This window comes from Heteronotia binoei, chromosome 4 (assembly GCF_032191835.1).
Source record: "Heteronotia binoei isolate CCM8104 ecotype False Entrance Well chromosome 4, APGP_CSIRO_Hbin_v1, whole genome shotgun sequence".
Classification (NCBI taxonomy): domain Eukaryota; kingdom Metazoa; phylum Chordata; class Lepidosauria; order Squamata; family Gekkonidae; genus Heteronotia; species Heteronotia binoei.
In genome coordinates this window covers 151,878,330-152,166,687 of record NC_083226.1, presented here as the reverse complement: position 1 = coordinate 152,166,687, position 288,358 = coordinate 151,878,330, and the positions used below count along the sequence as shown (strand labels likewise).

At 43.5% G+C, this 288,358-nt stretch overlaps 1 protein-coding gene across 2 annotated transcripts; it reads right to left on the bottom strand.

Annotated features, from left to right (window-relative positions):
• Positions 1–126,087: 126,087 nt before the first annotated feature.
• On the bottom strand, positions 126,088–246,975 carry FGF10 (fibroblast growth factor 10). 2 transcript variants are annotated; one of them, XM_060236022.1, is made up of 4 exons: positions 246,794–246,975; positions 234,138–234,918; positions 132,618–132,721; positions 126,088–126,834 (listed from the first exon to the last, which is right to left on the bottom strand). In XM_060236022.1, the coding sequence occupies exons 2-4, from the start codon at positions 234,505–234,507 to the stop codon at positions 126,619–126,621; spliced, it is 690 nt and encodes a 229-aa protein (XP_060092005.1). In that variant the 5' UTR covers positions 234,508–234,918; positions 246,794–246,975; the 3' UTR covers positions 126,088–126,618. The 2 variants fall into 2 exon arrangements, with proteins under 2 accessions (XP_060092005.1, XP_060092004.1); XM_060236021.1 differs by lacking the exon at positions 246,794–246,975 and adding an exon at positions 235,272–235,902.
• Positions 246,976–288,358: the final 41,383 nt, after the last annotated feature.

Genomic DNA, 288,358 nt, shown 5'->3' with positions numbered 1-288,358 from the left:
CTCGGGCTCCCAAGACCGGTCTTCTGGGCCGTATCCCTCCCAGTCCACCAGGTACTGGAGGCCTCCACGATGGTACCGAGAGTCCAGGATCTGGCGCACCTCATATTCTTCCTCGTCATCCACCAACACTGGTGGTGGCGGCGGTGGGGAAGGAGTCCGAGCTGGGTCAGGGGGTGCAGCCGGAACAAGGAGGGAGCGATGAAACACGGGGTGAATGCGGAGGTGGGGTGGCAACTGGAGCCTGAAGGCGACGGGGTTTATTTGTTCAACGACGGGGTAGGGTCCAATGAACCGTGCATCCAGCTTGTGAGACCGACCAGGCCGGCGCAGGTAGCGAGTTGAGAGCCACACCTGATCCCCCAGCTGCACTGGAGGGCCTTCTTGCCTCTTTCGGTCCGCAGCCCGTTTATATGCCTCCTTGGCTTGCTGTAGCTGCTCTCGGAGCAAGTCTTGGCTGGCACGGAGTTCTTGCAGGTAGGCATCGACGGCGGGGACATTCGTGGGTGGTAGGATCGCTGGGAAGAACCGAGGGTGGTACCCGTAGGTTGCAGCAAACGGGGTCATTTGGGTGGATGAATGGACCGCGTTGTTGTATGCAAACTCCGCTAGGGGCAATAGAGTGGTCCAGTCATCCTGCTGGTAACAGGTGTAACAGCGGAGATATTGCTCTAGCGTGGCATTGGTGCGCTCTGTCTGGCCATCTGTCTGTGGGTGGTAGGCCGAGGACAGGTGCACTCGAGTGCCCAGGCTGGAATGGAGGGCTTGCCAGAACCGAGAGGAGAACTGAGGGCCCCGATCGGAGATCAGATGGGCTGGGAGTCCATGCAGACGAAAGATGTGTTGCAGGTAAAGCTGGGCAGTCTCCTGAGCTGTGGGGAGTTTCGGGCACGGAACAAAGTGGGCCATCTTGGTAAATAGGTCGACGACCACCCAGATACAAGTCTGACCCTTGGAGCGTGGAAGTTCCGTGATGAAGTCCATCGAGATGGTATCCCAGGGTCCTGAAGATGTGGGCAAGGGCTGCAGCAACCCTGAGGGTTTGGCTGGGATGTCTTTGGCCCGTCGGCAGACGTCACAGGAGCTGACATAGCGGGCAACATCAGCGCGAACTCGTGGCCACCAGAATTCCCTTGTCAGCAAGTGGGTGGTCTTATGCTGTCCAAAGTGCCCGGCGGGTAACGAGTCGTGGGTCAGGCGTAGCACTTCTGCCCGCAAGGGCCCGGGCGGCACATAGAGGCGTTCGCGGTGTAGCAAGAGGCCGCCTCGAGTCGTGAACTCCCCTGTTGGGTCATCTTGGAGAGCCTGGAGGTGTTGCTGGACCCAGGGATCATTGGCCTGGCTAGCCCGAATGTCCTCCACGAGTGCTGGTGAAGTGGAGGTGGCTGCAAATACTGAGGGCGGCAGGATTGGAGCAGCGGGCGCGGTCTCAGTTGAGGCAGGGGCGTATTCCGGTTTCCGGGAGAGCGCGTCTGCTTTCCGGTTCTGGGTATGGGGGATGTAGGAGATCCGGAAGTCGAAGCGAGAGAAGAATAGGGACCACCGGATCTGGCGCTGGTTGAGACGGCGGGTGGTCTGGAGGTGTTCCAAGTTCCGGTGATCGGTGAGCACTTGAACAGGGTGGCGAGCCCCTTCGAGGTAATGTCGCCAAACCTCAAACGCCGCCTTGATCGCGAGCAACTCCCTCTCCCAGATGGTATAGTTCCTCTCTGCAGCAGTGAGCTGCCGCGAGTAATAGGCGCAGGGCTGTAGTGGCTGGGACGGCTCCTCGCGCTGGGACAGCACTGCTCCCAGGGCCACGTTGGAGGCATCAGCTTCCACCGTAAAGGGAAGCTGGGGGTCGGGGTATCTCAGGAGTGGCCCGGTGGCAAAGCGAGTCTTCAGGGTGGAGAAGGCGTTATCGGCCTCTGGGGACCAGTGGAAGGGTTCTTTGGGGCGGAGTAGTTGAGTCAGGGGTGTGGTCAGGGATGCGTAGGCCGGGATGAATTGCCGATAGTAGTTGGCAAAACCGAGGAACCGCTGCAGGTCTTTGCGATTCTGAGGAGCCTGCCAGGTCAGGACCGCTTCTACTTTTTTCGGGTCCATGAGGATCCCCTGCGGTGACACGATGTGCCCAAGGAACTCGACGGAGCGCAGGTCGAAGTCGCACTTCTCCAGCTTGGCGTAGAGACCATGGGCTCGTAGGCGCTGCAGGACCTGGCGGACGTGCTCGGCGTGCTGGGCAGGATTGCGGGAGTAAATTAGGATGTCATCCAGGTATATGATCGCGAAGCGGTCGAGCAGGTCCCGGAATATGTCATTCATGAACCTCTGGAAGACAGCGGGGGCATTGGTCAGTCCAAAGGGCATTACCAGGTGCTCGTACTGCCCGTATCGGGTCCCAAACGCGGTCTTCCATTCGTCTCCGGGCCGTATGCGCACCAAATTGTACGCTCCACGGAGGTCCAGCTTGGTGTAGATTTGGGCCCCCTTTAGGCGATCCAAGAGTTCAGGGATCAGTGGTAGAGGGTACCGGTCGCGGATGGTGATCTTGTTCAGGGCCCGGTAGTCATTGCACAGCCGGAGCTCCCCACTTTTCTTCTTCACGAAGAGCACTGGAGCAGATAGGGGAGAGGTTGAGGGTCGGATGAATCCGCGTTTCAGGTTCTTGTCCAGGAAGTCTCGCAGAGCTGCCAACTCCGGCTCCGACATTGGGTACAGACGCCCCACCGGGAGTGGTGCCCCAGATACCAAATCAATGGCACAGTCGTAGGGCCGGTGAGGGGGAAGCTGATCAGCTCCTGTCTCTTCGAAGACATCAGCAAAGTCCACATACTTCTGAGGGAGCTGAGGACCACCACTCAGGATGCCAGCTGCTAGAGTGGTGGGAGGAGTCAGATGGGGGCATGGGTCTCGGAAGCGTAGTTCCTGCTGGGCCCAGTCCACGATGGGGTTGTTCAGCTTCAGCCAGGAAAGGCCTAGAATCAGCGGGAAGCGAGGCATGCGGGCGACATCAAACCGCAGCTGTTCTTGGTGCTGCTGGACGTGGAAGGTGATGGGACAGGTCTCCTGGGTGACGGGGCCAGAACGGAGGAGGCGCCCGTCAATAGCCTCCACCAGCGACGGAATCCCTTTTGTCTGCACAGGGATCTGGTGCTGCTTCACAAAGGCGGCATCTATAAAACAGTGGGCCGCTCCCGAGTCCAGCATGGCATACACGAACAGCCAGCGTTCGTCGGGCAGACGGAGTTTGACTGGTAGCAGGAATGGCCCTGGGGTATCAGCCCGCTGTTCGGAGGACCCAGCTAGTCGCCCCAGGCTGGGGGGTCCACTTACGCCTGGGGCTGCCCTTTTGGCGGCGGTGGCAGCGAAGGTCCAGGTATCCGATGCTTAGCAGGGCAGCCAGAGGCATAGTGGCCTGCCGTGCCGCAGTAGAGGCACAGATTCTGCGTGCGGCGTCTGGTCTTTTCCTCTGGGGTCAGGCGGGGTCGAGCAGCTCCAAGCTGCATAGGCCCATCCTTGGTGCTGGTACTAGCTGGGGACGGGCGAGGAGCCAGGTAGCACGGCGCAGGGAGCTGGCGCCCTCTGGTCTTGGCTTGGCGGCGACTTTCCAGGCGGCCATCGATGCGGAGGCAGAGGGTGATAAGTTCTTGGAGCGTGGGTGGCTGCTCCACCCTGGCCAGTTCATCCAGGACCTCCTCTGCCAACCCCTCAGTAAACTGGTCCATCTGGGCAGCCTCATTCCACGCCAAGTCCTGGGTCAGGAGCTTGAATTCAGTGGCATATTGAGCCACCGAGGAGTTGCCTTGTTTCAGTGCCCTGATCTTCCGGTTGGCTGTGGCTGCTTGGACTGGGTTTGAGAAAGCAGCAGACAGGTGGGCCTCAAACCCCTGGTAATCAGTCAGTAGGGGAGAGGACGCGACCAGTAAGGGTGTGGCCCATTTGGCCGCCTGCCCCTTTAACAGACTGATGACGAAACACACCTTGGTTTTGTCATTGAGGAAGTCCCGTGCTCTCAGTTCAAAGTACAGCCGACACTGTGCTAGGAAGGCAGGAAATTCTTCCACGGCACCCCCAAATCTGTCAGGTGGGGGAACTGGGCACTTGGCTGGAGCACTGGCCACAGGTTGTTGCTGCAAGTGCACTACTGCCTGTGTTAGCTGCTGTACCTGGGCTTGGAGCGCAGCCAGTAGTTCTGTGGTTTCACTTGCTTCAGCATCCATCCTGTGGAGTGGGTGTTTGTCGGTGGAAGCAATCTGTCACGGCTGGGGCCGGGTCAGGCAAAGTCCAGAGGCAGTCCGAGGTCTGTAGCCAGTAAGCAGGAGGGTCCGAGGCGCCAAATCCGAATCACTGTAGAAGTATCGCAGGTCTGAGGTCCAGAAGCCGAGGTCAGGGAGTCCAGAAGTCCAAAGCCAAAGTCAGGGAGTCAGGAACCAAAGTCAAGCCGGAGTGGATGCTAGAATGTCAGGGAGATGACTAGTTGCTTCCACAAAGCTTCCTCCCAAAGCCCACAGCTATATAGCCCTCTGCTGGCTGTTGCCCGTTTGGGCTAATTGCTGGCTCAGGGAGGCAGCCAGGATCCTGTTACCACTCAAGCATCCTTGCTCTTAGAAGGGCCAGAATCCTCTCAGAACTCAGGGCTCAGGGAGCGTCTTGCTTGTGAGCGTGCCGCCCTCCTCCGATCCCTGAGGTCCTGCCGGAGGCGGTCACGCACACGAGCCACCCGAGAGGGCGAGGCAGGGGGGCTGGGATCTTCTCCAGCAGGAGGCAGGGGCACTGGTGCAGGTGGCAGGGGCACAGTTTCCTCATCAGACTCAACTTCCTCTGAAGGGTCCCCAGCACCCATGACACAGTGGCAGGTGGGGACAGGAGTCTGCCAACCGCAGACAAGCAGATGGTAAGACTATCCTAGAATGACAAATGATTTCTAGACTACAGAGATTAGTTCTCCTGGAGAAAATGGTTGCTTCAGGGGGTAGACTCCATAGTATCACAACCTTGCTGAGATTCCTCCCTAAACTTGGCCTTCTCCAGGCACCAAGAGAATTTCTCCAGGAATTTCCCAAGCTGGAGGTGACAACCCTAATTATATCCCAAGCTCAGGTATTCAAAGCATAGGACCAAACTGGACAAGATGCCATGCCCAGGTTCACCTGGAAGGGTGACCTCCTTATTGCAGAGCCCTCAGCAACCTTTTAGAAGTGTTGCAGGGCCAAATTCTGATCAGGGCACATGGCACAGGAGAAGTAGGGGCTTCTGCCTTCCCTGCACCATTTTTCCAACTGGAAACAGCACTGTAGGGGGTATGCAAATGTCAAACACACTCTCCAATGCCATTAAGGTTCAAAAAATCGCAAGACCAACATCTTGCCCCATGTTGTGTAATCCTTACAAGAATTGTCTCCCCATGGCAATCTTAAAAGGCATTGCAGAACTGTACAAAATAGAGGTTGTGATGAAATGCATTTTCTCCTGGGAAGCTGGCAAGCAGCAAGCTTCCACGTGCTTTTAAAAAGGTTTTCTCTCTCTGGGCAGAGAGTAGGCTAGGAAGGTAGATGTCCATCAATGGCTTTCTAGGCTCACCTTCTTACAAATGTTAATTGATCTGGCAGGAGAGACAATGGGGTGGGCTAGTTCACTCCCCCCTTCTAGCAGGGAATAGAGGTTTGGAGGTATGAGAATGCTAGACAATATCCAGGAAAGAGATGCCTGGAGATCACCAGGAATAGCGTCTCTGCCATGGGCTGACCTTGTAGCCAATCCTCCTGGATAAAAGGACCTAGGACCGAGGAGAAAGCTCTCTTTCTTTGGGATACTCAGGTGATGGGAGAACACAGGACCCTCAAATTCTAAGTCAGTTATATTGACGATGTGTTTGCCTGGAAGATTAGGAGCAAGCTTCAAGGTAAGGGAACTCTGTAGAGAACTAGGTGCCATGGACTCTAACTTTATTTTAACATCAGTTAGGGCATATATATAGAGAGAAAGACATAGGATTTGTATTTTTTACCAAGTTCTTTTGTATTCCTTGCTTAAACCTGGTGCTGTGCTGTGCAAAAGTATGCTTATAAACATTTTCTTTTAAAGAAATGCTTTCTAACTTTGGATGCTGGTAGTGGTTCTCTGCACCACATAGACCTCTACTGTCTCAAACATGCTATCAGAAGAGGGGAGCCAGGGGGAAGGCTCCTCTAAGGGCGTCCAAGGTATGAATCTGTTCCCATGGTGACCAAGTGCTGGGCAGCAGGAGACACCAAAGCAAGATCTCAGCTTGGAAGCTGGGGGTGCTGTTCCTTCCGGTGGGAAATCCCTATAATGATCAGGTGCTGGTGGTGGGCTACTCTGAGAGTGAACAAAAAGCCCCTCCAGGGAGTTGGGAACCCATAGGAGGGCAGGGCAGAACAACCCTTGCAGGCCGGAGCAGGTTACATTCTGCCACAGAGCTGTGGAGGGGGGAAAGAAAATGCGTGTGTGATGAGCTGTCAAGTTGCTTCTGACTTATGGTGACCCTCCAAAACATCCTTTCTTTAAGAGCTTTGCTCAGGTCTTGATGGAAGCAACACACATCCAGACATGCTGGATATTTGGTACCAGCCAGGCTTTTTTTTGTAGCAGAAACTCCTTTGTATATTAGGGTACACCTCCTTGATGCAGCCAATCCTCCAAGAACTTACCGGGCTCTTAGTACAGGGCCTACTGTAAGCTCCAGGAGTAGGGTTGCCAAGTCCAATTCAATAAATACCTGGGGACTTTGGGGGTGGAGCCAGGAGACTTTGGGGGTGGAGCCAGGAGACATTAGGGGTGGAGCCAAGATCAAGGCTCTGACAAGCATAATTGAACTCCAAAGGGAGTTCTGGCCATCACATTTAAAGGGACGGCACACCTTTTCAATGCCTTCCTTCAATAGGAAATAATGAAGGATAGGGGTACCTTCTTTTGAGGCTCATAGAATTGGGCCCCCTGGTTCAATCTTTTTGAAACTTGGGGGGTATTTTGGGGAGAGGCTATACTGAAAATTTGGTGCCTCTACCCCAAAAAACAGCCCCCCCCAGAGCCCCAGATACTCGTGGATCAATTCTCCATGATTTTCTATGGGAATAAATCTCCATAGGGAATAATAGAGTTCCCAGTAGACATTTCCCTCCCCTCTCCCCACTTTCTGATGACCCTGAAGTGGGGGGAGGGTCTCCAAGCCAGGGGATCCCCTGCCCCCACCTGGGGATTAGCAACCCTATTCAGGAGGATTGGCTACATCAGGAGTGTGCGGCCTAATATCCAAAGGAGTTCCTGCTACAAAAAAGCCCTAGGTACCAGTATAGAACAATGTGGAGAGCATGTGTAGTTACCATGAGAGAATATCCATGGCCTACTGTGTAATCTTTTAGTAATTGCACATCATATGAGAAAGCAGCACCAGGTTTTAAATAAAACATTTTTTTTTCATAAATTCAATCCTGGTTGTGTGTTGTTTTTATAATAATCACCACCTCTGAGAAAAGTCCCAGGGGGCTAAAATGCATATGGTCTACTGGTCTTAAGATATATCTGTCAAATGCATATGGGTAAGTATTATCCCTGTATGTATAAGCTTTCAAGAGTCTGATATCTGGACCATTTTAAAGCTATTTTATCTTTTACTAATGTGTATGCCATAATAAATATTTGTATTTTTATAATAATTTATTTTGGGTACTTGACTGTTTTGAATCACACTTGCAGAATGAAGGCCATGGCTTCCCTTATTCTATTTCATGTTGGGTTTTCCTTCTTCCTGCGGCTTTCAACTTTGTCTAGCATTGTTGTCTCTTCCAGTGACTCTTGTCTTCTCATAATGTGACCAAAGTACATTAGCCTCAATTTAGTCATTTTAGCGTCTAGGGAGAGTTCAGGCTTGATTTGATCTAGACCCCACTTACCTGCCTTTTTAACAGTTCATGATATCCATAAAACTCTCCTCCAGCATCACATTTCAAATGAATCAATTTGCGTCCTATTGGCTTTCTTCATTGTCCAGCTATCACATCCTCACATAGCAACTGGGAATATAAGAAGGAGGAAGTGAAGCACATTAATCTCATCTGCTGCTGCTTTCCCAAACAGCACTTTCCTCTGCCTTCTTTGCGCAAGATAAGCAGCAGTCAGGCATGATACTTAACGGCCGATGTGAATGTGATGGGGCCTTTCCAGGAAAGGCACGCTGACTTAGAAGCCATACTTTTGGCCTTTAACCAGGGCTCAGAGGTTCAGCATCTCACTTTGCATGCAGATGGTCCCAGGTTCAGTTCTTAGCATCACAGTTAATTGGTCTCAGTAACAGATGCTGGGAAAGAACTTTCTCTAGCCAAGCCCCTGGAAAGCCACTGCCAGCCTATACAGAAGTTAGACAGACAATGTTTTGACTCATTAGAAGTCAGGTTCATATATTCAGATCTTTTCAGTAGTTTGTTGTCTGCCATCTGGATCTTGGGTTAGATTAATTTGTCTTTACATTGATTGCTTTTGTTGACTCCCATTGGGCTAAACTGTTTTTTTTTTTTTTTTTGCAGCTTTCAGATCTTTAAAGCTGAACTTGGTTCCATCTGTTTTTTCCCCCCTTGCCTTGTTTTATTCAATAACTGCTGACTGTTTAAATATTAAATGTATTATGTGTGGTGTATTTTATCATGTGACTTAAATTGTTTTTACCATGTGACTTCTTGAAAACTTATGTTTTAAAAAGTGTCAAAGTGTGTATATATGTAAACAGATTCTATCAGTACTGCACGGTATAGGACACTGATGGTAAAACTCACCTTATCCTGTGTTGCATTCCGCCCCCCCCGCCCCAATGTGGTTGCAGCAACCTCTTAGCATGTTTACAAATGGTTTGCTCATTTGGCAAGCAGATATTGACAGTCGCTTTTTCCAGTCTCAAACAAACAAACAAAAAAATCCACCCATGAGTAGCTACTAGCAGGGCCCATTTTATAGCAGGAGCTCCTTTGCATATTAGGCCACACCCTCAAGATGTAGCCAATCCTCCTGGAGCTTACAGTAGGCCCTATAATAAGAGCCCTGTAAACTCTTGGAGGATTGGCTACATCAGGAGTGTGTGGCCTAATATGTAAATGAGCTCCTGAAACAAAATGAGCCCTGGTAGCTAGTAACTTATATTAAGAGCTAAGCAAGGCACCCTGACCTGGATAGCCCAGGCAAGCCCCATCTTGTCAGATCTTGGAAGCTAAGCAGGGCTGACCCTGGCAAGTACTTGGAAGGAAGGCCTCCAAGGAATACCAGAAGCTGGGAGGACGGGGGCAGGCAATATTAAGTCATCCCTCTGAAAATGCCCTACCAGGGGTAGGGCACGTTGGCTCTCCAGATGTTTTTTTGCCTACAACTCCCATCAGCCCCAGCCAGCATGGTCAATGGCTGGGGCTGATGGGAGTTGTAGGCAAAAAACATCTGGAGAGTCAACATTCCCTACTCCTGTGCCTAGCCCCACTATGGGTTGCTAGAAGTCACCATAACTTCTAGGCATGCAAGTACACACACACACAAAATACTTAAAAAACCCAAACAAACCTAAGCAAGGCCATAAGAGAATGTGGTTTTTAAAAAAGCTTTTAAGTGAAACTTGCCTAGGTATCCCGCCCAATTATCTCTTTATAGTCACCAGATTCCTTTTTAGAGAACTTCATTTTAATTTCAGAAGTGTCAAATTTATTGGAACCTTGCAGCTTTTGAAGCTTTGCTGACACACTTGACTGAACTATATGCCTGCACCATTATAGAACAATGATGCAAGTGTGCTAAATCAGCACAGGATTTTTTTTTTTGGCATGCCCAGTGCAGCTCGTGTCTCTGAAGCCTTCAAGACTTAGGACAAACCCATCCATTTCCATTACTCCCAGATTTCTTTATGTGTCATGAAGGTCAGAATTTATGGTTCCGTTGCTGAGTTCTATTTGGATTGTCAATCAGTGGCCTCTCTGTCCTCAGTGCCAAAGCACGCATATGAAAGATCCTGCCGAGATTAGTGGAAATAGCCCATGATAACTCCCTCTTGCTATAAACATACATAACATTTACTTCCAGCCATCAAATCATTCTATAGTCTGACACTTATGATATTTGTGCCAATATTAATTGTCCCTTGGAAGTGTAGCACTATCAATGTGAAAGCAATCACCGTTCTGGGATTAGGAATAACACAATAGTGTGTGTGATAACTGTAGGGGACAAGTGATTCCATAAAAGCTGATCCCAATGAGCTCTAAGATTTTCACAACGGAATGCCAGATCTTAGCACGATCGTCCACTATCTGAAACTTACTGCTCTTTATGGTTCTGAATGTAGTGAACAGTTGGGTTTCTGTTCTCTGATTGTGTTAAAAAATTCTGATATATGATGGAATGATATATGAATGGCTCTTTTTGTAGGAGGAGCTCCTCTGCATATTAGGCCACGCCCCCTGATATAGCCAATCCTCCTGGAGCTTACAGTAGGTCCTGTACTAATAGCCTTCTAAGCTCTTGGAGTATTGGCTACATCAGGGGGACTAGGGGTGCGGTCACACTCACCATTAAATCCATCTGCAATGCGCCTCTATTATAATCCGCACAACAAATTTTCCAATCAGACAACAGCCAGGCTCCCCTTCTATCCCATTTGGGTCGATCAGAGTGCTCTACCAGACCTCATTTCATGAGACGTCAATCTGCATTAGCGCAGGCGCAGTGATGCCCGCTATCTGCAGCGCGTCGCTTTTAAATGGGTCGGATCACTAACAGTTTTGCTAGTCCGTTGGCACTACTTTTCCAGCACGAGCACTACACGTGCAGAAAAAAACCCAGGAATTCAAAACAGTTCACATCTAGTTCACATCTAGTTTCAAAAGTGAGTTTTGTTTCCGGACATAGGGGCGGGTAAACGATTTATCAAGCCAACTTTCACTCGCTCATTCACTGGCGCAGTGATATCACTTGCAGGGGGCTTTGGACAGGAAGCGGTGGTGCGCTTTTGACGAGTCGCCAACGATGGAACGTTCAAACAAAGAAATTCTGCTCAGGAACCGTCAGAAGAATTTTGTTCCAGATTTAAAGCAGTATCAAATTAGTCCGCACCCCAGTCGTCTCAATGCGGGACTCGAACGAGCTAACCACCATTCACAGATGCTGACATTTGGACAACCGCTTAAAATTCGACATGCTTCTGGACTCCACTCATGCCCATAGCGGGATTTTCTGAATGTCTGACCTCATCCATGGTCTAATTTGCAAAGAAGTTCCTGATACAAAAAGAGCCCTGTGATATATGATGGAAGAGCTTTAACTCTTGAAAGCTTATACCTTGAACATCTTGTTGGCCTCTAAGGTGCTACTGGACTCAAAACTAGCTGTTCTACTACAGATTAACATGGTTACCCTCTGAAATTATCTTTATGGAATATGGATTGTATATATTGAGCTTTTGGATGGGTTTTCTAATATCTAGGGAACTCTGCTTGCTAGCCTTTTTGTATTTCCTGACCATTTTATCATAGCTTGGGAGCAGTGAGTGGAAGGTGGGATAAACAACTATCAGTTTTAGCATCTCAGAAAAGCAATAAAAGCAATCTGGCCAATATTTTTAGATGGAAAAAAATCACACCGAATATGAACCTGAAAGAAAAAAGAGGAGGCATTTGTGCGTGTGTGTGTGGCAGTACTTTTCATGAGAAATACAATTTTGTCAAGATGTTGGAGGGTATCTCGGCCGCAATTTGACACAGACTTGAACATTCTTTAGCCAATTGAAACCAATGCTTAGCTCTGCCATCACCTATATCCTTCAGCTAAATTATTTACAGGGCATCATCAAGGATCCAGGGCTTTTTTTCTGGGGGAAAATGGCGGAAAGGAGACACAGAACCTCTTTGTGGAAATAAAATTCTAAGAAACTATGTAACAGTTCATGAAGGGCACCCATGTGTTTCTCCTTCATTTCCCTCTTGAGAGTTCTGGCACCTCTTTTTCCAGAAAAAAAAGCCTTGCAAGGATCAATATAGTTCTTACTGGGCACTCTGCTAGGATTTCCTTTTTTTTTTTTTTTTTGCTGCTCTCCTTTCTGAAGGGTGCTCAAGATCCTGTCTCTACAAATATTGCTATATTTATAGCCTTAAGATTCAGTTTAACCTCTAGTGAGTTTATGGTAAATGTTCATTACCTTGAAAACCATAAGCCACAAGGTGCTGTCATTTATTGATTTGAATCTTCCCTTGCTGACTCTCCAATTTGGAAAAGGTAATTTAGGAGAGGTATTTATAGAGCCAGGGTTCCCCTGAGTTATATTTTTTTCTACCTATCTGAAATTTGACTGTGGATTTCCATGCAGAGTTTGGCAGTCCCTCTGCATCCCTCCCCCCCAGTTTGGCTGAACGACCAGAAAGGTTCAGAATCAAGAAGGGGTGTGTGTCTCACATTAAAACCAATGACAAATAATAGCAAAATAGAATTATGAAAATGAAACAACAGAAAACGCAACAACTAAACCCAATAATGAAACACCCTGGCCATTAGATGGAGATGGCTCTGGTTGCCCTCACAGATGAGTTCCAAGGGTAGCATTTAGATTGTGTTTAAAATCTTTGGTTGAGGATGAAAACATTGTTATAAAAGAAGCCAATAAGGGGAGTGCAATAGTTGTTGTTAATGCTGTGGATTATTGTTCTGAAGTGGAATGACAACTGAGTGATTCTACCTACATGCCCTATTGGTGGGTGGCCCTACTGAAAAAATAGAGAGATTAACAGGCATCACTTTAAATGAAGCCTGATAAATGGATTACATTGGCAAACCAGAAATTAAGTTCCTAACAAACATTCCCAGGTGCCTGTGTTTTACATTCTGCAGAAAACTCATAAACATGGGTTTTCACACACACATGCCCTGGCCACCTCATTGTCTCAGCTTCAGTATTGTTATTGGAACCCTTATCACAATTTGTGGACCATTTCTTAAAACCCTTTGTGAGTGACAAACCAAGATATATTAGAATAATAGAATCATAGAGTTGGAAGAAACCTCCAGGGTCATCTAGTCCAACCCCCTGCACAATGCAGGAAACCCATAAATACCTTCCCCTAAATTCACAGGATCTTCATTGCTGCCAGATGGCCATCAAGCCTCTGTTTAAAAACCTCCAAGGAAGGAGAACCCACCACCTCCCGAGGAAGCCTGTTCCACTGAGGAATCGCTCTAACAGGAAGTTCTTTCTAATGTTGAGCCAGAAACTCTTTTGATTTAATTTCAACCCATCGGTTCTGGTCCTACCTTCTGGGGCCACAGAAAACAATTCCACACCATCCTCTATATGACAGCTCTTCATTAAAGACACATCAGATTTTATTTCCAAAACTGAAGAGTTCCCTGTTTCTCCAGATGCTGTACTTCTGACGTTGATGTGATATTGCTTTATACAAATATCTACGGGACCGCCTTTCCCCATATATTCCCCAGAGAGCACTGCGATCACGGACAAAAAATCTGCTGTCTGCCCCTGGCCCAAAAGAAGCCAAGCTATGCATAACAAGATCTAGGGCTTTCTCGGTGGCAGCACCAGAACTCTGGAACACCCTCCCAGAAGCTATAAGGGCCCTGCGGGATTTGTCGGCGTTCTGCAGGGCCTGTAAGACTGAACTGTTTAAACAGGCTTTTGTGGTTGATTGAAAATGGGCTGCCACCGGACATCCCACAGAATGCTGGCGAGCATAGGCAGAAGTCAATACCACCTAGATTGGACTGAGACAGCGCTAATAGTTTTAAATTGATAAGTAAATTATGGTTTTATATGTTTTATTGAATTGATTGTTTTTATGATGTTGTGAGCCGCCCTGAGTCCGCTTGCGGAGAGGGCGGGATATAAATGTAAAGTAATAAATAAATAATAATAAATATCCTCCATGAGGTGCCAAGAATGTTATTAGACGTTCTCTGTTAATTGTACTTACTGCAGCTAAATTGGTGATTTCCCAAAGTTGGAAAAACTCAATAATGCTCAACACTGATCAATGGTTCTCCAAAATTTGGGACCACATAGTTATGGGGGAGGGACGGTGGCTCAGTGGTAGAGCATCTGCTTGGGAAGCAGAAGGTCCCAGGTTCAATCCCTGGCATCTCCGAAAAAGGGTCCAGGCAAATAGGTGTGAAAAACCTCAGCTTGAGACCCTGGAGAGCCGCTGCCAGTCTGAGAAGACAATACTGACTTTGATGGACCAAAGGTCTGATTCAATATAAGGCAGCTTCATATGTTCATATATGATGTAACCTGATATAAGATTACATCTGGTTTAGATCAATCAGACTCCCATGAATCCTACCAACAATTTGTCTCCAAGTGGTTCTCAACATTAGAAAAAATTGATACAGAACCTTTGTATATTAACGCCATTAATAAGAATACAATATATAAAGAGATCCTATCATTATAATCCATTCATACTGTAAAAACACTCTTCCTCTTCTGGTATTGTATTCCTAATTTTGATTATGCTCCCTTTATGTTTATGCTTATGTTTGTTATTTTTTTTCTTTTGGATTAATGCATATTCTGCATGAAGTCTGTATTATTGTTTCATATTTGTAATGCTGTATTTGATAAAGTTGTTTATTTACTTTAAAAAAGATATTTTGAATGGTTTGTTTCTGTTCACACACTTTCTCATGAATTTGGTTGACTTAATATTGGATTAGTATTATTTTAGATTCTGTGATTATTTTTTTTCTTACAAACTCCTTTGCTTCTAATTTAGCCTGTTTTTTCATGTCATCTCATGAATCAAAGGTTTTGTTTTTTTTATCCCCCAGGTCAATCCATATTATTAATCTGTTGTGGGGTATAAGTGTTATATTGATGATGTGATGATGATCTTAGAATCATAGAGTTGGAAGGGACCATACATCTAGTCCAACTCCCTACTCAATGCAGGGTCAGTACTCTCCAGATGTTTTTTGCCTACAACTCCCATCAGCCCCAGCCATTGGCCATGCTGTCTGGGGCTGATGGGAGTTGTAGGCAAAAACATCTGGAGAGCTACCATTGGCCACCCCTGGCCTAGAGTATCCCTGACCAGTGTTCATCCAGCAGCTGCTTGAAGATTGCCAGGGAGGGGGAACTCACCACCTCCCTTGATAGCTGATTCCATGCACTCTAGTCTAAATTATCTAAGGCTTTCTTTGCATGCAAAATCATGGAAATGTTTTTTAGCAGATTAAAAGAAGCACAGGTTGGGGTCTGGTGATTGGTTGTGTTGACTGGGCTGCAACAACAAGAAGGCAATATAAGTCGGAATAGCAGATTGATGTCCATGTCACCAGGTGTGGTGCAATAAATAAGAGTCTGTTGCAATGCTAGCCCTGGTAATCTGCTAAAAAATATTTCCATGATTTTGCATACTAATTCACTGCCCACTTTCTCTATATTTAGGACTGCTTGCCATTCCACTCTATTGTTTGATGAAGTGTGCTTCTAGCACACAAAAGCTTACATTCTGAATAAAACTTGGTGGTCTTAAGGAAGCAACTTGACTCCTGCTTTGTTCTCATTACTTGAATTATTGGATTCTTAAAAAAACCTTTTTAAAATCTTCTCTGAACTCATTCTATATAGGCCTCCCCACTGAAGTGACCATTTCATTCAAAGGGTTTGAAAGAGGCTGTGGTCATTCTACTCTTTAAAAAGCTATGGATCCTTTGGATACTACCAAATACCACCCAGTTTCAAATCTTTTGTTTCTGGGCAAGGAGATTGAGAGAGTGGATTCAGAGCAGCTCCATAGTTCCCTAGATGACACATTGGCCTTGGACCCATTCCAGTCCAGCATCCACCCTGGCCGTTGGACAGACATGGCTCTGGTCACCCTCAAAAATAAGTTCCATAGGAAGTTGGATCAAGGCAAGTTGGTGCTGCTAGTGTTGTTAGATCTCACAACGGTGTTCAACATGGTCATCCATGATGTTTTGATCCCCTGTCTTGCTGACACAGGAGTCTGTGGGGTAGCCTTGAAGTGGCTTACCTCATTTCTCCAAGGTTGGGGATAGAGGGTGGGACTGGGAGAGAGCTCCCACCCTTCGATGACACCCAAATGATGCCATCGACAGAGGTGAAGAGCCTGGGGGTGTTCCTGGATGCCTCTTTATCTATGGAAGCACAGGTCACCACCACTGCAAGGGCTGCCTTTTTCCATCTGAGGCAGGTTCGGCAGTTGGTCCCCTACCTTACCTCCCATGATCTAGCCACAGTGATTCATGCAACAGTCACCACCAGATTAGACTATTGTGACCCTTTTTATGTGGGGCTTCCCTTCACCCTGCTCTGGAAACTCCAGCAGGTGCAGAACGCAGCAGCCCAGTTGTTGGCATTGAGGCCTACAAAGGTGCGGATGCATCCGGTGCTGCGCGAACTGCAGTGGCTACCTCTCGAGTACCAGATCCCATTCAAGGTGTTGATCCTTACCTTTGAGGCCCTTCAAGGCCAGGGGCCTGCATATCTTTGGGACCGCCTCTTCCCATATGAACCCCACTGGGCTCTGAGGTCTGCTGCTCAACATTTCCTCATAGTTCCTGGTCCTAAGGATGCCCAGCTGGCTTTTAATTCCACCAGGCTTTTAATTGATTCAGCGGGTGTCCTTGAAAGTCATCACTTCCCCCAGTATTTCATCATTATGGTGTTCTATGCTGTTAGCCATCAACCGCATGCTGTTTACTGCCTAGTTCTGTAAGATTGTTTACTATGCTGCTCCTGTTTTGTAATGTCTGTTTATATATTATTTTAACTCTGTTGTTTTATTGTTTAAGCCACCCTGAGCCTGCTTGCGGGATTGGGTGGAACATCAATCTAAAAATTAAATTAAATTAAACATCTATATGTGCCCCCTCACCCAAGTGGTGTGGAGGTTCAGGCTGAGGTTTCACCAATATGCTGATAACACCTACCCAGTTTAGTGTAGTGGTTAAGTTTGTGGACTCTTATTTGGGACTACTGGGTTTGATTCCCCACTCCTCTACTTGCAACTGTTGAAATGGCTTTGGGTCAGCCATAGTTCTTGCAGGAGTTGTCCTTGAAAGGGCAGCTTCTGTGAGAGCTCTCTCAGCCCCACCTTCCTCACATGGTGTCTGTTGTGGGAGAAGATAAAGGAGATTGTAAATCACTCTGAAACTCTGATTCAGAGAGAAGGGCGGGGTATAAATCGACAGGTCTTCCTCTTCTTTATCTGTTGATGGGTGGTTGACTATACACTGCCCCAGGTAACTCTGGCAGAGGGGCTGGTGGATATGGTGGGATGACTAAAACAGAGTCTCCTGTGTCTGTTTTGTTCAAAGATGGAGGTTCTGTGACTAGAATGGGGGGATTCTGGTGCGGATTATCAGCTTCTGGTTCTTGATGGTGCTCTTGATGCTGGCACCTGCTATGAAGAGCCTGGATGTGATCCTGGATGCCTCTTTGACATTGGAGGCCCAGATCACAAATGTTGCCAGAATGGCACTTTTTCAACTGTGCCAACTCAGGCAACTAGCCCCATATCTGTCTCATCCTGACCTAGCCACTGTAATCCATGCATCAGTTGCCTCCAGGTTAGATTACTATAACTCACTCTATGTGGGCCTACCCTTGAGGCTGACCTGGAAACGCCAACTGATACAGAATGCAGCGGTGTGGGGTGTTACAGGGACACCACACACAGCACACAGCCTCTGTTGTGTGAACTGCACAAGCATCTAGTGGAGTACCAGATCAGGTTCAAGGTCTTGGTATTGACCTGCAACATTCTAAATAGTCAGAGACCTTTGGGACCACCTCTCCTGGTATACCCAGAAGAGCATTTTGCTCTGCAGATTAAAATTTATTGGTGGACCTGACCTGTGAAACATCTGGCTGTCCTCAACCACAGCCAGGACATTTTCTGGCCTGGCTCCAACCTGGTAGAACTCTCTGCTAAATAATATTCTTGCCCTGCTGAACTTGCTGCATTTTTGCAGGGCCTGTAAGGCAGAAATATCCCACAAGGTGTTTGGTTGAGGACAGTAATGTTTCTATCCTGGCACTCTCCCTTCCCCCATCCAGTGAGATAGTGGCATTACTGGCTTTCTCTGGTCTTGGTTTTAATCTTGTTTTTAATTGATGTTGTACACCACTCTGAACCCAGCTTGTCAGAGGAGGGCGGTTGAAAAATCTAAATAAATAAATAAATAGCCTGATGAAGTGGGCTTTGGCCCATATAAGTTTTTTTTTTAAAGTAAGAACCTAATATTGTAAACCATCTGGAATCTGCAATAGATTGTGACCATGAATTGTAGCTCTTTGTAAAGAATAGGAGCCATCATGCACTCTAGTCTAAATTATATAAGGCTTTCCTTGCATTTTGACTTTTTCAGTGCCCTTCATCCCATTGCATGAACACACACACAGAAATCAAGAAGGACTTTTTTTTTTGCTATGCTATGGCAAAGAAAACTACAAGATTTTCTGCCTTAGGGCATGTATGTTTTCACTATACCGGATTATATTGCTTCATTCCACTAGTCTCTTCCACTTACTTAAAATGGTTCACAAAACATTTGATTAATGTACAGTAATTCAAAACACACGCGACTGGATGTCACACACAGTTTTACTCCTCTAGATTTTTCAGCGTTTTTTTTTTTCCAGCTGGCATCCCTGGTGAGTCTGGTATTAGAACCTTTAGAGTTTTGAGCACAAATGACATTTGGGGGTTCCCCTTATTTTATTTGAAATGGCAACAGAAATGCTCACTGTGACCCACTGGGCAAGAAACTGGCATTTGGAAATATTTTTTGTGGATAACAGGGTCTCAAGCTCAAATGAAGACCTGACACCTTCAGCTTTAAAAGGTCCTGAGCCCAAATGTGGGTGGGATGTGGTACACAGTGCAGAAGCAAGAAAGAAGAGTTAAACAATTGAATAGTAAATGTACAAGGAATATATCTAAAGATACTCTGTTTTGAGGGACAAAGAGTAAGACCAATTCCTAACTAGCAGTTGCTCTATCCCTGGGCTTTTGCTTTCCCTAGCACAAGCGATAGATTCTCCACCAGTTGCAGCATGGCGTATTTTGACCCACAGATCCCTCCAATTTCCCCTGCAGCTTCCTGATCTTGTTTTCTGGAGATCTGGAAGCTGTGAGGGAAATTGGAGGGAGCTGTGGGTCAAAATGCACACATGCGACAACTGGTTGAGAATCAATTGCTTGAGCCAGGGAAAGCAGAACCCTGGGGGTGGAGCAACTGCTAGTGAGGAATCGGTGTAAGTAAAGAAAATCATATTTCTCTTGAGTACAGGCTTTGTTCATACAAAAGGCATACACAGTCATGAGGAAAATGATAGCATTTATGACCATCCCAGGACTTCCACAAATTGCTTTGCATTTGAGATGTATTAGGCACATAGAATTAGAATTCAGTTGGAATCATGGGGCAACTTTTCCTTCTCTCCTTTCTTTTCTTGCTTCCAAGAAGGGAGAAGAAAGTATGCATTATTTCACAGTAATAAATCTCAGTCACACCAATGTAGCAATGCATTTCGTGAAAACAACAGAATTCTGACTGCAAGTGCAACTAAAGGGCCAGACTGTCCAAACTTTGCCAAGCAAAACTTACCAACTCAAAACCCAACTGTTTTGGAACAAAACTAAAGCATGGGAGAATGAATAGATGAGGTGCATAAAGACAGCCCTTGACCTGGATAACAGCCCCGTGGTGCAGAGTGGTAAAGCTGCAGTACTGCAGTCAAAACCCTCTGCTCACGACCTGAGTTCGATCTCAGAGGAAGCTGGTTCAGGTCGCCGGCTCCAGGTTGACTTAGCCTTCCATCCTTCTGAGGTCGGTAAAATGAGTACCCAGCTTGCTGGGGGGAAATAGATGACTGGGGAAGGCAATGGCAAACCACCCCGTAAAAAGTCTGCTGTGAAAACGTGAAAGCAACGTCACCCCAGAGTCGAAAATGACTGGTGCTTGCACAGGGGACTACCTTTACCTTTACTGACCTGGATAGCCCAATTTCATCAGATCTCAGAAGTGAAGTATGGTTGGCCCTGGTTAGTATTTTGATGGGAGATGACCAAGGAAGGCCAGGGTTGTTTTGCAGAAGCAGGCAATGGCAAACCACCTCTGCACATCTTTGGAGATCACTAAAAATCAACTGCAACTTGTTGGCAAAAAAAAAAAATTTAAATAGAGACAGCATTCTATTAATATTCCATTGCTGTTCTCACTGAATGGGTAGAAGTGCCCTTTTTGTGGAGCTGGCTTCTGCCAGGCAGAACCCATACTGCAGGTTCTTCTCTCTGAAGAAAAGACAAATAGTAAAAATGAGTTGATCATCTGGACATATTATAACTGTAGCTGGTAACTTACAAATGCAGCAGAGATGGATTGGACTGGGAATTTACCAGTCTGCCTGTGTAAGAATTCACCTCAGTTTGGTGTAGTGGTTAAGTGTAAGGACTCTTATCTGAGAGAACCAGGTTTGATTCCCCACTCCTCTACTTGCACCTGCTGGAATGGCCTTGGGTCAGCAATAGCTCTTGTAGGAGTTGTCCTTGGAAGGGCAGCTGCTGCAAGAGCTGTCTCAGCCCCACCCACCTCACAGGGTGTCTGTTGTGGCGTAGGGAGGGGAGGGGAAGGTAAAGGACACTGTGACCACTCTGAGACTCTGAGATTCAGAGTATAAAAAATGGTAATGGTAGTCCCCTGTGCAAGCACCAGTCTTTTCCGACTCTGGGGTGATGTCACATGATGTTTTCATGGCAGACTTTTTACGGGGTGGTTTGCCATTGCCTTCCCCAGTCATCTACACTTCCCCCCCAGCAAGCTGGGTACTCATCTTACCAACCTTGGAAGGATGGAAGGCTGAGTGAACCTCGAGCTGGCTACCTGAACCCAGTTTTTGCTGGGATCGAACTCAGGTTATGAGCAGAGCTTAGGACTGCAGTACTGCAGCTTTACCACTCTGTGCCACACAGCTCTTGATTCAGAGTATAGGGCAGGATATAAATTTTCTTCTCTATTGAAATTTTAAGATGTAGAAATTTTAAGATGCTGCTGGAATATTTGTCTCTCCCAAGGTGCTCCACTACAGCAACTAAGCATGATAGTAAAAGCACATAACATTAATTATTTGGGAATGGTTGTATAAGACAAATTATTCTGATACACACCCTATTCCCCCCCCCCCCCCCTTTCTGTCTTTTAAAGAGCCAGCAGATTCTCTGGAAGACTTGGCACAATTCTGTTCTTGTTTTGCGTCTCTCCATCGCTTCCTGTACCACAAAATTGAAATGTGGTCAATTGTTTGTTTTCATAATTTCCAGCCTCCAGTTCTTTCTCATTCATTTGGAGACTTTTTTTATTAGACACAAGTTATGTTGCCTTCCAGAAAATGATAGCTATTTTGCCCGCAAGAAACTTTCAAATAATGACATGCTTATTAAATCAGTTTCATTTATATCCCCAAATGCTTGAAGATTCCAGTTTCTAGTTCTCTCTAAGGATGGGCTGAGAGTGTGTGGTGATGTTCACAGTTTATCCCTCTCCTTGAAGTCTACTGCTGAAGGCTTTGTGTGTGGCCGAAAGCTGACCAAAGTTGGGACTGGGTGGTTGACACATGACACAATTATTGTATCTTGTTTATGGACTAGCCTCAAGAGTAAATCTAATGTTCATTTAAGATGATGACAGTTTTGGTGTGCCTTTGAGAGATGCCATCATGTGTGGCCATTCAGTTAGAAACAAAATGGTGGATCTTGTGCTGGCTGGCTCAGGATCTTCATTTTATTGTGCACTTACTGGGTGTCAAGTGGATTAAATTGGAAACTGAAATTGGAAACTGGATTAAATTGGAAACTGAAATTCGAATTATGAGAAAATTGGGCTCTTCCTTCCTGCATACTGTCCTCTTTCTAGAAGTAAACACATTTCTCAATCACACGAATGTTCACCACAAATACTTGCTTTCCTGAAACCGACAGAATGAGACTAGGAGACAAACTGAGGAACCGAGATTTCAGAAGAGTATGATGCCATTATTGCTAGGCAGTATTTGATTGTCTGGAGAGCTACATTTCCACTCCTTGCACTGCCATCTTGATAGCAGGCCAGTCCCAGAGAAAACAGAAGGTGGACAGCCCTGTTGCAGAAGAAATATATTGCTGGATTCTACATGCCTTCACTTTAGTATTAGAGCTCAGAATTAAGGGTTGAATTGAAACCGTACGTTAATGGAATGTGGATGCAGAGGGCAGGATTGGTGCTCTCATAAACAAAATACTGGAAGCCCTCTCTTGCACCAACTCCCTGCCTGTTTCCATATGCTGGGAAAGCACAGCCCAGTGACTCAGCCAGTGAAGTTACTGGAAAGAGGTTTAAGCATGAAATGAAGGGGACACAACAGAATTTAGCATGGCAGCAAAATCCACTGAGTAATAGATGCTTCAGAGTCTGAGGCCTTGTGCATATGAACACAGGATTGCTGCATAAATATGAAATACACTTCCGTTTATGTCTTTAGTAAATTGCTTCCTCAGCTTTTGACTGCTGAAGCACACTTTTTCCTGGATAAAAACTGGGAGCATCCTTCACTCAGACCTACATTATTTACTGTCTTGTTTTTACCATGTCATTGTTGTAATCCAGTTTGTGCATTGCTTGTGGTATCTTTTATACTACTTTTATTGCATTGTTTTCTAATTTTGTAATCCACCTCAAGTTTCACTGAGAAAGGCTTGACTACAAATAAATAAATACATAAATTTACTTTTCGGGTAAGCAAAAGTAAAAATGAACAGCCTCACTAGAGGCAACCCACAAATTTACTTTTCTGGATATTGAAAGCAAAGAGGGTCCCATTTTGAAGGATGCAGTTCCAGAGCGACAATGGAAGGCTCCCCTGGGGTAGAGAATTCTGTTGCCCCTTTGCATAAGAAGTGCTTGAATGATACAGTCACACCAAGGTTACTGGGTCCTTAGATAGCCTGGTCTCCTGCTCTAGTGAGATACCATGCAAGCTGGACCACCCATTCCCTACCACCACTCCAGGGCAGTGGTGGGGAATGGGGAGAATATGCATCACCCCAATCTCACCATTTCACCTCTGATAAGAATCAGAAGTGACATCATCATGTTGGCACAGTGCGGTCCCAAAACTCTGATCAAGCCTAGAGCATTGCATTGATGCAATGATATTACTTCTGGTTTGCATGGGAAGCCAAGAAGGAAGACTTCAGGTTTTAAAGGTAAGTTTGTACTTGTAATACGTGCTATATGTTGAATGATGTTTTCCCAGAAGTTCTGTATGTGCTTGCATGACCACCAGCAATGAAAATAGTTGCCTATTTCCCCACACTGTTTTATACAGTTTGAACTTATGCTATTGTGCACGTGGTGAAGTATTTTTGGAGGTAAGTACCAACGTATTAGCATTTTATAGGATTGTAGCCTAATGGTGGAAATTTTAGAGGTATAAGATGGGGAAGACCATATTTCTTTCCAGTCGTTGTCAGAAAATTTTGTGTTACAATCAGTTTGCCATAATCGTTGATATTTTAAGGATGGGGTATGGTCTAAGTTGAGCAAAACTTTACGCAATCTAGATATGAGTTTAGAATTGTCAGTAGCTAGTGTATGTGATATATTTTCAAACTCGGTTTGAGGTCTGGCTAGGGCATTCTGTATTAGCGGTATGGAGAAAAAACTTTTGATTTGAAAATAATGTAGCCAAAATAACTTAAGATCAGTTTTTTGTTCTAATTTGTTATTTTCTAAAAGCTTTCCTCTGCTGAAGAAGTCTATAATTCGTGTAAGTCCAGCTTTATAGCAAGATATCAGAATATCTGCTCTATGTGTGGGTGACCATTCTTGGCTCAAGTATGAGGACTGAATGGGTGATATTACATCTTTAATATTTCTAATAAAAGGGGTGATTCTATTTCTATATTTGTTTCATATTTTAATGGCAGTATGTAAGTAGCTTTTTGTAAGAGAAGCTTTTGGTTTCAACTTGTTAGCAGGAAGGTTCCATATATAGTCAAATAAATTTAGAGGCCGAATATCATGTGTTTCTATTTGTGCCCAAGCTAGGGGAGGGAGAAGCTAAAGCTCTCAATAAGGAGCCTAAATTGGATGACTCATAGTACAGAGCAAGATTTGGTATTTCAAGACCTCCATACTGTATTGATCTGTAAAGAGTCTTTTGGTTACTGCGTTGTTGTTTTTTTTGTACATAAAAATGGCAAAAATTCTTTTTGCCAAAGGTATAGGCATTTCCTGGGGATCTCAATTGGGATGGTCCAAAAAAAGTAAAGAAATTTGGGGAGGATAAAGTGTCTGATAAGATCTAGTCTATCCGTCCAATATAGAGACATAGCATTCCAATTTTTAATTGAATTTCTAATTTCTGTCTGCAAGGTGCCGAAATTGGCAGAAAATAACTGTGACAGGTTTACAGGTATAGTCACCCCTAAATACTTCCAATTTTTTGAAACCCAGTTGTAAGGGAAAAATTGTTTAATATTTTGGATATTAAAGTTTGACATATTAATTGGATATATATCTGATTTTGTTTGACTAAAAGACAATCCAGAGACTAGGCTAAAATTATGTAATATCGATTGTACTACCAGCAAAGGATCAGAGAGCTTGGCGAGACATCAGCATATAAGGATATTTTATGAGAAGTAACACCTATGTCTATTCCTTTAATTAGAGGGGTTGTACGAATTGTCTCAGCCAAAGGTTCTATGGCTATTGTAAAGAGGAGTGGGGATAGGGGACATCCTTGCCTCTTACCTCTTTGCAGTGAGATTGATTCAGTAAATTAACCATTTATTAATAGCTTAGCTGAGGGCTCCTCATATGAAGCGTGGATTGCATTGTTAAACTTAGTGCCAAAACCCATACCATGTAAAACCATTTTCAAATAGTGGATTTCAACACTATCAAAAGCCTTTGTGCATCTAGTGATAATATTAAGGCTTCATGTTGATTAGATTTACAATACGAAATAATGTTTAAAATGCGACGTATGTTATCAGCAATGTTTCTTTTGTAAATAAAGCCAGTTTGATCGGGCTTAATATAATCAGATAATATAACTTTTAATTTGTTTGCCAAAATTTTTGTGAAAATTTTGTTGTCCACATTAAGGAGCGAAATTGAGCGGTATGAAGCCAGGTCTTGACAATCTTTATTCGGTTTTGGAATTGTAATGATGTTGGCTTCTGACCAGTTTTTGGCATGGACCCTGACTCTAGAATATTGTTGCATAGAGTTGTTAGGGGACCAACTAGCTCTGCTTTAAAAAATTTATACTACTCGGGAGGGAGATCATCCCTACCGGGTGCAGTATTTGGTCTCAGCTGTTGAATAGATTCAATGACTTCAGTTGTAATATTTTTTTTTTCAGCAAGTGAACAGGGTTAGGAGTTAGCTTAGGCAGCAACCCTTGCTTACTTAAGAAAGCTTTTATTTTAGGTGTCTCAGGTTTTCTACATCTTTGTGCAGAAATCAGCCATAATTTTGGCATTTTTTTGAGTTTCTACTTGTTTGGATCCTTCCTTGTCCAGAAGTGAGTATATGTGAGAGGTTTGGCACTTCTATTTAACCTTCCACGCTAGGTATTTGATTGATCTCGGGGATTTTTTCCAGTACTTGTTTTTAATATACATCAGCTGTCTCTGAATTGTTTCAGTTTCCTTATCCTGTAGGAGTTTCTGTTTTGCCTCTAATTTCCTATAAATATGTGAGTAACCAGTTTGTGTATGGAGTAGTTCAAAATGTTTAATTTTTTCTTGTATTTCCAATATTAATTGTTTCTTTTCTTTTTTCAGGCGTATTGCCATAGAAGATACCAAGCCTCTAACAACTGCTTTAGATGCATCCCATAATGTATTTAATGAGATATCATCTGTGTTATTTCCTTTAAAATAGTTGTGTATGCCTTGGGCAATTTGTTTTTTCATGGTGTCATCCAATAATTTTTTTTTTCAAATTTCCAGTGCCTTCCTGTTTGTATTTGTCTAAATGGTTTTAATGTACAAAGAATTGGTGTATGATCTGACCAAATATTAATGCCAATTTATATGTCTGATAAAAATTTCATTAAGGATTGGGATAGAATTATGTAATCAGTTCATGTATAAGTGTTCTGTCTTGCTGAGTAATATGTATAATCTCTCTCATTTTGGTGGGAATGATGCCATACATCATATAGACCGGCGTTTCCCATTTGCAGGGTCACGACCTGGCACCGAGCCATAGAAGCCTCAATACCGGGTCGCAAGAAAAGCCAAAGCTAGCCCCACCCCCAGCAAAGCCTGAGCTCCATTTTCCTTCCTTCCATCCCCCAATGTCACTGTGTTGTGCAGAGAAAAGCTGAACTTGAAGACTGACACAGACTGCAAAGCCTGAGCTCCCTTTTCCTTCCTTCCTTCCTTCCTTCCTTCCTTCCTTCCTTCCTTCCTTCCTTCCTTCCTTCCTTCCTTCCTTCCTTCCTTCCTTCCTTCCTTCCTTCCTTCCTTCCTTCCTCCCTCCCTCCCTCCCTTCCTTCCTTCCTTCCTTCCTTCCTTCCTTCCTTCCTTCCTTCCTTCCTTCCTTCCTTCCCCTGTCTCTATGTTGTGTAGAGAAAAGCTAGCCTTGAAGACTGACACCATCTGCAAAGCCTGAGCTCCGTTTGGCTTCCTTCTTTCCCCTGTCTCTGTGTTGTGCAGAGAGGAGCTGGGCTGCTTCTCCTTCCTTATCCCCCCTTCCCAGTGTATGAGAGAAAAGCTGGAGTCCACTGGCACTTTAGACCCATGAAGTGTTCTTCAAGGTATGAGCTTTCACATGCCTTGCAGTATGTTTTTTTGAGGAGATTTCTCCAGGAGACCTAGGCGGCAAAGAAGAGAGTGTGTGTGTGTGTGGGAGGGGCAGGAAGTGAGCATTCCAATAGCTATTTTTTTTTTACCAAATGACCCCTGGGCATAATTGTTGCTGGCTGAGGTCATCTGATGGTGAGTAAGGCTTTTTCTTCCCTTTCTTTCTTTCTTTCTTTCTTTCTTTCTTTCTTTCTTTCTTTCTTTCTTTCTTTCTTTCTTTCTTTCTTTCTTTCTTTCTTTCTTTCTTTCTTTCTTTCTTTCCCTGTAAATGATGTTCTGTCTGTATTCTTGGTGCTGGGGGGAAGCAACAGTGGGAGGGCTTCTAGTGCCCTGGCCCCACTGGTGGACATTCTGGTGCTTTTTGGGCATTGTGTGAGAGAATTCTTTCTTTCGATGTCTTTATTTTCCTTTCCTTCCATTTCATTCTTTCATTTTCTTTCTCTTTCTTTTCTTCCGTTTTTACTGGATGAAACTTTTCTGTTCATCATACTGTTGTCGCAAACATAGGAGCTCTGCCAATGAAAAGTTGGCATCCCCAGTTGTAGCCAGCTGGCCTTTCTATGAGATTTCTGTGTGAGTGAGTGAGAGTGAGACGTGTGGGGCAGAAAGAGGTCATTGGAGGTTCCTGTTGTATATCTCAACAGCACTGGAAGTGACGGTACTATGAATTGGCACCATTTTACCGGTCCTGCTTTTAACAGCTGTCTGACACCAAATTAAACTCCTCCTGTAGATATTCAAAAGGATGAAAGAAGTTCACTGGCTAAATATCTGTACAACAGGTTGCTTTTAAAGGCATGGGAAACACAGGCAGGAAAAAGCTGCAAGCCCCTCATAAATATGCTTTTTGGGATAACTGCAGAAAAGCTTGTATGAACTTCATATAACTTGAAAGTAATTCATTAATTATAGTACAATTGTCTGCTACCTTTCACAGCAATTTCCCAGTGTTTCAGCCAAGGAAGAGTATGGAAAATAGCTGTTAAAAGATTTTCTTGAAACCTAGCAAGCTTGGTTGTAGCTTGAGGCAGGGTTCCAGTAGTAGCAGCTGAACGAAGGGCCTACTAAATGTGTCAGCATATTTTAAGGTAGAGCAGCTGCCAGGGCCCAGTGTGGGTGCTACACAGTGCTGGCACTCCTGATGGCAATGACAACAGCACTCCCAACATAATTCTTGTCTTCCAGCTCCACCCCCAAAGTCTCCTGGCTCCACCCCCAAATTTTAGTGAGCCACTAAGGAGAAGTGTAAAAATAACTGGGCCACGGGGAAAAAAAGTTTGGGAAACCCTGATATAGACCATAGCTTTCAAGAAGGGAAGATAAACCTGTATCTGTGTTACCTAAGTTTCGAGGGTTGGGCTGCCTATGTGTTCTGTCTAAAGCCTTATTGGCTTTCAGATTAAAGTCCCCTCCTAGTATAACATTATCAGTTTGGAAGGTTTGTAGCTGCAATAACGACTGGTTTAGAAATTCTAACTGTTTCATATTTGGAGCATATAAGGTTGCTAGTGTTAGAGGAAAGCCTTCCAAACTGTCTTTTACAAAAAGGAATCTATCTTGAGGATGAGAGATGGTGGCTTGTAGTTCAAAGCGGATGTGCTTGGCAAGTAAAATGGGTACTCCCCTCAATTTGAGTTCCCAGGGGCAAGGAGTTGAGTAGCAAACCAGGGGAATTTCAAGACTGGGTGATCTTTAGATTTCAGATGTGTCTCCTGTAGGAACAAAATGTCAGGCTTATCTTGCATAATCTGAGAGAGTACACAATTTTGTTTAATTTTGTTGTTTAAGCTACGTACATTATAAATCATAACTTTTAAAGGATTCATTTTGCAAGTTAAACACTCTAAATATACTAATAATCTAGTCACAAAATTCTAGAAATGTGCTATCGTATCCTATAAGCATTAAGGTCACCAAATACCCAATGTAAAACTCTAAGTCTATACTACTGAATTTAACTTCAAAAATATCTATCTAGTTCGTGTTATTGAAATCTTAACTGGTAAGTTCTTATACTAAGCTTCACTTAAATTCCACACTTATACCTACGCTAACCAACAAAATAAAACAGCAGTTATAACACTATTAACACAGCAAAGAAGGCAATGAAAGAAGAACGTAACCCCCCTCCCCCAGCCCTATTCTCCCCCCTTTATATCCATAAATCAGGTATCAGGTATTCTTCATTGAAATCCGTTCTGACAGCTTCCATGCCTTCAATTAGAAAGTCAACAGCAAATGTTCAGTTCATAGGTTTCAGGTCTTTTCCAGGAGGGGAATCTTGCATTTCTTCTCTGGGGTAAGTGAGAGCGTCCTCTTAGCTATTTTCTTCAGTAAGTCTCCAGGGACTTCCAAATGTAGGGCCTTCAACACAGTAATTCCAGAGGCCAGATCTGTGGCTACATATTGTTTGCTAAGGTGTCGCACTTGCAATTTGTACAGCATTGTCCATCTGTATTTTATGTTGGCCTGCTGCAGTTTGGTGGTGATTGGCTTCATTGTTTTCCTGAGAGACAATACATCCTGAGGAAGATCTGGATAAATGGTAATTTCAGTCCTGGTATTTTAAGTATCCTTTTTCTCTGGCTGTGTTCAGAAGCAAATATTTGAATCGTGGGTCAGGTATTGTAATTAGAATATCTCTGGGGAGCCCTCTGTTAGGAGACTTAGCATTCCCAATGCGATAAGCTTTATGAAGAATTAATGGAGAGTCATCAGTAAGGTTTAATTCTTGGGACAGCCAGGGTGTCAGGAAATCAATTAGACCATTAGAAGCTTCCACCTCCTCTGCAAAACCATGCAGTTTAAGGTTATTTTGTCTTACCGTGGCCTTAAGCTGAAGAATATAATTATTTCGCGGAAGGTTTTCATTCTGTAAAGCTAGGTTTCCCAATCCCCAGGTCCCAGCGGGGGATCCCCCATTTTTACAGGCTTCTCCCTGCCCCCAGCCAGCTGGCCGGCGGGGGAAGTCCCGCCCCCCACAGTCATCATGTAGTTTTAGAGCTCCTGCAGGTCAGTTTTTAAAATATGTGCCTTTAAGGCTGAGCAGGAAGCAGGAAACAGGAAGAGCTTCGGAGAACGGCCCCTCCCTTTGTTTTGCTTTTGTTTTCAGATCAAGTAAAGTTCTGCAGGAACAAGACCCAGTAAGTATTTGAGTGTGAGAGAGAGGGATGGGGCAGGGAATTCCCTGGTTTAGAGACCCTCCCCCCCACTTTAGAAAGCGTGGCAGGGGGGAGTGAAATGTCTACTGGGCACTTTCTTATTCCCTATGGAGAACAATTCCCATAGGGAATAATGGGGAATTGATCCATGGGTATTGAGGGCTCTGGGGGGGGGCTATGTTTTGAGGTAGAGGCACCAAATTTTTAGTATAGCATCTAGTGCCTCTCCCCAAAATACTCCCCAAGTTTCAAAGCGATTGGACCAGGGGGTCCAATTTTATGAGCCCCAAAAGATGGTGCCCCTATCCTTCATTATTTCCTATAGAAGAAAGGCATTTAAAAAGGTGTGCTGTCCCTTTTAATGTGATGGCCAGAACTCCCTTGGAGTTCAATTATGCTTGTCACACCCTTGTCCCTGGCTGCACCCCCAATGTCTCCTGGCTCCGCCCCCAAAGTCCCCAGATATTTCTTGAATTGGACTTGGCAACCCTAGGTAAAGCCATGCTTAAGTTCAAGGCTGTGTCTGTAATCTGTGCAGTTTGTGAGAGAGATGTAGTAAAGCCCTGTAGCTGATCATTAATGGGTTTCAATAACCCAGCCATTTGTGCAGAAAGTTTATCTAACAGAGACATCTCCATGACCTGAAGACACATTTGTAAGGTGGCTTGAAAGAATTCCTCCACAGAGGCCTCGTTGTAGGCTGCGTTCCCTTCCCTGTCGTCAGGGGAAGCTGCCATTTTTTAAAATCACTTGTGCTGCAGTCGTTACTCTGTGAGGATTTTCTCCCCGGAGAGGCTTTAGCCAGTCATTCTGTCTTCTTGGGGGAAGGCGAGGTTGTCCTCCCAGCTTTTTGCATCATTTAGGGCTGTAAGAGAATGATCCAGCATTGGAATGGGAGGGAAATAGGGCTGAGGGAGTTAGAGCTCTCCTCTCATGCATCCGCCATGATCGCCGGTGACGCTCCACCCCAGGTCATACACCCCTGATGTAGCCAATCCTCCAAGAGCTTACAAGGGTCTTTTTTGTAAACTCTTGGAGGATTGGCTACATCAGGGGTGTGTGGACTAATATGCAAAAAAGCTCCTGCTAAAATTCTACCCTTGATTGTCACGCCAGCTGAGCCCATCTCCTAGGTAATTTATTAAATGTTTCAAACGCTGTCTTCTTCCAAGAAGTGGCTGAATAATGGAACCCAATTCCCAACACATTCATTTGGCAACAGCTCAAACTTTCAACCAGAATTACTGTGATTCTGATTGAAAGCTTTGAGCTGTTGCCCAAATGACTGTGTTGGAAATTAGATTCCATTACTCAGCCACTTTTTGGAAGAAGACAGTTTTTGAAACGTCTAATAAATTACCTAGGAGAGGTGTTCAGTTAATAGTTTATTCCCATGGCATGCTTTTCCTGCCTCATCATTTGAAACTGATTTAGAAGTCTGTGGACTCATTATTGTTGAGAGCTTTGGAGGAGCTGACTGGAGGACTTTACCATTGTATATATTTTACTTTTCTGTGCACAGAATTGTAATTGGTTACTTGTAAGCAGTGCTAATTGTATTGTCATTGGTTTAAAGCAGGAGTGTCAAACATGAAGCCTGGGGGCCGAATCAGACCCCCCCAGAGGGATCTTATCAGCTCTCCTGAACAACTGGCTGCCATCTGCTTCCTTCTCCCTCCCTCTTGCTTCCTTCTGCAACACAGCTTGATTTTCTAGGCTTGCTCAATCACCCAGGATCTACAAAGCAAAACCTCTACTTTTTCCATTGCCTGAGGCTCTTCCCTTGGGAAGAAGGGTGTGGGGGAAGATAGCTTGCTTTGCTAGGCTCTCTCAATTGCACAGCAGAGCTACTGAGCCAAGCCTTTCTCCCTTCTATTGGTTGAGGCTTCTCCCCCTCCTGGTCTCCTGGGGAAGAAAGGGAAGAGCCAGAGCTTCCTTTGCCCAGTTCCCTGGATCACACAGGAGAGATACAAAGAAAGCACCTTTAGAACCAATGAGTGCTAATATTTTAAGCATGTTTCCAGTTTTTTAAAATCTTTGTGTATGTCTGTGTGCTTTATAAAGTTTATATCTCTGCTACCTGACATTACAGTTTATGGCACGCAAGGCTCGGCCCCACAAGGTCTCATTTATGTCAGATCCGGCCCTCATAACAAATGAGTTTGACACCCCTGGTTTAAAGTGGACAGCAACACTTTTGTAAGCTATAAGCTGTTAGTGAGAAACACTTGAAGGCTCTCTTGAATAAGCAGCATTACATTAATTGCATTGACAGTACAGTTCCAATGAATCTTGTGCTACAGATTTACAAAGAAGATTTCTGCAGCTGTTTACCAGCATGACCTTGCTGTAGTGACAGGCCTTTCATAAGAGTCAGCCAATCCGAATGGTATGCTGCAGGCTACATATCATTGGATTTAGGTTACATTCACTTTGTGGCAAAACCCCATTCCTGAACATCATTGCTGGCACCCAGTGAAGCTGATGGACAGTAGATTTAGGACAGACAAAGAAAAGTGCTTCTTCAGAAATACTTCTCCGCTCAGAGTAATTAGCCTGTGGAATCCACATCTACAGAATGTAAAAATGGTCACTAGTTTAGTTGACTCAAAGCAGCACAAGTACATAGTGGATAGGAGGGAAGATGGCATGGTACAGCTTAGTCTCATCAGATTTTGGAAGCTAAGCAGGGTCCAATACTTTGATGGAATATTACCAATGAAGACTGCAGAGGAAGGCAATGGCAAACCACCTCTGTTTTTCACTTGCCTTGAAAGCCCCTGGCTGAGGTCACTACAAGTCGATTGCAGCTCCATGGCACTTACCTATTCATAGGTTCATCAATGGCTATTGGCCATGATGAGTCAGTAGAGCCTTAATGTTCAGAGGCAGTAATCCTCCTTAGTACAGGGGCTGGGTGGACAAAGAGAGGGTGAGGCTTTGGCTTCTGAGACCTGATTGTAAGCCTTTTGGGGCCATCTGGTTGGCCATTGCATGAAATTGGATATTGGACTAGATACAACTTGGTCTGATCCACCAAAGGTGCCCTTCTGTTCTGATCAGAGAAAGTGAAATCAAAGTAAAGTGCCAGGGAAATACTGTTGGTGAAGCTGACAGTGTATAGAACCACCAGAACAAATAGCTCTTTAGAGGAAACTCAACTGGATTTTTTAAAAAATAGCAGAACATAATGAAGAACACAGTGTTGACACTGGGAACACAGATGCTAGGTAATGAAACCCTGAACACTTGGATGGAAACCCCACAATATAATTTTTGTTTATTATAGCCTATCCATTCACAAACCACAGACTATGCATCTAATGGGAGGACAATGGTTCTAAATATAGAATTTTAGCTCTGGTTTGTAAAGACTGGCAAAAGCTAGCAATTGTGGCAACTGGCAAAAGTCTTCACCTTCCTGGAACAAAATAAATACCTGGATAACGGAAAACATTTCTCACTTATGAATGCTGCAAAGTGGTCAACTCTTGGATAATCCAAACTTGCTTTAAAAAAGAAACTATCCTATGCAAGGTTGAGTAAAGAGTCCAATTCACATTTAATAATTTGGACATGAGCTGTTTTCATAAACAGCCATGTTGAGATTAGGGTAGCCAAGTCCCCAGCTTCCCATAGCAGGGGACTTTTGCGCATGCAAAGCACGCCCGCTCTGCGACGATGTCACCCGGAAGTAATGTCATCAAAATGGCAGCACCCGTGTGGGGCTGCTCTAGACATTTCTGGGAAAATTCTGTGGTTTTCCTGGACGCTCTAGCCCAGGGGTGTCAAACAAGCAGTTTGGGGGTCAAATCAGGCCCCTGGAGGGCTCCTATCAGGCCCCCAAGCAACTGGCTTTCATTTGCTTCCTTCTCCCTATATCTTGCTTCCTTCTGCATAACAGCTTGCTTTGCAAGGCTTGCTCAATTGCACAGGAGCTACAAGGCAAAACCTCTGTTTTCTCCATTGGCTGAGGCTCCTCCCTTGGGGAGAAGGGGGGGGAGGCAGAGCTTGCTTTGCCAGGCTCTCTCAATCACACAGCAGAGCTACTGAGCCAAGCCTCTCTTCCTTCTATTGGCTGAGGCGCCTGCCCATCCCCTGGGGAAGGAAGGAAAGAGCTAGCGCTTCCTTTGCTCAGTTCCCTGGATCCCATGGGAGAAATACAAAGAAAATGCTAATGTTTGAAACATGTTTTAATTTTTTAATATATATATATATATATTTACATTTGTCTATGTTCTTTATAAAATGTATATCTCTACTACCTAATCTTAAATAGGTACACACGTGGCCCAGCCTGACATGGCTCGGCCCAACCTGACATGACTCAGCCCAACAAGGTCTCATTTACATCAGATCTGGCCTTCATAACAAATGAGTTCGACATCCCTGCTCTAGCTATTTGGGAGGTAAAAACTATATGATATCTATTGTATAGTACCATAGAGTTTTCTCAGAAATGCCTAGAGCGACCCTGCATGGGTGCCGCCATTTTGATGATGTCACTTCCGGGTGACATCATCACACCAGCGATGTAGGGGGAGGTTCCCTCCACCGGCCCAATGTGGGCTGGTGGGTTGGGAACTTCCCAGGCAGGGGATTCCCCGCCTGGACCGGAGGCTTGGCAGCCCTAGTTGAGATTGAGAAGAGGAAATAGTAATGGCAAAGCTCAAGTCTAACTGTTATACTAGAATCCTTCCTCCCATCCCCCCTCCTGATTTTCAGTGTAAGCACTTATTTGAACTGAGAATAGACAGTCCAGTAAGCATAACAAAATTCCTGTGTTTTAGAACGGAGATCTCTAATCTCATTGAGCCTATGGATACTTATGGCATTTTGATGGAGGCATTACCACAAATGGCTGCCATGGGATATCAGGACGAATCACATTATGTTGAGAGGCTGCAGACCAAGCCTTCTCCTATGATGGAACCAGCTGTCTCTGAATGGATGATCCCTGCAAAGGAAGTCTGCAAAGATATTGCCCTCTGAGCTTGGCTGAACAACCTCCCGCTCCAAGGAGGTAGCAGAATGTCAGGAAAAGGGCTGTGGCTTAATGGTATAGCATCTGCTTGGCATGTAGAAAGTCCCAGGTTGAATCCCCAGCTCTTCCAGGACAGATCAGGTTGTAGGTGATATAAAGAATACCAGCCTGAAACCCTGGAGAGTTATTGCCAGTCTGAGTAGACAATACTGACCAATGGTCTGCTTTATTATAAGACAGATGTTCAAGAGCCATTTTGCTTTGGGGTAAAAGAAGAAGAAGATATTGGATTTATATCCTGCCCTCCACTCCGAATCTCAGAGTGGCTCACAATCTCCTTTATCTTCCTCCCCCACAACAGACACCCTGTGAGGTAGGTGGGGCTGAGAGGGCTCTTACAGCAGCTGCCCTTTCAAGGACAACCTCTGCCAGAGCTATGGCTGACCCAAGGCCATTTCAGCAGATGCAAGTGGAGGAGTGGGGAATCAAACCTGGTTCTCTCAGATAAGAGTCTGCGCACTTAACCACTACACCAAACTAGCACTCTAGAAGCAAATGGATGCCAGGAAGTCCATCAGAAGGCATCACGGTGCCCATTGGTGCCTTGTTGGGTTTGCAACTTTAGAATGTACCAAAGATATAGTGACAAAGGTGGTGTGAGTGTTGAGAGGAGATATGGTGGACTATTGTGGCAAAAGAAGGCCTCCATTCTGGGTTGTGCGAAACATTTGAATTTACCATAGATACAGTATGAGCATGGCAAGATGACTTCACATTGCTTGGTACTTTATTTTTTTTTGCGGATTTCTAGTGCGCCCTTTCCCATGTCGGGCACAGGGCGGATTACAACATAGTAAAACAGTTAAAATCACACAATAAAACCATTAAAATTAAACAAAGCCATTAAAATGAAACAAAATAAGGCAGCGTTAGTGACATGTACATTGTTCACAGATTGAAACACAGGATGCGGTCAGTGCAGGGAGGCTGATTAGATGGTGTGAGGAACTTAAACTTAAAACGCTCTGCCTCCCCTCTCATGTATGGGACATTCTTATTTATAATATAATTATATATTTTAAACACAAACATTTGCAGGTTGAGTACTGTGGGCTGTATCTATCACTGTGTCCCAACTGAATCTTGCGGGAGTTACAAACTTGATGAAAAAATGGCTATTCATGTTTCCCCAGTGATAACTAATTGTTAGGAGATGGGGTTCTTCATAACCTGTCTTGTTCAAGGAGCTATCACAGTTTGGAGAAGACGTTACCCCCTCCAGTTTTTAAACAGGGAAAGAGAGCCGCAGACAGAAAGGGCATATATGTATTGGCCAAAAGAGAAGCACCTTGAAAAGTCTGGATATCTAAAGTTTGGGTTTTAAAAAAAACCTATTTAAACTCTGCTTTTCTCCCCAGTGGGGATTCAAATGGCTTACAACATAGGGTTACCAACTCCAGGTTGGGAAATTCCTAGAGATTTGGGGGTGGAACTTGTATAAAGTAGAATTTGGGGAGGGGAGGAACTTCAGAATGGAGTCTGTGCTCCAAAACAGCAATTTTCTCCAAAGTAACTGATCTGTTGTCTGAAGACCAGTTGTAATTCTGAGAGATCTCCAGGCTCCACCTGGAGGTTAGCAACCTTAACACACTGTTATCCTCTCATGCATTTTATACTCACAGCAAAAATAGCCATGGGAGGTACATAAGGTTGAGAGAGTGTGACTGGGTCAAAGTTATCCAGTGGGCTACCATAGCAGTGTGGGAATTCAAACCTGGGTCTCTGCCCAAGCGTGGCCAAACTGTGGCTCAGGAGCCACATGTGGCTCTTTCACAATATTGTGTGACTCTCAAAGCCCCCACCACCCCGTTGGTCAGCTTGGAGAAGGCATTTCTCTCTTTAAATCACTTCTCCAAACCAAGCTAGCTGGCAACTTAGAAAATGCATTTAAAGTTGCTTACTTTCCTCCTCCCCCCTGTTTTCCTTCCTTCCTTCCTTCCTTCCTTCCTTCCTTCCTTCCTTCCTTCCTTCCTTCCTTCCTTCCTTCCTTCCTTCCTTCCTTCCTTCCTTCCTTCCTTCCTTCCTTCCTTCCTTCCTTCCTTCCTTCCTTCCTCCCTCCCTCCCTCCCTCCCTGTCTTGCAGCTCTCAAACATCTGACATTCATATCTTGTGGCTCCTATGTTAAGCAAGGTTGGCCACCCCTGTCCTTGTCTAAGGTCCAAGAGTGTGTTGGCAAAGGATTCCTTACAAAAGAAATCTTTTTTCCTCTTGTGTATGTTGTTTTCTGTTTGGTTTTACATTGGGTGGGAGCGAGAGAGAAAGAGAGAGAGAGTCCTTTTATCTTTCTGAGACCAAGTCGATTGGAATAGAATTCTCTTTGTGATCCTTCTATGTCTCCCTCTACTTAAGGAAGAAGCTTTGGAAGAAGGAGTTAGTTGGCGAACGCAGGCTGGATTTTGTTTGTGGTCTGCCAGTTCGTGAATTCTCAGATGAGAAAAATCACAGCTCACAGTGCTAGAACTGAAAGGTCCACTCAGAATAAATCAAAATGATGCTCTTAAGACTCCACAATTGGCCATCAAAAAGTACTGGATGTAAGAGGCCTCAAAGCACACGGAACTTTCTTAGTCTTTTGCTTGCTTTAGTTTAAAAACTGGTGACTCTGTTGATCGTAAAGGAAAACAAATCTAAACTAGTGTGATTGGTGCAGGAACCCTGTCAAGCGGGAACTTTATCAGGGGTTGCTCAATAAGAAGATCAAGCAATAGCAGACAAGTTTCTCTGGAAAACAGCTTGCTTACCACTTTTGAACTCCATTTGCGCTGTGGCATGCAATAAAACAGGGCAGGTCACCGCCTCTGAGACTGTGCTTCAGAACTCAGTCCAGAATCCTCAGAAGCATGCAGGGATTCCTTGGCAGAAAAAAAAAGTTCACATGGAAAAGATTCCCTCATAACAAGAGTCCTTTTCAGATGTTACAACCACGCCTACTGGGAGAGCACTAACAGGAGAATGTGCTACCCTCAGGTGCCCCTGATCTGTGCTGTCACCATTTCATGTGAATGGGTCAACCCATGGATATTCTGTGCATGCTCAGCTTTGTACCCACTGCATGAAACCTGTAATGTGTACCAAAGATGTGCATGCATAGAAAAATTGTGCTGCTCACACAAAATCATGATTGTGTGTGCCAGGAACATTGTGGGTAGTGAGGGACTGCTCCCATTGGTGGTAGGATTGCCAGCTCCAGCTGGAAATCCCTGAAAATTTGTGGGTAGATCCTGGGGAAGATGGAGTCTGGGGAAGGGAAGGAGTTCAGCAGGGAAGCGATGTAATAGTATCAACCCTCCAAATTGCCATTTCCTCCAGAGGAGGTTGATCTCTGTAGTCTGGAACTCAGTGGTAGTTCTGGGCAGGCCTTGAATTCAGCAGCGGCTCACAGGAACACAACTCCTGAACCTTTCTGACGCCCCTCCCCCACCTTCCCACCAACCTACCTTGTCCATTGAATAGTAGGTGCAGCTGCATAACAATTCCTGGATTAGGAGAGCAGGAAGCCACCAGGAGCTTTGCCACATCCCCAGTAGCCCTCATTAACCCCTGCAGAAGCCCTCACCACCCTTTCTCCACTTCTTATGTGATTTTGGGTGGAGGGCAGCTTGCTGGCCTTTTGACTGTGGGAGGGGTGGGCAGGGCGGCTAAGGAGAGCCCCAGGTGATCTGTCAAGTGCTGATATTTTTCAATAAGTCTTGTTTTAAATCAAAGCTGTTTTATTGTTAGAAACTTAGGAGCTATACCAAAGACACAAGCCTTGGGAGTAATGATGTATACATAGTTACATAGTTGCTATATAGGATATCTTCAAAGGTTACCATACAGATGCATAATTGAGTCACGGGTTCAAAGGTTGCTAAACAACTATCTATTTTATTACTAAGGAATTTAGGCTATTAGAAACATCTCCCATTCTCACACTATTCTGGAAGCAGATAAGAGTTGTCTGTGTGAACCTGTGGGAGAGGCGACTTGAAAGGCAGGCTGTAGCATAAGCATCCTTGGGCCAGATGGATTTATTACTTGCCCAATGGTTGTAAATAAGGGGGAAGCAGAAGAGAGCTGGTGACCTGCTCTTTGTCTGAAAGAAAATCACATTACAGAAAATAGTGCGCTTGACATGAGCAAGACCTGCTTGAGCTGACTGGATCTCTAGCTAGCCCAAGCAGGCCTCACTTGCCCAGGGTTCTCCTTTCTTGCATTGGGTTGCTTTTGGCTGGTGGGGGTTAGGGTTAAGGTTAGGCTAATGTGTTATGCTATGCTAATGAGTTCCACCATCTATTTTTCTACAAAATGACCCCTGGTTCTGAGCGATATTCCAGGCCCTATCTGGATGTTGGTAGCTCTAGTTGATAGGCTTTCAGTATGCGTAGTTGTAATGTCTGAAAAATAACTGGAAAGTTCAAAAGTTGATGATCTAAAAAATGTGGGTTCCTCTCTCTTTTAGAAGAATGTCATGTTGTCAGAGTTAAAAGAAGTAGGCACTCTTCTGCTACCAGTTCTTCTGCATGCACCAAAAGGATTTGGGTTTAATTCACAAACACAAACGCAGGGGAAACATCTGTTGGTGGGGGTAGGGGAACAGAATCCCTAAGGAAGAAAAAAGGAATACATGACAGCTTTGACTTGCTGTTGACTTCTTAAGTGACCAGTTCAAATAGCCAGGGGATATGTTAACTAAACCGACAACCAGATTCCAGCGGGTGGAGGTTATGACAACATTTGTCTTTCCAGCTGTGCGCTTGCCAAAATGGTCACAGGCAAATTTCTCCTGTTTCTGAAGCCAGCCTCTACTGCATGCTGCCGTCTGTGTTTTTGATTCATTGAGGCAGTTGCTAGACTGTCACATAGCTCAGTCACTGTGTGCACAACCAATTATGGCACAGGCTGTGTATATACTGGAAAATTAGATTTACTTATTATAACTTAAGAATGTGTATCTGTGCCCTTTGGCAGTAGGAGAGGGGGAGATGTCAGGAGGCCAAAGAATGAGATGTAAAATATCGATCTGACACAAGCATATATGAAGCTGCCTTTTACTGAGTCAGATAAATTTTCTCTTCTATCCCTGTAATCTTCATCAGCTTCTAGCTTCTCTCCAGGATCCCAGGCCAGTTCTTTTTTAAACTGAAGATGCTAGGGATTGAACCTAGAACCTCCAGAATACAAAGCACATTCCCAACAATTGATGTGTGGCCATCCCTGGCAGTTTTATACAAGCAGGACCTCATTTGAACCAGGGCTTCTGGAGTTAGATAGATAGATAATTTTATTTGTATCCCGCCCTCCCCGCCGGAGCAGGCTCAGGGCGGCTAAGCGGTTTAGCTACAGGTCCTGTTTTCAGAATCCAAACACGAATCCTTGGAACATGTGAAATGATATGGAAGAGGTGAATACCTTTGAGCAGATGTGGTGTCTTTGCTTACCTTGATGTATGTACATCCTGCTTGACACATAAGGTATGTTTGGGGCAGGGCTCATTGGGAAAGCATCTGTTTTGAATGCACGTCTCAGGTTCCATCCCTGGCATCTGCAGGTAAAAATGACTGGGCAAGTAGGAGACCTGAAACCCTGGATAGGCAAAATTGCCCTGTGCTTGTGCCAGTGGAGCTCCTTTTGTTAGTAGAAGCAATTCAGGCACTGGCAGCTGAGTCAAGAGTTTGCCTGATTTCCTTTCCTTTTTACATTGGGCTGCCCAACACCAGGTGGGATGGAGAATCCCTACCTCCTTCCACTTGGAACAGTGGGGAGAGAATTTTTTTTTAAAAAAAATCAGCCTCATGTAGTTACCAGAAATGCCAAAGGGCAACTCTAGAAATGGTAATAAACTCTATGGTTTTGCCATAGAATTCCCAACAGTTTCTAGAGTTACCCTTTGTCACTTCCAGTAAATACTTCTGGTAAGTGTACAAGGCTGCATTAAAAAAAAAAATCTCCCAATTTACAGCTGTGTGTGTATCAACATCAGTTTTTTGTAGGTCAAACTGGACTACTGGAGGAGGTCAAATGCACGCAAAAATACAATCCAATGTATTTGAAATAGTTCAAGCAATCTAAAAGTCTGTATAAATACAGTTATTAATTTTAGAATTCACAAAATGTTATTTGGCTAAAACTATGAGGGATAAACAGAAGTAAGTTGTGGCTGAAGACTACTTGGTGTACTCCAGCTGCTATTTTGGACTACTGAACTACTTCATTCAAGACAAGCATTGTCATATATAAATACAGAAGAAACACAATGTCTTTTCAGAGGTTGGACCAGTCAGACTTTGCTCTTCGAAAAAGATGCTTAAGGTGGTGTTTATTAAAGATTGCTCAGGTGTTACTGATAAGGTGATGGTTGAACATATGAACATATGAAGCTGCCTTATACTGAATCAGACCCTTGGTCCATCAAAGTCAGTATTGTCTTCTCAGACTGGCAGCGGCTCTCCAGGGTCTCAAGCTGAGGTTTTTCATGCCTACCTGCCTGGCCCCTTTTTAGTTGGAGATGCCGGGGATTGAACCTGGGACCTTCTGCTTCCCAAGCAGATGCTCTACCACTGAGCCACCGTCCCTCCCCAAAATACAAAATACAGCAAAAATAAAGAGAGACCTTACAACATATGGTTAGTTCTCTGGAGGCTCCTAACAGTGACGAACGTAGGGTTTAGGTACTAGCAAGGAGTGGGAGGGGGGCGGGGAATTAAGTAATGTTGAAAAGGATTGGGAAGTTACTTTGTATTTTTACCGGGGCTTTTTTTGCAGCAAGAACTCCTTTGCATATTAGGTTACACCCCCCTGATGTAGCCAATCCTCGAAGAGCTTACAGGGCTATCTTACAAGGCCTACTGTTAGCTCCAGGAGGATTGGCTAAATCAGGGGGGGTGTAGCCTAATATGCAAAGGAATTCCTCCTACAAAAAAGCCCTGTTTTTAGCTATCAAGTTCTGAAACGGGATGCTCCTGGGGAAAAACCAAAACAAAGCAAACCACCCAACTCTGTTCATCGACTGATGTTTGTATTTCAAGAAAGTGCTTTATCTGCTGCTAAGGCCCCTCTCCTCATTCTCATCCCCACAGCTCTTGCAGCACACTGTTGTATTGTGAATCTGTAGTCTTCACGGTCTGTGGTTGCCCCTTGAACCTGGAACTTACAGGTTAATTGCATGGCAGGAAGTGGAGGGGGGAGTGTGAGACACAAAATACATAACGCAGTTCTTCAGCTATGGAATAATTGCAGACACTGCTCTTCTAAGTTGTGTTTTGAAATTATCGTCATCAGCATTGTTGTATAAAGCCATTTTCTATCAGAGTACCCAGAGCATCACACAATAACATCAGATAAAAACTGTATGAGGACCCCGCCCCCCCCATTAACAAATACAGGCAAACCACTTCATAAATCAGCAATGGTGGTCATGTGAAATCAAAACCAGTTAGCTAAGTTCAGGAAAAGATCTTTCAAATAACCCAGTTTCAATGAAATAGTGAGAAGAATGTCAGGGTGCTGTAAAATTAGCTCCACTAACTGGGAAGTTTCAATGCGAGAGACTAACAGAGGTGGGGTGCCTTCAGCCTCTGCATTCCTTGGTGGTCCCATCTAAATGTTAATGAAGACCAAGGCTTTTTTTGTAGCAGGATGCCTTTGCATTTTAGGCCATGCCCCCTGATGTAGCCAATCCTCCAAGTAGCTGCATAGTGCTTATCCCTCTAATGGCTGGACTCAGAGGTTCCCAATGGCAAAACTCAGAAATCACTTTTTAAAAGGTCAGGTTAACATGATGCAAACTCTGAGCTTGGGGCTTACATGAAATCCCCAGGTACACTTTGCAGCCCAGCCGCTGCGCGGCGGGCTGCAGGCACCCGATTCTCAGTCCAGACTCTGTAAATTGCATCACTTTTTTTTTTTTTTTTTAAAGTTCAAGTCAGTGTTGGCCACCAGTGAATGCAGCTGCTGTTCTTTTGAACACAAGAAACTGCCTTTTACTGAATCAGATAATTGAATTATCAAGTTCAGTATTGACTACTCTGATTGATAATGGATCACTAGGGTATCAAGTATCATCAGGCAGAGGTATTTCACATCACAGCCCACTAATGGTGACACCAAAAAGGGGCTTTCAAGGCAAGTGAGAAGCTGGGGGTGGTTGGCCATTGCCTTCCTCTGCAAAGTCTTCATTGGTGATCTCCCTTCCAAGCACTGACCATTTAGCTTCTGAGATTTAAAAAGATCAGGCTATACCATGCCATCTTCCCTCCTCCTCATCAGCCACCTGACCCTTTTAACAGGAGATTCAAGAGACTGACCCTGGTGCCTTTGCATGCTATGTTTTTGGTCTACCACTGAGCCATGTCTGAAGAATGCAACCCATACATATGCAAAAAGTGATATTTTCTTGAAATAGTCTTCATTTAAATGATGCACAGAAGACCATTTTCCATGGCAGGGAGGTTACCTCAAAAGGTAGTTAAATATCAACGGCTGAGGACATTTTCCTATGGAGCCTGTTTTTTTTAATTGTAGCAGCACCCATAATAGTAGTTGAGGGGTGTTAGGACACAATCAGTTCATGGTGACCCCTTATGGAGCTTTCAACACAAGAAAATAGCATGGCTGGTTTGCCATTACTTTCCTCTGCATAGCAACTACACTCTTCCTTGGTGGTCTCTCATCCAACTACTGACCATTGCCAATCCTGCTTAGCTTCCAAACTCTGTCAAGCTTCCCCTGGTGGCCAGTGGTACCATTAATGGAGCATGAGATGGCTGCTGCAGCTGCTATGCAGTTACCTTCATGCTTGCTGTGCATTCCTGAGCAATCTTTTGAGATCATATGGAAACCCATCATGAGGCAGCAACTGATCTATGGGACAGCTACTGTATATCACTGTGACAGCAGATGGTGAGTGTTCCTTTTTTCTCTGAGGCTGCCTGTGGGCCTAAGAAAGGTGATATGCATGGGTGAAAAGCCAGGCAACACAGATGAGTGCTCTGAGGAGGGGGAGGAATGAACAAATCTACATTCCCTGCATGTTCTGCCTTTGATGCTTTGAGGCTCTGCTGTTAGAAATTGAAGAAGGGTGATTGCAGAAGGGTGATTTTCTATTGTGTGTAGGGGATTGTGGCTGAGTGGAAGAGCCTCTGCTTTGTATGCAGAAGGTCCCAGAGTCAGTCCCCAGCACCACCAGTTCAAAGGATCAGGGTGATGGGAAAGACCTCTGCCTGAGATTCAAGAAAAAAGCAATGCCAGTCTGAATAGATAATACTGACCTTGATGGATAAATGGCTTGATTCAGGTTCAGGCAGGTTCATGTATTTACTTTTCTGTCATCAGTGCAGCTCCCAGTTCTATGTTGCTTTTCACTCACACGAGTCCCCTAGCCATTAGTTAAGGTTTTCCCAGGTTCACAGGCTGCTGCTGGGATAAGGTGGAAGTGTGTGTGTGAAGGATCCATCCCTACAACCACCTTCCATCAGCACTGCTTAGAATCCAGCCCTCTGTTTTCAGGGTCCTCTGTGTGAGCTGCAATCTTAAACCCCTTCCAAGTCAAGAAGCAATGTGCTCATCCCCCGGTCCCCAATTTTCCTCCTCCTCTCTCAAGCTGATCTGTAAGGCTCTTGACATCTGTTTCTACTCAGAAGATGAGCAAAAGTATGTCGGATTTTGAAAACGAGGGATGAGATAATAAATTGTGATAGAATTAAAACCGATGCAGGCTTTCAACTGAAACTCGTATGGAATCAGAGCTGCATTGTTTTGTTCAGGTTAGGGGAGGGAGGAAAGAGGTTTAAGTTAAAAAGTAATAACAAAGTTAGCTTTTGCGTGCCTTTGCTTTCCCTGGTTCTGGCAGAGACGGGCAGCCAGAAGGCCAAAATCCTGCAAGGCAGACTGTTGTTACTATGATTCTGGCCTAGTACTAGAGACTTTAAAATGTTTAAAAGGGTTGGACCAAACTTGACAAACACCTAAAAGCTTGGATGGTTATCACAGCCAAACTTTGGAATCTTTTGAAGTCAGTACATTCCCAGGGGGTGGTAAAAAAATCATCTGAAAAATATTTATTGCTTTCAGCCTCATTATTTTATCTTCTTTAAAGGTAGAGTAGTGGATCAAGTCATCAGTGGGATGTAAATCTGTTCTGCATAAATGAATCAGTTTCAAGTCATATTATGTGGCCTTCTGTCGCATTTATATCGATCCTGTTTGCTTGCAAAAGATAATTTTAATTTAAACATACTGTCAAAGGCTGCAGCCTGATGCCCATTTACTCGGAAGGCCCACTGAACTCTGTGCAACTTACTTTTAAGTAACCAACCACAGGCTGTCGCTACACATACTCACTCTCTCTATGAAGCAACTGCAAGATTTAAAAACAACAGAATTCTTTAATAGCACGAACACTTTTACAATCTTAAAAAATGCTGAGTTAATTCATTCTTTTCATAATAATTCTGGGGGGTTTTATTTGAAAAAGCCAAACTAGGGTGAATGGCAAATGAGAGGACTTGCAGACCGTTGAACCAAGTGGGGAGTGGCAGGCAAAAGTGGAGGAAGATGCACACAGCAAGAAGAAACTGGAGAGGGAGACACAATGCATGCAATGAGATGGGATGGCAAAAAGCAGGGCTTTTTGTAGCAGGAACTCCTTTGCATATTAGGCCACACACCCCTGATGTAGCCAATTCCCCCTGGAGCTTTCAGTTGGCCCTGTACTATTAGCGCTGTAAGCAGTTGGAGGATTGGTTACATCAGGGGTGTGTGGTCTAATATGCAAAGGAGTTCCTGCTATAAAAAAAGACCTGATCTTCGTTAACATTTGGATGGGACCACCAAGGAAGGCAGAGGGTGAAGGCAACCCACCTCTGTAAGCCCTGTAAGCTCCAGGAGGATTGGCTATATCAGGGGTGTGTGGCCTAATATGCAAAGGAGTTCCTGCTACGAAAAAGCCCTGGCAAAAAGTATGATGAGGGGTCAGCAAGCATGCAACTGGAATGGTTGATGGTGGGAGAGAGTACATTGGGATAGTGGGTGAGGAACAAGTATTGCATGGCAGGACATTGGGAGAAAACAAAAAAATGAAATAAAAAAGGAAGAATAATGCATAGGAAGACAGAGAAAAAGATTTTCCCTTCCTAATGAAGAAGAAGATGATGATGATATTGGATTTATATCCCGCCCTCCAAATCTCAGAGTCTTATAGCGGCTCACAATCTCCTTTACCTTCCTCCCTCACAACAGACACCTTATGAGGTGGGTGGGGCTGAGAGAGCTCTGACAGAAGCTGCCCTTTCAAGGACAACTTCTGCCAGAGCTATGGCTGCCCCAAGGCCATTCCAGCAGCTGCAAGTGGAGGACTAGGAAATCAAACCTGGTTCTCCCAGGTAAGAATCCGTGCACTTCACCACTACACCAAACTGGCTCTCCAATGAATCTTTATGTCTCCCAACCTTATTGGAGCATAAGTTTTTCAGTGGAGAGGAAGGTCAAAACACTTCTTTCCTTGGTCAGTGCTAACATTGGAAGTTTCTGCAAGAGATAGTACAATGAGTAACCACTGACAGATGTTAATTAATGATCTTATGGCTAGAGAATGGATAAGTTAAGGTTTCTCCTTAAAGCAGCTTTCCTACTGCAATTGAAGAAGAAGAATGTACTGTTGAGTCACAACCAGATCATGGCGATCCCATCCAGGGGGCATTCCATGCAAGAGAGGTTTGCCTTCCTCCACGTAGCAACCCCAATCTTCCTCAGTGGTCTCCTATCCAAGTACTGTCTGTGGCCAGCCTTGCTTGGCTCCCATGCTCTGATGGACCCAGGTCAAACTAGGCTATTCAAGGTTTCCAGTTAAACTGATGTAATCCTCAGCATACTTCTCTGCTGCTCACGTATGAATAGCTAGAAATGGTTTACTCAATTAATGCAAAGTCGAAGAGAAGTAAAACAGGTTTTACCTCCGAGATAGAGAGTGGGGGTGGGTGGGAAGATGTATGAGCAAAAATGGAAGCTTGCTGTCTGTACCTAAGCCCATCCTGGTGCCTTGCTGAGGTTTTGACAGTCATGCATTGGCCCAGGGCACAGTAAAGAGTTTGAGGTGCCTGATGAGTAGGTCAGACAATCCCATCGCTGAAGTCATGAGCCCTACTCCGCCTCCTAGTCAGACATCCTACATATCCCATCGCTTGTGCTTTGGTGACTGTCTTGAACCATCATTGACTGCAACCAAATATCACCAGGAGCAGCAGGTCCAGATAGAGTGAATTCTGATTATTAAGGAATTGGAGCACATTTCCTACAAAGGCAGATGAAAGAGTCTGTGGCTTTTAAATTTAGAAAGAAAGAAAAATATACAGGCACCCAATGAAATTGATGGAAAATTTAGAAAGAAAGAAAAATATACAGGCACCCAATAAAATTGATGGAAAATAGGTCCAACACTGACAAAAGAAGAACTTGTTCAACCAATCAGTAAATAAACTAGTCTACAGCCAGTGGACTACTGATGGCCAATAGCTCATATGGTTCTAAAAGGAGATTAGACAGATTCTGTCACGACCCGGACCTTCAGGTAGAGACGGGCGGCTGCTGTTGCCCTGGCAATCGGCCAGGACGCTGGCAGCCGGCTACGGTGCTTTCAAGGAGCAGCACAAGCGTTATCTAGCAGTCCTAATTAGTCCCTACCATAAATCAGTCCAGCCGAAGGGAGAAGCAGGGCGCGTCGTCACAGGAATGCAGTGGGTCAAAAGCCAGAGGAAGCAAGCCGAATATATTCAAAGTACCTAAGCCAGTCCACAGAGCAAAAGCAGAGTCCAGTTCCAAGTCCAAGATTCAAGCCGGGTCAGGAGCAAACGGGTTCTCTCAGCAGGCAAGAGGGTGCAGGGCGTGGTCACGTCCGAGGAGGATCGTTCGTTGCCAGCACAGTTTGCCCTAAGGCCAGGACTACAGATATACTGTGCTGGCTTGTTAACTCGTTAGTACTCCGGGCTTAGATCTCTCCTCCCACGCATGCGTGCTTCTTTCCGTCTGTCTTTGAACTCCTGCCGTCTCCTTTCACGGAGCCGGCTCACAGGTGGCGGGGATTCAGGAGGTGATGCACTAGAGCTCCTGCTCTGGGTTAGCAAGGGCTGGGTCTGGTGCAGGCATGACAGATTCATGGATGATAAATTCATCAGTGGATACTAGCTGTAATTGACTATTTTGAGGCAGCAAATCTCTGAAAATGAGTGCTAGGAGTCAGCATCAGAGGAAGGCCTTGATCTCTATATTTTGTTTGTTGAATTTCCAAGTTAGCTGGTTGGCCACTGAGTGAAACAGAACGCTGGGCTTGATAGACCATTTGTGTGATTCAGGAGGGTTCTTGTTACGTTCTTAGTTGGAACCAGTTTTATCATGCGTTGTGTCTTTGCCTCTTGCATATGTAGCCAACCGATAAAGTTAGTAATGAAATAAGGGGAATATTTTGAGTCAAAGTTCTCAAGCAGGAAAAGATAAAGCCATACTCTTCTTCGATAAATTGTTACCACCTCTACCTATTTGTTTGGTTTTTTCTTTTAAAATTTGGTGGGGAAAACCACAGAAAGTAAGAGCAAATTGCTGTAATACAATCTCCTACAGAAGTGATCAGGGTTGCCAAGTCTAATTCAAGAAATATCTGGGAACTTTGGAGGTGGAGCCAGGAGACTTTGGGGGTGGAGCCAAGAACAAGGTTGTGACAAACATGATTGAACTCCAAAGGGAATTCTGGCCATCACATTTCAAGGGACCACACACCTTTTAAATGCCTTCCCTCCATTGGAAATAATAAAGGATGGGGCACCTCCTTTCGGGGCTCATAGAATTGGACCCCCTCTTCCAATTGTTTTGAAACTTGGAAGGCATTTTGGGGAGAGGCACTGAAAGCTATGCTGCATATTTGGTGCCTCTACCTCAAAAAACAGGTCCCCCAGAGCCCCAGATACCCATGGATTAATTCTCCATTATACCCTATGGTAATCGGTCTACATAGGGAATAACGGTGTGCCCAGCAGACATTTCCCTCCCCTCCGCCCACTTTCTGATGACCTTGAAGCAGGGGGAGGGCCTCCAAACCGTGGGATCCCCTGCTCCCACCTGGGGATTGGCAATCCTAGAAGTGATAGTTATCTTGAAGACATTAATTAAAAGGGGTCCTCTTTCTGTATGTTTTACTCTAAAAGTCTGGGATTTGTTCTTTTCATAGTTGACATAAGCCAACTTCTTTACTGTGAATGAGCTATTGGGGGAGATGTCAGATGAACCTTGTGTTGGATTTTCTTTGGTCCTTCCCTCATCCTGAATTGTGGTTGGGTCTCAGCTATATGACAGTCTTGGCATGCATGGGGTGTGCTGCACCAACATCACTGATGTTCCAGCATCCAGGTTTTAGAGCCAAGCTTACCCAAGCCTCCCTCCACAAGACTCTGCTGCAGTGTCATCCTAAACAGGGTCACACTCTTGTAAACCAACTGAATTCAATGGATTTAGAAGGCAGCAACTCTGCTTAGGACTGCAGTGTTTATGTAAACATATCCGTACTTGAGTCGGTCTGGTTTTTTATTTAAGAGAACACAATAGATTCTGACCATTTCAGCATATGAGCAAACCTCCCTGTCGGCATTCTTAAATAATAGAAGTTTGTAAAACTTTCCACAAAACTTTTTGCCTTCCCAGGAGTGGATCCCAATTTTGTACTCTGTTACCCCACATGACGACATGGCCCCTTCTCAAAGGAAATGTGGAACATGGTGAGGATTGGATTCAAATTCAAGAAAAAAACAATTCCCCCAAATAAATGCCCTTTTGTGGAAGGAGTGCTGCAAAGTTGGAGCATCAGCTGGGGATTTAACTCACTGGGAAACAGTGGCAACACTGAAGGATGGAAAAGGTCTCTGTTCTGTGCATTTAAGAAGCAAAAGTTAGACTTGTTTCCCATATTTCCTTGCTTTGATTGGCAATTCCCTCCTTTGAGAATTCAGGGTTAAAAAGCAATAAACTTGTTCTTTGGTCTGCTAATCTGGTGTTAATGCATATAGATAAATACAGCACATTCTCTAACCCAGATATCTTCTCCGATAGCCAAAATTCCAATTGTAGAAGGTGTTCAGATAAATAGGGGTGTTCCCAATGGCCTGATGATATATAATTACCCTAAATGTTATTTCAGCAAAATTGACTCATACTTGATAATGTATAGTTTACATATAAAAAATATTTATCATGTGAATACATGAGAAAGGGTCCTGCCTGCCAGATGTGTTGACATTTCTAAATTGGTTGCACATGGAATTTTTTCTTCTAACTCTGATTTACTTAATGGCTTTGTTTTGCTTACTTTGCTTTCTCATCTTGCTTCTATTTTCTCTTTAATCTATGGCAAAAATGCCCCTGGGATTTGGTCATGACACTCTCTAAATGGACTTGGGGTTAATGTCTCTGCGATAGTGCGGGGGACTCCAAAAGTGTATTTATGCTTGTATGTTTACATGAGCATGCAGAAAAAGATTTACTGTATTTAGTTTCCAATAATAAATGAGAACGATTAGCTTCTTGTGTGAGCAGCACCATGATGGAAATGCAAAGGGCAGGGGGAAGGGGGTAAACTTTTAAAAGGTAATTTTCTCACACAAATGGTTCTTGATTCTTGTTAAAAGGCTTTGGAGCACATTTCAAAAGCATAGTTTCAAAACAGAGCAGAACAATTTCTCTTATGTTGAGTTAATTTTGTTGAGCACATTTTTCTACCCAGGTTCAGGAGAGAGAGCGAGAGAGAGAGATGTTACAAAATCTTAGTTGAATGACTGGCATTGAGCATCAGAGATGCTAGGTTAGAGGTTGAAAATGTTAGATGAATCGTCTCTGAAATGCAGTGTCTTGCATGTAGTAGAGCTATGCATGGTACAATCTATGAAGCTATCTGTAGAAACCATAGAATTTCAGGTGAACCCAAAAGTGGCATCCTTCTGGGTTTGCACCAAAAGTGATGTCACATAGTTGGTGTGAGGTCAGCTTTGTTGTCCCTGAACTCAAGAATACCTCACTTGGTTGACAGGACTTGGCTGGCAGCTCTACACATACCTTTGGCAAAGCCTCACAGAAGAGGTCCTTTTGTTAGCAGAAGCAATTCAGGCACTGGCAACTCAGTCAAGAGTTTCCCTGATTTCCTTTTCTCTTTACATTGGGCTGCCCAACGCCAGGTGGGATGGAGAATCCTTACCTCCTTCCACTTGGAACAGTGGGGAGAGAATTTTTTTTTAAAAAATCAGCCTCATGTAGTTACCAGAAATGCCAAAGGGCAACTCTAGAAATGGTGATAAACTCTATGGTTTTACCATAGAATTCCCAACAGTTTCTAGAGCTACCCTTTGGCACTTCCAGTAAATACTTCTGGTAAGTATACAAGGCTGCATTAAAAAAAAATCAGCAAACCTTTGGCAAAGCCTCACAGAAGAGGTCATGGGAACTCCTTCCCTCATGGCTTTTCAGCAAGGCAGTAAGACAGGAGTTATTATGGAAAGCTTGTGGGGTAGCAAGAAGATGGGCAAAGGAGGAATGCCCTGCATGTGGGGGCTTGAAATGTTTTTAGACTGTTTTTAATTTTTTTTATCTGTTTGCTTAATATTAATTGTTGTGAACAGCCTTGCATCTGAAGATGCTAGGGAGAATGTTGGGTATATACATATTTTGAATGAATGGAATGGCTTGCTTGAGGATTTCAGAAAGACCTACAGTTGTCAACCTCCAGGTAGTAGCTGGCGATCTCCCAGAATTCCAACTGATCTCTGGGTTACAGAGATTCACTCCCTGGGAGAAAATGGCTGCTTTGGAAGGTGGAATCTATGGCATTATACTCTGCTGAGGTCCCTTCCCACACAAACTTCACCCTCTGCAGGCTCCACTTCCTACATATCTAGAGGTTTTCCAACCCAGAGTTGAAAACCCTAGAAAGTCACACATACTGTTATCATTTTGTATAATGTGCAAAACAGAAGTATTTGGGGAGAGGGACAGACAGACAGACAGACAGATGATAGATAGATAATAATGATGATGATGATGATAGGTAGATAGATGACAGAGGAAACTGCCTTGAGTCTCAATGAGAGAAGCAGGCAATATATGACAAAAATAGCGCATGCCACCGTGTACAAGCGAGGATTTTAATTACTCTAAAACAAGGGTACTTTTCTTTTATCTGCCTGAAATTTGGAAGAATCCCTTGTTGAGGGGTGTAGGCCATACGAATTCATCCCAATTGGGTAAAAAACCAAAAAAAGTTAACAGCAGAAATACATCTCCTACCAACACAGAACATTAAATAAACCAAATGACCCCAATACAAGCCAAATAATCATGTTCACTTTCCCCTGCTTTGACTCATAAGCAGATCAGCATTGCTAAACCCACTTAAGTGAACAGCCTAGTGAGCCACAGATCTCTAGTGAGGAACGGACCTCATGTTGTTAAAGTGAGGAAGAGACTTCATGTGCTCAGAAAATATCATTGCATCTTAAGAAGGCTAGAGAAGAAATGAAGTGCTGCATATGTTGATCTTTTCAAGATGCTTGTCTGAGATCAGAATGTTGCTCAGTGCCTCAGAACTGATGGGGTTAATTGGTACCCTTGCCCTGTTCAAATGTTTCAGTGATGGGCAACAGACCTGGTCAAATTGCAGGCTGATTCTTTCTGGGTATCAATCACACATAATCATTTAATGCCACAGATTGGGTTAAATTAAAAACTTTGTAATGGTAAATGGCTTTAACGGGTCATCAGCTTGCCCAGGAAAAATCTAACATTAAAGTCAGAAATTATTTTCAAGTTTCCAAGAAACCAATATCTGGTATTTAAGTCTTAATCTAATAAGAAACTGCTAGCATACATGAAAGCCTAAAACTCATGGCATCGATGGTCACGCACCCCTTCTTTGGTCGTGTGGGGGATTTTTTTTTTGCACCAAAAACATCATTAGCTATAATCACTAATTAAGGATTTGCTTCTATTGCTGTGTTTCCTATCACCCGGACAACAGAGAACCACAGACAGAGAATGGGGAATCACTGAGAAAAAGGCCCAACTGGACAAATAACTGTGCCCACAGGAATGATGGAAAAATCTATGACATAAACAACGAAGGTAACCATTATTCCATCTGGAGACAGGGAAGAATCAGTGACCATTTCAAAACTGATTTTTTAAAAGCCTTCAGGACAAAAGTGAACACTTATAGCCATTTTCTGAAGGCCCTAAGATCACAATAGCTTCAAGTTGAGTGTGCACTTAGGGTTGCCAGCTCCAAGTTGGGAAATTCCTGGAGGCTTTGGGGGTGGCATCAGGGAAGGGCAGGGTTTAGGGAGGAGAGGGAGTTCAGTGGAGTATAATGCCATAGATTCCACTGTCCAAAGCAGCCATTTTCTTCAGGGGAATGAATCTCTATCACCTGATGATTAGTTGTAATCCCAGGAAATCTCCAGATACCACCTGGAGTTTAGCAGATTTATGGGGGTGGAATTCCAGCGGGAGCTCCTTTGCATATTAGGCTACACACTCCAGATGTAGCCAATCCTCCAAGAGCTTACAAGACTCTTTTTTTGTAAGCTCTTGGAGGATTGGCTACATCATGGTGTGTGTGGCCTAATATGCAAAGGATCTCCTGCTAGAATTCCACCCCTGATGTATGCTGTGTAAAGATCAAGATGGGTAGCTGTATTAACTTGTCTGTAGCAGCAGAAAAGAGTAAGAGGCCAGTGGCACTTTAAAGACCAACTAAATTTGTAGCAGGGTATGAGCTTTCATGAGCTGCTGCTCACTCATTCTAGCTGTATTTGAAGAAGTGAGCAGTGACTCATATTTCACAAATATCACAAATTTTGTTGGTCTTTAAGGTTCTGTTGGACTGTTTTTCTACTACATGAAGATGTTTAAACTTTGCAGCTAGACTTACTAACAAATATCTCTCTCAGTTGTTGAAGTTACAATTCTGAGAACCAGTGTGGTGTGGTGAAGTCGGGTTGGAATGTGAAAGGGATGGGTTCTAATAATCTAAGAAACAGTTCCACGCGCATGGAGTACTACATGAGGCTTTTACATGAATTGACCTTTGCAGAAGAAGATTGCAGATTTATACCCCACCCTTCTCTCTGAATCAGAGACTCAGAGTGGTTTACAATCTCCTATATCTTCTTCCCACACAACAGACACCCTGTGAGGTGGGTGGGGCTGAGAGGGCTCTCACAGTAACTGCCCTTTCAAGGACAACTCCTTTGAAAGCTATGATTAACCCAAGGCCATTCCAGTAGCTGTAAGTGGAGAAGGGGGGAATCAAACCCGGTTCTCCCAGATAAGAGTCCGCACACTTAACCACTACACCAAACTGGCACTCATTGCAGTGAATGTGATATATGTGTGGTGGTAGAGGAGCATCTCCCTCCCTCTTTCCCTGTGTTGGTGACCTCACAAATGAAGCAGATGCTCGGTGACAAATTCCTGATTATGTGGGATCCCTCCCATTTTTGTTCAGCATCAAAGAATTATTTGAATTGTAGAACCTAGACAGATAAAGTACAGGCTGGAATTTAAACACCTTCCAATCTAAGGTCCTGTGAACAAAACTGTGAACAGGAGTCATCTGTGGTACACATCAAGCATGAAATGTATTCCTTATTTTTGGAGTTGGGCTGGTTAGCACGATGCTGCTGTTTCTACAACAAACATCTACTTGGAGTGGGCAAGTTGTGACACGGTTATAAAGATGTGATCCGAGACCAATGCTGTGAACAGAAGCATTTCTCCTGACAGCATATTTATTTTTTTCATAACATTTAGGAAGAAGAACCCATTTAGCTGCATGCATGTCTCTATCTTGTTAAATTACAAGCGTGTGAGAAAGCAAACAAAAAATGGATCGGGGTGGGGGGGAGTTAGCACTTTCAGATGTTCCTCCACACTACCATAACTCAAACATTGCTTTGTTTGTTCATGCTGAAATGTTGCAGATGCCCTTTTCTATAACACGGTGCTTGTCGACTGGTACTTTGAGAAACAAACACACACAGTATCAGAACATACTTGCGGGGGAGATGAACATTCTTTTCTGACAAAGTCAGTTCATGCATTTGTGTTAGGTTAGGTTGCCAACCCTTCCTTGGGAACTTCCTGGGGATTTTAGGATGGAGGGTGGAGTCTGCAGAGGGGAAGGAGCTCAGTGACAATGAGTCCATCCTTCAAAGCAGCCATCATACCCAGGGAAACAGACCTGTGTAGCCTAGAGATCAGTTCTGATTCTTGGAGTTCTCCAGTCCCCTCCTGAAGGCTGGTAACTCTACTTTGTGTGTAAATTTATATATTGTAAAGGTAAAAGATAAAGGTGGTCCCCCTGTGCAAGCACCGAGTTGTTACTGACCCATGGGGTGACGTCGCATCATGATGTTTTCTTGGCAGACTTTTTATGGGGTGGTTTGCCATTGCCTTCCCCAGTCATCTACACTTTACCCCCAGCAAGCTGGGTACTCATTTTACCCACCTTGGAAGGATGGAATGCTGAGTCAACCTTGAGCTGGCTATGTGAACCCAGCTTTCACTGGAATCGAACTCAGGTTGTGAACGGAGGGCTCGGACTGCAGTACTGCAGCTTTACCACTCTGCACTACAAGGCTCTTTGTATATTGTAACTCTTCTTAGATCAGCATTTTTAAATACTTCCTCACTTGCTGATGATCAGCGGATACTGGAGAAATCTATACCACCTTGGACAAACCATTTTAATATTTGTCCCCTTTCCTCAAGAACATTTGGAACTATAATTCCGTGAAATACTCTCTCTCTGTCCCCCCTCCTCTGTCTTTGCCATCAAGTCACAGCTGTTATGGCGACCCTATGGGGATTTCAAGACAAGAGACATTCAGAGGTGGTTTGCCATTGCTGCCTCCATGTCAAAACCCTGGTATTCCTTGGAGGGCTCCCATCCAAATACTAACCAGGATCAACCTTGCTTATCTTCTGATGAGATAGGGCTAACCTGGGCTATCTGGTCTGGGCTGTGACAGACTAGGGATCAATAAAAATCTCGTCCCTGAGATGGAGTGTATACCTCAAGGAGGCTTGCAACATACCCATTCCTCTGGTGGTGATTGTTTCACAGTGGGAACCAGCAGCCAGCCACAAACCCCAAGGACAATGGCCTCACCCACTTTCCTGAATGTGCCACTTTAGGGAACGGTGCTCAGAAGAACCACATGTGGCTCCCAAGTCTCTGAGTGTGGATCACTGGTCTATACAAACTGTTCCCAGATTCTAATAAGTGGCCTCATTACATAGTTCTGTCCACAGAATATATCGTTCATGATATCCTCTTCATTAGCCCAGCTCGTAACCCTTGACTCTTCCATTATCTCTATCAGGTAACTGAATTTCTGAGTATCTTTTCCTGCTCTGAAACTTTTTCTCTTGCATCAAGTCCTCTTCACTTGTAACGTAAACCATTATTTTATTATTGTAAGCCATCTGAAGTTTATGGGTGGTGAAAGGCTGGCATGTAAATGCAGAAAATGCAGAAAGGGAGTTAATAAAAATAAGCTGTAACAGTTTGACTGCTATCTGGTTAATATAGGCACGCAGCACTAATATAGGTATGCAGCACAAATATGCCCAAACAGTTTTGGAATTCTCCCTTCCTTTGGGTCTCTTCCAATCCCTAAGGAGCAGAACAGGGTCCACCCAATTACGAAAAATGTTGTCAAATATTCTTCAAGCTGCAATTCTACACTATTCTCTAAGTTAAGATCCAGATAGGGAGACTTATTATTTCTCCTGCTTTCTTGGAAGCAGAAAATCTTTCTTAAGATCTTTCACAGAGAGGGACTTTTGGGGAAGACCTTACTAGCTGTACAACATATAGCTGACTGTTGTTTTCTTCTTGTCTGCAAGTATTAAAAGGCTGAGTGTAGCCTGAGGTTAATGAGCAAGACCCCAAGGAATCATTGTCCTTGGTTCTTTGCCCAAAGCAACCTGATTAGCCCAATTTAGCCCAAGTTTGTCAGAACATGGAAATGCTAATAAGGAAGATTCCTCCACTTTACCCATCCTAACCCATACATTATGTTAAAATTCTGTACTCAGTGTGTTCTATGCTGTAAGCCACCTGAGCCCGCTTGGATAGGGCGGGATATAAATCTAAAAATTAAATTAAATTCTAATGCTTCTATCGGGAACACAGTCTGTGAGCAGTTGGATTTCGTTGTTCAAAACCACAAGAGATATTAGGGTTTAGTCCCCAAATCAGACAAAAGGCATTCAGAACAATATACAACTGTTTTAGGACACATTGATCAGTACTTTCTCCAGCCATTGGTGGGGTTGCACAGTTATTGTAATATGTACATAAAATCTAGTTACACACAAGTCTGGACAACATGTGTTAGGGTACATGCAGAGCACTCATATGGTTCAGTGGGTCATGTAATAGCTTGCATTGCCTCCCCCCCCCCCCCAGTACCATAGAGGCTGAAGTGAGCAACTATATGATGGAGGAACCATATTGTCCTCTAATGAAGAAAGAGAGAGGGGTGTACATATGTACATATGAAGCTGCCTTGTCAGGGCTTTTTTTTTAATAGCAGGAGCTCCTTTGCATATTATGCCACACACCCCTGATGTAGCCAATCCTCCTGGAGCTTAAAGCAGGCCCTGTACTAAGAGCCCTGTAAGCTGTTAGAGGATTGGCTACATCAGGAGTACATGGCTTAATATGCAAAGGAGTTCCTGCTACAAAAAAAAGCCCTGTGCCTTGTACTGAATCAGACCATCAGTCCAACAAGGTTATCACTATCATCTACTCAGAATGACAGCAGCTTTCCAGGGTCTCAGGCTGAGGCCTTTCACATCAATATGATCCTTTTCACTCATTACGATCGGCCAGCCAACATTTTTTGACCATCTCTGACCCAAGGGATGTCCGGCTTGCCTTGGCCAGGGCCAGTCTGGTGGCATCAGCTCCCTATGGAGATCTGGGCCCTACCGGACTTGTTACCATTCTGGAGGGCTTGTAAAATGGAGCTGTTCTGCCAGCTGATGCAAGTGGGTGTCCTCATTTCATTACACCATTTAACTGCCCTCCCAGCACTGATTGCCATCTTGATTGCTAAAAATCGGGCTGATACTGTTGACATTCTTTGGATATCCAGATCACCTGTGATAATCAACAACAATCTGAGGTGATTTTAACTACCCACAGAATGATTGGATCAATATGTGTTCTGGTCGAGAGAAAGAGATTGAGTTTCTAGACGCTCTCAATGACTGTGCTATGGAGCAGATGGTCACAGAACCTACCAGGAGTGGGATGATCCTGGATTTGGTCCTAAGTAAAGCCCAAGACTTTATGAGGGATGTAAAAGTGACTGCACTGCTTGGGAGCAGTGACCATAATGTTGTTGATTTCACCATTTGTATAAATAGGGAGTTGCCCCCAAAGACCAGCACAACCAAATTTACTTTAAAAGGGGTAAATTCTCTGAGATGAGGAGGCATGTGAAGAGGAAACTGAAAGAAAAGGTGAATACAGCCTTGGGGAAGCTTGGAGGCTATTTAAAACTACAATTCTAGAAGCTCAGATAAAATATATACCACATGTTAGGAAAGGCACAAACAGGTATAAGAAAAGGCCTGCATGGTTAACAAACAAAGTAATGGAAGCTGCAAAAGATAAGAAGGATTCCTTTAAGTGGTGGAAAGCTAGTCCAAGTGAGAGTAATAAAAGGGAACACAGGCTGTGGCAAATCAAATGCAAGACTGTGATCAGGTAGGCAAAAAGGGACTATGAGGAGCATATTGCGGAAAACATAAAGACCAACAATAAAATTTTCTTCAAATATATCAGAAGCAGGAAACCAGCGAGGGAGGCAGAGGGGCCCTTGGATGACCAAGGTGTTAAAGGATTACTGAAGAAGGATAGGGAAATGGCTGAGAAGCTGAATGCATTTTTTGCCTACGTCTTCACTGTGGAAGATGAGAAGTGTTTGCCCGTTCCAGAACCACTAATTTTGGAAGGGGGGTTGAAAGTCCTGAGTCAGATTGAGGTGACAAGAGAGGAGGTCCTACAATTGATTGATGAATTAAAAACTAATAAGTCACCAGGTCCGGATGGCATACATCCAAGAGTTCTGAAAGCACTCAAAGGTGGACTTGTGGATCTCCTGACAAAAATATGTAATCTTTCATTGAAATTTGCCTTCATTCCTGAGGACTGGAAGGTAGCAAATGTCACCCCCATCTTTAAAAAGGGTTCCAGAGGAGATCCTGGAAATTACAGGCCAGTCAGTCTGACTTCAATACTGGGAAAGTTGGTAGAAACCATTATCATGGACAGAATGAGTAGGCACATTGATGAACACAAGTTATTGAAGAAGATTCAGCATGGGTTCTGTAAGGGAAGATCTTGCCTCACTAACCTGTTGCAGTTCTTTGAGGGGGTGAACAAATATGTGGACAAAGGGGACCCAATAGATATTGTTTACCTTGACTCCAAGAAAGCTTTTGATAAAGTTCCTCATCAAAGGCTCCTTAGTAAGCGCGAGAGTCATGGAGTACAAGGACAGGTCCTCTTGTGGATCAAAAACTGGCTAATTAATAGGAAGCAGAGAGTGAGTATAAATGGGCAGTCTTCACAGTGGAGGATGGTAAGCAGTGGGGTGCCGTGGGGCCCAGTACTGGGTCCCATGCTCTTTAACTTGTTCATTAATGATTTGGAGTTGGGAGTGAGCAGTGAAGTGGCTAAGTTTGCAGATGACACTAAATTGTTCAGAGTGGTGAGAACCAGAGAGGATTGTGAGGCACTCCAAAGGGATCTGTTGAGCCTGGGTGAGTGGGCGTCAATGTGGCAGATGAGGTTCAGTGTGGCCAAGTGCAAAGTAATGCACATAGGGGCCAAGAATCCCAGCTACAAATACAAGTTGATGGGGTGTGAACTGGCAGAGACTGACCAAGAGAGAGATCTTGGGGTCGTGGTAGATAACTCACTGAAAATGTCAAGACAGTGCACGACTGTAATAAAAAAAGACCAGCACCATGCTGGGAATTATTAGTAAGGGAATTGAAAACAAATCAGCCAGTATCATAATGCCCCTGTATAAATCGATGGTGCGGTCTCCTTTGGAATACTGTGCACAATTCTGGTCACCGCACCTCAAAAAAGATATTATAGCATTGGAAAAAGCACAGAAAAGGGCAACTAGAATGATTAAAGGTTTGGAACACTTTCCCTATGAAGAAAGGTGAAAATGCTTGGGGCTCTTTAGCTTGGAGAAACGTCAACTGCGGGGTGATAAGATAGAGGTTTACAAAATTATGCATGGGATGGAGAAAGCAGAGAAAGAAGTCCTTTTCTCCCTTTCTCACAATACAAGAACTTGTGGGCATTCAATGAAATTGCTGAGCAGTCAGGTTAAAACAGATAAAAGAAAGTACTTCTTCACCCAAAGGGTGATTAACATGTGGAATTCACTGCCACAGGAGGTGATGGCGGCTACAAGCATAGCCAGCTTCAAGAGGGGATTGGATAAAAATATGGAGCAGAGGTCCATCAGTGGCTATTAGCCACAGTATATTATTGGGACTGTCTGGGGTAGTGATGCTCTGCATTCTTGGTGCTTGGGGGGGGGCAGGCAGGGGGCTCAGTGGAAGCGCTTCTAGACCCACTTGTGAACCTCCTGATGGCACTTGTGGGTTTTTTTTGCCACTGTGTGACACAGGGTATTGGACTGGATGGGCCATTGGCCTGATGCAACATGGCTTCTCTTATGTTCTTAATCATGTCTTAATTTATGTGCTTACACCATCCATTCTGCCTTAAATTAATTTTGATCTAATGGTTTAATTGTTTTAACTGTTTAATTGTTTTATTGCTGGTTTTAATTGTTTAACATGTTGTGATCTACCCTGAACCCATTATGGGAAAGGGCGGACTATAAATTTAAATAAATAAATAAATAAATAAATAAATAAATAAATAAATAAATAAATAAATGGAGATAGTGAGGACTGAACCCTGGGACCTTCTGCCTATCAAAAAGCTGCTCTACCACTGAGCCATGGCCTCGCTCTATTCTGTATACTGTGTATATTGCCCATTATTTCTTTCAGAAAGGAAAAGTTTAAAAAACAAACTTCTCTAAAACTTCATGGTAGCATACCAAAGGAGGAAAGAACCTGTCCTGCCCTCTGCTAAGAATTCACAGATGTCTATGATAAGAGGTACGGCATTGTAAACCACAGGCATACAAATAGCTTTCTAAAGCTCCAAGAGGTCAAAGAAAACACATGCATATTAACAAACACAACACAGATGGACACTTCGCCCTGTACTAATATGGTCGCATACTTGCACCTCGAAGCACTGGGCTTTGCTGGACTAACATCAGAGTTCATGGTGTACTTGTTACAAGAACTGAATGAGAGAGCCAAAGCCTACTCTTTATGCCAAAGATCTGAGGAACTTATAGGGTTGCCAGAGTTTCAAACAAGAATTTGTGTATGCAAAAGGCTGCTGTGATTAAAAATATCCTCAAAATAGTCCTTTATTGACTTATTGAAATAAAATGTTGACCACTCAAAATAAGCAACCAAAATGCACAGGTAATTGTTGCATAGAAGGAAGCAGTTCTAAGGATGCTGTAAGAAAAAGGAAACTAGAGCAGAAACCATTTGCTTGATAGATACTTGTGTCTCCCCACAAGTCCTATCAATAGACATAGCCTCAGAATTCCATGCTTGGAACTTAATTCCCAGGCCTGCTTCAGTTCAGGATCATGGCACAGAAGGAGAAGGCTCTTAAGCTTTCCCATCAGCTCTGACCTGGATAGTCCAGGCAAGACCAATCTCGTCAGATCTTGGAAGCTAAGCATGGCTACCTCTGGCAAGTACTTGGATGAGAGACCTCCTTGGATAGGGTTGCCAGCTCTATGTTGGAAAATACCTGGAGACTTGGGGATGGGATGGGAGGGGCCTCAGTATGGTGTAGTGGTTAAGTGTGTGGACTCTTATCTGGGAGAACCGGGTTTGATTCCCCACTCTTCCACTTGCACCTGCTGGAATGGCCTTGGGTCAGCCGTAGCCCTGGCAGAGGTTGTCCTTGAAAGGGCAGCTGCTGTAAGAGCTCTCTTAGCCCCACCCACCTCACAGGGTGTCTGTTGTGGGGGAAGAAGGTAAAGGAGATTGTGAGCCGCTCTGAGACTCTTCGGAGTGGAGGGCGGGATATAAATCCAATATCTTCTTCTTCAATATCTTCTTCTTCTATGGTACAATGCCGTAGAGTCCACCTTCCAAGCAGCCATTTTCTCTAGGGGAGCTGATCTTTGAAGATCAGTTGTAAAAGTGGGAGATCTTGAGGCCCAACCTAGAGGCTGGCAACCCTATCCTTGGAATACCAGAGGCCAGAGGCCAGGGTAGGCTTTATTCAGTCACCTCTCTGAATATCCTCCATGCCCCCAGTAGGGGTCAGTCACCAGTCATAACCTGCAATTATGCAGGTCAGTGCAATGATCATAATGAATCTCCATAAATTAAAAGGACACATTGCACATGTAGCTAGCCTCAATAAGGATTGGGGCCATGCTAGAAGGCGATGTGGGATTTCCCCCTTCCACCTCCACTCACATTCACTAACTGAAATGATGGTCCCTGCACTTTGCTAGCATTTTAAAAGACCAAAAGATGTGCATATGGCTTTCCTAGGAGATAGTCACTATGCCAAAGTTTTTTTCCTCTTCATAATTTCCTGCCTACGTTACTCTGCAGGGCTTCCTGGCAGGGCTTTAAAAAGGTTTGAGAGGATAGAATCTGGGCCTGGTTATAAAACCAGTCAAGCCTGGATTGATAACAGAGAAACAACAAGGTAAATTTTCAGAAACTAACAAAAAAAGGCTTACTTTTTATACTGAACGAGAAAAATATTTATCCGCAAAGAAGCACACAATGAAGATAAAGATTAATGATCCAGGAGCTTTAAACAGTACATGCACCATGTGGGAAAAAGTTCAGGCAGGTTTCTAACATATCAACACAACACTTTGTTGCAACTTAGTTCCATATCAGATCCACAAGACCCAACTGGAATACCTTTTTATGGTCAGTTATCCAGATAGGGGAACTTAGCCAAAGATGTGATATCTCTACCCTGCTTGATTTCACATTCCTTCTCCCTCAATTCCAGCTCCAACTGTGCAGTGTTTAACTAACTAAACCTGCCCCCGTCCCATTATCTGTTCTTAATCCTTTCCTAGTATCCTGCCCCAACTGGCTAGTTCAGAGTACTGGTCACACTGACAGCTATGTTGTTAGGATACATTTATGTGTTCACAGAATTATTGCAACAGGTTTTTTTTTTAAGGACCAAGAAGCTTCCCTGTGTGTTCTTGAACCAAATCAGGGCTGCATGAAGGCATAATTTGCCTTTTCAAGATGGATGGTAATCTCTGAACTTTGTTGCATCTGTTTTGGCCCTAAAGCATGGTCTGGTAGAGAATCCTGGTTTATGAGAAGGGAACAAACCACAATTTGCCCCTATCTTGCATTCATCTGTCATGGCACTTTGAAGGCTTTTCTGGTTTGGGAAAGTTTGGATCAAGCAGCCATCTTCTTTCATTCAAAGGAAGAAGGGAGGGAGTTTAGCAACAGACACAGGATGAGCAAAGAGCAGTTTCTGGAAGTGATGCAGCCAAACAATCCAGAGCTTTTTTAAAAAAAGAAAGAAAGAAAAAGAAAAAGGCCAGCAGGAACTCTTTTGCATATTAGGCCACACTCCTGACATCACTATTGTTTCACACGGCCTTTTTGTAGAAAAAGCAGGAACTCATTTGCATATTAGGCCACACTCTTTGATTCCAAGCCAGCCGGAACTGCATTCCTGTGAATTCCTGCTCTAAAAAAGCCCTGAAACAATCACAATTTGTGCATGGGAGAAGAGCAATTGGAACTCAAGAGTTTTGGCAGCTGCGATGAAAAATTTGAGAGCCTCTTTACTCAAACCCCGTCTATTTTTACTAAGTTGTTCTGTAGATTGGTTTGACGGTTTATGTTGGCGACAAATCTGGCTATTTTCCTCTGTTTCGTTTACACGGCTGCTCAAAATATAGCCGAGCTATTAGGAGAGATCGTTTTGTGTTATGAAAAGAAATTAACTATAAAGTGTTGAGGAATGGTGGCCTTTCAACACATCCAGAGCTGCACATGTAGCTTTTAGCTATTTTTAACATGAGGTGGCAAACCAAAATTACTGTCAATGGGATGGTTTACTTGGTCTCTATTGTAAAGTTCTGAGAAGTGGTTTCTAATAAAAAGTAATTAATGCTGCTAATCTTCTGCCTCATTCTCACTTAAACCCTTGGAGTGCTGACTGGAATTATTTAGGAACCTATTGTCCCCTAGCACCAACAAGTGGCTAGACTAGCTGTATTGGTAAAGGATAATGCCAATATCCATGATTTATATTTATGAAAGAAAATATGAATCTATGTGGTTGATGAAGCAGTCCCACAGTGCTAGGCTGGTGGATGGAAGCCCCTAGCAGCTCAGTGAAATGTAGAAGTGACCAAGCTAGAGCTTTGTCACCACTGGTACAAGAGAAGGATTTGACCTAATGAGTGGAGTATTTAAAATCTAACCGGGAGATCAGCAGAGGTGGCAGAAGCTACCTCAAGAGAGCAGACACAGCACCTAAGGAAGGGAGTGAAATTGTGACAAGGAGAAAGGTGGAAGTTGGAGATAAAAAGAGAGCCACCACTGAAGCCTGTAGCAGGAAGGAAACCCCTAAGATAAAGATGCTGAGTATGGAGGTTTGGAGGGATCATGGACTGGCAAAGTGGAGAGTGAAAGAGGAAGTCTGGAAGCAAAATGCTAGAACTACTGAAGAGAATGCATGTACTACACAAGAACCACAGACTGGAGTGCTCAGAACTGGCAAAAGCAGAAGTGCAAGTAAAGAATCAAAAACAGAGAGGGAAGAGTTTACCCAGCCCTCTGCAGTACCGAGGGGATAGGACTCAAGAGCAGGGTTTCCATAAGGTTGCCAAATCCAATTCAAGAAATATCTGGGGACTTTGGGGGTGAAGCCAGGAGACTTTGGGGGTAGAGCCAGGAGACATTAGGGGTGGAGCCAAGATCAAGGCTGTGACAAGCATCATTGAACTCCAAAGGGAGTTCTGGCCATCACATTTAAAGGGACGGCATACCTTTTCAATTCCTTCCTTCCATAGGAAATAATGAAGGATAGGGGCACCTTCTTTTGGGGCTCATAGAATTGGACCCCTTGATCCAATCTTTTTGAAACTTGGGGGGCATTTGCGAGAGAGGTACTAGATGCTATACTGAAAATTTGGTGGCTTTACCCCCAAAAAAAGCCCCCCCAGAGCCCCAGATACCCGCAGATCAATTCTCCATCATTTTCTATGGGAATAAATCTCCATAGGGAATAATAGAGTTCCCAGCAGACATTTCCCTCCCCTCCCCCTGCTTTCTCAGGACCCTGAAGCAGGGGGAGGGTCGGGTCTCCAAACCGGGGGATCCCCTGCCCCCACCTGGGGATTGGCAGCCCTAGGTTGCCAAGTCCCACTCAATAAATATCTGGGGACTTTGGGGTGGAGCCAGGAGACATTGGGGTGGAGCCAGGAGCAAGGGTGTGGCAAGCACAACTGAACTCCAAAGGGAGTTCTGGCCATCACATTTAAAGGGACCACGCTCCATTTGAATGCCTTCCCTCCATTTGGAATAATGAAGAATAGTGGCACCTTCTTTTGTGGCTCATAGAATTGGACCCTCTGGTCCAATCTTTTTGAAACTTGGGGAGTATTTTGAGGAGAGTCACCAGAGGCTATGCTGCAAATATGGTGCTTCTACTTTAAACAACAGCCCCCCCCGAGCCCCAGATACTCTAGGGTTGCCAAGTCCAATTAAAGAAAAATCTGGGGACTTTGGGGGCGGAGCCAGGAGACATTGGGAGTGGAGCCAGGAACAAGGATGTGACAAGCATAATTGAACTCCAAGGGAGTTCTGGCCATCACATTTAAAGGGGCAGCTCACCTTTTTAAATGCCTTTCTTCCATAGGAAATAAGGATAGGGACACCATCTTTTGGGGCTCATAGAATTGGACCCTCTGGTCCAATCGTTTTGAAACTTGGGGGTATTTTGGGGAGAGGCACTAGATGTTATACTAAAAATTTGGTGCCTCTACCTCAAAAAATAGCCCCCCCAGAGCCCCCAATACCCACGGATCAATTCCCTATTATCCCCTAAGGGAATTGTTCTCCATAGGGAATAATAGAGTGCCTAGTAGACATTTCCCTCCCCCCCCCACACTTTCTAAAGGGGGGAGGGCCTCCATACCAGGGAATCCCCCCTCCCTGCCACCTCCCTCTCTCACACACACAAATACTTACTGGGTCTTCTTCCCTCTGCCGGCTGTGAAAACGAAAGCAAAGAAAGGGAGGGGCTGTTCTCCGAAGCCCTTCCTGTTTCCGCCTTCCTGCCCAGCCTTAAAGGGGCAGGCATTTACAAACTGCTCAGGATCTCTTCACTAACATGAACTCTACAGGTATGTTCTCCCCCCCTCCCCCCACTTCCTGATTTCTGGAGACCGGGGGATGAAGCTGTGAACCCAGAAGTCTCCCGCCAAAGCGGGGGGGTTGGGAAGCCTAAGATACTCACAGATAAATTTTCCATTATGCTCTATGGGAATTGGTCTCCATAGGGAATAATGGAGTGTCCAGTAGACATTTCCCTCCCCGCCTCGCTTTCTGATGTTGCTGAAGTGGGGGATCCCTTGCCCCTGCCTGGAGATTAATGTAACACAACTGAAGTTATAGTAACTGAATAACTAGGAATATTTTGAAACACAGGTCGTTTTCGCACTCACCTTCCGCCGGCGCGACCCCCCTCTTCACCGCGCAGGATCTGCGCGGATTTCGCACTAAACGCTGCAGAGCAGCCAGAAAAGCCAGAAGCTCCCGGCGCAAAAGCCGCTCAAACTGAAACCGCCAAAAAGCAGTTTGGCATTTGCGCGGCTTTTGCGACGGGAGCTTCCGGCTTTTCTGGCTGCTCCGCAGCGTTTAGTGTGAAATCTGCGCAGGGGGGGTCGCGCCGGCGGAAGGTGAGTGCGAAAACGACCACAGAAAAATAATTTTTGTGGGTTTTTTTGCAGCTATAGAAATGCATGTATTTTTCTGAGCTTGTTGCCTTGTAAGTAGACATCAAGGTGATCATGGGTGAAGTCAGGGCTTTTTTTGTAGAAAAAGTCCAGCAGGAACTCATTTTAGGCCACACCCCAATATCACCATTGTTTTGCACAGGGCTTTTTTGTAGAAGAAGCCCAGCAGGAACTCATTTGCATATTAGGCCACACCCCATGACACCAAGCCTGCTGGAACTGCGTTCCTGCTCAAAAAATGCCCTGGCTGTAATCATGTATTTCTGTCTGCATAGAATTCTTTAGATGTTGTGATTATTTTTTGCAGTGGTTGAGATATATTGTTATGGAATGCCCTTTGCTGGAAGAAGATGCAAAGCAGGAGTAACCAAGTCGACTTCCTGTTCATCGGGACTCGGTTGATGGAATTGTGAACTTTTGGGAATTGATGTTTAGACTCCTATTCACTATTTGTGTATTAATTGTATGATTTTGTATTGTTTCAATATATTCCTAGTTATTCGGTTATTATAACTTCTGTTGTGCTACATTAATCCGATTAGTGGCCTCTCTCCATTTACCATACCCACCTGGAGATTGGCAACCCTACTCAAGAGATGTACCAGCCCTAGTGAAGGCGCAAGTGGGTTGGAAGAGGAGAGTTGGGAGAAATTAAAAAGGTACTCCTGGGGAAGAGAGAGGGACTTAAAGCTGCAATGGTGAAGGACTCCAAAAAGCTGCAAGAAAGGGCAGTGAACCAAAGGCAGACCCTGGAGACAAAGCAGGACTGAGAATGGAGATAGACTGAAACCTTGGTGGGAAGGTGAGTAATTAAACTTAACACTGGTACATGGCCACATAAGGGCAAGGGCTAAATCAGCTTAGAGGGAACACTGCTCACAGGGTGTCTGTTGTGGAGAGAAGAAGGGAATGGAGATTGTAAGCCACTCTGAGTGAAGGGCAGAGTATAAATCTGATCTCCTCTTCTCTTCAAGTATTGTCTTTTCCAGTGACTCATGTCTTCTCATAATGTGACTGAACTACAATAGCCTCAGTCAGCCATTTTAGCTTCTAGTAAGAGTTCAGGCTTGATTTGATCTAGTTGTCTTTTTATCAGTTTGTAGCATCCATAGAGCTCTCCTCCCACACTACATTTAAATTGAATGAATTTTCTTCTTGTTAGCTTACATCTGAGTAACAGCCTTACTAGAATCAAGCTATAAATGTTCCTGTAAAATGTAAACTGATTAGTTCCATTGCCGAATGGAATGGTATTCATTGTTATCTTAAGAACACCATGCTGTCCTATACAGGAGGGGCTTCAGTTTCTAGGAAAAAAATAAAAATCCTGTTTCGATTATCACTGTTTTTGCATGGTTTACAATATTTCCATCTCCTTTAAATCTTTTCCAAAAAACCTGAGGGATAACATCAACTGCTATTTATTTTTTGAAGTAGTCTCTTATCAGCACTGTTAAATTGTACTGTTTTATTTTATGCATGATACTATTTTCAGTGCATTCTCTAATTTTGTACAACCCGGTTTTATTGTACTATTGGTTGTGTGTTTGGTTGCAAATTTGCCTAGGCTGACAAATTTGGGTTGGGAAATGCCTGGAGATTTAGGAGTGGAGCCTGAGAAGGGGAGGGGCCTCTGTTGGGTATAATGCCATAGAGCAGGGGTGTTGAACACATTTGTTATGAGGGTCGGATCTGACATAAATGAGACCTTGTTGGGCTGGGCTTCAGCTAAAAGCCTGGTGGAACAGCTCCGTTTTACAGGTCCTACGGAAGGCTAATAAGCCAGGTAGGGCCTGGATCTCAATAGGGAGCTGATTCCACCAGGTCAGGGCCAGGACTAAAAAAGCCCTGGCCCTAGTTGAGGCGATGCGGGCATCTCTGGGGCTGGTGACGACCAACAGATGTTGGGAGGCCAAACGTAATGACCTCCTGGACATATTACTCCTATGATTCAAATGCCAAAGTAATCACAGAAATGGAGGATTCTAGAACTATGATGGAAAAGCGGCCATCTACACCTAGCTTTCATAGCTCTCAGTTTCTGACCCACAATATGCGTCTCCTGGATAACTCAATCATACACCCAGGTAGGACAACTAGTCCCTCCACTGTCAGGAAGAATGAGTCATGCCTGAAGCCCCTCATGACTCAATCACCTGTACCTTGACTGACCTCTTGATGACTTAAGACATCTTCCAGAACTCTCTTCACAATAGAAAGTTTGAACTGCCCTATGGCAATGTGAGTTCAGCCTACCAAGTCAATGGGGACTTGATCATAATATTGTCCCAAGCAGTATGCACTCTCAAAGTTAACCAACAGACACACATGTTTCCAAGCTCTGACCCAATCTTACCAAGGACTCTAACTTTGCATCAAATTAAACCAAACTTGATGCTTCCCCAACATGTATCCATGTCAATCTAATTGCATACAGAAAGCTCCTCAAGCCTCCCTTTCTCTAGTATTAGGTTCTGAACCCAGACCTTTCACCTTGCATTTGGTTCTGCTCCCAAACCTCTTCAACAATTAACATTTTGGGAGACTTTCCTGGTCACTGGTTCAGGTCCTGGACCATTTTCCAATACCACCAACCTGTCATTTCCAATCCCTTCTTTTCAGGACAGTCTCTATATTATTTCTTTAGCCTCCCTCTTTCCCCAAGGCTTTGTTTCCCTCTTCCCAGTTCCAAGCTGGTCTGCCCCATTGTCAACTGATCTCTCATACCTACATCTAATTAGGCAGTAGCTTATTCAAACATACCAGGTTTATTGGGATCATATACAAACTGTTCTATTACAACATTGTCTTATTTGCTTTTTGACATGTCATTTTCTTTAGCTGTGTACCTCTAGTAAGGCAATAAATTTTATGTGTTCATTAAGTATCAGTCTGTTCTCCCGTTGTTCTCTTTTGAGTGGGACTACTGGTCAGATTGGGAGCCATGTATACAGTAGACTGGACAGACCCTGGGTTTTTAGGTCATTATATCTGTCAGATTCTACATGAGAAGAAGACTCTCTATACATGACAGACCTGACATGCGGATTGATTTGGGAACCAATACCTATGTATTATATTCGGATCTCACTTTTTCTGCAGGGCTCTCAGTAGGGTGAACATAATTCCTTCGTTAATTGAGATCTCCTTATAACAGCCCTACAAGGCCAAGTGTCAGGAAGTGAGAGTATGTAATGGGACATATATGCATGGAGCCTGGTGAAGGGGCAAGGGTATGGCAGGACATTTATTACTTTCAGCTCTCTAACCAGTTGCCCAGGAGGGCCAATACACAGGTTGCAAATTCCAAGGTCTTTCCCTAAAATTGACTTCTAGCACTGGTATCCAGAATTTTATTACCTCTGGATGTGAAAGTTCTCTTTACTCAACTCATGTGGCAGCTGTGTTGACCCGAAGCACCGATCTTTCATGAACACTGAACCATGAATGGAGCACTATGCCATAGTTTGGTGCTAAGCAGGCCTCAGATTCAGCAGGAGCTCACAGAAGTGCAGCTCCTGAACCTTTCTGAGGGTTCCCCCTCTTCCTCCCCACCTACCTTGTCCATTGAATAGTAGGTGCAGCTGCATAACAATCCCTAGATAAGGAGAGTGGGCAGCCAGCCAGGCACCAGGGGCTTTCCCACGTCCCCAGGAGCACTAATTAATGGGTGGGTGGCTTGCTGGCCTTTTGACTGGGGGGGCAAGTGAGGGCCCCAAGTGAGCAAGGAGGGCCCCAAGTGAGCAAGGAGGGCCCCAAGTGAGCAAGGCCTGCTTGGACTGCCTGGATCTCTAGCCAGTCCAAGCAGGCCTTGCTTGCCCAGGGCAACTGGAGAGCCAGTTTGGTGTAGTGGTTAAGTGTGCGGGCTCTTATCTGGGAGAACCAGGTTAGATTCTCCACTCCTCCACTTGTACCTGCTAGCATGGCCTTGGGTCAGCCATAGCTCTGGCAAAGGTTGTCCTTGAAAGGGCAGCTGCTGTGAGAGCTCTCTCCAGCCCCACCCACCTCACAGGGTGTCTGTTGTGGGGGAAGAAGGTAAAGGAGATTGTGAGCCGCTCTGAGACTCTTCAGAGTGGAGGGTGGGATATAAATCCAATTTCTTCTTCTTCTTCTTCTTCTTCTTCTTCTTCTTCTTCTTCTTCTTCTTCTTCTTCTTCTTCTTCTTCTTCTTCTTCTTCTTCTTCTTCTTCTTCTCTCCTTTCTTGTGTCAGGCTGCTTTTGGCTGGTGGGGGCAGTGGCATATGCTAAGGAGTCATGCTAATGAGCTCCACCACCTATTTTTCTACAAAATGACCCTGGTGCTAAGTAAATATATATGGAGAGCCTCAGATTCACAAGCTTCTCTTCCCTGGTTTCTGCCCTTGAATGTTACAATTCCTTCACCCCTTTCCTGAGATAGCCATGACAGCTGAATCAGCCAGCTATTGTTTGTGCTTCCAAAACACAATTATAAGGCAAGGTGTGCTGTGAAACAGGAAGGGAACGAAGGAATTGCCAAGAAAGAGAGATGTGCCAGGGGGCACATAAAGTTCAAGGCTCAGCCCTGCCTCATTCATATAGTGACAGATCATGATTTGGTACTGCATCCGAATCAGGCCACTATACGATACAGTAAATAGGAACTGTAGGGGAACTAGGAAGTCATTGACTCTGTCCCCCATAGCAAATTGTTGTCATTATCAGCAAATTATGTCCTTGAGTACCATCTTTATCACCCTTATGTGAAATTATGTAAAATGTCCAAATTAGTGGAGACTGACCAACAGAGAGATCTTGGAGTCATGGTAGATAACTCACTGAAAATGTCAAGACAGTGTGCGACTGCAATAAAATGGCCAATGCTATGCTGGGGATTATTAGGAAGGGAATTGAAAACAAATCAGCCGGTATCATTTGCTCCTGTATAAAATGAATACTGTGTACAATTCTGGTCACCACACCTCAAAAAAGATATAGCATTGAAAAAAGTGCAGAAAAGGGTAACTAGAATGATTAAAAGGTTGGAACACTTTCCTTATGAAGAAAGGTTAAAGTGCTTGGGGCTCTTTAGCTTGGAGAAATGTTGACTGAGGGGTGACATGATAGAAGTTTACAAGATTATGTATGGGATAGAGAAGGTAGAGAATTAAGTACTTTTCTCCCTTTCTCACAATATGAGAACTTGTGGATACTCAATGAAATTGCTGAGCAGTTGGGTTAGAACAGATAAAAAGAAGAACTTCTTCACCCAAAGAGTGATTAACACATGGAATTCTCTGCCACAGGAGGTGGTAGCAGCTACAAGCATAGACAGCTTCAAGAGGGATTGGATAAACAAATGAAGCAGAGGTCTATCAGTGGTTATTAGCCACAAGATATAGATGGAACTCTCTGTCTGGGGAAGTGATGTTCTGTATTCTTGGTGCTTGTGCGGGGCAACAGTGGGAGGGCTTCTAGTGTCCTGGCCCCACTGGTGGACCTCCTGATGGCTTCTGGATTTTTTGTGCACTGTGCGACAGGGTGTTGGACTGGATGGGCCATTGGCCTGATCCAACATTGCTTTTCTTATGTTTTTTTTCCCATTTGTGTCTGAACAAGTAGGTACAATTCTCAAAGAGATCTGGCTTTCTAGCAATTATGGATGCAGCATGCCAAACATCCTCTAATCACGCATAGCCCCCTTGGAGTGACACTGTGCTGTGTAGAAAGATTTTGTTGTGGATTTTGTCCTCAATCACTGGTGCAACATGAAACAACACATCTAACAGAAAGACATGAGAGTCACGTGTGAACTGCATTAATAATGATTGTCATTGCATGACAAGTATTGGTGCCATATTTCCAGAAATGCTTCATTCAGGCCGTTGTGTTGCTAGATGAAAGGTCTGCTTGTCAACATCTCTTGTTGTTTCACTTCCATTCTTCTGTGGCTCCCTCCCAGTCTTGTTTTCATTTTCAGATCTCAATGTTATGGAGTTCAGGAGGAAACTTTCCAACTATGGTGTTGTTTAAAACTTAAAAGCCCAAACCCAATATGGTAAATAATCTGGAATTTCATCTGTCTGGAATTATATTTTTTTCATGTATCACATGAAACTACTTTTCTTCCAATTAATTATTGAAAATGATTTAAAGTAAGTGGAAAAGATAAACAAGGAAGAATAATTCTGTTAGTGATAGAAAAATACAAACCTGGTAAGTCCCAGATACCTGGAACCTGTTGTGTATGTGGTGGTGGTGGGGGTGGGACTTGTACCCTTATTCCAAAACTAGGGCAATCCTGGCACAGACCCTAGATGCTCTTTACCCTGAATTTTCCCATGCAGTTTGATAATCTGCTTACAATCACTGGTGAGGAGAGAATACTCAACTAAATGATTAATATTTTTTTCCCCTTTGACCTGGTTCTGCAGTGAATTAGCTTGGTACCGTTCACTTGGCAAATGACATAGTGCAAGCTGCAAAGGGTTCTTCTCTCCTCCCCATCCCGTGTAATGACCATTTGTTTTCAAGTGCATAGGGCTTTTTTTGAGCAGGAATGCACAGAAACGCAGTTCCAGCTGGCTTGGTGTCGTGGTGTGTGGCCTAATATGCAAATTAGTTCCTGTTGGTTTTTTTCCTACCAAAAAGCCCTGCTAGGACACATTCCCTTCTACATATAGAGGCTGTAAATGCATGTATATCTTTTCAGGAATGGAAGAGGGCTATGCTATATCTCCTTCTGGTGGTGTATTAAACCGTTTTGTAGATAGTGCAATGTACCTTCAAGATACCCTTCCCCAACAACCTGGATAGCCCAGGCTAGCCTGATCTCATCAGATCTTAGAAGCTAAGCACGGCCAGGTTAGTATTTGGATGGGAGACCACCAAGGAAGTCCAGAGGCTACACAGAAGCAGACAATGGCAAACCATTTCTGAATGTCTGTCGCCTTGAAAACCCTATGGGATTGCCATAAACTGTCTGTGACTTGATGGCAGTTTCCACCTATGATGACCCCCTTCCCTTTTTCTCCCTCAGAGGCAAGATTTTCCCTCTGTTTGTTGTGGATCTGTCAAGACAGAGGACTTTTCAGGAGGAAAGGACTCTTCAGGAGAGGAGGAGTCCTGCTCTGAATCAGGAGAAGCCAGCAAGCATGAAAAGGAACTGCAGGTTGTCAGAGAACACAGCCAACAGCTGATGCAGAGCCACTAGCCCCATTATAACAAATGAACCTGAGGTGGTCATCAACAGCCCTCCAGTTTCACCCGCATCCTTTGAGCACCAAAGATGATGGCCTAGAATGGAGCTCCAGGAGAGAAGACAAAGTGCACATCTCCCAGTCTGATGCCAGCTGCTTGCTGATGCTGAGTAGCTGCAGGGTTACTCCCAATGAGTTGGCTGTAAGAAAGACCTTCCTGCAGATGCCTATAAAAGCCAGGGAGATTGTTTGATGTGGAAGCAACAAATCTCCTTAGGACATAGACCTGCTTGGTGTTGTGTATGACCCTAGACTGAATGACTATCTTGCCTGACTTCTGGAACCCTGACTTTGGACCAGCATTGATGCTGGCTCTGGACTCTGACTATGATTGTACCTAGCTCTTGACACTGTTTTTTCTTTCCCTTTACTGACTGAGCTGCCCTAGTAATGTGTTTTCTTCTTTGCTGAAAAACTCTGTCCCTCCCTTTCGCAGTATGATATTTTGGTTGTTGGCTCAGCCCAAGAACCTGAGGGAAGGCCCAGGAGCTTGCTTTAACTTAAACAACTTAGTGCTTGAGGTGTTTTGAAATTCAAAAATAACAAAGTATTTTATTTATCATAGAGGGGAAAGGTCAGGTGAAATCAGGAGTTGAAATTACTGAGGTAAAACCAGTACATGCACAGACTTTAGTTCTTATGTTTCAAGCTAATGAGTGATGTGTCACTTTTCACAGTGGTCGTTTTCGCACTTAGCGTTTGCTCCCCTTATTCCGCGGCGCAATTATGTCCGGCTCATTTTCTTCGTTTTCGCACATGGACTCTTTTGCGGAGTCGCTTTCCATGAAGCCCCGGCTCAAATCGTTTTCCCACTGGCATCGACTTGAGTTCGATGCCCTGTCAATCTTTTTTTTTTAAGTGCAAGTCTGGTTGCGTAACTACGTAACAACGTAACATCGAGCAGTCACAGCTGTTCATTCCCCTTCTTTTCGTGGACAAACCGCATCACGTGTGCTGCTTCTGCTTATGGATTGGCTGCAGCTGTAGTATCCTCCACAGCCCTTTATGTATTAACAGAAGCATTCACAGTGGAGAATCCCAGCACTAGCACGCGCGTGGCTAGTGGAGTCCGGGGTGATCGGGGAGGGGGAGCGGGGCTGGCTCCCGATGGTGGAAGGGGCTCTTGTGGGGTTGAGCGGCGAAAGGGGTTCCCTGCAGCGTCCCGCTTTGCTCTTCCGAAAGACCAGCCAGCGTCACGCTCTGCCCCCTTCACCGCTCCCTCCCCTGCAGCAAGCCTTGCATCGTCGCCTTGCGGGCGCTCTCTCTTTGCCTCTGAGAAAGCGCCGGAGAGGAGCAGGAGGCTGACTCTTCGCCTTGCAGGCAGCCGAGATCCCATTTGTCGGGCGGCTTCAAAGGGAGCAGTTCGCCTCTCTCACCTCGCTCTGCCCCCCCCTCCTGCCACCTCTTTTAGGCTTCACCACAACTCAAAGCGACTGGGAAGGTCATTCAGTACAAGGGCAGCGACTCGAGATGCCCCTTTCTCCGTCCTCCCCTCCCAATTCTCCAGCACGGGCGCACGCACACATGAAAAGAGTCCCTTTCCCCGTTGCTACAAGCTGCAGAAGGAGGCAGGGAAATCGGGGTTATGCAAAACCCAACAAAAGCGAGGCGTCCCTCCTGAATGTGTCACATTGCTTCCACCCCCCCCCCACTCCTTTGCAGCGCTGCAGCAAACGAGCCGTGGTTTGAGTTTGCTTTCTTTGGCCAGAGCCGGAGCAACCTTTGTTCCCAGTTAATGTGGGAAACGAAACGCGTGTGCAAGGATGGCTGGTGAGGGGTAGCAAGAGTATACCGGCAAGTAAGCTGGACGGGGGAGGGGGGAGATATCCTGCGCTGCACGGCATGAATCGGGAGAAATGCCATCGCTTAAGAAGTAAACCTTAGGAGGCACGGCCCAGCCATCCTTCCGGGCGTACAAGCTTCTTGTGTGCACGTGCTTCGTACTTGTTTATTGACACCGAGGAAAAAGGAGAGGGGACAAGGCGTTAGGCTTCTGAGCGGCACTGATGGGGAATGTTTGACTGCAGCCAGCAAAACAGCTGGTGGCACAGCTGAGGGAGGCATTGCCTTTTTAAAACACACACACATGAACGCTTTGGCCCGCGCCGGCACTAGATTTCCCCCCCCCCCAACAATGTATAATGTATAATGTAGTTGCAAGATAACGCAACAGCGGAAAAGCAACCTCACATACCCGCCACTTCAGCGAAATAACGCAACTAAAGTCAATAATAAAAAAAAATTCTAACGAAACCAATTGAAGTGGCAATTGAGGCTATTCCAGGAGGGGGGGGGGTGTTCTATTTGTTAATTTCGAAATATCGCTATTACGCAAGAAATATGAAGTTTAAAAAAAAATGGCCGTGCGGGCACTTTTGGGAAGCGCCGCGAACGGCTGATGATTGGCCAAGGGGGTGGATGGGGTGGGAGGATGGAAAGGGAGAGGGTGACGCCCACAAAGCAGTCGATCCGGCGTGGATGGATTTCCCACAGCAAACTCCGCGGAGTGGATCCGGTGTGGATCCGGAGGTTTTCAAAAACTCCAGAAGCATGTTGAAAAACATACTCCGGCGTGAAACCCCTGAAGCGCCGGAGCAAACCGCAGCGCCGGAGCAACAGGTGCGAAAACCAGGAAAAGATCCGGAGGTAAATGGGGTGCTACGCCGGAGTAAACGCTAGTGCGAAAACGCTCAGAGACTTAAATCTTTACGTTGAGAGGCTTTTATTCCAGTGTTTTCCTAAGTACTCCAGTACACTTTCTTTGAGTATTCTCTGACTCTTTTGGTTTCCAGAAGCTGGTACAATTTTTCCAGTAGCCAATCCCCTTTTCTTGAAACACTAGTACTTGTCTTGAGTTCTTAATGGACTCTTAAGCACTCTAAAGGCAATTTCTAACCACACCAGACCAGGGGTCTCTGCACTCTTCAAAGCTAATTCCCTGTTTGACTGGATAGGAAATTTTCTTCTCTCTCTATAAGATTGAATTAATTAATTGGATTTTTCAACCCCACTCCCCCACAAACTGGGCTTAGAGTGATGTACAATGTAGTCATAAAACACCAATTAAGAACACGTTAAAACTAGTAACAAATAGAATACAAGTGGAGATGATGCAAGAAAAGCAGTAACACTGCTATCCTTTTTTCTTGGCCCGAATGAGAGTCTTTTCTTACTTGCTGAACTTTATTGCCAAGTTTCTCTAACTTCTCCTGTTCTTGTTAAACTGCTCTCAATTCCAAAACTGTCAGTACTCAACTCTTCTCAGCTAGGGCTAAAATCAGAGAGAATCTTCCCCAGTTCAGAAGTCTTTCTCTGTTCAGCCGATGCTAACTAATCAGATCTCTTGGAACAGCCTGTCACTCAAGGCTCCCCAGCTCTGAGAAGAATTAAGACTATAAGAGCATAAGAGAAACCATGTTGGATCAGGCCAATGGCCCATCCAGTCCAATACTCTGTCTCACACAGTGGCCATTTCCCCCCGCAAAAGAGCACACAGATTTTATTTAAAAACAGCACAGCTGCGGCAGCTTCATTGCAGCCTACAAATCTTACAAAAGTGAATGGGCATATCCCACTACCCACCCTCACCCCTCAGAACATAACTCATCTGACTGAGGTAGGCCCTGGCCAAGCTAGCCAGAATCCCTTCATTAAAAATGCCATCCTTATGTCCTTATTTGCCAAGGGATTCTGTTCAAGCAAGCAGCCATCTTGGATAATATAATTTTCCCTCAGTCACACGGGACTCCTCAGGTAGCACCAAATAATGAAGCCTGTGCTTTCCCCACAGTTGATGGAAGTAGAGGGGAAAGGAAACCAGAACTGAAGGGCTATGGGAAAAGCTACAACCCAGAGGCTGGTGCTGCCCTACTCGATAAGAGTGAGTTGGGTTTGTCCTTTTAGCCAGAAGAAGAGGAGGAAGGTCTCTTGGAAGCAGCTGATTTCAGTGAACCCATGGATCCTCGTGGCTCTTGCCACATCACAAAAGCTCAGAGCAGTTCAGATACACGCAGATCCCCCTAGAACAGTTCAGATACACCCGGATCCACCTGAGTTCTCCGTCCAGCCACAGAAAAGGTGACTGCAGGATATTGATGACTCTGTACTGCTTGTCCAGTTTCCCTACTGTGAAGACTCCTTCCATGGCACAGAGGTGATAGAAGCCTGTCCTCCTCACAGAGCTTTTGGCAACCCCCACAGCCCATTCCCTCTTGCCTTTCACAATGACATCCCAGTGATGGCATCTGACTGTGAACTCCTGGCATCCCACCACACAACTAAGCCTGTTAAGTCTTCTGTATGAGGTGGGATGCTGTGCCGCCACAGGTTTCCATTTCACGCTTTTACCATCATGGGACTGGAGGAGCTGGGGATGATTTGAAGTTCTGTCCAAGGTCACACTAGCTTTTTTCACAGAGCATGCATTTTGTAGATAATCTGTGAAGTAGCTTGCTAAGCCTTTCACCACGGCACTCATTTCTGTCAGGTCCCAAAAACCCCATTTCAAAACCACTGAGATATTTTCTATGGCTGGCAATCTTTTTCTCATCTGACACCTTTTAAAGATCATCGTAGCATCTCACAGGAATTCAAGCCCCGGATGGGAAGCTTTTTCCTCCATTAGCCAGATGTTATTCTCAACAGTGAAGATATCTAGGCAGAGATGAGCCAAGTCATGGTTCTTTTTATCAGTTACGTATCTCCTTGGGCATAGACTCTAAATATTTCAATAGATAGTCCTCTTGGTTTCTCAGGAAATCACACGAATTCTTGAACTCAGTAGCTATCGTTTATTGCTCTGTAACTAATTTTTTCTTCAGGTTTTCACTGCACTCTAGAATGCAGAATCTATCCTTCATCATGTCACCCCGCATCTTCTTTAGCAGCTTAATATAACCAGAATAACAATCCTCATGCATCTTGGTAGCTTCCTGCACAGAAGTCACAGGGTGATCTCTGTGCTGCTCAGATCCCTCGCACACCTGGCAGAAGATGATTTGGTCTGGCTCACAAAAGACAGTTCTGCAGGGATGCTTCTCACAGACCTTCACCCTTTCTCCTTCTTTCACCTCGCTGCTCAGCTGCTTGGCTATCTCAACAACATTGACCAGCAGGGTGTTCAGGTGACTGTTCTTTCTCTCTACAGTAGTTCTGTACTGAGGTTGTCAGGAAACTCCTTCCAGCACTGGGAAGGCCCGGCCCTTCCCAGCCAAGCCGGCATTGCCGGCGTTCAGGCTGGGGGCCGTCTTTGCCCCCTCGGAAGGAGGGAGCGACAGAGCGCTTAGCCCGGTATATCCGGGTCTGTTTCTGGGCGAGGCGTCAGGGCTATATAAGCCCTGGCCCTGCCCAGAGCTCTTCAGTCCCTTTGGGCCATTGGCGGTGGCTGGAGGATGTTTTGGCCATAGGGTTTTCAGGGGAGCACCTATGGCCTAGCACCAGTGGTGCGGGTGGTCTGTAGGAACCGCAGATGGGCTACACGGCTCAGTGCGGGGAATGCAGATCATCGAGAGCCTCACCTGGGCGGATCTTTCCATGGGGGATTGATGCTAGCCCAGGTGGAGAATGGCTGGGGCCTGGCCGCTCAGCTACAACCCGAATACGGTGGGCTTGTGCTGGGGGCAGGGTGGCTCGCCCTTTGGACAAGGCGGGGTCCAGGTGTGACCCCAGGGGCTTGTCCTGTCAGGTTCCATCCCTGCCAGTTATAGGTTGATTAATTATTTAATAAAGCGGCCCGGTTTTTATACCCAACACTTTGTGTCTGTCTCTTCATTCCGACTGGGGGGGCAAGGCCCGGCCCTTCCCAGCCAAGCTGGCATCGCCGGCGTTCAGGCTGGGGGCCGTATTTGCCCCCTCGGAAGGAGGGAGGGACATAGTGCTCAGCCCGGTATATCCGGGTCTGTTTCTGGTCCCGCCCAGAGCTCTTCAGTCCTTTGGGCTCTCTGCCCGCCCACCCTCCCTTGACAGTACAGGTTTCAACCGGTCGCCTTGTTAGGGGCCAGGTAGGATTTTTTTCTTCTTCACACAATTGGCCCATGTGGAGTTGTTTTTCGCCTACCTTGTACTGCCTTGTAGCGTTAGGTGGTAGCTGTAGGAGTTTTAATTCGGTCGCAGGCTGGAGGATGTTTTGGCCATAGGGTTTTCAGGGGAGCACCTATGGCCTAGCACTAGTGGTGCGGGTGGTCTGTAGGAACCGCAGATGGGCTACACGGCTCAGTGCGGGGAATGCAGATCATCGAGAGCCTCACCTGGGCGGATCTTTCCATGGGGGATTGATGCTAGCCCAGGTGGAGAATGGCTGGGGCCTGGCCGCTCAGCTACAACCTGAATACGGCGGGCTTATGCTGGGGAGATGGGCTACACGGCTCAGTGCGGGGAATGCAGATCACGGAGAGCCTCACCTGGGCGGATCTTTCCATGGGGGATTGATGCTAGCCCAGGTGGAGAAAGGCTGGGGCCTGGCCGCTCAGCTACAACCCGATATACGGCGGGCTTGTGCTGGGGGCAGGGTGGCTCGCCCTTTGGACAAGGCGGGGTCCGGGGCTGACCCCAGGGGCTTGTCCTGTTCAGGTCCCATCCCTGCCAGTTATAGGTTCATTAATTATTTAATAAAGCGGCCCGGTTTTATACCCAACACTATGTGTCTGTCTCTTCATTCCGACTGGGGGGGGCAAATACAGGCTGCACAGAAACTGTGCCTACAGTACAAGATGGAGGGCCTCAAGAATCTGTCCTGGGACCTGTTTTGTTTAACATCTTCATCAATGATTTGGATGAAGGAATAGAGGAAATGCTTATTAAATTTGCAGATGATACTAAATTGGGAGGGGTTGTAAACACAGAAGAAGACAGAAACAGGATGACCTTGACAGGCTAGAAAACTGGGCTAAAATCAATAAAATGAATTTTAAGAGGGATAAATGTAAAGTTCTGCATTTAGGTGGGAAAAATCCAATGCATGGTTATAGGATGGGGGAGGCTTGTCTTAGCAGTAGTATGTGCGAAAAGGATCTAGGGGTCTTAGTGGATCATACACAGAACATAAGTCAACAATGCGATGCGGTGGCTAAAAAGGCAAATGCAATTTTGGGCTGTATCAACAGAAGTATAGTGTCCCAATCATGTGATGTGATGGTATTGCTTTACTCTGCTCTGGTAAGACCTCACCTAGGGCGTTTTCCCACAGAGCTTACAGCGGAGCGATGTCCCTCTTCACTGCGCAGCATCTGCGCGGATTTCCCACCAACTGCTCCGCAGAACCAGGAAGTGCCGGGCCTTTTGCGTCGCAAATGTAAACCGCTAAAAACCAGTTTATGTTAGCGACGCAAAAGCCATGGCTCCTCCTGGTTCTGCAGAGCAGTTGGTGGGAAATCTGTGCAGACTCTGCGCGGTGAAGAGGGACATCGCTCCGTGGTAAGCTCTGTGGGAAAACGCCCCTAGAGTATTGTGTTCAGTTTTGGGTACTACATTTTAAGAAGCATATAGACAAGCTGGAACAGGTCCAGAGGAGGGCAACGAAAATGGTGAGGGGTCTGGAGACAAAGTCCTATGAGCAAAGGTTGAAGGAGCTGGGGATGTTTAGCCTGGAGAGGAAGCAGCTGAGAGGTGATATGATCACCATCTTCAAGTACTTGAAGGGCTGTCATATAGAGGATGGTGTGGAATTGTTTTCTGTGGCCCCAGAAGGTAGGACCAGAACCAGTGGGTTGAAATTAAATTGAAAGAGTTCCCGGCTCAACATTAGGAAGAACTTCCTGTTAGAGCCATTCCTCAGTGGAACAGGCTTCCTCGGGAGGTGGTGGGCTCTCCTTCCTTGGAGGTTTTTAAACAAAGGCTAGATGGCCATCTGACAGCAATGAAGATCCTGTGAATTTAGGAGGAGGTGTTTGTGAGTTTTCTGCATTGTGCAGGGGCTTGGACTAGATGACCCTGGAGGTCCTTTCCAACTCTATGATTCTATGCTCAGATTGTTATAATATTTCCAGCAAATCGAGCAAGTGGCTTCTTCCTGTAGTCTCTTCCAAGGACTGTTGCTAAGTGGACAAGAACATCACTAGGAAATACATGTCCTTTTGTTTTACCAAGACTTGCACCAACAGCAATTAACAGGCAACTTTTATTATCTTTTATTGCTATCCAGACCAAATGGTCTTCCAATTTATTACACTATTTCGCCATTTGATCCTAACTTTGTATCAGTTTACACTCTTAACCCACCAACTACATGGATTTCAGCCCACTGTACCCTGTCCCCTCGTCTGAAGAAGTATGCGTGCATACAAAAGCTGACATCCTGAATAAAACTTTGTTGGTCGTAAAGGTGCGACTTGACTCCTACTTTGTTTTGTTGCTAGCCATGATTTCAGCACCAGGCTGTTGTTGTTGTTTTTAAAAAGCTATTCAAAAATTAACCCTTCACAGTCCTTTATCTGTTTGCACAGCACTTCTAAGCTTTTAAAAGACAGTATGTCACACCACCACCCTCTTCAAAAGCAGGGATTTTTTTTTTAGTAGGAATGCACAGGAACACAGTTCTGGCTGGCTTGGCATCAGGGGATATGGCCTAATATGCAAAAGAGTTCCTGCTGGACTTTTCCTACAAAAAAGCCCTGTGTGAGACAATGGTGATGTTGGGGGTGGGTGGGTGGCCTGATATGCAAATGAGTTCCTGTTCAAGAGATGCTTTCTGTTTCTTTACAGGTCTAGTTTGGTAGCTGCTCTGAGCAGCATGTTCTGCGCCTAGTTAATTGTAGTTACGGTTCTTAAATTATACTTGTAACTTCATCTTTTGATTGGTAAAGTTTGCTATGTGAAACCAGTACTTAACACCTCCTTCTTTACAGATGTCAAACATCTGCAGAATACTGCTTGCTTACTCTAGGCTGCTTTCAGGAGTGGATCTGGAGACTGGGAGGGCTTGAGCCTAGGGAGGCCAGCTTCTAGGTGGGGCCTGAGGATCCTCTGGAATTACAGCTCATTTTAAGACTATAGAGATCAGTTTCCTTGGAAGAAATGGATGCTTTGCAGGGTGGGCTGTATGGCACTGTATCCCACTGAGATCCCTGTCATCCCCAGGCTCCATCCCCAAATTTCCAGGCATTTCCTAACTGGATCTGGCTATGTGAATCTCCCATCCCCCACCAGTAGCCAGGGAGGACCTGAAAACCTTACTTGAGCTGGTGTCTTGAAATGGATCCCTTCCTAGTTTAGCAGATCTGCTGTAGCTTTACATGGAGAGGGGAGGTCTCCTCCTTTTCTCCTCCTGCCCCTTGAAACAGAACTCTCTCCAGATGGCAGATAGGCGAGGGCTGCTTCCAGCCTGCCAGCCTTGTAGGTGTCCATTTCAAGCCACAAGCTGGAGACCTCACAGGGGGCTGATCTCATTTATCTCTTTAAAATATTTATATCCCGTATACTTGTGCTGTGCCGCTCACAAGAATAAGCACTCTGGAAGAGGCAGAACAAAAAAGATAAAAGGATAAAGTTTGCATCTTTCTTTCTTTTTTTAAAAAAAGAGGAATATCCTCCCCTTCAAGACCATCCTAAAGGTGGACAACTGATATGCGACTCTGCCAATTTCCAGGTGAGGGCTGGAGATCTCTCAGAATTACAACTGATCTCCAGACAACATACAGTGCTTATTTATTCAAAATATATATTCCATTAAACATAAGAGAAGCCATGTTGGATTAGGCCAATGGCCCATCCAGTCCAACACTCTGCCACAAAGTAGCAAAAACCCCCGAGAGCCAGTTTGGTGTTTGATTCCCCACTCCTCCACTTGCACCTGCTGGAATGGCCTTGGGTCAGCCATAGCTCTGGTAGAGGTTGTCCTTGAAAGAGCAACTGCTGTGAGAGCCTTCTCAGCTCCACCCACTTCACAGAGTGTCTGTTGTGGAGGGAGAAGATATAGGAGATTGTAAGCTGCTCTGAGTCTGATTCAGAGAGAAGGGCAGGGTATAAATCTTCAATTCCTGCCGAACCCGGAAGTTGCAGCTAGTGCAGAACGCCGCCACTCGGCTGTTATTAGGGCTCCCTAGATGGGAGCACATTCAGCCGGGCCTTCGGGGACTGCACTGACTGCCAATAATATACCGAGTCCGGTACAAGGTGCTGGTTATTACCTATTATGGTCTAGGACCTGCCTACCTTAGGGACCGTCTCTTCCCATATGTTCCCCAGAGAGTACTGCGATCTGGCTCCCAAAATCTGCTCGTAATCCCCGGGCCAAAGGAGGCCCGGTTGAAGTCAACCAGGGACAGGGCCTTCTCAATAACAGCCCCTTGCTGGTGGAACCAGTTACCGGAAGAGGTCAGGGCCCTGCGGGATATTGGATAATTCCTCAGGGCCTGTAAGACAGTCCTCTTCCAGTTGGCCTATAACTGACCAGCACCAAAACTACCAAAATACTGAAGGAAGTTTATAGATAACACACTGTTGGATTGATGTACTGATTTTAATGTTTTTTTAATGTTTTTTAATGTCTTAATTATATAAACTGTTATTGTATTTAAAATTCAAATTTTATTGTTAGGACCTCTGTGTTGTAAGCCGCCCTGAGCCCGCTTCGGTGGGGTAGGGCGGGATATAAATCAAATCAAATAAAAAAAATAAAAAATATCTTCTTCTATTTCTTCTTCTGGAGTAAATGCCTGCTTTGGAAGGTGAACTGCATGGCATTATACCCTACCACGGTCCCTTCCCTCCTGAAACCACATTCTCCCGGGCTTCATCCCAAAAATCTCCAGGTATTTCCCAAGCCAGAGTTGGCAACCATAGGCTTCAGTAAGGATCTGGTGTGAAAGCTGTAGTTGTTTGTAGAATATGTCCTGGGGAATCAGAAAAGTAGCAGTTCTTCTAACTCTTAGGCTGATTCCGCATTTGGCGTTTGCCCTCCTTTTGCTCTGGGGTTGTTCTATGCGGACCAGATTTCCCGATTCCGCATTAGAGGATTTCCCCCGGATTCAATTCCCAATCTGTTCCATGTTTTCTGATTCCGCATTACCGCTGCTCCCAGAGTTTCCCGCTCCCTCATATGTTTCCCTTTTTTTTTTTACATGCAGGCATGTTTGCGTTACAACGTAACGTCTTTGTTTGCATTATAACGTAATCCAGAGACATAATACTGGCAAAGTCACATGTTTTCCTTTCGCCCTACCATTGGCAGGTTAAGCCCCATGAAATCTGAGTCGGCGATCCACCGTTTTTATCCACACATGCTGAATGTTAAGCACACAGTTTTCTGTTAAAACCTATAACAAATTACAAACAGATGCGTGAAGGGGGGGGGATATGCAGTGGGGTCAAGGGAGAAAGTTTCCCCAACCTATCAAAAATATAAAGCTGTAAACATAATCAAATTTCCGCTCCCATTTGAGGCCATGGGGAGGGGGGGGGGAATCGATAAAGGTTGCAATCACGCATGTTTAAAGTAGTTCGTGTAACATCGTTTTTTATTTAGTTGCGTTGCATCGATCTTATTTGGAAAAAAATATAGCAGTCAGGATTGATTTTTTTCAGAGGGGGGAAGAACGTAATCACAATGCAATGGCACATTATCAAATTCACGTAGAATATAGTAAAAAAGGGGGGCGGGTGCAAGTAAGTGATGCATTCGGAAAAAGAAAATAGCATTACATCGTTATATTGTTTTCGTGTTTTTTTTTTTTAAATCAATCCATTTCAGGAAAATATTGCATAATTATCAAAGGGAGTAAAATTGCAGAAGTACGACGAAATAACTGGGCGGAATCATGGGCGTGGAGTTATGTGGGTGTGTTCTACTGATGCAAGAAGTTTGACAGCGCAGTGGCGTGAGTTCCGCACATAAAATTCCGAGCCTCGGAACCACAGCAAAAAAAGATCTGGTATTTTGCCAAACTCCTTAATCCGGGGCAGCACCGTTTCGGAGGCGGGTCAAACTGCCACCCCGGGTCAAAATGTGCGGAAACCAACATCTGCCCCAGGGGAAACACAGCGTCGGAGCCGGAGCAAAGGCTAATGTGGAATCACCCTTGCTCTAGCAAAGCAGAATGGAACTCCTGAAACTTTAATCATTGTGTAGAATGCAGCAATCTGAGTCAGTGCAGTTTTTCTTAACACTTCAGCAGCAAGATGCCATTATTAGCCCTGCTACCCATATAGCCTTGTCACCTTTTGCTCCTGTTTGTTCTAGTTTCTTTTGGTGCTGGTGCAACAGTGCCTCCTGCACAGCCTTTATGTGGTACTCACAGACACCTGAGCCTGCCTTATACTATGTCAGACCACCAGGAGCTGGAAAAAGTACAGAGGAGGGCAGCCAAGGTGATTAGGGGTTGGAGCACCTTCTCCATAAGGAAAGGCTGAAGAGTCTGGGGCTTTCGGTTTAGAGAAGAGATGATTAAGGAGGGACATGACAGAGATTTATAAAATTATGGGGCAGGGAGAGTTGACAAAAGGGAAAAGTTTCTCCAAAAATACTAGAACTGGAGGGCATCCAATGAAGCTGGTGGGCAGTAGGTTCAGGATGGATAAAAGGAAATACTGCTTTACACAGAGTGATTAAAATGTGGGGTTTGCTGCCAGAGGATATAGCGATTCAGCTTTAAAAGAGGATTGAATAAGTCTATCAATGGCTGTTAGCCATGATGACTGAGGGGAACCTCCACTAATCATCTGAATCCTAGAGCCAGGAAGCAACATCAGAGGAAGACCTTTAAGCCTATTGTTGCCCCTCCAGAGGAACTGGATGACCACTGTGCATGACAGGGTGCTGGACTAGATAGACAATTGGTATGATTCAGCAGGGCTTTTCTCATGTTCTTATGCTCAAGGTCAGTTTTAATTACTCTGACTGGCAATGGCTCTTCAGAGTCTCATGGAAGGCATTTCACTTCACCTAGTCCTTTTTTAAACTGCAGATTGGGCCTGAGACCTTCTGAATGCTGACAGATGCTCTACCGCTAATCCAAGACCCTTGCCCAGGTTAGGGTTGCCACTCTAGCCACTGGTAGGGGATGGGAGGGGAGGGTTGCCAGATCCAAGTTGTAATACTCCTGGAGCTTTGGAGATGGTGCCTGGGGGAATAGAGACCTCAGTGAGATACAGTGCCCTCACTCGAGTCCACACTCAAAAATATCCATTTTCTTCAGGGAAACTGATCTCTATAGTCTGGAAATGAGCTGTAGTGCAGGGGGATCTCTACATCCCACCTAGAGGCTGGCGTCCCTAACCCAGGCCTAGATCTGGGCACATGTGTCGGTCTAGAGGTTAGGAATGACAGGTCGCCATGCTTTTCCAGCAGGGGGATTGGCAGGGCAGAGACATTTCATGATATCCTTTACATAATGACAGGGCTGCCCAGCCCCTGGTCTGGGCAGGGGTTCCCCCACCCAGGAAGTTCCCAACCTGCTGGTTACACTGGGCCAGCGAGGGGAACCTCCCCTCATGTTGCCAGCGTGATGACGTCATGCGGAAGTCATATGGTACAATAGGTACCATAGAGTTTTTCCCTTCCAAATGGCTAGAGCGTCTGGGAAAACCATAGAGTTTTCCCAGAAATGCCTAGAGTGGCTGCGCATGGCGTTGCCGGCGCGATGATGTCACTTGCCAGGAGGAGCTAAGATGTCCTATATGGGACATCATAAGTAGATCTTTTTGGAGGGTCTTTTTCCAACCCCTCTGAAAGAGGCAGTGGTCCGCCCCCTCCTGAAAAAGGCTACATCAGTTCCAGCTGAATTGGCGCATTACCGGCCGGTCTCAAATTTGCCCTTTTGGGGCAAAGTTATTGAGAGGGCTGTGGCGTTGCAGTTGCAGAGTTTTCTGGATGACGCTTCCACCTTAGATCCTTTTCAGTCCGGCTTCCGCCCAAGCCACGGGACGGAGTCAGTGTTGGTCGCTCTCATGGATGATCTCTGGCGACATCTGGATCGAGGTGGTGTGGTGGTATTGCTGCTGTTGGATCTATCGGCAGCGTTCGATATGGTCGATCACCAGCTGCTGACCCACTGCCTTGCTGACTCAGGGATTCAGGGGTTAGCCTTACAGTGGCTTTCCTCTTTCCTTGAAGGCTGGGGACAAAGGGTGGCGATTGGGAGTGAGCTGTCCCAGAGGCACCTACTTAATTGTGGGGTGCCCCAGGGGGCAGTTCTGTCCCCGATGTTATTTAACATCTATATGTGCCCCCTTGCCCAGATCGCCTGGAGCTATGGGCTGGGTTGTCACCAGTATGCTGATGACACCCAGCTCTATCTATTGATGGGCGGCCAAACTGGTGACGTCCCTGTAAATCTGGACCAGGCGTTGCAAGCCGTGGCTGATTGGATTAAGCTGAGCGGGCTGAAATTGAATCCAGCAAAGACAGAGGTCCTTTGTCTAGGTTGTGGCGGTCCGGAAGGAGGGATCTCCCTTCCAGCTTTTGACGGGGCGCCATTGGCACCAGTGCGCGAGGTCAGGAGCTTGGGAGTGCTGCTGGAGTCTTCCTTGACAATGGAGACCCAGATAGCAGCCACTGCCAAATCCGCCTTCTTCCATCTTAGGCAGGCGAGGCAGTTGGCCCCCTTCCTGGAACGCCACGACCTGGCAACAGTGATCCATGAGACAGTCACCTCAAGGCTAGACTACTGTAACGCCTCTACATGGGGCTGCCCCTGTACGGAACTCAGAAACTGCAGCTAGTGCAGAATGCAGCGGCCAGACTGCTAGTGGGACTACCTCGGTGGGAACACGTGCGGCCTAGGCTGTGGGAACTGCACTGGCTGCCAATTGTCTACCAAGTTCATTACAAGTTGCTGGTTATCACCTTTAAAGCCCTATATGGCTGAGGACCTGCCTACCTTAGGGACCGCCTCTCTCCATATGTTCCCCAGAGAGCACTGCGTTTCAGCTCACAAAATCTTTTGGAAATCCCTGGGCCCAAGGAGGCCAAATTAAAAACAACTAGGGAGCAGGCCTTCTCTAAAAAGGCACCCCAATGGTGGAATCAGCTACCAGAAAAGGTGCGGGCCCTATGGGATCTTAATCAGTTCCATAGGGCTTGCAAAACCGCCCTCTTCCAACTAGCCTTTTAAGATGAACCTGGAATCATCATCAAGCCATCTTGTATATACTGCGACTGTAGCATCTTTATACTGTTTTTAGACTAATGATTTTAATGTTAACTTATATATTGTATAATTTATATTGCTTTGCTTATTGATTGTATTACTTGTTTTACTGTTATACCATGATATTTTATATCATGCCTTGTAAGCCGTCCTGAGCCTGCTTCGGCGGGGAGGGCGGGGTATAAATAAAAACTTATTATTATTATTACTTCCGGGATGCAGGAACTTGGCAACCCTACACAATGATGTCACCAAGTATTGATATCATTGCATCAGGGATACTGCATGAGGGATGTTCTGGTTTTGGGGCAAACTCTATGGTAAATTGGACTTATTTGTTTGTTTTATTACATTTATATCCTGCCCTCCTCCACAAGCAGGCTCAGGCTTAAACCTAGAGTGCCTAAAAAACCAGAGCATCCCTGTATGATGTTCTTGATGTGATGATGCCACTTCTGGGTGATGCCATCATGCCAAGGATGTTGCATCTTATAAAAACGGAAGGAGCTGGATTTCCCAGGAAATGGTTTAGCACCAGCAGTCATTTGCTTTGCTTCCTGGGGACAGAACTGCTCTTTTGTGGCTTTGGGCCCTCCATAGGATTTCATGGTAAGATGCAACTTCATAAATTTAGCCTCTGAAAGTATCACAAGGGAAAAAACCACTGTGGATCAATTTGTCTTCTTGAAAATGTGGCTGAGAACCCAGGTATGCCATAAATAAATGCTTCTTGCCAATATTTTCCAGTTTTGTAGAAAGTTAAATGCAGATATAAAATGCATTGTTTTACATTGTTGGGTTGTTTTAATGATCCACTGACTATAGGAAATACTAGACTTCAGGACTTAATTTTTCTTCAGGAAACCACAATAAGGTCTAGTAATAATTGGAATAAAACATGAAAATTAAAGGCTAGAATTTGGTAGGGCGGAGAAATTACAATTCTGTTTAAAAAAATTTTTTTTAAGGGCAGTCATTGTAATAACTCCATTCTTTTACAAAGACAAATTCTAGCAACACACAAAAACAACTGCATACAATTTGATTTAGGCATGAATTATTGTTGCAACACACAAAAACAACTGCATACAATTTGATTTAGGCATGAATTTCCCCCTCAGCAAGCTTAATTCCCAACTAGAAAAAGAAAACATTTTTGCTACAATAGTTTACAATCCTCCTCAGCCGCAAACAGGCCAACTTGAAAAGACATGGAATTTGGTCCCCTCTTCCACCAACTCTGTGAAGGTTTTTCGCCCCCTCAAATGCAAAGCCAACCCACAAGACTACACTGAAGGTTGTTGAAAATATATTATTATTATTCTGTGTTCTATTTTAAACGGTTAGTCTGAAAGTTGATTCCCCCTCCCCCCCCCCAATATATAAGGTCAAGGGAAGGCTAGAGGAGAACAAAGACATTTTGTTCAGCTGGTTATTTTTCTAGCTGGTTCAAGAAGCCACAAACAGTCTTCAATCTCATGGCTTTCCATATCTCTTTGTTCTATACTATCTTTCTTAATTTGAATCCTTCTTTTAACAGTGGTCTTTTCTACCACTCTATGGTGTAAGCATCCTATATATTTATTGTACCCCACACAACAGTTTTTCCATGTCAACTTGTGTGTCAAAGCCACTTTGCATGTTGTAGAGGATTCTGGGATATGTTTGAGACACAAAATCAGTTAGTATGGGCACTTCCCTACAGCAGCACATTAGGAAGATCAGGAGCTGTAGCAGGATAATCAACCTCAAGGCTGGGCCTAGAATTCTGCTGGAACAGAGATCAGATCCCCTGCAAGAAATAGAAGCTTTGGAAGGCTGGCTCTAAGGTCCCTCCCAGCTCCATCTAGGCTTGCCAGCCCCCAGGTGGAGGGAAAACCCCCCCCCCCCATTTTTGCAGGCTCCTCCTCACCACCAGTCAGTTGGCTGGTGGAGGAAAGCCCCGCCCCAACAGCCACCATGTACCTTTAAACCTCAGCAGGCTTAGAAGATGCTTGCAACTGTTTGTGTTTTGGGATGTGTGTATGCCTTTAAGGGTGTTTTTACACTGGCAGTTTGCGACTCTATCTCCGTATTGTAAATTCACCTTTTACATTACATAGCGTTCTCATAACTGTTTCGCATCATTGCTTCCTGAGGCATTTACATTTGTTTCAGTGAGATGGGTTTCGACACTGCTGCAAAAGTGTTTTTCTCGAGACTGGTTTTGATCTGGTCTTTTCTCTACAAGCGTTTCAAACTTGTATTGTAAAAGTTTTCCTGCATTTTAAAAGACTCCTCCAAAAGCCACCACAAGGTGCAGTAATTTGCATGAGAACTGACAGCACTTGAAATTTTTACATATCATTGCTTGCCTCATCTGGTGGTTTAAATTTGTATTGTTTGCGCAGTGTTGACACGATGCAAGACTGTGATCAGGCAGGCAAAAAGGGACTATGAGGAGCATATTGCAAAAAACATAAAGACCAACAATAAAAATGTATTCAAATATATTAGAAGCAGGAAACCAGCCAGGGAGGCAGTGGGGCCCTTGGATGACCAAGGGGTCAAAGGATTACTGAAGGAGGATAGGGAAATGTCTGAGAAGCTAAATGAATTTTTTTGCCTCCGTCTTCACTGTGGAAGATGAGAAGTGTTTGCCTGCTCCGGAACCACTTCTATTGGAAGGGGTGTTGAAAGACCTGAGCCAGATTGAGGTGACAAGAGAGGAGGTCCTACAACTGATGGACGAATTAAAAACTAATAAGTCACCAGGTCTGGATGGCATACATCCAAGAGTTCTGAAAGAACTCAAAGTTGAACTTGTGGATCTTCTGACAAAAATATGTAATCCTTCATTGAAATCAGCCTCCGTTCCTGAGGACTGGAAGGTAGCAAATGTCACCCCCATCTTTAAAAAGGGTTCCAGAGGAGATCTGGGTAACTACAGGCCAGTCAGTCTGACTTCAATACCGGGAAAGTTGGTAGAAACCATTATCAAGGACAGAATGAGTAGGCACATTGATGGACATGGGTTATTGAGGAAGACTCAGCATGGGTTCTGTAGGGGAAGATCTTGCCTCACTAACCTGCTACATTTCTTTGAGGGGGTGAACAAACATGTGGACAAAGGAGACCCGATAGATATTGTTTACCTTGACTTCCAGAAAGCTTTTGATAAAGTTCCTCATCAAAGGCTCCTTAGTAAGCTCAAGCGTCATGGAGTAAAAGGACAGGTCCTCTTGTGGATCAAAAACTGGCTAATTAATAGGAAGCAGAGAATGAGTATAAATGGGCAGTCTTCGCAGTGGAGGACGGTAAGCAGTGGAGTGCCACAGGGCTCAATACTGGGTCCCATGCTCTTTAACTTGTTCGTAAATGATTTGGAGTTGAGAGTAAGCAGTGAAGTGGCCAAGTTTGCGGATGACGTTAAATTGTTCAGGGTGGTAAGAACCAGAGAGGATTGTGAGCAACTCCAAAGGGATCTGTTGAGGCTGGGTGAGTGGGCGTCAACATGGCAGATGAGGTTCAATGTGGCCAAGTGCAAAGTAATGCACATTGGGGTCAAGAATCCCAGCTGCAAAATACAAATTGATGGGGTGTGAACTGATAGAGACTGATCAAGAGAGAGATCTTGGAGTCGTGGTAGGTAACTCACTGAAAATGTCAAGACAGTGATTGCAATAAAAAAGGCCAATGCCATGCTGGATATTATTAGGAAGGGAATTGAAAACAAATCAGCCAGTATCATAATGCTCCTGTATAAATCGATGGTGCGGTCTCTTTTGGAATACTGTGTGCAATTCTGGTCACCGCACCTCAAAAAGGATATTATAGCATTGGGAAAAGTGCAGAAAAGGGCAACTAGAACGATTACAGGTTTGGAACACTTTCCCTATGAAGAAAGATTAAAACGCTTGGGGCTCTTTAGCTTGGAGAAATGTCGACTTCGGGGTGACATGATAGAGGTTTGCATGGGATGGAGAAGGTAGAGAAAGAAGTACTTTTCTCCCTTTCTCACAATACAAGAACTTGTGGGCATTCAATGAAATTGCTGAGCAGTCGGGCTAGAACGGATAAAAGGAGGCACTTCACCCAAAGGGTGATTAACATGTGGAATTCACTGCCACAGGAGGTGGTGGCGGCTACAAGCATAGCCAGCTTCAAGAGGGGGTTAGATAAAAATATGGAGCAGAGTGGATCAGTGGCTATTAGCCACAGTGTGTGTGTGTGTGTGTGTGTGTGTGTGTGTGTATATATATATATATATATATATATATATATATAATTTTTTGGCTACTCTGTGATACAGAGTGTTGGACTGGATGGGCCATTGGCCTGATCCAACATGGCTTCTCTTATGTTCTTACGAGCCTTTTGGAGTCCCTTGGATGAAAGCACCCTAAGAGTGGCTGCAGACAAGAGAGGACAAGTCCATGCACCGCCTGAACAAATTGCTCCTTTGCACTTGGCTAATCAATGAAGATCATTACGTCCGAAGTGGAATGCTCAAAAGGAAATTGTGTGGGCTGTAGTTAGGCTTTGCACAACACAGAATGTGGAAACCTACAAAACCAACCAACACATTATTTTTTACCATAAGAAGGGAACTTGAGGCAAACATCCCATGATGCCTTGTCCTCATTGTGGTAATCCTGATACTTTTTCTCCTGGAGCACTGGCATGAAGAACATCTGTGGTCATTCCTGGGCATGGAAAATCTCCCTGCCATTGCTGTGTGTGGTTTTAATTGCATTGTTTCACTTTTGTACTGCTGCTAGGCTTGAGTGTGGTATTTCAAGAAGGATGGCTGCACTGTTAGCTTGATATTTGGTCTAGTTCCAGAAATGTAGGAGGGTTCCTGATGTTTAACTGTTATAATAAACTTTATAAGAGGGAGACCTGTGAGGATTTACAGGGGATAGAGGGAATGTCTGTGGGGTGACATGACAGAGGTAAACAAGATTATGCATGGGATAGAGAAGGTAGAGAAAGAAGTACTTTTCGCCCTTTATCACAATACGAGAACTCCTGGGCACTCAATGAAATTGCTGAGCAGTCGGGTTAGAAAGGATAAAAGGAAGTACTTCTTCACCCAAAGGGTGATTAACATGTGGAATTCACTGCCACAGGAGGTGGCAGCGGCTATGAGCATAGCCAGCTTCAAGAGGAGACTGGATAAACATATGGAGAAGAGATCCATCAATGGCTATTAGCCACAGCATATTGTTGGAACTCTCTGTCTGGGGCAAGTGATACTCCATATTCTTGATGCTTGGGAAGGGCAACAGTGTGAGCGCTTCTAGTGTCCTGGCCCCACTGATGGACCTCCTGATGGCACCTGTGTTTTTTAGCCATTGTGTGACAGAGTGTTGGACTGGATGGGCCATTGGTCTGATCCAACATAGCTTCTCTTATGTTCTAATGTCATCTCTGCTTACCCTCCTCTCCCCCTCTAACCACCATAGATTCTCCTGTTTCCCTGCTTTCTGTTTCAATTACCTTAGTCCTTCCTGGCAGCCACCATTTCCCCCCTTCAGAACTTTTCCTCCTTCTTTGCTTCCTTCCAGTCACATGGGGAGCTCCTGCACTCATAGATTGCTGCATTTATTTAAATAGATGAAGGAGCATGTCTGCTTTTATTGCCATTGATCACTGATGCTAAACACGGCAAAGTGCTAACTGGGAAGGATTTCAGTATTCTGCAGAGTTCTGGCCTTCCCACACTGTATTTAGTTCCTTATCCACATGCTTCTATAAAACCACAGCTATGACAGTCCTTCTCTTTGACTTCTGCTGTTCCAGTGACCATAATTCCATGGAGATATGAACATTACAGTCAGGATGGATGATACAAGAGAAGGCTGACGTTCACTGTCATTAAAATAAATTGCTATTCTATACCGATTTAACAGAATATGTCAGGTGTGACCCACCAAACAGAATGCAGCCGATTAAATAAAGACTATGGCCTGTCAGGAGCATGACAATTCATTGGTGGAGAGCAAAAAAAAGCGCCACATGTGTTGTCTGCAGTATTTTTTTTTAAGTAAACATATTTGCATTATCTACCTGTCAAGTGTATTTTATTCTACCTTTGCTTCAGTGAGCTCCGGATGGAATATTTGGTTCTCCCTTGCCCATTTTTATCCTCACAACAGTCTGGTAGGTTAGCCTGGCAGGGAGAGGTTTGACCAAGGTCACTAGAGAGGTCCAAATGAAATGTGCTCTTTTTAAACAGTTGAGGCCAGCTCTATTTCCCCACAGCCACACAACAGCTGCAGGGAATGCCTGTTAAAAACAACAAGAACAAAGGAGAGCTTTTTAAAGCTTGGGATGCCACTGCCTCCGCTCCCAGCTGTTTTCCTGCACCAAAATGCTGGCTGAGGGGAAGTTATTTTCTGAGGAAAGAGGCAGGAACCCTTACTCCTCCTGGGCCCTGTTCACACAGAGTGCTGAGTCCGTGTTAAACTGACCCGGTTCTGTTCTGAATATCTTTTTTCTGGATATTATCAACCAGACTGCCATACTGCAATTCGAATCACTCCATGGTGAAACCGTCTTCTGCCGTCCACATGACGGCACCACACAATTCCTTTTTTATTTTGTTTTCCCCACTATTATGCGCATGCACACATAGGTCAGAAAACATTATGTGGTTATGCACATATTGTTAAGTAGTAGTAGTAAAAAAAAAGGGCAACCATAAACTGGATGTCTGAGACTCTTTTTGCTCTGGAACAGCCTTCAGACATCTGGAAGTTGGTTAATATCGCAGCAGAACTATCCGGACGGAGAAAACTACAAGATGAAACCAGACAACTCAAAAAACATTGCAAAGGAGCAGGTAACAAAATAATCTGGGTTGGAGAAGGATTGGGAGGGGACAACAATGATTGACTACCGGGAGGCAGATGTTGTTGTCTGATCAGCCACTTTTAATCCGGTAGGAAACAGCAGTGACAACTGATTAAACTATGCATCTGAACAGCCCCCTTGGATAGCATTCCAAGCCCAAACAGTCTTTCCTTTATTTTTTAAACAGACATTCCCCACAGCTGCTGTGTGACTGGGGAGGGGGGGTGGAATACAGTTGGAACCATGGCAACTGGTTAAAAAAAGACAATGGCTGGTTTGGCTTTAAGATTCTCAGAGTAGGGATATGAACCCATTCTCCCAGATCATAGTCCAATATTCTAACCGCTCACACTACATTGGCTTGCATCATGTCCAAGTTTTCTGCTTTCTTTTGAAATCGTTTGGCTTCATCTGCTTAGATACTGGGATTTGGCACGATGTGTGCCTTTCTTTCCTTCTTTCATATTGTCCTGTCTTCTTAGCCAAATTAAGTTCTTTTTGACACATCCAATCTAGGGTTCAGTTAAATTTGAAAAACTATCAACTGTCATCTCTCCCCACCCCACAAATGCAACTTGAGTTCAAAGCAACCGAGGCTTGGCAGTGCAAACATTATGACAGATTACACGAAATATGTCAATTATTGGAAAAAAATAATTAATTTAATAGTAATAATCCTACTTAGGAGTCAAGCATGTTGACTGTTCTGAAGTTGTCATTTACAATTAGAAGAGACTTGTATGGTTCAGCTGAACCTAATGGATGTTAATATATTCCGGGTATTTGAAGGTTAAGCCAAGGAATGGTTAAAACTGCAAGGAATTTTTCAGATTATGCCTGCTCATGATGGCAACATAGCAAGATTTGTAATTAAAGCTGGCATAAGGTAGTTGTTAAGAAGGTGAGTGAAATGCCCAGAAGTTCCTGGTTCAAAGCCTTCCCTTAGCCAAGAATTCACTTAGTGGCCTTAGGTGGACGAGTATTCTCTTGGTTCCTGTTCTTCAACTATAATGCAGGATTAAGAATACTGCCTTGGTCTGCAGGATTGCTGTAAGGGATTATTGATGCCTGATTTAAACATTAAGACTGGGTGAGCAAGACAAATATACCCATGTGCCATTGCATGCACGTTGATATTACTTAAACTAGGATTTTTCACCTGTGCATGTGGTTAGCATACTAAGGGTCTGTAGCCCAGACAGCATCTACTGCTTCATAACATATCTCCTGCTTTTCTCTCCAATGAGGATAGGGTTGCCACGGGAACTTATCTCTGTAGTCTGGAGATGAGCTGTAATTCCAGGGGATCCCCAGGTTGCAGAATGGGGTTGCAGACGGGATTACAATTAAAAAGAAAAAAAAAATTATTGGAGAAGGGTGAGGAAAAGTTTCTGAATGCAAAGGAGGTCTTTTCTCTCTTGCCCATCAGATCTTCCAACCAGCTCTAGGGTATGATGCTCAGTCTAAGAGGTAGATGACAAGAGCCCTTAGGCTTGTGCCCAAAGGCTCACCTCTGGGGACACCAAGACTTTATCAATTTTCCTTGAAATTTGTACAAGTGCTTTGAAACAGCTTTCTCCATAGTTTTTCTCTGACACTAATGTACACACATATCTCTGTTCAAGAACTGTCACAATATCAGTTGTGGTTTGAGTTTGATAGGTGTCAGGTGGGACCACACAAGAGAAGAAATCATACCTGATGTTATTAGGGTTGCCAAATCTGACTCAGGAAATATTTGGGCTCGGAAGATAGAGCTGGGAGACTTTGGAGGTAGAGTCAGGACCAAGAGTGTGGCAAGCGTGACTGAACTCTGAAGGGAGTTCTGGCCATCACATTTAAAGGGACTGCACTTCTTTTAAATGTCTTCCCTTTATTGAAAATAATGGAAATGGGGACACCTTCTTTTGGTCCTCATAGAATTGAACCCCCTGATTCAATCTTTCTGAAACTAGGGGAGTTTTTTTGAGGAGGGACACCAGATGCTATTAAAAAAAAATTGGCGCCTTTACTTAAAAACTCAGCCCCACAGAGCCCCAGATACCTATCGATTGATTCGTCTTTATAATGGAGTGCCCAGCAGACAGTCAACACCTCCCTTGCTTTTTGAAACCCTGAAGTGGGGGAAGAACCTCTAAACCAGGGGATCCTCTGCCCCAAACTGCAGATTGGCAACCCTATTTATCACTTAACTCTGGAGCTAGAGAGGTATGGCTAAAGTACTCCTAGCTTATATTCCTCTCTGGATCTCCCATCTCTGTTTTGCTGTGCTAAGACCGTACATGTAGTAGTTGAGTACCTGCTTCAAATGCAGCATCAGGCTACACACAATGTAACATGGACATGTCCCTCTTGCTTGCCCAATGACACAGATTTCAGAAGGCCCTCAGTAGAAGACCATCTGCCTTCTGCAGGGTATGCATAGATCCACCCAAGCCAGCCCCATAGCCAGGAATTTTTTCAAGGGGAGCACTGGGGGAGACGCCAATTTAATTAAATTAAAGTGAAACTAGCAAATGGTGTGGGAATGCCTTTGCAAAGCCAGTCCTTAAAGGCCTCTGCCTTGCCACTCAGATCCTGGACCTGCCAAACTGGGCTCTCTCCAGTCTGCATGCTTCTCTCTCCAAGTCTGGGAGAAGCTGGGAGCACTGTGGCACCTTCAGGGGCTGTGTCTTCCAGGAACTGTGCCTCTTGGTCCCTGGAAGGCACATCTGCCACTGCTGGGATAGGAGTGCTGCAGAATTGAAAGGGAGCAAGGCCCCATATGCACAACCAGTGGCTATGGCCCTGACCAATACTCCCTCTAAACTGTGGAGTCTTGTGAGCAAAAATTCTATTTTGTGAGCTACTGGCATTAAAGTTGTGAGCAAGTGATTTGGCTACTGCATAAATTAGTTTGCTCTGGGGTCATCCTTCCTGTGCTAAGACAAAAATGTGTGCGCCAGAGGCTAAAAAACGGTGAGCTAGCTCACACTAACTCAGCTTAGAGGGAACGCTGCCCTGACTCTAGCCTTCCTCCTGGAGGCAGCAACCTCACTTACCTAAATCCTCTAGGCAGCAGTTCCTGGATTACCATGCTGCTTGCAGCAAAAGTGACAAGGAACAGCAGCAGACTCTAGCCTAGACTGTCTTATGATCCTAGTAAAGGGGAGGAGAAGGAGAAGTCACAGCATAATGGCAATTGGGGGGGGGGGGGTCAGTGTTCCCTCTAAGCTGAGTTAGTGTGAGCTAGCTCAGAAAGTTTTTTTTTAGCCACCAGCTCACACAGTTTTGTCTTAGCTCATGAAAAAGGATGCCAGAGCAAACTCACTTATGCAGTAGCTCACAGCTTTAATGCCAGTAGTCCACAAAGCAGAATGTTTGCTCACAAGACTCTATAGCTTAGAGGGAGCAGTGGAAGAAGGTGGGCTTTGAGGGTTGGACTCTGTTCATTGCCCAAAGAGAAAATGGCAGCCACTCTCAGGGCCAGGCAGAGGCTGCTTGGCCACAGCAGCACTAGGGCCTTCTGGAACTAGGGCCTTCTGGAACATGGGTCACAGCCAAACTGCTTCTACCCCTGCTTTTTTTTTGGGGGGGGGGATACAGGCACTCAAGGCTGCCAACCTCCAGATAGTACCTGAGAATCTCTCATTATGATGGTTGATCTCTAGAGGATCAAAATCAGTTTCCCCTGGAGAAAATGGCTGTTTTGGAGGGTGGACTCTATGGCATTGTATCCTGCTGAGGTCCTTTCCCACCCCAAACCTTGCCCTTCTCAGGTTCTACCCCCCCCCCCCCTCAATCTTCATGTATTTCTCAAACCAGAACTGGCAACATCAATGTTCAGCCAGTGCGCTAAACACATCTCAGGGTGATGCTTCAAGAGGAAAATGGCAGGGGAGAAATTTGTAAAAGATTTCCTTTCGCTCAGTGCCGATCTTCCCCTTTAAAAAGCAGCCTCAACGGCTGCATTTTGGAGGGGAGAAAAACAGTGATCAGAACAAAACATAATGCGCCCAAGTGTTAGGTCTTACAGTGTGATCCATAGATGCAGATCCTCTTGGAAATGAAGGTGGTGCAGTTGCGTACCCCATGCTCCTTTTCCCAAGGAGCTCCAGTGTAATACAATGTGTGTGCAATAGTTCTGGCTCCCGGGGAACAAAAAGATACAGAAGCATCCAAGAAATGATGTCATCGATGGTGACCTTTCAACAGACGCGGTTTTTTATAAGTGTTGATGCGTGCCATATGCACAGAGAATAAGTGAGAGGGGGCCTACTATTATGATTTGGCAGACAAGAGTTAAGCTTGACGTCCTAAGTATACTTACCGGTGAGTAAGTCCATTGCATTCGGTGGGGATTTGTTTCAGTAAACATGTTTAGGGTTGAGCAGGGACTGAATAAACCTAAAGGCACAATGGGCCTAGGGATTCCAATGCTGCTTTGATTCCTAAAATCAAGTGATGCCACATTTTGAAATATTTTAGTTAAACAAGAACCAAGTATCACACACACACACACAAAACCAGTGGAAATGCAATAACTTTGTACATTAAAAGAAGAGGCCAAGGCCATTGCAAATATATTAGACATTATTGCAGCTTTTTTTTTTTTTTGCTTGGTTCCCATAAAAATCTGTACCCAAATCTGGAACAACAAATAGATTTGCTCAAAGTGCAGATGTGATCTGTCCTGCACAGCACAGGTGCAGGGAGTGACTGGGAAGCAAAACAGGGAATCCAGGGGAACTTGATCCTCCATTCATGAACAAAACAAAATATGCGGCACAGTCACCAACTTACTGGTAATTACTCAAAGCAAAAGGCGAGACAAAGGCAGGAGTGAAATTGGTAGCTTCTAAGGCTGCTCATCTGTGTCCGTTCAGAAATTTATAGCTTGGCCAGATGAGCCAATGTTCAAATTGGAGCATCGGCATGCAAAATGGCTTTTCAGAATGCTGGCTACATGAATGATACATTTGCTCCAATTGTCTCTGTTTAACAGGGACAGGACAGCCTTGGTTTTCTTGGAACCTTTCCTTAGGAAATCTCCATCTATATACTGAGTTGGATCCAACCAGTTTTTCCATCAGTGAAAAAGAGAGGGGGGACATGCCTTACCAAAATGGCTATGCTGGGAATAATGTAATCGCACAGACCAAAAAAACAATGTAGGATGGGGAGGAGAACTGGGAAAGACAGAGCAAAAAGATAACTGGATCCCACCCATTGCCTTTGGGAACAATTTTTATATTTGAAAAATTGTGTGTACATTCATGCATGTAGTACATTCTTGATTTTTCAGCTCCCACTCCAAAATTTCATATGTTAAGGCTCAGTACAGCAGGAATGCCTTGAGCACTGTTTGCCATTATGCAAATGAGCCTGCGTCATTGTTTGGTTCGCATGGGCCCACGTGTATGGCTCAGTAATGAATCACTTCTGCTTTTGCAGCAAACTGTCATTACATCCTAGCCACCCACTATGCTCCACATTAGCCAGGATTCCAAACAAAATGATAACAAACTGTGGTTTGCTGTGAAAGCATCAGTCTTTCATGAGTAACCCATTTATAGGGTTGCTGACCCCCAGTTGGGAAGGCAAGGAGGCAAGCCACTGTGCAAAACATCCAACCAAAATAAAAAATAATCAGACAGCTTGAAATATCAAAGATATCAATTTATTTTACAAAATATTCATATACACAGTATAGTCATGAAGAAACAGAACATACAAGAGTGGGATAAACCTTCTGACAAATTTTGTTTCTCTCTTAAAGAGCCAGTCCCATGACTTACAGTTCTCTTGTTTGGTGCAGTGGAGCCAGTTTGGTGTAGTGGTTAAGTGTGTGGACTCTTATCTGGGAGAACCAAATTTGATTCCCCACTCCTCCATTAGCACCTGCTGGAATGGCCTTGAGTCAGCCATAGTTCTCACAGAGTTGTCCTTGAAAGGGCAGCTGCTGTGAGAGTCCTCTCAGCCCCACCCACCTCACCAGGTGTCTGTTTTGGGGAAAGAAGATAAAGAAGATTGCGAGCTTCTCTGAGACTCTGAGATTCGAAGTGGAAGGTGGGATATAAATCTGCAGTCTTCTTCCTCCTTCGGCATTTATCCACGCTCTCCCATATAATAAGTGAAGAAGATGGACCTCCTCATGTTGCATCTAAGTGCAAACTCCAGTCCAAAGATTCTTTGGTGTGTAGTAAAGTCTTATGAAAGCTCAAGGATGCAAATGGGCTCTTCTAGAAACCTTAAGCCTAATTTTCACCATTTAAGGCTTTTTCAAAGCTTTATTTCATGATTTAACATTTCTTCAGGTCTGAAACTGCTACCTATGGGAACAATGTGAAATGCTTTATGCTTTTCTTTTTTTAATGGTAAGCTTTATGGAGACAACACGGTCCTATTGTCCTGCTCCTGAGTAGGTTTACTTCAGCTATTAAATTGCTGCCAAGAGTACTGTAAAATCAATCAATTAGAATTAAATTATGAGAAAACGAAAGTGTTAGTCTTCTTCAAATTTGGAAAGCAATATACTTGGAGGATGGGTGACCATGAGCTTGAACAAGTAAAACACTTTAAGTACTTAGGTTTGCATTTCCAGGCTACTATGTCATGGATCCAACAATGCAAAATAACAATTAATAATGCTAAAGCAAATGTTAACGCACCTCTGCACTTCTATCTCTCTGAATGAGGGAACCAATATGTTCCAACTGTGCTAAAAGTTTTTAATTTAAAAATTGGCCCTCAATTACTCTACAGAGCCCCCATCTGGATCAATTCAATAAATAGAGCAGTTGAACAAGTACACTCAGGTTTTCTGCAGAAGATTTTGGGTATTCCATCTTGTGTACCATATGCAGCCTTATGCCTGGAATGTGGCTAAAATTTTATGACCACAAGGGCATGGTCTATGACCTTTAAATTTTGGCTTCGATTGCACTATAGACCTGAGCCCAATTCTTGACAGAATATAATATTTCTCCATGGCTGGTCAATATTGAAAACAAACTAAGAACACTGAATATTTCCTTTGTATCTCTTCTCTCCCTTTCAGAATTAGAGGCAATGCAAACAATGAGGGACAGCTTATTTGAGGTAGAGCTATCTGAACTGTACAATGCAGCTAATAAGACATGCTCCCCTCTTAGTCATGGGATCTTGCCCACTTTGGGCCTTCCTGCTAGCTACTTTTACCAACTTCAGACTCCAGCATTATGCAGAATCTTTTCTCTTGCTAGGTTCAATGTCCTCCCTTCAGCGATTTTAACTGGGACATTTAACCTTTTGCTAACAGACTATGTCCTTGTGCAAGTGTGTCTCATGTGTTATTAGAATGCTGTTATTATGTTAATTTTCAGTGCAGCATTTTGTCATTAATTCTTGATAGTATCTTAGAGCGTCCAGATTAATATAAACTGCTGTGTCTATTAAACAACAAAGATGGGAACGCAACTGATGCTGTGGCAAAGTTTTTGCAGGCTGCTCTTCTTATATGCAATAATGTATTGTAATTTAAATTTGTATTAGACAGATTGACTTTTGACTTATTTTTGGACAGATTTTAGACCCTTTTAGAATGTTCTTTCATCTTGACTCATGTTGGCATGTTTTATCTATGTGTATGCATATGTGTGTATATCTGTTTCCCTCCCTCTCTTTTATCTCTCCTTTAATGCCAATAAAGGTAACTGAACTGAGTAATCTAACTTGGGAATAGCAAGATGGCCAGCTCACAAAAAAAGCAGCGTACGTGAAAAATGGACCCAGCAAACAGAAGTGCTGCCATTCAGTAAAAATTCTAGTATGCACCGTTTACCCTTTAATTTGAATCTACTCCGTTTACATATTCATTACATGAAGTGAGTTCCTGGGAGCTATACTTCTGTATTTGGTGTGAAAACAGCTGCATTTTAGTTCTCCCTTCCTAAAGCTTAAAAAAAAAATGAAGCATTTCTAGTTCTGAAATGTGTTAACAAGCTATTCACAGCATTTACAGGTATTCAGACCTCTGTTCCCTCTCTTTTAGCTAGTGTAATATTTTTTTTTTGGGGGGGGGGGATTATCAGGAAAAGTTCTATTGCTAAAGCCATCTGAAATAGCCTTTCTTAAAATACAATGTTGAGTCTATGGATTTAATTGCCTAAGTGTACATGAGTTGCTTGTTAGGAACTCAAGCATTTTGTTAGTATCTGTATTGGAACTCACACAGGCAACTGCCCATTCGTGTATTTTCTGTAGTGGCTTCTGCATCATAGAACACTTTGCCTGAGACTAATATGTCACTAATGTGATCAGTATTTGAGGCAACAAAGGACAAATCTTATAGACTTAAAGGGATTTTATAGATGATGTCTAACACCTCAAAAGGAGTGAACTTGTCTGATCCCTGGGTTAATTGTAAGGGCAAAAGCATCTTTTGGACATGAGTCCCAATACCTCTGTAAACAGATATTCAATCATTGCTTTTGAGTTAATCAGGATATCAGCACAATCTCAGGTCACAATTAGTTTTGGCTCAAACATATGTTAGCCAAGGAAATAAGTTTCCTCTATCCTGAAATTAGCAAGTAAAATAATTTAATTCGACTCCACTCTCACAGGATGTACACAAACTCCTCAGACAGGAAATTAAGTAAATAAGGTCTGGGATTCAGCCATATGCTTCAGGTCAGGTTTTTTCCCATCCAAGTCTGCTTTCACCACTAAGCATTACTCCTCCTCTGCATATTTAGGTATTTCAAGAACTGGCAGCCCTGCACTCAACTGTTTTCAATGGCTCATTAGTAGAAACGTTCATGTGTGGTAGAATTAGGGTTTTCAGCCTCCAGGTGGGACCTGGAGATCTCCCGCTTTTACAACTGATCTCCAGCTGGCAGGGATCAGCTCGTCAGAAGAAAATCGCTGCTTTGAAAGGTGGACTATATGGCATTGTATTATGCTGAGGCTCCTCCCCTCCTCAACCCCGGCCTCTCCCGGATCCACCCCCAAAATCTTCAGGTATTTTTCAACCCAGACCTGGCAATTCTAGGTAGAATGAATCTTTGTGAATTTGTACCCTGAGCAAAAAAGAAAAGAAAAGAAAAGAATGGATCCTCAGTGACTGGATCCCAGTGGATTTTTGTCTCAAAATAAATGAAATTCTGTCAGGCTAGACCTCTGATCATTTATTCCATCCCAAGAAATGCCTTTCTTTCTTTATTTTCCTCAGGACATCCAGTACATTTAATCAGAAAGCTTTTACAAAAGTGAAAACTGGTTTTTGCCCAGCGGGTTTCCAGAGTCTACACAGTTGAACGTGAGATGGTGGAGGAAAGTTGTATTGCATTCAATTCTACCTAGGTGGCAAGAAATATGTTATGTATTTCATGCTCAATAAAAAAAATAGCAAACCTCACAGGATTTCTATGTATTACAAGAGGACTGCCATCTGTCCTCTATTTAATTAGGGCCGCACTAGTTATACGGAGAAGTATTAAATGCGATCTGGCTCAAGTTAAGAAAATTCTTTGTATTTATACAAAGTGCAGCAATGTTACTGGAGAAATGTTAACAACATAGAGAAACTGGGAAGGCCTCAAACAAACAAAGACAACATCAATAATTAAAACCAAAAAGTCTCTGTATGTTACGGAGGAGAGAAACTATTTCAGAGAAACAAGAAATTTCTGCTCATTTTGAAGCCTTGCTGAACCTTCAGCAGGGTGGTGTGTGTTTAAGCCCTGAGGAAGTTAACTGTTTAATTTCTCGCAGTTCTAAGCTTCAGTAGAGAGCTGAAGCCACCCACACTGTTGTGGGGTGTGTGTGTTGTTTGTGTAGCAGACTTTATTAACACAACTAGATCATGAGAGAAGGTCAGTGAAAAGAGATATTGGAGGCACAATACATTTACAAGGAAGCACATGGAATATAGCTGCCAAGATTTTGTTGTCATTTATTTAGGTATTTTTTAAAACTTTGATTTTCTCTCCAATGGGGATTCAGATAAACATACAAAGTGAACAAATTAAAAAAAAAGTTCAATAAACAACATCCAAGGCTGATCCTCGATCCACTGGAGGTAGCTCACTCAAGGCAACCGGCTGCAAGTCATAGGCTAAGAGCCAGGATTTCTTTAGCTCTTGCATTCAGCTTGTGTCTTTGGCCATGCCTAGGCTCAAATACCTGCAAACAAGAAAGGAAGCAGAAGCTTGGCTTCGGTAGTATGCTGCTGGAGTTGCCAGTCCCTTCTCCCCTGGCAGGGGATTGGGGTAGATTACTAGATCCAGGCTGGTTAGAGTCGAACTGGCATCTGGGAAATCCAAGTTCAAATACCCACTCAGCAATGGAATTTTTTTGGGTGACCTTGGTGTCACAGATATGGCCAGGGATATAGGGGAATGGTTGCTGGACTTGACCAAAAGATGTCAGATACTGTAACTCTGCATGCAAGAGGATATGGGAAAGGGTTAAGGGAATTCTCTCACTCAGGTGCGCATGGCAGTTAGCCCCATGTTGAGCCTCTTTGGCCCTTGATTGCTTTCTGTTTCATCTTATATAGGACCTTTTTCCTTCTCTCTCTTACCTGGTCTTAGAGCTGTAGCAAGTTAACCTTTTTGAGGTTCATCTGTTCACAATAAGTTAAATGTACCTACATGAATATGTCATGCAAGATGTTACTTTTGCATACTATTGTCTGATGAAGTGTGCTTAGAGCACACAAAAGTTTACATTCTGAATAAAACTTTGTTGATCTTAAAGGTGCTACTTGACTTCTGCTTTATTCATATAAGATGTATCCAGGGGGGCAGCCATGTTGGTCTGAAGCAGTAGAACAAAGCAGGAGTCAAGTGGCACCTTTAAGATCAACAGAGTTTTATTCAGAATGTAACCTTTGTGTGCTAAAAGCACACTTCATCAGACAATAGGATGGAATGGCAAGCAGTCCTAAATACAGAGAAAATGGGCAGTGAATTAGTATGCAAAATCATGGAAATGTTTTTTAGCAAATTAAAAGAATCACAAGTTGGGGTCTGGTGATTTGTGTTGACTGGGCTGAAACAACAACAATGTAAGATGTGTTTCTGTTTTTCTAAGTGAAATTACTTTCTCTTGTTACCACTGGAGTCAGATCATCTTTGTAACTGGTTTGAGTGGTTCCTCAGTGGAACAGGCTTGGATGGAATGGTAAGCAGTCCTAAATACAGAGAAAATGGGCAGTGAATTAGTATGCAAAATCATGGACATGTTTTTTAGTAGATTAAAAGTATCACAAGTTGGGGTCTGGTGATTTGTGTTGACTGGGCTGAAACAACAACAATGTAAGATGTGTTTCTGTTTTTCTAAGTGAAATTTCTTTCTCTTGTTACAGAAGGAATAGGCATAATACCTTACTGAAGGAATAGGCATAATACATCTGTCTGCTCCAACAGTTACTGTAATGGCTGTGGAAAGGTTCCAGGCTTCTGGCTGACAATGGCACTCTGATGGAGGAAGGACCTAAGAACATGTCTCACACAATGACCGACCAGTTCCTCTGGAGGTCCAATAACAGGGCATAGAGGGTGAGGTCTTCTCCTGATGCTGCTTCCTGAAACTGGTATTCAGATGTGATATGTTTAATTATGGTCACTGGCTATGAACAATAAATGTATTGATGGTGTTCAGACATTTATTGCTTCTGAACATGGAGGTTCAGTTTAGTCACTTGGTTGGACCCATTAGCAGGCATGACACAACTTCTTGGTCTGGGCCCACAACTCACCTGGCCAACTCACTACCATACCATTCCACTTATCCAGCTGGTCACTGTGTTGCTCACTCTATTTAATACCACGTGACTTACACAAGTAGGGTTGCCAGGTCTGTATTGGAAAATACCTGGAGACTTTGGGAGTGGATCTGGGAGATGGCAGGGTCTGGGGAGAGGAGGGGCCTCAGCATGGTAGAATGCCATAGAGTCCACCCTTCAAAGCAGCCATTTTCTCCAGGGGATAATAAAAGGAAATAACTGGAAACAATGTATGAATAATGTCCCCACAAAGTCTTTCCACAGCCTGGAAGTCGGCTTCTTCTAACAGACAAAGGGGTGGACAAAATCGTTTGAACTCAGTGTTCAACTCCAAATGTCACGGAGAAAGTAAGGAGGAACCGCTTATTGCAGGACTCCTCATGATTTCGACAGAATATACTTCATCAGCCTCCTTCTCTCGACGTTATGCGGAGCCTTATCTAAATGTTCTTTACATGTGGATTAATGCATGCTCTTCTACAGGTGCTGCCAGCATGTAGAAGAGCATGCGTTAAGCCATGTGTAAGGAACATTTAGTTAAGACTCCAGTTGTGTTCATCATTTTCTCCAGGGGAGCTGATCTCTACCAGCTAGAGATCAGATGTAAAAATGGGAGATCTCCAGGCCTCACCTGGAGGCTGGCAGCCCTATGCACAATCCACGTTGCCTATCTGGTCAGCTGACTCACTACCATACCATTTCACTTATCCAGCCGGTCACTATACTGCTTACTCTAATTAATACCATGTGACTTGCGCAAGTAGGGTTGCCAGGTCTGTGTTGGAAAATACCTGGAGACTTTGGGGGTGAATCTGGGAGATGGCAGGGTCTGGGGAGAGGAGGGGCCTCAGTATGGTAGAATGCCATAGAGTCCACCCTTCAAAGCAGCCATTTTCTTCAGGGGAGCTGATCTCTACCAGCTAGAAATCAGATGTAAAAGTGGGAGATATCCAGGCCTCACCTGGAAGCTGGCAACCCTATGCACAAGCCACCTTGCCTGTTTGGTCAGCCAACCCAGCAGTAATGCCACAGCCAAGCTGAGAACCAAGGTTAGGGCTGCCAATCTCTAGGTGGTGGCTAGGGATTTCCTGGAATTACAGCTGATCTCCAGGTAATAGAGAGCAGTTCCTCTGGGGGAAATGCCTGCTTTGGAAGGTGGACTCTACAGCATTATGCCCTGCTAAGGTCCCTCCCCCACAAATGCCACCATTTCCAGGCTCCAAACCCCCAAATCTCCAGGTATTTCCCAACCTGGAGCTGGCAACTCTAACTGAGGCCTCCTTGCACCTGGAAGTGGCTCATGCTCAACCCAACCAGTCTCCTTGCACCCTGGTTCAAAGAGCTCAAGAAAAGTGGCCCTAGGCTATTGGCCCATTGGGACTTTCTTGTTGGCCATATCAGTCAATCTGTCTTGATCAAGAGAGTCTTGTCAGCTAACCACTGCCAGACACTGTGGTATAAAGCAGGGGTGGCCAGCGGTATAAGCAGGGGTGGCCAATGGCTGGGGCTGATGGGAGTTGTAGGCAAAAAAAACATCTGGAGAGCTACCATTGACCACTCCTGGTACTATAAAGGATCTTTGAAAAACAGTGGGTTACATGAGAATATTTATTCCCTGCTTCAATCAAAATCTGAGGTTTCATGTGAAGTAATAAAAACAACAGAAAGGTACATAATCAGTCACAAACATAAAAAACAAAAACCTTTTTCCCACACATCTTACCTCGGAGTGACGTCCCTCTTCACTGCGCAGCATCTGTTTGGATTTCCCACCATCTGCTCCGCAGAAGCAGGAAGAGCCGTGGCTTTTGCGTCGCTAACGTAAACTGGGTTTTAGCGATTTACATTTGCAACGCAGAAGCCCCGGCCCTTCCTGCTTCTGCGGAGCAGATGGTGGGAAATCCGAGCAGACGCTGCACGGTGAAGAGAGACGTCACTCCGAGGTAAGCTGTGTGGGAAAACAGTTAAAGTGACAGAATTAAAATCCTTTCAAAAACTTCCATGAGTCCAGAAACATTATGGTTTTCTGAGATTTATTCATTTTGTACAGAAGTGATGCACATATTCATTTCAAGCAATAAATTGAATAAGGCATGGAGGTTCCCTTTAGTCACCATGGCTAGTACACTGATAGACCTATTTTTCATGCATCGGTTTAATCCCCCTTTAAAGCAGTTTACGGATGTGGCCATCACTACATCCTCTGGCAGTGAATTCCACATTTTAATCACTCCCTGTGCAAATAAGTTATTCTTCTGTTCATTTTCCTCTTGGAATAGACAGCCCAAGGGTGAGTCTCCAAACAGGAAACAATGATGGACTCTCAGTAGTTTTGATAAGAGACTTAATAAGTGAAAGAGTTATGAGCCATACTTTACTTAAAGGTTGCTTGCAAAGTATATGCAGCTTGTGTTGGAGTTAAAAAAAATGTATCTTGAGGGAGGGGGTAGACAAGGTTTGTAGACAAAAGGGGGGAGAAATTCTTACAATTTGTTAAAGTCTGCTGGCAGAACTCCAGTAGGAAAACACAGTGCTAAGTTTAAAAAAAATGGAGTTTTTTCCCCCCCTTTTAAGTTACTATAAGGCTTTAGCCTTACATTGTCCAGCCTGCTCAGTGCTCTAAGTGCACTTGTATGCTTAATTCTGGGAGACTGGGAGGCTCAGGGGATTTGTAATGGGATATGGAGCCCTTCCTCTTTAAGCTGTTGCCTTACATTTGACCCCAGGTTGGTAATGATGGAAAACTATTACCGGTAATGGCTGTGTAGCATTTTTACATAGGAGCACATGCTGGTGGTCTCAGACTCCTTCCCAGTGGACAAGTAACCTACATCACATCACCAAAACAGCCACAATCATTGAAACTGACGAGTAGTCTCAACAGATCCAGAGAGTTAAATGAGAACGAAACTCAAACTGTCCTCCCTGCTAGTGATCCCTGCTAGTGATCAAACTCTTGTCCTCAAACAGGTATATTTATTAAGAAGGAAACTGAGAAAGCTGCTAATTTTGTGATTATTTTTCATAGTGAGACAGTTTTACTCCCTTAGGCTACATTGATCTACAATTTATTGGCAAACAGTGGTGTGACCAGGAATGCAATTTAGTAAGGTTAAAGCGGTATGGAAAGGGAAGATTGAAACTGGAGGTTCTGTTTAAGATTTACTTGTTTATTAGCCCCGCGTTTTGGATAAATATTTACAATCTCTCACATAAAAAAGATGAAGGGGGGAAAAGGCAAGTAACAGAATTTTCTTAAATATTACAGTCCCTTCCAACTGCAACACAGACCACCATAGATTAGTAGTAACTCAAAAAGCAGGTGGTGGTATTGCTGAAACCAAGAAGGTTGAAGAATAGAGATACTCGCCAACTCAGTAATGTCTATCTAGCTGACCGGCAGAGAGTAGCAATCTAGTTATTTCTGTAGTTTGTTTCATTTACACCCTGCTTTTCTCCCCAACGGGAGCCCAAAGTGGCTTACATTGTTTTCCTCTCCTCCATTCTATCCTACATCAACCTGGGGGTGGGGGCAGGTAGTTAGGATGAACCAGGATCTTTCTATACCAGCCGTCTGAGTGAACTGTACTGCTGAATGAGGGGCCACTTCCTTTGGCCCATGACCGGGCCCAGATTTCACACCCCCAATTTGTTTCTGAAATATTTATTTACATCACTTATAGTTTGCCTTTCTCACTCGGACTCAAGGTGAAGTACAGAGGGAGTCAATACAATCGGCAGGATGGGTTATTCAACAAATGATCCAATAGGATTTGGGTTATAGAACCAATCAGAAATCTAAAAACAGAACGGATGTAAAGCATAAGTCTTAACATGACACATTAAATGATACAAAATTTACATTGTAGGATTCTAGTTTAGGTAACCTAAACACAGTAGTATAGACCACAGTCCCTAATAATTTATCTTTGTGAATCATTTAGTTCATTGCAACACTATTGCCCGTGTAGAATATTGATATAGAGGAAGATCTGTCATGAAAAGGGAGTGAGCAATCTTCTGCCAACTTTGGTTCCCTGTCAGTGGCTGAAGCCAAGGTGATCTCATGTTTGCAGGTGTATGTGTATACACACACACATACTTCAATGGGAGTGATTTCAGTGGGGCTGTGAAGGAAGCATTTAAATGGTGTGCCTTTTATGTCCTATTCCAGATGCAATCATGGCAAAGAATGAAGAATGCTGGCCATCTTTTCCCACATAGTGCAAAGGAGATTACATTTTTTGTCTATTTTAAGAAATACTCAAGAAACTCGGAAATCGTTGTTCTGTGTGGAATAAAAGTATAGGAAAGCTGACTTCCTATAGAAAAGATTTTCTCCTCCTCTGAAGATTTTTTTCTTGCGAACTGAAGATATGGGTTTTAATTTTTACTGGTTAAGAGACCACTTGATGTTGTCATTTCCCCTCTTATGTTGATTGAAGGTGGCACCATCAGATGAGCACACATGAAGATGACCATCAGTTCTTGTTCTTTTTTCATCCCCTGTTCTTAGACCAAGTCTAAGGTCTTGAACATGAACAATAAAACCAAAACAACAGGTGAAATGAAAAAAAATTAAAGACGAACACTCAGGCACAGATTTTTATAGAGCTAAAACCAAATTCATAACGAAGGATCGACAATGAAACTCACCTGGGGAGCCCTCTGATTGCCCAAAGGACTGTACTCTATTTATAGAATTGTCTACAGCAGAAATTCATATAGGGGCACTATACAAGAGTTGTGAAATCACTATTAAGTTAAAAACTATAATAGCAGCTGGAATATAATGTGCCCCATTAGGAAAAAAAGCAATGCAAAATTCCCTTGATGATGAGGAGAGCCAGTTTGGTGTAGTGGTGAAGTGCACAAACTCTTGTCTGGGAGAATCGGGTTTTATTCCCCACTCCTCCACTTGCAGCTACTGGAATGGCCTTGGATCAGCCATAGCTCCTGCAGAGGTTGTCTTTGAAAGGGCAGCTGCTGTGAGAGCTCTCTCAGACCCACCTACCTCACAGGGTGTCTTTTTTGGGGAAAGAAGATATTGTAAGCTGCTCTGAGACTCTGATTCAGAGAGATGGGCGGGGTATAAATCTACAATCTTATTATTATAGCAATGATTAATTAAGAAAGATGATGTTGCGTGCTTTTAAATGCTGAGGAGCTTAACTGCAAATACTTTTTTTTTCATAATCTGACAATTTTTTTTTTCATAATCTGACTGCCAAACTCCAACTGGGGGTGGGGGATTCCCTGGTTTGGGGCCCCCCAACCCACCAGAATGGAGCAGGCTGCCAGGGGGGATCCCCACCCCCATTGTTGTGCAACATGACCTGGGTGATGACATCACCCAGAAGTGATGTCATCACACCAGGCATGTTGCACTGGAGATGCTTTAGGATTTGCGGTAAAACTCTACAGTATCATATCATATGGTATCATAGAGTTTTTACTGCAAATCCTAGCGTGTCCCCCATATGATCACTTCTGGGTGACATTATCATGAAGCGCATGTGAGAAGAGCCACCTGCTGCAGTGGTGGAGGGACTTGGCAACCCTACTGACAATGCAAAATTGGCAACATCCATTTTCTCTTTATCTCCAGCAAGGCATTCCTGCATCTGAAACTCAGGTATAGTGTAGCAATATTATCTTGAAGCAGTACGAGGTTCTAGCACACTCTTAACTTTTACATTTGCACTGTTGTGATTAGTATTAAAGATTTAAATATGTTCTTCAGGCCCATGCAACATTTATGGCCTTGTGGTTTATAACCAGGCCCAAATTCTGTCCCCTCATACCTTTTAAAAATCTTAGTGAGAACCCTGCTGCAGTGGGGTTGATGGAAAATTGTGGCAGGAGGAATAATGCTTTGGTGTGGCTCCTAGTATCAGGAAATCCACCACAGACCTGAACAGCCTCTCTCATCTAATATCAACCATGTGGTTGAATGTGACACCCAAATCTCCCCTTCTTTGTTCAGGACAGTAAGCATGGAAGCTCTATCCTGACAAAGCTGGTGTTTTGAAAGTTGGTAATATCTTCTTATTCTTCAGGATTCTCAGCTACTGAGCTTTCATATTATCACTTCTACACAGAGGATACACAGCAAGCAATACACTGAATCAATAAGTAATGTTCTTGAGTTTTTCTGCAATTTTTTCTAGCTTGAACCCAACCAACAAGCCATTTTCGATGTTATTGTTGTAGACTTCAACCCAAGGCAACACCAGCTGGAGCGAATCCTTGTTTTAGACAAAATTCTGAGTTTTTAATACATCGTTATTGTGCATCAGTATTTCAACCATAAACATGGAACTGGGTCAACATGTTGCCATTGATTTGACTTGAATGCTTTTGTCAACAAATGAAAAGACTCTGTGAGGGGAAGGGCTGTGACTCAGTGGAAGAGCCTCCACTTTGCATGTAGAAAGTCCCAAGTTCAATCAGTGGCATCTGCAGTTAAAAAAAATAGGCAGTAGATGATGTGAAAGACCTCTTGGAAAGTAGAGCCAGTCATCTTAGCTATATGCACACTATGTTATCAGACTCTTACTTAAGTGATCCTGCATGGTTCTGCAGAAAATCCATTGATATTCCATTTGACTTGCTCCTTATGTTAGGGAAACATAGATTCGCTCCTTATGTTAGGGCTTCAGAGTGCTGCATTAAAGACTGCTGGATACTGAGTTAAGTTTTGCTCTTTGTAGCAAATAGAAATGTTTCCCTATTGCAAATGGTATAGTGCCATTTTGCCTTCAGTAATCCTTTATGGTAGATTTCTGAGAATTTCTCATGTGATGTTGTCTGTGTAGGGCTGTAGCTGAACACTGGGGTTCCGGGATTTTTACCTCTACATAGTAGTTTTTTATGTTGAGTTGAGGAATTCCATAATTAGCTCCCTCTTACACAAATCTCAGATGAGTGGTGGTTTTATACCTTTTATTTGACTGGAATCCTTACATTACTAATCACATTGCTAGGCATTTCCTAGCTCAGGGGTGTCAAACATGCAGCATGGTGGCTGAATCAGGCCCCCAGAGGGCTCTTATCACCCCCCCCCCCGCCGATCAACTGTCTCTTGTCTGCTTCCTTCTCCCTCTCTCTTGCTTCCTTCTGCATCACAGCTTGCTTTGCCAGACTTGCTCAATCGCACAGGAGCTACAGGAGCAAGACCTCTATTTTCTCCATTGGTTGAGGCTCCTCCACCTCCTGGTCCCCTGGGGAAGGAAGGAAAGAGCCAGAGCTTCCTTTGCCCAGTTCCCTGGATCCCATGGGAGAAACACAAAGAAAGCACCTTTCAGACCAACAAGCGCTAATGTTTTAAGCATATTTTATTTTAAGGGTTTTGAAAAAGATTCTTTTGTCATGTTTGCCTGTGTCCTTTAAAAAAATTATATCACTGCTACCTCTTAAATAGGTACACACATGGCCTGACCCAACATAGCCCGGCCTGACAAAGTCTTATTTATGTCAGATCTGACCCTCATGAGTTTGACACTCCTGCCCTAGCTGCTGGGTTGGCTGTGAATGATCATGAACAACTTTATCATTGTCTTATTTAAGTCATGATGACCATGTATCAGTGTGCTTTCTGATGTTTATATTTGTGCTAATGGATAGAGTTGGCAGCCTCCAGGTGGGGCCTGAAGATCTTCCGCTTTTACAACTGATCTCCAGCTGGCAGAGGTCAGCTCCACTGGAGAAAATGGGTTGGGTAAGCCAAGAGTACTACAGTAAGAAGGGTGTGTTAGATCCCCTGGAGAAAATGGCTGCTTTGAAGGGAGAACTCTATGGCATCCCATCATGCTGAGATCCCTCTCCTCCGCAAACTCTGCTCTCTCCCAGAGCCACCTCCAAAGTCTTCAGGTGTTTTCCAACACACCCCTGGCAACCCTACCATGCAGTATTTTAGATTGTTTAGTGTTTGTAACAAGTGCCTAATAAAAGTCCTGTGATGATGATGTGAGAGATGTCTTCCTGAGATCCTGGAAAGTCACTGCCTGTCTGAGTGGACAATACTAATCTCAATGGACCAGTGGTCTGCTTCAGTATAAGGCAGCTTCATGTATGTTCATACTATGCTCAGACTCATCACAGAGTTTATTGAACTCTTCTCAAGTGTATGAGGAAGGGTTTTTATAGTATCTCTGAGTTTTCAGAAGTGGTATAAGCCATTTCAGAGCATTTAGGTGGCCATTGTGGATTTGTCCCCTAGTGGCAGTTATCTTAATCAAGAAGTTATCCTAATCAATTTCATTTGGCACGTTTGTCTCATGTAGCAACCATAGTTATACCCTAGTCCCAGTGAATCTGTCACAATCGATATATTGCCATATATATTACCTACCTATATATTACCATAAGTACCCTAGATTTAATAATGCAGCCTCAGAAGTATTTTTAGACACAGTGCAAGTTTTTTTTTAAAAAAAAAATAGCCACCACAAAACAATGAAGATTATAAAGAACATGGCAAATTAAAAGCCTTATTTTAAATTGCAAGAAGTACCAGTAAAGTTATGAAATGGAAGACATAAAAATTAAAAAAAGAAAAAGAGATGAAATTCATGCTGGAATTGGAAGGGAAAGGCAATGAAAAGAACTGGCAATTGTAATGCCTTTAAATGCATACTTCCCTTACTTTTGATCACACATGCTGACCTCAATATAGGGAATGCCAAATAAGTCCTATGAGCCTGAAAAAAATGTCAAATCAGCAGGAAGATCTGAAGACATTGATGACAAAAAGAAATCACGGAAAATTGGCATCGTTGGGAAATAATAAATTGGATTGTGTGTTAGTGATAGTTTTGCCTTGGGTTTTAAAAGGAGCTGTCAGAGATATGAGTCATACTTTATCGTTACGCCAGTCCTTCTCTCAGTGGGGAGAGAAAGCAGAGCAAATGATTTAACAGCCTACCTTCTATTGCCCAAGCTGTTTCACTGACATCTGATTGTATTAATATTTCATAGTATCCAACTCTATTGTGTGAGATCTGTACATGTAAAATTTCACTCTTTTACTACCTGGGGGATTTGGAGTTAGAGCTTTAACAAGAGTTCATTTCTAGTGTTATATGAATGTTATAAGAAAAGGATGAGCAAGCTAGTGATGTCTGAACCCAATATGAGTATTCGAAATGGGTTTGCGGTAAGGAAGAATGTAGAATTCCAAAATTGTCCTTGGAACAGGTTGTTCTCTTTCCTCATGAATAGGATGAACCTGTGGGGACACACATGAAGATTTTGAGTCAGGTCACCATAGTGTCCTGACCTGGATGGCATGGTCTACCCTAATCTCATCAGATCTGAAAAGCTAAGCAGAGTTAGCCCTGGTTAGTACTTGTATGGGAGATTGCCAAGGAATTACAGGATTGCTACGAAGTCAATGGCAAATCACTTCTGTTCTGTCTCTTGCCTTGAAAACTCTAAAGGGTCACCATAAATCAGCTTTGACTTGACACTACTTTCCACCACTGCCATATTACTCATCAGGTCATGCTGAGCAAATTGGCTTTCCTTTGGTAGGTGATGATGCTGACGAGAAGGTCAGAATTGCCTGTGGCAAACCTTGACTTCACAATCTGAGGGATGTCCTTCAGGATTCAGCCCAGGCCTTGAATTCAGCAGGAGCTCACAGCTCCTGAACCTTTCTGATGCCCCCCCCGTCCTCACCTACCTACCTTGTCCATTGAATAGTAGGTGCAGCTGCATAACAATCCCTGAATTAGGAGACCGGGCAGTCAGCCAGCCACCAGGAGCTTTGCCACACCCCCAGCAGGCCTCATTAGCCCCTGGAGAAGCCTGTGCTACCCCTTCTCCACTTCTTATGTGATTTTGGGCAGTGGGTGGCTTGCTGGCCTTTTGACTGGGGGCGATGGCCAAGGAGAGCTCCAGGAGAGCAAGGCCTGCTTGGGCTGGCTGGATCACCTAGGGCTCTCCTTTCTTGTGTCGAGTTGCTTTTGGTTGTTGGTGGGGGGCAGCATATGCTAATGAGCTCCACCACCTATTTTTTTTACAAAACAACCCCTGATTCAGCCTATGCACCACCATCCACCTTGGGTTGCAGGAGCAAATGAACTCATGCTTCCAAATTTCTGTAAAATCTCTGAGGCAGATGTGCTCACTGGTCTGAGCTCTGGAGACCAGCCTCTTGCTAAGAAGAAGAAGATATTGGATTTATATCCCGCCCTCCACTCCGAAGAGTCTCAGAGCGGCTCACAATCTCCTTTACCTCCCCCCCCCCACAACAGACACCCTGTGAGGTGGGTGGGGCTGGAGAGGGCTCTCACAGCAGCTGCCCCTTCAAGGACAACCTCTGCCAGAGCTATGGCTGACCCAAGGCCATGCTAGCAGGTGCAAGTGGAGGAGTGGGGAATCAAACCCGGTTCTCCCAGATAAGAGTCCGCACACTTAACCACTACACCAAACTGGCTAAATTTGGACAGCCTTTCTTCCACCTCCATCTTTGCCCCCACTTAGTTCTCACTTACTTGTGACAGATACAGATGTTGTGACAGATACAGGTCAAGGACCCAAGATATTCACTTACTAAGGCATTCTGTTAATAAAAATTGCCAGTTTGGTGGGATTAGACTCTACAAAATGACTCCCATTATATTACAGTGATATATGAAATGATTCTCTACATGCTGCTTACGATTCACCAACATCAGCATTTCCCCTGTAGCATAACTGTACCCTAAACAAAAACCTTCTGTTCAAAGCCATCCTAAACAATTCTGCTTTGCATGATTTCTTGAAACTTGACTATATGGGTGTCTTTCTGAATGATCAGTAAGGTTATTCCATAATACAAGGACATCACAGAAAGGTGTGAACTGTAACAGACTGAACCTATTGGGCGGGGAGACAGATCTTGGTTGGAAGAATGATGGTGTTTATGAATATACAAGAAAAAGCCATATCTTAATTTGAATTGAAGCTCCAAGGTATCCAGAAACAGCTGGTGTTCCATCAGTATCTCATGTCATACATCTGCCGGGATTTTTTTTTCAAACAATCCCATTTGCCATATGGAGTATGACCCACCTCTGGAAGAGACAATTGTCATGTTATTCTGTTTTTCAATAGGGCAGGTCCAGACACTTAAATAAGGATATTTGTAATATAGGAAGTGTCACAACAATGTATTTTTTACCTTGATGAAAATGTTAAGCATAGCTGCCCTACAGGGTGCACTGAAAATCAGAAATGTTGTGATTTTTTGCCAAAAACCTCATCAACATTTGAACTTATCTCTCTTTCCTTCTTAGCCTTCTTGGCAGAGGGTTCGGAGGCTGAATGCTGCTTATGCAGCAAGTGTGATCTCTTCTGGATCCACTGGGATCTGGAACCAGGGGGTGGAGCCAACTTAGTCATAGTAGTTGATTTCTCAATAGTCTTTAGGATGGGAGCTTGGGAGGCTTTCATGGCTTTTCCCCAAAGTGCAGCTTTAAGTTTAAAAAGCCCTTTCCCCCCGAGCCTTAGGGGTAACCTTTTGACAGACTTTGCAAGTAGATAAGATGAGCCCTTCTCCCAGGCAGAAAATGCACAGTTTATGCTCATCTGTCTGGATCATTAGCACTGCAATAAGTGCATTTCTTAAATAAGGCTTTCTGCACCATGCTAGCATTGATATTTCCTCTGTAGAGAAGAAGAAATCCTTATTCCTCAGCCTTGAGAAGTTGGAACCTACACCTCAGCAGGGATCATTTTGTAGGAAAAAAGGTGCCAGAGCTCATTAGCACAACTTATTTGCATGACTTATTTGCATATGCCAAACACCCCTGACATCACCGGAAGGTGTACTAAATTATATCAGTTCAGCATCTACCTTAAAATGCTTCTTGAATTATAATTGTCATAATAAAACCTTACTCCCATCCTACTTTTTAAATTACTTTTGTCCCATGTGGCCACAGTGGCAAATTCCGTCATATCTGGAGGCAGAAAACCTCTGAATAGAAAAGAGACAACATCAGGGAAAATGCCTTGGTCTCTGTATCTGTTGGTTCTCCAAGCCCACAGGTTGGCTGCTGTACAAAATAGGATGTTGGACTAGATAGATCACTGGTCTGACCTGATCCAGTAAGACTTCCTCTCATGTTCTTACAAGTCACATCCACTCAAGCAGGGCCATGGGCAAATGACTAGTCAACCTTCTTCCTAATGTGCACAGAAAGAACTCTTTGAAAGAACTCTTCCCTCATTGTGCACCTCAAGATGTATGTGAAAAGAAGCACCTTAAAGGATATATCCTTAAGAGGGTCAAGAGCTTTGTGTGCCCAATCATGTCCTGCAGAGGGGTGTGGAATGAGCTGGCAACCACAATTCCTGGTAAGGAATAGTACTAGTGTCCAACATGTCTCACCTTCTGTTTGACATCTTAAGCAGTTTTTATATTGCTTGCTCATATTATCCCCTGCTGAACTGGTGAGGGGGAACTTCGACAAAGCTGTGGCTTGACTTTATTCCAGCTGTCTGCATTAATGTTCCCTCACTCCCTCTCATACTACATGACTTTTTTTGGAGATAGTGAAATATATGGTTAGAAATATACCATCATAGAAGCATGCTCTTTTCACCATGAAGTCTTTAAATCCTGTATCTCATATACAAGCTAGCAGAAACTGAAAGAATAAAGAATGTAACTTAAACATATATCAGTACCACTTAGAGATGCATGTGTGACCCTATAGCCTTTGGGAATGCAGGTAATTTTGCTTATACATATATTAATGAGATGAGAAAATTCACACATTTTTAAATGAGTTGAATTTTTAAAACCTCCATCTTTCACTACTGGAGTCTAATTTTACTCTTTCCAGAGTATAGTTTTGGAGGAGGAAAATAAAGACAAAAAAATCCTTTTGTTTTCTATTCCCAGAATTTTATTAATTTTTATTATTTAAATATATTGTACATGTTCAATCTATTTTTTTAAAAAAAGACACCATACAATAACCTTTGTTTTCTTAATCAGATTGTCTCATTTTTATGATGGAGACAGAGAAACACTTAGGGCATAACTACTGGGGATTCTTACAGCTTTAAGCAGCCGCACTAAAGTGAATGGGAACTGGACTCATTTCAGCCAGTATTATGCATGAGAAATTCTTTGAGGATATGCTCTATGTTCCAGTTGAGCAAAATTACTCTGGGAAATCCAGCTGCAGCACACTCCTGCCACAGCAGCTTCCAAAGCATACCAGTTATGCAGATTTTTCATAATGCTTTTGGCAGATTTTTCCTTAAAACCTTCATAAACCAACAAATGGGTTGGATCTACCTGATGAAAGAGACTCTGATGAAAGAGACTCTACCTCTGATGAAAGAGACTCTGCTGCTGGCAGAAAAGGTATGTGAGATCCAACCCAATGGCTACAAAGTTCCATTCAGCATTTTAATGAACATTTCATTTAAAGTAAAATCAAAAGTAAATTTTGGGGGTCCTCCTCAGCTTAAGGAATTTTGAGGGGAGCCAACAAAGTTGTAGTAAGGCTGGCTCAATCTATCTGGATGCAGTTCCTCAAACTGAGATATCAACAAATGTGAAAATTTAGTCAAAGGAGATTCCTCTTACAATAACATCAGGAGAATTTCAAAGACAATTGATTTGGGTAAGGCTCATGAAACGTAAATTAAATGTGGAAATCACTTCAAGGGAAATAAAAATATTTTCATAAGGCTCAGGAAAAATGTTGCAGGATTTCCCCCCTGAATATCTATCCCACATCTATTTACTGTATTTAATATTTTCTATTTCCTGGCCTCTGCGAGCAGTAGTATGTTTTTGCGAGAAGCTTCTGAGCGTTCTGAAATAGTATAATTATGAATGTTTATACATCACCCCCTAAAATCAATGTTAATGGTTCCATGAAATTAGAACCTCGTTTATGTCATAGATGCTATCAAGACTGGTCACTCAATCCTTTATTTGCCAACCAAACATTTAATTATTGTTGCGGGTGGTCCACCATGCCTTGTCAGATGCAATTATCACTTGGAAATAAACAACAACACAAGGAACGCGCTCTCCTGATATGACAGGAGTTTTGTTATTCTGCCTTAACCAATCTCAACGAACCATCCAAAGCATCCTTCTGCTGGTACTTTTATGTGTTTTTAACATTCTGTTCATCCACAAGCAAAGTTAACAATATACATTAGCCACATGCCAAAATGTTTTATCATTTGCTTGAGCTTGGGCACAGTGCAGTGGGATGTCTCTCCTGCACAAGCCGCACTGAAATGAAGGAGAAAGCTGCACAAGGCTTACTGTATTCCCATTCATTTTATCTGGGTATGCACTGGACTTAACACTTTTGGTAGAGCAAGTAGTTTTAATTATGTGACCTACAAATCTGATCATTTCACAGCCCAAAGAAACAATTTGAGAGATGCTCTAATCTAGCATAAGTCTGTCTCTAATTTAGAATAGACAGTCGGAATGGTTTAGGGCTTAATAGAGCCCTGCTGCCCATCCTGCAGACAGATCTTGTAACTGGCAGATGGATGAAAAGAAGGGCTAGGTGAGGGCAGGGCCATAGGCAGGGGAGTCCCATTTCTGATAATGACCCAAGAGTTGTGCTGTGTGTGTGCTAAAGGATGGGGAAGAAAGGACATCAGGATTTTATTAACTTTTCATCAATTGGATGGATGTGCCCATATTCCCACCCCTCTTTTGACAGCTCTAGGCCTACTATTACAGGGACTCAATAAGCTAAAATCACAAGATCAGCAGCCTTTGTAGAGATTAAACAATATTATTATTTTAAAAAGAGAGAGTTAGCAAGTCTCTCCTTGGTACCAAAAATACCATTTCCAAATACTAAGAAAATAGAAAATACCTTTTTTGTGACATGAAATACTGAAGACAAAACTGCAGCATCAATTAATCCCGTAATGTATTTCGAACGAAAATAATATTCTTAAAACTACTCTTCCTCACTACAGACACTGCAAAGAAGATGTATGCATTTATTCATTTATTTAGTGGAATACAATGTGAAGAGTGTGGTACATGTTGGCTTGATGTACAGTTTCTACTTAACTTGCTCTAACAAAATGAAATCTCATTATGGTTATATTGATTGAACTATCCACAGCTCTCTAATGTTTAAAGAAAAAAAAGTAAAACAAAAAAAAATCATATACTTATTTTTTTCCGATTGAACAAAGTTGATAGTATGTTTAACTGAAGACTGCATTTATTCGGTGTAAGCTGTGAAAGTTGGAGCACTCCATTAAAAATGTGTCCCGTATTGCATTTCAGAGCCATCGTATACATTATAACACAGATTTTACTTTTAGATTGTCTCTCAGAAAGTATATATACATACGACTAATAGTGGCTGCAGTCCTTGTCACTGAATTCAGAGTAGACCTGTTCATTATGGGGTGATTACTGCAGACAGTGTTGGGATGGAAAGGACAATGGGATCAAACAGTTCCAAAGGGCGTGCTCTACAAACAGGGGATCACATAGTAAAACTGTTTTTGGATTGTACCACTTAAAACTCCAGGATAGTAATTATAGGTTTGCATACTCTTCCACAGTAAAAAGAGTCTCTAAATGCAGAGAAATAATGTTTGGGGGAAGGACCTCCCAGACAAATAGAAGAGACTTGTAAAATTAAAATATGAGATGTTATCAGTGAAGGTGTTGATAGAGATTAACTGAGTGAAGTTCAGTTTTCAAGGATCCAACAAACGTAGCTGGTGATTCTTTCCAGGATGTCCTCCATTGGCCAAAATGGGCAAGGAATTAGAGGTATTCTTACTCATATGGCATCTTCCAAAAACATGGCTGAATACAAAGGTCACATGGCCTAACATTTACCTATGTATCTTAGGAGATCTCCAGCCGCACACCCCTAGTCATTTCTTGTGGCAACAATAACAATCAAATAAGAATATTAGGAGGAAAAGATTCATCACCTTTTATCTTCGTAACTTTCTAGATTTAGTCTCCCTTTGTTGCCATAACAATGTTCTTTATCTACTGGCTGCAGTCAATCTGCTATTATATCTGAAATAATTATTTCACGCAATACTGGGTAAAACTATGCTATCTTGGAGAAAAAGTGATCGATGTCACTTATTCATTTAATGTGTATGAGGCCTGATCTAAAATTATATAAGAAGGCAAGCAATTGGGTAACAGGGCAAGTATTTACTCATGCAGTCCCTTCCTGCAGTCACAAATGGTGCAGTCCAGAACCAGTTTTAACCTATGTTCCACTATTTGTGTACCTGTGACTCAGGTGCACTTGGGGGAGAGGGCAAGTTTCAGTTTTGGACATTGTTTTCCCACGGTGGTTGAAAATCGATTTTGTAAATGCCTCAGAGAAGGAAGAGAATGTTGTTGCTTCATGTTGGGGCCACAGTGGTTGCCCAGAAAGGAACTGTCACTGCCCCTCATTAGATTATGCAGCCACTGTGTGGTAGAGAGAACGTTGCTGATTTGGGGTGCATTCATTCCGATAAATCCATTTCAATGGGAAGGAGATAGGGATACAACAAAACAGCATAAAAGTAGATATAATGTTCCACAGCCCCCTCTTGCAAGCAGAACTATGTTGACATGTAGTAGTAAGAGACAAGCACTTGGGTCTTGCTCACAGATACCTAGTGTTTAGAGTCTGTTGCTGGTTTTGTACAAAAGGCCTCTCAGCTGACCACACCATGTACACTTTCACCCCTTTTGAGCCACTGCTACTCAGGTTTTTATAAGCAAGTTGCCTGAAGAAAGTGAGTGCAACATCTGATAAACCCACACACACGTGACTCTGGATTCATTCCTACATCTTCCCTTAAGGCATCATTCCCAGTTGGACCAGTAAGGTTGTAGCACATTCTTTTGCCATTTGAAATCAACAGAATACATACTACCATCCACAGCTGATACAAAAAAAAAAAAGCTTCAAGGCAGCTACCAAACATTGCACAGAAGCAGTATAGCTGATGCATGCTCCTTCTGGTTCATGGGAACATGCTCACTTTCCCCCTGCCCCAGCAAGATGTGAGTGAGCTGTAGTTACCATCTAATGCACAGACATCTTTCCTGGAGGGCATGGGGGAAGCCCCTGCTTTGGATGGGACACTGGAAGAGTGACTCAATCCTGCTGCTTCAGCTCCTCTGTAGCATTCAAAACTCAGTGAAATTAAGAGAAAGTTAATTCAGATAACAGGCTGCAGTTTCTAAACCACATATTTTGTCATTGGGACACTTCCGAAGTATAAGCAGTCAAAAAAAAAGGCTCTTTTTTGTCTTACTTTTTTTAGGGGTAGAGGAGAGAAGACAAATTGTGTCCTCAGAAGCTGTCATATCCACAGACTTAATTCAGCTTTAATTTAGAAGATTTTTTAAAAAATGTGGTAAGATGCACTCAAAATTTATTAAAACTGCCCCCCCCAAACTTGTTGACTATTATTTCAGCATCTCTGGGATCAAGAAATGAACTGATAGAAGTTGGAAAGGAACACACATTTGAATTATCAGTTCAACTCTGTCCATTTCAAAACAGCAGCATGACTCCTTGGATGATGTACGATTGAAAATGCTGGGGGCGTTTTTTTTGGGGGGGGGCAGTGAAGATGCTGACAAAATCATGCACAGTTAAAGTTCCCATGAATATCTGATCCTGTTGGCTGTAAGTGCAAAATTAAAAAGAAACTCCATTTCAAGAGGAGGAAGAAAAAAGCTCCCAAAATTAAACACAAACCACAACCCTACACTTTCCATTTAAGCCTTGCCCATTCCCTACTCTCAGATACCTGTGGATGCTTTCAACATACGACTGGGTACAAAACACTGAGAGGAGGAAAAGAACAATTGCAAAACAGGAAGCAACTGAGAAAATCCTTCAAACAAACAAAAAAAGAAGAAAGATATTTAACATCCTATTAAATAAATAACTTAGGGAGAAGTACAAAGGCATGGCGTTAGCATACAAAGGGAGACCATACTATTTATTTTGTTAGAACAGTTTTACTCTAATGTGCTTATATTTCTTAATCCTATTCATGTCTTCCACAAGACCATTCCAGAATCTCCTTTATTTCTGCATATGATCCATGTGCTTCCAGTAAATGCTTGCGTGCCTAACTGTTCATTGGAGCATTAGGCTTGAATGAGCAATAAAGGTCTTTGATATGAGTTAGTATTCCATAAATAACTTTCCCCGAAGATCATTCAATACATTGTCCTTTAAGTTCTAGCGCAGAGATAAAAAATAATAATAATAATTTGTTCACACTGGAAAGAGCTCCTATCCCATTTGATCCGGCTTGTGTCTTGATTATAAGATATGACACAGACCTAATTAGAAGGACTTCATGTGCCAGCAGAGAGTACAAAACCTTCAAAGGCTTCCTCCCCCTTTTCAATCAAGCAAACGTCTGCACAGTTTCTGCCTTTCCTCTTCAAGAGGATTACCAAGTATTCCTGACAAATGATCTTTGGTTCAACTGCTATCAATAGTACAGGTCTATCTGTGGCTCAACAGCCATCGGAAGAAAGTGAGCTGTGGTGTTTTTCCGTCTTGTTTTCTGTCCTCTTTTTGTGACTCCTCTTCCATTCAATGCCACAAACATTTGTCTTCCGTTGTGTTTCCAAAAGTATGATGCGTACGTATTATATCCATTTTCTTCTATCCTCTCCTTTAGTTTACAGTCATTGGTAAACGCTCTCTGTTTGGGGAACAAAAAACACAAACAAAAAAGAAAATAGAGAGACATGATCACAATGCTGATGTGCAAGAACATTCCAAAATTAATCGCTTGAAGGTAACCTGTTAATCTTGGGATCAGAGTTAAACATATTTCAGGCACCAGAGACAATGGGAGGAAATTTTTTTCCATGTATGTATTTTGAGCTCAATTCCAGGCAGCCCTAACAGATCTTGGGACCATGCCCATACTGTAGCTCTTTATTCGATACTTAGGGCTCCGAGGAACATATATTTCTATTAAGTATTTTGTAGTCAGATCATGTCCTTGTATAGTTTATGGAAGAGGAAAGATAATATTTTATCGATAACTTTCTGTTTGTGTAAGTGGCAAATTTCTGTACAGTTTGGGAGGCTACAAATAATAGATATTTGAGGGCTCATATAAGAGGCCACAAAGCAGGTATAGGTATGTTCTGGGGTCAGTGTCAACATGTTTAGTTTAATCTTGAAAAAAACATGTTCTTTAAAATTTCAGTACCTGTGCTGAACTGCAAACTAGGCACTATGTGACTCAGATCCTACATCTGCTCTGAACTGAGTCGTAGGCTCTCAGTCAAGTCATTCTGCCACAACTTCCCACTGGCAATACTGAGATAATAATATGGATATATCTTACAGTGGTGTTGCAAAGATTATGGAGATAATGTAGTTATAACTACATTAATGTTAAATATTATTGTTATGCCATAGATGGAGTAAACTGGAAAAAGGACACTTAAGAGGAAATAATGAGTTGGATCTAATGACTTCTTCCTATGTCCATAGGAAGTCATATGTCTATGACTCTCTTCTGCCAAGTCTTCCTTCATCAGAAAAAAAATCTCCAAAGAAAGACTTCCTCTGTTGGATGAAAACTTAATGGAAGAGAGATCCAGCTTGGCAGTAAGAAGTCTTTGGATCTGACCCAATGTCATTCAATGATTTTTATTAGCAGTCAATGCAAATCTGGATAGATTTTCTATGTGATCTACCAACCCAAAGTTACCAAGTGATGAAGACAACAGCAGTTTTAAAGAAATATCTGATTTTCCTAATAAAATATAAATATTTCTAAAATCTTTGCTTTGAGCATGTGAAGATATCTAATTGGCACCATAATTCAATTGAGTTCACTCATATCTCTAATTGCTGTAGTTAAATGATGAAAGAACTGATCTCGTTAATGCAAAACAATATTGTTGTTGTTTTGATGATGACTGCTGAAACCAGGATTCAGCTTCCAAATGATGACTCAAATCTTGGTTTGCTGGTGTTATTGCCTTGCCACTGGGTAGGTGTCTCCATAGCAGAGGACTGAATAAGGCTGGTGCCAAAAGAACAAGCCAGGGTTGGTATGCTACACCATGGGGAAGACTAAGTGTGGTTAATTAACCAACTTCAACCATCTTATATTCTAATAGTCATGTGGGCCCATCACTGGACACTTAAACTGAAAGACTGGGCTAAACTGACACAAAACAGTTCTGCAAACTTGGGGGACCTCCCAGGTTTGCAGATAAAACCTGAAACCCTTAAAAATAAAACTGAAAGGTTTAAATCTCCCCCAAACAACAGCATTGTCTAAGCAGATGCCACTTGCCTTCTCTGTTGGCACCTGGGAGCTGTGGTGGTGATGGTGGCTGAGGCTAGGAGCTGTATTGGGCCCATTGAGAGGACAGGAGCTGTGCTGGGACCAGCCTTTGCCACCGGTCCATGGGTGGCTCCTGATCTTAGACACCAGCCCCAGCATGGCTCTCAGCCTCACTACTGCAGTGGTGCCCCCATTTAGCCAACTCAACAGCAAAAGTGATGGGGGGCAGACAGCCACAGTTATCCTGGGGCCAGGAGGGATGGGAAGGCAGAAATTACTGTTGCTGAAGCAACAAAGCTGTGGTTGGGGAGATGTGTGAAAATCCCTTCATAATTTTTTGTGGGTCACCCACCTGGTAGTTTTAGATTCTAGTTTGATAGACTCTATCTAACCACAGCTAGTGAAGTGGCCTGCATTGAGATGATGATGTAACCACAGTTAGTTCAATTAAACCATGGTTTTGCATTATATCTGAACCGCACCCTCTGTTTCCATTTAGGGGTACATTTCCCTCATTCCATCTTCATTCTGTTCCATTCATCTGCAAGTTCAATTTAATTAGGAGAATTAGGGCAATTTTAAACTAATTTGTTTCTTTACAATGTCAACGTGTGCAATGAAAAAAAAATTAAAGAAAACAAATCTTGATATGAAATCTGAACTTGACATTTTCCCAGTTGCATAAAGAAATATCTGATTTAGCATATTTATATTTAGTACACAACACTGAAAAACTACTGCATGTTAATATTTGTGTATGAATAGAAACTAAAAGGGTCCAACTATGATCCAATGAGCCCTCCTCCAGCCTTCCTTCAACTCAGGTGGCAATATTTGAACTGAAGTATTTAAGAAAGACAAAAAATCATGTGGGGTTTCAATGTTAAAGTTTTATGCAGAAATTATTCTTATTGGAATGATACTTGTAAAAGTGTGAAGACAATACAGCATATAATTCCTGCACAGTCAGGGCCGGTGCATTGGAGTAGGCCAAGTAGGCAGCCGCCTCGGGCACCACTTGGCCTAGGGGTGCCATGAGGTACCCCCTCTCTCCCAGTGCCTGCCGCCTCCTCGCCCCTGTCCTCGCCTCTGCTTCCCTGCACCCGCCTTCCCTCGCCTGCCGCTGATCGCCTCCTCCCCTGCCACCTCCCCTGACCCGCCTCCTCGCTGCTCGCACCTCCCCTCGCCCACCTTCTCTCACCCACCACCGCCTCCCCGCACCTGCCTGCCACTTCGCCGCCTCCCCGCACCCAACTTCCCTTGCTTGCCACCGCTTGGCTCCTCCCCTCGCCCGTTGCCGCCTCCTGGTGCCTGCTGCTGGTGCCACACGCCTAGGTTGCTTTTAAAGGCATGGGAAACACAGCCAGTTAAAAGCTGCAAGCCCCTCATAAATATCCTTTTTGGGATAACTGCAGAAAAGCTTGTATGAACTTCATATAACTTGAAATTGATTAATTAATTGCAGTACAATTCTCTGCTACCTTTCACAACAATTTTCCAGTGTTTCAACCAAAGAAAAGAATGAAAAATAGCTGTCGAAAGATTTTCTTGAAACCAAGCAAGCTTGGTTGTAGCTTGAGGCAGGGTTCCAGTAGTAGCAGCTGTAGGAAGGGCCTACTAAATGTGTCAGCATATTTTGAGGTAGAGCAACTGCCAGGACCCAGTGTGGGTGGTACACAGTGCTGGCATTTCTGATGGCAATGCCAACAGCACTCCCAACTGCATACACTGGCCAGTGCTGTTGAGGAAGGGATGTGTAGGTGGTACAGGCAATTGAACATGGTCATTAGGAGTGCTTGTAAGCTGAAGAAGGATACACAGATAGGTGCATGCAGGTGTGGGGGTAAAAAGAGAGAACTGCCCACTTTCCACCCCCATTTTGGCTCAGCATGAGTTTCAGAGAGATTTTTCGAAAATGAATTTACTTCCGAAGAAGAGGCAGGTTTGGGGGAGTGCCCTGGAAGTGACATCACAGGAAAAGGTGGAGTTTTGGTTCAGTGTGCCCTGAACTTGGTCATAACTTGGTCCTTGACACCACAGGAAATGACATAATTCCTGTCTCCCGGCTCCACCCCCAAAGTCTCCTGGCTCCACCCCCAAATTTTAGTGGGCCACGAAGGAGAAGTGTAAAAATAACCAGGCCATGGGAAAGAAAGGTTTGGGAAACCCTGCTCTAGAGTGTAGTGGAGGGGGAAAGCGGCCGCACGAGGGAGGTCACATAGTGACATCATCGTGGCGAACGCACAAAAAATAATAATGAGGGAGCTCGGAAGGTTGGGGGCGCAGCGCAGGGGTCTGCCTCTAGCGGCAGAACCCTTAGCACCGGCCCTGTGCACAGTGTATAAATTTAAGGAGGAGGATCCAAATGCAATGAAAATTGTTGACATGCTAATTTTAGCATATCCAAAGAACTGTGTCCAAAATGCCATGAATTTCTCTAGCCACTCCTCGTTTGCAACACAATTTACAGTGCAAAGAGTAAAAAGAGTTACACCAAGCCACTTCAATGGAGTTTAGAAGGGTGTAGCTTTGCTTAGGATTGCACTCTTAATTGTCTTCTCCAGAGGTCACCTCACTTTCAGTGTTATGCTGCATAGCATCACTCACATTACTGGAGAGTTCTTATCCTATTGGTTATTATGCTATCCCTTCCACCACATGAGAAAAGACATATACATTTTGGCTTTGGTTTTGATTTGAGCTGCAAAATTGAACAGGCAAATTCATAACAAGATTTTTTACAGATCTGATCTATATATTTGTGGTTTTATCCATCCCTATTATTGATTTTAGAAACCAATAAAACATAAAAATACTTTCTCACAGAATTCCTAGGAACCCTCACCTGAAAAAACATTAATGGCAACTTTGAAACTGACAAGCTTGCCTAATATTTGTTATTGGCCATGGCAACCATTTATTGTTATTAATTTTATAAAACAATGATTCTTTAGACATGAAAAATTTCCAGGGGAAAAACAAAGCACTGGAAAATGTTCTGCTCCACATAGTTAGGAACCTTAGGGAAAAGCAATGAGAAAATGATGGTGTGTGTAATATTAAGAAAAAAAGTTGGTATTAGGAAGCTTCAGGGATGAGTGGAGAATTGCTGAACAATTTTGAAAATAAAGGCCGTGTAGAATGTCAAAAATAAACCACAATTTGTGATGTGAATGAGCCTTAAATTCTGTGACTCTTGCTTCTCGGTTTAGGAAGCCTTTGTTACTGAGAAACAGGGATTTCAAATCAGATTTAATTAGTTGTTTGAATCAATCCCAGATTGTGGGTGAGAAACTAACTCCACTTTCTTCATTCAAGAACTTGAATTTGGACATCTCAAAAAACTGTGGTTACACTGGAAACTTAGTAAACTGGGAAGTTGTCAATCTTTGTGTGTTTATTTGGGAGAAGGAGGAGATTGGTACCTTCACTACCCAAAGGAGTCTCAGAGTGGTTTACAATCTCCTTTCCCTTCCCTACAACAGACACCCTGTGAGTATGTGGGGCTGAAAGAGATCTGACAGACACTCCTCTTGAGCAGAACAGCTTGTGGCAGAGTTAGAACTGGCCAGAGCTTTTTTTTGTAGCAGGAACTCCTTTGCGTATTAGGCCACACACCCCTGATGTAGCCAATCCTCCAAGAGCTTACAGGGCTCTAAGTACAGGGTCTACTGTAAACTCCAGAAGGATTGGCTACATTAAGGGTGTGTGGCTTAATATACAAAGGAGTCCCTGCTACAAAAAAAAGCCCTGTGACTGACCCAAGGTCATTCCAGCAGGTGCATGTGGAAGAGTGAGGACTCAAACCCGGTTCTCTCAGATAAGAATTTGCACACTTAACCACTACACCAAACTAGCTCATTGAGACTGCAATACTTTTAAATTGTAAATTTTTCGGTATGATTTGTAATCTTTTTTAGACTACAAGGAAAGGTGGTACATAGATAAATAATAAAAGAGGGGGAAGGAGGGAGGCAGCTGATGAGCCTGAAATGTTCAGATTTGTTCATATTACAACTAAATTGTGCTTGTGCATCTCTATCCAGCATTACAGTGAGGAAAGCCTCTTAAGAACTCAATCTGCTAAACACATTTATTCAGAATTAAATCCTACTGTGTTCAATGGAGCAATTTAAGCATTGGCTAAGATCAAGCAGAAGAAATGTACTTACAGAACCATAGACTTTTCCATTCTTGTTCATGGCTAAGTAATAGTTGCTGTTAATGGATTTAACCGCCACAACTCCAGTTTCTACAGATCGAATCACCATTATACCTAACAATAAAAGGAAAATGATAATGACTCAGATCTATCAATTTATCATTGTTAAAGAAGAAAAAAAGATTTTCTGGACTAGAACTGAAATGGATCCTTCCAAGCTGTATTCCAAACCTTATTCCAAACATTCACAGCCACTGAATGGGTCTGTACATATATGATCTTCCCCATTCTGTATGTTGTTGTGAATCCTTTCACTTTCTTATTACAAATATTCTTCATGCATTTGCTTCCTTCACACTATTTTGTGCTGTTTATACATTTATGGCATTTACATGCCTTTAACACAAGAAATACATTAAAAGTGTGCAAACTGAATGGTAAAAAAATATTTGAAGAAACAGAAAAGGCACAAAATTGCACACTCATGGATTGAATATGTACAAGATCACAAGAACATAAGAGAAGCCATAAGAGAAGCCGCTGCCAGTCTGAGTAGACAATACTGACTTTGATGGACCAAGGGTCTGATTCAGTATAAGGCAGCTTCATATGTTCATATGTTGGATCAGGCGAATAGCCCATCCAGTCCAACACTCTGTGTCACACATTGGCCAAAAAACTAGGTGCCATCAGGAGATCCATCAGTGGGGTCAGGACACTAGACACTCCCACTGTGCCCCCCCCCCCAAGCACCAAGAATACAAAGCATCACTGCCCCAAACAAAGAGTTCCAATAATACGCTGTGGCCAGTGATGGACCTCTGCTGTAAAGGGAGAAGTTAAATCAAAATGGGTATTTCTGAATCAACACAGTGTGGATGAGAAGTTCAAAATCATCCCTGCCACTAACCAGTTGCCTTCAGAACTCTTTGCAACACAGATATACCCAAATGTTGTTTCAATTACCATATTTCCTTTCCTATTCTAGCCTTTTAAACTCCATAAATATTGAAAGAGCTCAACCCTTCTTAGCATAGCTTTTCACTGAAATTTATCAAAAGAGACATATGAACCACAGCATTAAATTAAATCTATAGCATATGTCAATAGAATGTCAGATTCATCCCAATAGGCCGAAACAGTGGTAAGCTCTTTATTCCTTATAGAGCATTTAGATAAAACTAAATCTCTCTGTCGTAGAGAGCAGATGATACACTTGGTTTTGGCAAGCATGTTGGTGTTCTGAGGTTCAGTTACACTAAGCCTGGTGTGCCACCGTGTCTTGCTCTCAGATAACAGACAAAACACCAAAACAAAATAAACCCCCCCTACATGGATCTGTTTGTAATCAAATCTGCTTAGCATTTTTTAAAAAAACAACTATGGGCACAGTTCCACTGGAGTAGGGGGTTTCTAACTCTCTCAAAGACACACATGACAAGCAGATCATCCCTGCTCTTTTCTCTGCCCACTGAAAATGTTATGGCTAGAGGGGTCAGCCCCCTCCTTCCCTAAACATCTAGGCACCAGGAGGAGACCACAGAGTTCGTTACAGCTGGTTGAAACTGCTGTGCATGATAGCCCTTTATTTCAGGGCCAGCTTGTCACACTCCACCCACAGCAAAACCTGCAAAGTAGAACCTTTTGACTCTCAATGTTTTGGGAGTGAGAATTAAAATTTTGGAATAATTGTAGACAGATGATCAAAAGATGTCAATATTCCAAATCCAAGTTGGACTTACTTACTTAGGTGGTGTTACCCATGCAATGTCTTGCTTTCTATAAGATTACAGGACTAAACAGCACTTTTATCTGCTTGTAATCATACATATTTAGCATTCTCCCCTGCCCCCCAAAACTACACACAAGATCTCACTGATGTTAGGAAAGTATTGTAGTGTATCATTGACAGATTTACAGCTTGCTTGGGGCTGAGTAGAGATGTCAAATGTATGGACTAGTAGCTCTATACATGCAAGGAAGGGGCTCATCTCTCCTCCTGAAATCCTTTTCCTTGGTGTCTAAAATGGAACTGTGTCATAAAACCCCATAATGTTGCTGTAGGCTTAGTGGATGTGTAGATGGGCCATCCAGAACATTCTGCTCCAGTTGAACGTAATAGGCTTGGACTGCTAGCAAGAACAACCTGTGAATGATCCACAGTACTTGTAGATGGGACCTTTTAAATACAGTTGACCCTAGGGTACGGAATTAGTCCATTCTCTCCAGTTTCCTGTTGGAAATAAGCAAGTGGGATAACTGGGCTCTAGAATGTATTTAAATAATCTATAAAACATGTGTGGTGCTTTGTAAATACTGTGTGCATATTTTATTTCTATGCTTCAATGTGGGATTTTAAATATATGATGTTGTGATCTTAAATAAAGTAGGAAAGAAGGGGGCTGGATAGGTGAGTGAAGTGTGTTATGATTAGATGGTAGTTGTGCCCTAGAGGATGGAGTTGACTGGATGGCTCGGAGAGAGGCTTTGGGGTTTTTCACATGCTGAATAATGCTCTCTCAATCAACTTCCAATGCATGTTAGTGATCATTTGCATGCAGATTTTGCCATTTCAGTAAAATCCACTTGCAAAGTGCATTGGACTGAAAGTGCATCATTTGGCATGTGTGAGAATAAGTGCTGAGCAGTGTATAATGAACCTGAGGTGCTGTAGAGTGTGAGAGAAAACTGTGGTTTTTGTGGAAGTTATTAGCCTGGGTGGCTAAGTTGAGAAGTTAAGCTAACTGGCAAGTTAGAAAATAAGCCTGTGTAGCTAGGTCTGTTTAAGGAACCATTGTACTTATGTAACTAAATGAAACCATTATGCTTATTAGCCATATAAAAGGTAAAAAGTAAATGTAGTCCCCTGTGCAAGCACCAGTTGGTTTCGACTCTGGGGTGACGTTGCTTTCACAACGTTTTCATGGCAGACTTTTTTACGGGGTGATTTGCTATTGCCTTCCTCAATCATCTACACTTTCCCCCCCGAACTCGGAAGGATGGAAGGCTGAGTCAACCTGGAGCCGGCTGCCTGAATCAGCTTCCACTGGGATCTAACTCAGGTTGTGAACAAAGGGCTCCAACTGCAGTACTGCAGCTTTACCACTCTGTGCCACGGGGCTCTATATTAGTCATATAGAAACCGTAAATTCTGTAGTGTTCTGAGGTGACAGTGTGTTATGCTACCTCCCTGCCTTCCTTATTTTCACTACCACTAAATGGTAGCTCACCTTTGAATTCTTAGTTGGACACAAAGAACAGGATGGCTTTGTTGTATATGGTAACTTAAAAGAACAGTCAGCATGTATGGGTGGCTCTGAGGTAAAAGAAGATCCTTTACTCTAAAACAGGGGTGTTCAACTTAAAAGCCTAACATCATTTATTCCTGTATATACTCAAGTGCAATGCTAGATGAAGTTGGTTCTGGTTCATAAAAACTTACGCTGGTATAAATATTTTTTGTTACGCTTACTGCAGCAAAAATAAACAGGAATCTTGTGGCACCCTCTGGGTTGGATCCAGATTAAATAGAAAAATCCCACCATTTCCCCCCTTTCCACTGTAGACCCCCTTCCAAAACATGTAATTCATTCAGGGTTCCCTATCCTCCAGGAACAACATTTTGTGGAAATCAGGTGGCTGCAGTGAGAAGAGGGCGGCAAGAAAGTTCCATTCTGCCACTGGCAATTTTAGTCTGGATCCAGCCCATTGTTTAAAGGGAATCCACTGTTGTCACTTGTAAGCAACTGCTGCACATTTGTTTTGATCCTAATAATTACTGATTGTGGTGAGTACTGCTTTTAAGGACAGACATTAAAGAGTCCATTTTGTTCACTATGATAGCAGTGCTTACTATTCTGTCTCTGGCTATATTTGTTTTAGAATAAAACTAAAGGCATATTATGCTTTTAATATATTACACATTATGTGCCTGATGCTCTTAAAACAGTAATGTAAGTGTAGGTATGGTAAGAAAATTAATATAAATATATATTTCAATTTTTATTTTCTTACAATAAAATAAAAAAATAGTTCATTTTTAAAAATGTTGTACAAGGCAACAAGTCATGACTTGCAACTGGTGAACATTTAAATATAATAGAGAAGTAGGGTTGCCAGGTCTGGAGACTTAGGATCAGGGAGAGGGTTTGGGAAGAGGGCAGGGTTTGGGGAGGGGGGCCTTGGCATGGTACAATGTCACAGAGTCCATCCTTCAAAGCAGCCATTTACTCCAGGGGAGCTGATCTCTGCCAGCTGTGTGGAAGATCTCCAGGCCCTACCTGGGGGCTAGCAACCCTATCTCATATAAGGCATAGCTTCATCTTGGGATTTGCTGTCCTAAACATCTCCCAGAACCTTAGATAATGTTAATTTCACAATCAACACAGACCGATTTTCCACTCACCTTATGCCGCTCTCACATTCCTCTTCTCAGTGGGGCTTCCTTCCGATTTCACACTATCTGCCCCGGGGCTGCAGATAGTATCTGGCTAGTATCCGGCTTTTTTGCGCGGCAAACAAAAACTGATTTTTAGAAGTTTTCCTTTGCCATGCAAAAAAGCCGATACTAGCTGCAGCTGTAGGGCAGATAGTGTGAAATCGGAAGGAAGCCCCACTGAGAAGAGGAATGTGAGAGTGGCGTAAGGTGAGTGGAAAATCTGTCAGTCTTCCAGTGATTCTGATACAACTCTTTAATAAAAGGAGGTTTAGACTTCTTCCAACTTGTGGCAATATAAAAGGTTAGAACCAGCCAGCCTTTTCACTCTATCTCACCCAGTTCCCCTTCCTTCCTACAGCCTCCCATAATGATCTCCGGAATAACATTTTTGGTGGTCCTTTTATCACAATTGGAAAAGTTGGTTTAGGTGCTGTAAAGCAGACCAAAAAATATCTTTACATTACATTCTAAAACTGATCTTTTCAGATAATCCAATAAAGTCATTTGGGGACTGAAGGGTAATAAACATCCTGCCATCCCATGAATCAGACCTGTAACTGTGGGCCAGAAATGTTGGAGTTGAGAACGGTTCCAAAAGAAATGCAGAAAAAAAATTGGCTTTGCTTCCTTGACATTGCTTGCATACATCTGGAACACTGGCACAGATTTTTGATAAATGACCTAGCTTCAATATTTCTGGAAATTTGTACATCCTGTCATGTGCAAAGGCATCACTTTAGCACTACACATTCCTGGCCACATGTAGGGGACTGTCCATAAACAACGTGATGAATGTCATTTATATGATGAATAGCTAACAAACACTATGGCTGAATGGCGCTGCTGCCACAGGGAAGCATTTCTTGGTGGTGTTGTGTCTTCCTTCTATAAGTATTACATTTAAACAGCAATGTCATCAAGATATTTGTGCTTAAAATAAGAACAGTAAGAGAGACAGAAATAAGCAATTATCGTATGGACAATGTAGGCATTTCAAATCATTGTGGTTGTGTATCTATTCCCAACATTTGGTTCTCCATATATTACGGTCTGATCAAGTAGCTTGCCCTTTACTGGGCAATGCATCTTTCAACTGAAAGAAGGAATCCTTTGTCCATAAAGTCTTTTTCCATCAGAATGCATATTTCTTTCAAAGGAAGCCATCTCATTCAGTCAGAAAGGACCATTAGATACAACATCATTAATTCATTAAAAACACTTCCATGAAATAATGCAATCTCACTTCTGCCTCTTACCATCTTTCTCCCTACCCAATTCTCTTGTTGCCACCTCCTCCATCACAGTCTCCCACACATTTCCTCCTCTTCCCTTCATTGTTACTGTTAGGGTTACCAGATCCAACACAGAAAATACCTGGGGAATTTGGGGGTGGAGCCACAAGACTTCCTCATTCCATAACACAAATTAAAATACAGCAGTGTAGTTCCCCTGAATACAGTCTTCATTTCCTTCTCCTCTTTTCTGCCTTCAAAGGGTTCTCCAAGCAGCTGCACTTCCACTAAATGAAAGTGAACACCCCCTCACACACACACACTCACAAAGTAGCCAAAGTAAACACAGATTGAAAGTGCATACTTTTGTGATCTCACTGGGAAGATTTACTCATGGGAGTTGCTGAATGTAACCATCTGCTGTATTTCCACCAACTGCTTCAGACTAACACAGGAAACGAAAGGTTCTAGTTTATTATTTATTATGCAAACAACTTCTGAAAGGAATGTAAGACAAACAAAGGGACTAGGGCTGGCTTCTTTCCTTTTTCACAGCTTCACAGACTCACCAGGAACAGCCAAGTGGCTCTGCTGGCTCACCCTGCCCCCATTGAGATTTAAAGGCACATACATCTTTCAAACCTCTTCTAAGCTTCCAAGCTTCTTCTAAGCCTTCTGTGGTGGAAAGCCACATTGGGGCTGGGCTTCCCCCTGCTAGCCAGCTGGCTGGTGGCAGGGAGGAGCCTGCAAAACTGGGGGATCCCCCGCCAGGACCGAGGGACTGGCAAGCCTAGTTACTGTGCTATGCTCTGCAGGGAGGCCCAGTTGGCTCTTTGGAGTAGTGCCCTCAAGCCTGGATAGTGAGGCTTGAGGGTGCCAATGGGAGCTGGAAGCAAAGACCTGGAACAGGGACACAGGTGTCAAGACTCAAGGCTTGATTTTTAGCCAGTAAACTGCAGACAAGGCCTCAGATGCAGGTGAGAGGAGGGAAGTTTACAGTCACCTTAATCCCTCTTTCTCACCCTCATACACTTCCTTTTCTCTTTCCTCTCTCTGCGGTCACAAGACATGGGCAGAGCTATGAGCTCTTCCTCCCCAGCTGGTCATTTGCAGTTCCTTTAAATCTCCCCTGGTCAGCCCTTCTCCCTCAGAAGCCTCTGTCACCCTAAAAAAAACCCTGGTGTGATGGTTGGGGAGCCAATAGCTTGCTACCTCTCTTGGCCCACCTCCCACTTGTACCTTCAGTTTCAGGTGTGGTGAATAACCCAAATGCCTCTGCCTGCTTTGCCAGAGCCAGCTCCATGCAGCCCACCCAGAGGAGAGCCCTCCTGTCTTCCCTCCCAGCTTGGGTGCTGGACTCGTCATCATTCTATGCTTCCTCCCTGCTTCACCACTGGGACTGGCTTGCAAGCTCCCCAGCCCCGCTCTGAGCCAGTTTGGTGTAGTGGTTAAGTGTATTAACTCTTATCTGGGAGAACCAGGTTTGATTCCCTACTCCTCCACTTGCACCTGCTAGCATGGCCTTGGGTCAGCCATAGCTCTGGCAGAGGTTGTCCTTGAAAGGGCAGCTGCTGTGAGAGCCCTCTCCAGCCCCACCCACCTCACAGGGTGTCTGTTGTGGGGGAGGAAGGTAAAGGAGATTGTGAGCCGCTTTGAGACTCTTCGGAGTGGAGGGCTTATCTTCTTCTTCTTCCTTGGTGGTTTTGGGAGGCAATTCAGGCTGTTCTTGGCCTCCCCTACCAGCCTTCCCCTGCCTGCTCTGGCCTGGGATTTGGTAGATTTTCCACTCTGTCACCACACCTCCAACCTGCTTGTTGGTTGTCTGACAGGGCTGTAGCCAGTATCTTTGCTGCGTGAGATGGGCCTGGTGGTGGGTGTAGGGGTGGATTTTGCTGAGGCTGGGTGTGTGGGTGTCATCAGGGGCAGGGCTGCTCTGGACAACAGAGTTGTGGCTAGTGGACCAGTTGACCCAGCAAACCTCCCTTCCCAGCCCAAAGCTTAACTAGCCTCACAGAGAAGCAACTCCACCTGCTCTAAAAGCAGCATCTGAGATTCATCTTGCCAGGATTAACTGGGGCCAGGATCCTGCAATGGAGGTGGAACATTGTCTGCCAGCCTGGTACTACATCTTTGCTGGGCTATCTCATAAGAATATAAGAGAAGCCATATTGGATCAGGCCAATGGCCAACCCAGTCCAATATCCTATGTCACACAGTGGCCGAAACCCAGATGTCATTAGGAGGTCCACCAGCAGGGCCAGAACTCCAGAAGCCCTCTCACTGTTGCCTTCCAAGCACCAAGAATACAGAGCATCACTGCCACAGACACAGTGTTTCATCCATATATTGTACATAATACCCACAGATGGACCTTTGCTTCACAGGTTTATCTAATCCCCTCTTGAGGTTTTCTATGCTTGTAGCTGTCATCACTTCCTGTAGCAGTGAATCCCTCATGTTTATTATTCTTTGAGTGAAGAAGTAATCTACTGCTCAGCAATTTCACTGAGTTCCCATGAGTTCTTGTGTTGTGAGAAAGTGAGAAAAGTACTTCTTCCTCTACCTTCTCCATCCCATGCATAATTTTGTAAACCTCTAAGGAATGCACACTTCCATATGAATCCATCAGACCATTACAGTCTTCTTCAGAGGCCTTACTTTGCCTGTCCCCACCCTCTGAAGCTAAGATTGGTGGTAACTTGAGAAAGGGCCTTCTCAGTCATGGCACCAAAATTATGGAATCCCTTCCCAGAGAAATTCATCTCTCTCTTTATATGCTTGTCTTCTGCTAGTGAAAGACCATTTTTGTTTTGCCTGGTGTTCCTTTGCTGATTCTCATTGACACTTTCTCCACCATATGTATTTAAGTGCTCTATTTTAATTGTTTCTATATTTATATGTGTTTTTCATCCTGGGAACCCTATGTCATAAGGAAAGGCAGCTTTAAAATGTTTTAAATAAATATCTCTGTCGCTATATCATCCCCATTGTCAAAATTTAGACTGCACGTTCCTATGAGGCGGGAACCTGTCTTTTTTCATTTCTAGCTCTATAAAGTAGTATGGAGATTAATTGTACAGCATAATTTTTAAATTACCGTCATTACTATACAAAGTGGGTGTCAAGTTGTACCAGCTACCCTTTCTACAGCATTCATTCATCCCTTAACAGCTTATAAACACAGACAAGGTTTAAAAAAAAATCACAACTGATTTTGTTTTCAGTTACATTTTGTACAGCCTTCATGATGACAACAGATGTGTTGTGTGACTCAGTTTTATATCCACACAATAAAATTTCAGTTCTGACAGGCATGGGCAATTAATGTGGTCCATATGAATGACAACATTCCTCTTCTCTTCTGCCACAAGACTTGTGAATGCAGTACCATGACTGGCATCCGATCAAAACACAGACTTTAACAATCCAAAAGGAATACAAAACAACCCTCTTGATCCAAAGCTCTGCTGGCATTGTGATGTGAACATGCTGCTCTTAGTGTGCAGGCCTGCAGTGAAGTCAGGGCTGTCTTTGACATTACAGTGAAGAGGGAAACTTTTGCTGTATTGGAGCTACAATCTTTCTTGTATGGGTTGTGGTGCAATGCAATAATTTGCCGCAGGGCTAGTGTTATGGAGATCTAGGTTCAAACCAATGGCTAGTCTTATAATTCAGCAGCTTACCCCCTGATGTCACTAAGCCCATCCCTAAGCTATATAACATGAGTAACAGTAAAAAGGTATTGTGATGGCAGCAGTGATAGAGGTAAAGATAGAATGAATCAAGATGATCCCACTGTATCTGTAGCAACCAACATTCAGAAAGTAGGTATAAAGGCCAGCAATACTAAGAGGAGTAGGGCTAAAATTCTGGGCACCTGGGTTGACCTGGCAAACTGGGCAAGGTTCTGTTGTAATCAAGCAACTTGTGTAAGGAGGCGCAGGAGGGAATTTTATCTGGTGTCTGTGCTGGCTCTCAGCAGCCCTGACAGAGGTAATTATGAAGCTTGTAAACAACCACCTAGCTTGGTAGTCTTCAGCCTCGGCAGCACTAGGTCCTACCTTGAACTCAAAGGTCGCAGCGTGCCACATTATAGTCACATCACAGGAAAAAGGGAAGCCTGAGTTATGTAATGATGTCAGACCCTCCCAGCAGAGTTGAGGGTTCCTCGCTTTTGAGCCCCACCTCTCTGCCACTGGCCATCTGGCCAGCAGGGGGGATTACACCCCCCCTCCAAAAAAAGGGAAGAATTGTACATTTTCCATCAAGATCAGTGGTCTTGGCCTTTGGAGAATGCCAAGAGAAAACCTCTTGCTGGGTTACAAGCAGCCCCCCCCCCCCCCAAGCAAGCTGCCATTTTTTTTTTTACTGCTTTTAGGAAGAACCTTCTGCTAGTGCAGATGAATATGTGTGACATGCTTTCTGCTTCTCCTTCTGCCCACATAACTATGAGGAGAGAAAGGGCAGGTTCACTCAGTGGTGGGCAGAATTCCTCCAGGACTCTTAGCTTGTTCCTTGTTGTAACCTGTCTTGAGCCTTGTTTCAGGGAAAGTCAGGTGAAAAATGCCCTAAGTTGATAAATGTAGCACATTTCCTGGCATGTACTGTGTTTCTTGATGCAGATTCTTTGTGGTCTAGTGTCCATAGCCAGGACCTGGAAACTGGTAATATCATAACTCTAGGGTTACCAGGTCCTTTGGACCTGCCAGCAGGGGATGGGGAGTGAACTTACCAGGAGTGAGGAGGAATACTGAAAATAAACCTGATGTGCCTTCGTGACCTGGAAGTGACATAGGTATGTCAGCAGGGTGACATTTTGGTTTTTGGACAAAACTCTGTAGCAGGATTAGCTTTTACCATAGAGACCACAGAATTTAGCCCCCAAACCGGAGCATCACCCCCAACATCCCCAATGTGCCTACATTCCTTCTGGATTACATCGGCACATCACATTTAATTTTGGCATTCTTGTATTTGCTGACAAAAAGTACAGACACTCACTTTGGTGCTCGTTTTTAACAAAAATTAAACAGCCCTGCACCAATTTCTTCAAAGTCTGCAGCCCGTAATAAACAATGCCAATCACAAGAGTGAAAGAAACAATACTGACAGAATCCATGTTACAAAGCACTTACTTCCTTTCCAGTAGCTTTTCTAGACCACACCATCTGTAACAGCTAGCATGGACAGAATGCTGGACTGGTACCTGGCCTGTCTAGAAGCAAACCCCTGCTCTGCCACCCTTCCTGGTGGCCTTGGACAAGTCACTAGGTCTAAATTACCACAGATGTTTGCAGTGAGGATAAAATAGGATAACTGGAGGGTGCACTAAGCTTGCCTCTCTCCCAGTCTCCACTGACTTTTCCAGTTTTTGTGCCCGCAGCATCAAATGGAACCAGTTTTTCCAAAGAAAACTAATGCAAGCTGGCTTCGAGTGCTATTGCAACTGGAAGCTTATTAACAGTGCATATTAGAAGTACAATGCTGATGGCAAAGAGTCAGCAAGCTGCAGGTTCTATCACTCGATGTTCTACAGCAAGACTCTGCTCTAATAAAACCCAAATGAGTCCCTCATCAACATGGGAGAAATGGGGAGCTTATGTCCCAACACAGCATCGGCTGGTGGCACATTTTACTGAGCTCTTGGTCATCTCCTTGTTAGAGAGCAATGGGAAAGAACACAGACTGTTATTCTAGAAGGATATGTTTGTTTGTTGTGGCTTCTATTGTGCTGCCAGGTTGGATGAGCTCCTCACTGCATTAGCATTTTCAGGGAATTTTATTAGTTTATGCTCAAAATGATTTTAAAATTGAATTACATATTTATCATATTACATTTGTAAGGATTGCAACATAAACTGCCAGTCCTATTGACCAATAATGTATCATTTTTCGGCACAGCAGGTTTCTGAAACTGTTGGGTGCTGCACGGAAGAGGACAGCATATTGTTTTAGTATGAAATTGGCAAGTGTTATGCACTGCAGTGATCCAGCAATGAATTTTGCTTTGATAAAGTGGACCGTTTTCGAACATAGCTTACCTCGCAGTCACAATCCTGTTCCCTCCGCAGTGTCTGTCGGATTTCCCACCATCTGCACCGGAGTTACAGGAAGTGCCGCGGCTTTTGCGTAGCAAACGTAAACTGGGTTAGCCAAAGCACCATGTTTTAATACAAGCCAGCTTCAAGGAAACACATTTTTTTTCCAGTAAGATTTTATTGTATTCTCACATGATATCCATATTCAGGCAGCCCAAAGAACTCATCAGATTGTGATGAGATTTACACTGCATGCCACAGGAATTAAATTTGATTTGTCTTCCATTATGCTTTTTTAAAATGAAGACAAATCAAGTGTGGTTTTTAAATAAAAAAGTTGTTGAAACATCTGCAATTCTTTATCATGATAGCACTCTAATTATTATACATAATATAATTATGTATTATGCTCCTTATTTCATTCATACCCATGCCCCTTTACAGAAGGTAAATGGATACTAAAACATTGGCAGCAACTGGATGATCAAGGAAACCAGTCTGCTCGGTCAGATAAGGAGCTCAGAAGTCCTAGACACATGTATACTTTCTCCTCTGCTTTCCTGCAGCTCATACATTAAAAATTTCCTGACCACTATTTGCTAGGTCCTACCTCGCTGCCAGTGGGGGGATCCTGGACCCAGTCCAGAAATCTTCTGCTATCACTAAGAAGTGACCTCATCATGTTGCTGATGTTGAGCACAATGTGCTAGGGTTTGGGGCAAAAACTCTATGGTTTTTTAATTACAAATCCCAGAAAGTCTTCATATGACATTGGCAGTATGAGTGACATCATTATGTAAGGGTTTCCCCCACTGGCCAGCTGGGGGCTGGTGGATTGGAGACCCAAAGACCAGGGGATCCCTTGGCCGGACCAAGGCTCCAGCAACCCTACAATTTGCTGGCATTTCTGTGTCAGGAAATGTTTGCATCTTGCCTGCCAACCAAAATTCCACATCGGGATAAACTGTAGTTTACAATCTGAGTGTGTTGGCAAGAAATAAACCCAAATCTGTTGTAGTGTCGAGTCTGGAAGCTGCAAGAAATGGAACTTTCTTCCAAATCAGGAAGTCTTCGATTTTGATATGGTGCAAAAGGAGAGGGCCCCTGCACGCAAACCATATAGTCTGTTTGTGACTTCTGAATACAACCACAGTGATTCTATATTTTGACTCTAATTAGATCCCAGGGCAAAAAGCAATACAGAGTTGGAGGTGGAAAGTGCTATCAAATCACAGTTGGCTTCTGGTGACCCTGTAAAGTTTTCAAGGTAAGAGATGTTCAGAGGTGGTTTGCCATTACACCTGGACTTCCTTGGAGGTTTGCCATTCAGGGGTGACTGTACTTACCTTCTGAGATCTAATGAGATCTGGCTAGCCTGGGCCATTCCTTTACAAAAGTGTACTTAGCTTTGTGCTAGTTTATGGCCTAAGCTAGTAGTAGTCACTCTGCAGCTTGAAGAGCTACATAAGTACTGCATGTAGGGTTGCCAAGTCCAATTCAAGAAATATCTGGGGACTTTGGGGGTGGAGCCAGGAGACATTGGGGGCGGAGCCAGGAACAAGGGTGTGACAAGCATAATTGAACTCCAAGAGAGTTCTGGCCATCACATTTAAAGGGGACAGCACACCTTTTTAAATGTCTTCCTTCCATAGGAAATAATGGATAGGGGCACCTTCTTTTGGGGCTCATAGAATTGGACCCCCTGGTCCAATCGTTTTGAAACTTGGAGGGTACTTTGGGGAGAGGCACTAGATACTATATTGAAAATTTGGTGCCTCTACCTCAAAAAACAGCTCCCCCAGAGCCCCTGAAACCTCCAGATCAATTCCCCATTATACCCTATGAGAATCAATCTCCACATAGGGAATAATGAAGACGTTTCCCTCTCCTCTCCCCGCCCCCCCCCCCGTTTCTGGCAAATCTGATGCAGGGGATTGGCCTCTCTACTCACAAGTTGCTGCCAGCTTCTTCACAGCAACACAGACACACCATCCCAAATTGAAGCCTTTCAATCAAGCCTCCGGAGGTGCAAAGGCACATGGTCCTTTGCGGGCGGGGCTTCCCTCCCCCCCACCAGCCAGCTGACTGGGGGCAGGAAGCAGCCTGGGAAAATGGAAGAACAGCTGCTGCGATCGGGGCTGGGTGGGAAGGGAAGGGCAAGGAGAAGCTGCTGCGATCCAGGGTGGGAAGGGAAGGGACGAGGAGAAGCATCAGGGATCGATGGGAAGGGAAGGGGCGAGGAGAAGCTGCTGGGATCGGGGCTGGGTGAGAAGGGCCGCCATTCCCCCTCCCCCTCGCTTTCCGGATTTTTGGTGAGCGGGGGGAGGAGACTCCAAATCAAGGATCCCCCGCCCAGGCGGGGGATTTGGGAAGCCTAACTGCATGCTATCTGGGCCAGCCCAACAAACATATACAACCAGGGCGCATTTTTTTGTAGCAGGAACTCCTTTGCATATTAGGTCACACACCCCTGATGTAGCCAATTCTCCAATAGTTACAAGGCTCTTTGTACAGGGTCCACTGTAAGCTCCAAGAGGATTGGCTACATCAGGTGTATGTGGCCTAATATGCAAAGAAGTTCCTGTTACAAAAAAAGTCCTGTATACAATTATATAAGAAATAACTGTTAATATTAAATATATACTTTTAAACTATCACGTTACTTCTGAGCACGTTGAACCTTCGGTCAGCTTTTGTGTACCTGGAATGAGGAAAGGCCTTTCCTCTCTGGCTTTTTGCTCTCTCTCCTCATCACAAGCCATAGCATCTCAAAATACAAAGTGAGATGGCCAAGGCTTCCACAGGACTGGACGATGGTTGGGGAGAATGGGGATGAAAACCACTAGCAGCCTACTGTGGTCAGTTTGCTCTCTTTCCCAGTGGCTGTCAGGGTGATTGTGGTGGTTGTATTCTCTCTCTCCGCTGTGGTCAGATTGCTTTCCTCCTGGCAGCGATTTGGATGCTAGGATGAGAATGAAGAAGCTGTGGGGCTGTTAGGGAGGATGGGCTTATGGTATAGAATAAGGCCTGCAGCTCAGAGAGGCTTGCAGTTCACCAGTCCTCCAGGCCCTGCAGCAGCTATTTTAAGGTGGGAACCAGCTGCCAGCCACAAAACCCTGTAGCTTTCCTAAGCTCCTGGTGATGTGACCTTGAGTCAGCCACAAGTTCTCTCAAAACTGTTCTGCTCAAGGGCAGTTCTGGGAGAGCTCTCTCAGCCCCACTGACCTCACAGGGTGTCTGTTGTGGGGAGGGGAAGGAAAAGGAGATTGTAAGCCACTCTGAGACTTCTCCTCCTCCTCCATGACATGGGGTAAGTGCCACATTAGGGAACAGTGCCCAGAAGAGCCACGGGTGACATGTCAAAGAGTAAGTTGCGGATCCCAAGCCACTGAGGATCACTTGTCTAAGTTCACAAGGCATTCAAACTACTACTTTAACCAGGCTTCTGGATGACACAGAACTATTGCTGGTGTGGCACACAGCAGGCAGCAACGAACTGGGGAGATAAAGGATGAAATCCCTGTTGAGCCATAAACTCTGCAGGCAGCAGTCTCCATCTTTCAACCTAATTTACCTCGCAGTGGCTAGGATATCATGGGAATTTTCTGCTGATGGAAAGACGGGGTGATTTGTATCAAGTCCATCTTCCCAGTGCAGACATCCAGGCCCCCCTCTCCAGGTGCAGCATTTCAAGGATCAGTTGGGCTGCAGAGAGAAGAGAGAGGTGAGGAGGTCTCATTTTGCAGACAGAAATCACTTGTGTCAGAGCACCAGCTGGCAAGTAGATCAGTTGTTAGCTGGGATCTATGCAACCTCTTGCCCAGATTGCCCGAAGGTATGGGCTGGGGTGTCACCAGTATGCTGATGACGCCCAGCTCTATCTACTTATGGACGGCCGACCGGTCTGCGCCCCAGAAAACCTGGATCGGGCATTACAGGCCGTGGCTGAGTGGCTCAGACTGAGTGGACTGACACTGAATCCTGCAAAGACAGAGGTCCTTTGTTTGGGCCGTCGGGGACCGGGGGGGGGGGGGAATCCCCCTGCCAGCTTTTGACGGTGTACCGCTGAGGCCAGCGGAGAGGGTCAGGAGCCTGGGGATGCTATTGGAGCCGTCCCTAAAGATGGAGGCTCAGATAGCGGCCACTGCCAAGTCCGCGTTTTTTCATCTTAGACGGGCAAGGCAGTTGGCCCCCTTCCTGGCCCCCGACGACCTAGCAACAGTGATCCACGCTACGGTCACCTCGAGGTTGGATTACTGCAATGCCCTCTACATGGGGCTGCCCCTGTGCCAGACCCGGAAATTGCAGCTAGTGCAGAATGCTGCGGCCCGACTGTTATTGGGCCTCCCAAGGTGGGGGCACATCCGGCCGGGCCTTCGGGCTCTGCACTGGCTTCCAATAATATACCGAGTCCAGTACAAGGTGCTGGTCATCACCTTTAAAGCCCTATATGGCCTGGGACCTGCCTACCTGAGGGACCGTCTCTCCCCACACGTTCCCCAGAGAGTACTGAGGTCTGGCACTCAAAATCTGCTCACCATCCCCGGGCCCAAGGAAGTGCGTCTCAAGGCAACTAGAGACAGGGCCTTTTCCACAATGGCCCCTATGTGGTGGAACCAGCTACCGGAAGAGGTGAGGGCCCTGCAGGACCTTGCTCAGTTCCGCAGGGCCTGTAAGACAACCCTCTTCCGGTTAGCCTATGCCTGATTAGATAATGTAGCTACCAGATTTCTGTGATTATACTGTATAGTTTTAATGTTATAATTCTAAGGTTTTTAGGTTTTAATTGTCTGATTTTAAATGTAATAACTTGCTCTGATTTTACTGTTTTATTGTTTTATTGTCGTTGTAAGCCGCCCTGAGCCACTTGTGGGAAGGGCAGGATAGAAGTCACCAAATAAATAAATAAATAAATAAATCTGGTCCCTCAACTAGGTGAGACCAACCTTTGGGGACCACACATGGGCAGGAGAGCATTGGCTGGCAGACAGGTCAGTCAGTGACCACTATCTGGTGCCCCAACGGGGCAAGAATGACCAGGGGGACCACACGACTGCTGATTGGTACACTGAGCTGAGATGGATTTGTAGACCCAACAAGTACAGTTCCCAGCCACAAACATCCTCTGGTCAGGCAGGTTGGAGCAGCAATCTTGGAGCCAACTGCCCTGAAAGGGTTGACATGGCAAGGTGCATGATGAACAGGCTGGAAAAGCTCATGGTGACCATGGGGGCGGGCACAAATTTTATCCACCAGACATCTCTTGCTTGTGAGGGCCCTGTTTCAGGTTGCCTGCATTCATTTATCTTCATGGGGCTTGGACACATCTCTGTCTGGCATTTGGTATGGCCTGCGGACTTGGCTACAGCTGTAGAAATCTTGGTGGGAGCCAGGTGGGAGGATGCCTGGCTTTTGTGGTGGTATCAGAATGGGTCTGGATCCATTTCAGGAAAACCAGCCTGTGTGCCCATTTTCCTGGCATATGGGGATCCTGTTAAGGGATCTTGGGGTGAGGGCTTTCAAGGCCCAGTGCAGGGTCTGTGAACAGTTTATGGGACAGGCCCAGCTTGGGGGCTGTCAACAGATTACCATCATGCCCAGGTGGCAGAGGAGACCACTTAGTGGTGACCGTCATTGTGGAATTCAGCAACCTGCCATCCCATGGTTCTCCCTACACCAGCAGGTGGACTGGGTGGGACCAGATACATTGACTGGCAGGTGGATCAGTCAATGCCAGGATCCAGTGGACTCATGCTAGGCCAAGGCTTCTTACAGCTGTAACCAATTAAAAAGTTGTGCCCAATTTATTCTACATTCTATTCCAAAAACTCTGATTTCCCATTAGCCACACGCCGCTCTCATGCTCCTCTTCTCTGCGAGGCTTCTGTCGGATTTCACACTATCTGCCCCGAAATTGCAACTAGCTTGGCCTTTTTTGTGTGGCAAACAGAAACTGGTTTTAGAGGATCTTGTTTGCTGTGCAAAAAAGTGTTACTGGCAGGTAGAAGTAAAGGGGCCCTCTCCCTGTCTCTAGGTGCTGGGACTGCAAATCACTTGTGTCAATAGAGGTTTACTTCAGAATCCAAGCGGGGGTATAAAGACACTTATCACATATACACTGCCATGGATCCAGTGATGTGCAAGAAGAAACAAACAGATTTAGTGCAATTCTGTTTGTGCATGATCCTGTGCAACATCTAGTACAGGGGTGTCAAACATGCAGGGCTCCTATCAGGCCCCTGAGCAACTGGCTGTCATCTGCTTCCTTCTCCCTCTCTTGTTCCCTTCTGCATCACAGCTTGCATTGCAAGGCTTGCTCACTCACACAGGAGCTACAGAGCAAAACCTTGATTTTCTCCATTGAGGAAAATCACAGCAGAGCTACTGAGCCAAGCCTCTCTTCCTTCTATTGGCTGAAGCTCTTCCTGGTCCCCTGGGGAGAGAGGGAAAGAGCCAGAGCTTCCTTTGCCCAGTTCCGTGGATCCCATGAGAGTAGGGTTGCCAAGTCCAATTCAAGAAATATCTGGGGACTTTGGGGGTGGAGCCAGGAGACTTTGGGGGGTGGAGCCAGGAGACATTAGGGGTGGAGCCAAGATCAAGGCTGTGACAAGCATAATTGAACTCCGAAGGGAGTTCTGGCCATCACATTTAAAAGGACGGCACACCTTTTCAATGCCTTCCTTCCATAGGAAATAATGAAGGATAGGGGCACCTTCTTTTGGGGCTCATAGAATTGGACCCCCCAGTCCAATCTTTTTGAAACTTGGGGGGTATTTTGGGGAGAGGCACTAGATGCTATACTGAAAATTTGGTGCCTCTACCCCAAAAAACAGCCCCCCCAGAGCCCCAGATACCCACGGATCAATTCTCCATGATTTTCTATGGGAATAAATCTCCATAGGGAATAGCAGAGTTCCCAGCAGACATTTCCCTCCCCTCCCCACCCCACCCGCTTTCTGACGACCCTGAAGCGGGGGAAGGGCCTCCAAACCGGGGGATCCCCTGCCCCCACCTGGGGATTGGCAACCCTATATGAGAGAGATACAAAGAAAACACCTTTAAGACCAATCAGTGCTAATGTTTTAAGTTTTATATATATATATGTGTGTGTGCGTGTGTGTGTGTGTTTGTCCTTTACCTAATCTTAAATAGGTACACACATGGCCCAGCCCAGCATGGCTTGGCACAAGCTGATATGGCTCGGCCCCTCAAGGTCTCATTTATGTCAGATCTGGCCCTCATAACAAATGAGTTCGACACCCCTGATCTAGTACTTTCCTTCCTATATATTATTGTGCCCAGTTGCAGAAGATCTTGTGGAAATGTAACAGGGGATACAATAATTTTGAAACACTGTTAGTGTTTTTCTTGTATTTCCATTTGTAAAAAAAATGTGTAGTGCAGGGGGAAATTTTGCACTGGATCCAACCCACTGCCTTGAGTTTTTAAGGGGCCTCCAACAGAGAGGGGTTTAAAAACACTAACGTTGGAGAAAACAGCATTAATAGGTACAATATAAAATTTATTTGCATACTAAGAGATATGCTAGCTTTATGGGGCCCAAGACTGACATATGTTCCTGTACGTTTTGAGTGGGAAGAAAAAGCTCCTCAGTAGATAGTATTTTGCACATATTTCTAATTTTTTTTTTTAATACCTGCTGATGCTTCTAGGGTTTTTTTTTTGCTCTAAATCTGAAATAGCAACCAAGGAGGAAAAATACACATCAAAACTGTCTTTTGCCTTTGACCTTAATCAGCCTGGTTGCATTAAGTTGATGTTTCTGACTGATTTTTCGTGATCGTGAAAGGATGCAGTCTCAAAGGCTCTGAGGTGTTTTGGAAGGCTCAGATAATAAAAGGAAATAATGGGTTTAGCACAAAAAGCATTCATTTCTGCAAGAAAATAAGCAGAAAAAAAGCAATAAAACCATTTTGGTCATTCTCAACAGTAGTTGCTCAATTCAAGTTTACACCCTCTAGAATTTTGGGAGAGGGATACATACTTGTGGTCTCCATTATCATTTTAAGACAGATAGCACACTATTTTCTTTCTCTTTTTTTGGTAACAGTCGGAACTCTGTTAACTGCAACAATTATGGCTAATCCTGTTCGACCACATCCACTGTTAAAAGCATGGCTCTCAGTGCCCAAATCATTTCCAATTCAATATAATTAGAAACATTCCAAATATCTACATGAGATATGCCCTGTGGTCATTACATGTGCCGGCTTTATGGGTCCCAAAGACTGAACTGCGTTCCCCAGAGAAGCCAAATATACTTACTTTAAAATCAACTGCCCTTTTATAGTTAGAACAAGTATTCATTATACAAAATGACAAGGAAGCTAAACAATGGCTGGTCATCTCACCCCACAAAGAAGATCGTTAACGAAAGCCAATGTGGTTTTGAACACTATTTCCTAACTTTCGCGCTATTTTAGAAAAAAAGAGTGATGGAAATATAAACTGAGCACATTTACAGAAAATGTTGCAGTTCATTCTTTACAACAACAATTACTGCAAAAGGGAATGCTAGTTTGTAGATCTTTGAATAACTATTCTAGAACACGTGGCTTGTAAAGAACATACTTCACCCAGGTCCAGAAACAACTACTTCATAGTCTCCCCCAAGGTTTTCTTGGGGTCCTTATAAGGTAGGTATGTGAGGTACATAAGCAGAACTTTGGGAATCTTTTGAGAGTGGAAATCTCGCTTTGCATAAATTCAGCACTGTCTTTTTTCCTCAGTACACACCTGCTGCCCCATTTTTTGATCTTCTGCAGAGCTCTCTGCCAATCAGAGATAACTCGAAATGAACAGAATGGTACATTTTTACATGAACTAGACGAATTGCTGGCGCCATGAAAGAAAAATTCAATATTCACGGGCATCACCCGAAGTGAGCATAGCAGGATAGCATCACCTGAAGTGAGAATAGCATATTAAGCTGCTTTATTATACCAAAACGATACTGTCTACTCTGCCTGGCAATATTGTTCTAGTACCCTCAAGCAAAGGTCTTTTCAGTCCTATATATAATTTTCATTAGATGTGGCAGGGCCTTGGGCCTTTAGCACGCAACACAAGTGACTTCTGTATACAAGACAAGAGTGTTATCTCAGCTATAGCCCACTAAAACAAATTCAGGCAACACCACCACAACCAAATGATTTCTGCATAAGCCTACTAAAATAATCTACTTAGAGAACTTAAAAATGAAAGTAATCTTGACTTATTTGAAAAACCTGGACCATTTCCCCAAGTTTGGCAGGCTGATTTGGAGGACCATGTCCCCAAAATATTATTATTAATATTCTGTTTTTATAGGCAACCTCGTCTCTTGCAGCCACTTGCTGTTTTTATTTTAAGTCTAAAGGACAACAGAGGAACTATATCTGGAAAATGAGCTGGAATAAGGTGTTATTTGTTTGTACAACTCCCAAGTTTTGTCCTGGAGCTTTCTGACAACTTTATAAATAAAATTGTTTCTTGTTAAGAACAGATGTTCTCATTATACAATATTTATAACCTGTTTGCCAAACTAAGGGTGCAAGCCAAAAGAAAGAGGCATTATCCTGGAGACTGTAAAGCCTAAACTTCTAGAATATTGTATATGTCTGCACCTGGAAGTCATGGCAACTTCTGGTGACTGACCCCTACTGGGAGCCTGGAGGATATTCAGAGAGGTGGCTGAATAAAGCTTGCCCCTGGTATTTCAAGAAGGCCTACCATCCAAGTACTTGCCAGAGTCGACCCTGCTTAGCTTCCGAGATCTGACAAGATCAGGTTTGCCTGGGCTATCCATGTCAGGGCATCATCTTAGAATATTTTGAAATAATAATAATCTTTTGCTGTAACAGTGGGCTTCTTGTGGTTGACATTAAATCAGAATAGGGGTGGAAATGTAATATATGTTAGACTTTTATTTTACATGTTTATGGACCTTTTAACTGTATCATTAAGCAAAAAAATAAAATAAATCTGTCTGAAACTGGCTTCACAGAAGTTTAATGATCCAAGATAATTGTTTTGTTGCTGTTAATAAAAAACTGCGAGAGCCTATGTGGACCAAAAATTAGAAACACTCTTTTCTTAAGAACATGGCAGTAAATTGTTCAAAGTAATTTTTCTGGGTGTGGACTCTTCCGAATGTCTTCTAAGTAACTTGGTCCAGTAGCATTAGTCATCCAAACACAAATGACTGACAGATGAAGTAGGACACACGCTACCTACAGCTGAAACAAATTGACAAAGCCATAGTGATTTGCCTTTGGACTTGTTTTATGCTTTTTACTTCTTTCAGCAATAAGAAATGAGAGCTGCCACTGTGGCTGCCCAAGCTGATGGCTCATGAATGCCATCAGTGAATGAACCAAAGGTCACATCTAGACTACAGATGTAAACTTCTTTGAAGCCAGTTTCAGACTGGTTTAAACCGTCATGTCCTTCCCGGTCCTGAAATCTGAAAATGGAAGTCTACTGAGGTCACTGGAAATTCTTTGTTTATCCTCTTCTGAAAACTACAGTGCCCTTAGCGTAGTGGTGGCTGATCTTTTTTTTTGGGGGGGGGAGGCAGTTATACAAATTTAGCCCCAAATGAAGAAAATGGAATTCTGGTGCATGATGCTCTACATCTACAATTCTATCAAGCCTTAATATTGGGCCAGGGAAGAGACAAAATCACAACATGGGAAGGTTTTGGAAGGTAGTCATGTTGGTCTACAGTAGAAGAGCTAGCTTCAAGTCCAGTACCACATTAGAAATCAACAAAATTTTGGGGATATATGCTTTCAAGAATCAAAAAGTCTTGTTTGTCTCTTATGGTGCTACTAGACTTTAACTATGGGTTGCAGCCAGAAAGGAAGAATGCACAAACATTCTTCCTGTAGCCAAAAGAAATGAAAAACCTTAATGGCTGATGGATGAAACCAGGGGTCATTTTGCAGAAAAATAGGTGGTGGAGCTCATCCAGGGATTGTTATGCAGCTGCACATACTATTCAATGGACAAGGAGGTGGAACTCTCAGAAGAAGGTGGAACTCGCAGAAAGGTTCAGGAGCTGTGCTCCTGTGAGCTCCCACTGAATCAGAGGCCTGGATGAAACTCTTAAAATTGCTAAAGATAGAAAAGAACTGAAAGTAAGAGGTGACGAAAACAGAATCAGAAGTCTAAATGCAACATTCCAGCTACTGGCACGCAGAGACAAGGAGAAGTATTATAATCAGGCCTTGGATTCAGTGGGAGCTCACAGGAGCACAGCTCCTGAACATTTCTGAGAGTTCCACCTCCTTGTCCATTGAATAGTAGGTGCAGCTGCATAACAATCCCTGGATGAGCTCCACCACCTATCTTTTCTACAAAACAACCCCTGATTATAATAATCAGTGCAAAGAAATAAATGAGAACAGCACAAAAGGAAGAACAAGAGATCTGTTCCACAAGATGCAGGAAAACAAAGGAAAATTTATAGTACAGTTGAGGATGCTGAAAGATCAACATGGAAATACATTTACCTGAATTGGACAAAATGAAGATACGATAGGACCAATACACTGAAGAACTATACAGGAGAGATGAGAGGATGACAGATTCCTTCCAAGAGGAATCCTTTGAAAAAGAAACCATTGTTTTAAAAAGCGAAGTGAAAGCTGCACTCAAAGCAACCGGGGGAAAGAAATCATCCTCTCACCAACTGACAATTGCACTAATTTTTTTTACTCGAGTGATGCTCAAAATCTTACAACAAAGACTGTTACCATATATCATATGGAATGAGAAATGCCAGATATTTAAGAAGAATAGGTTTTTATATTCCACTTTTCTCTACCTTAAGGTGTAGGGTTACTAATCCCCAGTTGGGGGGCAGGGGATCCCCAAGTTTATCAGAAAGCAGGGAGGGGGGAGGGAAATGTCTGCTGGGTACTCCATTATACCCTATGGAAACTAACTAAACATTGCATTTATTTAATTTTATGTCTGGTGCTTACTTACCTTCCATCCGTGTATTCTTTTTTTTGGGATCACACAATCCTCTTACTTACCTTACCTTCCATCTGTGTATTCTTTTTTGGGGGGTTGCACAATCCTCAGGTGGGGGCAGGGAACCCCCCCCCCCAGTTTGGAGGCCTTCCCCCACTTCAAGTTTATCAGAAAGTAGGGAGGGAGGAAAATGTCTGCTGGGCATAGGGTTGCCAATCTCCAGGTGGGGGAAGGGGATCCCCCGGTTTGGAGACCCTCCCCCCGCTTCAGGGTCATCAGAAAGCGGGGGGAGGGGAGGGAAATGTCTGCTGGGAACTCTATTATTCCCTATGGAGATTTATTCCCATAGAAAATCATGGAGAATTGATCTGCAGGTATCTGGGGCTCTGGGGGGGCTGTTTTTTGGGGGTAGAGGTACCAAATTTTCAGTATAGGATCTAGTGCCTCTCCCCAAAATACCCCCCAAGTTTCAAAAAGATTGGACCAGGGGTCCAATTCTATGAGCCCTAAAAGAAGGTGCCCCTATCCATTATTTCCTATGGAAGGAAGGAATTGAAAAGGTGTGCCGTCCCTTTAATGTGATCGCCAGAACTCCCTTTGGAGTTCAATTATGCTTGTCATAGCCTTGATCTTGGCTCCACCCCTAATGTCTCCTGGCTCCACCCCCAAAGTCCCCCGATATTTCTTGAATTGGACTTGGCAACCCTAGCTGGACACTCCATTATACCCTATGAAGACCAATTCCCATAGGGTGTAATGGAGAATTGATCTATGGGTATTGGGGGCTCTGGTTTTGAGGAAGAGGCATCAAATTTTCAGCATAGCATCCAGTCCCTCTCCTCAATACACTCCCCCCAAGTTTCAAAAAGGCTGGACCACGGGGTTCAATTCTATGAGCCCCAAAAGAAGGTGCCCCTATCCTTCAGTATTTCCAAATGGAGGGAATGCATGCAGTGCAGTCCCTTTAAATGTGATTGCCAGAACTCCCTTCAGAGGTCAATCGTGCTTGTCACAACCTTGCTCCTGGCTTCAATCCCTAAAGTCTTCTGGCTCCATCCCCAAAGTTCCCAGATATTTGAGTTGGACCTGGTTCTGAGAGAACTATGACTGGCCCACAGCTACCCAGTAGGTTTCATGTGGAGGAGTGGGGAAATTAAGTGGGGGATCAAATCTAATTCTCCAGATTAAAGTCTGCCATTCTTAACCACTGTACCACACTGGATTCAGAAATGGAAGAGGCACTAAAGATCATATTGCAAAGTTACGTTGGTTACTGGAGTATATGAAAGAATTTCAAAGAAAATCAACTTGTGTTTCATAGAGAACACCAACCTTCTGATTGTGTGGGTCATGAAAAGCTATGGTTGGTTTTTTAAAAAATGGGTGTGCCACAACCTCTGATTGTTTTGATGTACAACCCATACACTGGACTAGAGGCTACTGTTAGGACAGAATATGGAGAAACAGGATAGTTTCCAACTAGCAAAGGTGTATTTTATCTTCTATTCTTCTAGCTCCCCACAGAGATCAGGGTCCTGCAGGACTTGCTACAATAAAATGGGAGTAAAATGTAACATGGAGCTCTTCTGCCAGGCTTTTCATTGAGGACAACTAATGTGGTCAGCCCCTCTTGCTCAAATTCCTATGATAATGCTCACTGGTTTTAATATTTGGAGAACCCACTGATCAGACCAGATCTATTAACATCTAAAGCAAACCCAGGGCAACATGATTTATAATGCCATCTTAGTGGTGATACTGAGTTTTTAATTGTCATAAGTTAGAGTTTTTATATGGTTGTATAAACCCATATGTTGCAACCCGCCCTGAGCCTGCTTTGGTGGGGAGGGGTGGGGTAGAAATTGAATTAATAACAACAACAGTGATGATAATGATAACAACAATAAAAATAAAGCAGCTGCTGTGCTCAGGAGTCAAAAGGCAGGCATTGATTTGAGAGGGTACAATTTAACTGTAGCGGAGCTACTTCAGGAAGGGCTTGTTATCAGTTCTTTTAAATCTGTACATGTTTAGTCAAGAGTATGTTATCTTTCCACATGGTTACCTACCCCTGTCAAATATTTCAGGAACTCAAGGAAATGCGGAAAACTGAAGCTTTTAAAGTGATATGGATACACATTATTAATCCTTCCAATATATCTTGGCCATGATTTAAAAACAAAAACAACAACAGTGTACGGTTCTGAGCTCAAAGTATGAGGCAGGGAATTAGCTCTCCCTTTACATTCATCTGCTACTACATGGGCCCTTGTTATTGCAACATTGCCAGACACTGTATCATTCCCCTGCCTTTCCCCATCATATGTATAGCCCTGGTCTCCTCTACCTTCCAAAGTGGGATTCAGTTCCAGCAATTTAGGCATATTACCCCTGTATTGCCTAATACTACAATGTGGCCAAGTGATGTCAAGAATCTTGCTGTGGCTTAAATGCCTCCCAACACCTTTTACACACATGCCACCCACCTTCAACCTTGTCTCGCAAGCTCCCCAGTCTCAGCTAGGTATTGTTATTCCAGGACCAATGGTTGAGTTATTTTTAATGCTTGCTTCAAGACCTTCTGTCTACTGGGTCCTATGACATGAGTATTCTTTGGCTGATTCCTCACTGGCAGTTGTTCCATCACTGGGCTTCTGCTTGAGCCAGCTCAAGTGATCAATTCCCCACCAGTTGATGTGCAGGCTCCTTTTGAACCGCGGCTATCTCCCATTCCCCTTGCAGATCTGTTTTTTGGAAATCCAATTGCCCCCCATTCCCCTCACAGTGACCAGATCTGGTTTTTTTGGAAATCCAATCGCCATTTCTATGGGCTTCCCCTGAAGCCCTATGAGATCTCTCTGCACACTAAACAAAAAACAACACCCATCCACACCCCCTGAACACCTTTTTGCTTTGTTTGAGCAGCAAGCTGTCATAGTTAACCTCCATAGGCAATAGTGTTAAAAAGAACTCAAGGCCAGCCATTTTGGTACACATATGTAAACAATTGTCCAGTCTACTGCATGCACCTGATACATGTCTCTTGCAGCATTTTCATCTTTTACACTCAATTGATTGCCTGGATCATGTAGCTTCTCTCCCTGGAGCAAACACTTTAACGTTTTCTCCAGTGCAATAACAATAAGTGCCATTTCCCTAAACATTCTTTCATCACCTCATTAAAAAACAGAAAGCAAAGCAGGATAGCAAAGTCTCCACTCCAGCTAAGGAACTTTGAAGGTAGGTCTGAAGAACATAATTTACAGCCTTCTGCTCTCATTATTCACACCCAACTTTTATATTGTTTTATCAACTTTGCTAATATTCTCAGATGACTGTGTATTGTGCAAACCTGTGCCTCACAGTTAGTACCTCTCATTATACCTCTCAAGGCAGTGGGCTCTTCAGCTTAAGAGAAAGATATATATATTAACCACATTTTGTGACAACTCTGATTTTGTCTGAAAATTCCTATTTCTTTTATGGATTTTCCACACTTGGGTGGGAACGGTGGTGTCCTTTTTTCCTGATCCAAATAACAAAATTTAGTGGCAATATTGCCACTAAAATTGATGATTGCTTTTGTATCAGCTGCATTAAAAATGGCATAAATGTGATATAAAAACAGTGAGAAAAGGAAACATTTGCCAAAGAAAACAGACAGTACAATAATGGTCTTCCCAACTATGTATGAAAAAGGAAAAAAATACATATTTTCACAGTTCACATAGATTGAAAGACTGTACTTGGAACACATTTACAATCTCCACATATTTGCTTGAAAGCGAGTCCCACTGAACACAATGGGGCTGGCTTACTTCCAAGCGCGCATGGGATTTCAGCCTCACATGAAAACAATTAATCCCATAACCTTCATAAAATTTTACCCTCCGGCCCACAAACTGAGTCTGACTGATCAGGAGAAAATGGGATATAAATATTTCAAACAAACAAATATAACTTTCCATTCTACCCAATAGCAATAATGGCAACCACATTTCCTTTCCAGCATAAAAAAATTCTTGTAAAAAACCCTTTCTCTGTGTTATCTTCTAAGGTCTTTGATCTACTTATCACATTTTTAATCTACCTTTCCTCTGCTGAGTTCAAGACAGGATTCTCCCTTCCTTATTTTATTCTCACAATAACCTCATGATTTAAGTTAGGCTAACAGAGGGCAAATGGTGTAATGTCATCTACAGTGTCACGGCTAATTAGGGAGTTGAACCTGGAAGTTGAACCAGCTTCAACATGTTAACAACTACATCACACTGGCTCCCTGTACCATGCCACATAGCTTGTACTACACTTCTACTTCATTTCAGCTGAAGACCCTCCTCATGTCAACAGTTATGAACTGGGGAACTGTTGATTTTTCCAACAGATTCTGGAATTAATGAAAAAATTTTAGTTGATGAATTTTGAGCTCCAAACTTTATTTCATTTATTTATTTGGGCTTTTCACTCACTGCATCATAGAAAGCTCTTAAGGAATAGTTAGAGCAGGACAAAACAAAGATCAATTGAAAATAATAAACTAGATTTTGAATGCCTATCTTTTAAAATGCTTCTCCGCTAATAGGATATATACAAAGGCAACCATCTACTCTACTGCACTTAATTATTTCCTTTCAATAAGCTTTTCTCTGATAGCAAAAGACTGAAGGAAGGGTTTCTCCACTGAAACATATTTAGTGAAAGGGATTCCATGGTGCTGTATCCCACAGGTTCAGCACAAGGCTAACAGAAGAGCCCATTGTATCCTGGGAAAGTGCCTAGTGGCAGGGGAAGGTGACACTGTTGTGATCCAACCCAGTGCATTCAAAAGAATCTATAATGTAGTGTGATTGTAAATGAATATGTACGTTTAACAACACTTAGTCCTAGTCTAAAATGAAGTACTGAGAAAGCAAGGAACAAGGTGAATTTTCAATCAGTTTATTATAATTTACAGAAATCCATTGTGTTCTAACTGGAAAATGGAACTGGTGATGTAGTTCATCCAGGGGGATGTCACATAGTTCAGTGATGTGTGACCTGGCACAGCCCAGTGGCAACTTTGCCCTAAGATTGTGTAGCTGGTTCAGCTGATGATAATCCAGCTAAAGTTCCCTTTTACCATGCAGAAATGATGGACAGCCAGCATGGAACTCAGCTGGGGTGCTTAAGGCTTGCAGGACCAGTTGCGTTATACAAAGACATTGCTTCTCAAAAACACCCATGTGGACATACTCCTGCATTAACGGCTGTACATGCCTAAATTTAGGTCACAACGGTTATAGTCCCCATTGTGAAATTACATCTTTTCCTGACAATCTATAACCCTACCGACCTCCCTAGCAAAGGAAGGTCCTTATTATGTGCTTTGCCTCTTCTTGCTTTTTTTGTGCTTGTCCCATTCCCACTCTTATTTGTATTACTACGTTATCTCAGGCTAATACTTCCTCCACATCAAGGACTGAATGTTGCACTTTGCACATAACAGATGTCAGGTTCCATCCTTCACATTTCCAGTTGAAGGATCTTGGTATGAACTGCCCTTAGTAACAACCTAAAAGCAGTACTGAGAAAGACTTTTTTCTGTGGACAATACTAACTTACATGGACCAATGGTCTGACTCAGCACAAGGCAGGCTTGCATGTTCACACGGCTTGATTTCTCTGGCACCAGCCATATTTTGACATAGTCGTTCTAGATTTGTATCAGTTAATGTGGTTTATTCCTTAGCTTGACACTTCAGCTTTCAAATCCCATCTCCTCTGGCCTTCCCTGGCCACTGGATCTCTTATAACACCTTCTCTTTTCCTATATTTTGACATGAAGAGGTTCTGTTGGAAATGCAGATCTCAAAACCTTGGCATCCAATACTGTATTTCCCTAAGGTTATTTCCTAGCAGCATTTGGTAAATGCTAGTTCACAGCAGCTAATGTTGGCAAACAGCACACAGCCCAAAGTAGCAACACTCTGTCAAGTTACTAATCTCTCATTAAATTCTTTTAAAGATGATGAGCTGAACATATTCCACAGTCACACGTTATCACTGAAAATTACAGGACTTTTGCAAGTCACACTACTGAAAAAAAAAGCCCTAAATCTGATAAAGATATGGAATGGAATACAGTTCTTGCAAGTCCACTTCCCATGGATAAGAGGTTGGCTAAGAGGGTACTATAAACCAAGTTGAGTCTGACAGCTGATTCCTAATTTTCGACCTAGCATGTGGCTTATGTTATCATGTGCACAATCCTAACCTTTCATCTCAAGCCTGCTGTAAAGGTGAAGCCTTGTCTATGCTAGGGCTTTAATTAATCCTGACTTAATATTCACTTAACTTAGACTAACATAGACAGGAAGTCAGATTCTGTTAGCTGTGCCACCTTTCACTTTACCACACATCTGGCAAACATTCAATTCAAGATCATAATCTTGTAGTCTGGCATTAATAACTGTCACATGCCAGGAGATCCTAAGACTATCCTGCAGCCAGAAGTTCTACCTCTTTTAGTGTTATGCACTAAGTGGCAAGCTAGACTTGTTTTTAAGGCAAGAAATGTTTCAAGAAATGCCCCTGGTATTCCTTGGAGATCCCCCATCCAAATACTAGCTAGTTTAGCTTTTGAGATCTGACAAGATTGGGCTAGCCTGGGCTATAGAGGTCAGGGCTAGTTTGGGCACTAACTGCCAAAAAAGAGCAAAATATTAAGATGTCATCAGCAATTTGCCTTTGACTGGGAAAATTAGAAGCATATTCAGGATGTAAACACTAGTGTGCCACTAATATTGCTGGTAACAATTAGAGGCTGTGACTTTTATTATAGGAGAATAAAGCAAAACTGACATTTTTAGTTAAAACAAGATAAGAAATACCCAAAGAAGGTGGGGCATAAAACTCTCAATACTTTTGAACAGAAGGTTTGTTTTTGTTTTCAAATCTCTTAGTCGTAAAAATCAGTGAAAATGAAGTTGTAGAAGGTATTTGTTACAGAACTGAAATTTAAGCAAAAGTAGATCCTCCCACAAAAATGTCATAGTTACAGAAAACATACAAGATATGCAGCCTGTGTCAAATCCTACTGAAGATGAACGGGACCAGCACAAGTCATAGCTGTATAATCTTTAATTGTGATTAAGGCAGAAGCCCTGTGCATACCAGTGTCATTCCAACAATTTTCAAGGAATACCCAACAATTTTCAAAGATGATTATTATTATGGAGGAAAAGTTGAGGGAGTCTTTTTTAGTAAGTGTAGGCACATTTGCAAAGTCCTAACAGCAGCACAAGTTGACTTTGTGAGTAATCTTTCTGCACAAGTTTATTAATCAGGTCTATTAACAGGTCTTTCTCCCAAGAATGTGTTGCTAGTGTGTTAAATAACACAGGTTAAAACAGAAATTCACAGCATCCTGGATCAAAGTGGCTTTTCTAGCCTCAGGTTGGACATGTTTGTAAAATTGGTTTAATCTGGCCACAATCCCCTGGAAAAGTCAATTTATATTGAAGGTACATCCTATAATGGTGGTCAAATGAGCCACCGTTAAGAGTTCCCAGCTGAAAATGGAGATTTTGGTTTAATATGCAAGGTACAAAGGTCATTTTGATCTTCAAGATCATACCTCTGCAAGAAACACACACCCAGCCAAATTCTGCTTCCTACTTCGGCAATTCGCCCATACTAAAACCTTAACATGTTACTGTCAAATGCATGAAGCAACTAGAAAACTGCACAAAATTGAAAAATGGGCTGGATGGAATCTTGGAAATGGATATGAATCTATACAGACTATGTACAGGACCATCAGAATGGAAAGGTAGTAACAATGGCAGGTGACAGAAGCAAGACTCTGGTTTCCTTTCTGTTATGCTCCTGAATTTTCCTCCTGCTTCTTTCAAACCAAAGTAGGAAGCCGCATTTGGCTGGATGTATGTTTCTTGTAAAGATATGATCTGAGGATCAAAGTGACCTTTTGCATCTTGCGTACAAAACCAAAATCTCCATTTTCATCTGCGAATTCTTAATGATATCTCATTTGACCACCATTACAGAATGATGTACCTTCAGTATGAGTTTACTTTTCCAAGGGACTGTGGCCAGATTAAACAAATCTTACAAATATGTCCAACTCCTGTCACCACATAACATCACTCCTCATTCCCACACCCAAAAGAAAGGAGGCATGAAGTGAAAGACAGCACCTCCCCCACAGAACTCAATAGGATCTACTTTGATCTGGCCGCACCTCTAGGTGCACAGCTCCAGTGCTTCATCTGCATAATCCCAGAAAGGAGTTTTGAGATTAACTATCATGCTGAACAACACACAGGTAGCAACCACACTATTTGGGAATTCTTTTCAGTTCCTACTCACTCTTTAGAGTTGTTATAAAATGGGTTTTATGTAAGATAATTACAGTTTTAGTTTTCACTTGGCTTCAACAATCCTACAGCACTTTATGATTCCGATAATTCACGAGTCAGTGCCTGATTCAGAACACAAAACCCCCCAGCAATGATGGCAAAGACCCCTGCAATGACTTCACAATGCATTAATTAAGATCTTAATTTGAAAAGTAGCAATTCGTGCAAGGTGACTCCATTAACAGTGGAATCCTAAACAAGCTACTCCCTTCTAAACTCATGGAAGTAAACTCATGGCTTAGAAAGGAGATCTGTTTTTGGAAATCAGATTGGTCTCCACATGTGTACACTTAAATTGTGAACTCCAGAGAGCCAGTTTGGTGTAGTGGTTAAGTGTGCGGACTCTTATCTGGGAGAACCGGGTTTGATTCCCCACTCCTCCACTTGCACCTGCTGGAATGGCCTTGGGTCAGCCATAGCTCTGCAGAGGTTGTCCTTGAAAGGGCAGCTGCTGTGAGAGCCCTCTCAGCCCCACCCACCTCACAGGGTGTCTGTTGTGGGGGAGGAAGGTAAAGGAGATTGTGAGCCACTCTGAGACTCTTTGGAGTGGAGAGAGGGATATAAATCCAATATCATCTTCTTCATTGCTCATCAGATAGTTTATCACATGAAAAACAGAATGACAAAAGCAACAGTTCCAAGGCTACCATACTTCCAAAAAAAGATACCAGGGCTTGCTGGACAAAATTGTATTACTGCACCTGTTCTTTTAAAAGAGATGAGCCAAAACATTTCCCAGAAACAATGAATTCCATTATCTCTTGGCCAAAAGCTTAAAATACATTCCACATGTTTCTCCTAATGGTATTTTGCTCTAGAATTCAAAAGAGAATGAGCAAGATCCCAAAGTTCATCTCATGGCAGTGAAGTTTGTTTGCAATCTTCCCCTCTCAACATGGGGTCAATTCACAGATTAACTCCAAAGCATTACATGACCAAGCTTTAGTCTTGAATGCTTCTTCCTCCATTCCATCCCTTCTGCAATTTGTTGTTTCATGTTCAGCATATATTAGTTGCAAATGCAGGTGAAAAAGAAAACTCTGAGTTTGGTTTGAGCATTTCTACTTATAGAACTAGGCAATAGTATATTCAGCCAAGTAACGACAACATAGCAGACAATGGCTTGAAAGCACAGGTTGAAATTCTCCTAAAGAAGCTAAATAGCTCTTACTCTGACAACCGTCTGGAAAGGAGACCACCTGAGAATAACATGTACACCGCTCTGGAGGAAAAGTTAGCAAACAAGTTTGCTTTTATTTGTGAGATATGTGCCTGAAGAACAACATACTATTTCTAAAGCTTGCATTTTATACCAGTGGGTGAGTGAATAAAAATATAATTTTAGTATGGACAATGATATTTGAAGACCCAAATATAAGCCAAAGATGAAATTTAGCTACAGAAATGTCATAACACATCTTCACACATGCCATGAATAATTTTAGCAATCAGAGGAAGACTTCAGCGTAAGTACCCATGACAGAATCTCTGCCTTGGATCTTGAATCTCAGTTGTAAGGCATTATGTTTGCAATCACTTGGCAGGACAATGTTTGATCTGGGACTCCCTGTGCGTATTATAAATGGCTACCCACAGGCCAGACAAGACTCTAAAGCAAGAGCTGTGATCACAAGCATGTCACACACCATAATCGTAATGATCACCCGCCGACAGATTAAAGTGCCTCCGGCTCTCAAGTGCTTTTGAGCATTTGACACCTTCTCTATCTGTCAGGGTTATGTGCACTGCCAGGTACTTCATCAACTCAAAAGGTTACTTTAATGCAGTGGACTTCTGCTGTCAAGGTGGGGGGAAGGACTTGCTAGTGATAGGATTCACAGTGCGGGGGGCCATATTACATGCTGGAGGATCACGACAAGGTCTCCTGGCAACTTCATTAGCACGAGGGACTAAGCAAACTAACTTCTACAGTTCATGGAATTCAGCAGAAATATGTATATGACTGAACGTCTCTCCTCTCATAAATTCTTCAAAAAGACAGCACTCTCTGTCTTTCTTGAGAGCTAAAGGATTAGTCTGGCCCTAAAACATTACTATCTGAAGGCAGTCAAAAGTCAAGACAAGGAGAGATAAAGAACATCAGGAACACACTTTTGGACCAGGGATATTACTAGATTTTGTAACAAGCCACAGCACTATTTGTCAGCTCAGATGTCTTCTATGGTTTCTCCATGCAACTATGTAATTTTCTAGACTACATTAACAAAATTTGCAGGAAATAGTGGTGTTGACAACTACCTATTTTTGCATCAGTTGTAGCATAAATCTGTAGAAATGATACAAAATTGCAAGTTGTATACAAATGAAAACAGAAACTAATGAAAGTGGAAAAATCGCCAAAGCAAGCCCATAGAATAGAAATGGTATTCCTAGCAAAGAACAAAAACAAAACAGGGGAGAAAAAAACATACATCTAATTGTTGGTAATTGTTGTGTACATAAACTAATGTGACTTTCGAATGGGGTTCCTGCCTGGCTCATTGGAGCCTTTAGACCTGAGCTTGGGGACTCAAGAACAGTGGGCAGTAGGATCCAGATCCTCGCTGCCCTACTCCAATCATGAGTCCCCTGCTGGTTTGAATGATCCAATGGCATGCTGGCATGGGAACTAGAATGTATATAGATAGTTGGCCCTGTTGGCCCCGAGTTCAGTTCTAAGTACAGCCCTATACTATGCTGCATCTAATAAAGGAAATATGATCACTACTCCCTCGTCTCTTTCGTGCGTTGAACCCACTATATTATAGTAATGTAACTCCCAGGACACGTCCCTTAAATTTATGCACCACTGTTTGTATTTTCCCCTGCTTTGATGTGATCTTTTCTAAACCTAATTTGATAGATCCAGGTGGGTAGCCAGGTTGGTCTGAAGCAACAGAACGAAGTTTGAGTCCAGCAAAGTTTTATGTATGGTGTGTGCTTTTTGTGTGCATGCACCGTGAGTAAACACAAAATCTCATACCTTGCATAAAACTGCCACTGGATTCAAAACTTTGTTCAACTGATTTCATATAGCTTTTTAAAATGTTCTACTTTCATGATCTATTAAAATAAAGAGATAAAGGTATTCCCCTGTGCAAGCACCCATTGTTTCCAACTCCCGGGTGACGTCGCATCAGAATATTTTCATGGCAGACTTTTTTACGAGATGGTTTGCCATTGCCTTCCCCAGTCATCTACACTTTCCCCACCAGCAAGCTGGGTACTCATTTTACCAACCTCGGAAGGATGGAAAGTTGAGTCAACCTTGAGCCGACTACCTGAACCCAGCTTCCCATGATCTATTAGACTCATCTAAATCCCCCAGCCTTCATTTAAAAAAAGTCTCTAGTCCTCTTTACGGCAGAGTTATAAAGCTGCACCTTCAAAAAGAAGCAACGAAAAGAGGTTACAGATTTATCTCTCTCTCTTTTAAGAAGCCTGGAAATGCATAGGAGTTAGAAGAAAGTGTATCATTATGATATCATTGTGCTCCAATGATGGAGGTCGGTGATGGCTGTGGGGGGACTGAGGCAAGTAAACTGTGGGGGAAGAATGGCCATGTAATGCTCTGTAGGCACGGTGAATGCCGCATGGAGAACTGTCGCCATGTGGAAGCAGCCTGTGAATAACTGGTCATACCAAGCAAGAAGGACATACCAAATATTGTGATAGAAAGGAGGCATCATCCTGCATTTCTGGGATCTTCAACTTCCCATTAAATTGAATAAGATTTATAAACTCAATTTCCATTGTCAGCTTCCGGGCAGTAAAATAGTTTCTCATTTTTTGATGTTACATGGCAGATGTAGAATCTTTAAATCAAACACAGGGGCTCTAGCTTATGTATGAAGAAGTCAGTAGCCAAGATAAACTTGAGGTGAAGAGGGATATGACTACGAAGAAAAAACCCCCAGAAGGAAGTAAAAGCAGAAAGCACAATAGATTTTCAGCCAAATCTTCCTTATGCACTGCATCAAGGGTTTTGAAATTTTATTGTTCTAATTTGAAGTGCTGTGTTGTTTTTAACATGTGAATTGTTTTTATCTGCCATACATCTCCCAGAGCCTGGCTTAGGCCAGGATAGGGTGATCAAGCAAACTGAAATATTCCTCTTCCTCCTCATCCACTCTGAGCATACCAAGCAAAAAAGACCTAAAAAGGCAGTAGCAAAGGAAATGGTTACAACTTTATACACTAAGAAAGGAAATGGTTACAGCTTTATATACTGAGGATTATGGATGAAGCCACAATGGTGGACCTCCTGATGGCACTTGGGGTTTTTTGGCCACTTGGTGATACAGAGTGTTGGACTGGATGGGCCATTGGCCTGATCCAACATGGCGTCTTTTATGTTCTTAAAATCAAAGACATGTTGAAACAGCTCAGCCCTTGGGAAAAAGGCTGACAAGCAGAGCAGAGTGTTCTAAGGGCTGGGGAACACCACTTAAGAGGCCCTGCCTTTTTTCTCTTTTTGTTGACCTTTTAAAACAGCAAAAGCAAGAGAGGTTTTTCAAATATTGACAGTGCAATCCTAAAAGCGCTTTCCTAGAAGCAAGCCCAATTGAATAGACCTTAGTAGGATTCAGAGTAGACCTATTTAGGATTGCTAACTGTCCCACCCCAGTAATACTAGAAAGAATCAACCAAGGCTTCAGTAAATGGCCAAGCTGCAGCAATGTTACCAAGGAAGACTATTCATCCCTTGGGGGCTACCATAGAGGGTAAGTCTATCAGTGGCTTCTAGACATGGTGATTAAAGGGAACCTCCATATTCCGAGGCAGTCAATGAAGGCATTCCAGACACTGGTTGGTTCAGTTATACCTATCACCTCAGGACATAATTCATGAGAGAATTAATGAGCAAGCACTAAGAACTGTGGAGAAAATGAATAAAGAAGGGTTATTCCAATGTCCTGACCTCAGTTGCCTCTAAGATTGCCTGTGGGTAGACATTTTTCTTTTTCTTCTTCCTTGCAGAGGCGGTGATTTTGTCTTTGTTATTTTTCTTGATTAGATTTGTATTTTGCATGACTCTGCAAACATTAGTGCAATCCCAAGCAAAGTTACACCATTCTTAGCTCGATGACTTCAATGAAATTACAAAAAATACGTAACTCTTACTAGTACAGCTATAAATTACACTCTGCATTTTTCTTGATTTGCACTGTACATGATTAATTTTTGTCCTTTGTTTCCTGCAGGTTATAGTCCCTGTTTGGCTGTTTCCATACATCCTGCATAAAATGTCTGCATGAGGATCCACTTATAGTACCAAAAAAGGAGCTGTATTCAATGAAAGACTATGATGGAATATTTCACAGTCTTTTAAAATGCCATTTCTTTTGCTGTAAAGTTGAAACCAACTTATGGCAACCCCCACAAAATTTTCAAAGCAAGAGGCATTCAGAGGTGGTATGCCATTGCCTGCCGCTGCATAGCAACACTGTTGGTCTCCCGTCTAAATAGTAGTCAGGGCTGACCCTGCTTAGGTTCTGAGAATCTGATGAGATCGGGATAATCTGGTCTGTCCAAATTAACACCCTGACTTGGATGGCCCAGGATAGCTTGATCTCATCAGATCTTGAAAGCAGCGTTGGCCCTGGTTAGTAACTAGATGGGAGACCTCCGAGGAAGCCCAGGGCACTACACATAGATAAAAGGTAAAGGTAGTCCCCTGTGCAAGCACCCGTCATTTCCAACTCTGGGGTGACGTTGCTTTCACAATGTTTTTATGGCAGACTTTTTACAGAGTGGTTTGCCATTGCCTTCCCCAGTCATCTACACTCCCCCCCCACACAGCAAGCTGGGTACTCATTTTACCAACCTCGGAAGGATGGAAGGCTGAGTCAACCTGGAGCTGCTTACCTGAACCAGCTTCCACTGGGATCGAACTCAGGTCGTAAGCAGAGGGCTCCGACTGTAGTACTGCAGCTTTACCACTCTGCCCCACGCAGCTCTTTACATATAGATAGGCAGTAGCAAACTACCTCTGAACATCTTTTGCCTTGAAGAGCCTACTGGCTCACCATAAAGTGGATATAACTCTATAGCCACAAGGTCCTTGTTTATTTTTGCTGCAACTAACACAGGTACACCTCTGGAATTAATCATATTATCCAAATCTGGTTTTATGATTAATTCCAGAATGTGACATCTAAATCAACCCACAGAAGTTAACAGGAAAGCCAAGGGACACAGTTCAGAAGTACTATAGTTTAGTAAGAGCATGTCCAAGGAATACATCAAATAAACATTCTATGCCACAGCAAAAGGTCATTTGTTATCTAGGAATTTACAGTTATAATTTAACTGTAATTTACATATGTTGCCATAAGAAAGAGGCCTATTACTTTCTGGACGTTTGTCTATGCTTTACAGAAATTGTGATCATCCTCCAGTGCTTACTATGAAAAACTGCTTGTTTGAATCATGATGAACGAGAATCCTCATGTGTTCACCATGACTCAGGGTTAAGTGAAAGTTTTTATCCCTGAAAAACCATCTGGATTTTTCTCTCTGCAGCAAGTTATTTTGCTGAATCATCTCAGGCTGACAAAATCTCAGTTCATGGTGAGCTTTACAATCATGCCATACTTTTAGAAGGGCAGTTAATACAATAATACAGCAGAAATCCTGGTCCACCTGCCAGACACATTCCACGACAAGTTGCTTTCTCAGTGTTTCTAGAACTCAGTTTAGTGGGAATCTATTACTGTGACTGAGCAAGCATGCTGTTACACCAAGTTTATGGAAGAATTGAATGATTAACTGGAAATGAAAGAATTGTCATTTAGAAATAAGGTGCTCAGAACAGGGGATTTTGTGCTAGGTTAATCATATCACACTAAATTTATTTTGCATTGCACCAATTTTAGTTTGACAATACTGATAATTCTGTTAACATGAGCAGCTCTGCAATGAAGTAACGTGGGGGCCTGAGGTGTGTGTGTGTGGGGGGGGGTGGGGAGATGGAAGCAAGCCACTCACATTTGACTTGAGATCAACTCTTCCAAGCCTGAGGAGTACTGGAGCTATTGCTGCCAGTCTCCAGGTGGTGGTTTGTGATCTCCCAGAATTACAACTGGTCTCCAAGTTACAGAGATATGTTTCCCTGGAGAAAATGGCTGCTTTAGAAGGCGGACTCTATGGCATTATAGCCCCTCCCCAATTTCTACCTTCCCTTGGCTCCACTCCCTAAATCTCCAGGAATTCCCCAACCCAGAACTGCCAAACCAAGCTGGGGCATAGCCATTTCCCCAACAATTTAGGCCAACTGAGAAGACATCTACAGCTGTTAAGAAACCTGAACATTCTTTTTGCGGTAGCCTCTGTCTTTTCCCTCCTTACCAAGCTCAAAGGATAGACCAGTTCACAGTTAACTAGACTCTGAATTCACAATAATATCAGCTGAAGAAGTGAGCCTCAAGATTTCTTCCTGTATCCTACAACTCTACTTGACAGAGTTTGAAATCTTTTACCAACTTAAGTAGTTCATCTGTTGGAGAAAGTATCACTTAAACTGGAGCATGGCTGTTTATGCTGGAGATAGGCTTTGTACACTGCTGAGCAGATAGGCAGAATACATACTATGTTTTTTTTTTAAAAAAAAAAAACGTTAAGTGCCTAACTTAAAATGAAAAATACGATTGCAACAAACTTCTGCATCATACAGGTTCAAAGTTCCACAAGACCAGATTGGCTGCAGCTCAGAGAAGGGCCATGACTTAGTGGTAGAGCATCTGGTTGCCATGTAGAATGTCCCACATTCAATCCCTGGCATCCTCAATTAAAAGGATGAGGTTCTAGAAGATGTGAAAGACCTCTGCCTGAGACCCCCCAAGAGCCACTGCCAGTCTAAGCAGAATGACCTTAACAGACCCATAGTATGAATTAATATAAGGCAGCCTCATGTGTCCCTGTTTAGCATATATACTCAGTGGCCAACCAGGTTTTGTCTGTGTAACGTGTAAAACAGCCCTTATTAAGCAATTATTGGGCGTAGCAGCAGTATTTTTCAACGACGGCGGCCAGGATGGAAATTAGCAACTGATTCAAACCATGGAGTCATATAAAACTTCAAATCCTCAGCTGACATCCTTGCCTGCCGAAACATTTGTTTTTTATTTGGGCACCTCCCTATTTTGAATTGCATTTGGCAAAATAATCTATCAGCGGCTTCCTTGCCCAGCAGCTCTCCCTCATTCTTTTGGGACATTATACTTGCGAAGAGAGCAGAAGAAAATTTAGCAAGTGGTGAGGCTGGCAAATGTTGACTGATGAATACATACCACCTACTTTGAAATTCTCTAAACAATTGACAGTGGAGTACACCATTAAGAAATGGGACGTTTTCCTGCAGCCAGCCCTTGCAGATCTTTCCTTCTAGAAATGCTGCCCTCAGAAGAAGGGGGGAGTGCAATCCTTACCCTCAGACAGACATGTTATTTAATCAGCATATGCACGCATGTACTTCTCATAGACTACCACTGCAAATCAAAGACTTGTGGCCAAGCGGGACCTACCACAGCCTGATCACTGAACACCTGCTTTGCTGTAAAATGACTTTAGCTAATGGACCTTGAATAAAACCTCTCTCAGGTCAATAAAACATAAAAGCCCGATATGGCCCAATATCTAAATAGGCAAAGAAAACATCAGTCAGATTGCAACTGCAGCTGTGAAAATTAAAGACTGTAAGACTTGCTGAACATGTCAAAATCTAGAACCCTGACATTTCATATAATTGACATGTTAGCAGAGCAACAGCTGGTCTTTTTCTATGCAGGATTAAACAAAATGGCTGCTTGGATAGCAATAAACAATCATCTGGAGGCTATCCAGGTGTGTCACTCAACTTGTTAGTTTTTTGCCTACATGTTCATAGAATCATGGAGTTGGAAGGGCCCATACAGGCCATCTAGTCCAACCCCCTGCTCAATGCAGGATCAGCCTCAAGCATCCCTGACAAATGTTTGTCCAGCTGCTGCCTAAAGATGGCCAGCGAGGGGGAGTTTCCACTTCCTTAGGTAGTTGATTCCACCACTGAACAATTCTTACTGTAAAAAAATTAGTCCAAATATCCAGCCAGAACCTTCCAACCCTTAATTTAAACCCATTATTGCAAGTCTTCTCTTCTGCTGCCAACAGGAATAGCTCCCTCCCCTTTAGAGAGATTCTCTAATGTGAACTAAGGTCCTGTGTATTGCGCTGCCAATGCCACAGTGGTGTTTGTTTGGCTGGGCACATAGCACTGTTATGCTCTTTGAAAGCAAGCATGCTCACTACAGTTGACTTTCCAATACTGAGATTCTATAGGAGAATCTGACTGCTGCCTGGGGTAATTTTTTCTACCATAAGAAACAATGACCCTTTTTGGGTGCCCTTAGGGTAGGAACCCTTGGGTCCAATCTTTCTGGAACATGGGGGTTCTAATGGGGAATGGCTACTGAAGTTGCCCTGCAAATCTGGTGCCTCTCCCTCAAACCCCCTCATTCCCAGGGTCATTTTCCCCACTGTTATTAGTGGGAAAAGTGACTGATACTTTTTCCCTACTATGGGGAGAAAAGGGCCTCTTGGTGCCCATAGAATTGAACCCCCTGATCCAATCTTGTTGAAACTTGGGGGTTCTGTGGGGGAGAGGCCCCTGCAGCTGCCTTGCAATTTTGGGGCCTTTACCTCTCAGCCTCTGCCCCCCAGTTACCATTCATTATATCCTATTTGTCCATCCTCTTCAAGGCCCACAGGGTATAATGGTACTAAATCTGATATTTGGAGATATTCGGCCTTCCCGAATATCTTGCCCCCAGATAACCCTGAATCTGGATTTTGCCAATTTTTTTTTTTTTTGCACATCCCTATTCTGGACAGCTTTGGAATTGATCCTTACAGCTCATGACTCCTTGATAGAATCCAACCTATCATTAAAAAAAGAAATGTAGTCCTTCCAACTAAGAAATCATAAAAAAACCCACATCTAGGCAAAAATCATGATGACACAAGAATTACCCATTTCTCTATGTCTCAATAAGTGACAAAACTAAACAGTGTGGTTAAGTGACGGCATGGAAATAAGCAAACCAACTTCTAACGGAACAGGATAAAAGATTCAAATTGGTTGCCCGCAAGCATTATAACATGCATGACTACATCCTTATACAATGTTACATTTTGTTCAACTTTATTTTCTAATAAGCTGCCACCAAGCATTCATTTTTGTTGATCTCTCACTGCCGTCCTCCATCTTGGCACTTAAATCAGCCATTCTCTGCTGCTAACATGAAGGTGCTGTTGCTGTATGCCTGACATTGTTATATATATTTGTTATAACTTATTCTCAGTAAACCAATCTCATGATTTGCTATATTGCAGGTCTCAGTGCTTCTTCCAGTCTTGTGTTTAATCAACTCATTGTCAAATGGTCCTCTGTATCCTCTGGGTACTGGGTATGGGTCACCTTCCCAAGGTGGGTGTAAAACGTATGCTTTACAATGAAGCAGTTAGAGGCAGCAGATGAGAAGTTTTTTTCCTTGCACATAGGCCTTCTCAGCATGAATTTGGACTGGAATGGAAACTGGACCTTAAATTACATGGTCTTGTATTTAAAACATATGTCTTCCTTTCTGCACACCTCTGCAATCTTTATGCATACGCATTTCCCTTAACAAATATGTTCGTATTTCAGTTACAGAACTTGGCTTATAGATCTCTGCATTTCAATGTGCTACCAATCTACCAAAGCCACCCTTAGCAGGGTTACTTGTAAATCAGTGGGCTCAGATGGGTATAACTAGGGTTTCAATGTAAAACAGTGTTCTGGTAATATAGTGCTTTTTGAATATATCAGAAGCTTTTGCCTTGGAACTTGACAGTCAGCATGAGCAGCACAAGGACATGCTCTCTCTAGCCAATTTCTCACTTTCTAAATTGACTGATTAAACTGCACTGTTCCATTCCATGCTAAGCCCTACTAAAACTTTATTGCTTCCTGTGCTTCTGGAACTTTAATTAGTTTACATTTTCAATTTTTAACAGATATAAAGTGTAAATGTTTTATACCATTAGCCTCTTTGGTACAGCGTCTTACCAGAAAGCCGTATATTCTAAAAACTTTGATAGTCAAGTCCTCCAATGAAAGTTGCCTTTTTAAGGGGAGGGGGGAGTATAAAGTGAGGAAAATTTATTGAAAAGAGCAAATGCTCTGAGGGCCCTTCCTCCCCTTAACATGTATATCTTGGGTAATTATATGGTTTCTATACTCAGTCCCCTAAAGCATTTCCGAACTATTAATGTACTTGTATGCAATTAGAATGTGAGTCTTTGAGGCTTCCCCTCAGTAGGCAGTAAATTTCTTCAACAGGAACAGTTTAAAAAAGAGATTGATTTAATTACATTAGGACAAGTACGGTAAAAATTAAAACCAGCTAAAAATAGTAGACTCATGATTGAGCTCCATTTGATCCTAAAGATTCTGGAAAAGCTGTTAATATAACATTTAATAACAATAGGATCAAGACATTAAAAATGCATGAAATCAAAATCTCCTTTAAAATATCCAACCAGGTTAACCATTACGGATAGTTGCAGCCAATGGGTAACAGAGCAGTTGCTCTGGGCCCCATTTGAGGGGGGCAGTCACCCCTGGCTGCAACTCAATGACCAATATTTTAGTTGTTGTTTTTATGTCTGTATATTTTAGCTCTGTTTTTAATAGTTCAATGATTTGTCTGGGGGTGGTGGTGTCATGACTACTCTCTTTTAATTGTGTGGTTAGATATGGTGTGTCTTTAACTTCCTTGCTATTTCTCTCTCTCTGGGTACGCAACACTGCCATCAGGAATTTAATTCCAATCTGATTAACTAACCTTTCCCATAGTATTGTGCCCAAGCTCTAAGGCTCCTTTGTTGGACTATGTGGTCCTGAGGATGAGACTCCAGGTTAACATAAAACAAAATAAAGTTTTATTTGTACAATAAGTATATTGTTTTGCAATTTACCTCTTCGTGAATAAAACAGTGTATGTTAATAACTTCTGGCTGAGGTGTCACACTTTCTCTTCAATCACTTTTCACTCTCAGACTCCTTCTCAGAATGTACTTTGTCTAAGCTTTATATATATCGCTTAGTTAAATCTTTCCCTTTCTTTTAACTCCGGTTTCTAGCAGCTTCTTTTTTTCATACTCTTATAATACTTTGACGATATTAGGACTTGACTCCCTCTAGTCACTAATATGTCCTCTGTAAGTATTTCTACTTTGCCAGAATGCTTTTCACAGCACTACATCGGATGCTAAACAGAAGAGTGCTTTGTTGGACTCTGTAGACTGCTGATTGACCACTGCTGACAGCTGGATAATTTTTGCCTCCACTCTTGCCACATACACACACTTCTTAGCTCCACCCATACACTCTCAGTCTCCAACCAGTCTCCTCCCTCACTCATCCCCCTTGTTCTTCTGCAACTTACCAAACATTTAAGGAAACACACACTTAAACCTTCAAATCATTATAGGGGATGTTGGTTTTAATTATTCTGCAATGTGGATTTTTTAAAAAAACTTTTAATTTGTTAGTTGCCCTGGTGGCTCTTGTGAGGGCAGAAAGGCCGGATATAAAGTTTGTGAAATAAAAAAAGAAAAAGAGCAGGCTTCTGCAAGCCCCACTTGTGTCTGGCTTGTTTGGGGCTCTAGCTCATTCATGGTGCCAGCCATTAGAACCAATTCTATCTGGGTCTTGTTGGTGTCTGCTTGTGCCTATGACCAGGGCTCAGGCAGCCAGCTTCCATCAATGGCTCCTGTCTATCTTGCCCTGGAATCACTAAGACTACTATTGAGCGTAACGGTTTAAGAAAGAGATCTAGAAAAGGAAAAACATCTCTACATGGCACAGACAAAGATATTCAAAAAGACCACAAACTCTTTCTCCACAGAGGAAACACATACCATACTGCATCTTTTGGCCACCTTAAAGTGTTACATGAATCTATTGCAAACTGAGAATGGTGTCTTGGAACCAGCTACAAGCTCAGATTCCCCAAGGCAACCTTGGTACCAACAGGTCCCATCCCTTTGCACTTCCAGACTCTCTGTTTCTCAAATCCCCATCCACAGTCACCACTGGATAGATGCATACGAACTCTGCACTAAAACCAAAAACTACACACCAAATTGTACCTTAAAAGAAATGGAAGCTCATGCAAATTTGGACTTTTCTACTCTGGCAAAATATCCAAAGAATTTGGAATGCAGTAAAAATGGGTTCTGGTAAGATCAGCAGGTTTGGGGAGGGTCATATAAGAACTTGGGAATACTAAGCGTTACTTTAAAAAAAACACAGATTTTTTTCAATGATCCACAATGATCACCATCGCATAAGCAATCATTCCAGACTTTTGTGATATATTTGAATGGTTTCCAAAGATTCTAAGCATAGTCACATTTTTGCAGCCCTACCAGCAATGCTATGACTGTTTCATCTAAGCTCATCAATGTACTCAAGGCAAACCTGAGTTGGCTTTGATGATTACATGAATTAGGTGGCATCTGAAATAACCTAATGCTCAGTTGACAAAGAAGGGTCCTATGCAGTGCAAGGCAGAGGAAGTTATAAAGCAGCTGAGATTTAATAGAGGATTTGGATCAGTTCTGTCACCATTGTATGTACTGCTTGCCCTCAGGCCTGGTCTAAATAATTACATTTACAATGTTGCTGGCTGATGAAGTGACATCTGGCAAGAGTATCTGCCATGAGTGCCAATCAGTACGAGCATCAATCAGTACTGTGTGTTGAAAAGGATTTAAAAAAAATTCTCAGACCTTGAGGTTTCCTTTTCCCACAAGCCACCATTACAAGTTTCCAAAAGGAAACTGCAGAACTGTAGGCACAGATAGCTAGATGGTGCCCATTTTTTCCAACAGTTTGGACTCAGAACTCTACGCTCAGTGCAAATGTACAGAAAGTTATGGGCCAAAAAGATCATGAGAATTGTTGAGATGAGTTCCAGGGAAGCAAGCTTCTCTTTTCATGAGCCTAGCATCTAATTTGTCAAAGAGATCTTCTCTGCCCCCAAATACACTACAGTGTCTGCATGTACTGAAAAAGGATAGGATGAATACATGTATCAACATAGCAGTAGCCGAGAGCCTTCTTCAGGAACAGGATTTGATGCCAAACATAAGGACATATCTCCCATGTTGTGTATGCATGCAAGTTTTATCAGCATTTCAAGTACAGGCAGAGTTTTTCCTAAATTCACATTCCTCTGTTGCACATAGCTTCCCATGAAGGTCATGAGTTTCAATGTTTTATATTCCATTAGCCATTGCAAACATCTGTACTATAAGCTGTCTGATTGCATAGATTTTGTCCCACCATATCTCAAAGACTGACTAGAATATAAAGACCACTTCTGTAAAGAATGCAAATAAACAAAGCTAGAATGCTTAAGCTTATCCCTTAACCAAGAGAATCCCCTCCTGTAACAAAAATTAATCTACTTTTCAGTAAGGCTCCTTTTTTTCCAGAATGCTCCAAATTTCTCTTTATTTATTGTAGCCCTTATATACATAATCCACTGTCTATTTAACTCAGTTACCAAGTTACCTAATCACAGGGATTAGGTTATATCAGTCCTGATCCAAGAACAGAGAGATGGTGACACTTTTAGAAAACTTTCTGACCCCGTCCCAAAATGCTCACCATCTGCAAACCCATCTTAGGTACATTTCTGCAGAATGGCCCACAGTCAGCTTCCAAATATTTCAATGAACCCTCTTCCAAATTCCAATAAACATGGTTTTATAAGCCCAACAGAGTGATCATGAAGTTTAAGCAAAATCCAATGTGGTCCTTAAGGCAAGATCTATTGTTTATTTTATTCTACATCTTATGCCTAATTACCACTATCATTCCAGTCACCGGTCATCCAGAACTCAATATCAATCCTCCTTCAACAGCTTCTGCTAAGAGATGCCTCAGAAGCTGAAAACATACAGAATTGGAAGGGGGGGGGCTATCCAGTCTACATCCTCATAGGTTGCAGAGGCTAAAACAGCAGTTTGCAAATAGTGTGTTGCAAAAGAACCACTTGAGGCATGAGGATTCTTCAAAACAGTAACTGTCCTGAGCAGAAGGAAAGCCTCTTTTCTTAGTTCTGCAGTTTAGACAACACTACTGTGGTTTGTTATAATGATTCTGATTCTCGTTCAGAGCACAGAGAACATTATGGACTGTGCTGTCAGAGAGAGCAGAGTTAATCCTGCAATTATGGGATACATTTTCTGGAAGTGATGTAATACCTTCTTTGACCTTTAATAATATATATAACTTAAGCAAATATATAACATTTTAACAGATTTCAAATGTCATTATAATTGCTTGTGGTTGCTTTCTGTGTGTCAGTATCCATCACAAACCTTCAGTGGGAGCCAGCTACAAACTAAATATATATATATATATATATATATATATATATATATATATATATATATATATTTAGAACTATTCACTAGAAATGATAGTGCACATCTGTACAGTATCTAGTTCCATAGTTGTTTGTTCTCAAGGCAACCCAGCCCCATTATTTCTATCTAGCTGGATACAGTTATCTAGAAGGAATGTAGCCCCTTGTTTCTCAGACTGTTCTTTTTTTCCATATAAAATTACTTTTAAGAACATATCTGCTTTGATACAAGAGAATACTACCTCAGCTGCTTTCCATACCCTGTATCAAATTCACACTGTAATCTTCATGTTAATGCTCAGTAAATACAGGTATTTGATACTGTGTCCTGTGGGGAGGGGTGTGGCTCACTGGCAGAGTATCTTCTTGGCATACAGGTCACAGGTTCAATACTCGGCATCTCCAGTTAAAGAATCTAGCAGCAGATTATGTGAAAGACCTGTACCTGAGATGCTAGACAACAGCTGCCAGTCTCAGTAGGCAGTACTGACTATGATGGACCAATGGTCTGATTCAATATAAGGTAGCTTAATCTGTGATCAGAGGAATGTTATTCATCCCACCCTGAAGTAGGAGACCCAGAAAAAAAACCACAAGGATAAAGCTGAGAGCAGGATGAAGCGGGGGGGGGGGGGATCAAATCCTATTCTATTAACCAAAGTTCTTCTGTGGGATCCAACCTGTTATCTGGTTCCACCCCAAGACTGCTGAGGCAATATTGTGCCTTCCAGTTTCTGTGTTCTAGAAGCTTGTGAGGTCTGACAGACGTCTAGCGTTACAAATACAAAGTATCCTTGAATGCTGAAAACTGGCTTGTTAGGAAGAAGACTATACACAGGATAGGGTTGCCTGGTCCAACTCAGGAAATATATGGGTTCTTTGGGGGTGGAGACAGGAGCAAGGTTGTGACAAGCATGACTGAACACCGAAGGGAGTTCTGGCCATCACATTTAAAGGGACTGAACTTCTTTTAAATGCCTTCTCTTCACTGGAAATAACGGGAGGATGGGGCATCTTATTTGGGAGCTCATAGAATTGGACCCCCTGGTCCAATACTTTTGAAACTTGGGGCGAGGTTTGAGGAGAGATACCAGATGCTATATTGAAAATTTGGTGCCTCTAACTCAAAAAATGGTCCACCCCAGAACCCCAGATACCCATGGATCAATTCTCCTTTATACCCTAAGGAGACCAGTCTCCATAAGGTATACTAGAGTGCCCCGCAGACATTCAACCCACCCTTCTAATAACCCTGAAACTGGGGGAGGGCCTCCAAATCAGGGGATCCCCTGCCCCCAACTGGGAATTCAAGCATAAACTTTATTCTTCCAATATTCAAGCATAAACTTTATGGCTTCCAATATTCATACAGGAACTTTTCAAGTGTGAAGTTGAAGTGGGTATGCAGCAAGCCTCTAACAGGAATGCACCTTTTACTTCTGTTTCAGGGAAAACCCTTCCTCAGAGACGCATATCCCACTGTACTGCTATGTAACAGCACAGATCAAAATACATTACATATCCATCACGAGTTGTTACTTTTAAAAACTAACTCAAACATTACTATACTCACTGTGTCTTATCATTTATCACTTGCGCACAGTAATGTATTTTGATGTGCTGTTTTAGTACAGTGGGATATGCCTCTCTGAGGAAGGGTTTTCCCTGAAACAGAAGTAAAAGGCGCGTTCCTGTTAGAGGCTTGCTGCATACCCACTTCAACTTCACATTTGAAAAGTTCCTGTATGAATATTGGAAGCAATAAAGTTTGGCATGACTGAAAAAGTATGTTGAAAACCTAGAAACCTTTCCTGTGGAATTATATCTGGAGCACCAGCACTTTAATTCAGTCCGTTGGAACGGATGAATCGTCGTGAGTTTTTAAGAAGCTGGAAATTGACGTTATTAAAAGGACTTGAATAAATGAATTTATGTAATTTTAATTGTCACTTTATTGTAATTAGGTTGAATTTTTGATATTTCACTTCTTGTGTTGTATATCTTTAAGCTATTGTTATTTAGTTTATAAGCTTTTGTCTTTAAAATTTTGTAATTAGATTATCAAGTTGTGTTCTGAGTTTTTTCCCATTAATTATTTCACAGTTTATGCATGGTTTCAGACTTTCACTGTGATACTCTAGGCGTCTCAACCCAACTGGGAATTAGCAACCCTAACTCAGATCCATATTTCTGATATTATGGAAACCAGTGTAGTAGTTAGTGTTGCACCAAGATCTGGAAAAAAATTCATTAAACTCCCCAAAGTGCCATGAAGCTTGCTGAGGTGGCACTTCTAAGAATGCTTTCCTCATGGAATAAAATTAGGTCTGGGTAGACATTCCAGGCTTGTTCCATGGGTGACTCTCAGCCGAATTCCTAATCTGAGAATAGGAAAAAGGGAAAACCATGACTCATGTGATGAGCTCCTTGGATGAAGCATGTACGAGATGTCTAGCTTTCTGTTTTTAGTGAACATTTTAAAATGGAGGAGTGATTAGCCACACAATCTGCCCCCTGCAGTATGCAGTTGTACAGCTGCTGAAAAAGGGTTTATCACTAAATTGTTCTCCCCTGGTTTGTAACAGATTGGAACTATTCACCAGTGTTACAGCCAAGGGTTGCAATGGCCCGCTGAAGATGAGGGCGTGCATTGGTGCTCAACAGCAGGATCTGCTCTTAAAAGGCTGGGAGCATTTTAACCTCCAGCAATAGCCAAGTCTATTTCAATTAATTCAAAATAAATCCTTTTATGTGGATAGTGTCAGATATGACCTTCGCTGAAAACTGCACTGCCAGGATTGTCCGCGTAATCATTTCATTAGCTTAACTACCTTAGCTATCTTCTTACACAACACATTAAAATGCTATAAACATCATTTTTGGCATGGAGGATTCAAGTACAGGAATCAAGTTGGACAATACAACATTTGGCTATTGAACATCTTGGATTTTGTATGCAGTAATAACATAAACAAATGCAGACGTTTACTGGCATGGCCTGACAGCAAAACTTGTACCTTCTCCTGTTCACAACATTCCTGTTGGCATTTGCTATACGTTTCTAAGCACATTTTGACAGCAAGAAATGTCCCACATCATATCTCAACACAGTTATAATTTCAAACTGTATGGTAATTTATAACTTTTAAAAGCCCCGTGAATCAATTATTTGATGTCAAGGAATGCTTTGCAAAACTGAACAACTGTATATGCATTGACATTCTGATTTCATTCCCTCCCCCATCAAATCACAGCCAATTCAAGGCAAGAACCTTCAGAGGTGGTTTGCCATTGCCTGCCTCTGTGAAGCAATCCTGGTGGTCCTTGGTAGTCTCTCATCCAGAGCTTTTTTTGTAGAAAAAGCCCAGCAGGACCTCATCTGCATACTAGTCCACACCCCCTGATGTCACTGTTGATTTGCACAGGGCTTTTTGTAGAAAAAGCCCATCAGGAACTCATTTGCATATTAGGCCACTCCCCCTCACGCTATGCCAGCCGGAACTGTGTTTGTTAGTTCCTGCTAAAAAAAAAGCCCTGTTCTCATCCACATACTTACTCAGTACAACCCTGCTTAGCTTCCAACATCTGATGAGACTAGGCTAGCCTGGACTGTCCAAGGCAGGGCATCTATATGCAATGGCATCCTGCTTTCACTTTTACCCAACAATTATTCTATTTTATTTAATGTTTTATTCAAATTCAGAGATAGTACTGTGTGAAAATGGAAAGCTAGTTCAAGCATTGTTGGCTGATTAAAACAAAGTGTTTCTGGCCCTCTATAGTAGTGGTAAGGAGCGTCGAAGAGCCACAGGTGATTTCCAACCCACCTAGTGATTAAAACTGGGTTAGGGTGTCCAATTACCCTGGCTTTTGCCCCAAAGAAGCTTACATCACTGTCCTCTCCTCCATTTTATCCCCCCCAACAATCCTGTGAGGTAGGGTCAGGCTGAGAGCATGTGACTGTCCCAAAATCATCCAGCAAGCTTCTTTGGCAAAGTGTGGGTTCAAACCTGGGTCTCCTAGATCTTAGTGTGATACCCTAACCCCTTCATATAAGTTAATGACAGGACCTGGGAAAACTCTTCCCCTGCAATAATGCCAGGTGGGAGATAACTGGCTGCTTTTTCACTTTCCTAATAGTAAGGGTTCCCATAGTGCTTACCTAGCTTTCTCAAAGCGTCAGCTGATGTACATAGCACTGGAAACCTTCAGACATAATTAACTTCTGTAGCCTCTTAATGCAGTTTCAACTCTAATCCACAGTTATATTCTACAGAAGAGTGTAATGGCTCTTCCAATCTAAGATTGCAACATTTCGTGGATTAGTCAATGATTAAAACCAGACACAAAGACAGCATTTTTTTTTTCAGACCGACCATGTGGTGTATATTATCTGCATACATCACTTGTAATGGTGAGCACTCTATCCGTGAAATCTTTTAAAAGTCGGTTTGCTGAAAGTATCCCCTGTTGATACATCTGTCAGGAAAAGTGATGAACAGATAAAATTGCACATGCTGGCCTCAGGAAATATTATATTAGAAAGATCTGTCACAATAAGAAAACACATCTATCAACTGTTTTTACATCTCAAACGGAAGTATAGGTGGATGTAGGTAGGATGTCTTTGAAGAAAGAATATTTTTATACAGTTTGACTAAAAAAATGCTCCATTCAGCACTGCTAGGTCAATGTGTAGCTTTCCGTAACTGTATAAAACTAATTCAAGCAAGTTTTAAATACTCATTTTATATCTGTAAGATATAGAATTAATACTTTAAAAATGTGAACTAAACCAACAGGACAAAACACAGAAATTATCTGCACAAAAAAACTAATGTTAATAACATTAGAATTATGTCCTTCCTCCATTGGACCCCCCCCCCCGGCCTGTTGCTCTTTTGTACACATTATTCAAATAACTATAACTCTGGGCTACAGCTGAAAACTAGACAATTAACCAAAAAGAAATGGACATTTTCTCTCCTGATTTCTAAATATGTGGTGCTCATTTCTACTACTATAAGCAAAAGTAGATCCGTGTTTATGCAAATGAGTTGTGCTTTGAGATTTTGCCAAACCACAAATCTACCTGTAACTGTAATTCCTTGTTGCCTATGATCAATTGAATTAAAGACCAAGTTTGAGTTTTCAGAACTCCAAACGTTTGTTTGCTATCAGACACATTTGTCTGCAGCCTATGAAATGTGATTGTGAACTATTTTGATAGCAGAGATCTGATATAGCAATGCACTGTGAAAACAGTACATTCATTTACTTTCTATTTCTGTACCCTTGTGAAACAGATGAATACAAATAGATGAAAGTAGGCCTAGGTTATATAGTCAAGTCAAGTTTAATACAGTTAGCAAGGCTTTTTTGGTAGAAAAAGCCCAGCAGGAACTAATTTGCATATTAGGCCACATACCCTGTTGTGTTACCATCGTTTCCCATAGAGCTTTTTTGTAGAAAATGCACAGCAGGAATTCATTGCATATTAGGCCACACTATCTGATGCCAAGCCAGCCGGAACCGTGTTCCTGTGTGTTCCTGCTCAAAAAAAGCCCTGATGGTCAGAGACCAAACCAAAAAGAAAGAAGATGATGATATTGGATATCTATCCCACCCTCTACTCTGAAGAGTCTCAGAGCGGCTCACAATCTCCTTTACTTTCCTCCCCCACAACAGACACCCTGTGAGGTGGGTGGGGCTGAGAGGGCTCTCACAGCAGCTGCCCTTTCAAGGACAACCTCTGCCAGAGCTATAGCTGACCCAAGGCCATGCCAGCAGGTGCAAGTGGAGGAGTGGGGAATCAAACCTGGTTCTCCTAGATAAGAGTCCGCACACTTAACCACTACACCAAACTGGCTGTCCTCCAGAAAGAAAATAGGTAACAAATGGCATCAAAAAACCAAGGCATACAATTGAACTTGGGCACAATACAAAACACTCTACATAAAGCCTGGGTCGTATATTTGCCAGGCAGAATTGTTCTCTTTTTTAGAAAAGTAGCCCTGTTCTCAAACAGGTCCCATAACCGTGGCACTGGATCTCCATGGGAGAGAAAAGCAGGATATAAGTATTTAAATAAATTAGCATCCTGCTTTTGTGGCAGCTGGGTTCTTTTTCCACAGCCTGTGGCAGTTCCTAAGCTCACACAGAGGCAGAAAATTTAGCATCCTACCAGAAACAATCCTACTCACTTGCAGGCAGGGAACTGCCACAGCCTGGAATCAAACAGAGCCTCCAACAAACATATTCATTTTACTATGAGAATAACATAAAACGAGCACACCCAAGAATAAAATCTGATTGCTTATGGTTTAAAAATGCAAAAAAAATTGAAACATACCATGAAATAATCATTTCTATCATAAGCGGGCTAATTCACCACAGTCAATAACAATACTAGAGATGCAAGAATTTTGGGGTTTGTTATTTTATTCAGGGTTTTACTGGATTTTTTTTTTTAAAAAAACATCCTGATAAGGCACCTTGAATCAAAAGAACAGGTGGGGTACAAATATTTTAATAATCACTCTTTAAAATTAAACCATCCCCAAAGTAAAAATTGCATATGTGTTGTTGAAGATAAGTATCTCAAATGTGCAGCAGAATTGCGAATATTGTGTGAATTTTTTTTTTCTTTAAAGGATGGACTTTCAAAAACTGCCTAAATTCGCAACATGAAATTCCAGCCTTTTTTTGGGGAAAAAAGAAGTCTACACAATATTCATATGCTGCATATGCTTTTTGCATAGCTATGTCAATAGTGCATGCAATGCACAGCACTAATTCAAGCATTAATTGATGCCACTGTCTGTACTTTTAACACAGGACCCAGATGAACTATTAAGCTGGCTGTGCCTGAAAACTGCAACAGTTTTTTAATTGTGCTGCTCTCTGTGCTTTTGAACAGAGAATGTGATGTGGTAATATGTATATGATTATTTGGCTCTAGTATATATTAAAATTGCAAAATCCACTTCAAGACCTAACCCAGCTGTTCTAAACAGAGTTACAACCTCCTAAGTCTATGGAAATCATGGTGTTTAAGAGAGTGCAACTCTGCTTAGAACCGCACTGTCAAATGTTCCAAACAAGCCATGCCAATATACGTGAAATATCTGCAAGAATAACAGGGCAGATTTTGTACATCCCAAATTCAAAACGGATTTGTTTAAAATTCCAGATGAGACAAGCTCCCAACTCCCACAACTTGAGTTCTATGAACAATAAAACATTGCATTTATTAGAATCCACTCAGTCATTGTAGCCATTACACCATGAACAGGGTTCAGAGGTAATCGGCGGGGAAAATTCTAACTTTCTTGCAAAGATAACAGCACGTACACAGGGGCATCACATAATATATAATCCTGCACATGCACATTCACATAAAAAAGAGAGCATGCGATTCTACTCTCTCTAAATTTGGGCACTATATGAAATGGTATGCACTAAACTTTGCTCTGAAAAACTGTTCAATAGCCAAAGAATATTTGCACGGACTATTGTCATGCAATATGTTGCAAAGCCATATTATTTCCAGGCTCCTTTGACAGCCTTGCTTGTACACAGCTTGCTTGCCACTTCTTCTGCCCCAGACTATTTTAAACAGAACGTGCCACACAATCCATTTCAGATTTCAAGGCTGTCCAAAAATCCCATTTGAAATGGTTCTGAAACCACAAGGAGTCTAAAACATCTTTCACTCAAGGGCAACCCCTGTGAAAGTTTCACACACACATACAGGGAACCCTTGCCAAATACCCTGTTAGGCCAGCTGTAAAACAAAACCTAATAAGAACATTAAGGGATTAAATAAAAAACAAATTCATTGTTGGAGCCAGGGTGGGGTGGGTCATGATGGTGTTCTGAATTTGGAACTGAATGGTATGTTCTCTCTGGACCTGAATCCCTGAGGTAAGTGCCTTGAGCTGGCAAGCTTGAGCCTTAGAAAACACAAGCAGAAGGTTTTGTGCTGGTAGCAAGGAAAACACAGAACATTGGCTTTTAATATTTATACCAAGCCTAAACAATTCAGAGGTTTCATATGACCTACCAGTCACAACAGCCAATGTTCCACCGCACCTGAAAAGAGTTGTGAGGTCAGATATAGGGCTGCATCTAACAAAAAATTTCTGCTGATGGAAATGGGGACATTCTCGTTCATTTCTCCCTCCTGCTGTAGACTGACAACTCCATCCTCATGCTTTTCCTATGGAGTCAAGATCACAAGAGTAGCACTATGAGGAGGGCATTTCGGGGTTGTTTGCTAGCATGAGATGGAGACAAGGAAGTCTTGCTTTGCTGACAGAAATCCTTTTCATCGATAGCTATTTCCCATCCATCCATGGTCCATTCTAAGCTAAGTTTTACTCTTATACCCTGAGGCTCTTGGACCAAGCCTCCTTTCACCCTGAAATCCTTGATACTCCTTCCCTTCTGTCCTGTCAAGTGTACAATTCTTGGGAGAAGCAGTCCTATACAAGAATCCAAGTTTCTGGGAACTTAACTGTCAGCTATGACATCCTGCCCACCTGTTTCCAAGAGATGATCTTAGAAACTGTCTACAGCATGATATACCCCAGGAGGGTAATATTAGGACATTTATTCACATTGATGTTTGATTCACAGAGTTGTTTCACACATTTCTGTCTTATCATTTTATACCTATTATAAAATGCAGACTCTTATCTGAGAGAACCGGGTTTGATTCCCCACTCCACTACTTACAGCTGCCGGAGTGGCCTTGGGTCAGCCATAGCTATCACAGGAGTTGTTCTTGAAAGGGCAGCTGCTGTGAGAGCCCTCTCAGCCCAACCCACCTCACAGGGTGTCTGTTGTGGGGGGGGGGAGATATAGGAGATTGTAAGCCACTCTGAGTCTCTGATTCAAAGAGAAAGTGGGGTATAAATCTGAAGTCTTCTTCTATTCAGCATTAAGTCATGATTTACACAAGTAAATGAGGCATGACAAATACATATCTTTTTTGATCTCCTATCACTTCAAACTCAGTTTTTGACTGAAATCTGTTCACATGTTCAAATCAAGTACTGAACAATACAGTTTCTCCTCTTGGGTGGATAGTAGTCACACAAAATTTCAGACCTTTCAATCAGTATCTACATCTCCTCTGCTTAGGATATATCATTTTTGTTGACCTATGCATTCTCTTTCAGTGTTACTGATATCCTTTCTTCTCTCTTTCCCCAATTCTTTTCAGCGAGGCTTGAAGCTAAAGATGTGTGGCTTTTAAAAGATGCCCAATTTGCTTCACGTCTCATTTGGAACAAAATTATGTTTCTAAAATTGGGGTGAATACTTCTCAATCCCTTGGGAGAGCATACAAGGCTAGATGGGGAGGAGAAGCCGGATTCATAAACTCTAAGAAGCTGCTCCAATACATTTTTGCAATTAATCTTCCTACAGAATATATGCACACACATAATGCATGATGTTCCATCAAACCAATGTTTTCCTGCCATGGACTACAAGTACTCTCAGGAGATCTCTCAAACTTGGGGAAAGGTCATATGGATTTCTCCCCCTACTAAATAAAGGGTGTGCCAGAAAATATTTCTTGCTCTTTTAAGAAAAAGAAAATATTTCTATTTACATGTTCATGTATTACATATTCAGGAGGGAATATTTTCTACCAAAACTGTTAAAGCAATTGCTGTAACAAATGAATGTATGAGGCAAATACAGTGGGAGTAGACAGCAATCTTGTCAACAGTAGCTCTATACTTTTCTGCTTCCAGTGCATAAGAACATATGAATATGTGAAGCTGCTTTATACTGAATCAGACCCTTGGTCCATCAAAGTCAGTATTGTCTACTCAGACTGGCAATGGCTCTCCAAGGTTCCAAGCTGAGGCTTTTTATGCCTATTTGCCTGGACCCTTTTTAGTTGGAGATGCTGGGGATTGAACCTGGGACCTTCTGCTTACCAAGCAGATGCTCTACCACTGAGCCACCATCCCTCCCCAGAAATCCATTCAGATATTACAATGTAGGGAGGAACCATGCACTTTCTGTCTAGATGTACTCTAGATCTGCATATTGTCCCAAATCTGAAGCTACTGTGAAAGTGGATTTACAATATCAAACAACATCGCATGAAGAGAAAACATGAGAAGGGATGCCTGCAATTCTGGTCTGCAAAATCAAAAGATTCCATATTTTTAGCTAGCTTGTCAAACATAACAGTGAAAAAAGGAGTCATCTTTGACTTTTTACTAACACGCGTCACTGAGCCCTTATATAACACTGTGTGTGTGCATGCGCACAACTGAGGATATATTTCATTTATCTATTAGTCCTTAAATTGCCACCGGACTTCATGCATCTTTTTTTGCACAGCATACTGACATGGTTACCTTGTCTTGGCTTGCTTACCCCTTGGCTTGCTGACAACAGCAATGAATCCCACTCTTGTTAGCAATACCCCCATTGTTTGCTACTTTGGCCCATTTCAAAGTGTGCCGCCTCTGCATATCTTCACCCACCCAAGAGATTCATCACAAAACTGTTTTATAGATATAAAACAGGTTGGAGAGGAGCCCCTTATTAAACAAGGTCATTTTGACTTAAGTTTTGGTTAACCTGATGATGAATGCTGGTTGTATTTTGAAATCCTGTCTGTTAAAGTCTTATGAGAAGAGGCATTACTGCTGCAAGACAACAGATGATGTAAACAAGAATTAAGGAATCATCTGTGCCCTTTTTCTGCTTTGGAAAATATGGTAAGCTTGAAATTCTCACAGGGCCACACATCTAGGAGTAGGGTAAAGGTTTTGAAGGACAAAAGAGCAGATTCCCCTGGAGCATGGAACCCAGTAATGCTTTCTAAAAGCTAAGTATTGCTAAACTCTCTTTTAAGGCTAGGCAAGGTAAACTAGATAAGGACATTGAACAAGCTTTGCTTTCCTCATATCTATTTAAACTTTAGTTATTATTGTACAGGATCTCATACAACATTATGCATCCATGACTGAGTTTTATCACATCCAAACATTAGCAATGTCATGCAGAAGCACCACTCAAATACCATCACCAAATACTTGGATGTCAGTACAGAAACTTTCCATTGCTCTTTCATTTATACCTTGATTTGATTTTACATGGAGGGCAGCAGCCAAGTTGAAGTGATTGAGTTATGTTATATAGCTCACTGTGGCCATAAGGGGAGCTATTTACAATGATCTTTGCCAAATAGTTCAAATAGGATTTGCCTAACTCTTATTGATTCCCTCCATGGGTGTTCAGCTTTGCATATTTTCACAAGATTCCATCTCCTCTTCTGGTCCAGTTATTTACAGTCTTAAGACAACCACAAACTGGCTGTATCCCATTTTTGCTTGGGCAAATCAAATCAATGATTTTGGAATCGATAATGGAATAAGTGAGGTTAACTGCTGCTATCATACACATCTTCCTGCTGGTGCAAGGATGGTGTTTATCAAGAGGATAATATTAATAGGAATAGGGATGGGGGGAGAATGGGAGGGATCAAATAATGCTACATCTTCTTGCTTTGATGTTGACATTGTAACTACTGTAGAGGCTAATGCCCACAGAAAGATGGATGGCCCTTAACAGAGACAGTGGCTGCTCACTGTGTACGTTAATGATAGCCCTTGTAGTACAGTGGTTAGAGTGTCAGACCAGGATCTGGGAGATGTCAGTCCGGAGCTTCCTGGTGATCTGTGGCCAGTCAAGCAAACTCAGCTTAACAGGGTTGTTGAGGATAAAATGCAGGACAGAAGAACAATGTAAACTATGGTATTTTTGTCCCCACTGGGGAGAAAGGTGCAGAATAAATTAAGTAAATAAAATAAATAATAAATAACATGATGCAGCATAATGAAGTAATGATTACAAACTGCTCTTCAGAGCAGTTATTAATTCATTCCTTTTCTTCCTTCTTTCCCTTATATAGCCCTACACATCAATGTACGGTTGCCAACTTCCAGGTGGTAGTTGGAGATCTCCTGCTGTTACAGCTGATCCACAAGTATCAGTCCACCTGGATAAAATGGCCATTTTGGAAGCTGGACTCTATGGCATTATATCCCATTGAAATCCTTCCCTTTCCAAAGCCCACCCTCCTCATTCCCACCCCCCCCCCCCAAAAAAAAAATCTCCAGGTATTTCTCAACCCAGAGCTGACAACCCTAAATGCCACTATTTACCATTCTTATTGACCATTTTATCACTCACCCTGTTATATCAGGATATAATTTTTTTCTTGGCTCAACTGAAATGGGCTGCAGTGTATTAACTTTCTTACGGGTTTTATGAAAATATGTTGGGTAGATGCTGAAATTCACAGCATGAGCACTTTAGCTCCCTCTGTTTGCCAAGTTCGAAGTACAAAGCGAGACCAATTTTTTTAAAGAGATTTTGGCTTGCAGTACTGAACTATAGGGCCAAGCCCACCCTCTCAGTTCAAAGCTCTAGTAACATTTAAGGTTTTTTAACCTGAATGTGCCACATAACCCAGTTATGCTTTCTATGCCTGGAGTCCTTTTATACCTGTTTTGATCCACTATTGTGGAAAACAGGAAATGCCAAAAAGAATAATCAGACTTCTACAGCATCTATGTTGTCAGTATAACAGCCTAAGGAACTGGGGCTTCAGTATTCATAATCAAAAAGACGTTTATGCAATGCCCCATGCATGTGGAACATTTCAGAACACTCCCCCTGCCTTATTCAGAAGCCACTTGTAGCCTAGGTATGCAGGAATTAATTCCTTCCAAATGTTTAGTTTAAAATGGAACAGTGGCACATTATATTTCCTTTTTCTGTCTTCTGTTTTCCACTGTCTTTTGTATCTAGTGAGGTATAGTGGCAGCAGCAAACAGCGCTGTTATTTGAAGATTATGTATATTTGAAGTCATGTATGAGGAGAAACAACACTGCCAGGTCCTTTCCTCAACATGCCCTGGTTTGAATCCCCATGGTAAGTTGCTGAACAATGATGGTCCACGCACTGCCTCTCAGCCTAACCCCTTTAAAGGGTAGTTGTGAGGATAAAATGGAGGATGGGGCGTGGCTTAGCTCCAAACTAAATTATCTGTTAATAGAGGAGGTGGGGTAATTTCAACACTTTTCCTGCTGCATACCACTGATTTTCCTCTTGTGCTGTTTCTGAGGGTCCCCTATTGCTCAGGAGTGGCATTTCAGGGAGATCAGTGGACTGTAGTGTGTGTGGTTTTTTGAGGGGGGAGGCAAGAATATTCTGTTCCACTGACAAAAGTTACTTGCGTGAACAGGACTAAGCTCCTCTCTCCCCACACCACAGTCCCAATTCTGAATCCCCTGTGGCTATTAAAATTGCTCAAGAGATCCATTTACACATCTCCCAGCACCTTTGGCCCTGGAGAACAGAAGGACTCCACTGCGGGCATCAAGCTCTCAATGCTGCTGGCTGATTTATTTAGATGATCACAAGAAAAAAAAAAAGAATCCATTTTTTATTAGGGTAACTCCCAGAACATCAGTAGAAGTGCAAACCTATAGAGAGTTACAGCCTTCTAAATCCACTGAAGTCTGCTTTGTCTGCATGGCTCCTCTTCAAATTTTATATTATTTTCACCACCAAGTGTTTGTGACCAAGTGATAAATTCATCTGCTATACATGCATGAGCCTGAGGACAGAGTTACATATGATCTTAGCAAATAAAATGGGTGGTGGTGGTGGTGGTAATCTCTATTTAGGATTGCACTGTAAAAGACCAGAGTAGGCCCATAAGTTGCCATATGGTAATGCTTAAGAGTTGCCACTAAAATTTCATCTAAAGCAACATTCAGAGCAAATGTGTGGAGTATCTCAGGGAGTTGAAATAAAATTAAAAAAAAAATAAAGTTAATAAAAAAATTCATTTTGTAGGAGGAATTGTAACTGAATGCCAAGGGTGTGTACTTCAAAAATTATCAATTTTAATTCTGGTTCACGTTTTTCTGCAGGGGATGTTTTTTGCTATGCTGGAATTCTGGAAGGAGTTTTGTTTTGAGAAATCTGCTCCAGCAATTTTGGGGTAATGGAATTTCAATATCCTAAAAGCATGCCCCTTAAAAACAACCCCTCCTCACCTTACCTGAAATTGAATTAGAAAATTTTGAAGAGTATTTGCATTCCTTATTCCCAGCCCACTCAAATAGTAATTTTAAATTGAGGAAGACTATCAGCTGGTAGTTAGGCTACCTCTCCATGGGTCTGTCAAATGAAAAGAGAAGGACGCAGCCACAACTAGCTGTTCAGTTCTGTGTCACAGCCACTGGCCTTCTTACAACAAAGACACCTGCAACTGCCTCAACGCTGGCCCGGGTCTCAAAAAAAATGTGGGCAGGCCTAGCAGCCATTCCCCACTCTCACTATCAGGGCCCAGGTGGGCTCTGTTGAGTGAAGGGCCAACAGCCGTGTTGTAGTCAAAGTAACTCCTATGGTTGCCTTCTTCCCTTTTATTTAAAAAAATTAAGTCTTATGGGAGAGGAAATTAGGGTTGCCAGTCTCTAGGTGGTGCCTGGAGATCTCCACTTTTTGCAACAGATCTCCAGCTGGCTGAGATTAGCTCCCCTGGAGAAAATATCTGCTTTGAAGGGTGGACTATATGGCTTTGTGCCCTGCTGAGGCCCCTTCCCTCCCCAAACCCCACCATCTCTTAGATCCACCCCAAAGTCTTCAGGTTTTTCCAACACAGACCTGGCAACCTAGGGAGGTAGACCTGGGCCTCCAAAGTTTAAAAATCTGAGGGTGCTAAAGCTGTTCTTCCTCCCTCCCTCCCTGAAATGCTTCCAAAATTCTGGAAGTGAACTTTTCATTACTCCTGAAATTCCAAGAATGTATTTGTTTTGTCCAGATATACCCAAGTCAAACCACAATGGCTGATTTCAGGTATATTTTCAGATATATCTCCAGATATATACCCTTACTGAATGCTTCAATCTTACCACTGCTTCTATTTGAAATTGAAACATTTATCAATTTGCCAGAGCAAAGAAGAATGCAACAGCCTTTATTTATTCAAATATTCAGTGCTGAAGGAAGGAGCAAAGCTGTGGTTTTCTCATTACATGTGGCCCATGAATATTTGACCAAAGCTATTCATTCAGTCTTGAAAACATATGAAACCAACAGTTAATTATGACAGCTATTGAGCCATTGCACTCCCAGGAATTTTTAGAAGTTAAATTTCCATTGCCTAATACATTATCAAAGCTGATTCCCGCTTTATTTTGCTGGCAAATTTGCTTTTTGTCCATCATTTGTCTCTCCTTCAAAGTATTTGAAAGGGTAACATGCATATGAAAACAGGATAAAGGATTTACACCGCCCATGCACTGGGAAGATGCTTCTAAGCTTTCATCTCCCACACACTTGTCTACTATATGTTTGTATTTGTATAGCCACTCCTATTCACATTCACTAGCAAGCACATGAAGCCATGAGACAAGTTCATTTGTCAGAGGTGCATGGTCCTTCAGGGCAGAGATACCCATTGTCTTCTGAAATGCATACTGCCAAAGCTGTATTTTCTGACAGAACATTAATGAATTTGTGGAGAAAAGTCAGCAAGTGGGGGGTGGGGAGAGGGGAAAGAATTGGTTTTATACCCTGTCCTTTGCTACCTGAAGGAGTCTCGGAGTGGCTTCCCTTCCCTTCTCTCCACAACAGACACCTTGTGAGGTAGGTGGAGCTGAGAGAGCTATGCCTGACCCAAGGTCACCCAGCTGGCTTCATGGGGAAAAGTGAGGAACCAAACCCGGTTCACCAGATTAGAGTCCACTGCTCTTAAACACTAACCACTACTCTCATACAAAGTATTTCTGGTATTGTTTTCTACTTCAAATGCTTATTTTCAGCCTGATTTCCCTACTTTGATACCTGCCTTGGATTTAGGGTTGCCAAGCTCCCAGTCCGGGCAGGGAATCCTCTGCCCCAGACGTTCCCAACCTGCCAGGCCACATTGGGCTGGCGGGGGGAACCTCCCCCTGCATCACCGGTGCAATGACGTCACCTGAAAGTGATGTCATTGAAATGGTGGTGCACACGCGGGGCCCCATAGGTGTTTCTGGGAAAACTCTATGGTTTTCCTGGACACTAGCCATTTGGGAGGTAAAACTGTATGATACAGTAGGTACTATAGAGTTTTAACCTCTCAAATGGCTAGAGCATCATAGAGTTTTCCTGGAAATGCCTAGAGTGGCCCCGAGTGTGTGCCACCATTTTGATGATGTCCCTTCCTGGAAACACCATTTCGTCGTGTGCACTGCGCACATGCAAATGTCTGCCGCTGGGACTTGACAACCCTACTTTGATACCTGCCTTGGCAGGGAAACAATTAAAAATGACCAGGAAAGGGCATTTGTAAGGACAAATCATCAAGTAGGACAAAAGTAGGCATGCCTTTTCTGCTGCTGATTCTCTCTGCTGCCATATTAGCATTACAAGAAAAACAGTTATCCTTATTTTATATCCCCTTTTCTTTAAAATGCTAATGACATAATAGCAAGCCAAATTTCAATTAGCAAAACTTGATCAGTGTTGAAGGGCTTAATTCCCTTTCCCCTCCTTGCACACTCCCAATCTAGATTGGGACTACATATCTGTGCAGTTTACTCCTTAGATGGATGGTATGAAAATGAGGGCTTCAGCTCCCATTCTCAAATAGGATCAGACCTCCTATTAGGAGAAAGTGTTCTCCCTTTAGAGAGAAGCGTTGAGGTACCGCTTAAAGCCAACCAGATAATCAGTTATTTACAGTGCTATCTTAAATGGAATTATGCCCTTCTCAGGATTGCAATGTGTTTTTATTATTGCATTTTTTTACTAGTATGGGTTTTCTCATTTGGGCACCAAAATATCTTTGGGTTCTCAGCAAAATACAATAGTAGGTGAAAATTTTCACTTTATGAATTGCTCTTAACTCCTCTGACTAGTTAATGGTATCATTTTTGCTGCTGTTTTATGGCTAGTTATTTTAAGTTGTTATTTGGAACAATTTTTTGGTTGACTTAATAGAAGCGAAGTCGAATAATGAGGGCAAAAGGTTAGGAATACATCTGGTCTTTCCATTTAGCATTTAGGTTTATCCTTTTTACACTGTGCAGACAATATAAATTAGAGGAGAAAGGCGGAGGGAGTGGAGGGAAATGGACAGAGACTTTACGAATCTTTTTTTTTTTGTGTATATTTTTTTCTTCTGCAGTAACTACAGATTCCATTTTTCCACATGTGTGACATCTGAGAGACCACAGGCATAAAAATATCATACTTCATGTTTAACAGTTGAAGCCAGAAAAAGAGGAGGTGAAGAAAGAAGGCAGGGCCTGTAGAAGCTGATGCCGTTTAGAAACCTCACCATCGAAGGCATGGATTTCATTATCTTTAAGTGAATTAGGCTGTTCCCTTGAAGCAGAAGATATTAACAAGCCACCAAAGGGCTGCTGTGGGATTCTGACACTTTTAGTGGCTTGTGACTTACGATGTAGGAATACCAGCTTCCCAGCCCCCTCCTGCCCTTCTTAACACACACCAGAAAACAAATCTACCATTAGTACATGGAATGTCAAAAACTGATATAGGGACACCAAGTCATTAACAAGGTATTTGTTGGAACAGGAAAAGCCTTTATCTGACGAAAATTCAGGATTAGCATTAGACATCCTGTAAGTCTGTGAAACATTTGCTGTCACCACACGATGCAGTTTTTATCAGGAAGCAGAATAACCTTAAAGGTGCACAAGGACTGCCTTATTTGACAAGGCGCTTGGACCCCACTGTGCAACCACCATTTTTCAACCCCTGCTTTTGGGTGCTATATTCCTTCTGAAAGGCTTCCACTTCATCAAAAAACCATTCTGCAAATTTAGCAGGTAATTTGTCATAAAGATCCAGGCTTGGATCCCACTGGAAGAGTTCCATGGGCACTAGAGTTCTTGCGTAAGTGGAAGTGTGAAACGGGGGGGGGGACCCCACCCCTCTCATTGGCTTCTTGCACTATGTTAAACATAGCACATCCTGAGCCACTTGCAAGATGTTATGCAAGCGGTTTTTGAGCGCTATAAAGACACAGGAAGGAAAGCATTAGAGGTTGACCAAGCAGAACTGCACTAAGTCCATTTACATGCCTACTTGCCTATAACTGGATCCAAGGCCCCTGTCTGCAGTAATTTTTTTGTTGACTTGCAGAGAAAGCTAACTGAAAACTAGGTATTATGAACCCACCAGATTAATGAGTGAAGCTTCTTATAGATAGGGTTGCCAGGTCTGGCTCAGGAAATATCTGGGGACTTTGTGTGTAGAGCCAGGAGCAAGGTTGTGACAAGTACAATTAAACTCTGAAGGGAGTTTTGGCCATCACACTTAAACGGACTGCACACCTTTCCCTCCATTGGAAATAATGGGAGATGGGGCACTTTCTTTGGAGGCTTATAGAATTGGACCCCCTGGTCCAATCTTTGTGAAACCTGGGTGTTTTTTTTGTTTGTTTGTTTTGAGTAGAGGTACCAAATGCTATGTTGAAAATTTGCTGCCTCTACCTCAAAAAACAGCCCACCCATGTCCCTAGATACCCATTATACCTTATGGGGATTGGTCTCCATAGAGTATAATGGAGTGCCCAGCAGACCTCCCCCTTGCTTTCTGCTAACCCTGAAGTGGAGGGAGGGCCTCCAAACCAGGGGATCTCCTGCCCCCAACTGGAGATTATACAAGCACAGAAAATGCAGGTTAAAAATCTCTTAAAGGAACCTTTCAGTTATTTCAAACCTGTATTCTATTATAGTCATAGAATGATACACAAAGTATAATACACATTCGCAAACTCCTTCCATAGATTATTCAAGTCCACAAACAATTTTATAAAGTCCACAAATTGCAATCCCAAATAACGAAGATAGCGCATCCTGGAATCTCCGCTCTTTCGCCTTACTTTTATTTATTTATTTATTTGTAATTTATATCCTGCCCTTCCCACAGGGAAGGACCCGGTACATTTCTTTTTACCCCTTCCAATGCTTGCACACAAGAAAAAGTAACAGCCTGCTTCCCACCAGAGCTGACTCTTGTTGGACTGATGCACTGTGGTTAAAAAAGTCCTGCTTCTTGTAAACTGAACTGAATGCACTTGAACTGAATGCACTAGGCCAGTGCACAAGGCCAGTTATAGCATTCAGTGAAGCTTAGCAGAATATAACAAATTGTCTTCTATTAAACACACACACAAACACAATTCTTTTGCCATTCAGGCACCAAGTCCCCTTTAGTTTATTAGGCTAATTACCCCACCACATCCTTTAATAATCTGCAGACTGTAGCTAATAGTAAGAGCTATAAACACCAAAGGCCCTTAAAACACATCAGATGAACTGTATTGCACAACCAGAGCTGCACAAAACAAAATTTGCAATAAACAAACAAACAAATAAACACAGATCTAGCTTACTTTTAAATTGGAAATGGTATCGCATATAAAAGATAAATGATGTGCACCATTTATGTCACTCACTCTTTTGTGAAAAGTATAAAACAAACACTCTTAAGAGCATTCAATTCTGCCTTGAAGCACACATGGGGGGGGGAGGAGGAGAGGAAAGCATCAGCACCTGCTCAACGACACCTCTGTGTAACCCCCCAGATTATTTAAACCTGACTGCTGTTAGTGTAACCCAAATGGAAGTTCCCACTGACTTCTCCTGCACAAGAAATCCTGCAGCTGTTAAACGTTTGTAGCAAATGAAATTCCTGGCTAGCCAGTTGCTGAAATCAACAGAACTGGCGTAAGTGGGAATTGCAAAACTTCCTGCAGACAGCAGTAAAGATCTGGCTGTCTGTGGGGTGAAGAGTGTCTGGTTTTCTTATACCCATGGCTCCTTGGAGTGGTGTTTGCCGATTGAAGGAAATTTCCCTCGGCGTAAGGAAACGTTGACAGAAGACCGGGGGGGGGGGGATGTTGACAAAAGCAAGGGGAGAAGTTTCTTTTTAAAGATGGGGAAATAGTCTAGAGGAAACAAAAAGCAGGTAGCAAGCAGCTTAAGCCTACCAGTTTCAAGATCATTATATTTGCAATTCTTGGGGTTCCCAACCCTATACCAAGCAAAGGCTCTCCCCTTCACAGAGCATTTGGCTTTCCTTCTCTTAGACACACACATATATAAACATATTGAATTACTTGCTGTCCATCTCAGAATGAGACACACCATCTGGAAAGATGAGCAGGTATGCTTAGTTATTAACCTGTAGCAAGGCTCTCATTTTTCTGGGTCCCTATTCTGCAAAATAAACCCTAAAATACATAGGAAGAAATACTATGGTCAAGAAAAGAGATTCTCTTGAGTGTATAGGGGCACTGAATGATTTTTAAAAATCTATAATACTGCCTTGCAGCTATGAGTATAATGAACTACTGACAGACAAGCAAAAGATGTCCTTCCTGTACAGGCTTTTCCTATTGGCAGTATGTGATAAACAGTACTATTAATTATTTAGAAAATTCATAGGCTACCTCTCCAGAGCATAGGGCAGCTAACAAAATAAAAGCAATTCAATAGTAAAATAATAAAACAAGGCAAAAAACCCATATCAATATTAAACGTATCAATCAATCATTAGGGACATCAAAGCAACACATAAATGCACAGCAGCACAAAACGATTTCAGCTGAGGAGTGTAGACCATTACTAAAAAGTCTATAAAAACAATAGCTGTGAGTTAAAACTTCAATTAAAAAAACTGGGTAAAGAGAATTGTTTTAGTTCGGAATGTTAATGGAAATGAGGAGGCTGAACAGTAATAATGATATAGCACATTCAGTATTTGAAGGAGTGCATGCATTACAGCAGAAATCCAGTCCCATAAGGTAGGTCAATATTATGATCCCATTATTGCAGATGGATAACTAAGTCTGTGTGTGTGCAGCTTATTTAAGTTGAATTCATTATCTCAGTGAATTCATTACAGAGGTGGGATTGGAATCAGGGCCTCCTAGATTTTAGCTGCAATGCTAGATGAGTTCTACAGTAAACTATTCCCCCTGGTACAATCCCCGCTGAAGTAGCCAGGTTTAAAGTGAAGGATTAAACTGCTAAGGAAGGTTCCAAGCTAGTCAATTATGGGGCTTTCCCCATTCATCATTCAGAGGGCACCCAGTTACAACGTTAGTCCCAAACAATGCTGGTAGGGTTGGCAAGTCCTATCTTGGCTGCACAGCAGGTGACTCCATTCATATGCGCACCATGGTGATATCACCTTGAAGTGACAGTGTCACATAGGGCACATCACACTGGGGACGCTGTAGGATTTGGGTTAAAACTCTATAGTACCATAAAGTGCCATGATCCACATATTGCAGATGGAGAACTAAGTCGATATGCAAGAGCAGCTTATTTATTATCTCAGTGAATTCATTATCTCAGTGAATTCATTACAGAGCTGGAATACCATAGAGTTTCTCCCCGAATGCTAGAGCATCCCTGGTACAATGTGCCCTGTGTGATTACATCATTTCCGGGTGATGTAATTGCACTGGCCACATCATGCAACAACGGATCTCTTTGGGGGTGGGGATCACTCAGTGGCCTGCTCCGCGCCGGCGGGTTTGGGGCCCCAATCTCAGAGATCTCCCACTCCCAGCAGGAGCTTGGCAGCCCTAAATGTTGGCAGGAATCAACAGCTGTCCCATTCTTTTCCTGCTACACTCCTAATTTTTCCAGGAACTAGTGTTGTGGCTTATTTTTTCCATTACTGTGAAACAAAAGTACAGTTTTCCCAGTGTGGGGTTGTTGGTTTTTTTGTGCTACTATTCCAGTTGGTCCTCCTTGTTCATTGCAAATTCTTGTTCTGGTAGCAAAGAAGTTCAGAAACAGCTGTCACAGTCATCTTTTTTTTTTTTTTTTTTTGGAACTTAGCAATATAATGTCATTAAGAATCAGCGGTATTTCTCGGTGTGTGGCTTCCAAGGGGAAAATTTTAATTTGAGAGGCAGTCTACAGATTCTAGCTAGAATTAGCTACAACTTGGATGCAGACTTATGAGGAAAGAGAGCTGCATAAACTACTGTTTGTGAGAACTTTGAGCACCAGCCTAAGAAGAGTTACAACCAATAAAATCCACTTAAGTCAATGGGCTTCTTAGAAGGGTGTTAACTGTGTTTAGGAGAGTAATGTTTGTTGCTTAGTGGAACTGTAGGAGGGGGAGAGGGGAATAATGAAATTGTAATAGCATGAACAGGCTCACTTTTTGTTTTAAACAAGGTCACCAAACTGATGATGGTGAACAGTGGGAGAGGGCAGTCATTATCAGAACAAAACTACATCCTGTGTGGATAGGAAAATCTGGCAAGTGAATGATATCAATGGTGCAACAATCAGCAAATGTGTATTTTCCACTCTAATTTTGCACGTAGCTGAATGCATAAAACAAAAGGACTGACTACGGCAACCATTCTTGTCTACAGTTAAATGCACCCAGAGAACCAATGAAATTAAACAAGAGATATGCTCTTGATCAAAACACTCTTTCTGCAGAAACATTTTCTCTCCTTTCATTTATGACCCTTTTTGCCATTGCAAAACACTTCCAGTTCCATAAGCAGAATCAGCTGTGGGCACTGTCTGCAAGTGAATATGTGGCGAGAGGAGGCAAGCAAAGCCAATATGGTAAATTCTCAGCAAAATCTGGATGCTACTTCCAAAGGGTTCTTCAGTGTGTGGTCTGGGGCACAAAGCCACAGAAGACTGTTTCCTAACTGATGTGGATTTCACATATATCCTATGGCTGCAGAATACAACTCTGAAGCGAGGATGCATAGAAATGTCAAAATGATGGTGATGGTGGAAAGTGAAGCTCTCTTATGGAAACCCCATAGAGTTTTCCAAGACAAGAGATGAATAGAGGTGGTTTGCCTTTGCCTGCCTGGATTTCCTTGGTGGTCTCCCATCCAAGTATTAACCAGACATGCTTAGCTTTCAAGATCTGACAAGCCTATCCAGGCCAGGGCATCAAAATTATAGGGCAGCTTAGTATCAATCTAGATTTATAAAACAGCCCTGATCTGGGATCAGAAAGTAATCCTCTGCCCTACTTTGAAACCTTGTCCTTTGAGAACATTAAGCTATCAAGAAGGTGGAGATCATCATGAAACAGCATTTCAAAGGTTGACGTTAACTGTTCCAGAACCTCTGCCTAATAAAGTCAACAGAGATACAAAACATCTTCTCTAATGGAACCTACACAATTACATCAAAGATTTCAGGTTTTCACGGCTGGTAACATCATTAGGGTTTGTAGAATCTTTCGGGATCAAGTGCCGTGTTCTACTGGAGAAAGTTTTCCTTCCAGACGTTTTGTTCTCCGCAGCTGAGAACGAAACGTCTGGAAGGAAAACTTTCTCCAGTAGAACACGGCACTTGATCCCGAAAGATTCTACAAACCCTACACAATTACAGTTTGCGTAAGGACAATTTACTGCAGTTCTGAAGAACTTGTGGCCAATACTTTCTTCTAAGCTGTTGAGTTGTGTGAGCAAAAATTCTACATCATGCGCTATTGGCATTAAAGCTGTGAGCTACTGCACACATTAGTTTGCTCTGGGGCCGTTTTTCCTAAGCTAAGCCAAAAATGTGTGAGCTAAAGGCTAAAAAACTGTGAGCTAGCTCACACTAACTCAGCTTAGAGAGAACACTGCTTGTGACTCACCAGTCTAAATATTTCTCCCCACTTAAGTACCATGGTCTGATGGTGGAAAGTGCTGTCATGTCACAGCTGATTTATGGCAATCCTGCAGTGCTTTCAAGGTAAGAGAGACTAACAGAGGTAGTTTGCCATTACCTACTTCTGCACTGCAAACCTGGATTTTCTTGTTGGTCTCCCATTCAAGTACTAACCTGGGCCAATTTCTGAGATCTGACAACTTCTGGCTACTCTGGGCCACCCAGGTCAGAGAAAGTAACACAGCCTACCGGGGGGGGGGGGGGTAATAAGCCACCTCCTCCATTTTTGCAATCACAAAAAGGAAGGACTGCTGAGAGTCACCATGGATCCCTTTGAGTCTACTCCCACAAAAAAAAAAATACAAAAATGCTTGATTAGAATGCTAATAAGCCCACCAGTGCTTTTCATATATTCCCAGGCCCCCTCTTGCCAAGACAACAGCCACATAGATTTATTTTGGTTTGTTAAGATGTATGGATATAGAAAAGGGGTCTTGAATTTTGCTGGATTCTAAACAGGGATACTGGGGGAAGATGACCAATCACAAAATATCAGCCACTGGAATGGAGCCGTTACAGAAGGGCTGCCAAATGGGACAAAATCAACTCTTTGCTTTAAGAGTGTCAGAAAATAACAGCCCTGCTGGACCAGATGAGTGATCCATTTATATCAGCAGCCTGTCTCACACAGTGGTCAACCAGTTGCCCTGCAGGGTCATACAATCAGAGCACAGAGGTCACCCATTTGTGTTACTTCTTAGTTCTGGTATTCAAAGGTTTACTGCCTCTGAATATGAAGGTTCCCTTTGATGAACCATGAATCTGTCTAATCCTGCTTTAAAGACCTTTTGGTCAGTGATAGTGAATTCCACAGTTCAATTACTAATTGAGTAAAGAAGTACTTTCTTTTATCCATCCTGAATGTTTTCCACAAACTTTATTGGATGCCCCTAACATCTAGTAAGAACATAAGAGAAGCCATGTTGAATCAGGCTAGTGGCCCATCCAGTTCAATACTCTGGTGTTACACAGTGGCCAAAACCCAGGTGCCATCAGGAGGTCCATCACCAGGACTGGAACTCCAGAAGCCCTTCCACTGTTGCCCCTCCCCACCCAAGCACCAAGAATACAGAGCATCACTGCCCCAGACGTAGTGTTCCATCTATACCTTGTGGCTAAAAGTCACTGATGGACCTCTGTTCCATATGTTTATCCAATCACCTCTTGAAGCTGTCTATGCTTATAGCTGCCATAACTTCCTACGGCAGTGAATTTCATGTGTTAATTACTCCTTGGGTGAAGAAATACCTTCCTTTTATCTTTTCAAAACCTACTGCCCATTAATTTTATTGAGTGTCCATGAGTTCTTCTATTATAAGAAAGGGTTAAAAGCACTTCTTTCTTTGCCTTCTCTATTCCATGCATATTTTGTCAACCTCTATCATGTCACCCCCTCAATCATTGTTTCTCCAAGCTAAAAAGCCCTAACCTTTTTAGTCTTTTGAAAAATAGAGAATACTCCCACCCCCTTAATCTTTTTAGTTGCCCTTTTCTGCACCTTTTCCTATGCTATCTTTTCTGCAGTACGATGACCAGAACTGTACACAGTACTCCAAATGAGGCCACACAATAGATTTATATAAGGGCATTATAATACTGGCTGATTCGTTTTCAGTTCCCTTCCTAATAATCTCCAGCATAGCATTTACCTTTTTTATTGCAGTCACACACTGCGAAGTTCCCCTGCTTTTCCCCATTCCATTTAGGAACCATTGCATTTTTCTGCTTAAGGACCAAGTAGGTGTCAGGAAATACACTAGTGGGCACCATGGCACATACACTGGAGATCGATGATATCCATCATTATGGTTTGTTGGTCACAAAGTGTGCAAACTCAATCTACGCTAGTTATGGCTGTTTATAATTTCAGAATATTTTTTAGGTTGCACATTTTTCTATTACCAGCTTCTTTTTAAATGAAAAACAGGGTTTTTAAGTGCTTCTTTGGGTTCATTCAAAATGCATTCTTAAAGTTGACAGAAAACACCAAAGGACATCCTGAGAAGCGAGGTCAGACCCCATCAGCACACATTTATAGTTAGGATTTTTGGCTCCAATGTGCATTATGTCACACTTGCCCATCTTGATCTTATATGCCATGCTGACACCCACTCATCCAGCCTTGACAAATCCCTTTGGAGTGCCTCAGTCCTCCCTGGTTCTCACCACCCTGAACAACTTAATGTCATCTGCAAACCTGGCCACTTCATTGATTACTCCCAACTTTAAATCATTAATGAACAAGTTAAAAGGCACTGGACATAACACTGAGCCCTGTGGTACCTCATTGCTTACCACCTTTCACTGTGAAAACTGGCCATCTATACTCATTCTGTTTCCTGTTAATTAACTGATTTCTAATACGCAAGAGGGCTTGTTCTCTTATCCTGTGACTGCTGAGTTTACTTAGGAGCCTTTGATGAGGAACTTTATCAAAAGCCTTCTGACAGTCTAGGTAAACAACATCTACTGTGCTACCCTCATCCATGTGTTTGTTCATCTCATCAACGAACTCTAAAAGTTTAGCAAGACAAGATCTTCCCTTAGGGAATACATACTGATCCTTCATGGACAGCTTTTGTTCATCAATGTGCCTATTAATTCTATATTTGATAACAGATTCCATCAACTTATCTGGTATCAACATTAGACTGACTGGCCTGTAATTTTTTTAGGTCTCCTCTGGAACCCTTTTAAAGATGGGGGTCACATTAGCTACCTTCCAGTCCTTGGGAATGGAGACAGATTTTAGTGGTAGATTGCATATTTTTGTCAGGAGATCCACAAGTTCACATCTGAGTTCTTTCAGAACTCTTGGCTATATAGCATCTAGGCCTTGTGATTTGTCAGTTTTTAATTTGTCATCTCTTGTCACCTCAGTCTGACTCAGGTCTTTCAATGACCCTCCTAACATTGGTGGTTCTGGAGTGGGCAAGCACCTCCATCTTCCACAGAAAGACAGAGGCAAAAAAAAACCTGGCCATTTCCTGATTATCCTTTAGTAATCCTTTCACCCCTTGGTTATTCAAGGGCCCCACTGTATCAGGACATGGGGAGAAAACGCTACCCCCATCTACCTTCTCCAACATATGCAAAATTTTATAAACTTTTATCCTGTCCTCTCTTTGCTGTTTGGCTTCAGTTTCCAAAAAGAAGAGGATTTACTCCCAGCATCATGGATAGCCTGCCAACAAGCCCAGAGACATTATGGGCGTTTTCGCACTGACCTTACTCCGAAACGACGTCCCTCTTCACCGCACAGCGTCTGCGCGGATTTCGCACACGTTGCTCCGCAGAACCCGGAAGCGTCGCAAATGTAAACTGGTTTTTGGCGGTTTACATTTGTGACACAAAAGCCGTGGGACTTTACGGCTCTTCCAGGTTCTGCAGAGCAACGTGTGCGAAATCCGCGCAGACACTGCGCGGTGAAGAGGGACGTCGCTCCGGAGTAAGGTCAGTGCGAAAACGCCCAATATCTATGACACACCTGCCCTTAAATCCAGCATTCTGTTAAACAGCTAGTAGGATGTTCCCCTGCTTTTCCCCATTCCATTTAGGAACCATTGGATTTTTCTGCTTAAGGACCAAGTAGGTGTCAGGAAATACACTAGTGGGCACCATGGCACATACACTGGAGATCGATGATATCCATCATTATGGTTTGTTGGTCACAAAGTGTGCAAACCCAATCTATGCTAGTTATGGCTGTTTATAATTTCAGAATATTTTTTAGGTTGCACAATTTCTATTACCAGTTTCTTTTTAAATGAAAAACAGGGTTTTTAAGTGCTTCTTTGGGTTCATTCAAAATGCATTCTTAAAGTTGACAGAAAACACCAAAGGACATCCTGTGACTGTTCTTTTAACCATCTACTGCAATAACAAACACTGGTGCTATTAAGAAGCAACCACCTTGGTAGAGGCCAGCTTGACAACCTAATCAGCCCACCAGTCACATGGAATAGCAATATTTTTAGAAGGGCCAATGAAGCCACACATGATGGAAAAATGTGCTCTCGTGGCAGCAGATGCTGAGAACAGATCAAGAGTTGCAAAGCACCAAACTTTGCAACACTCAAAAGTGAAGAACAAAACCATTTACACTTTCCTGATCTTCTTGAAGGACGGCCAGGAAGTTAATATAATTCTGGATATGACGGAATATCTTGTTCCCCCAAGTGGCTGATCCCCAAGATCTGAGAATATTTTGCAATATAACAGAGGATACTGGGTACAAAAGCTTCAGTTCAACAGTTGCAAAACATTATCCTTTGCAAAGCATCCCAAAATGTCCTTAAGATCTGCTCAGCCACTTGGGGGAACAAAATATCTTGGGCCAGCCCTATCCAAAATAGTATTAACTTCCTGGCTCGCATCCAAGAACATTAATGTGATAAAAATGGTTCACTCATCCTCCATTTTATCCTCACAATCACTTTGTGTGTGGGTTAGGTTGAAAGGAAGACTAGGCAAAGGATGGAATGAATCTGTAGTAACTGTAGCTTTGATAAGGTCTCTCTGATGTTTGTCTGACAACCTAATGGGTTATTTTATTTACTTTCTTATTTATAGCCCAATTTTCTCACTCAGGCAGATAACAGAATATAAAACAGTGCAATCTGACAGAATAAGACAACCAATGAACAATGTAACAAGACTAGAACTACAGAATTAAAGACCACTGTGAACAATGTAAGGCAACGTATAACCATAAACAATAAAGGAAGTGGATTACAAGGTGTAAAACAATACAGCAAAAGCAGGGATTATCTAAAATAATCATTGCGGAAACTACAATCCTATTCAATTAAAAAGGTATCTTTCCAGACTGTTCCATTCTACTACAGTTCTAATCTCTTTTCAGAAATGTCCTCTTAAACTTACAGTTTGCACATTCTACAGAATGACAGAAGTGCCTCAGCAAATCATTCCAGAAAGTGGGAGCCGTGACTGAGAATGCATGTGAACAGGCAGCTGCCAATCTTATCCATCTGTAGGCTAGCACTTTCAGAAGATTTTGCACAGATAAGCAAAGTTGTTGCACTGGTGCAGAACACTGCAACCTAGTTACCCTTGGGCACTGGGCGAACACACTTATCACACTCATCCTGCAGGTACTCAGTTACTGATCAGTTACTGAGTTCTATCGGAGGCTCTGGTTATCACCTAGAAAGCCCTGAAGAGTCTTACATTCCACTGAAAACAATCCACTGGTGATCCTTAGTCCAAAAGACGTCTGGCTGTCCTTAACCAGAGTCACAGAGGAATTTTCTGCCTAATAACATCCAAGCCCTGTGGGACTTAGTGCAGTTCCATAGGGCTTGCAAGGAAGAGATGTTCTGCCAGGCTTTTGCTTGAGGACAGCAACAGGTACCATCCTATCAGGCACTCCCTTACCGTCCCCCATCTTGCTTTGTTCTTCATCTATTTGTGAGACAGTAATGGCAGACCAAACGTTAGAGAATTAGAAATAGGCTGTGAGGCTTTTGCGAAATTTTTTGCAGACAAAATCACGTCGCTCCGCCAGGACCTGCCCATCACCTTGGATACAGTACATGAGCCCGAGGCCCCGTGCCTGTCTTCTGATTTAACTCTGGATCACTTCGACCCGCTCAGCCTGGAGGAAGTTGACAGAATCCTCTCCTCTGCGCGCCCTACAACTTGTGATTTCGACCCATGCCCCTCCTGGCTAATCAAATCTTGCCTGAGGGAGCTTGAATGTCCTTTACGGGACATCATAAATAGATCCCTCTTGGAGGGGTGCTTTCCATCATCTCTAAAAGAGGCTTTGGTCCACCCCCTCTTGAAAAAAAGTACAGCAGACCCGGCCGAATTGGCAAACTTTAATTTACTGTTTTTAGGTAAAATAATAGAGAGGGCAGTGGCGTCACAGTTGCAGAACTTTCTGGATGACGCTTCCATCCTAGACCCTTGCCAGTCCGGCTTTCGCCCGGGTTATGGGACGGAGACAGTACTGGTCGCCCTGGTAGATGATCTCCAGCGGCACCTGGATCGGGGCGGTGTGGCGGTGCTGATGTTGCTGGACCTGTCGGCCGTGTTCGACATGGTCAACCATCGGCTACTGACCCACTGCCTCGCCAATGTAGGGGTGAGGGGGTCTGCCTTACAATGGCCTTCCTCCTTCCTCGAGGATCGGGGACAAAGGGTGGCAATTGGGGGCGAGCGGTCCCAGAGGCGCACACTGGACACTGGACTGTGGAGTGCCTCAGGGGGCAGTTCTCTCACCAATGTTATTTAATATCTATATGCGCCCCCTTGCCCAGATTGCCAGGAGACATGGACTTGGGTGCCATCAATATGCTGATGACACCCAACTCTATCTGCTAATGGACGGCCAGCCTGACTGCGTCCCAGAGAATTTAGGATATGGCAACTTGGTTGAGGAGGAGCGGGCTGAAACTGAATCCAGCGAAGACAGAAGTCCTTTGTCTGGGTCGGGGCGCTCGGGGCGGGGAAATACCTCTCCCGGTCTTCGACGGGGTGCCGCTGAAAGCGGCGCACCGGGTTAGGAGCCTGGGAGTTTTACTGGAGCCTTCATTATCAATGGAGGCCCAGATTGCAGCCACTGCCAAGTCAGCCTTTTTCCATCTAAGGCGGGCAAAGCAGTTGGCTCCCTTCCTAGAGCGCCAAGATCTGGCAACGGTGCTTTATGCAACGGTCACCTTGAGACTGGACTACTGTAATGCCCTCTACATGGGGCTGCCTCTGTACCGAACCCAGAGGCTGCAGCTGGTGCACATACAGCCTGGACTGCGCGAACTGCACCGGCTGCCAGTTATATACCGGGTTTGTTACAAAGTGCTGGTCATTACCTTTAAAGCCGTATATGGTCAAGGACCTGTGTACCTTAGGGACCATCTCTCCCCATATGAACCCCAGAGAGCACTGAAGTCAGCCGGAAAAAACTTGTTGACTATCCCCAGACCGAGAGAGGTGAAGCTGCAAAGTACCCGTAACCGGGCCTTCTCCTCTATAGCCCCGAGCCTATGGAACCAACTTCCAGAGGAAATGCAGGCCCTGCGGGACCTTGAACAGTTCCGCAGGGCCTGCAAGACCTTCCTCTTCCGACTGGCTTTCGCTGATGAAAAAGGAAACTGCTAAGGAAAACCGCCATCATAAAAAGCAAACATAGCATTAGCACTTTTACTAATTTAATTTAATTTAATTTTAAAACTTAATCAGAATTTTAATTAAAATGTTCATAATGTTTAAATGTAATTTTATTTATTTCTGTATAACTAAGACTTGAATTATGCTGTTAGCCGCCCTGAGCCTGCTCTGGCGGGGAGGGCGGGATACAAATAAAATTTTGTTGTTGTTGTTGTAGTAATGCAATCTGTGAACTGGGGTTTTTTTGGTAGAAAAAGCCCAGCAGACCTCATTTGCATATCAGGCCACACCCCTGACACCAAGTCAGCTGGAACTGCGTTCCTGTGCGTTCCTGCTCAAAAAAAGCCTGGTTTTAGCACCATCTGAAAACACTTTTTATCTATTTTCTTTGGATTTTAAATGGTATAGTTTTTCAGTTGCTAACCACTCTGAGCTCCGTGAACTCAGAGGACATAAATTGAAATGATAACTATAAGTAAACAACTAGCCTCATCAAGTTAGTTATCCCAGCTGTTAGTTATTTTTATTCTTTATTTAACTTCAGTTAGTTATCCTTATTCTTTATTCAACTCCAGTATCAAAAAACATTTTGACTTTTTTTTAAACTTTATTTTCCCAATGGGCATAGAACGGGACATTTCAGGCACCTGGTATATGCTCTTTCAAATGATAAAAGATCTTCAAGAAATTTTATGAGGTTTGATTTTTTGCTATCCAGCCAATTCAAGGCAAGCTATTCCTCTTTTATTTGATCTTCAATATAGATTTATTAATAAACCTTATATAAACCTATCCCTTGGGTTTAAGTGCTGAGTGAATGGTTCTTCAATCTATTTCATTGTATTCCTTGAGGTAATTCGCCAATATAGATTATATCTACACCCTTTATTCTCAGGCTTTTTTGTGTTTTCCCTCTCCAAAACTCTTTCCTCACTCTTGAAATACTTGAGTGGAGAAGCAAGTTATACCGTTAAAAACCCTGCATCTACTACTGTCACTGTTCCCAATGTGGCAGATCCCCCCCCCCCAATTCAGCCATAAGAGGCTCTGAGATTAATTTAGGAAAAGGAAGTGGTGGGTTTTCTGATTTCCGAAAGAGAAAAAGGGGGACTTGCAGAAACATGTTGTGTTAAGAAGCCCTGTGTTGATTTTTTAACAGTGGAAACAAATCACTGGACTGCATGCAAAGGGCCTTCTAGCGATGAGCAATGCCATGGCCTAGATAGCCCAAGCTAGGTCAATCTTATCAGCTCTCACAAACGAAGCAGGGTCAGCCAAGACCACTATTTGGATGGGAAACAACCAGGGAAAACTAGTGTTGCTATGCACAAGCAGACAACGGCAAACTACCTTTGAATGTGTCTTGCCCTCACAATCCTATGAAGTTGCCACAAATTGACTGTATCTGATGCACACACACACAAAAAAGAATGACCGATACAATAGTAGTTGTGTACAAGTGAAGGAAGGAGGAGAATGGCTGGTGGAAGAAGGGATAATACTAAATAGAATGTGAACTAAGTGAGAGTTCTATTTATGTCAAAGGCAGGGGAAAGATAAAGGCTGAGCAAAACCCAAGAAAAGTGAGCATTCCTCTCAGGCAACTCCAAGAATTACAGTAGCATTCAATATGTTGTTGGCTGTGCTACTATAACCGTTCATCTCTATAAAGCCACATTATTGCAATAGTGCAGGGATCTCCAGCGTGGTGCCCATGAGTGCCATGGTGCCCATTTTTAGAAAATGTAAGGGGCCAGTTTGGCTCCATTTGATTGGCCAATGGAGAGCTGTTTGGTAGTGCACATAAAGAACACTGCTTCAGCAGCAGCTACCAATACAACCCAAGGATTTTCACTGAATGACTGACAGTTAACTGAGTATAAGCAAGAAAGTATTTTTAAACAATATGTTCATTTTCAAAGGCATTCTATAAAACAGAGTTTCTGCCTGAAATATTGAAGTGTTAGTATTTGATTGATGCATAACCTCACTCCTCGATAGGGCTGTCAATCCTCAGGTGGCGGCAGGGGATCCCCTGGTTAAGAGCCCTCCCCCACTTCAGGGTCATCAGAAGCAGGGGGGTGGAGGGAAATGTCTGTTGGGCACTCCTTTATTCCCTGTGGAGACTAATTCCCATAGGGTATAATGGAAAACTGATCCGTGGGTATATGGGGCTCTGGAAGGACTGTTTTTTGAGATAGAGGCACCAAATTTTCAGCATAGCATCTGGTGCCTCTCCTCAAAACACTCAAGTTTCAAAAAGATTGGCCCATGGGGTCCAATTCAATGAGCCACAAAAGAAGGTGCCCCTATCCTTTATTTCCAATGGAGAAAAGGAGCACAGTCCTTTTAAATGTGATTGTCAGAACCCCCTTTGGAGTTCAACTGTGCTTGTCACACCCTTGCTCCTGGGGCTCCACTCCCAAAGTCCCCAGATATTTCTTGAGTCGGACCTGGCAACCCTACTCCCTGTCACTCTGTGGCTGGCTTTGTCTCCCATAATAACTATTTTGTGGTTGGCTCCACTTCCTGTGGCAGTCATTTGTGGTTGGCTCCACCTCAAGTAGCAACTTTTTTTTGGTTGTGCCCACCAATCCGTTTCAGAATTCCGAAAGTATCCACACTGTCAAAAAGATGGGGGATCTTGGCAACACAGTGCAACATACAATGATGTGTGAGTCCTCTTGCAATTAGAAATGTCAGACTGTATTCTACCCTTCCACTTTAAGAGTTCATAAAGCAGGCTATGGTGACTTCCTTCGCTATCATTCAGAATAAGGGCCACTTTTGTCAAAGACTATAAACTATAAAGCTGCCAAATCCAGTCATCTCACCATGAACTCAGACACTTGCCTCAGGCAAGCTACAGTCTTCTAGCCTCAGTGTCCATCTCTAGAAATGTGGGGCAGAACATTTTCTGTTTCTAAACATTCATAGCTTCATAAATTTAACAAGGAATGGATGCCATAGCCAATACATATTAGGCAAGTAGAAAGTTGTGATAAATTCCTTCTTCTTTAGGTGATTATCCCTAGGAATTGTGTGAGAAAGTACATGCTTATTTTATTGATTTATAAACCTGGAGAGTAGGGATAAAAATGCACATATGATAATTCCAATTAAAAAAATCAATATATGTATTCAAATAAGAACATAAGAACATAAGAGAAGCCATGTTAGATCAGGCCAATGGCCCATCCAGTCCAACATTCTGTGTCACACAGCGGCCAAATATATATATATATATACACACACACACACACACACACTGTGGCTAATAGCCACTGATGGACCTCTGCTCCATATTTTTATCTAACCCCTTCTTGAAGGTGGCTATGCTTGTGGACGCCACCACCTCCTGTGGCAGTGAATTCCACATGTTAATCACCCTTTGGGTGAAGAAGTACTTCCTTTTATCCGTTTTAACCTGTCTGCTCAGCAATTTCATCGAATGCCCACGAGTTCTTGTATTGTGAGAAAGGGAGAAAAGTACTTCTTTCTCTACTTTCTCCATCCCATGCATTATCTTGTAAACTTCTATCATGTCACCCCTCAGTCGACGTTTCTCCAAGCTAAAGAGCCCTAAGCGTTTCAACCTTTCTTCATAGGGAAGGTGTTCCAGCCCTTTAATCATTTTAGTTGCCCTTTTCTGAACTTTCTCCAATGCTATAATATCCTTTTTGAGGTGCGGCGACCAGAACTGCACACAGTACTCCAAATGAGACCGCACCATCGATTTATACAGAGGCATTATGATACTGGCTGATTTGTTTTCAATTCCCTTCATACACAGCCATACAGGACAAATAAAAAAATCAAAGAAGGGAAGGGAAATGTCTGCTGGCACTCCATTATTCCCTATGGAGACTAATCTCCATAGGATATAACAGAGAATCAATCTGTGGGTATCTGCAGCTCTGGAGGGGCTCTTTTTTTGAGATAGAGGCACCAAATTTTCATCATAGCATCCAGTGCCTTTCCTCAAACCCCCCCCCCCCCCATTTCAAATAGATTGGACCAGGGGGACCGATCCTATGAGGCCCTAAAGAAGGTGCCCTTATCCTCCATTATTTCCAATGGAAGGAAGGCATTTAAACGGAGCACAGTCCCTTTAAATGTGATGACCAGAACTCCCTTCAGAGTTCAGTAATGCTTGTCACAACCTTGCTCCTGGCTCCACCTCCAAAGTCTCCTGGCTCCATCCCCAAAGTCCCCAGATACTTCATGACTCGGACCTGGCAACCCTACCCTTGTACTATGTAAGGGTATACTGCTTTTAAACTTTTACATCTTAATCCATTTTTCCACATGGCGAGAGAGGACTAGCTCTCTATGTTTGTTTGTGGTAATATTCCTAACGGTCCCCAAAAGCTCCATAAGGAAAGACTTCCACATTACAACCAAAGGCGGCAGTAGGCAAAATTGTAATGGGAATTTTATTTTTCCGGACGATACAGCATGACTCCGCAATATTCTTTTCACTGGAAAGCACAAACAGAAGATGTCAGTTGCCCAAGGGAAAGTGAATGACAATGAAAACATTATTAATTCATTCCTATTGTTGCATACCATACATTTTTTGAGCAATAACCATAGAAAAACATTATGTGGAAAAGATAAGTTTTGAAGAACAGGACCTCATTCTTGGTTGGGACAGGGAAGATCAAGGTGAAGTGCAGCAACAAGATTTGAACAGGAAAAGAGAAGAGAATCAAGGCTTTCTAAAGCTTTTTTTTTGGGGGGGGGAGCTCTTTTGTCATCTTAATCTATCTGGCAATTCAGTTCACAGACTGAGATACTATAACAGAAGACAGTTTTTCAAGCAAGATTTGAAGACTTCCACTGTCTATGGCACACAGATTTCCTCCCCCCCCCCCCGTCCCAAAAGATCAGTACTTGCAGGGGGAAAATGGCCAGAAGAAAGAGGAGGCTGGATCAAACTAAATTTCCCACTTATGACCCCTAACCTGGATAGCCCAAGGAAGCCAGATCTCGTCCAATCTCAGAAGCTAAGAAGGGCTGACTCTGACCCAGGTAGCACTACCTATCTAACAGTGATGTAATTGGATAGGGTTTAAATAATCTGATTTCAGTTTTTCTCACAAAACAGAAGTACAGCAGGGAGGGAAGTCAAGTCCAATTGAAGTCATTTATCTAGTTCTAGGAGGAAGTTACACATAAATCCTTATTGTAATCTTACCATTATGATAAGACAATTTCTGCTCTACTCAGAACCATTCTTGACCCATGTGCTTTCTACTCACAATACTTAGTAGCACAAGAATACTACTGTGACTAACAAAATATTACCACTACATTTGCATTTGGAGCAGTTGCTATATTTTATTGGTTAATGCACATTTCACACATACTTGTTCATTAGTCAACTGTAACATGGCAGCCATGAATACTGTTTTATTCTACACAAGCAATGGCTTAATGGTAGCTGAATGTGTGAAGTGAACAGCATAAGTCTGAGGTGAAAATGAAGTACGAATGCTCTATCAATGATAATCCATATCTGATGGCCATTGGTGAATGAGTGAACAAACGAACAAATGAAAACAGAAAACCACAAGGAATATTAAACAAGTATATGGGGTTATGTTATAAACATTATCATGTAATGAGGCTCTGGACAAATTTATTTCATGCCTTCATCAGCTTAATTTTTTTTGTTTTGTAAGGCTAAAAGGGACCCTTTGATAAAAAAGCAGAAATACATTCTGGGCATCTGTTTCAAAGGGTCATAAATTAAAGACTTCCTTATACTTTAAAAAAATATCTATATATCTAAAGACATTATAAAGTGTCCACAAAAGAAAGAAATGTGACAAACAGATGGTGCCAAATTTATGCATCATGTGGCACACTCATTTGAGAATAAGGAGTGCCTGCAGCTTTCAGCTGCATATATGCCTAAAACTAATATGTTATACAACAAATGAAACTGCAGTAAGTCTGCAGACATTTAAGGATAGCTGTGTCATATTACGCAATGTGCAGAATTTTTGAACTGCAGAGACCACATGAGCTTAAACAGGCCACTACAAATAAAATTGTTGCTTAGAATGACAGGAATCGCCCAATGATAGGCTTGCCAGTCTCCCCAGGGTCCTGGTGGGAGATCCCCCAGTTTCACAGGCTCCTCCCCGCCACCAGTCAGCTGGCCAGCACAATGTGCTTTTTCACCTTGAAAGGCTAACAAGAAGCTTGGAAACTTGGAAAGTGTGTGTGCAATTACATCTTAATAGGAGCAAGGCTGAATGGGGCCAGGGTGAGCTGGTAGAGCCATGTGGCTGTTCCCGGTGAGTCTGTGAAGCTGTAAGAAAGGAAGAGAAGCCAGCATAGTCCCTCCATTTGTTTTACATTCCTTTCAAGAAGTCATTAGCATAATAAAGAGTAAACTAGAACCTTTGTTTCCTGTGTTAGGCTGAAGAAGTTGGTGGAAATACAGCAATGTTTACATTCAGCAACTCCCATGAGTAAATTGCCCCAGTAAGATCACAAAAGTGTGTGTTTGAAAGCTGCATTTATTTTGGCTGTTTTGTGAGTGTGTGTGGATGTGTTCATTTTCATTTAGTCAAAGTGCAGTCAGCTGCTGGGAGATGAGAATGAAGACTGTATTTGGGAGAATTGCACCACTATATTTTTATTTATTTATTTTAATGAATGGGAAAGTCTCCTGGCTCCACCCCCAAATTCCCCAGTTATTTTCTTAGTTGGACCTGGCAACCCTACCTGATGGTGTTTTTTTTTTAAAGGGATCTGGGATTCAAATTGATACCTAGCTCCCATTTACATCAAATGGCTTTAAACTGTCACAGCTGCTCTCAAAGAATACTGGGATTTATAGTTGGAACAGGTGTTGACAAAATTTTGTTCTCAGTCTAAACTACTGGAAAGAGGGAAAACTGTTAAGCCAGTGTAAGCCTGCAATGTAGACAGAAAGGGTAGTGGGGGAGAAGCAGTGTTCTGGGAGAAAAAAAGAAAAACAAGGAAAACAAAGAAAAACAAGGCCTCGGCTACTTACTCAAAAGTCTGATCACAGAATTCCTGGCAATTCTTAGAGTGACCCATAGTGACAAGGGTAGCTCTAGTAATTGCCAGAAACTCCATGGTAAAATTAGCAAAAAAAAAGAGGTTTTGGTGATTGCTAGAAACTACAGCTACTGTTGACACTTCCAGGTTGTTCTAGGATTCATCACGAACTCTATGGTCAGAACTTCCTGCAAGTACTTGAGGCCTTATTTTTCTTTTAAAATTTTCTCCCTGATACAATAGCACCCCTCTCATTGGTCCTGGTTTTCACATGCTGATCAGCTAAGCATTGGTGGGCAACAGCTGCAATTGGCTGGAGGTCTCCCACCATAAGCCAGCAAATGGCAACTCTAAACATAGATATGTCCTAAAAGAAAATGAACAATTTTACTATCAAGACACCTCAAACAGTATACTTTATTGACCCTTCATATCCTGAGGCAGTTAGTTTCTGAATACCAGTGCTAAGAGGCAATATCAGGGGAAGGAAGGATTAGCCTGTTGTACTGGCTACCGAAGAGTTCACAAGTATACACATTCACATATTTCCCCCACCATCCAAAGCCAGAAGTCACTATTTGGATATCTGGAGCAAAATAAGAATTTCCAAATTGCTTTTCTAGACCCCTAAGTAGCCCCGTGGCAGCCCTTTGTAAAGACTCCCTTTACATTTAACACAGACATGCATCAAAGTGGTACAACTAAGGAGGAATCTGTATGTGCTGCTGCAAGAAAAGGGCTGTTCAGCAGAACACATCCATACCAGTTCCACATGCATTTCCACATGCAAGTTTTACATCAGAAAAGCTGGCAACCACTGAATTAGGCAATATGTCCACAATTCAAAACTCATGAACAGTATAGTTCTGATCCAGATGTGCAAGCAGCTGGGCGCCTATGCATGTAGTCCAGCTACACAATCAGCAAACATGCCTACTCTCTATTGTCAAGAAAGCACTCCCTCCCCCAGCTCCTTGAACTGGCTGATCCATATGATCACTAATTTTCTTATATGCTTTAGGGGAGCATAAAGGTGCCCACACACAGAAGCCGAACTGTATCAAAGCTGGAATTATGATGATTACCCACACCTTTCAAAATGTTCATCTGATTTCTATGAATTAAAAAAATATTATTCCAACTGTAATCTGCAGTGGTTTGCACTTGACAAGCATAAATGAGGTCTCAGATATTTCTCAGCATGTGTTATCTGGGGATTAACTACTTACATCTATTTTATGTTCTCCACCAGATCCTGGTGATCGTATGTGCTTTGTGGGTTCCTTAGCTGGAACTCAGAATGATTTCCACTAGCATTGCTCCACCCCCAGGCTTCTGTCCCCCACCCCACCCACTCAAGTGATCAATTTCCCACCAGTTGCTCCATGGGCACATTTAGAGCTGTGGCAACCTCCAGTTCCCTGCGCCGTTTTGAGATGCTGTCTTTTCAGGATTACGTGGCGGCACAGGGAACTGGAGGTTGCCATGGCTCAGAATGCACCCACAAAGCAACTGGTGGGAATATCAATTGCTTGCTCCGAGGGAAACAGAAGTCTGGGGACAGAGCAATGCTAGTGAGAAATCAGTCTCCATCCTTCAGTCGTGCAGAGGTCAATTCAGAGCAAAACTGTGGAGAAAAAAATGGGGGGAGGGTGTCCCCACACCATTTTTGCACCCTGAAATGACCATGGGGCACTACTTGCCCTACTGATGGTCTGCTCAGCAGTGGGCTATTTCAATACCCTCTGCCCATGGACCACAAAGCCAATCCAAATCCACCCCCATGCACCCAGTAACAAGAGTTCAGGACATGGAACTCACAGCACACATCTGATTGCTAGAGGAAAATGCAATGTGTAGTTAGGCTTTCAGAGGCGAGGAACAGATCCTGAGACCTTCTGCATGCAAAACAAAGTGCTTCATCTAAGCCCTGCCTCCTCTGCCCAATATGACAAGCTGATGCAGTAGAATTTCACTAACAGATAAAAAGAAGAAAAACATTGAAAGCAGAAACCAGTGATATTTAAAATTAGAAAGGTTATATGATTTGGGATTCAGGGGGGAAAAAAGTAAAAATGGCAAAGATTTCCCCCCACAGAAAATAACTCAAAACATTTACAGTGCAAACAAACATAGGTATGTATGTGTAAAGTGCCAACAATTCACTTCCAATGTATAGTGATACTATGAATTAATAACCTCTAAAAATGTCCTTGACAGCCTTGCTCGGGTCTTGCAAACTGAAACATAATTCTACTGATGTAAAAAAAATTTTTTCCCCACAATAGAGTTGCATCCATCCCCTCCATACTGTCACTCAATCCCCCCCCCCCCCCAGTACTACTGCTCCTCCTGAATCTGGAATATTTCCAGGCCTTCACAACTCTAAGCAGTGCTAACAGAGAACAGAAGCTTCTGGGTGAGGAAACACAGAAGGAGGGCATGAGCAATCAATGGGAACAGAATAAGGAGAACTTCTTTCATGTGTATACGTGTGTGGGAGGTCATGACCTAGGCTGGCGCACTGGAGAACAAACTGACTGGTTATTTTCCTTTTGCAGATGTGTATGTTAAGACAAACTAAATTGTGATACATTTTATTTATCTCTGATTCCCCTTCCCTAGTATTGCCAAAGATGTCCTGGTTCAAATACTTACATAAAGCCACGGCTAAATGCACTGATTATCCTCAAGTAAATGCAGAAGGAAACTGGCCTTATCTGAACTGTGAAAGGAGGCAATGCTTTCATAATAACACCATGTCTCTAAACAGGCAATAACTGAATGCAATGCACGAGTTAAGGGTAGTAAAAAGGCACAGTCCAGTTGTCCACCACACAAGGGAATCCACTTCGAGCATCTTCAATGATTTACTGTTCCAATTAGAACAGAGTGTTCAAAGAAGGAACACCAGTGACCCAGTTTAAAAGCAAAGAACGCCTGTAAAAGCATTATTTTAAAATGGATTACTCAAGTCACATTTTGAGCGTGTCCTGTTTCATGGACCACATCTAGTAAACACCTACATCAAAAATATAGTCTTATTTTAATACTCCATAGTAGGAGTAGAATGGAAATACTGAATTTATCCCCCGTTTTGGTTATGTATATATAGAGAGACAGCTATACAATACGAACTTCAGGAAGGGGGTGGGGAGAGAATCAGATGTTTCTCAGAACGCCTGCTATCCCAATTTATTCCAAAGCCTCAGGGTGAATTCCAACAAGACAAAAATATAAAACAAATAGAAATTAAAAAGAAAAAATTAGCATATGACAGTAAAAGCTGCTTTTATTTCAGAAGATCAAAGAAGAAGAAGAAACCACCCAAGGTTGGCTCTTTTACTTCACTAGGCAGAAGAATGAGGAGAGTTGTCATTTGTTGGTTTACATATAAAAACCTTCCTCATTCACCCTGTCTAGCTTTCTTTCTTTCTTTATAGGTCATAAAAGAATATCCACCAGAATGTAATACAGGAGAAAAGATCCAACTGGTTTTGCCAAAGGTGACTCTCAAAAGAACCACAGTTCTAGAAACAGTTCTACCACCCTCTCTGCCAGACACACCCAAGCTCAAGGTTGCCTCTCTCACGTAGAACATTTATCAACATACATCCAGATTGTGTCAAATACAGACAGCGCATATTTCTGTATTTGGTATCCAAGAAGAGACAGTAGAAGTAAAGACGAAAAGATGGTATCTATATTGTCTGGTGGGTGCCAACATAAAAGATGCAAAAATGGTGTGGAGAAAGTTCGTCAACATGGGGGATGGAAAAGGCTGTAGTATTCCAGATCCAGGAACACAAGAAGGCGGTAGAAGCTGTTGTAGCAGCAAGGGCTTTAAAATGTGCATCTTCAATTAGGTTTGCCAACCCCCAGGTGGCACCTGGAGATCTCTTGCTATTACAGCTGATCTCCAGATGACCAAGATCCCCTGGAGAAAATGGCTGCTTTGGAGGGCAGATTCTATAGCATTATATCCTTCTGAGATCTCTCCCCTCTCAAAACTCCACCCTCACCCCCAAAATCTCCAGGTATTTCCCAACTCAGAGGTGGCAACCTATCTTCAATCCATACACAGCAGTTTAAGGTTAATGATTCTGGTACCACTAAAGTATATCATAGTGAATTTTATCTATTATTGTAAAGGCTTTTGACCCACCTTTCTTTCAGAGAAGATACTCAAATGGGCTTCCAATTTAAAAAAAAAAATTAAACACAGTATCAATAGAGATATACTCCAGAACTGCCTTGTTAGCTTAATAAATTTAATACTTTAAAAATTCTTGACTGCTAATCTGACAATATCTGACTGGTCAACTGACTGAATCCTTTTCAGCCTGTCAGCCCTAAAGAAATTTGCCAGCCACACTGCTGAAACTTAGTAGCTCCATTTTACAACACAGTGTAGGCAGGCCATTCCACATCAATAGTCATGTCACTGTACATAATTCAGGGTGGATTTACAGGAATCTTCATATGACATCACTACCGCTTTCTTGGAATATGTTTCGTTGATTAAGTTTTATGCAGCCAGAAGAACTGTGTTTCCTCAGAAGTCCAACTCAGTTTAGTAACCCACAGTTTATCCCATTTTAGTTTAGCAACCCACAGCTTCTATCAGTTTCCTTATCTTAATCTCCCCTCTCAGGAACCCTTATTTCACCTGTAAGGGAAAAGATACAGATATTATATAGATACCTGTCCCCCCACCCCAAAGATAAAATAGCAGCTGTGAAACAGAACAAATCTTTGGAAAGCAGCACAGGGGAAAGGATTAACTATTTTCCCTTTTTCATGGCCCCAATCTGGGTCAATTCCCTTTTCATTACTGATGTTAAGCCTGGAGAAAACCACAGTTCGCTTTTGAATGCATATTCAATGGCGAACCCAGGTTTATTCTTTGTTATTTAAAGTATTTAAGAACCCTGCCCTTTGCCTAACAAACTAAAGACCCCTGGTGTTCTTATATTACATGGCTGTTACTTTACTGGTGAATCGTTCTCATCATTACTTTCCTCCTACTATTTGACTGAAATTTCTCTCAGACTTTTGTGAGTTTGTTTGCTTATTGTCCTTTTTTTAGTGGACCAGGAGGAAAACTAACTCACTTTCTTCCAGAGGTCTTTTAAAATATATGATAACAGTTTGCCCCATTTCCACTCCTTGTACCTTCAGCTGCATCTTATGTACACATACACAAATTAAATCCCACTGTGTTCAACAGGACCTTCTGCTGAACTCTCGGAATTTACTTCTGAGTAAATTTCAATGCATTTGCAATCATTGGCTACTTCTTTCTAGGTCAAATATGGCCACCAGAGTCCTTTCCTGAAGCAAAATTTCCCTTCAAGCCTTTACTCAAGCAACATCCATAAGATTAGACCTGCTGAAATAGTGTGGGACATTCTAGCTCCTTTGGCCTTTGTGTCAGTTTTGTCTTAGGTTGTCAGGGTGATTCTTACCAAATGTTTTCATAGTCATTTATAGCAGGTGGCTATAAATCAGTTTTATGAAGACAAAGGCTCCTTACAACTGTATATTTTAATAGATTTATGATAAAGCTATGGGTATCTGTGCAGAGGGTCTGCCCTATGGGAACAAGTAAAGGTAACAGGAGAGTGTCATGTAGACACCAAAGAATACAATCCCTTCCGCATTCATAAATCCCAAATGCCCAGAGTTGTAAGTCACTGGTTATAAATTATGAAGTTGAGCTCCAGGAACAACTGAGACTTAAATGAGAAACCAGTTGGTATAATAAAAAGCATATAGCTTCCCTACTCAGGAAGCAGCAGTATCTATTAGCAGGCAGTACATAATTTCCGATTTTCCCAATGCCTATTTTTTAAAACTGTCAACAACATGCTCTAACCCTTATTGTGGCGGGGAGGGGGGGAGAAGGGGGGGGAGATGAAAACCAGTAACACTGGGAAGGCTTAGTATAAGAAAAGCAATTACTATTTAATATACAAAACCAATCCTCAAAGGAACTTTTAAAGTGATCACGCAGAAACGATCGTGCAGAACCACCACCCCTCCCAGCGCACACACATAGGTCAGTCGCTTTTTATTCTGCTTAGGGTAGAAATACATATGGATGGATGGAATGAGGAGAGAAATATATATGAATTGAAAGAACCAAATGCCATTAAAAACGGCATAAACATAGCATTCAAAACAAATTTTTGTTGTTGTTCAGTTGCACAGTCGAGTCTTACTCTTTACGACCCCATGGACAAAGTCACAAAATTAGGAAATAAAAAGGACAATGGAGAACTGCTAATGAATAACATTCTGCTTGGGAAACAAGATCAGGCAATTTGAAACTCCAAAACTCAAGGAGTGTGGAGAAATTCCAAAAGCATCCCCATTCATTATTGATCTTCTGCTACAACAAGCATACTCATAAAGAAATACCGGGGTATATTCTAAGTGGCATCTTCATCACATACCGGATAACAATAAGAACCAACAGGTGACCAGTGCTCTATATAAACTAAGGAGGGAACTCAGGAACATGATCAATAATTTCCTTTATGCAAGCAGTGATCTCAAGGCAGACACAAAGTGTTTCTCAATTTTATGAAAAAAGAGGTTCCTCAAAGTAAAAAAGGCAGAGCTCACTACTTATATACGTTAAAATCAAATGAAACAAAGAGATCGCTTCCAAAGTTTCCACTGAATTTTAAACAGATTGATGGAACTTGAAATGGAACAATTATCATCAATGTAGCAGATGCTGAAGTCAACAACACAGAAAGTTTCTTCTGCAGGTACCTGTATACTTCTTCTCTTACTTTGATGTTTCAAAATTTACAGAGCGTTACAGAGCTTTTAGTGTAGGTGTCCCCAACATTTTTGAGCCTGCGTGCATCTTTGGAATTCTGACACAGCAAGGTGGGCACAGCCACAAAATGGCTGCCGCAGGAAGTAGAGCCAGCCACAAAATGGCTGCTGCAACTTATCTTTAGTCACACAGTGAAGATCTTTGGTGCTGTGGTGGCAGCTGCCGCCAAAGCAACATTTTAAAAAATCTGCACAGCCGATCAAATCTCCAATGGAGATTCAGAAGCCTTGATGAACAAAAGCCCCATCTGGCCATGCCTACTTTCTAAAACACAGTGTGTACCAGGAAAGCTGTTGGCAGGTGCCTTGATGCCCATCAGCACCACATTGGGGATCCATATTTTAAGGCATCCTCAGAGAACTGTGCACATCATTAATACCCACAGCAACTCCTCAAAAGGAAACAGAGTGAGGGGACAATTTGACAGGGGAAATGTGCATAGATGTGTGGGATGAATTCTTCCCCATCCACTGAGATTTAGCCCTCAACCAAGCCACACTTTTAATGTTGTGCACTGATTTCCAAAACTGGTTTAGGAAAATGATAGGCTGGGAAAGATCTCAACTGTGCGCATCTTCTCCACAAGAGGCTTTTCCTTATTATTGTAGTTCTGTTACATATATAACAAGAAAAACAAAACAAAAACAAAACCTTATATTGATTTTCTAGATTTCCAGTTACTTTTGACTCAGGCAAGTTTGTATTCAAAAGTTGCATTATTCATGGTACTGGCATTAGTGCTACTATGATGTTTTGGTTAGAATATAATACCAGGACTGCAGAGACTAACGTTCAAATCCCCACTTACCATTAAAAGAATAAGTTAACTGGGTGACCTTGCTGCTTAATCAATGTACTTCAAAACACTATTATGAAGACACAAAAGAAGAAGAGTCAAGCATGTTGTGATTCTCTTGGAGGGGTCAAAATGATCTAAATTGGGGGTTCCCAAAATCTGCTGAGCACCACCACAAAATAACTGCTGAGGGGCACAACTGGCCACAAAATGGCTGTCTTGGGACCTGCCACAGAATGTTAGGCCATCCCAAGTGAAGTGTTCTATTACAATACAGTAGCTGTTTCTAAAAGGGTATTTCCCCACAGATATTAGTGGGATTCTTCCTGATTGTCTGAAGCCCTTCTTGTTCTAATGCGATGAAGGAAAGCCAGGACTGACTTCCTGATTTGTGAAACAAATACTTTGGGGAAGAGGGAAGTGGGCACCAGGAACCAGATTGGGGGGCAAGCAATGTGGCATCCACAGACACCATGTTGGGGATCACTGATCCAGACAGACAGCCTTATGCCATATTTCTCATATATCCATTCCTATTGAACATTCAGTGTTTAATTCCAAAAGATGAAATGCATGGTTGCCTTACTATGGATTAACACTCCCTTTCTATACACATATCCATATAACAATATCAAATGACTCCAAATCTGGTCCCCTCCCCCAATTCTGCACATTACTGTGAAGTTTCTTCCTCCCAAAACCTGGATTAGGTATTCTCTAGGGGGATGCTGAACCAGCAGTACTTTAACGCTTACCCTTTGACTGTTATTTCACACATGTTAGCAGTCATCACTAGAGAGGGACTTACAGCTGCTTTATTCACTCCTGGAAACAGCTTCTCAGGCCCAGCTTTTTTCAGAAGAACCTTTGCAGCTGCAACACTGAGGTAAGCCTGAGAGCCGAATGGATAAGTTTCAGGGCAAAGCTCTAACTGCAAAGAAAATAAAACAAAACCCACTCCACCCTAGCATGTCTAGTGACAGATATACTCCAGCAAGGCTAAATTATGCAAGCTGTCCCAGGCTTTTTGACAGTACCGCCATCATTCACCCCCGACTCCTATTATCTTAAAGGTATAGGAAAGGTAATAGCACTATGTAATCAAGTTGGGAAACATCTGCCAAAGTAAACCTTTATTTAGTGCTTAATATACAGAATTTATGGACCTAACCTGCTATTGAAATGAATCTTGTTTAAGCTACTTAGCAAGTGAGTCCTGGTTAGCTTCCCATCCAGCTGTTTATTCTGAGTCACTCTCTGCAACCCTAAGCCTACTTAGAAAAGAAGGCCAAGAGAGCTCAGGCTCAGAGTAAAATGCAACACCAGGCAGGCAAGAATAAATTACCCATAAGGCACTGCACATGCTCTGTGCCTTATTTAAACAGGTCCTTCAGCTGCTATATATACACAATGTTAGTGTGCCAACTAAATGCTTAGAGATGCCTAGAGACGCCTAGTGTACTAACACTGTACATGCAAGCAGTGTATCAGTTTAAATGAGACAATGGCATCCATATTTAAGCAAGCTTCAATAGAACCTGCTTCTGAATTAATATGTTTTTGTCCCGGGTGATCCTTTCTGAGCTTTAGAGACAAAGTAACTGTTTTAAACTGAATATGAGTGGCTTCTTTAATATGATTTCACTGGCATATTATCAGTAGAGGGGAAAAATCCATCTTTGCAAACCTGTCTTAAAAATGTAACCATTGAAATTTAGTGATGGAAATGGTGCACAACGCAGCCAAAATTAAGTATTTCAATAGGCAAGCTACACACATTTTTAACCTTCTTAATGAAATATAGGAGACCTGTGCTTAACGTTGGCTGGACTGCACTCATACTCAACTGTATTGATTACACATATTATGCACAACAAAGTCATCTTCACACTGATGACGGCAGACTTTAATATTAAGCTAATATTTAGTGTAATCATATTTTTTTTAATCTGTATGGAGCACTGCAGTACCGGTGGAAGCTTGATTTCAATTACTGACAAGTTTTGTGCTAAACACACAAGGATAAAGCAAAACACATGAACCTGGAAATAAGTGGACATAATCTGGTAGTTCTTCCCTAAGATCAATGGAACCTAATTGCTTAATATTGACACATTAGGGATGCCAGCTTCCAGGTGGAGCCTGAGGATAACCTGGAATTACAGCTCCAGATTACAGAGATCAGCTCCCCTGGAGAAAATGACAGCTTTGGAGGGTGGACTCTAAGGCATTGTACCCCACTGAGGTCCTTGTCCTTCTCAGGCTCCATCCCCAAATCTCAAGGTATTTCCCAACTTGGATCTGGCAACTCTACCCCCCATCCCCTGCCAGTGGCCAAGGGGAACCTGGCAACCCCATGGCAGGATCATTCCCACTGATTTTAACAGAACTTAAATAAGTATTTCAAACTCACTTATTTATGAATACATCCTTACTAACTCAGACACAGACAAAAGATAAAATAAATTAGGGTTCTCAAGAAGACAATGGAATGACTGCAAAGTCTCATCAAATGTCAGGCATCATGAAGCAATATATACCGTACTTCACCAAGACAATGGACTGCTACTTTAACAAGGTATCATATACTGACAAACCTCAAGAGAGCCCAGCTGAGTAGTTACAGTAACTTCCCATTCATTCTTTCCCATGGGAGTCTGAAGGCCAATCCATACCACAGTTCTTTATATGTTAATTTACAGCCCCAGGCTTCTGCTTGGAAGATAGGAAAAGGGTCACTAGGGAAAGGAGATGGTTTTTTTTAACCCCTTTTCCTCTTAAACACTTTAAAACATTTCTCCAAAGCTTCAAGACTCAGAAGTCTAAATCCATTGTAGCCCTACAGTTGCCGCTTTGGAGAAGCCTTTTAAATTGTGGATGAGCATGAAAATAAAAGATTATATTCTTCCCTGAATATTCAGATGAAGCTGATTGAGGCTACAAATTAACATTAAAAAAAAATAAAAGCCCCAATGAACAAGTGGATTCTTCTTCTTCTTTGCATGGGTCAGTCTGTTCTTTACAATGTGAACTCATGTGCAGCTTTCATATAGTCAACTGTAGAATTTTTCAGAAAAATGCAGGGCATTTTGGGCCCTGAGGCCGAAAGCCCAGGGTACCCCACAGATACACAGACAGGCAATGAACAGTACAATCCCCAAACAGCATTCCACATCTTCTGCCTGAACTGTACACATCACTTTGTCTCACAGCAGAACTGACTGAGAAGCACTTGCCATGGGAAGGCCATTTGCAATGGATTCCACAGGAAGCACGTACAAAACAGATGGGCTTCAAAATCAATAGTCCATGTATGCTACTGTCCAGTTTCCCTATTTCCATTATTTCTTTAGAGGATCATATGAGGATTCTTTATTAGCAGTATGGCTGGAGAAGCACAGCAAGCAAATATTTTGTTCCCTGTGCTGACTTCTCAAAATCAAGAGAGGTTTGGTACATGGTATAAGCTACAGTTCATTTAAGCCTAAGGTACAATCTCATCCTGCTCCACCTGCCACCAATGCTCCCTCTAAGCTGTGGAGTCTTGTGAGCAAAAGTTCTGCTTTGTGAGCTACTGTTATTAAAGTTGTGAGAGAGCAATTTGGCTACTGTATAAATTAGTTTGCTCTGCAGCCATCCTTCCTAAGCTAAGACAAAAATGTGTGAGCCAGAGGCAAAAAAACTGTGAGCTAGCTCACACTAACTCAGCTTAGAGAGAACACTGCCTGCCACCACATTGCAGCCTCATGCAAAGAAGCACATATGGTTTCCCAAGTATCACCTGCCCATGCTCGTTGGAAAATCCAACAAGTACAGTACCAAAATGAGGAAGTATGCAAATTATCTCCATGGCAAGATGAAATGTGTTTGAATTCATTATTATGATGCTGTTCTCAATGCACATTCTCACAAACGTATGGACTCCTGCAGAACCATATGGACTTCTGTATCTTGTGGTAGAAGCTCTCCGTGACCCCAGCCTCACAGTTACCTGCCAAGCTTAGGACATATCTACATAAAGAGCCAAGGTTTTCTGGGTTCTCATTCTGCCTAAACCCCCAATCCCACAAAGCAGATGCAGGAAATTCTATGCTATGTACTACAACCACAACTTGTGTGATGGTCCCACTAGAAACCCTACACAGCAATATACCTTCTGCTCTCAGGAACAGCCTTGTTCCCACATGCTGTGTGGGTTCATTCCTAATCAAGCAGCTATGCTGGCTTTAATACACAGCTGCTGTTAGTACAATAATTTGGACACCAAAATGAGGACTCCTTGTGGAGAACCTCACTGTGGCTACAAGAAGATGCATGTCATGGCCTCCCTAAGATAATGTTGTAAAGGTTTCATTTGAGCATTTAAGAAAAACAGCACTGACCTGGAGGGGGAGGAGAGACTGCCTGGCGAATAAAGCCTTTTATGAAAAATACTCATATTGGTGGCTCCACTCTTACCTGTGTGGCTCAGCCTAGCCCAATCTCATCAGATCTCTGAAACTAATCAGGATTGGCCTGGGATAGTCCGTGAAAGGGAGACTGCCAAGGAAGTCCAGGGTTGCTCTGCAGAGGCAGGCAATGACAAACCGTCTCTGAATGTCTCTTGCCTAGAACACCTTTTGGGGTTACCATAAAGTCAGCTGTTATGATGGAACTTTACACACACAGGTGCCACCTTTTTAACTTGCCATGTCCCCATGCCTTTACCAGCCCTCTGATACACAGAAGCTTAGCAGGTAAAGGGTTCTCACCCACCCCCCATTATTTTATTTCTGTGATAGAAGTAGCCTAGTTTTTATGTGGCAGGTACACCGTTAAGGCACAGGACAGTCAGTTAAGAAAAATAAATACAAGAAGCAATCCCTGTTCCCACACTCTTTTTGCAAAAGAACTGTAGTAGAAATACTGATAACAAAGCACCTTTTTACTCCCTCTTGGCTGATGGCGCAACAGGTTGCTACATTTATTCGTAAACTAGTCCAAGGCTTTCTCCCTAGAAATAATTCACGAAAAACAAAGAGCACCAGAACTGCATGCTGGATCACACTGAAGTGATATCTAAGCCAACATTTATCTTTTCCTCAGAACTGGCCAGTCTCTGGAAATCTCCCAAGCAGGGCATGAAGTTGACAGTCCTCCCCAGTGCTGGTACTCAGAGATGGAGGTTCAATTTAACTGTCATGGCTAATAGCATCCTCTATGAATGTGTCTAATATGTTAAAAGAAAAGCACTATCTTGCAGCAACTGAATACCATACATGAACAATGCACGTATTAAACAAAGCCAAGTTGGTTCCATTTAGCTCTGGAAGGTTATGTCTTAAAACCATGAGAAAAGGAGGGAAAAAAAAACTTCTCAGGAGACCTGCAACAGATGGCAACAACTTTAGGATAAAGCTGGAATACCCCACAGAAAATACTACAAAAAAGGAAAAGCAGGCATGACTCCCAAAACCTACACTTTCCACAAAAACACCACTATCTGTAAGGGGATACAGCAAAATGAATAAGGGTAGCAGGAACTAAACACAGAGGTCTGTGTCATATGTCACAGCTGGCATATGAAACACTCAGTATGTATGTTGTTCTACCTCCCCTTCCCTTTGAAACAAAAGGAGCATTCTATGACAGAAAAAAGCATGCATAGTTGGGAGTGGGTAGATCCAGGGTTAAAAAACCCCACGTCATTCTCTCTATGTGGAATCCTCAAGAATGCCCAATGCAGCTCAAGGGAATCTTGAATTTGAAAAGCCCCCACATATATTAGGTTAAGGAGGCCCACACCAGGCTGCCTTGACAAGCTCTACAATCTGGATACCAACACAACATGTAGCCATGTCTTTCACAAAGACGACAGAGATGAAAGGTGGTTATCTCCCATTCATTTCTTCAGCACAATCCTGCAGAGTAGGTTCTGCTGAGAAAAGCGATGTTTGGCCCACAACTTCCCAAGCAAACATTTAAACCCGGGTCTGCCAGGTCCAATTGCATCCTCTATGCCATACTAGTTATGTATTTAAAATGGTCTTATCTCTACTGTAATCCATGAAGCAGGTACACAAGAAAAATCTTTGTTATACGACTGCATCTCCATTTTCACAAAAACATCAAATAAACATCAGGAATACAGTAGCTCCTTAACAGATCATGTACAATCCAAATCAACAACATGTGATAACCAATACAGGGCTACATGACCAGAGAATACAGAGTCAGGTGTATTAAACAGGGGCCACATGCAAGAATTCAACTTTGTTAAGTCCAGCTGTTTCAACCAGCTACACTATCAGTTTGTTTTCTTTAAGATACAGTAGTTCCCACCGTTCCTGAATTACAAAATGCCCATTTTAAAAACGTCCAGTTAAAGGAGTACTGCTGGAGTGGTTGATCAATATAGTAGGATATTTCCTTTTTTAAGCTTGCAACTACGGGGTCATGGGTTTGAATCCCACACTGGGGGCCGTGAAGGGGGGTATGCCTTTAAATGATTTTTCAGACCCAATAAAGGAGATCTGAGCATAAATGAGCTGTGAGTTTCAATGACTAAGGCCAATCTCTGTATTTGACCCTAACTTACCTTACATATCCCTTATGGGGATATTGTTTTAGAACATAACGTGAGGAAAACCTCAAGGTCTGTCAACCTGAGCTTCTCAAAGCATGAGTAGAGTCCAAACGTGATAAGAAATGAAACAAAAAGCTGCCTGCAACATCAGATAACAGCTACCAGCAATTTAACCAACCTCCAAATGAAGGAACACAGCTTATTAGAACATATGAACAACATGGGGCTAACTGTACTGTCCCTAAGCCTTTACAATCTTGTAAGCCCACTGACTTCAGTTGACTTGAAAGGGTGGTAATTCTGCTTGGGACTGCACTGTAAATCATCCAACCCGCTAGGTCCCCCCCCCCTTTTTTTTTTGTCTTGCAAGGATGGAGTCACTTAAAATTACAATGAAAGAGCCTGTGATTTACTGCAGTTACTTATACTGAGATTGTGCAGGCAAGGAAAAATGACTTGAAGGCTACAGTTCCCCAATTCTGCCCATGGAAAAAAAAGTTAAACATGACTTTTACTTTAAATATATATATCGACACCCCCCCTCTCTTTTTTAAAGGGAAAAAGGAGGGACAGCAAGATGTGTGTGAGGTCCAGGTGACTGGATGTAGCCCCAGATGTTTACAAGGCTCTCTCAGGGTTGCAACATGAGACCCCTTAGCGGGTGTGTGTGTGGAGGGGAGGAAATTCTGACAGGACGCCACTAAAGCAGCATATATGTACTATTTGACAATGCAGAACATGAAGACACAATTAAAAACCAGAGATGCAAGAAGCACATACCTAGGTTTTAAAAATGTTAAAACTTCATGAGCTGCCAGCCATTCCAGCTAGCAAAACAGGGAAGAAAAAAGTTAAGATAAAGGGGGAAACTTGTCTTTTTAGTGCAGAGGGTGAGCCTGCAGGGAGAAACAAGGTGGGGAGATCTTGCAAGATTTTCAGCCACTTGCCTCCCCCCACTACACACACATCCTTTGAAAAAAGAAATGCTCCAAATTTTAAAATCGCCGTCTTTCAAGACACCCTCAGAGTTTTCCCAACTTTCCTGACCTGTCGATCTGACACAACTAAAAGAACCAACATAAGACACACTGCTTTTGAGTTAAAGTTTTCACAAACCAGATACTATAAGAGTTTGAAATTAAGCAACTGTCAACGTAACTCTTCCTGGCTTCCCCCAACCCATTTCTCCCTCCTATTCCCGGGTGCTTCATTCAAGCCAGAATACACCGCAGATCTGCATTTACAGAAATGATGCTTTGGACACAGCAAGGGAGCAGGGATGGAGAGACGCAATATTCCCTGTTCATTTCAACCTCTCCCTCTATAAAAATGATTGTAAGGACCAGCAGATATGAACTGTAGTACCTACAGTCCAAGGCAAAAGAAGGTCAACCTAAACTCATTTCCTCCCCCAGGGCTCAGACTGGAGTAACTCAGCATAGGACTCTACAGGGGTGCATAGGACTGCACTGCCCCCCCCCCCCAAACACACACACACCTAATGTCCAACAAATTAAAGTGGTCGAAAGGAATTTATGCAAAACTTCATTCAAACGGAGACCAGGCAAATATTGAGTGAGGTGGGGCAAAATTTGAAGGGGGGGGGGGGTTGTAAAATTTCATTTCGAGACAGAAGTCACCCATCCCAGTACTCAAGCTTCCGGGCTCTTCGAGAGAGATTCCAGGAAAGGCGGCGGCGGCGGGTGCCTCTGTGCATGTGCCGAGCGCCCTCCCTCAGGCGCTGGGCAAAGGCTGGGCAGCCAGGCGACGACAGAAAAGTAACGGTACTTACTGTCCGGGCAGTCTTGGCTCTTGGTGCCACTGACTTTCCCGTCGGGCGTAATCCGAAGGAAGAAATTGTTGTAGGAATAGAGCTTCCTCCAGTGCTCGTCTCCGCTGAGGTGATAGTAGCTCCGCACGTGTCTCCCGGCGCTGGCAGGAGAGGAGGCGGAAGACGAGGAGGAGGAGGAGGAGGAGTGGTTGGTGGCCTTGGGGAGCGGCGTGTCCCGGCCGGGCTCATGGCAGGGCAAGGCCAGCGCGGACATCCAGAAGAGGAGCACCACGAAACAGCAGCAACCGCAGGAGGAGGAGGAAGAGGAGGAGGCGGCAGGCAGGTGGGCGAAGGCGGCGGCGGCACCCTGTGTCAGTCTCCATTTGCACATTGTCCTGAAGCTCTGGGCCTGGCTGGAGAGTGCCTCATGAAAAGAAACATACTGGACGGGTGAGCCGCGGGGAGAGGCGAGGGGGCAGCTGAGGGGCTGCGCGCCCGCTTAATGCCCGCGGAGCTGCGATGTGGCCTGAAGGGAGGGCGCCCGCATCCATGCCAAGCGCTCCAGAGGACGGCGGCTCCCCCGCGCACGCTTCCCCTCTCTCTGGGCCCTTTATTAATCCTTCAAGTTAAAAAAGAGAGGGGGGGGAGAATAGTTTTCTGGGAGAAGGGGGACCGTCGGTTCGCGTGGCAGGTCTCTCCTCACCGCCCCCCCCCAAAAGAAACCCCCAACTCCTGGTTGAGGGACGAGATTAGTTCTCCCCCCTCCTCACTCCCGGCTGCACCATCTTCCAGGCTGGGAAGTCTGCAAAGAGAGAGAGATGACAAGAGTGAACAACCACAACGTAAAGACCCCCCCCCCCCCAAAAAAAAAGTTTTTAAAAATCTCGGGGGGGGGGGGGAGAGAGAATGAGAGCAGACGGAACGGGAAATCGCTCTATTACTTCTGCACCTTAAGAGTGGAGAAACGCAAGTCCGGCCGAATGACGGGAAAACCGTTTCTCCCCTTTTCTTTCCCTCTAGAAATAAACCTCTAGATATTCAAGACAGATCGAAGAAAAGGCAGAGGGGGAGACCGAGAAAAATCAAGCAACCCGCCCCCTTCAGGTTCCCAACAGGTTGGAAGAGCCGTATCCTAAAGGTTTAGAGATTACAAACCCGAGAGGTGAGACGTGCCTCTGGTGGACAGGTTTTATTTGCAAGGGGTCAAGCAGCGGCGCTGGGACATCTGAAACCCCTTTGCAAGTTGCAGTGAGCAAGCGTCTGCTGGGAGAGCCGGAGAGCCTCCAGGATCTGCCCTTTCCCCCCACCCCTTTCCTCTCCCGCAGCAGCAGCAGCAGCAGCAAGGCAGCTAATTGCTCCTCTCGCAGTTCTTCTGCAGTGATCTGCTGGCCACCAGCATGGCTTGGAGACTCATGCTTTACTAATTTCCCTGTCTTCCAGGCTCAGCCAATCCCCTCTAGGGAGCCCCCCTCCTCCGCCTCCTTTTCTCTCTCTCTCCCTCTCTCTTTTTTAACTTGTTTTCTAGAGAAGGATTTTTATTTTATTTTTTTGGCAGCGAGTACTTAAGAGCCACCTGGTGCTTGTTTCTTTCCTGACTCTCTCGCTCCTCCCCCCCCCGCAAAGAAAGGGGAGGTGGGATTGGAAAAGAATATATAACGCAGATCGACCCCGCAAAAGCAGTTTATACGCTGGTCAGAGAGAATATAAAAGAGAGAGAGAGAGAGAGAAAGGAAACATAATTAGGTCCTTTTGCTCTCCTTTCCTCTGCCAGCTTCCACGGAGGTCTCCCGCTCTCTCCCCCCCTTCTTTTAAACGAATATGTGATTTCTCGCTTCCGTTGCTGAAATAAAAGGGGGGGGAGTGGACATCACACTTTAAAAACCAACACTTCCTTTTGGAGTTTCCTAAGATTTATCACTTCCAAACCCGCCTTGAAATAATAAGGCCCCTTCAAATGTCCCTTTCTAATTGCTAACATGATTCAGTTACCCAATCACCCACTTGACTTCAAAAGAAAATAAGGGGACCTCAGATAGGGGAGGGAATTGGGGAGAGCTTTCCTTGGCCGAGCAAAAGTTTATCCATAGAGTCTGTCATAGCATTATTATTAATGCAGTTGCCTTTGCCAGAAAGGGGCACATTTTCCAGTTTGAAAAACTTTTTTTCCCAAAGCCATCTATTGTTTTTGAAGATAGCTTAATGATTTATTTTTCACAGAAGGTGCCATTATTATCCACCCTTCCGAGTGAATTTGTCATGTTTCACAAGGAATATCATGACAGATATACTAGGCTCTTCCTGTGCTGATCCCTGTTGTTGCCAACATTGAACAGGCTTCCAAGAGAATGTGCCAAATGTGTATACCTTCCTCAATGCTAAGGAATGCCTCTCTTCAGATAGTTTCTCAGGATCTGTGAGACTGCCCCACTGCAAAAGAACTTTTGTAGCAGGAGGACATGAAAGTGTGCCTTGGCATTTGCCAGCATAAAATAAGGATTGCAACATGCAAGGCAAGGGGTTATTATTTCATGTTCTAAATGAAGGCTACAGAGGAAAAATTCGGTCTCTAAATAATGAAAAAAGAATTGGATTCTCTTGTATGTAAACACAGAGTTTGCTTGGAAGCAGCATAATCTAAAGAAAATGCTGATCAATGGAATGCAACGGAAAAACAGCCAAGGCATTATATATTGTGCATTTGGAATCAATCTTCCCTTAACTAGGGGAGCATACATACAGAACAAATAGTTCTCAGATTGGATTGATTCATTAGGTTGGGCTGCAGAGTTTATTGGTAATGCAGCAGTAGAAAATTAGAAATGATTTTCTTCAATTATGATGCATGCTCCCTCACCAGAGTCAGTTCTGAAATTTATGGCCTTTGATTGGGGAGGGAGGCATTTAAACAGCCTTTAAAATGGAAAAGAAAAGTGGTTGGAATCTATGTGCTTTATTACATTGTTTGTGCCACTCCAAAATATTTCTTCATAATTGAAGCATGCACTCACTGCCTTGGAAGAAGGTTGTGCTAGGATATTTTTTGAGGGCTTCGTTTAAAGATGATGGGAAAGAGGGATCCTAAAGCACTTCTCCAAAGTACAGTTATGCAGTTGCACAGAGGAACCAGAAATGATGCCTGCTGCTGTCACCTGTTCTTTCACTGAGATGCATGGCTAACAGTGCAACTCTAAGCAGATGTACACCATTCTGAGGCAACATTACCTTCAATAGACTTAGAAGGATATAACTCTCCTCGGGCTGACATAAGAGTTGCATAGAGCTGTGACATAAGAGTTGCATTTCAGCCCAAAGAACAGGTTGACCCCGTTTGTAAAACATTATTCCTCCCATTTTGCAACAGAGACCCATCTGGAGGCAGAAAGCTTCTATACAACTGTTGCAAACTGGACAACTCTCTTTCTTGCAATAAGGGCCGGTATCAGCATGCCCCACGGTGCAGCAGCTCCCAGAGACCAGGGCAGGCCAACTGCTGCCAATCTCTTGCCCATGAGACCACCCTGCTCCCTATTTGGCGCCCCTCTATCTGCTTGGTCCTCCACCACCCATCCTCTCTGTTACGTGCAGCACCCACCATCACTGGGGACGGGCATACAGGTGTACAGAGAGGCAGATTTTTTGGCAGCAACAACAGTGGCTTTCCCCAACCCCATTCAGCCTGGTGTCATCAGAAAAAAAAAGACATGTGGGAGGAGGGCTCATGAGCCAAGGAAGGACACTTGGACAGTAATGGTGGCACGCAGGAGAGGGGAAATGAGAGGACCCTAGGCCTGTCGTTCTCTCTTAACCTCACAGAGTTGTTGTGTGGAGGAGGGAAGAGCAAAAGTGTAAGCAGTTTTGGCATCCTTTGAGGAGAAAAGCACAGTATAAATATACCAAATAAGCATGGTATGAATTTATCAAATAAAATAAGTTGCATCTTTTTGTACTTGTTTACATTAAAGGCCATTAATATGACACACAGCTAGTTGCATGAGACTCCAACTGTATCAAAGCCATTATCTTTTTAAAAAATAAACCATGAAATAATACACAATAAAAGGTTTGAAATATTGGCAAGTAGTTCTTGGTGTGTTGGATTAGGATCTGGAAGTCTGAAATTCAAATCCACACACACCCATAAAGCTCGCTGGGTTATCTTTCTCTCAGCCTAATTTACCTCACATGGTTGTTGTGACAACAAAATAAGGAGCCATGTATGCCACTCTTATCTCATTAGATGAAGGGAAGGATAAAAATGGATAATTATTAGTAATTACAATAGCAGTCTCAGTTATGTGAATGTTTATACATGCCAGTTTAGTGTAGTGGTTAAGTGTGCGGACTCTTATCTGGGAGAACCGGGTTTGATTCCCCATTCCTCCACTTGCACCTGCTAGCATGGCCTTGGGTCAGCTATAGCTCTGGCAGAGGTTATCCTTGAAAGGGCAGCTGCAGTGAGAGCCCTCTCCAGCCCCACCCACCTCACAGGGTGTCTGTTGTGGGGGAGGAAGGTAAAGGAGATTGTGAGCTGCTCTGAGACTCTTTGGAGTGGAGGGCGGGATATAAATCCAATATTATCTTCTTATTATTATTATTCCAAATGGACCACTGACTTAAATAAGACTTCCAAAGCAGCTACAGCTTCATTTGCAGACTGCAGCTAAATAGTAAGTTAAAAAAGAATGTTTTGAAGGATTAATGAGGTTAAAAAACCTTTCAAATTATTTTTTTAAAGAAAAGTTGATTTTTGTGCTCAAATGTTTTTCTTTAGATCCTATTTGTAGCATTTCCTCTTTTGCATGATTGAAAAGTGCCATTTTAAATAAAACGGTCTTAGAAACTATCCTATTAAATCTTGTTACAGCAGGTACAATATTTGGTGAAGAAGAACTCATAGGCTCCTTTTTTCTCTATACTGCGTGATGACAGGACGGGCACTTACAAACAGAGGCCCAATGAAAAACTGACATAGCTTTTTAGATTACATCTCATTCCTTTTTTCCTACTTTCTGTATAGCCTTTCTTTTACAGCACAGTTGAATCCCTAAGTACCCTACTACTTTCTATTGTTAAGTCCCCTCTTAGGTTAGCCTGAAAAAGCCTGAGAAAAGTTCCAGAGGAAAGATGTACTATTTAACGGAATTCAATCTGTCCCAATAGATCTGAATCACTAACATAAATGTATGAATGTAGATTATATCTCTGTAATGAGGCCTGAATCATTCTCAGTTACTTCAAAGGACTGAAACCCAACCTTCCTTTTTAGCAGCAACAATCAGACCTTAATGGGTTCCTTTATTAATTGTTCCCACTGCTAGGTCTGAAAAAGAGCTATCTTCAGTGCTGGTCCTTGGTTAGAAGAGGTACCTGCTACTTCTAAAATTGTAATTCTCTCGCTCTCTGCCTTCAAGACCTTTTAAATCTGCAAGAGTCATTCATCCACATGCATGCTTATAAAATGTCGGTAACATTGACATGTCCACATTTTGGAAGTCTCAGAATATAAAGAAGAAAAGGGACAGTGTTCTTTCACAACATCATTTTTTAAAAAATATTATTTCTTGAAGGAAAATAAATTGAAGGGAAAAAATCCTAAATTCCTCACCATGCCATATTTCCTTACGTGTCTGTGTTTCAATTTTATGACCCTTTAACATAATGGAATAATATTCCTGTCATCTATATTGATTTAATAAAAATGATATTTTTATCTTGTATGTATAAACAAAGAACAGTTAGACCCCCAATGCTGTTATCTAGCTACCTACTGAGAAGAAGCTACAATTGATTTGAAATGCATAGCACACACCTGTGAACTTTTTTCCTTTTTCCTTTCTTAAATATTTAGGGAGGGGCTTGATCTACATGGGAGTAATCCTGCTCTCTTCATGCTGGTGGGATGTTTTTTTTTTACTAGAGCTTTGTGTTAGCTTCTTTAGTGTTTATTTATTTTCCTACCCTCCCTTCTTGGAGCTCAGCATACCTTATTCCCATCTACACTTTATCCTGACAAACAACCCTGTGCAGTAAGATAGGCTGAGAATCTGTGACTGGTCCAGAGTCCCTCAGCAGGTTCCCATGGTGGAGATTTGAACCTGGGTCTCCCAGATCATTGTCTGAAATTCTGATTACACTATGCTGTCTTAAAGGTGGATTCATCCATGCTCCCACTTGACTGTTAAAGCCTTGACCTCTGCTTCACAAATGTATATTCCTCATCTGATGAGTGTCACATCAAACGATGTCTAGGATATATGGAAGTGCTACTGCAGATATCTTCTTACCAGTGCCGCTGGCACATACATTCTGTTGACAACAATGAATTTATATATTTGCATGTACAAACCCAGCATTTGGACCCATTCCAAAGTCACAATAATGTGACTTGCCTATGTTTTCTTTTTTCTCCCTTTCTCACAATACAAGAACTCGTGGGCATTCGATGAAATTGCTGAGCAGACAGGTTAAAATGGATAAAAGGAAGTACTTCTTCACCCAAAGGGTGATTAACATGTGGAATTCACTGCCACAGGAGGTGGTGGTGGCCACAAGTATAGCCACCTTCAAGAGGGGTTTAGATAAAAATATGGAGCACGGGTCCTTCAGTGGCTATTAGCCACAGTGTGTGTGTATATATAAAAAAATTTTCCACTGTGTGACACAGAGTGTTGGACTGGATGGGCCGTTGGCCTGATCCAACATGGCTTCTCTTATGTTCTTATGTTTGTTTCCTACATTTCTCTGGCAGTCTCTGAACCCTAAAGATCATGTGCAAGAACACAACAGCGTGGCTACTTCCTACACCACAGTGTGGTCTCTTCAGGGTATAGGTGACAGTGGGTGGGTGGGGGGGTATCCCTCTGGGTATCCTACCCCCCCAGGGAAAGTGTATGCGCAATACATAGCCTCTCATCTCCCGGTGTAGTGAATGCCGCGTGGTCACTGTCTGGCTATGCCTGGCAGATGGTCACTGCAATGGCCTCTCCTGCATTACTGCATCCATAGCAACACCTTCTCGCTGGTCCCCCCCCATTTTTCACAGAGTTTGCTACGTCATGGTGCGACCGAATTGTCCGGCGGTATAACCGGATGGGCAGGCTGGGCCCACCAACCTTGCCAGCCTAAGAGAAGGAAAACTCTAACATCAAACCCGGGCAGATAGAGCTCGTTAATGTAACACCTACCACCTGGAGGACTCGCTGCCGGCGTCCCGGCTTACTGGGCCATGGCAGATGACCCCCAGGTGAAAGGGTGGAGCCAGTACCGCGCACACTGGGCTTCACCTAAAAAATTCCTCTGTGCAGGCCTGAAGGGCATATCCACATACACAACCCACAACACATCAAGTCCTGCAGCGATGGGCAAGGGGCGAAACGGCAGGTGGAAGGTGCCACTGGAAGCCGCAGTCCCGATCCTGCATGTAGGCGGTTCAGGGTATTGGTCGCCTGATGCTAACCCGGAGACGAAAGCATTTTTCGGCAGCACCCTAAACGACCAAGCAGCCTTATCTAGGGACAGCACTGCTTGCTCCACACGGAGAGGGGCCTAGAAAAGGTGGCCTAAACAAAGCTCGTCTCCTCCACCCCAGTTGGCTAGCCACGGTCAACGGGCATCCTTACTTGCGGTCAAAAAATAACAACAAAGAAAAGGCATGCACCTGCCTCACAAAGTGTGCAAAGACTAAAGCTTGCGTGTTGGGACATCAGAACCATGCTTGACACAGTAGACAGTGGTCGCCCTGAACGATGCTCTGCTCTAGTTGCCCACGAACTTCTCAGGTTTAATATCGACATAGCAGCTCTCAGTGAGGTCCGTTTCCCTGAGGAAGGTAGTCTTCAAGAACACGGTGCTGGCTATACCCTCTACTGGTCAGGTAAGTCAAAGGCTGAGAGCCGCCTTTCTGGCATTGGCTTCATGGTCAGGAACTCCATTGCCTCCAAACTCGAAAACCTGCCAACAGGTCACTCAGATCGCATCATGTCCATGCGCCTCCCACTTCAAAACAAGCAGCATGCAACACTCTTCAGTGTGTATGCCCCAACCCTTCAAGCAGATCCTGCAGAAAAGAACAAGTTCTATGCTGATCTACACAACCTCGTACGGAAGACCCCTACAGAGGACAAGGTGATCATCCTTGGCGACTTCAATGCCAGAGTAGGTAAAGACTCGGAAGCCTGGAAAGGAGTACTTGGCAAACACGGCATTGGCAACTGCAATGACAACGGGCGCCTCCTGCTAGAATTCTGCATGGAGCACCAGCTCACCATCACCAACACTATCTTCCAGCAGAAGAACAGTCTGAAGACAACCTGGATGCACCCACGGTCCAAGCACTGGCACCTTATCGACTACATTCTGGTGCGCCAGAGAGACCTTCAAGATGTCTTACACACCCGAGTAATGCCCAGTGCAGAATGTCATACGGATCATCGTCTTGTACGCTGCAATCTCCGTCTTCACTTTAAACCCACACCCAGGAGAGGAGGTATCCCTCGGAGGAAGTTTCAGGTTGGCAGTCTCCAGTCAGCCGAAGTTAAAGCTGCCTTCCAGGCAAAACTCCAGTCAAGAATTGAGGACCCCAGTTGCCCCACAGACCCTTCTCCAGAAGCACTCTGGGAACACCTAAAAACTACCGTCCTGCAGATCTCTGAAGAAGTCCTCGGGTTCTCCACAAGGAAGAACAAGGACTGGTTTGATGAGAACAATCAAGAGATCCAAGATTTACTGGCGAAAAAGAGATCTGCCTACCAAGCACATCTTGCTCAGCCCTCCTGTCCTGGGAAAAAAGCAACCTTTCGCGCTGTATGTAGCAACCTCCAGTGCAAGCTTCGAGACATTCAGAACGAGTGGTGGACCAAGCTTGCTGAGAGAACCCAGCTGTGTGCAGACACTGGTGATTTAAGAGGGTTCTACGAAGCCCTGAAGGCAGTATATGGTCCATCATATCAGACTCAGAGTCCCTTGCGTAGTGCAGACGGCCAAGTGCTCCTCACAGACAAGGCATCCATATTGAACTGGTGGTCGGAGTGTTTTCAGGTTCTCTTCAGTGCCAACCGCGTAGTTCAAGATTCAGCAATTCACCTCACCCCACTTCAACCAGTGAAAACAGAGTTGGATGAGATCCCCACTCTAGAAGAGACTGTTAAAGCCATCAAGCAACTGAAAAGTGGCAAGGCAGCAGGAGTTGATGGAATTCCACCAGAGATCTGGAAGCATGGGGGCACAGTACTACATAGCGCACTTCACAAAGTACTTGTCACCTGCTGGGAACAAGGCAAATTACCACAGGACTTACGCGATGCAATCATCATCACCCTATACAAGAACAAAGGGGAAAAGTCAGACTGCTCCAACTACCGGGGGATAACCCTGCTCTCCATCGCAGGCAAAATCCTTGCCAGAATACTCCTGAACAGACTGGTGCCCGCCCTTGCAGAAGAACTCCTCCCAGAGAGCCAGTGCGGCTTCAGAGCTAACAGGAGCACCACCGACATGGTATTTGTTCTCAGGCAGCTCCAAGAGAAATGCAGGGAACAGAACAAGGCTCTGTATGTGACTTTTGTCGACCTTACCAAAGCTTTCGATACCGTTAGCAGGAAAGGCCTGTGGCAAATCTTGGAACGTTTAGGATGTCCCCCAAGGTTCCTCAGCATGATCATCCAGCTACACGAAGACCAGCGAGGCCAAGTCAGACACAGCAACGACCTCTCGGAGACCTTCCCAATAGGCACAGGTGTAAAGCAAGGCTGCGTTCTCGCGCCAACTCTCTTTACGATCTTCTTTAGCATGATGCTTCAAAGAGCCGCAGTAGATCTAGATGATGACGATGGTGTCTACATCCGCTATCGCACCGATGGCAGCCTGTTCAACCTGAGGCGACTAAAGGCCCACTCCAAGACAATGGAAAAACTCATCCGAGAGCTACTGTTTGCTGATGATGCTGCACTCGTCTCCCACTCGGTATCAGCTCTGCAGCATATGACGTCCTGCTTTGCAGAGGCTGCCAAGCTATTCGGCCTAGAAGTTAGTCTGAAGAAGACAGAAGTTCTCCACCAGCCTGCACCCCAGGAAGATTATCACCCTCCCTGCATCACTGTGGGTGAATCAATTCTGAAGACAGTCCAGCAGTTCAGCTACCTGGGGTGCATCATCTCCTCAGATGCTAAGATCGACAAGGAGATTGACAACAGGCTGGCAAAGGCAAACCGTGCCTTTGGCCGACTGCACAAAAGAGTGTGGAGCAACAAGCATCTGAAAAAAGGCACAAAGATCAATGTTTACAAAGCGGTTGTGATGACAACCCTCATCTACGGCTCTGAATCGTGGGTTTTATACCGTCATCACCTGTGACTCCTTGAGCGCTTTCATCAGCGCTGCCTTCGCACCATCCTCAACATCCACTGGAGTGACTTTGTGACCAACACTGAAGTTCTCAAGCGGGCGGAGGTTACCAGCATCGAGGCACTGCTGTTGAAGACGCAGCTGCGCTGGGCAGGGCATATTTCTAGGATGGAAAACCACCGCCTTTCCAAGATTGCCCTGTATGGCGAACTCTCCACCGGCCATCGAAACAGAGGGGCACCAAAGAAGAGGTACAAGGACTCCTTGAAGAAATCCCTTGGCACCTGTCGCATCAACCATCACCAGTGGTCTGACCTAGCCTCAGATCGCAAAGCATGGAGGCACACCATCCACCAGGCTGTTTCTTCTTTTGAGAACGCACGCATAGCTGGTCTTGAGGACAAAAGGAGATTGAGGAAGAATCGCACTGCCAACCCTAAATCAGACTTTTCCCTGCAGCCACTGTGGCCGGACCTGCCTGTCCCGCATTGGTCTTGTCAGCCACCAGCGAGCCTGCAGCAGACGTGGACTATTGCACCCTTCTTAAATCTTCGTTCGCGAAGCCAAGCCGAGAGAGAGAGGTGACAGTAGCATTGGAAGTTGGCATGTTGGATGCTCCCTCCTACATTATTATAGGATTCCTAGGCTACCAAAGAGATGTGTGGAATGAAACCATGGGTGGAGGGCATCATCCACACCACTTGTAACCAGTGTTCCCTCTAAGCTGAGTTAGCATGAGCTAGCTCACAGATTTTTAGCTTCCAGGTCACATATTTTTGTCTTAGCTCAGGAAGGATGATCCCAGAGCACAATAATTTATGCAGTAGCTCAAAACTTTAATGCCAGTAGCTCACAAAGAAAAGATTTTGCTCACAAGGCTGCAGCTTAGAGGGAACATTGTAACAAAAACTGATTACTTGCCCCTGATTGGGTAGGGGAAATGCATTTAAAGCAATATGAACATTTAATGTCCTCATACATTCATGCAAGGTGTAGGACATGTACATCTGAGCAGGGTCACAAGGAATGGCCATATAGTTGACTGAGTGGAACCTGCCTCCTCCAGCACAGCTGAAATGCAACTGACCAAAATTGTATTGTAGGCTTTCTAGATCAAAACAAATCCTTTTGAACTATTATGACATGGGGGGAGAGTTGCAGGCAGCTATGTGGATCCATCAGTATCAACCTAAAAGAAATCCAACTAGATTGTGGTAGAGCAGTTAAGAGTGTGAGGCCAGAATCTGGAAGACTTTAGGCTCATAAGAACATAAGAGAAGCCATGTTGGATCAGGCCAGTGGCCCATCCAGTCCAACACTGCATCACACAGTGGCCAAAAAACCCCCAGGTGCCCTCAGGAGGTCAATCAGTGAGGCCATAGATTTGTGCCCTAGATGCTTGCTGGGTGACCTTGGGCCAGTCACAGTCTCTCAGTCTAACCTATCTCACAGGGATGTTGTAAGAATAAAATAAAAGTTTAGAGAATGATGTAAGCCACTTTGGGTCCCCACTGAGAAGAGAGCTGGGGTTTAAATAAATCAAAATGAACAAAAAAGGTAGGAAGAGGCAAAGAAGAAAGGTGGTAGAAGAGCCCAGTCATCTGTTCTTTGCTTTTATTCCTTAAGACAGGGGGAAGAAGGTGTTGGTGGACTTAATTAGGCTAGACTGTGCTACATACAGGGGAAAAAACCCAGAGCACACTTGGGGTTATGGACAGAGAAGCAAGCAGCAGCTGCTCTCCCCCTGAAAATATTAACCCAGCAGTAATTCAGAGCAGCTTTGGGTGCTAATTGGAACACTAATGAAAGGCAGATAGAAAAAGTAAAGAAAAAATGTAGTAATCCTCCCATACACAAGGCAAATTTTTATTTTAAAATTTATTTATAAATTTAAAAAAATAAGATACATAAGAAGGCAAAAAAGAAAAAAAGAATCACAAAGAATGGAATTAAGAAAATACATGAAAAGATAAAAACTTATTCACTGTCTCCATAGCTATATAAAATACCCTTCCTTTATCTATAATCTACTTTTCTTCCTCTTAATCATCAAAACCATAAATCATCTGCTCATTGTTTCCTCATTTCCTGGAAAAAAATTATGAGGGGTTTCCAGTTAGCAATAAGTGTAATTAACATCTTTTCCCTGATCAAAGAGGTAAGTTTGGCTATCTCCACAATTCCACCACCTTAGATGGTGTTCAAGGTAAACGTAAAGTCTGAGAGCCTTTGTTCAAAGAGCTCTCAAGTGCTTAGGACCCTTGGGCTTCTGGAAAAAGAGAGCTATCAAGCATGGAAAGCATGGCAAGAACAGGCTGGAGAGGAAACCCACTTACTTGAAGCCAGGAGGTGCTCCTTGTTAGGACAGCCCTAAAGACACACATCAGGAAGCAAAAGGGTGCTCTGAGAAGCCTGCTCAGAAAAGGCAAGATAGCACCCAGATGGAGCCAGCAGCCATTAAGAGCAGCTGAGAGTAGGTAGGGCAGTAGCTCAGCCAAGCCAAGGTGCTTGTTAAGGCAGGGCTTAAAAACAGCAGCAGGAAACTTACTGGGGAGAATAGCAAATGGAGTAGTGAGGGGAACAGCTGAGCTATGAGGCAGAAAGAATGCTGTCAATTACTTTCTTCCAGAGTATGCCTGAAAGACTGAATAAATGATTGGCTGAAGCGACTAGAGATACTTATGTGTGCTTTGGGAAATGGGACCAATGGACTCTAAACCTGGGGTGTCAAATGTGTGGCCCAAGGGAGAATTCCTATCAGGCCTACCAGCAACTCACTGTCATCTGCTTCCCTCTCTTGCTTGCTTCCATCCTTCCGTGTCACAACTTGCTTTGCCAGGCTTGCTCAGTCACACAGAGCAGAGCCTCTATTTTCTCCACTGACTGACCAGCACATGAAGCAGCTTATGTACAAAAGCTCACGATGTCCAGCCATTTCATGTTTTCACCTGGGCTTTAGGCTTAAAGCACTGACCATGAGATTTCTGTAATAAATGTCAATAAATCAAAAGTAGGCTTGGAACTTACAGACACACACACCTGAACAACAGCTGAACAGCATACTCAAGATTGCCACAGCACAGACACTGTCTCCAGATTTTGTGTAATAATTCAGAGCAAGAGGTGTCAGTCATCAGAAACTGTTAAATAAACAAAATATTGCAAGAGTGATAATCTTTTAAACAAATTTTATTTTATTTTTTAAAAATAATTGTGTGTGTGTGTGTTTTATAAAGTTTATACCTGTGCTACCTGGCATTACATTTTATGATACACATGGTGTGGCCCAACAAGGTCTCACTTATGTCAGAACCAGCCTTCATAACAAATGAGTTTGACACCCCTGCTCTAGACTGTTTTCCAGCTGGCTATGGGTGGAAGTACTGCAGGTCACCTGAGATATGCTCAGTCCTGCCTCAAGGATGCCTTATGCTCTCATGAGCAAGAATTATTTTTTTATCTTACGTTAAGAGTCATAATCACTGAACTGGACTGTGTTTAATTGTTATTTAGAGTGGGGCTGTGGTTTAGTGGTAAAGCATTTCCTAGCATGCAGAAGATCCCATATTCAGTTCCCAGAACCTCCAGTTTAAAAAGGCTCTTGTAGTATGTAATGGGAAAAGGCCTCCTGCATGCAGAAGGTCCCCATGTTCAATCCCTGATATCTCCAATTAACAAAGGCTCAGATAGCAGGTGATATGGAAGGCACCTTCCCATGACTCTGGAGGGCTGCTGCCAGTCAGAGTAAACAAGGCTGACTACTTAACTGACTATAACATGGGCTTCATGCAGTCACTTGTCTATTTATTTAGTTTCTATTCACTGATTGATTATCTTTCTGGTAAAGAATGCTCAAAGTGTTGTACATATTATTATTATTATTATTAGCTGGTCTTGAGGACAAAAGGAGATTGAGGAAGAATCCTCCTGCTACAGCACCAACCTCAAATCAGACTTTTCCCTGCAGCCACTGTGGCCGGACTTGCCTGTCCCGCATTGGTCTTGTCAGCCACCAGCGAGCCTGCAGCAGACGTGGACTACTGCACCTTTCTTAAATCTTCGTTCGTGAAGTCAAGCCGAGAGGATTATTATTATTATATCTGGTTCATGCTAGGCTCTGGGCAACTTACAACATAAAGAATCATACAATACTATACAGTATAACAACATAAAACAACAACAAACTTAGTTAAAATTAAGACGTTTTGGTACCAATGGACTCTAGACCAGGGGTGTCAAACTATTCTGAACTGCCAGGGCATCCTGTGGGGTGAGGAAGAAACTTACAAAGTGTTTGGGGTGGGTAGAAAAGGAGGTGCCAGATTAATAATAAACGCAACTAAAAGCCTGGTGGAACATCTCTGCCTAATGTCATCTGGCAGAGAGTCCCACTAGGTTGGGGCCAAGACCAAAAAAGCCCTGGCCCTATTTGAGAATTGCCAGACTGCCCTAGGGCCAGGGATCACCAGAGCATTGTTAGTGGCAGAGTGCAAAGCTCTTCCAGAGACATACCAGGAGAGACAGTCCTGCACATACATTGGTCCCAGACCACTCAAGGCCTTAAAGGTAAGAACCAGAGCCTTGAATCTGACTCAGTATTCTATCGGGAGCCAATGGGGAAATATGTGCTGGCGCAGCACTGGGGAAATATGTGCTGTCCTTGGCATTCCCATAAACCTTGTTTCATAATGGCTATATCACAGTCCAGCAGCACCTTAGAGTCCAACAAGATTTGGGGTATAGGAGCTTTCTTCATCAGATAACAGAACTTTGACTCTTGAAAGCTCTGATAATAACTCATTAGGCTTGCCAATCCCCAGGTCCCAGTGGGGGATCCCCCAATTTTGCAGGCTCCTTCCTGCCCCCAGTCAGCTGGCTGGTGGGGGAAGCCCTGCCCCAACAGCCACCATGTACATTTCCATATTGGAAGGCTAGAAGAAGCTTGGAAACTGCTTGCTTTTTGGAAGGTGTGTGTACCTTTAAATCTATAGGAGCCAGGCAGAATACAGGCGGGGTGAGCTGGCGGAAACTGGTGGCTGCACCCAGTGAGCTGTGAAGCTGTGAGTAAGAAAGGGAAATTAGCCCAGTCCCTCCGTTTGTTTTATATTCCTTTCAGAAATCATTTGCACAGTAAAATAGAGAGTAAATAGTAAACAAGAACCTTTGGTTTCCCTGTTAGTCTGAAGAATTTGTTTGAATTTACAGCAGATAGTTACATTCAACAACCCTGTGAGTAAATTGCCCCAGTAAGATCACAAAAGTGTGTGCTTGCAAACTGTTTTGGCTGCTGTGTGTAAGAGAGAGAGAGAGAGAGAGAGGATGTGCAGCTGTTGGGGAATGAGGAAGTGAAGACTGTATTCAGGGGAACTGCACTGCTATATTTTTATTTATTTATTTTAGGGAATGTGAAAGTCTCCTGGCTTCAGGTCCCCAGATGTTTTCTGAATTAGGCTTGGCAACCCTGTAACTGATGAAGGAAATGTTGACTCTCAAAAGGTCATACTCCAAAAAATCTTATTGGTCTCTATGGTACTATTGGACTTGAATCTAGCTGTTCTACTGCAGACCAACATGGCTACCTTCTGAAACGGTCTTGTTTCATAATGTTACATATAAAATGTGTAAAACCACACTTCAGAATCACCACAGTATCCAATAAAAACCATTAAAAAAACCCAGTCAGCAGCACCATTAACCTAAATTAAGGCCTACCGTAACAAGAAAACCTTTAACCTGATCTGGAAAGCTGGCAGGATTGCACCACATTCAGCTCTAAGGGAAAGGCATTCAGCACCCTGAGGATGGAACTGGAAAATCCCTCCCAAAGAAACCAGCCAACTTGACTTCAACTCTGTTATGCTCTGGGCTGCTGGGCAGGAGGTCTCCTTCTCTGGGTCTCTCCAGCCCTGTTACCCTCACAACAATCCTGAAAGGAGTCAAGTTGCACCTTTAAGACCAACCATTTTTTATTTAGAACATAAACATTGGTTGGTCTTAAAGGTGCAACTTGACTCCTGCTTTGTTCAACTGCTCCAGACCAACACGGCTGCCCGCTTGGGTCCAACAATCCTGAAAGTTGGTGATTGGCCATGAGCCTTTCACACATTACAGAGAACACAGGTTGGGTCTGGAATCCTCACCCTGTGCCCACTATGACAGCCACACATGAGTTGCCCTTCAGTCAATCGCTCCTCAATTCTCCTGCCCCGGTATCTGGTTTGGATTGATTGTAGCATGTATGCAGAAGATGCTGCAGCCCCTCCCCGCATTTTCATGATGTGATATGATCTGTGACGGACACTATTTACTCTTCTGGGGAACCCCACAAGAGTACCTGTGATACCTCTTTTCTCAGTTTCTCAGTTTTTTCTGTTAGTCACCAGTCCCCCGTGTGCCTGTTCAGTGTCTGTATGCAGCGCAGCTAACAACCAGTCAGGGCCTTGGATGGCTGAGGAAGCCAGTTGGGAGTAAGGAAGAAAATCTGCTAAACTGTCAGTTTTGAGTCAGATGGGGTCTAACCCTTCAGAGCTCTGTTCACAAGATACTGTGAACAGACATTCCATCCGTGTACTGTGTATGCTTGATTGTTCTTTGTTTGTGTATTGAGTAATTCTCATGTTACAGTCAACATGACATAACAAACATGACATTTATCCAAGTTTCAGTTCTAAAAGTGAACGCTTTTACAAGCAGATGTATTCCTGTTCTGGTGGGATGTGCATCAATGTTATTTTGAACCAGAGCTAGAAACTGGAGAGATCCTGTCCCAGAGTCTGCCCTGCCTGTGAGCAGGCTAAACCAATCAATGTGTGTCTCCAGAGTGTTTAAGTGGGAAAGCACTTGTCTCAGGAGACAATATAAGTATTCTGTGGGAAAGCAATAGGGTTGCCAAGCCCAATTCAAGAAATATCTGGGGGCTTTGGGGGTGGAGCCAGGAGACAGTACGGTGGTGGAACCAGGAGCAAGGTTATTACAAGCATAATTGTACTCCAAAGGGAGCTCCAGTTATCACATTTAAAGGGACTGCACACCTTTTAAATGCCTTCTCTCCATTGAAAATAATTAAGGATAGGGGCACTTTATTTTGGGTCATAGAATTGGACCCCGGTCCATTTTTTTTTGAAACCTGGAGGGTATTTTGGGAAGAGGCTCTGGCTGCTATGTTGCAAATTTGGTGCCTCTACCTCAAAAACAGACACCCCCCCCCCCCGAGCCCCAGATATCCGCAGATCAATTCTCCATTATACCTTATGGGAATTGGTCTCTCTAGGGAATAACGGAGTGTGCAGCAGGCATTTTCCTCCCCCCCCCCCCGCTTTCTGACGACCCTGAAGTGGGGGGAGGGCCTCCAAACTGAGGGATCCCCTGCCCCCAATTGTGGATTGCCCCTAGAAAGTAAGCTAGCATATTGAATGGTTGAGGAAGAGACAACAGCAGCTTTTTAAATTGTTTAATTGTTTAAGTTTTATTGTTTTAAAATTGTAATCTGAAATTGCAGTTTTAAAATTTGTTAGCTGCCCTGAGTCCACTTGCGGAGACAGCAGGATAAAAATCTAAAGAAAAAAAAAAAAAGCTGTCTCCCCATTTCTGATGGAAACGAGTGGAAGATTTGAGGTTTCTGATAGGAACTCACATTTACTCTGTGTGAATCCCGAGGCCAATATTCACTTCAAAAATAAAGGCCAGCTGAGAATCATTTTTTGTACCCAAGAATTAATATCTAAAAGGTTATAACTTAACAGGCCAGAAAAAGCTATAAATTTCCTTTTGTCAGATGAAGTCTGCTTAAGAGCATATGAAAGCTTACATTCTGAATAAAATTTAGTTGGTCTTAAAGGTGAACTTGTCTACTGCTTTGTTCTGTTGCTTCAGACCAACATGGCTGCCTACTGGGATCTAGTTTAAGCCTTATTACTGAACCTCATCATTTCTCCTATTCCTTGTGGTGAATAAAATTATTGGTTTTATATCTTGTTTCCTTGATGTCTTTTGGGTAATAACTGCATTTAGAAGGCCAGTAGATAACTGAGGCAGAGAGAACTCCGGTTGAACTTTTCTGGGGTTGAACTATATAGCACGCAACCTCTTCCTAAATAGCCTTTGAAACCTTGCCCTTCACAGGACTCAACCTGTGCTTCCTGCAGTGTGTGAATCAAGACACTCACTGAGTTTCATGGCTGGCTGGTGGTCTCGTATGCTATACCAGGCTGTCACGCTGGGTTAACTATTATGTGAGCTGATTATCTGAACTGATGCCTATACTGTTGCATTCATGCTCCATCTTGCTTTGTCAAACTGAGTGCTTGAACATCACTGACTGCTGGAAATTGGTACTTTGTTAACTGGATTGATAGAACTGAAAGAGGTACTGTTTCATAGAATCATAAAGTTGGGAGGGACCTCCAGGGTCATCTAGTTCAACCCCTTGCACACAGCAGGAAATTCAGAAGTACCTCTCCACCCTCCAACCACCACCCCTCCCCCATGACTCCTGCTGCATGCCTGGAAGATAGCAAAAACAAACAAACAAAGCCTCCAAACTGTCCTGGAGCAAAAATTGCTGCCTGATCCCCAAGCGGTGAACAGCATTTCTCTGGGCAACACAAACTAAGCATTGATGCAAGTCTTCCTCCTGCCCCACTTCTCGTGATATGCCTAAATTCACAGACTCGGCATTGCTGTCAGATGGCCATCTAGCCTCTGTTTAACAGCCAGAGAGCCTACCACCTCCTGAGGAAGTCTGCTTGGCGCCTTGTTCTTTCAAAAACTTGCTGGTTACCAATGGGCCAATTGTAATCAATCCACACTTTACAGACTGCCAAATCAGCCTTAATTTGGAGAATGGAGAAATGCATGAAAGCTCACCTCCCCAGCACAGATACCACCATTCTTGTGTACCATTAGAAAAACTTAATTACCCACCACGGCTGTAGGCCATATGGCTTTGGATGGACCATAATTTTACAAGTTTGTTCTGGTTATAATAATCTAATTAAGTTGTGGGAAATGTCGGGTTGAATAAAAACCTCCAAATACTGAAATGAATCAGCATTTAGAGCTATTAGCAAATTGCTTAGGGTTTTTGTGAACATCAGAGTACGTGGACAAAGCTTAATGATATGGTATCTTCTTTCAGGCATTATTTCAAATTCATCCAGCATGTTAAAGATTTAGTAAAACCTTCTGAAGTCTAGTCATTCTATCTTGCCAGCCTCAGAAATTGGCCACACAGATCCAAATCACTGCTGCTTCACTGTGAGCTCTGAATGCTAAATTCCTCTTAACATGCTGAGATGTTTAAAGTACACCTAGTCCAATTGCACACAATGGGATCTGAATACTTCTAGGAATGGTCTGGTTGCGCCTTGCAAAAACATCCTCTTCTTCGGAATATTTCCAACATATTAGAAAATCACTGTGGGCAGTTTTCCAGCTTCCACAAAACAGGTCATCCGTGGCCTCTAACAGTACTTCTACACTGCCAGCAACAGAAGAGGCATTTCCCAGTCTCCGTGAGTATCTGAGGCACCTCTTACCAAAACTGGGTTCATTTTCACTGTTTCCCAGAAATGGGAAATAACACATCACACCCAAAGGAGTTGGACTCTGGAAAAATTAAAGGAAACATCTACATTTCCTTTGCTTTGCTGGAACACACATTGACCCTCCCTGTTCACTATTTATATTCTATCTTGTTTATATTTGCCATAGTTTCACAATTCATATTTCACCTGATATTTTACTTCAGTGTCTTGAATTTGATCAAGCTTATAGATTTGTCTTCCTACTTATCTCTGAGAAGTCAGCAATCATCCCCCTTTTTTGTTCCTCAATTGGGATGATTTTGACTTCCTCATAACTGCTGTTTTGTCCCCCCCAAAGTCCCTGTTTAAATGCTACTTTTCCCTTAAGCAAACTGAATCCATAATTCTTTCATGCCATTTTCTGTTTCCTTGCACTGAATGTTGCCATGAAATGCATCCTTCAACTTTATTTCTTCATCAGCAGAGTAAAGCAACATAACACTTTGTATGCATGTCTTAAGAGCCCAGTGGCTTAGAGTGGAAAGCCACAGTACTGCAGTCCAAGCTCTGCTCGTGACCTGAGTTTGATCCCTGTGGAAGCTGGCTCTAGGTTCAAGCAGCTGGCCTTCCATCCTTCCAAGGTCAATAAAATGAGTACCCAGGTTGCTGGGGGGTAAAGTGAGAAGACTGGGATAGGCAATGGCAAACCACCCTGTAAAAAGTCTGCCAAGAAAACATCATGACGTGATGTCACCCCATGGGTCGGTAACAACTCCATGCTTGCACAGGGGACTACCTTTACCTTTATGATGCACATAACTGGAGCCTTCACTATCAATGGAGGCCCAGATAGCAGCCACTGCCAAGTCAGCATTCTTCCATCTGAAGCGGGCAAGGCAGTTGGCCCCTTTCCTCGAGCGCCGGGACCTCGCAACAGTGATCCACGCAACGGTCACCTCAAGATTAGACTACTGTAATGCCCTCTACTTGGGGCTACCTCTGTGCCGGACTCGGAGACTGCAGCTAGTGCAGAACGCGGCAGCCAGGCTGTTGCTGGGGCTCCCAAAACGGGAGCATATACAGCCGGGGCTGCGTGAACTGCACTGGCTGCCGATTGTATACCGAGTCCAGTACAAAGTGTTGGTCGTTACCTTTAAAGCCTTATATGGCCGAGGACCTGCCTACCTGAGGGACCGTCTTTCCCCATACGAACCCCAGAGAGCACTGAGGTCAGTCGGGAAAAATCTAATGACCATCCCCGGGCCGAAGGAGATAAAATATCAGAGCACCAGAGCACGGGCATTCTCGATTGCGGCTCCTACTCTGTGGAACCGACTCCCCGAGGAGGTGCGGGCCCTGCGGAACCTTGAGCAGTTCCGCAGGGCCTGCAAGACCGTCCTTTTCAAATTTGCACACCTGGACTGTTAGGAAGATCAGAAATTAAGGAGCCGCCAACGCGGTTGAAGAACTATACCGCAGAATAACTGTATTTATTGAACTGGTTTTTAATGTTATTAAGTTTATTGTTGATGTTTTATATTGTTAAACTTAAAGGTTTTATTATTATTATTGTGTTTTTATAAAATGTTGTTAGCCGCCCTGAGCCTGCTGAGGTGGGGAGGGCGGGATAGAAATAAAATTTATTATTATTATTATTATTATTATAATTATGTTCCATAAATATTGCATGTAAAAGGTACAATCCAGCAGGAAGATTCTGCTAATGGAAAGAAAGGCAATGTTATTAATTTCTCCTCTGCTGCAGACTTCCATATTCCCTGTCCTGCTGATCCTGGAGGTTGCTTTTCCCCCAGAAACATCATTTCAGTGGGCATTTTGGGGTGCAATGGGAGGGATGAGGCAAAGAATTCCTGTTCCACTGATGGAGAGTGTAGTGTTTCTATAGGATCCTTTGTTTCCAAAGCATCCCTTCTCCAAAGCTAAGAGCCAGTCATGGCTGTCCACCAACTCATTGGAGCAGGCAGTGCTTCACATGATACCAGCAGGCAACACCTTTCTTTCTACAGGGAACATGCATTCATTAAAAATTACCTACAATGCAGCTACAGTTGCCACCTCTGGATTGGGAAATTCCTGGAGATTGGGAAGGTAGGGCCTGTGAAGGGTGGGGTTCAGGGAAGGGGAGGACTTCAGTAGGATATAATACCATAGAGTTCAGCCTTTGAAACAGTGGGTTTCTCCCAGGGAACTGATCTCTGTAGTCTGAAGATCAGTGGTTTTTCCAGGGGATCTCCAGGACCCACCTGGATGTTAGCAACCCACATCAAAGCTGGATGCTTGGCTTGGAATTTCCCACCATTGTATGATGTGGCCCAGCATCCATGGAAGCCATTTTGAGGTGGCACTCATTCACTGTTCTCATAATTCTAATACTGCTCATAGATGCAACAATGTTGGGGAACTGTGAGCTACAGTATTTAAGGCTAAAAAATATATATATATATAATCATATTTAAAAAGCACTGACATGCAAAGCAGGATGTTGTCTACTAAGAAGGCTGTGGAAAAGATCCTGATGTTATGCCCATTGCTACTGAAACGGCAGCCATTAGAGACAAGCCATTTAAAGCTTTGGAGCACTTTTTACATTGCAGCCAATGCATCTCAAGTGTTCCAGATTTTGGGAAACAGCCTCCATGTCACATTGTTTAGCTGCAGCAACAGCATCTTTTAGTACCATAATGATTCCTTGTAGACTTATTTTATGAGTCTGTCATTCTCCATTCTGTCTGCTTGGAATTTTATGCTGAGGAACATTTTGAAAATAAACAAAGACCAGAGTCTACAAGCCAATCCCCCACTTCAATAGTATCTATAGAACATTAAAATCTCCAGTCCCCCAATCCAGTGGTATCCATGGAACATTTTAAAACGACATAAAAGAACCAGCATTTTGCTATGGAACTGGCAAATCAAATGCTTAAACTGTGGGTCAAATTTGGTGGGTTGTTGCCTGGAAAAAAAAGATGTTTCGAATCATGAGGCGAGAAAATGAAGGGTATCCAAGACATGTTAGTCTGGGCAAAAGCCTGATTCCCCCCCCCCCTTTGGATGAGCCAAGGTTTGACAGCACATATACTAAAATGGGGACAAAATAGAGAAGATCAGCAAGGACTAGCATAGCTATAGAGATAGATTGAGGTTGGTAGCCTTGTTGGTCTGAAGCAACAGAACAAAGTTTAAATTCAGAGGCAACTTTAAATTCAACAGTTTTATTCAAAGTATAAGCTTTCATGTGCTCTTACACGTGTTCAGATATACTGAAATGCAGGGGTGGAATTCTAGCAGGAGCTCCTTTGCATATTAGGCCACAGACCCCTGATGTAGCCAATCCTCCAAGAGCCTACAAGGCTCTTTTTTGTAAGCTCTTGGAGGATTGGCTACATCAGGGGTCTGTGGCCTAATATGCTACGGAGCTCCTGCTAGAATTCCACCTAGGGTTGCCAATCCCCAGGTGGGGGCAGGGGATCCCCTGGTTTGGAGACCCTCCCCCCGCTTCAGGGTCGTCAGAAAGCGGGGAGAGGGGAGGGAAATGTCTGCTGGGAACTCTATTATTCCCTAAGGAGATTTATTCCCATAGAAAATCATGGAGAATTGATCTGTGGGTATCTGGGGCTCTGGGGGTGCCTGTTTTTTGGGGTACTTTGGGGTACAAATTTTCAGTATAGCATCTGGTGACCCTCCCCAAAATGCCCCCCCAAGTTTCAAAAAGATTGGACCAGGGGGTCCAATTCTATGAGCCCTAAAAGAAGGTGCCCCTATCCTTCATTATTTCCTATGGAAGGAAGGAATTGAAAAGGTGTGCCGTCCCTTTAAATGTGATGGCCAGAACTTCCTTTGGAGTTCAATTATGCTTGTCACAGCCTTGATCTTGGCTCCACCCCTAATGTCTCCTGGCTCCACCCCCAAAGTCTCCTGGCTCCACCCCCAAAGTCCCCCGATATTTCTTGAATTGGACTTGGCAATGCTATTTTTAAGGCTGGAGGCAACTTAGGTGGTTTGTTGTTGCCTGCCTTTGCACAGCAGCCCTAGACTTCCTTGGTAGTCTCCCATTGAAGTATTAACCAGGGCTGACCCCTGATCAGCTTCTTAGATCTGACAAGCCTGGGCCACTCACACTTACGCATTTCATCTCTTTAGGCATGTGTGTGTTAACATATATAAAATCTTAGGTGTACAACTTAAAAAGTAATGTGTGAATTATAGTGCAATCATAAACAGCCACATCCTTCTAAAAAGTAGCCCCCTGTGCAAGCACTGAGATTACCAGCCCATGGGATGATGTCACATCATGACATTTTCTTGGCAGACTTTTAATGGGGAGGGTGGTTTGCCATTGCCTTCCCCAGTCATCTACACTTTACCCACAGCAAGCTGGGTTTTAATTTTACCGATCTTGGAAGGATGGAAGGCTGAGTCAACCTTGAGCCAGCTACCTGAACTGCTGGGACTGAATTCAGGTCGTGAGCAGAGTTTGGACTGCAGTTCTGCAGCATATCACTCTGCGCCATGGGACTCTTCACACTCTTCTAAGTACCCTGAATTCAATGGGACTTAGAAAACTTTAACTCTGATTCCCTGCCTAATTTTAGCACTAGTGTATGAAACAGAGAAATTCTTATGGCCATACATGGTTGACGAGTGTGCAGAGTATGTTACAGTAACCCATTGAAACAATCTCTCCAAAGGAAACTTCCTGCCATTGATCTGGCAGAAAAACACAAAGCTAATGTGGTCTTACTAGAGGGCACCTCTTTATCTCCTATAACGTAATGGCTGCCATTCAGTCCTATATGATGTTGTGGTAAAGTCTCTACTGGATGGCCCCAGGGTCCTTGCAATGTCCAAGCTCTGCCTATACAAAGATGCACCCAATTTATACTAATGAATGACTGGCATTTGCCTAGCACGGAAAAAATGCTTCTAGTTTAGCCATGATCCAAGAAACGTGTATAGGTTAGCTTTTGCTCCCTGGGCAAGTTGTTTTTTTTAAAAATCTCTTCAAGCGGCAGGTCTTCCATTTTATTTCACAATCAGATTTTGTGATGCCCTGCAGTTTCAAACACAGCCACATGGCATAGGTCGTTGTTTGGACAAAAACTTACATAAAGGTCACCAGGCTCACACAATGCATTCAACACAGTTCTTTGGATTCTTGCCTGGGTCAGGAGGTTCTGCGCTGCCAGAGGTGGTGCCTTCCTGATCACAGGGGAAACCTGGGACCTCATGACCTTTGTAGACTTATTGTGCACGACCCCTTCACTTTTTACTATGCCACAATATCCTGGCCAGCACGGATATCTTCTCCACCTACATTTGGTTTTGATTCTACAAGTAGTGCTGTCCTTTTTTGTTGTTGTTCATAGACTACTGGAGAAAAACGCTGTTTGATTTGTTTGCAGAAACATAACTCACCCTTCAAAATGTTATATTTTTGGATCCCCCTGTTGTTCTGAAGGCCTGAACTGAATGGTCCAGCTCTACATAGCAGCCCTGAACTTCCTTGGTGGTCTCCCATCCAAGTTCTAACTAGGGCTGACCCTGCTTAGCTTCTGAGATCTGATGAGATTGGGCTAGCTTGGGCCTTCCGGATCAGGGTTTAAGTAAGGTTTACTCATGACAAAGTTCTTCTGGATTGTGCTCGCAGAGGAGACTGTTTACCCAAGATATATTGCAATGTGAAAGATACATGGAAGGGCAAGGCATGTCTTAAGAAATGTTTGTATTGAAGCAAGAGTCAAAATAACATCCATTGCCTGATACTTTCTTTTGATAATGACAAATGACAGGCTGTGGAATGGTAGCCTTCCTCAAATCTACTGTCCAAAGTGACTACTTCTCATTCCTTCATGGTAGAAGTAAAGTAAGAATGAAAAGAATACCAATCCAAGCAACAAAGGAGGAGCTAAATCTCAAAGGTGTCCAAGAAACAATGTCATTTATTGAGTGTTGTTAGGAAACAGTGTGTGGGATTGTTTCAGTCCTCTTCTGAGAAAGGACATCTTGTGGGTTCTTGTTTCTTTTGACATTTTGAGTCGTTGGACAGGAAATGCTTGCCATTTTGTGTCATGACAAAGTAGATTCATCTATTTCACTGTGGCTATAAAGGTTTACCAAGATAATCCCCAACCAAGAGCCAAACTCAAACCCTATCTGTGGATAATTTTAGATCCAGAGAAAGAAACAGATTAGCATTTGGACCTCAGCAAATTATAAATCCACATTCTCTCCTGGGATGCAAAAGCTCTTTAGCTGAGGTTAGTAAAGTCTGGTGTACCCATGACAAAATAATGAGGAGGTAGAATGCAGAGGCAGTTGAATGGTACATACCAATTTAGACTACAGGGGATAGATTTCAGGGTTGAAAAGTGGTACAGATTCCTACATTCTTTGTTGGCTGTTCTTGTTTTCTGTTGGTAGGGAGATTTTTTTTTTACATAGGGGAGCTTACCAAAATGTGAACTTCTCACAATCTTCCACCTGCAAATTGAAATGGGGCAGTCCATTCTATCAGTTCAGGATTCTGCTTTCTCATATCTTACCCTTCTGCATGTTTAAATCAGACATTTAAAATGAAACTAATATGCTGTGGTGACTCCTCAGACTGGAGTCTGGAGGTCTTTGGGGTACTGGGAGGCTAAGTACTTTATAAGGACAGAGGGCTGCCAACCCACAGATGCAGGTTGTAGTTCAACAGGTAGACCCCGGACTATGGCATCACATCTCCACTTAGCTCCCTCCTGATCCTCTCCAGGCTTTGTTCCCAAATCTTGAGGAATTCTCAGTTTCAAACAATTTTATTAGTAACATATGGTAATAAATTTCAATTACATCATTAATAACTACTTTTTAAAAAATCTATCCCATATATTACTTTCTACCCACCCCTCCCCCCGTTACTTGACCCCCGCGGGTGTTCTATACTTAAAATATTAATATTAAAGGTACCCTTAATTAATAAGAACCAAAATTAATATCCTCCTCCCTCTTGTACTTAATCATTATCAAAAATTGTCCAATGTTCTTTTATTTTTCACTCTTTTTCTACATATCTTCTGAACTTTTTCCACTCCATCTTAAATACTTCTAAATCATAGTCTCTTAAGGTTCTTGTTAACTTGTCCATTTCACTCCATGTCATAACTTTTACAATCCAATCCCATTTCTCTGGTATTTTTTCTTGCTTCCACAACTGCGCATATAGGGTGGCCAGACCGTCCCGGGAGCCCGGGAATGTCCCGGTTCTGGCCCCCTATTCCCGCCTCCCGGGCTGGCTATACCAGGACCATTTAGAGGTCCCGGTTTAGCCAGCCCCGGAGGCGGTGGGCCGCGGGCGCCGGCGGGGAAGGCGGCGAGTGAGGGAGGGAGCATCCCTGCGCCTGCGCAGGGCCCCTGCGCACGCGCAGGGACGCTCCCTCCCTCACTCGCCGCCTTCCCAGCCCGCGCGCGCGGGGCTGGCAGCGGTGGCGGAGGCCTCTCCGTGGCCTCCGCTGGTCGCTGGAAGCCCTCCAGAGTCTCTGGAGGGCCTCCAGGGACCAGCGGAGGCCGCGGAGAGGCCGCGGAGCAGCCGGCGCTGGTCCCGGAAGGCCTTCCAGAGCCTCTGGAAGGCCTTCCGGGACCACCCGCCGACCAGCGAAGGCCTCTCCGCGGCCTCCGCTGGTCCCTGGAGGCCCTCCAGAGTCTCTGGAGGGCCTCCAGGGACCAGCGGAGGCCGCGGAGAGGCCGCGGAGCAGCCGGCGCTGGTCCCGGAAGGCCTTCCAGAGACTCTGGAGGGCCTTCCGGGACCAGCGCCGACCAGCGAAGGCCTCTCCGCGGCCTCCGCTGGTCGCTGGGGGGCCTTCCAGAGTCTCTGGAGGGCCCCCAGCGACCAGCGGAGGCCGCGGAGAGGCCGCGGAGCAGCCTGCGCTGGTCCCTGGAGGCCTCCAGAGGCCAGCGCCGGTAGCGGAGAGGCCCGGCGCTGGTCCCTGGAGGCCTCCAGAGGCCAGTGCCGGCAGCTCCCTCCCTCCCTCGCCGCCTTCCCCGCCGGCGCGCGGGGCCCGGCGGAGGCCAGGGAAGCGAAGGAGAGGCCGCCGCAGGACTCGCCGCCGCCGCTGGACTCTCCGCCGCCCTGGAAGCAGGTAAGGGGGCCGAAAGCGGGGGGGGGGCGGGGGGCGGCCTTCCTTTCTTCCCTCCCTCCTCCCTCCCTTCCTTCCTTCCTTCCTTCCTTCCCTCACTCCCTTCCCTTCCTTCCTTCCCTCCCTCCTCCCTTCTTCCTTCCTTCCCTCCCTTCCCTCCCTCCTCCCTTCTTCCTTCCTTCCCTCCCTTCCCTCACTCCCTTCCCTTCCTTCCTTCCCTCCCTCCTCCCTTCCTTCCTTCCTTCCCTCCCTCCCCCCTTCCTTCCCTCCCTCCCCCCTTCCTTCCCTCCCTCCCCCCTTCCTTCCTTCCTTCCTTCCTTCCTTCCTTCCTTCCTTCCTTCCTTCCTTCCTTCCTTCCTTCCTTCCTTCCTTCCTTCCTTCCCTTCCTTCCTCCCTTCCCTTCCCTTCCCTCCCTCCTCCCTTCCTTCCCTCCTTATGTTCTTATGTGACACAGAGTGTTGGATTGGAGGGGCCACTGGCCTGATCCAACAGGGCTTCTCTTATGTTCTTATGTGACACAGAGTGTTGGACTGGAGGGGCCACTGGCCTGATCTAACAGGGCTTCTCTTATGTTCTTATGTGACCAGAGTGGTGGACTGGATGAGCCATTGGTCTGATGCAACAGGGCTTCTCTTATATTTTTATGTGGCACAGAGTGTTGGACTGGAGGGGCCACTGGCCTGATGCAACAGGGCTTCTCTTATATTCTTATGTGGCACAGAGTGTTGGACTGGAGGGGCCACTGGCCTGATGCAACAGGGCTTCTCTTATGTTCTTATGTGACACAGAGTGTTGGACTGGAGGGGCCACTGGCCTGATCTAACAGGGCTTCTCTTATGTTCTTATGTGACCAGAGTGGTGGACTGGATGAGCCATTGGTCTGATGCAACAGGGCTTCTCTTATGTTCTTATGTGACCAGAGTGGTGGGCTGGATGAGCCATTGGTCTGATGCAACAGGGCTTCTCTTATATTTTTATGTGGCACAGAGTGTTGGACTGGAGGGGCCATTGGTCTGATGCAACAGGGCTTCTCTTATATTTTTATGTGGCACAGAGTGTTGGACTGGAGGGGCCACTGGCCTGATGCAACAGGGCTTCTCTTATATTCTTATGTTACACAGAGTGTTGGACTGGAGGGGCCACTGGCCTGATGCAACAGGGCTTCTCTTATGTTCTTATGTGACGCAGAGTGTTGGACTGGATGGGCCACTGGCCTGATCCAACAGGGCTTCTCTTATGTTCTTATGTGACAATACTGACTTTGGTGGACCCAAGCACTGATTCAGTGTAAGGGAGCTTTGTGTTTGTGACTGGAGTAGATAATGCTGACTTTGGTGGACCCAAGCACTGATTCAGTGTAAGGGAGCTTTGTGTTTGTGTCTTCTGGTGCAATTTTGTTCTCAGATCCTGTATTTACTTCATCAGTATATGGGATAAGGCACTTTCTCAACTGTGCTGCATAATGCAGCCTATTTATTTTGTCCTGTTGGCTCTGTTGGCTCTGTCTGCGCCACCTTCATCACTTTCGGGGTGTGGATCCCCCAGTGGGGTGGTCTCGTGACTCCCTCCGCCGGCTGTTTCTGATAGCCCTGCGCCCCCTCTTTCATTTGATATGTGTCCCGTGTGGGTGCCACCCTCCCGCCGGGAGATGCCGCAAAATGAGCCCCCTTGAGGCTTATGGCGGCAGGGCTCGGGGAAGCAAGCTAGACTGCTGTTCTTTTGAGGGGTTATAGAGTGTTTCGAGCCCGTCCCTGTGGCATCGGTCCCATCGTTGTGGGGCCCAGGGGGCTGGCGCAGCGGCACGCTGAAGCAGCCTGTCGGTCACTTCCGGGTTCCTGTCCTGCATCTCGACCTGTGTTATTAGTGACAGGCTGCTTCGGCGTGCCGCTGCGCTGGCCCCCTGGGCCCCACAATGATGGAACCGATGCCACAGGGACGGGCTCGAAACACTCTATAACCCCTCAAAAGAACAGCAGTCTAGCTCGCTTCCCCCGAGCCCTGCCGCCATAAGCCTTAAGGGGGCTCATTTTGCGGCATCTCCCGGCGGGAGGGTGGCACCCGCACGGGACACATATCAAATGAAAGAGGGGGCGCAGGGCTATCAGAAACAGCCGGCGGAGGGAGTCGGGAGACCACCCCACTGGGGGATCCACACCCCGAAAGTGATGAAGGTGGCGCAGATAGAGCCAACAGAGCAAACAGGACAAAATAAATAGGCTGCATTATGCAGCACAGTTGAGAAAGTGCCTTATCCCATATACTGATGAAGTATATACAGGATTTCAGAACAAAATTATTTCCAGCGGTGATATTTGGGGGATTTTTGGGGATGTCACAGGAAGTGCTGTGAAGTCACTTCCTGTTTCCGGCAGTGGCATTTGGGGGAAATGATGTCATTTGGGGGAAATGATGTCACAGGAAGTGATGTCACTTCCCATTTCCGGCAGGTGACGTGGGGAAGTGATGTCACAGGAAGTGATGTCACTTCCTGTTTCCTGTGGTGGCATGACATCACCGGAAGTGACGTCACTTCCTGTTTCCGGCGGCGCACGCGCTTTGCACACGCACACCCCTACCTCCCCCCCCCCACGTGTCCCTGGCTGGCCTTCAGACATTATGGTCACCCTATAGTGCATACAATGTCCTAGCAGCTGAGAGCAAGTACCAGATTAAAGTTCTATCTTCTTTTGGAAATTTTTCCATTTGTAATCCCAACAGAAAAGTCTCTGCAACTTTGTTAAATCTGTATCCCAAGATCTTAGAAATCTCTTGTTGAATCATCTGCCAATACTTTTTTGCTCTTTCACAAGTCCACCACATAGGGTAGAAAGAACCTTCATGTTTTTTACATTTCCAACATCTGTCTGACATCTTATTGTCCCTTTGCCAACTTTTTAGGAGTCATATACCATCTATACATCATCTTAAAACAATTTTCTTTGATACTCTGACATGCTGAGAGTTTCATAGAGTTCTTCCACAGATATTCCCATGTATCCATCTGTATTTCTTTATTTACATTAATTGCCCACTTAATCCATTGAGATTTCACTACTTCATCTTCTGTAGACCATTTTAACAGTAGTTTATATATTTTTGAAATTAATTTTTCATTATCTCCAAGCAGAACTTTTTCTATTTCTGTTTGTTCTTTTCTTATTCTTTCAGTTTTGATATCATTATCCACCAGACTCTTTATTTGTTGCATTTGGAACCAATCATATTTATTATTCAACTCTTCAGCAGTTTTCAGTTCTATTTTGCCACTTTGTATTTTTAATAATTCATCATATGACAAACACTTTTCTTCACCTATCTCAGCTGTTATTTTTATTACTTCAGCTGGCACTATCCATAATGGTTTTCTCTCATCCCCATATTTCTTGTATTTCATCCATGTATTTAGCAAATTATTTCTTATATAATGGTGAGAGAAAAAAACCATCCATCTTTTTTCCATAATACAAATACGTGTGCCAGCCAAATTTATTTCCATGAGCTTCCAGCACTAAGAGTTTTTTTATTTAACAGTGTTATCCATTCTTTTATCCACACTAAACAAACTACTTCCTGATATAATTTTAAATTTGGTAGTTGCAATCTACCTCTCTCTTTCACATCTGTCAAAATTTTCATTTTGATCCTTGGTTTCTTCTCAGCCCACACAAATTCTGAAATTTTTCTTCACCATTTATCAAATTGTTTACTTTCTTTCACAATGGGAATAGTTTGAAACAAATACATTATTCTTGGTAAAATATTCATTTTAATTGCAGCTGTTCTACCCAGCAATGACAAATTAAGTTTATTCCATTTTAACATATCTTCATCCATTTTATGCCATAGCTTCTCATAATTATTTTTAAATAGATCAATATTCTTCATTGTTATCTCCACACCCAAATATTTTACCTTGAAGGTGACTTCACAACCCGTTAGTCTCTGTAATTCTTGTTGCTTATTTCTTTACATATTTTTACATACAAGTTTTGATTTTTCTTTATTAATACAAAGTTCTGCCAACTCCCCATATTCTTGCATTTTGGCTAACAACAAAGGTGTGACTTGTATGGGGTTTTCATTTATAAACATTATATCATCTGCAAATGCTCTATATTTGCAAATAAATCCTTTTATTTTTAATCCTTCTATTTATATTCTTGGATCTGCATCAGTAGTATTTCAAGAGTCATTATAAATTGGTTTGCATTGTATTATCTAATGTACAGGATTTCGGCAGATAGAAAGAGGCCACTCTACATCCATAAAGGGCCAATGGTGTTTTTCAGCAGAATACTGGAAGTTCAGGTTTTGCAGAGTGCTTGTGTCTATTTATATGAGTAGCTCTGAAAGTTTTTCCATGTCTTTCCCAGTCCTGTTCAGCTGGCATCTGGCTAGAAGATATTAACCAATAAGTCTTTTTCTTGCAGGTGTCTGTTCAAGATCCTTGCCAATCAAATATTAAGACTGATTAGAACTTGGGCCAGGGCCTTTTCGGTTGTAGCCCTATAGAATCAGCTACCCTCTGAAACTTGGCCTCATAGCCGCCCTGAGCCTGCCTCGGCGGGGAGGGCGGGATATAAATAAAAATTATTATTAAAAATTATTATAAGCTGCATACAGGTGCTACAAACATTTTCCTTAAGCTTGCTCTTAAAGTATAGTTTATAAGGATTTCCCTGTATTGTTCTGAGGATGTGAGATGATGGAAGCCTCAATGGGGCAGAGGTGGCTTGCTGAATGTGCTTAGGAAAACAAGTTGTCTGGCTGTCAGGTACAAGTCTCTGACAAGAATTTGTCTCAAACTTATAGTTCAGAAATTGTCTATTGATTTTCCTAATAGTGTTATCATTGCTGATGAGTAATCAATTATCCAGTGTATATTCATATATCTATAACTACATTGTTTTATGTGTTCATACATGTACCTACACCTATGTATTTATGACTGTACTAACCCATGTATTACAATATCAGTATTCACTAATCCTCACATATATTCATTGTATTCTTTTAAAGTTTTGAGTAGAATAGCATTGGTAACAAAGGAGGCATTACTGGAGGGTGAGCCTAATCTCATATCCCTGGTAACGGAAGATAAGTACCAACAAAAGCTGGAATGCGACCTTGAGAAGAATAACACCGTAGTTGGAACTAATTCCAAGACTTTTAAGTCGGAGACATTTAGACAGGAAGTGTGATGGGCCATTAACCTATAACCTATATTTGGACTGTAAGTTTCATTTTAATATAGTCTGGCAAGGTCAGTAGCCTTGCGTAAACATGCTACAAGTGTTTGCTGTATGTTTCTTCATTAAAGCTTCGTCTGCGATTATGCAAGAAGTCTTGTGATAGATTCTAGGCAAAACCTTACACAGGGATATGATATGTGCTAATGAGGGAAGAGGGGAGGGTTTGTGGGTCTGTGAGAAAATTCTGCTAGAAATGGGGGAGTCCTCAGGTTGCTAAAGTTTGAGGACCACTAGACTAGGCATTTATTTTTTGATTACAGCTTGAGGTTGATCTGACTTCTCAATCACCATGATAGCTAACCCCCCCCCCCCCAAACCAATATTCACAGGCAGTATAGTATATATTTGAATACAAGGCAGAAACAACTGGACAAGACTGTTGCCTTCATGTCTTGTCCCAGAGACATCTACCCAGGGATTTTCTTTGGTTTTGAGTATGAGGCTGTGCCACCTCCATAGTTTTTCTCCTTTCCCTGAAATAGGAAATTACTTTTGATCCATTCTGCTGGCATTGCAACAGCCTGATGTATTCAGAAAATGAAGAAAAGTTATTATCTTAGTCTTCCTGCTGTGTTTGCCTTACGGTAAAGGGGCTTCCAGCTAGGAAGACTAGGAAACACCTTTTATTTATCCTATGACATGCTAACAAGAGTGCTTCCTTTACAGCTCCAGTGGAAATACTGAACACTTCATAAACTGTTTTGGATGATTAGAGATGTAAAAAATGTCAGAAGTTGTGTGAACAACGAGAGGAGTGAAATTTCCATGCAGTAAGCATTCCATTAGTCAGCGCATATTTTTACTTCCTTGTGCTGGAAAGTAGAACATTTTAAAGTAAAAGCGGAGTTCAAATGCTGCATTCATTCATGTGCTATTTCTTTTTTTCTGTTTTTTAAAGGATTGTTAATTCTTCCAGTTGATTTTAATTATGCGAAAGAGGCATTGCCTCAATGCAGTGTAGGTTTTAGAGCCCAAACCCAAAAGTTTAATATAACACATTACCTTTCGAAGATATAATCCCCCCCCCCCACACACACAAAGAAATGAAGCAAAGCCAAAATACACTCGTCCATTCTATGGTTTGCTATGCAAGGCGAAAAACAGATAAACATATGTGCAAATGTCTTTGTGCTTAGTCATTTACCAGTCAGTAGTTGGTAGCTTGAACCATGGCTGGTTCTCTCAAATAACTGATTGAGGAAGAGCAGTGATGAGTACGAATATAAGTCGCGTTATATAAAGTCAAGTCATTGGTGTATCAAGATCGATATTGTCTATTCTGACTGGCAGCTGAACTCTAGGGTCTCAGGTCAAGAACTTTCACATCAAGAGAACAACATAGAGAGAATTTTTCTCCCTTTTGTAATACTAGAACTTGGGAACACCCAATGTACTTGATAGGCAATTGTTTCAGGATGAACAAAAGGAAGTATCTTACTGAATGAGTAATTAAATTGTGGGATTCATTGCCAGTGGCCATAGCAATGGCATGAGTGTAGATTCCTTAAAGAATAGAATTAGACAAATGGAGGATAGGTCCTTCAGTGGCTACTAGCCATGGTGAGTAAAGGGGATTTCCATATTCAGAAGTATTAAACTTCTGAACATCTGTGCTAGGAGGTAACATCAGGGAAAACCCTGGCCTCTACTCCCATTTTGTTGGTCCTCAAGGGGAACAGGTTGGCCATTGTGTGAAACAGGATTCTGGACTAGATGGACCACAGGTCTGATCCAGAAGGGCTTGTCTTGTGTTCTTATCACCTTTTAACTTGAAATGCCAGAGATTTAGCATGGGACATGTAGATGCTCTACCATTAAGCCATGGCCTTTGCCTCATAAATAACATAAGAACAGAAGAGAAGCCATTTTGGATCAGGCCAGTGGCCCATCCAGTCCAACACTCTGCCACACAGTGGCCAACCCCCCCCCCCCCCACCAGGTGCCTACTTATTAAGCCTCTAACTGAGTGGAGAGTTGAACCAAGGCCATATTGGTCCTGGTCTTAAATACTAACCATTACCCCCACGCTGACTCTCAGTGCCTCACAAATACTCCCATTCAGCTATAAGGGGCATAGGCAACTATGGACATTGCCTCCTGGATCCAGGCTGCTGCTGGCTGGGTCCAAATTTTGCCCTCTGTGGCACTGACACTTAAACTAAGCTGGTGGCAGTGCAAGGAGACAATGAGCATACCTTACTTGGGGCAATCAGATACCCAGAACCCTGTCCTGATCTGAAAAGTCATGTCACATTTTGTCACACCACCAGTACTCAAGGGTAAAAATCAGTGTTCCAAGTTGTACCACTGACCCACCAACTGCCATTAAATCATACCCATAGTTGGCTGAGCTGCAGCTTTAGAAATGCCACACAAATATGTTCTTCATCGGTTCAATCCAGGCAGTACTACAGGAGGCAGTGAAAGGCTGTGGCTTGCCCAGTGCACTTTCTTAGCTTCCTGGAGGAGGGGGAGGAGGAGAGTTGGTTTTTACACCCTGCCCTTCACTACCTGAAGGAGTCTGGGGATCTCAACAGAAGTCTCCCCTGTGCAAATGCAACATTCTGTCTGATTATGCCTGCTTGCTGAGGCTGCTATGATATAGCAACCACTCCCCTGAAAGGCTACACTCATGCAGAGTTTACCAGATTCCAGTTTGATCGTAGGTTACCAGACTCTTCCAGCAAAATCCATGGTTTTATATTTTAGTGGCCTCCTCGTGCCCGCCCCCTCAGAGAACAGCTAAAGAAACGGCCCTCCCCGGAGAACAGCTAAAGAAACCATCTGTTTTCATTCCAGAAATGTATAGAAAATAGCCTTGCAACACCTGAGTAACTGGTTCCCCCTTTTAAAAATAAAAGGTCAGTTTCTGTCCTGTCCTCCCTTAAAGAAATACCCCACCATTCTGTTTTCAGGGCCTCTGGCATCAAATCAGCTTCATGATAGAGAATGTGTAGTGTGCTGGGCCCCCCTGTATGCAAGTATGCTTTAAATTAAGAAGGTTTGCTTTCCACTGTTGATATGAAAACAATGAAATGACTCTTGGCAAAGGTACCTTTCTACAATACTGCACATTCTGTTCACAGGGACTCTCTGATCTGTTCCGATACTATGAAGGCTGTTAGAATTTCCCTTAGGATGCCTGTGGACTAGCCATGCATTCTTTTTTTTAAGGTTGGGGGAGGAAACTTGGATCTTCCCTGAATTTGAGCCAAGCTGAAATGGAAGGGTGCATCTGTGTGTGTGTGTGTGGGGGGGAATCACTCCCTTCCCATTTTGGAAGCATTTGGGGGGAAGAAATCACTCCCCTCCCATTGCTGGGGTGCTGGTGGTACAAAATGGCACAGAAAGCATTCTTCTGATTTTGATTTGTTTAATTGCTTGCTTTTTTTGCTGATATAATCTAGCCAAATCTGATTGCCTACAGGGCACAAAGATATCAGCTGCCCTGCCTGGATCATGCCTCCAGTAAGAAGAATCATCCTTTACAAACTGGTTCTAAGGCATTCACCAAAAAGGGACAGCAAAAGCAAGAGCGAATGGGAATGGGGAAGAAAAAAGCATCTGCAGAGGATTTTGAGTGGAAAATAATCCCCACGGGGAAATATTTACACCCCACAACTGCTCTCATATGGATTTCTACTTTACTTTTTAGACTCAGGTCTGTTTTTTCAAACAAACAAACAACAGAAATGTAGGTTTGAGGGGGGGTGGGGTGGGACTTAGCACAGAGCATCACATGTAGTCTGGCTCCCAAAATGCTGCCTCACAAGACATGTATATCCCAAATTTCAGAGTATGTTGCAGACATCTTACCTATCTACAGTGTCCTATCTCTAAGCTTATTGCACTACTTCCTGTAGACCTAGCCAGCCAGGCAATGTAAACTGTCCACTGAGTCCAGATTGAAGAGCAAGCGTACTATCATCTAGTGAGTTATCTCAACTGTTGTTGGACTAGGCCACAACAAGACTGCAAAAAGGCAACCCATTGTTGGAATGCTTTAATGAAAAACACCACACTAAGAGTACTCAGCTTGCTGGGGGGAAAGTGTAGATGACTGGGGAAGGCAATGGCAAACCACCTCATAAAAAATCTGCCATGAAAACGTGAAAGCAATGTCACCCCAGAGTCGGAAATGATTGGTGCTTGCACAGGGGACTACCTTTACCTTTTTAAACTCACATTAGCCTCCTCCCTGATATACTAATTTTATATGTACCATTTTTTTTTCTAATATAACATTTAGTAACATTTAATTCTGCTCCTCCTCCCACCTGATGCCACAGTCCTGTTATATGAAGTGGCATAATTCAGCAGGAAATGCTTCACATGAGGCAGCTGATTGTGTATTACAGCTCTGAGAAGTTCAATGACATGCTGAAGATCAGGGAACCCATCTACTCGGCGCATCATCAGGTTTATTGGAACACTGCTATACTTGTGCAATTTCTCGGTGAAGATAATGATGCCAACCATTTTGATCCCTGTCAAACTTACAGCTATAACCATCATAGAAGAATAAATGTATCATATACAAAATATGCAATTTATAAATATTTTAAAATATCAATACAACTTATATGATAGAAAACAGAAACAGCCATATAACAAAGCATAAACATTGACTCCCTGTAAACATATAACCAAGCATAAACATTGACTCCAGGAAATTACAGGCCAGTCAGTCTAACTTCACTACCGAGAAAGTTGGCGGAAACCATTATTAAAGAGAGAATTAACAGGCAAATTGATTAAAAAAAAGTTATTGAGGAAGACTCAGCATGGGTTTGGTAAGGGGAAATCTTGTCTCACTAACCTGTTTGAGTTCTTTGAGGGGGTTGTGAGGAAAATACCCCTATTTCCAGAACATTGTAGTCACCCGCTGGGTTGCCAGGGTGTCTGGAGACTCAACTCACACACATCTGCCAAGAGAACGTGGGTTTTGTCTACCAAACTCGAAGGGACTTATGAGTACTAATAAACACACTGTTACAGCAGCATTCCGTGTCTCTGGAAGAGTGGTAGCCAGGAGAACAGATGGTTTCCAGTCGCTCCGTGCGAACTCATCTCGGCTGTAGGAGTGGAAGAAGTTGTGCAGCCAGGAACTGTCCAGGCAAGCGGTTTTCAGCCTTGACCATAGAATCCACTTTGGGAGGCTAACACCACAAGCAACAATCTTCCTGCCCTGCCAGACTCCATTACAGCGAAGCGGGAGGCCCACGTACTCAACAGATGTCACCTATGCATAAGAGCCATCAAGCTTATCTTAGGCGTGGACCCTGCCAGACTGCCTAAGCCTTTGTCCAACGGAACTCAAGACAATGACTAGTGCTAATAGAAGATCGAAGAGGAGGAAGAACATCTTCACCCAGAGCCAAGTTCCATTATATAGACCGGGTGTTACCTAGGCCATCTATTGTCACCTTTTTAGATAAATTTGATAGACTTAAGTACCCACCACCTTAACAATTTTTCCCATTCGTTCCCTTAGCAGTCATCCTGGAGCCTCCCAACCTGGCCCATTGTTACCTGGAAGTCCAATCAGGTAACCAGGGCCCAAGCTTGTTCATTGGTCAGTTATGGGCACCCAATTAGGTGCCACCAATTAACTTGCTATTGGTTACTGCATAAGTCCAGTCCTTATGGTCACTGCAGAACTTCCCCTTTTTCCACCCCTGTACCTCCCATCCCCTGAGGGCTCAAGGTAGTCCTTATAACCTGTGACCCAGCGCCTCACAGATGCATCTAGCAGTATCCCAGTTCTGCTGTCTAGATCCATCCCCGATTCCTGATCAGTTGAGGGTCCCATCCCCCTAGTCCTCGCTTGTCGCCATTGGAGCCTTCCTTGAAGACTACGATCGGTAATTATCACCCTGTTTGTCTATCCATGTGTTGTCTCTATCTCTCTCTCTATTTTTCTTAGGACTGTATGTATGTTTCATGAGCACATTGCCTTGTATGTATGCCTATATTTTTCTGGAATAAATTTTAATTGTTTTACTTAATTAGAGTTCTTGGTAAATTTAAGCAATAATTTCTGGACGTGCATCCTGTATACATAGGTTAAAAGATCCTGTTTAAGCCAGGTGCCCACCTGTCAATTCCCCAACCTCGTTTTGAGGGCATTTTGGCTTACAGGGTGAACAAACATGTGGACAAAGGGGACCCAACAGATGTTGTTTACCTTGACTTCCAGAAAGCTTTTTGATAAAGTTCCTCATCAAAGGCTCCTAAGTAACTCAAGAGTCATGGGGTAAAAGGACAAGTTCTCTCATGGATCAAAAACTGGCTAATTAATAGGAAACAGAGAGTGAATATAAATGGGCAATTTTCGCAATGGAGGGTGGTAAGCAGTGGGGTACCGCAGGGCTCAGTACTGGGTCTGATGCTTTTTAACTTGTTCATTAATGATTTGGAGTTGGGAGTCAGCAGTGAAGTTGCTAAATTTGCAGATGACACTAAATTGTTTAGGGAGGTGAGAAACAAAGAGGATTGTGAGGTACTCCAAAGGGATCTGTCGAGGCTGGGTGAGTGGGTGTCAATATGGCAAATGAGGTTCAATGTGGCCAAATGCAAAGTAATACACATTGGGGCCAAAAATCCTAACTATAAATACAAGTTGATGGGGTGTGAACTGGCGGAGACTGACCAAGAGAGAGATCTTGGGATCGTGGTAGATAACTCACTGAAAATGTCGAGACAGTGTGCAACTGCAATAAAAAAGGCCAATGCCATGCTGGGAATTACTAGGAAGGGAATTGAAAACAAATCAGCCAGTATCATAATGCCCCTGTATAAATCGATGCTGCAACCTCATTTGAGTACTGTGTACAATTCTGGTCACCACACCTCAAAAATGTATATATAATAGCATTGGAAAAAGTGCAGAAAAAGACAACTAGAATGATTAAAGAGTTAGAACACTTTCACTATGAAGAAAGGTTGAAACACTTGGGGCTCTTTAGCTTGGAGAAACGTTAACTGAGGGGTAACATTATAGAGGTTTACAAGATTATGCATGGGATAGTGAAGGTAGAGAAAGAAGTACTTATCTCCCTTTCTCACAAAACAAGAACTTGTGGACACTCAATGAAATTGCTGGGCAGTTGGGTTAGAACTGATAAAAGGAAGTACTTCTTCACCCAAAGGGTGATTAACACATGGAATTCACTGCCACAGGAGGTGGTGGTGGCTACAAGCATAGCCAGCTTCAAGAGGCGAATGGATAAACATATGGAGCAGAGGTCCATCAATGGCTATTAGCCACAGTGTATTGATGGAACTCTCTGTCTGGGGCAGTGATGCTCTATATTCATGGTGGTTGGGAGGGGGGAACAGAGTGAGGGCTTCTAGTGTCCTGGCCCCACTGATGGAGCTCCTGATGACACCTGGTTTTTTGGCCACTGTGTGACACAGAGTGTTGAAAGGATGTGCCATTGGCCTGAATCACCTGATCCAACATGGCTTCTCTTATGTTCTTAACAAAGTTGTCAAGAGCCACTATGGACTCTCCAGATCCCACCCTTATCTACTTACATCCGGCTAAAACAAATGGAAATTAATCCTGTCACCTGCCCAGCTCCACAGAACCCCAATGCTGATCATGAACCCCTGGATTTTTCTCAATCTATCTCCCCTCTTGGTGACTCATCTCCCAAAGAAGATACCTTAAAACAACTTTCTAAAGGTAAACATGGTGGAAGCCCCATTGAGAAACATTCCACAATTCAGGTGATTCCCAACAAAAAGGCCCTTCCTTGTGGAAGATTCACACTTAAAAAGGAAGGATCCCGGAACTGCCCTTAGGTGATCCAAAGGCACACAAAAGCTCATACAGGAGAAACTGCATAGGGTACAAGCTATCAATACTGCTATGTAGAATTTGGCCCCAAAACAAATGGACTATCAGTGGCTCATATGAGAGGTCAGAGATACATAGATTGAAAAAACTGGAGCAGGGACCAAGCCCTTGGGTAGATCATTATTCAGTTTGTTCTGCTTGCTGATTGGCTGACCCATAATTACTTGGAAAGTTCTATCACTCAGCACGATTTTAGGAGTCAAAATAATGTTCTGTAGGGGACTGACACATAATTACTCAGAAAGTTCTATCCCTCCAGACTGTCATAAACTGCAGTCAGATCAATGAAAACTGCTGATGGCCCCAAGACGATATCCAGAAAGTTTGCTTATGCTGTTGACATGGCAATTGCAGTAAGGCACAAATCAACTGAAAAGACTGAGGAAATACCAGCTAGGGACCTCAAAATTTTGGCTGACTACTACTATAAATGACAGCTTATCCCAAATCTAGGAAAAACAGAATGTTCCTGTTTCCATCTCAATAGCAATCTTGCCAACTGGGAACTGAATGTCAGAAGCAGAAGAAGATGAAGAAGAAGAGGAGGAGGAAGAGGAGGAGATTGGATATATACTCTGCCCTTTACTACCTGAAGGAGTCTCAGAGCAGCTTACAATCTCCTTTCCGTTCCCCTTCCCACAACAGACGCCCTGTAATGTAGGTGGAACTGAAAGAGCTCTCCCATAACTGCTCTTGAGCAGAACAGCTCTGCTAGAACTTGTGACTGACACAAGGTCACATTAGCAGGTACATGTGGAGGAGTGGTGAATCAAACCCAGTTCTCCCTGATGAGAGTCCATGCACTTAACTGCTACACCAAACTGGCTCTTCATAGCACCCAACTTACGTACAACCATGTACCTAAGTACCTTGGCATTACCCCGTACAGGACCTTAATATCATCTTACCAATGTAGCAGCAAAATATGCTTGTGTAACAATTCTTCAAAAATTACCGTATTTTTCGGACCATAAGACGCACTTCCCCCCCCAAAAAAGTGTGTGTGTGTGGGGGAAGTGCGTGCGTCTTATGGTCCGAATACTAAAATATGAGGGGGGAGGGGCCTGCAGCCCCCGGGAGACAAGCGGCGAGATCGCTCCCTCCGCCCCCATTGCCAACCCAGCACTTCGCAGGGAGCGATCTTGCCGCTTGTCTCCCAGCCAGGAGTGCTTCCCCCGCGCCTGCGTGCCTGGCTGGGAGACAAGCGGCGAGATCGCTCCCTGCGAAGTGCTGGGGTGGCGATGGGGGCAGAGGGAGCGATCTCACCGCTTGTCTCCCAGCCAGGCACACAGGCGCGGGGGAAGCACGCCTGGCTGGGAGTCAAGCGGCGAGATCGCTCCCTCCGCCCCCATCGCAAACCCAGCACTTCGCAGGGAGCGATCTCGCCGCTTGTCTCCCAGCCAGGCGTGCTTCCCCCGCGCCTGTGTGCCTGGCTGGGAGACAAGCGGCGAGATCGCTCCCTGTGAAGTGCTGGGTTTGCAGTGGGGGCGGAGGGAGTCGCCACTTGTCTCCCAGCCAGGCACCTGCGTCTTATGGTCCGGTGTGTCCTATGGACCGAAAAATACGGTATGTGGTACAATTTGGGATGTGTCTGATACAACACTTAGATGCTCAGCTTTGGGGTTGGTGTATAGTATTGCGGCATATGGTGCTTCAGTGTGGCTCAACAGCCCCATGTCCACAGACTTGATGTCCAACTCAATACAACAGTGAGAACCATCAGCAGATGTATTAAACCCACCCTGACCTATTGGCTATCCATGTTGTGCTAAATCATTCACTCACATCGCCAAAGTCAACATGCTCTTCTTTGTGAATATAGAAAGATCACTGAAAACAGAGAGTTGCTCATTCATAAAGGCATGGCTGATGCAGGTCTATCTAGATTAAGATCCTGACACCCAAGAATAAGATCTGTACAAATCCTGGAATCACAAAATTTCATTCTAGAGAATGAATAGATGCAATCAGTTCCACCCAGTATTCATAACCTGATAAACAAGAGGCCCTCAGGATTTGACTTGCCATGTAAAGTACGGAAGATGGCTAATAGAATATGAACAGGTGCTGGCAGTTGTGCAGACCTGCTTTGTAAACAGGGCAAAATACCAGGACCCGAACATGATTGTGGTGGAGCCTGCCAAGCTATTTTCTATCTGTCACAGGAGTGTGAGCATCGTGCTTTCCAGGGAGATGTGATGGAGCTCTTTGAACTTTCCCCAGCTGCAATTGAGTGGATTGAAAATCTAGATATTATTTTTTTTATTTTATTCAACTTATATCCTGCCCCTCATTAATATTAAGGAGGATTGCTCAACTGGTCTGCATATCCATTGTATTAATTGGCTTACATGTTTTATATTATTATATACTTCCTAATTCTGCCATATGATTATTAATAATAATAATTTTTATTTATTTATTTATTTTGTATATTTATAGCCCGCCCTTTCCTGTGAAGGGCTCAAGGTGGATTCCAACAAGCTAAAACATTAAAACCAACAATAAAACATCAAAATAGTTAAAACAATTAAACCAATATATATTAATAATAATAATAATGATAATCAGTTTAGTATAGTGTTGAACTAGGATCCTGAAACAAAGTAGGAGTCAAGTGTGCCTTTAAGACCAACAAAGTTTTATTCAGAACGTAAGCTTTCATGTGCTCCAAGCACACTTCATAAAATGAGGAAAGCTTACGTTCTGAATGAAACTTTGCTGGTCTTAAAGGTGCATTTGACTCCTACTTTGTTCTACTGCTTCAGACCAACACGGCTGCCCATTTGGATCTATCTACATAGGATCCTGGAAAGCCAAGTCTAAATCTCCACTCTTCCATGGAAGGTTGTTGGGTGACTTTGGGCCAGTCACATACATACACAGCTTAACTTGCCACACAGGGTTGTCATGAGGATGAACTGGAAGAAATGAGAATGAGGTAAGCTGCTTTGGTTCCCCACTGGGGAGAAAAGAGGGATGTAAGGAAGTAAATAATAAATAAATGATACATAAAATATAGAACCAGATTCATACATGCTGGTCACAGCTCTTTTCAGCCCCTGTTGTGCTACTGGAACGCATGGTCAGAAAACAGAAAGGCAGTTTTGCATATGTTTGTGTCAGGTTTCTGAATTGATTGATGTGTACACAGGAGGTTCGTTTTGTAATCCATCCTCCCTGCACTTTACAATGGACAACTGACCCATGTGGATGGCAGAAGCAGAACATAGTACAGAATAATTTTAAATTTGTTTATGCTAGCAATAGAAAAAAGTTTGAGTCCAGTGGCATCTTTAGGACCAACAAAGTTTAATTTCTGGATATAAGCTTTTGTGTGCATGCACACTTCCTTTTTTAAATTTACGATTTCATTTGACAAAAAACAACAACACAATAGACGTGACAAATAACAAATAAAGGAGTTTAAGAATCAAATCAATTATATACATCATATTCCATCAAGTCAATTCTCATATACTTTTGCCCATTTGTATAACGGCTTCCACGTTTCTTTACATTTCTCTAAATTACCTTCTCTTAGTTTTATCGTTAAAAAGTCCATTTCTGCTGCTTCGTACAGCTTTTGCAGAAATTCTTCTCTTCCTGGTATCTGCTGAGTTTTTGAATATCTAGTGTACACTAGTCTAGCCATAGTTACTATATGTAATAAAACTTTTTTTAACTACCTTAGGCATAGAGTTCTTACATATGTTCAGTAAATATAACTCAGGTGTTTGCTGAATATTTATTTTTAATATTTTCTGGATGCATACATATATCTGTCCCCAATATTTCCTGGCTTTGTCACTTTGCCACCAGATATGGTAAAGAGTTCCTTTTATCTTTTTACATTTCTAGCATTTGTTGGTTGCATTAGGGTATATTTTAGGTAGTTTCTCAGGCGTAAAATACCATCGATATACCATTTTATATAGGTTCTCTTTAAATGTAGATGATTTTGTTAGCTTGATATTTTCTCTCCAAATTTTCTCCCATTCCGCCAATTCTATGTTATAACCAATATCTTTCATCCATCTTATCCAACTTTCCTTAACTATTTCATCTTGCATTTTAACCTCTAACAACCATTTATAAACATTTGAAATCAGTTTCTGGTCCATACCTAGGATTATGGAATCACACTTCCTATATCCAGAATTAAACTTTGTTGGTCTTTAAAGGTTTTTAAAGTCTTGAACATCACTAGGAAATACATGTCCTTTTGTTTTACCTAGACTTGTAGCAAGAGCAATTAACAGGCAACTTTTATTACCTTTTACTGGTTTCGCACGCAAATGCTATCCAGACCAAATGGTCTTTTAATTTTTTTATTACACTATTTTGCCATTTGATCCTAACTTGGTATCACTTTACATTCTTAACCACTACCCACCTGCTATATGTAAGTTCTGCTCACTGTACCCCCTTCCCTTGTCTGAAGAAGTATGCATGCATACAAAAGCTTACATTCTGAATAAAACTTTGTTGGTCTTAAAGGTGCTACTGGACTCCTACTTTGCTCTACTGCTTCAGACCAACACAGCTGCCCACCTGGATCTATGATACGTTTCATGTGAACCTACCTTACTGAACAAGAATAGTTAGAAATTATTACTAACAAAATGGTCATGATAATGACTGGAAAAGAAACACCTTCCACAGACTTTTGTTGTTAAAGGCTAACCCTTCCAATGTTAGGAGAGGATAACAGCTTCCCTTTCATGGTATTAAGAGTGGCTTGCATTTCCCCATGCTCAGCTAAATGGCAATCATTCATTTACATGGGAGAAAGGTTCATACTTGGAGATCTGTATGGTAACCAATCTGTTCTTTGCTGACCCCAGTCACTGAGAATCAAACCTGTCCTCATTCAAACAGCCCTGCCTCCTTATCTGTATACTTCCCAACCCAGGTTTCAATCCTTGATCACTCTATTTATTTATTGTATTCATTTAAAACGTTTCTGTGCTGTCTTTCTACCCAAATAGGATCCCCAAGGTGGTAACAGCATAACATCAAAAACATTTCAACATTAAAACAACACTTAAAATAAAGTATATATAAAACAATTAATTAAAACAGAATTAATGATGATATACAATTGAATTGATGAACAGCGGTGGTTTGCTATTACCGTCCTTTGCATAGCAACCCCGGTCTATCTTTGAAGGTTTCCCACCCAAGTACTGACCAGGGTTGACCTTGCTTAGCTTCCAAGCTGTGATGAAGTTGAGTTAGTCAGGGCTACTCAGGCTGCTTTAAAAAAGGTAAAAGTAGTCCCCTGTGCAAGCACCAGTCATTTCCGACTCTGGGGTGACATCGCATCACAATGTTTTCATGACAGACTTTTACAGGGTAGTTTGCCATTGCCTTCCCCAGACATCTACTCTTTACCTCCAGCAAGCTGGGTACTCATTTTACTGACCTCTTAAGGATGGAGGGCTGAGTTAACCTTGAGCCGGCTACCGGAACCCAGCTTCTGCCTGTCGTGAGAAGAGCTTGGACTGCAATATTGCATACAGACATAATACACATCCATCAGAGGAAGATGCTGGTGGATGCGGTTTGTTGCGACATTCCCCTCCCTCCCCAGCAGTCCCTTCTGACTGCAAGAAAGTTTATTACTAGCGATTAGGGTTGCCAAGTCCAATTCAAGAAATAGCTGCGGACTTTGGGGGTGGAGACAGGAGACTTTGGGAGTGGAGCCAGGAGACTTGGGGGTGGAGCCAGGAACAAGGGTGTGACAAGCATAATTGAACTTCAAGGGAGGTCTGGCCATCACATTTAAAGGGACAGCACACCTTTTTAAATGCCTTTCTTCCATAGGAAATAATGAAGGATAGGGGCACCATCTTTTGGGACTCATAGAATTGGATCCCCTGGTCCAATCGTTTTGAAACTTGGGGGGTATTCTGGGGAGAGGCACTAGATGCTATACTAAAAATTTGGCGCCTCTATCTCAAAACATAGCTCCCCCAGAGCTCCCAATACCCTCAGATCAATTCCCCATTATTCCCTATGGGAATCCTTCTCCATAGGGAATAATAGAGTGCCCAGTAGACATTTCCCTCACCCCCCCCCCCCCCAACTTTCTAAAGCGGGGGGAGGGCCTCCAAACCAGGGAATCCCCTGCCCCTCCATCTCTCTCTCTCACACACAAATACTTACTGGGTCTTGTTCCTGCAGCACTTTACTTGATCTGAAAACGAAAGCAAAACAAAGGGAGGGGCGGTTCTCTGAAGCCCTTCCTATTTCCTGCTTCCTGCTTAGCCTTAAAGGCACATATTTTAAAAACGGACCTGCAGGAGCTCTAAAACTACATGGTGATTGTGGGGGGCGGGGCTTCCTCTGCCGGCCAGCTGGCTGGGGGCGGGGAGAAGCCTGTAAAAATGGGGGATCCCCCGGGACGTGGGGATTGGGAAGCCTACTAGTGATCATAGGATCAACATGCAATCTCCTGACAGGGTATTAGTCCACCTGAGTCCTCCAGTTCTGGAAGTCAACTTTCTTGGGATCAGAAAGCACTCCTGGAGGAAGGGAAACATGGAACAGATTGCTGGTTTCAGCCTCCCCCTCTGTAATGTACTCGGAGATGAGACGTGCTGAAGGCAACATGCTTTATTGGATGGTACAGAACAGGGCAACGCGGGCCAGGACCCGCTTTATATACATTCAACCCGGAACAGCCCCCCCTCTGGCCAGTCCAATCCTGGCCAGTCAACTTCCCGCTACTGATCTGGATTGGCGGAGTCTTTTCCCGCGCTGCGCAGAGTGGCCAAGGGGTTTCCCCTGGTAGCCTCTACTGCATGGCCACGCAGTGCTCAGTTGGGCCCAAGACACTACACCCTCCTTGTGCTTACTGACCTAGCTTCAGTATGTGGGGCTCACAAGGTGATCTCATTGGGTGAGCGTGTACATATGAGAGAGGCAGTCTTTCAGTTTCACTGGTCCCAGGTTGTACAGGGCTTTAAAGAGATATTTTCTCTTGTGAATCCACTCAGGTAGTAAATTATTTGAGGTTTGCACAGCTCCTAGGGTTGCAAACCTCCAGGTGGAACCTATGGATCTCCTGGAATTCCATGTAATCTCCAGACTACAGTTCCTCTAGAGAAAATGGCTGCCTCAGAGAGTAGACAGTACAGCATTATATATTAGGGTTCCTAGCTTCCTGCTGGGGGCAGGGGCTCCCCTAGTTTTCAGGTCCCCAACCCATCGGCACGGAGCTGGCCAGTGGGGGGGATCCCCGCTCCCAAAGACCTCTGTCATGCCTGATGTGCCCAGCACAATGATGTCACCAGGAAGTGTTGTGTTAGAACAGATAAAAGGAAGTACTTCTTCACCCAAAGGGTGATTAACTCATGGAATTCACTGCCACAGGAGGTGGCAGCTACAAGCATAGCCAGCTTCAAGAGGGGATTGGATTAACATATGGAGCAGAGGTCCATCAGTGGCTATTAGCCACAGTGTATTGTTGGAACTCTGTCTGGGACAGTGATACTCTGTATTCTTGGTGCTTGGGAGGGGCAACAGTGGGAGGGCTTTTAGTGTCCTGGCCCCACTGATGAACCTCCTAATGGCATCTGGCTTTTTTTGGCCACTATGTGACACAGAGTGTTGGATTGAATGGACCTTTGGTCTGATTCATCATGGCTTCTCTTATGTTCTTAAGTGACATCACTGTGCCAGGCATGTTGTGTGGAGACGCTCTAGTAATTTGGTTAAAAATTTAATGGGAGAAACTTTGTCCCGCTGGGAGCCAGATAAGACCTGGCAACCCTATTATACCCTGCTGAGGTCACTTCTCATCCCTACCCTCCTCAGGCTCCACTCCCAAATATACAGGGATATCCAGAGGTGACAGCCCAACATGTATTTTACATGAAAAAAAACCTCTTGGTTGTTCTTAGGGAACAACAGAAATGTAGGTAGTATTCTGCTCAGATATCAGTGCCTATAAATCTGGAGTCGATTCTTTCTCAGTTGAATGTGAGATCCAGATTTGGCCTATTGCAGGAGGAAAAAGGGCTTAAAACAAACAGAAAGCATTTCTGTTTTCTAATGTGTAAATAATGAGAAGTTAAATTATTGAGCCACGGCAGGCAGATGTTTGTCATTAATATATGGGCAGAATTCTTCATTTTTTCCTCTCCAAGTCACATGTCCGGGCTCTTTAAAATAAAAAGGGGGCCTGAATCAGTTATTCTCCTGCTAACCCTTCTTCCTATCTTGATATCAGTTTCACTGTGTTACGGTACACTCTGAAACTGATAAATGGGCTCTTTCCTCCTCCTCTACTGTTTCTCAGCTCCCTGGAAGGATACATCAAAATCCAGCTTTTTTTCTGACATTTTAATTGTCAATATAGCTTGAGTATAGATTTTGATCTGGGTACAGTGCAGATTATCAAAACATACCCTACTCTTTGCTCCAAGAAAGGTAAGCAACCCCATCAATTACTCCAATGGCCATTTTCACAAACATCAACCCACCCAGTCAGGGCTGAGGCAATTTTTTTTTTTTTAAAATGCTCGATGACATGGCTAGTCAGGGGGATCTCTGAAACAGCTGGATTTCATAAACATCATTCTACACATTACAAAAGGGCATGTATGGCATTGTTTTGGTCTGTCAGCAAGCGCATTCTGATGATAAAAATACACCAAGGGCCTTCATGGGAGCCTTGCCAAGTACTGCTTCAGTAAACATGCAATTGAGACCTAGCCACTGTGCCAGTGAACTTGAGACTTGTTATGTGTCTATAGCATCACATTGATTGGTAAGCACCACCTGTCGATAATTATACATTTTAATGATACACCTTCAGTTTGCAGTGAACATAGCCCTCCCAAGCAGAGTGATACTCTTAGTCCAGCGCTCCCACAAAAATATATAGGTACCCCCACAAATGTGTGTGTGTGTGCAAAGAATTCTATAGACCCCTATGGACTTAGAAGGATGCAGTTCTGCTTGCTTGTGTGTAAAGTGCCATCAAGTCACATCCGACTTATAATGTCCCCAGCAAAGGAACTTTCAAGGCAAGAGGTGGTCTACCATTGCCTTCCTCTGCAGAGCCTTCCTTGGTGGTCTCCCTTCCAAGTATTGACCCTGTAACTCTGCATAGAATGGCACACCTGTAATCACAATTGTTTGAAGGGTTATTTTTAAATATATAAGGTATGTTCAGACAAAAATTGTAAAGTAAGCAGCTGGGACACTTTCAGCAGAAGTACAGTATGAATTTCACATCGTGCCTTGTCCCTCACTTGAGTTTCCCACTGCCCATTGTTCCTATACTAGCATGAAGTGCTCTTATTGTGCGTGACCACAGTGCTTCCATTAGTTACTTCAAAAATGATCAGTAAATCACTCAATGCAGCTGTTGCCAAAATGTAGCACTTTGGAGTACTGGGGAGGGATTACATATTTATACGCTTTTTGTTCTTTGGGAGTGGGGGAGAACTAGGCCTGAAAGAGCTGGAATGGTGTCCTGCGATAACATCATCATTCCAAAGCCTATGAACATCTCAACACTGTAACTAATTCTATGGAGTGGATCAAGTGGCTGTTGCCGAAGCAACCCTTGAAGAAGTGGGTGAACAGCTGCAGCAGAGATGCTCGAACACCTGTTGGTTCAGCTCACAACCTGTTTGTGGCTTCTGATCAGGGATCTGATTAACTGCTAGACTATTCTGGTGTACACAGCCCGGTCATGCTTGGCACCAGCAAGCTAGTTGCCAGGGCAGATTAGCCATTAAGTACATTGGGAAGAGCCCCGGTGAGTTGATGGCTAGAGAGTGGGGGAGGCTTCCAACCCAGTGGTGCCACCTGAGATTAGAGAAGTGCAAACTGGAGGCATGGTGAAGTTGGTCTTGCCATAGTCAGAGATGCACCCTTCTGGACCCTCTTGTCCAGCCTGGCCTTGCTGCAGCAAGGGATGAGCCAGGCTTGGCTGGCCTCACCATGGTCTTGCATAGCCACCAAGCTTTCTGTTTGGAACTGGCCAAGCAGATGCTCCCTCCCTCTTTCAGGGGTGGTGCTGGGGTGAACTAAGGGGTATGCTTCTTTTCCAGGGCTGTTTTGATCTTGCAGTCCACCCCTGCTGGTTGCACTGTGGAATCCCAACCTGATTCCCAACTAAACTAATCCCCCATCAGTTGAGAGTCAGCTTCTGATCTCCTTTTGGAGAAAATTCACTGGGTCTCAGTGTCACTGCAACCCAAGGAAGGAAGGAACTCAGAAGCAAACTCACAGCTGATCACCAGTTTGCTGCTGGAACACAGCAAAGTGCTTGGGTTGGGGCAGAAGATGACTCACAGATGATCAGCATCAGGATTCCACTTTAGATACAGCCCCCCCCCCCATAGCTGTGTTTTGGAAAGGCAGCTGGGAGGAAGACCCCATGGTGCTGCCCCTGGAGGCTCCTTGGAACTGGTATGGGTCTAGGAGATGGCACCAAAGCCAAGCCATACTAATTGTATCCAGCTGTGGTACTATTTGTTGGGAATGTGCCAAATTCCAAGGGTGCATCACTGCCCTCTTTTGCTCATGGCACTCCACAAACCCACTTGTGGTACCCACTCGGGTTGCTTGTGCAGCACCCCACCCTGGCTTGCTCCTGCTTTCTTAGTCATTGTGCTTCTGTGTTTCAAGAAATGGTATTTATTTATTTAGATTTGTATTCTGCCCTCCCTGCAAGTGGGCTCAGGGCAGATTACATTTGGATTACAATGTATTGCTTTTACTTTGCTATACATACATCCTTTTTTGGTTTTTAATCTATAGTACGTGCCTTGTGATGAAAGTCAAACAAACAATTTACAATTCCCCTTCCAAACAAGTTCCTAGGAACCCATTCATGTATTAGCATGTTATAATATGAACCCCGAAGGCCATTACGATCGGCCGGCCAAAAGGACGTCCAGCTTGCCTTGGCCAGGGCTTTTTCGGCCCTGACCCCAACCTGGTAGAATCAGCTCCCTATAGAGATTCGGGCCCTTCCGGATTTGTTACCATTCCGGAGGGCCTGCAAAACAGAGCTGTTCTGCCAGGTCTATGGTTGAGGCGAGCAGACGTCCTCATCCTCCTATTATACCATCTAATTGGTCTCCCAGCAACGACTGCCATTTCAACTGGGGTCAATACTGTTGACATCTTAGGGCAACTTAAGGATGCACATGATAATTATGCCCCATGTGCTCAAACCATCCATGCCATCTTAAATAATTAATTTTAATTTATTGGCTTAATTGTTTTAACTATTCTGATGTTTTATTGTTGATTTTACTGTTTTAGCATGTTGGAATCTGCCCTGAGTCCTTATGGGAAAGGGCGGACTATAAATGTACAAAATAAATAAAATAAATATGGGAAGTCTGGAACTCGTGGTATATCACCTGGTACTTTTCTTTGCAACTGCTAATCAAATGCTGCAGTGTTTTTTGGCAAGCCCCACTCAGGGATGGTGCATGGGAGTTGGTGAATTAGATGACTGCCTAGGGCGTCAGCTCCCAGTAGCAGCTGAGGTGCCCCCTCCCTGCTCACACCGTCTCTGAGCCTCTGGCTCATTTTTTCTCAGCTTTAAGGGATCGGAGAGCCGAGAAAGAGTGGTGTTTCCCTTCCCCAGCATCCTCAGAGGGATCTGATCCCGCTCAGCTTTCCCGCGGCATGGGAAAGTTGAGCAGGGGGGTGCTTGCATGAAGGGCTCCTCAAGAAAAGCCCTCCATGCAAATAGAGCCATCTGGCCCCTCTTGGCTTTCCCGCACCGTGGGAAGGTCAAGAGAGGGCATTTGCATGGAGAGCTCAAGGTCAAGCAGGGCCCTCTGTGCAAACGTTGTGGAAAAGTCGCGGAAAAGTCAAGTGGGGGTGGCATTTGTGTGGAGGAAATGGGGCTCGATTTGGGATGGCGATAGGGGCCCTCCCCCACTGGAGGGTGGGGGGGGCAGCCTTGCCTGGGGCAGCAAAAACCCCAGCACCAGTCCTGGCCCCACTGATATATTTCTTGCCTTTCAATATCAAGCAGTTGTCATAAATAAAAGATATATGGCGGGGGTGCTGACATGTGACCTGCTTCCTTCCCATGCCAGTGCATGTTATTACAGACACAGTGAGATGTGGAAGAATGTTGCTCAGTGGACATGTCTTTCTGAAGAGAACATGATGATTTAGAAAACTGCAGACCCAACTTTTAAAACAGTTTTCAAAGTGTGACTTTTCTTCTCATGCTACAATATACATATACAATATAAATAAACAATAAAAATAACTAGACTCCCACTGCAGACTCATGCTTTTCCAGGGGTTCTGTCCCCTGGGAACTTTATTTTGGTGGGCACCTGGAGCTGCAGCAGGAAGAAGAAATTGGATTTATATTCCACCCTTCACTCTGAAACTCGGAGTGGTCACAATCTCCTTTTACCCTCCTCCTCCACAACAAACAGGTGGGTGGGGCTGAGAGAGCTCTCACAGAAGCTGCTCTTTCAAGGACAACTCCTATGAGAGCTATGGCTGACCCAAGGCCATCCCAGCAGCTGCAAATGGAGGAATGGGGAATCAAACCCGATTCTCCCAGATAAGAGTCTGTGCACTTAACCACCTAACTGGCTCTCAGGAGAAGGAGGCAACTGGCTCTCTTGAGTAGTCAAGGAAGTCCATTCCATGGTGTGACGGAACCGGCCCGATTCTGCCTTCAGACCCGGTCCCGTCAACTCCCTTTTGTCAACTCCTGAAGGGAGCTTATCTTCTTCCCTCCACTAGGGCACGCTGCCACCACCTGTTCAATTTAGGGGTTCCTGACAGAGAGGAACAGGACTCCCAGTCCCCTTTGCCAGTTCTGTGGCCTCAAGGTCCTCTGCCAACCCAGTGCCTGATTAACCCAGAGGCCAAAGTCCTTCTTTGGAAGACCCCTGGAGAATTGGCACCCTTGCCAACTGTATGCCTTCCCCCTTTCCTGGTCTCCCCTCTTGCAGTAGTTAGGGAACCTATGTGGTACAGAGGGACTACTTTTTTAAATAGACAAAACATTTATTTAAAATTTATAACTATATACAGGCATTATAAAATTGTGAACAGAAGAACTAAATCAAACCAGGGAAAAACACTCCTTCTTTCCCTAATACATAACTGG

Bases quoted from the DNA above. Each gene is read 5' to 3' on its own strand.
- FGF10 (XM_060236022.1), bottom strand. From the start codon at position 234,507: ATGTGCAAATGGAGACTGACACAGGGTGCCGCCGCCGCCTTCGCCCAC. The intron at 132,722-234,137 runs GTAAGTACCGTT...TTTTATTGTTAG, and splicing joins GAGCCAAGACTGCCCGGACA to GTATAATGGTGATTCGATCT. The intron at 126,835-132,617 runs GTAAGTACATTT...TTCCCCAAACAG, and splicing joins ATGGAAAAGTCTATGGTTCT to AGAGCGTTTACCAATGACTG.